The sequence below is a fragment of the Neofelis nebulosa genome, chromosome 2 (assembly GCF_028018385.1).
Source record: "Neofelis nebulosa isolate mNeoNeb1 chromosome 2, mNeoNeb1.pri, whole genome shotgun sequence".
Lineage (NCBI taxonomy): Eukaryota > Metazoa > Chordata > Mammalia > Carnivora > Felidae > Neofelis > Neofelis nebulosa.
The window spans coordinates 54,825,796-55,083,195 of NC_080783.1; the positions used below are offsets into that span (position 1 = coordinate 54,825,796).

A 257,400-nucleotide genomic window follows, 5' to 3' on the forward strand; every position below is an offset into this window, starting at 1 on the left:
CGCTGCCGGAGGTTTGGCTCCGCAGAAGCACAGAGTTGGGTGTTTGCACAGAGTGAGCAAGTTCCCTGGCAGGAACTGGTTCTCTTTGGGATTTTGGCTGGGGGATGGGCGAGGGAGATGGCGCTGGCGAGTGCCTTTGTTCCCCGCCAAGCTGAGCTCTGCCGTCTGTCCGGGGGCTCAGCAGCTCTCCCTCCCTTTGTCCTCCAGCCTTCCCGCTTTCTGAGCGGAGCTGTTAACTTATGACCTCCCAGACGCTAAGTCGCGCTTGCTGTCGGAACACAGTCTGTCCGGCCCCTCCACTTTTGCCAACCAGACTCGGGGGCTCTGCTTGGGCGGCGAGCCGCCCCTCTGCCCCGGCTCCCTCCCGCCAGTCCGTGGAGCGCGCACCGCCTCGCCGCCCTTCCTACCCTCTTCCGTGGGCCTCTCGTCTGCGCTTGGCTCCGGAGACTCCGTTCTGCTAATCCTCTGGCGGTTTTCTGGGTTCTTAAGACAGGTGTAGGTGGAATGTAAGTGATCAGCAGGACGCGCGGTGAGCCCAGCGTCCTCCTACGCCGCCATCTTCCGGAACCTCTCCAAAGGAGTCAACAAACTAGATTTTAAACAAAGACTGTAACAAGAGATGAAGAAGGGATTTATATCATAATTAAGGGGTCTGTCCATCAAGATCTAACAGTTATAAATACTTATGCCCTCAACTTGGAGGCACCCAAGTATATAAATCAATAACAAACTCACTGACAATACAATAACAGGAGACTTCAACACCCCACTTATAGCAATGGACAGATGAAGCAGAAAATCAACAAAGAAATAATGGCTTTCAATAACACATTGGACCAGATGGATTTAACAGACATATTCGGAACATTTCATCTGAAAGCAGTGGAATACACATTCTTTTCAGGTGCACAAGGAATATTCTCCAGAATAGATCATGCACTGTGTCACAAATCATCCCTGTACAAAAAGATTGAGATCATACATTGCATTGTTTCAGACCGCAATGCTATGAAACTTGAAGTCAAGCACAAGAAAAAATTTGGAAAGACCACAAATATAGAGAGATTAAAGAACATCCTATTAAAAAATGAATGGGTTAGCCAGGAAATTAAAGGAGAAATTAAAAATTACATGGAGGCAATTGAAAATGAAAACACACAGTCTAAACCCTTTGGGATATAGCAAAGGCGGTCCTAAGAAGGAAGTCTATTGCAGTACAGGTATACCTCAAGAAGCAAGAAAAGTGTCAAATAAACAACGTAAACGTACACCTTAAGGTACTAGAAAAGGAACAGCAAATGAAACCTAAAGCCAGCAGAAGAAGGGAAATAATAAAGATTAGAGCAGAAATAAATGATACAGAAATAAGAAAAAAGAACAGATTAACAAAACTAAGAGCTGATTCTTTGAAAGAATTAATAAAATTGATAACCCCCTAGCCAGACTTCTTAAAAAGAAAATATAAAAGACCCAAATAAATAAAATCATGAGTGAAAGAGGGAGAGATCACAACCAATACCACAGAAATACAATTATAAGAAGATATTATGAGAAATATATTGGCCCCCAAAACTGGGCAATATGGAAGAAATGGACAAATTCCCAGAAACATACAAACTACCAAAACTGAAACAAGATGAAATAGAAAATTTGAACAGACTCACAACCAGCAAAGAAATTGAATCAGTAATCAAAAAACTCAACAAACAAAAGCCCAGGGAGAGATGGCTTCCCAGGGGAATTCTACCAGACATTAAAAAAAAAAGTTAATACCTATTCTTCTCAAACCCTTCCAAAAAATCAGAAATGAAAGGAAAACTTCCAAACTCACTCTACAAGTCCAGTATTACCTTGATTTCAAAACCAAAGATTCCACTAAAAAACAGAACTACAGGTCAATATCCCTAATGAACGTAGATGCAAAAACTCTCAACAAGATACTAACAAATCAAATGCAACAGTGTATTAAAAGAATTATGCACTGCAATCAAGTGGGATTTATTCCTTGGCAGCAGAGGTGGTTCAGTATTCACAAATCAATCAGTGTGATACACCACACTAATAAAAGAAAGGATAAGAACGATATGATCCTCTCAATTGATGCAGAAAAAGCATTTGACAAAACACAGCATCCAATCTTGATAAAAACTTTCAACTAAGAAGGTATAGATGGAACATACCTCAATATCATAAAAGCCATATACAAAAGACCTACAGCTAATACCATCCTCAATGGGGAAAACCTGAGAGCTTTTCCACTATGGTCAGGAACAAGACCTGGATGTCCAGTCTCTCCATTACTGTTTAACATAGTACTAGAAGTCTTAGCTTCAGCAATCAGACAAAAAGGAAGAAAAAGCATCCATATCTGTAAGCAAGAAGTCAAACTTTCACTATTTGTGGTTGAAAAAATGCTCTATGTAGAAAACCTAAAAGACTCCACCAAAAAAATTGCTGGAACTAATACATGAATTCAGCAAAGTCACAGGATATGAATTTAATGTGCAGAAATCTGTTGCATTTCTATACACTAAGAATGATGCAGCAGAAAAAGAAATCAAGGAATCTATCTAATTCACAATTGTATCAGAAACAATAAGATACCTAGGAATAAACGTAACCAAAGAAGTAAAAGATTGTACTCTGAAAACTATAGAACACTTAAGAAATAAATTGAAGAGGACATAAAGAAGTGGGAAAAAAATTCCATGCTCAAGGGATTAGAAGAACAGACATTGTTAAAATGTCTATATGACCCAAAGCAATATATACATTTAATGCAATCTCCATCAAATTAACACCTGCATTTTTTGCAGAGCTAGAAAAAACAATCCTAAAATTTGTACAACCCCCAGAGACGCCAAATAGCCAAAACAGTCCTGAGGAAGAAAGGCATCACAATCCTGATTTCAAACTACATTATAAAGCTATAGTAATCAAAACAGTGTGGCGCTATCATAAATGTAGACACATGGACCAGTGGAACAGACTTGAGAACCAGAAGTAAACAGCTATATACTTAAACAATACTTAACAAGGAAGTCAACTAATACTTAACAAGAAAGCTAAAAAGATTCAATGGAGAAAGAATGGTCTTTTCAATAAATGGCTCTGGGAAAACTGGATAACCACGTACAGAAAATGGAATTGGAGCCTTATCTTACACCACTCACAAAAGTTAACCTATAATAGACTGAAGACTTAAGCATAAGACCTGAAACCATAACACTCCTAGAAGAAAAAACATAGGGAACAATCTCCTTGACATTGGTCTTGGCAACGATTTTTGGATATGGTGACAAAAGTACGAGCAGCAAAAGCAAAAATCAGTAAGTGGGACTGCATCAAACTTTTAAAAAGCTTTTACACAGAAAAAAAATCAAAATGAAAAGACAACCTACAGAATGGGAAAAAGTATTTGCAAAGCATATATCTGATAATTGGTTAATATCCAAAGCATATAACCAAAACAAACAACCCACAATCATACAACTCAATAGCAAAAAAAAGAAAAAAAATTCCAATTAAAAAATAGGGGAACTATGGGGCGCCTGGGTGGCTCAGTCTGTTAAGCGTCTGACTTCGGCTCAGGTCACGATCTCGCGGTCTGTGAGTTCAGGCCCCGCGTTGGGCTCTGTGCTGACTGCTCCGAGCCTGGAGCCTGTTTCAGATTCTGTGTCTCCCTCTCTCTCTGACCCTCCCCCGTTCATGCTCTGTTTCTCTCTGTCTCAAAAATAAATAAACGTTAAAAAAAAATTAAAAAATAGGGGAACTGAATAGACATTTTTCCAAAGAAGACACACAGATACAGATACATGAAAAGATGCTCAACATCACTAATACTAAGGGAAATGCAAATCAAAACCAATGAGATATCACCTCACACCTATTAGAATGGCTGTCACCAAAAGACAATTGATAACAAGAGTCAGCAAGGATCTGGAAAAAAGGGAATCCTTGTGCACTGTTGGTGGGAATTCAAATTAATGCAGCCACTATGAAAAACAAGATGGAAGTTTCTTTAAACATTAAAAATAGAACTACCATATGATCCAGGAATCCCACCTCTGGGTATATATCCAAAGGAAATGTATCTTTAAAGAGATGACTGCACTCCCATGTTTACTGCAGCATTTTTTACAATAGCCAAGCTATGAAAACAACTGAAGTGTCTGTCAATGAATTAATGGTTTAAAGAAGTGATATGTGTACAATGGAAAATCATTCAGCCATAAGAAAGAAGGAAATCCTGCCATTTGCGACAACATGGTTGGACCTTGAGGGCATTATGCTAAGTGGAGTAAGTCAGAAAAAGACAAATACTGTATGATCTCTCTTAAATGTGGAATCTAAAAAAAGCCAAACTCATAGGAACAGAATAGAATGGTGGTTCCCAGGGGCTGGAAGATTGGAGTAATGGGGAAATTTTCGTCAGAGTACCAACTTCCAATTAGAAGATAAGTTGTGGGGATCTAACGCACAGTGTGGTAATTATTGTTAACAATGTTGTATGGTACACTTGAAAGTTGCTAAGAGAGTTCACCTTAAATATCTTCACTGCAAAAAAGAAATGGTAATTATATGAAGTGATGGAGGTGCTAGCTAATGCTACAGTGGTAATTATTTTGCAATCAGCACATTGTACACCTTAAACTACGCATGTTATATGTCTCAATAAGGTTGAAAAAAAATAAATAGTTGGAATACTAATATTTCTAAGTCTAAAGTTTGTGATATCTCAATGTACCTTCAAATATCTCCACAAGAATTTAAATATTTTTTATTTTTATTACTATTATTTTTTAATGTTTATCATTTTTGAGAGAGAGAATGAGCGGGGGAGATACAGAGAGACACAGAATCTGAAACAGGCTCCAGACTCTGAGCTGTCAGCACAGAACCTGACGCAGGGCTTGAACTCCAGCACAGGCATGACCTGAGCCAAAGTCGGACACTTAACCAACTGAAACACCCAGGCACTCCAGGAATTTAAATATTTTTTAAAACACCTTAAAATACCTGATTAATGTTACAACACAGTTTAGTACCTGATATACCATTGGCAAGAAGGAGTAGTAATGGGTTAGTAATTTCACAAATTAAACCACAGAGGGTAGTATCTTTTTTTTTTTAATTTTAATTTTTTATTTTTTAAAATTTACATCCAAATTAGTTAGCATATAGTGCAACAATGATTTCAGGAGTAGATTCCTTAGCCATTTAGCCCATTCCCCCCTCCCACAACCCCTCCAGTAACCCTCAGTTCTCCATATTTATAAGTCTTTTCTGTTTTGTACCCCTCCAGGGTACAAGGGGTAAGATCCCCTTACCCATTTAGCCCATTCCCCCCTCCCACAACCCCTACAGTAACCCTCAGTTCTCCATATTTATAAGTCTTTTCTGTTTTGTACCCCTCCCTGTTTTTATATTATTTTTGTTTCCCTTCCCTTATGTTCATCTGTTTTGTCTCTTAAAGTCCTCAGATGAGTGAAGTCATCTGATTTTTGTCTTTCTCTAATTTCACTTAGCATAATACCCTCCAGTTCCATCCACATAGTTGCAAATGGCAAGATTTCTTTCTTTTTGATTGCCGAGTAATACTCCATTGTACATATATATACCACATCTTCTTTGTCCATTCATCCATCGATGGACATTTGGGCTCTTTCCATACTTTGGCAATTGTTGATAGTGCTGCTATAAACATGGAGGTGCATGTGTCCCTTCGCAACAGCACACCTGTATCCTGTGGATAAATGCCTAGTAGTGCAATTGCTGGGTCAGGGTAGTTCTCTTTTTAGTTTTTTGAGGAACCTCCATACTGTTTTCTAGAGTGGCTGAACCAGCTTGCATTCCCAACAGAGGGTAGTATCTTAAAGATTGGAAATTATTACATTAAAGTATGAATTAAAGAAGTAGTGGAAAGGTGAAGGTTAGTGGACTCATGCCTTTGGGGAGTCACCCAATGTTTAAACATGGTCCTATACACCTCTACATTTTATCTGTATTAATTTTTTTAATGTTTATTTTTGAGACAGAACGTGAGTGGGGGAGGGGCAGAGAGAGAGAGGGAGACACAGAATCTGAAGCACGCTCCAGGCTCCGAGCTGTCAGCACAAAGCCTGATGCAGGGCTTGAACTCACTAACCATGAGATTATGACCTAAGCCAAAGTCAGACGCTTAACCAACTGAGCCACCCAGGCATCCCTACATTTTATCTGTATTAAATATACCTGTATTGAAGGTCTGCTCCTTAGAAAACCAATACAAAAGCTAATACTCAATTTCAGAAAGTAGAGGGGATTAAAAAATCATGTCTGCTTAAATGAGGACAATTCTACTAGTTAAAGACCTTCATTTTTGGTACAGGCTAATGTTGCCGTACATATCAAAAACCCATGTATCTTCCTTTGTCCTAAGAATGCAGAATATTTAAGCAATAATGTTTATCAGATTTAGAGGGGAAATTTACATTTTAAAAATGATTTTAAGTCTTTTCAATAGTAGATTGTTTTCTCTCTTCACGTAATTATAGTCACCCTTGATTATTCATAATCTGTGTTCATCACCTTGAAGACTCTTTTGTCTTTTTATTTCCTTTACTGTGTATTCCACTTCATTTCATCTTTTATCCTCTGCAAACTGTTTTCTAATTCACTTTTCTAATTTTTAAGAACAGTGCAAAAATTCTCTAAGCTCTTTTGTGCCTATTGCATTATTCTTTGTATTACTCTTCCCCTCAAAAAGTAATCAGACTATCAAACTATAACCTCTTTTTACTTGCGAAATTACATCCATTTTCTTTAAAATTAAGATAAAATCAGGCCAGGCATCCTCATTCATCCTTATCCTCTCCAAATTTAATTTAACAGATATTTCTTACTGCTTGTGGATAAACCAGAAAGTGCTGAAGAAGCAATAATCCATAGAGAAAATCTACTCCAAGGAGCATATGCAATCAAATTTCTTGTATATGAGTAGGGGTTATTCACCATTCAATATATCCACATCACTAAGCGTTCTAATATTCATTGCTCGTTAATCTGATTTGTTCTGCTGAATCTCTTCATTTGAAGTTCACACCTATCTATCCTTAAAGAGTAAATTTCCTTTACTTCTGATCTTATGATTTTACATCAAATTCAAGCCATTCAGTTCTAAGCTCATGTACATGACCAATGGAGAGATGCCTCATGGTAAATCTACTTTATTAAGAAAAAGAAGAAGAGGAAGAGGAGGAAGAAGAAGACCAAGGAGAAGACAAAGGAGAAGGAGAAAAGAGAAAAGAAAGAAAAGACAGGAAAATAAGGCTGGGTACAAATCCATGAGTTTCTTTAGGTACAAAAAGAAACGTTTTAGGACATACAAGTTGTTAGCTTTTTGTACATTAAAGCCTTACACTTGCCCCTCTGTTCTGATTTCCAGTTCCTCCCAGAACAAAAAAAAATAACCTTTTTAAAGCTATTCAGTAAACACTTCCTAGGCAATTTTAAGGTTTCTTGAAATTACCTATCTCTGAAAAGTAAACTAACAGCTCTTCAAAATTATGTTAAATTTAAAATTAATGAATAATGGTGAAAAACAATGTCATCTTACATATTAAATATATCTGTATTAAAATATATATCAATATAAATATAAAATATAAATGAAATAAATATATATGGTATATAAATTTATCTGTAAATATATATTATATATAAATATTTATAAATAAACATTATATAAATAATCCAATGCAACAGCAAGTAAAAATAGATTAAATATTCAACATAAAGGCCAATTTCAAAATGAATGCTAAATATAGCTATTTCCTTTCTCCGTGGATTTGTTTTCTCTTAAATACCAGCGAGGTACATGGAAAAAAATGAAAATGCAAGAAAGTAATTTAAAATATTTATATTTAAACTTACCTGTATAAAGTATGGGGAAATCAGGAAGATAGAATTAGGAATCTGAGAAGGTAAAACTCCATAAAATAGGGGCGCCTGGGTGGTTCAGTTGGTTGAGTGTCTGACTTTGGCTCAGGTCATGATCTCAGGGTTCCTGGGTTCCAGCCCCATGTCATGATCTCAACAATTTGTGGGTTCAAGCCCTGCGTGGGGCTCTGTACTGACAGCTCAGGGCCTGGAGCCTGCTTTGGATTCTGTGTCTCCCTCTCTCTCTGCTCCTCCCCTGCTCACACTCTGTCTCTCTCTCAAAAATAAATAAAGATTAAAAAAAATTTTTAAGTCCATAAAACAGATTTTAAACATTTTTTTTATTTTTTATTTTTTTATATTTATTTATTGTTGAGAGACAGAGAGAGACAGAGTACAAGTGGGGGAGGAGCAGAGAGAGAATGAGACACAGAATCCGAAGCAGGCTCCAGGCTCTGAGCTGTCAGCACAGAGCCCGATGCAGGGCTCAAATTCACCAACCGCGAGATCATGACCTGAGCTGAAGTCAGATGCTCAACTGACTGAGCCACCCAGACGCCCCTAAGCAGACCTTTGAACAGCAGATGCTTCAATGTATAATTTGTGAAATGCCTATAAAATTACTAAACAATCCTATAGTGAATGTTACTAGGAGAATTGATTTCCATTCTTCTATATGTAAAATCCTTGATAATGTGACTTCATTTTAACAACAAACAAAAAAAAATAAAATAAAAATAGGAAGAACTCTGACACAATCCCAAAGCAGTATTATTACGATCTTAATTTACATTCATGTATAAAAAACTATTCTGTATTATGATTTCTCACATTGATTTGGGAAGTTCTTTAACAGGGTTCTTGTCACTTCCAGGACATTAGGCTTGGTATATTTTCTATGTTATAAAGGCTTCTTGTCAGAGTGCTTCATGTATGTATTTTATCTTTAGTTTTCTAATGGGGAGAACTGAGAACACTCTGAGATGACGTTCGGTATGTCTTGGTGTAGGGTTCTGACTCAGAGCTCTGTCTAGGAAGTGCTCAACTGTGTGAACTTGCTGAATGAAGGGTGTGTGTGCCCTCCAAATGAATAATGTTTGACTTCACATTAGGATAAAAGAGCTTCCTCTCTGCAGTACTGGAGCAAAAGACAAAGAGGGAAGTGGCTGGGCTGTGGACTGACTTGACTCATCAACTTGAATAAAGCCACTGAATTTCTTCTCCCTTAATCCTCCAACTCCTGTGACAGAAATAATAATCCTGTATTAACTGGAGTATAAGGTTGCTGAGGGTCCCAGCCAGATTCAGTGGTTACTCATTTTACAAATCTAAAAGTATTTGGTGAGGATGGTGCTAATATAGGAAATCAGGGCCTGTGCACAGCAGGTGCTCAGCAAACATTTTGTGGTGAGGTCATCAGCTCACCCTGATAGCAGGAGCTTAAACCAGGGACATGCCAGAAGCAGAATCCAAACTCTACATAGAGTAAATTGACTTTGCTTTTGAAGTTCTTCCTTTGTGAGTGTGGAATTTGTGATAGGAAACTGGTTTGCTTAGGGTGGTGTTAGTTGTGTGGGGTGGGGCACAAATGAGCTGCTACTTTTGTTTCCATGTTTGATTTCCAGGTTTCTGTGAGTTTCTCTCATCTTGTTTCCTGTTTTCCCTAAAACCCCTAGGATATGAATATCTTTTTTCCTGCAGGTGTTGGTAACTTTATCCTTCCGGACATTCTCCGCAATCATTGCCTTTCATGTTGGGTTTGATGACTTGGGTGAGTGATGCGTTAACAAAAATGAAGATTCTCATAACAAGTGACCTCTGTGTGAACACTGGTATGAGGCATTCTTACTTGGAGTGAGGATGCAGATCTAAAAGTCCATACAGTAAATTTTTAGAAACTCAGGCCTTAAAAAATATAATCTACAGTAGAATTTTGTTAAAACTGGCTTTGTCATTAAACTGATGCCAATAAACTGTTAGTAAATTATGAAACATCATCCCATATAACTGAGAAAGCCCATTGTAATACTACTTAAAAGAGCCTTATTTTATATAACATACGTGGAATGCCTGGATGGCTCAGTCAGTTAAGCGACCCACTCTTGATTTTAGCTCGGGTCATGATCTCATGTTTTGTGAGATCAAGCCCTGAGTGGAGTTCTGTGCTAATAGCACAGAGCCTGCTTGGGATTCTCTCTCTCTCTCCCTCTCTCTCTGCCCCTCCCCTGCTCATGCTCACTCTCTCTCTCTCTCAAAATAAAAAATAAACATTAAAAAATTATATATAATATACATATCTGCACACATATGCATATTATTATTGCACAAATGCAATATATACATATTTACATTTGTTTCTTTATATCTTTATGTTTCTTACTAAAACCTCATGTTTTAAAACGACACATTTCCTCCTTTTACCTCTTTATATACTTCCTGCTAGAATCCATGGCTAATACCATCCTTTGTAGGATATCTGATTTTTATGTCCTTGGGTTTTACATTATATGATTTTTCCTTCCTTGGCAAAAACTCTTGCTGCGTGGAGAAGTGACAGTTTCCCCTCAGTGTCAGTGCTGGCTTCCCAAGCAGTTGGAAGACCTTCTGCTCTTTAGGTCTCCCTGGGGATTACTCTGGGATGGAAATTCTCAGCCTCAACTAGAGTTTAGTAACAGTTAGGAAAAACAAAAGAAATTTAAATTTCCAAAATCAAATTGACTAAGACTCCTATCTTCTCATATAACCAACCACCCACTGTTCTGAAGGGTAACTCTTAGGACACTTCATTATGTTAAAGGGAACTCTATCAGACAGTGAACCCTGCTACATCAAAGCCTAAGAGCACAGCTCAACACAGGTAGGAAGTCTTGTGACTTAAACTTTAAAAAATAAACACTGCACATGAAAGTTTTTCAGTGATCTTTTTTAACTTTTTCTGGTTTGAAATATTATACACAGATCTCTCATTCAGAAAGGAGTTTTCCCAAATCAGTAATAGTCACATGGTTACTGTTCATTTTAATTGGAGTCTACACATATATTTGACAGTTTTCCAGGTCATACGTTTCTCTCAATAGAGAATTTTCAAGAAAAGATGTACACAAATAGTGATATTTTGCACACCATCTTTGGTATACAGTTACTTAAAATTATAATAAACACAAGTCACCTTTGATCTTTTGACCAAATTAAGTATTCTTTGGATTTGCCTGAGTTTTATTTTCCTTACCATTCATAGATAGGAAATTTGCTGGATACAGAAGTTGCTTGTTTATAATTATTCTTCCAGGTCTTACAGAAAAGCTAAGGATTTATATGTCATTAAATATGTTTAGTAACACAATCTTTGGAAGTCCATTTACAGAAAGAATAAAACTGTCAAAAGGAGACAAGATATTTTGGATATGTTATTCTTCTTAAGTGAAACTTATATCACCATAAAGAAGTATCCCAAAGGAGCATTGTGTTGGTATTTGTGTGTTGGGTACTAAGGAGTTCATCCTACAGTCTCTTCTCCACAAAGAATGTTTTTTGTTTTTGTTTCTTTTCTTTTCTTTTTTTTTTAACAATGTTATGTCAAACGATGTCATTCCTTGGACGAAAACCCTGCAACACTGCCCCATCTCACTCAGAATGAAATCCAAAGTCCTTACTTCAGCTTAATAGCAGGGTAGCCACATAATTTATCATCCAAATAGGACTCTTACAAGTGAAAGGGCCTTAAGAGTAATTATGCCATGGCAACAGATGTAAACCATGATTGCCCCAAGCAAACCAGGATATAGAGGCACCTACATAGAGGACCCTAGATGAACTAGGCACCACTAACTCTAGGGCTCATGTTCCATCAGACTCCTTTTCTCTCAAGACACAGCGTCAGCTACCCTGACCTACACTGGGTGCTTTTTAAATATAACCTAATCATGCCCCAGCTACCTGGAATGTTCTTCCCTGAGATATCTGCATGTCTTGCCCTTTTTAATTTAATCCTGGTCTCTAACCAAATCTCATCTATTAGTGACACCTTTCCTGACTCCTTCCTAAAATAGTATCCCTCTTCTCCTGTTCACTCTCTCCTCCTTACCTTGCCTTATTTTTTTTCCTTAACATTTATTACATCCTAACATAATTATATATGTACTTCTTGTTCCCTATTTGATTATGTCTCTTCCACCAAAAGGCAACTCCATCAGTGAATAAACCTTGTTTTGTGTATTGCTGTGTGCCTGGCATCTAGAATAGTGCCTGATACTTAGTAGGTATTTAACCATACTCAATGAATGAACAAGTGAATACATGCATAGAAGAATAAGCTGATGGCTAGAATGGAGGCTGTTTTAAGAGGAAAGAGCAACTTCCATTTACTTATGAATGGCAATTAAGCGAGAATGCTTGTAATCTAAAATAAATGAGAGATAACAGGAGAAGTATTAAATAATATAAAGAATGACTTAGGAAAAATTTTGGCTAAAGTGAATGATAAAGATGAATTCTAGAAATGATGACTCACTGAAATGCTTTTACCATCTGATTATAGTAAAATAATTTCCTCCCTGGTAATGCATATTTTGTGTCTTTCTAATATATTTAATCCATTTGGGTTGTTAAGCATGTGTTTTAATTCACCTTAATTTTAAAAATTTGTTTCAAATTTTTTGGCGGTTGCTAGATTTAGGATATCCCTTAACAGATATTGTTCATCTTAGAAATAGTCACATATGCCTATCAGAATACCACCTATGTGCCAGACATTGTTTTAAGTGTTTTTACAAATATTATCCTATTTTATCCTCCTTCAAAAAATATATGATGTAGGTATTCCCATCATCCCCAATTTGCAGTAAGGAAATAGGCACGGGGAGATTAAGGCAGTGGGACTTCAGAACCCATGCTCCTAACTCATTGCCTTTGCTATATTGGGTGATTTATTTTGTTGTTGTTGTTTTGTGACAACTATCAGTTTATTATTCCTGTTAGTCTCTATATTCTAATAGAAATACCCTGAACGTATCCCTTGATTTCTCTGGAAAATTCTAAGTATGTGATTCAGTCTACTTAAACTACTACTAGTTGTTGTTCCCCTAGTTTTTATCACAGTGTATTTTTATCTGGGTTGCTTATTTTATTGGTTATGATCCATATTTTCTTCCTGGAATATCACTTTTTCAAGGTTAGGGACCTGTGTTTCGCTCACTGCTGTATTTCTAATGCCTAAGTGATTGGCATAGAGCAAATGCTAATAACTGTTGGTTGCATGAATAAATACTGACTTAATTAAAAGTAACTTTTTGTTTTATATAATGTGATTCAGTCAATCAACCAGTATTTATAAGCACCAATTCTGTGCCTAGTGTTGAGCTCTGTATATGGCACTTGCTAAATACCAGGTCCTCTTCCAAGCACTCTAGGTAAACAACTCTTAATCTTTACAATAATCCTATGAGGTGGTCTGAAAAGATCCTCCAAAATGTTAAGACATGGCTCCTTTCCATACGGAGCTTCAAATCTAGTTGAGAAATAATACTAATGGAAATGAAATAGTTAGAAAAAAAGCAAATGTGTAATATAAATATATAATTATTAAATTTTGAGAACAGTCTTATTTTAAAAAAGAAGAATATAAAGGCAGTTATTTCAACTTTTAAAAGGAGTTGGTACTTCATTTTGGTCCTAAGTGGATAGAAGAAGGGAAGAAGGGGATAATACTCCTGCATAGAACAACTGAATTATAATAATGGTGTATGTCATTGGGCAGGTAGAAGGGGCCAGGACATATATAGCTTTGAAACCCAGGCAGAAAATTTTGAACAAGAAGTGGTGAGTATCAGTAAATCAGTGTGTATGTGTGATTTATAAAGTCAGGAAAATAAGTCTTCCAGTCTTTTTTTTTTTTTTTTTTAACGTTTATTTATTTTTGAGACAGAGAGAGACAGAGCATGAACAGCGGAGGAGCAGAGAGAGAGGGAGACACAGAATCCGAAACAGGCTCCAGGCTCTGAGCTGTCAGCACAGAGCCCAACGCGGGGCTCGAACTCACGGACCGTGAGATCATGACCTGAGCTCACGGACCGTGAGATCATGACCTGAGCTGAAGTCGGACGCTTAACCGACCGAGCCACCCAGGCGCCCCAGTCTTCCAGTCTTATTAGTGGACTAAATAGAATAAAGAGCATATAGCACTTGTCCATTTTGTGCCATATAGTTAACTATCACTAAATGGTAGCTATTATTACTGCTAACAATAATAGTAGCAGAGGAAGTTTTGCCTTGAATTTTTAAACTGGATAAATAGACTCATTCTGTTTTATTTATGTCAGGTCTATCTAATTTGTCTTTATAAAGTTTAAGTATTGATAGTATTAATTAAGACAAAAACTTGCAATTCTCTATGAAGAAATGAGCAGACCTCACATATACTCCAACAAAGAAAATATGTTTAAAAATTTTATTTTATTTTTAAAAAATTTTTAATGTTTATTTTATTTTGAGAGAGAGAGAGAGAGAGAGACAGAATCTGCAGCAGGCTCCAGGCTCTGAGCTGTCAGCATAGAGCCCAACGTAGGGCTCAAACTCATGAACTGGAGATCATGACCTGAGCCGAAGTCAGATGCTTAACCCGACTGAGCCACCCAGGCACTCCAAGAAAATATGTTTAAAAAAAATTTTTTTTAATGTTTTATTTATTTTTGAGACAGAGAGAGACAGAGCATGAGCAGGGGAGGGGCAGAGAGAGAAGGAAACACAGAATCTGAAGCAGGCTCCAGGCTCTGAGCAGTCAGCACAGAGCCTGACGCGGGGCTCGAACTCCCAGACCGTAAGATCATGACCTGAACCGAAGTCAGACGCTTAACCAACTGAGCCACCCAGGCACCCCAAAAATATGTTTTTAATGTGATATCTATAGACAAAAGTAAAATGTAATCACATGATCAAGTTTTCAACTACTAGCTACCTATATAGCTACCTATATTTTATTAAAATGTGCTATATACCACCATGTAAAATAATGTGATGTTTCCTCACATTTAAGAAATTAAAAATAGAATTACTATATAATATGGCAATTCCATTTCTGGGTATACACCCAAAAGAATTGAAAGCAGGATCTCAAAGAGATAATGTGTACACCCATATTCATAATATAGAAGCAACACAAGTGTCCACAGATGGATGAATGAATATAAAATGTGGTGTATACACACACACACACACACACACACACACACACACGATGGAGTATTATTCAACCTTAAAAAGGAATGAAATTCTGACAGATACTGCAACATGGATGAACCTTGAAAACATTACTCTAAATGTAATGAGCCAGCTGCAAATACTGTATGATTCCACTTCTGTGAAGTATTTAGAATAGTCAAAATCATAGAGACAGAAAGCAGAATGGTGGTTGCCAGGGGATTGGGAGAGGAGGGAATGGAGAACTATTGTTTAACACGTGTAGATTTTCAGTTTTACAAGATTAAAATAGTTATGGGGATAGGTAAGTGTAATGGTTGCACAACATAGTGAATGTATTTAATGTCTCTGAACTGAACACTTAAAAATAGTTGAAATGGTAAATTTCATGTTATGTGTATTTTACCATAATAAAAAATATTGGGGGAAAAAAGTGCTATTTGTAACTCTTTAGAATCCAGTTATAGCCCATGGAAGATGGGCTTGATAAACCCCATGAAAGATGCCTCACTAAAATTCAGCTAGTATAAAAACAGGCATTTCCCAGAGGGATAAACAGAGACAGAATAATAACCCCTGAAAGATCCTCCATAAACTTCAAAGGATATGAGAATGCCTGTAAGGTTTTTTGTTTTGGTTTGGTTTTGGGGTTTGTTTTTGATTTTTGTGTGTGTATGTGTTTTTTTTTGTTTTGTTTTTTTTGTTTGTTTTTTTGTTTTTTTTTTTGTGATGATAGGGGAGGTGGAGTATAAACAAACTGTATCTCAAAAAGCTTTTTTTTTTTAAAAAAAAAACCTAATTATAGTGTACCAGTTTCTGTAGTACAATATATTTTATACCAGCTATTCTCCAAACTGTTTCCCAGTGTTAATGGTGCAAGTTATAATTAAATATCATGCTAGATGAAGAAACATAGGTCAAGGTTCAAAACTAGCTAGGTATGGATGGACCTTCTGTAAAAGGGGAAAGGACTAAAAAGTCAAAAAGGAAGAAAATAGAAAGCAAGGGACAGAGAGAAAAAAGTGATTAAAGTCTTCTAAAGGTTTTAAAGCCAAGAATTCGAATTTGAAAATATTAGTCAAAAATCACCTAAATTCATGCATGCAGTTTGCGTTATTTTTCATGTCTCCTAACATAGAAAACAATTTCTGTATGCAACACCCCAGGCCTGTTCCATCTACCTAACAAAGGTCATCTATACATAAAAAGGCAAAAGTACTACCTTTGCTGCTGAAGGGCTGGATTAATCTTTTAATAAAGTCTTAAATATTTCTAATTCCCTTTGTCCTTAAACTGGAATTAATCAGACTTGAAGCCATGTTTTCTGTCCTTTTTATCTCTCTTCTCCTTTGCCTTGGTGTGGGCCAGCGGTGCCACACATTCCACCCTGCCGTCCACACCCATTACACAATCCTCCATCTGAAGTGGGGCTTTATGGACATAACCACTCTTTTCCCAGCCATAGTCTTTGCAGCCTGCTGACAAAAGGTCTCTCTGCCTCCTGAGGGTCTGTATGCAACTATGACACACTGAGTTTCTAACAAGAAGATTAACTTGGAGTAAAAGTGCACTGTGTATCTTGGGTGCAGGTCACTGTTTGCTGTTCTGGCTGACAATGTACACAGTGATTTAAGCAATGCTCCTTTGGGCATTTTAATTTAGGGTGTGGATATTATGTGATACAGTTGTCAACTCTTGGTTTTTCTTGAGGGCAATTAGTGGAAAACTGGTTTTTCTCTGTTTGTTTTGGTTTGTTTGGACTATCTGCTCAAGTGGAAGGAACCTGCCTTTGACACTGAGGCAAACTCAACAAAGAGTTCAGGTTGGCTCTCCATCTCTGCCGTGAAATGAAATCATTTATATTTTCGACATCATGGCATCTCTTGGTATCTACTCTCCCAAGCTTGTTCCAGCTGCACCCTTCATGGTGTCAGACAAATTTGTGGATCCCAGCACCTGGGATCCAGGCGTGGTTTCCGTTTTGCTGGCCAGCAGGCAGATGCTGAGACCAGAGACCTGGGTCATGGCTACATAATTGCAGAGCAGCCATGACATGTCCTGAGAAACAAAAATAACTGCTGAACACCAAAGTATATGTGAAAGCACTTCCCCACTTTGACTCAAGAATATTATCACGAACCTTAACAAAACAAAGCAATGGCTCTGAGTCAGTCTTCTCAACATTAGGCCTGAACCTGAGCATGCTTTTGAAATGAGCTAAAGGTTTAAACAGTGAGCAGACTCTGTTTAACTCTGTTTATTGCTATATCCTCCATTCTGGCTTTGTCCCAGAGATTTCCAATGGCTCTAGCGGCTTTGGAGTCAGTATCTCTGATGTATTCGCATCTGACCTCTGACCTAAACTTCAGTGTTATTTTCAGCTGTTCTTTGACAGGGAATCCAACAGCTGCTGTTTAATACCACAGACAACTTGTGGCACACGCTGTGTTTCTAGCAATAGGATTAATCTGCTGATCTTAGCTCTGATTTGAAGCTGCATAGGTGGTGGGGGGAGAATGAAAACCAAACCTGAAAGTATGTTGTTATCCTTTTTTAAAAAAAATGTTGTACAATATACAGTGTTATTCTTTAAAAAACATTTTCGTGCTGTAATTAAAAGGTGATAGCAAGATATATTACTCCCAGGTAGTTGTGATAACTGAATTCAAAATGCTGCTCAGTGGAGTGCACTAGTCACAGAGAAATCCTGAAATGGTAGATATCTATTGATAACTGCTCATTGAAATATTTTTAAAATGTTCCTAAGATATATGAAGCTCTGAGAAAATGTGACCATGCTGCATAAACTTCATTTGACAAAAGACATTAAGTTTTAGAAAATCAAATTGATCTAAAATTACAAGCAGTTCTGTGGCTTAATCCCAAAACAAATTCTAGAACTTATTTTTAAAGTACATTTTTGGGGGTTTTCTTTGCATAAGGAAGACTTAAAAATCTTAAAAAGATTAATATTCAGGTCCATGACTGGCTGGTTTCAAAGTCCACTGTGACTGTATAGAGTCAATGGCAAAACTAATTTGAATTGTCAGGATGTAATTTTTTTTTTTTTTTTCCATTTGCTATCAAGCATCAGCTGATAGGCAGAGAGTTTAGAAAATGCCCTCCCTATTTAAGATAATGGCAAAAATAACAGGCACTTAGTGTTACCATTCTAGGGGTGTGGCGATTCTTTCCCATTCTCTCTCTCTCTCTCTCTCTCTCTCTCTCTCTCGTGATAAACTCAATGGGGTTGTCTATTTTTAACCTCCTGTTCTTTCCTTTTGGCAGAGTAATCAGTGCAAGCTGAGCTCTTTCCCTGAATGAATCCAAGTAACCCCAGTGATTGCCTTCTGAAATGACCAGCAGACACACTTCTGTCCAGAGTCTGTCCAGAGTATAAATTCTGGTTCTGAAGTACCATGTCCAGCCGAGGAAGTCCCGGTGTGGAGTTTTCTACGACGACAGTCAGTTCAGTAGCTGTTCAGGCCGGAGACTCCAAAATTGTTATAGCTGTCGTAAAGGTAAGGTAAAAACTTTCTTTTTTCTCCGTGGCTGTTGGCTTTGTGCTGTGTGTTGATAATCCTAGAGAACATTCCACACAGTCGGCAGCACACAGCATATAGAAAATAACACAGCAAGTACATCTTCCTGCTTTCTTAAATTGGCAACTAACAGAAACAAACCTCTAAGTCTCAGCTACTTAACTATAGTTTCTCTTTCAGTTAGTAGGAAAACATCTGCGGGCAACTTAATTAAAACAAAATCAGAAACCTCTGCCATGTACTTTCAGTTTGACTTTGAAAGACAAGGTACTCATGACTACAAGTTCATGATTACCAGGCTGGAGAGTCAAGTGGACCAGTAAAATGTCTGTGATTTTTTGAGCGTGGATATGATGGAGGAGGGAAGAGGTCGGTCCCAGGAGACAGGGAGTGGCACTGTTTTGAGCATGATGGAGGGCAGGGAACACCTAATAAGAGGCTCTGATATGTGCCCTCCACAGCATTGGTTTTGACATGGGGAAGGCACTAGTAAATTCTTAACACATTTTGGGGGAGTGAAGACCCTGCCAAGGAAGGTGCAAAGGGCATGTGTCAAATTTGCCCTTAACAGCAGGAGGTGGAAGCCACTTGAGGCTTAAGGCTATTGCATATTTTATGTCAAACAATTTGCTGATTGCAAAGATGGCCACATGCCTTTAGGTTGAAGAAGATATCCATGATTTTTATTTCCTATGAACATGTCCCGCAAAAATCTCTGAAGAATTTTGCTTGCATTTAGACAGTTCACTACCTCAGGAATTCAGTGTTTAATGAAGGAAACCGGGCAAACAAGCTGGTGCTCACCAGCGAGTTACTTCCAGGACCTCACCAGCCTGAGTTGAATGATTTTTCTGGCCTTTGTTAGAAGCCAGAACCGAGTCCTGTTCAGTTTAATGTAGTTGCTGCAAACTTTATGTTAATATGAAAATTTGTAACAGGAAAGCAGCACTTGATACTGAGCACTATACTTGATACGATTCACTATAGAAGCACTGAATGTAAAGTGTTCCTACCAACATTATTCCATTGCTCTTGAGACCTGGCCCTCATGTAAACAGCACCTCTGCTGACTACCTTGCCCTCAAGTCCTTTCAAAGGCAATAGGTGAACATGAAAAGAAGCCTGGAGCAGAAGTAGCAAAAGTTGATCGTTTGCATGTGATTTTATGATGCTTTGAGTAACTATAAATTTCAGCAATGAGGGAAAAGAGGCAAACTCATTGTTTAAAAAAAGCTAACTTTTCTTTCCCTCAAACAGGGAACGTTTCTTAGAGCAGGAAGAGGAAGAATGTATATGGAATAAACTATATGAGAATCAGAGGTCAATTGACAGTACAGGGGAAAAAACCCTAAAATTACACTGGAAATACTTGTTTTAACTAGACTGTGTTTCTAAGAATGTTCCCTCTGATTACCCTCCACAACTTCTTTAACTCACTGGTGCCCCATATCAAATAAATCTCAAGCTATTCAAAGTAGAAAGGAATAGAAGTGTCTGTGTCTCATCCGTATGGGTTTGTTTCAAAACTGTCTTAGGCACTAATGATCTGGACTGGCCACACGTTCTTTTTTTTCATTTCTCTTCAGCAATTTGCTTATCCAAGTGCACGTGCCTGTTAGTAGTTCCCCTTGCTTCATCAGTTGTTGCTTCTTAGAAAAGCAATTCCTCAGGAAATGCAGTGGTGAATTACATTTTGGAGCAGTGGAAGTGTCCTAAGTGTGAAAAACAATCTGGCTGCATTCATATGGCTATTGTCAGACGCATCTAATTTTATTGACATTTTCATACCCACATTATTGGTTACTTAACAACAAAAGTTGGAAAGTGTTATGTTTTTATTTCACTATAAGTTAAAAGTCTGTTGCTTCATCTGCTGTTTATTCTTTCCAGTTGAACGAGCAGGGTCAAGGTAAAGACACTAATCAGCCTAAATTGCATTTACAAAACCTTTCCCCTTTGGTGAAGTTTGCATCCTGCTTGATCAGGTGCAATTTCACTATTTTTATGGTATTAAGTCTTGTGAGAGAGAGGATGTACAATTGTGTCACAAATTCTGTAATTTTGTGCTTTTCAATAATAATCTACTGCATGTGTTCGTCATTTGGCAATTTTCAACTTAAATACAATATGCCAAAAGAATTTACCCTAAGAATAAAAAAAAAAACCAGTGCACGGATTTATTTTAAACTGTTAGATTTTGGGGCGCCTGGGTGGTTCAGTCAGCCAAGCAGCCGACTTGGGCTCAGGTCATGAACTCCCAGTTCATGAGTTTGAGCCCCACATCAGGCTCTGTGCTGACAACTCAGAGCCTGGAGCCTGCTTCAGATTCTGTGTCTCCCTGTCTCTCTGCCCCACCCCTGCTTGCGCTCCGTCTCTCTCTGTCTCTCAAAAATGAATAAACATTAAAAAAAATTTAAACCTGTTAGATTTCAATTTAAATAAGGCCTATTTCTATGAAAAGAATAAAGTGTTCACAGTATAACTGAAACTAAAAAAGAAAGAAAAAAGAGAAAAGAAGAAAAAAGAGAAAAGGGAAGGAACAAGAGGAATTGAAAGTACATTTTATTTCATTTTTATTTTTAGTGTGGCAAGTGGGTACAACTTCAGTTGGCTGAATCACAGCCCAATCTTCTAGAAATTGGTAGCAGTCAAGATGAGACCAAAAAACTTCTTCATGATCATGAACTTCTTTTGGCCAAGCTCAAGGTAAGATATTAAAATGTGAAGCAGGTACAAAATTAAAAAGAAATAAAAAGCTATTTCTTATACTTCCTCTTGATTTCTCTGACATCACTGGCCTATGGCCATTTTAATATAGTGCCACATAGATAATGGAAAAACTCTATAGTTATTTATGAGCAAATACCATCATTGGAGAGAAGTAGCAAGATTTTTAAAACCCTTCCCCAAATGTGATCGAAAATATGGAGTGATAATATTTCACTGTGGAGAAATAATTATTTTTTTTTTCCTGGCTGTCTCAGTGAAAAAAAAAATTCCATCATTTTTCCATTTCATCCATTATGCTGTCAAATCACAACAGCAGATCCAAACTTTTTATTGTTAATGATACCTGCTGGCAAGAATAATATAGAAGCTTATTTTGCCTCTGTTGAACTATTGAAAGTATCTGATTTTGTATTTAATATTAAGAGTTCTTGAAACCAAATAATAATTTTAGTAAAATTAGAGTTATTATTCCATATATATATTGTGGTTATTTAGTTCAGAATCTAAAAATAAAATTATCTTGAGATTGCCAGATAAGGTATCTATTCAGGGCCAGCTACATAATTTGTGGAGCTCAGTGCAAAATAAAAAGGTGGACCTCCGTTTCAAAAAGCAAGAAAATGCTTTTTCTTGACCTGTCATATTGTATTTGATCTACTATTTAATGTCTAGCTCCTTCTGGCATGGGATACGTGTTGGGCGAGTGCATAGCCTCACAGGTTCTGGGCCCTGGCCATGACTCAGTGCACAGGGTGTGGGCCTGATCTCAACCTTTCCCAACTGTGCCCTGACCCCACCAAGCAGATGGCAGAGGTCACTGAACAAGGACGGGGGAACAGACAGGATAGCAAAGAGACTTTCCCTAGGAGGCAGAACCCCATGTGAGATAAGACTCCAATCCTCCAGCACTTCCTCTGTTGTCCCAGTGAACTTTACTTACAAAACACAAATTTGGAAATCAAATTATTAAGAATTTCAAGGCAGTGACAGGTAGAGTCACTTTAAACCCCAAGTGGTGTCCCGTTCTAAGGACAGAGCTCTGATGCAGCCAGCCCTGTGAGTAATAGCCCTTGCAGGTAAATGAATGTCTTCACTAAGATCAAAGAGGGTTGATTAGGCAGCCTGAAATGACTCTGTGTTTTTAGTACTTTAATATTACTGGCTTCTTTGAACATCTAGGCTGGATTTTATACTTGCTTCCTAGATTTAGAAGCAGATATAAACTGCATCTGATATATACCGACAGTGCTTTCCTGATTGGACAGTAGTAAAAGTAATTGGGTATATCAGACTGGAAAGTTGAAGAAAGAATTAGTACTGAAGGAGGGAGCCATTAGAATCCAGAATTTATTTTCCTATTTAGACAGCTCCTTGCTCTGGTCTCTGTGCTATCTTTCAAAGGAGAAATCCCTGGCCACCAGGAAGTCCTTTGTATATAAGAAAAGAACACATTATGATGTGGAAGAACATTGAACCAGGAATCAAAAGATCTATGTTTTAGCACTAATTATACCACTAACTAGCATAATTCAGCTGAAAATTCAAAGTCTTGCTACTGCTACACAAAAAAACTGAATTCCACGAATTGTGGAAATCCAGCACTTCCTCAAAATTCCTGCTTATCCCCAGCAGTTTACTTTCTCATGGTCTCCTGTGTCCCCAGCTCCTTCTTCTACACCTGCCAGCTGTTTCTGCTGAAGTTAACTTGGACTCGAAACTACATCCCTTCCCCAGTTCCCATTAACAATTCATGCCAGCCAGCATTTCCTGGTCTATTAATGAAGTGTGAGTGGTGGGGAAGCTCATGGAATTCTGGACCTTTTAGGCTACCTCTCTTTTCTCCCAACCCTATTCCTGTCCAGGCCCACACAACTCCTGGGGGAGTGCTCTCTTAGGCAAAGCAGTTCAGCTTCACAGCAACTATGCTCAAATTTTTATTCCTAAATCCATTCAGGAGCTCTGCTGGAAAAGGGCTTCCCATTTAACAGGATCCACCCTCAGAAGGTGCTTGTGATTCTAGATTTTAAAGTTTTGTTGTCCTTTAATGCCAGTCTTCTGACTATGGACTAGCCTTCTGGACATCAGGCTTTTTAACTGTAAAATGAAGAGAGAGGATATAGATCAAAGCTTCATATCCATTGTGGATCTTACCATAAGGTGCCATGGGATCATGGGACCATTCTCCCTCTCTGCGTGTGGTTTTAGGTAAAAAGGCCTTTGGCTTCACCTAGGCCTCATTTTCATGATGACCTCTTTATGTCTATCTCCTATACCCTCCCTGACCCCACCGATAACTATCAACTCAGCCACCCACCCCCCCAAGAAATTTTAAATGGTAGCATCATCCTCCAATATTGGAGGATTGATTAAAAAAAAGAAACCAAGGAGTCTGAAGTCTGTTCCAGATTGGCTGACAAAAGCCTTTTTAAAATAACAAAAAGGTAAATTCCATATTGCAAATACATAGATCACAGTTTTAATCAATTTATTAGCTATTATGCTGTCAGTGTAGGCACAAAATTAACCTGTAATTAAATTAACCTGCTTAACCTGTAGCACAAAATTTTTGGATCCAAGTTAGTTTTAATGTGAGCTTTTGAATGATAAGAACACTAGTAGTTCAATAATCCAATAATATTTAATATTTAATGTTCATTCCAGTTTTTTTCCTATGCACAGCATTCTGCAATTTGTTCTAATTATAAAGAAAAATGCTCTTTAAGGGATGTTGGCAGGGTGTAAGCTTCAGCACTGAGTTTACTCTGATTTGGGCATAACAGTTAGCCTCTCTGGTCTCAGGTTCTTCATTTGAAAAATTATGATAAAAGCAATTACCTTCAAACAACTAAAAAGAAAATGTTGGGGGACAAATTCAATGATATATAGATAATAATAATAATAATAATAATAACAATTGTGTTAATAATTGATATATCAGAGTAATCTGGATATTTAATTTGATAGAAAAGCAATTTTCTTCCCTCCATTGAAAATTATCTCAAACCCTAGTAATTTAGACTAAAGGAAAAATTTCTGGAAACACAGAATTTTTATGAGTTTTTCTAATGTTGGTAATGTTTATACCCTGAAGATATTATTTTCCTTTCAGCAGTATAGTACTTAGTTCCAGTGGAATGTCCAGAGAAAAAATATTTCCCTATTTTCAGTGGTGAAAGCATAATCATGTGGAAAAAACATTAACTCCCAAAAGGCATCTAGATTCCCAAACCTTACCCAAATTATTTCTAATGAGAAAGAAGAAATTCGGGAAAGAGGAGACAGATTTAAGTCAGGTGAAGATCTGCCTATGGTTGCTCTCGACGTTACATTTCTAAGTGGTTATAGGAGGTAAGAGGAACTGGAAATACCTTAGGGATATTGCTGAGAATATTCTTCTCCTCAGCCTGTGTCTTGCAACTAACTACATTGCTATTGTCCAAAGGAATGATACAAACCAAAAAAACTTCCGGCCACTGGCTTGTCTATTTATACATATGCAATATTAGCATTCAGTGAAGAATGACCCTTTGGAGTATAAAATACTAAATTTTACCTCTGATTTGACTCATAAAAGTATTGGTTACCAGATTATGACTAAATTCCTCACACAATGAATACTCATTTTTGTCCTATTCCATTCACTTAGCTGGAAATGAATGAATAAGAGATAGTCAAAGTATATTAGTAGTAAAGCTAAAAGTCTTATTAAAACTTGCCTTAAACATGGAATAGCATGATTTTCTGCTGTAAACTTGATTATTTACTAAGAATATATAGTCTTTAAATTTTTTGCGGTAAAATATATATAACATAAAATTTGCAATTTCAACCATTTTAAGTGTTTATTTCCATGGCATTAATTACATTAGTAATTGTACATAGTGTTGTACAACCATCACCACTATTTCCTGAACTTTTCCTTCACTCCAAACTATGCACCTATTAAGCAATGACTCCAATTGCTCCCTTCTCTGGTAACTTCAAATCTACTTTCTGCCTCTACAAATTTGCCTGTTTTAGGTACCTCATATAAATGGAATCAGATAATATTTGTCCTTTGTGTTGGGCTTTATTTCGCTTAGCATGTAATGTTTTCAAGATTCATCAATTTTGTAGCATTTATCAGAACTTCATTCCTTTTTATGAATGAATAATACTTCATTGTATGGATATGCCACATTTTATTTATCCATTCATATATTTATGGACACTTGGGTTGTTAACACTTTTCCACTATTATGAATAGTTCTACAATGAACATTGGCACACAAGTATCTGAATACCTGTTTTCAGTCATTTTGGGTATATTTAACTTTTTGAAGAAATACCAAAATGTTTTCCACAGCATCTGCATTATACTGTATTCCCATCAGTAACATACAAGTGTTCCAATTTCTCAACATTCTTCCCCAAAATTGCTATTTTCTGTCTTTTGATGATAGCCATTCTACTAGGTATGAAGTGCTTTTGATTTATATTTCTCTAATGACTAATGATGTTAAGCTTTTTTATGTATTTACTAGACAATGTGTATCTTCTTTGGAGAAATGTCTATTCAAGTCTTTTGCCCATTTTTCAGTCAGGTTGTTTGGTTTGTTGTTGTTGTTGAGTTGTAGGAGTTATTTATATATTCTGGATATTAATCCCTTGTTAGATGTAGGATTTGCAAATATTTTCTCCCATTCTGTGGGTTGTCTTTTCACCTTCCTGATAAGGTCTATTAAGAATATATTTTAATAAAGTAAATCTGTGTGACTTAATTATATGTATTTATACACTACAGAAAAATTTATAGCATGTATGTTGAGAATATGATGGAACCCTTTAGGACAGTATTAGAAGAGGACTAACCTATTTTACATTATCTGCACCATAGCAGTGTTTTACCCTGAATGTTTACTTCATACAGGAGATTCATTTTCTCTTTCCCTATTTTCCCATAGACCCACAAATCTGATAGATTTACTCTGTCAGAAATTCTACTCTCTTAAGTTCTTCCACCCATCGCTCCTGCTCCCTTTCTCTTCTCGACAGGAGTGAGGGGGTGCTGTGTTACCTGACTGGTGAGAGAAGGAAAAGTGGCTGCCATGCGGAAGCCAACCTCAATGTCTCTCAGCGCAGACCCTGACTGCCCATGGGCTACATGTTCTTTATTCTCTCTGCTGCTGCTGACCTGGCTGGGAGCCCCTGCCCAGCAGAGGCAGGACACCATCTCACCCTCTAGGGTGGTTCAATGTGTGTCTGTGCCTCAGACCCAAATCTCTTCACAGGCAGGTCCCATTGACTAGATTTTAGGAAGAAAAAGTAAAAGCCAAATCAACCCATCTTCTAGTCCTGATAAGAGCAGATATTTGATTTGTATCTGACCTTGATGTCTACTTTTCAACTGATTTGTAATCTTGACAGTAGAGAGGTGAGATTAATTTGTACCATTCAAATTCCAATACTTAAAAAATTTTTTTTAAATTTAATTCCAGCATAGTTAACATATAGTGCATACAGTGTTATATTAGTTTCTGGTATACAATATAGTGATTCAGCAATTCCATACATTACCCAGTGCTCATCAAGATAAGTGTACTCCTAATCCCCTTTACCTATTTCAGTCTTTTCCCCCACCCAACTCCCCTCTGGTAACCATCTGTTTGTTGTGTATAGTTAAGAGTTTACTTTCAGTTTGCCTCTTTTTTTCCCCCTTTGATTGTTTTGTTTCTTAAATTCCACATATGAGTAAAATCATATGGTATTTGTCGTTCTCTGACTGGCTTTATACTCTCTAGCTCCATCTATATTGTTGCATATGGCAAGATTTCATTATTTTTTATGGCTGAATAACAGTTCATTTTGTATGTATATATGTGTATATATATATCACATCTTCCTTATTTGTCAAGAGGCACTTGGGCTGCTTCCATAATTTAGCTATTGTAAATAAAGCTGCAATAAATATTGGGGTGCATATATCTTTTTGATTAGTGTTTTTGTATTCTTTGGGTGAATACCCAGTTGTGCAATTACTGGTTATAGTTCTATTTTTAACTTTTTGAGGAACCTCTGTACTGTTTTCCACAGTGGCTGCAGCAGTTTGCATTCCCACCAACAGTTCACGAGTGTTCTTTTTTCTCTATGGCTGAAAGGGATCTGTGCCTTAGTATTCTACAGTTGTGAAGTACCTGTCATATTTTTCACTGATAATTTTGGAGAAAGTCACTGGAGGACTATTCCTGGGGGAATAGAAACTAGTAGGCAGTTTAATTTTTCTTTTACACTTTTGAAAATGGAGACCTTTTTCTGTTAAAAAACAAAAAAAGCCATCTTACAATTATGAAGCAGTATAACTTCCTAGTGATTTTCCCCACCTCACTTGGCACTTTTCTAGTCTACAGGGTATTTCTTTTCTGAGATGGTCAGCTCCAGTGAGTACTTAGAGGTATGGAGTGAAATAAAATTTGAATAGCATTCTTTAGATTGGAAAGTGCCATGGACAATGTGATAAGATATTGTTTTTATAAGAGAAGGTTGGTTTAAGTGAAGTCAGAGAGTCAATGACAATAGGCTTTTCAGACATGGAGTTAAGGTACATTAATATTGTAAATATCACAAATAATTTGTTAGTTCAGGCTAAGCAACAGTTCAGAGTGTGATAATACCTAATGAAGTGTTGATGGGAATTGATTTAGTGGAGGGGAAGGAATTCTAAAAGTGGAATATTTTGTAGGCATAGGGACTGTAGAGTAAAAAATTGGGGGTGGGGGACAGTCTATCTTATCCCTGACCCTGGTTCAGCAGTAAAGGTTGGGCTTGACTCCTTGGCAGAAGCTGAAGGTCCTGTGGGAAACACGAGGCACTCACCATATTGCTCTGTGGCTGTGGTACCAAGTGACAAAGAATTGGCAAGAAAGAGAGGCATCTTCCATGTTTCTGTAGAAAACAGATAATGGCTTGGTTATAGCAAATACTGACAACGTTTTTGACAACTTTAGAAGGACTCAGTACACAGGTAGATTATGGTAGATTAAAGACGGCCATAAATATATTGGCACTCCTCCCATTGAGAATTGGAGTCTGTGTCCATTCTCTTAAAACTGAACAGACTCTGAGACTGCTTTGACTCAAAGAATACAGCATAGATAATGCTGTGCCAGTGTCCAGACCAAGTATCAAAAGACTGGCTGCCTTTACTTTCTGTAATTTCAAATAGTCACTCTTGGAACCTTACCAACTTGTGAGGAAGTCAAGCAGCACTGTAGAGAAGCCCATGTGGAGAAGCACTGAGGCTCCTAGCAACCACTCTGGCTGAGACCTTGGGTAACAGCCACCAACTTGCTACTTACGTGAGTGAGCCGTCTGAGCCATCTTGGAAGTAGATTGATTCTCAGGCTTGGTTACGCTTCCCAGCTGAACTGTGTGAAGCAAAGACAAATCTTCCCCATGGAGCCTTGCTCAAGTTGAGGATTGTGAGCAAAATAAGCAATTATTTTAGGCCACTAGAATAGGCAGCAATTTGTCACATAGCAAAATATAACTAGAACTGAGGGTAACAGCAAGCGTGGTATCCTAAGGGGATTTTGAAGTCAGGAGTCATGAGCCAAAAGGGACAAGAAGAAGAAAGCAAGATTTTCATGGGGAGACAGTTTAGAAGTGGAACTAAGTTTCACTAAAATGAAAGATGGTGTCATGGTACTAATGATAAGCAAAAAGAAAATTCTGAAGCTTATAAATGATTTGCTTTCCGAAAATTGAAAGCAGATTCAAAAATATATCTATTATAATGTTACTCTATTTGAGTAGCATTTTGGTATAATTTCTTGAACAGGAGGAAAAGGTTTGTAGTTATAATTCAGCACACAGGTATATGCACAAAATATTGTGGGTATAGTGTGGAAAGAATGACTAACTGACAGGGAATCCAAGGGAATCTTGACAGAGAAAGTGATATTGGCTGTCATGAAAATGAAGATGAGTTTTCCAGACACCATAGCCCAATTTAAAGCACAAACAATAGACTAGGAGAATATATTTGCAGTTTATATGAAAGGCAAAGGGTTACAATCCTTCATATTGATAAGAGAGACAAATAAACCAATAAAATCAATAAAAAATACACAATTCACAGGAGGCAAATCGCCAATAAACCATGTAAAAGGGATGTTCAACAGCAGTAATAGCCTGAGAAGCAAAACTAAATAATAATAAAAAATAAACCATGATTTGCCTAATAATATCATTAAAAATTCAAGATATTTATAATATCTAATGAGTGAAAATATGAGGAAAGGGGCATTCTGCCCTACTATTGGTGAGAATTTGGGTTGACACACTCATTTTGGAAACTTGCATTAAAAATGTAAAGTGCTTACATTGTGTGACTCAGCAACCTCACTTCTCTGAATCTCTCCTCAGAAATAAAAGCACCGGTACAGATATAGATATGAAAGTGATTTTGCTATGATATTGAGCATCTTTCCACAGGCTTTTAATGGAATAATTTAATTGGAAACAAAACAATGTCCAACAGTAAGGGAATACGTTTATAAATTGATTGTTTATGCTTCTTTCATCCTGTGGACGATTATGCTGAGTCCCAGGCTTCTTGTGATACAAGATGCTTAACCCAATGTTGGTTGGCTTTGTTAATTGTCACCAAATACATTCCTATTTGAAATCTGGGCCAAAAGTTAGGATCACACCTAGCATGTTTCAAGATCATAGGCCTGTGATCTCCAAGCTATTAGTTATTTAGAAAACAGTGCTTCTTTAAAATATAAATCTACAAACAAAAATTTTTCATTGAAAGTAAAACCCATAGCCTTACTAGTTATCACAAAAAGGGTCTTGGTCTGAGATTTGAACTGACAGGACCAAACTCTTGACAGTTTAAGAAACACCGATAAGGGATGGCAGAGATAAGATGGTAGCACAGGACCCACTCACCCCTACTCTCAATACTCATTACTGCTGAGCTAGCAGTAATGTTACTGTAAATAATACAGTAAACAGTAAATGTTACTATAATAATATCCCTTTTGCATTCTATACAGATGGCAACAGATCCTTCTGCTCTAGAAAAGGCCCAAATATATATTGTACTTACCCAAGAAGGTATCTTTTCTACATATAGACTTTGTCTTAGATATAATGTGTAAATGTGTAAAAATCAAGAGTTTTTCAAATGGCTTGGCTATATCATTCTCATGACAAATTCATGAAGCTATTAGTCCTTAGGAGAATAAAAGGCAAACTTCTGATTCTGTGGTTAGCCCAGTCTTCCAAATTACCTGTATCCTCTATCTCCCTCCTACCACATATTTGAAGTTCAGAGACTTGAATGAGATTCGCATTTTTGTCTTAAAAAAATTGTCTTAAAATGGAATACTGGTTCCAGTTCCAGGCAAGATAGAATAAATACTTTCCATGATACCTTCATTAAATGCAGCTACAAACCCTGGCAGAATGCGTGTGTGCTGAGGATGCTGAAAAGTAAGAGCTAGTCAGTAGATTAAGGAAAGAGATCAGGATTCCAAATACCACCAAACCAGCAGTGTTGTTTTTTTCTCCCTCTACTATTGCCCAGCTTAGATTCAAAGGCAAGTTGACATCCTCAAGTATGCACCAGATGTCCACAGAAAAGTTTCTAGGGAAGTCTTCTCTTTCACGTCTAAGCAATAAAAAGAGGACTTCTATGGGTCAGACAGAAAGGGAGGAAATACCCTGCTTTTGTTTTTGCTTTTTGTTTTTCTCTTCTTTCTTCCCCAGCCCAGGCAGTCCCTTAGAGTTAATCATGATGGAGCAAGTGGAGGCAACCAGGCAGGTGCTAAACCTCTGAGAGAGGGAAACCTCTCTCTGACCGGAGGAATTATTGTCTCAGAGCTTGTGGTGAATTTACATTGTTTTTTTTTTCTTTATTTAAAGAACTTTATTTAAACTTTATTTTTTAGGACTTTATTTAAATTCAAATTAGTTAACATTTAGTGTAGTATTGGTTTCAGGAGTAGAATTTATTAATTCAACACCCAGTGCTTATCCCAACAAGTGCCTTCCTTAATGCTCATCACCCATTTAGCCCATCTTTCCTTCACTTCCCCCCATCACCCCTCTGTTTGTTTTAGTTAAGAGTCTCTTATGGTTTGCCTTGCTTTTTTCCTCCCTCTGTTCTCCCCACTGGCTGGTCCTGCAGACCCAATGGTGGGAAGTGCACAGTGGAGTGAGGAAACCAAAGCTCCAGGTTTCAGTGCAGAGGACCAGTAAGGGAGCTTCTGTGGCACAAATTTCAGGCAGAGTCAAGCCAGTGAAATTAAAAGAAGCAATCTTGCCTTCCAAATCCATAACTCATATTTTTATCGATGGCTCTCTAACTTTTTTTTTAAAAAGCCCAATTACTATGTCTGTAGGCAAGGAAATCTGAAGAACTATAAGCTCTCAAGTTGTTTCATATGACACTTCTTAAAATTTTAAGTTTCAACTCCAAACATACCAAGTTTTTACATAATTGTATTTGGAGAAACTCAAATCATTCAAGGCTATTGCTCACTGCTTTCTGAGAACCTGAGATTCTTTGGTTCAGTGATCCCATAGGCTACTGAACTTTTATTGATGTTATGGGGGAAAAAAGAAAACTTCTCTGCTAGTGTGTTACACTTATTAAAGCAGCAATAGGTACAAATATATAATGCAAACCATACAAGGAAGTCAACATACGTAAATTTAAATTTTCTAATTGCCATATATAAATTTTAGAGCATAAGATACTTCTGGTAGAAAAGGATAAATGTTTCATTTCAACATTCTAAGTTTCCACCTTATGAAACTGGAAAAGTAAGTTCAAATTTAAACCAAAGCAAGCTGAATGAAGGAAAAAATAAAGAGCAGAAATCCGTGAAATTGTGAACAGGAAAACAATAGAGATGAATGGTTCTTTGAAAAGGTCAATGAAATCAATAAGCCTTTGGCCTAAGAGAGGAAAAAAGAGAGAAGACAAAAATGACCAGTATTAATGCAGGAGAGATAAGGCATCACCGTAAACCTCACAGACATTTAAAAGTATAATATGGGAATACTATGAACAACTCTATGCAGATAAATTCAACAACAGAGAGGAAATAAACCAATTATTTGAAGACCATAAATTGCCAAAACTCACCCAATAAACAAAGTAAAAAGAAACAAGTGAAATTAATTTAATAATATGCTTAATTAACCCAATCATATCAAAGATATTATCAATTAATATGTAATCATTATAAAAATTATGAATGAGTCATTTTAATCTTTTTTGTATTAAGTCTTCAAAATCCAGTATGTACTTTTGTACTTATAACACATCACAATTTGAAGTAGCCGCATTTCAAATAACTAGTGGATATCATGTTGTACGAGGCAGATTTAGAAAATAAAGAAGAATAAACCTTCTGGGAATCAAAATATTTTACTTATATTTTTTAGCTCAGGAGAAGTCTGCTTATACCCAAGGCAGTATATGTAGGCCTGAAAAGGAAAATTGTGAAATGAGATCTCTTTCAGAGACAAGAAATGAAAGAAAACCAGGCCAGTTTATTTCCAATAGGAAATTTATGAAAGCAGTTAGTAAAACCGTTATTACACACTGTCATAGAGGGAGTGGGAATATTTTTCCTAGTGTGATATTTTAAAATATGTATGTGCATAAATGTATTTGTGCATGTATTTTGTGCGTATTGCAATTGATTTTACTTGAAAAAGTAGTTTTTTTCAAACAGATAAGTTCCATAAGCATTTTTTAAAGTTTTATTAATTTATTTTGAGACAGAGAGAGTGAGTGTGCATGTTAGAGAGGAGCAGAGAGAGAGGGAGAGAGAGAGAGAGAGAGAGAGAGAGAGAGAGAATTCCAACTAGGCTCCACGCTCAGCACGGAGCCCAACAAGAGGCTCAATTTCATCAGGACCATGAGATCATGACCAGAGCTTAAATCAAGAGTAGGACACATAACCAACTGAGCCACCCAGGCACCCCAATCTACCAATTTTTATTGCCAGCTAATGTTTTGTGCTTGAAGAAGAAAGAATCATGATCTGTATATCGTTACTTACATAGATGAGGTAAAGATTTAAGTCTTTGGTAAAGCCTACTTTCCAGAACTAAGCCATTCACCTGGAAAAAGTGTTAAAAATTAATTAGGAAGACAAAAATTATACATTCTGGATTTTTTTCTTCTAAGAACAAAAAAACTTTCTTTATTGCCTGAGACTTACAACTGGCTTGTAGAAAAGATTAAATAAATATAGGAATACCAAATGACATTTTCAATTCTGAAATTTCCATCCTGACCAATTCATTGTCATCATGAGAGATTTCTTTTAATTGATCAAATTATACTTCTTCAAAAAGCTAGCTAAATGCAAATGGGATTTTGCCATAGTTGCCAGAACTTCTATTGTTAACTTAGTAACCCAGTATATAGCTATAGGACCTAATCTGTGTACATACCTCAGAACTGGGTGCACAAAGGGTTGTGGGCATAACATGTTAACAAAATGAAGAGAAATCCCTACCTCTTGAAAAGGTTGCAGATGCAATAATGGTTACTATTTAATGATCATATTCTATGTGCCAGCCATCATAATAGATGCATTAGGTATTTAATGCTCACATCAACTTTGTGAGGTAGGAAATATTCACATTTAACAGATGATAAAACAAATCCAATAGTGGCTTTTGCCCAAGTCCTACAATGGTCTATGCCACTATATGTCACTTCCACTCCACTTTATTTAAAGAGGTAGGATAAATATTCAAAATGTAATCATTGCCAGATAACATATGGAAAACTATGTACGAAGTACTGACAAATGGCTCATGCAAGAGTCATCAGCGCAATAGAAGAGAGTATTTATTTGAATCTCAAAGGAAGTGATGGGCAAGAATTGGGAGTCAAAATGATATTCAGATCAGAGAAAGGTGTTAGCAAAGCTGTTGAGACAAGTATAAGAAAGATACACATGGTACGTGAAGAATCCTGCAAGGAAATGTCAAGAGATGAGACTAAACTGGTATGATGGAAACTTGGGCTGGAAAGCATTACATGCTGGGCTACACAGTTAGATTTGATTGTGGCAAAGAGAGGGTTCTTAAAGCAGGGGAAATATTGGGTAAAAATTAAGTTTGAGAAAGATTACCTTTATAACAATATGCAGGGTGGACTTGGGTGGAAAATCACTGGGGCTATAAGGTGTATATGGAGGCTTTTAATAGATATTGGAACTTAGAATTCTGAGTGTAAGAGTAAAGAGAATAAAATTTGAAAATTTGTATTGTAACAGTACCATATATTATGTATAGTAGAAATATACTTTGATGAACTAAAAAATTATAAAATATTATAGAATCAGATAATTTATTTTACATAAGGAGTAAGGGAAAAATCAAGGATAATCCCAAACTTTTAAAGCTTATAGTATAAGAAAAATAGATGTCCCACTGCTATTGTTACATACTTGCCAAAAGGGTGCCATTTTGGTTTATTGTTTATTTTTAATTTAATTTTTAATTTAATTTAATTTATTTTTATTTAAATTTTAGTGAGTTACATACAGTACAATATTGGTTTCAGGAGTAGAATTCAGTGATTCATTACTTACATACAACACCCAGTGCTCATCACAATAAGTGTCCTCCTTAGTAGCCATCACCCCTCTAGCCAATCTCCTACCCATCTCCTTCTGTCAACCCATAATTTGTTCTCTATTATTAAGAGTGTTTTGTGGTCTGTTTCTCTCTCTTCTCTTCCCCCTCTTCCCATATGTTTATCAGTTTTGTTTCTTAAATTCCACATATGAGTGAAATTATATGGTATTTGTCTTTCTCTGACTTATTTCACTTAGCATAATACATTTGACTCCATCCACATCATTGCAAATGGCAAGATTTCATTATTTTTGATGACTAAAATTTCCATATATATATATATATATATATATACCACATCTTCTTTATCCATTCATCTGTCAATGAACATTTGGGCTCTCTCCATAGTTTGGCTATTGTGATAATGCTGCTATAAACATTGGGATGCATGTACCCCTTCAAATCTGTATTTTTGTATCCTTTGGGTAAATATCTAAAGTGCATTTTCTGGATCATAAGATAGTTCTATGTTTAGTTTTTTGAGGAACCTCATACTGTTTTCCAGAGTAGATGCACCAGTTTGCATTCCCACCAACATTGCAAGAGGGTTGCCCTTTCTCTCCATCCTAGCCAAGACCTGTTGTTTCTTGTATTGATAATTTTAGCCATTCTGACCGGTCTGAGCTGGTATCTCATTGTGGTTTTGATTTGTATTTCCATGATGATGAGTGGTGTTGAGCATCTTTTCATGTGTCTGTTAGCCATCTGGATGTCTTCTTTGGAAAAGTGTCTATTCATATCTTCTGCTCATTTATTCACTGAGTTATTTGGTTTTTGGGTGTTGAGTTTGATCGGTTCTTTATAGATTTTAGATACTAACCCTTTATGAGATATGTCATTTGCAAATATCTTCTTCCATTCCAAAGGTTTCCTTTTAGTTATGTTGATTGTTTCCTTCACTGTACAGATTTTTATCTTGATGAAGTCCCAATAGTTCATGTTTGCTTTTGTTTCCCTTGCCTTTGGCGGTGTGTCTAGTAAAGGTGTTGCTGCGGCCAGGGTCAAAGAGGTTGCTGCCTGTGTTCTCCTCTAGGATTTTGATGGTTTCCTGTGTCACATTTAGGTCTTTCATCCATTTTGAATTTATTTTTGTGTATAGTGTAAGATAGTGGTCCAGTTTCATTTTTCTGCATGTTGCTGTCCAGTTTTCCCAGCACCATTTGTTGAAGAGGCTGTCTTTTTTTGCATTGGGTATTCTTTCTTACTTTATCAAAGATTAGTTGATACATCTGTGGCTCCATTTCTGGGTTTTCTATTCTGTTCCATTGATCTATGTGTCTGTTTTTGTGCCACACTGTCTTGATGACTACAGCTTTGCAACATAGCTTGAAATCTGGAATCATGATGCCTCCAGTTTGGTTTATCTTTTTCAGGCTTGTTTTGGCTATTTGAAAAGGGATGCAATTTTGAATTGGAATGTTCTTTATATTGGACAGATTGGAGGTTAGTGATATCATTTGCTAGAGTGGTTTCAGGGGAACACTGATGCTGAACACCAAATTGCAGTTGTTTAAAGAATGAATGTGAAGAGAAGAATCAGAGATAGAAAGAATCAGCCATTTCTCCAATAAATTTGACTGCAGCAAGAGGGTGATACTGACTGAGAAGTTTTTGTTAAGATGGGAAAGGCCAGGTTTAGGGGAAATGGGAAACTTTCACTTAAGTAGTGGAGTGTGAGAATTAGTGAAGGGTATTTTATTCTGAATCTGAATTTCCATGAGATACAATTGTGAATTTGGAAGGATAGAGGAACAGTAAGAGTAAGAGTACAAAGAGGATAGATGACTAGAAGGTCTTACACAAGTGACCAAGGACCAGGGAATATGAGGCAGTTTTGAGCTTCCAAATGGTCAGGGTGGATTTGATCCCAAGGTATCCTTGGTGAAGAAGTCTGGGATGGTAACTTCCTATTCCGGTCATTCTCAGTCTGATGATTATTTCCGGGCCTAGAACTCTAGGCAATTCAGGAAGCCAATGGGAGAGAGAATGATGAAAATAAACAATCTCCACATGGGACAAGAGGAAGGAAGACCTCATTAGGTAGCTAAACCTGGATGGCATCAGAGTTGCCTAGAAGCTTAAAAAGAAAACACAGGATTCATATATCCATGTTTCAAACATGAAGAAGCAAAGGAAGGCTGGGATACTTGTATGTTTTTAAGATTTGGGGCAGAAATTCTGATGCACAATGAGGAATAAGAGGCTGTGGCCCAAATCAAAAGAAACAGCTACTATTAAACAATCACATTAATGTGCTTGAACAGAAGTGCTGCCAATGAAACTGGGACAAGGGGCCATGCAAAATTAGAGGCAAAAATATTCAGGGACACATCACAAAAGTTTGGGGAAAAGGAATTTCGAGACAGAAGTATTGAATAGTGTTAGAAGCAGCAACAGGTTTGAGGCATTTGTCATTAGACTGGACTGGGAGAAAGTTATTATTGCTCTCTGAAAGCTTTCTGGAGGGCTCCCCATTTATGCTATTGACCACGCTCTCCTTTGAGCCTTTTCTGTAATTTGTGGCCTATATATCTCTACTTTAGATCCGTTTCATGGAAAACCCTTATATGTTTCATTTTTGGCTTCTTCATCAGACTTAGAACATATTTCTATCTGTAAGGCCTACCACTGTTCTTGGTATATATATTCAGTAAATGTTTGTAGAATGAGTGAATAAATCAGGCACGGAAGGAATGAATACATGTACCCATTATATAACTTTAGGAACCGGTCATCTCTGTGTACTAACAAAAGAAACATGCATAAAAGGACAGTGGGTAAAAAAAAATAGTGATAATTTAAAGGGTATTCACATACCTTGCTCTTCCTGTTCACAGTGGTTCTGAGGGTTTTAAGGAGACTCAATTATTAATGTACAGAATATTTGGGCTCCTAAGAGAAAATGGTGGAAGTGATAAAATATTCATACTATAAGTTTTTCTGATTTGTGTCATCATTCTTTTAACTGAGCTGGATGATGAGTTTCTGAGTACATTATTGATATCCTCATTTTGGGATGCTAAGTCCCCCTCCTCTGGGAAGTGTTCCTTAAGCTCCGGCCCCATCTTAGGCCATCTCTGTCTATGTGTTTCCATTGCACTTCTCAATCAGCACCTCATTATATATGCAAAGACTTATACCCTAATGTGGTACTTGTTTGAGTGCAGCCTGTATAATGAATGTATTTAAAGTGTAGTTTATGAATATTTACACCAGAGTTGCCTTGGATACTTGTTAAAAGTAATTATGTAGACCATATGAGTTAAGACTGTCTGTAAATAGGGCAATTTGCAACCTGCAGCGCCACTGGGCTCTTGCTCAAAATTTAGTATCACTTCTAACATTAGTTTGCTTAATTTTTTTACATATGTATGCAGTTCTCATAAGAGTGCAAGCTTCCTCTGGGCAGAGATTGTGTTGGCACATATTAAGGTATTATCTGGATAATTTTTGTCTAAATTCATTTAAGAGTTTGGGAGCCTAAATCATGACCTAAATGTATACATAATACTTTTGTTGAGTGCTTATTATGTGTCAACCACTTTTTAAAATTCAATAAATTAAATATATTAAATGTTTCAGGTGTATTAATTGGTTTAATCCTTTACATAACATATGAGATAAATTTTATGAGAGGTAATCCAACCTTAGAAGTTGGGCATGTATGGATGCCTGGGTGGCTCAGTCTATTAAGTGCCCAACTCTTGGTTTCAGCTCAGGTTATGATCTCATGGTTCATGAGACCAAGCCCCGTGTTGGGGCTCCATCCTGACAGCATAGAGCCTGCTTGGGATTCTCTCTCTCTCTCTCTCTCTCTCTCTCTCTCTCTCTCTCTGCCCCTTCTCTGTCCCATCTCTCTTTCTTTCAAAATAAATGAGTAAACTTAAAAAAAATAAAGAGGTACTGTCTGCAAAGACTGTGTCATAGGAAAAAAGAAGTTTAGCATGTAAGCACCCAGCCTGCCTGAATATGTATCCCAATGTTTCTGCTTAGTTTTGTAACTCTGGGAAAGTTACTTATTCTCTCTTTGTCTCCGTTTCTTCATCTGTAAAATGGGTATAATAATAGTGCCTGCCTACCTCATAAGGTAGGTGTGAGAATTCAATGAATTAAAACACTAAAAGAATTTAGAACAGGGATACACACATAGTGTTAAATGATTGGTAACTATTATTATTTTTACAGATGAGGAAACTAATGTACACACAAGTCATTTGCTACAAAGCTAGGAAGCAATGGAGCTGGACTCCAACTCCAGGAGTGTGCCTCTGTGCCATACCTATACTTCGCATGACCATTGGTCATTGATTGTACTATAAAATCCCACTCATTTGGGAGAGTTATAAGGATGGTATGAGTAACTTCTCAGCTTACTGAAAAGGACCACTCAATAATTTCTTAGCAACGTTATGGCCATGGATCCTATAGGATTTGCAGGAACCAAGTCGCAGTAGCATCAAGATGGTTCTGCTCTTTCAGGCTAGATTCCCTGTCTCCTGTGTTCCTGACTCTATGCTTGGCTTTAGGGGGTAGAGAGACACAAAAGAAATGTGAAAGACATCCTTGGCCTCCAGCAACTTATAATGTATAATAACATAGGGCAAGACCCTGGTAGACCCATGAAGCAATTAAATAACAATGAAATCACAACATCGAGGCATTGGATGATTAACTAAGTCCCCAGATGAAAGATGTTGATAGGCAAATTCAGGGAAAAAAGGAAATTAATTCAGCTCGAGTGGTTTCTTAGTGAAGGTGGAATTTAAGGTCAACCGTGAAATATGGGGCTGTGGGAGTAAGTGGTGTGAGAAGAGTTTCTGGGCCAGAGCAGAGGGCTGACTCTTCAAGCCAGAAGTAGCTTTGTCTTTCCTCCACTTTGGCTTCATCCTGTGTACAAATACTAGCTTCATATTCATTTATTTATCCTTCTTTTTGGTACAAAAACTTCCCAATGTTCTAGCTTTCATCTAGTCTTAGGGAATGTGTCATTCTCTTTGTTATTGTTTTTGTTTTTTATTCAAACATGGTAGAGTTCAAGTTCTCCAGTAAAACACACAATGGCATTCTTGATAAGCGTTCAGAACTCTGTTTTTTTTTCAGTAACATAAAAGGCTACAGAACTCTTAGGGAAAGGTAGTAAATCTAAACAAATCCAAGACAACTTCCACAAACAATAGAAGCCACAATTAATAATCTAATCCACACACCTGTATATTACTTCTAATTACATTATTTACTTCATTTCACAGAGCAGACATGGAAGAGTCATTTACATGTAAAATATCTGAGAAGGAAAAATTAAGAAAATACAGTTTTGAAAAATAATGTAGAACTTTTTGGGTACACTTAAAAATCTGTTTTAAAATGCCATCTTTTATTGGGTCTATGAGAAAGAAATCTTTTTTGAACAACAATTGTTCGACACTAAACTGAGGAAAAGAAAATATCTGGTTCCATTTACATTTAATTATAAAGAGACTAAGTTGTAACTTTGAAGGGTAAAGTTGTTCTGGCATTTTCATTGTGAATGGATTTTATGGTACCTTAGTAAAGAACTCTGGTTGAAAAGTGACCCCTTTGCCCCCTAAAAAACTTACTTTTTATTTTATTTGTTTGTTTGTTTGTTTGTTTAAATTCAAGTTAGTTGACATACAGTGTAGTCCTGGCTTCAGGAGTAGAACCCAGTGATTCATCTCTTACATACAACACCCAGTGCTCATCCCTAAGAAAAAGCTTACTTTTTAAAATCCAAATTGACTGATTCAGTACAATGTCAGAATTTTTCAAGTTGGTTTTGTTTTGTTTTCTTTTTCTTTTTTTTAAGTTTATTTATTTTTGAGAGAGAGTGCATGCATGAGCAGGGTAGGGCAGAGAGAGAGGGAAACAGTGAATCCCATGTAGTTTCCATGCTGTGAGTGCGGAGCCCGATGTGGGGCTCTATCTCACAAACCCCAAGATCATGACTTGAGATCATGACCTAAGCTTAAATCAAGAGTCAGATGCTTAAATGACTGAGCCACCCAGGTGCCCCTAAGTTGGTTTTCTTAATTTTGCCTCTTTCTGTTATTGCTTATTGTTACTGACATTTCGTAGCAACAACACAATCATCTGATGTTTTACGAACTTGGTTTTAGCACAGAAATCCCTGAAAGTTAGAGCTGCCACAAGAATTTTTCATTAAATGAGGCCTCGTCTAACTTTCAGTTAGAGGCTGTTTCCACTCAGGACAGCTGTGGCCCATGGGGTTTGCAGCAGCCCATTAGCTGCAGCTTCTATTTCAAACTGGAAGCCAACCAGAAATCTAGTTCTGCCATTTGTGTGCCAGTTTGGATTAGGGGCAGCCCAAACGAATAAAGCAGGGTGATAACACCACCAAACAGGCATGTGCAGTTAGGTTTGCCTAGCCAGAATTAGGTGGTGGCTTGTTCATTTCTCTTGCATCAGAGAAATGGCTGGGGTGAACACAAGAATTTGATGCAGGAGGCAGCAATGGAATTAGGACCTGACGCCTAACGGGTTTTGGATAGGCAGAAATGAAAATATAAAATATTCTCATTAAAAAGCACAGCAAACACCAAAACAATCTGTGATGTTATTTGCAAGAGACTGACCAAAATAATCGAACTTAACTGTCTCCTAGTCTCAAAAGTTTGTGAAATGTTCATTCTTTGCGGTCAAGTATCCTAAGTTAATTATCTTCAGTTTAGTGGTCAAAAATATTATTTCCATGCATTAGTGACTCTACCTGTACCCCACAGTCTATTTTACAGATAGACTGTGCCATGTCAGGAAAACATATGCAGGATATGCCACATATATTTGCTCTTTTAGAAAATTGCTATTCAGGGGACCATTTAATGCTCCGCTGACGAGAAAATCCATAATCCTTTTTGTGTGCTCTGCGTGGCGGTTGAGGTGGTGTAATGTCCATAAAATATGCTATACTTAAAACCAGTGATTTCAAAGCTACACTTAAAAAGACAGAGTGCATTTTTCAAGTATCATAGAATAGCCTTGGTTCCCTATTCTTTTGGAACCCAAAGGCAAAGTAGTGTCTTTTAGCATCTCTTTAAATAACCAGTTTTATGATGCTGGCCAGAGTGTTTTTTTCTCAGATCCAATTCCAAAATACTTCCCTGAGTTTAATGACTAACCAAGTGGGAGAGGAAAACTTAAATTAAACTGGCCTTGACCAAATCCTGAGGCAAGCCATTTTTCATGGATTGCTCATCTTAGAAGCTCCATAGCTCAATTGTCAACAAAGTCTGCTTACACTGTAAACTGGGCATTCCATTTTGTTCCAACAACTAGCTTTCTAAAAACAAAACAAAACAAAACAGAACAAAAAACATGTTATTACTGCTACTGTTAATTAATCTAAGTGTTATATTTAGCGAATGCCCTGAGGATTCTTTAATTTGAGGATAGATTGTTTTAAATCTGAAAATATCTTGTTTTTCCAAAGCAAGGACAATAAATCAATTTTTAAGATTTTGAAAATAGATTGAATTATATATATACATATTTGCACCACTGACAGTGTCTAATTTGTCTTTGTGATTTTTTTGTGTGTAATCCAACTGCTACTTTCTTCATGTTTAAGGATGGCAGCCAGGTGAAGGGAGAGCTTTATTATGTTCTAAAGCAGGTGACAGGGAATGAGGGTCTAAAGAAGGGCATAGAGAAGACTTGAGAGGTAAAGACCCAGTGTGTTTTACTCCCGGGGATAGGAAGGAGAGATTACCACCCACCTTACACCCTTATAAAGCATCTTTCTCCCAAATGAAGACAGAAGCAGGAAGTAGAAGCTCATTTGTAAGACAGGTTTCTCTAGTTTACAGTGGAATGATGCAGCTTTTTAGCACAGCCAACACTGTTAAAAAATAGAACTAGAGTTAATTTTTTTCCCCAAAGGTCAACTATTGTTCAGATAGAAATCAAGAAAGTAAGACGTGATGAAAGTTGGACTAAAAGGCCACTGTTAGGCACTTACTTTTTTTTCTAACTATTCATTAAAAAAGTTCAAAATATCTGGATAACATTGAAAGTTTGATAATTTTAACTTACAAGTATTTCTGCTATGTGAAAATAGAAATTCTAAATAAATAAGTGGATGCATTTTTATGCATGTTCAAAATCTACACCATCCCCTACTTAAAAAAAGAGAGAGAGAGAAAATTCCTGAAGCATGGGGGCTGATGTAAGTTTTGCCTGGAAACCAGTTCACTCAAACTTCACCATTTCTGTCACCTTCTACTCTTTAGAAACACAGAATCTCAGCAGCTCATAAAGTCCAGACTCCTCTAGTCCTTCACCATAATGTCACCTTCCACCCTCCATCCTCAGCCAGAATTCAACCTATTTTCCACTAGGTAAAAGTTAACTCATGCATCAAAATGTATCAAGATATTAATATGCCTACCCTAATTCTCACCCTCGCCATACCCTAGATTTGAGAAAGTGGCTTCCTAAACACATGATAAGAAAAGCTGAGAAGCAGCCTAGTTATCCTGGAGAAGACCCCAAACACTTAAGAATTGGTAGTATTTCTGAAAATGGGTGTGAAGGTAGAGATTTAAAAAAAAATACTAATGTGTCATTCCTTCCACTCACTAATTCAGTAGGTAGTGAAAGCAGGTACTGGATTATACGCAGCCTGGATTATACACAGCCAACACAAAGATGAAAACAATATTGTCTTTGTATCATGGAGCATACATGAAGGTGGGCCAGCTTTTGCAATTTTGCATTTTGAAACATTTCGAACTTACAGAAATCCTTTACCTAGATTTACAAATTGTTAACATTGCATTATATTTGCTTTCTTTTCCTCACCAAATGATAAGAAATTATATACTTTTCTTTTTGGGGGAAGGGAGAGAACTATTTAAAAGTAAGTTTCAGACATCAAATGTTGGATGTTTAAACAAATAAGCACAGTAAGTTTGGAGGGGTTTCAGCAGAAACCCATATAAAATTTAGTTACAGGGAAAAAGGAGAGTATAGGAGGAAATCAGGAAATTCTTCATAAGATTATTTTCCAGGTATATATGGGGTGGGAAGATAGCCTATGTAATAAGAAAAGCATGTACCAAGGACCCAGGACCAACCCAGTGTGGAGCATTGGGAGAGCAGTAAATAGCTTTGCATGGCTGGACCATGGACTAGGGAGAAGGTGTTTAGAAAAAGGATCATGGGAGAGATAGGATGGTCAGGTAGGCAGTGACCAGATATGCCATAGAAAGCAGGATTCTCTTTATCTTACGGTTGATGAATAATCACTGGCAGGTGTTAGGTGGGGAGTGACCTGATTTGTACACTGTTGCCAGAACTTTATAGAGAACATGTCTAAAGTTAGAAAAACTACTGTAAGGGAGAAATTTTCAGATACGTTGATAAACCTAGAGATAGAAATATTTTAGAAATTGATGGCCTTTTAAAAGCCCTAATACTCACTCATGAATAGATGTTCTATTTTCCATCCCCAGAAGAATGGATATGTGGAAATATGCTTCAAAAAAACATGGTTGTACATCAGAATCAGTTGAGGAGTTTTCGAGAAACAAAGATCTCCAGGTTGATTTTTTAGGTCTTGGTTTTTGTTTGTTTGTTTGTTTGTTTTACTCCAAACCTATTGAGTCAGAATCCTCTGAAGTGGGACCTGGGAATCTGTATTTTTTTATATTTATTTATTTTTGAGACACAGAGAAAGAGCATGAGTGGGGAGGGAGGGCAGAGCGAGAGGGAGACACAGAATCTGAAGCAGGCTCTAGGCTCCGAGCTGTCAGCACAGAGCCCGACGTGGGGCTCGAACCCACAAACCGTGAGATCATGACCTGAGCCGAAGTCAGACATTTAACCGACTGAGACACCCAGGCACCCTGGGAATCTGTATTCTAAGGGTCTCCCCCAGGTTCACTGCCTGGAATTTGGGATCACTGACCAGTAGAGAGGCACAAGGAGAATCAGCAGCAGGGGTCTTTGCAAAGGGCTGGTCAGTGCCTGGGACAACTCTACCAAATGCTAGGGGAATGCTGTTTTGCATAAGCCTGCATTGTTCAGGTCACCATGTCATTCATCTCTTTGTGTCCTTGGAAAATATCACAAAGTCACGTACAAGGTAAGTGCTCCACAGATACCTGAAAAATGAATGAGCATTGCTTAACCCTAATGATAGTAAAGGAGATGGCTAGCATTATGATTATGTATCTCTGACCAAAGCACTCTAAAAATACCAATTTATTAAAATAAATGATAGAGGAAGCCTGAAGCCCAGATATTTACTCAGACTTTTCAGCAATTCTATTTTTTTTTAAATCAGACTCAGCCATTAAAAAAAACACAAAGAATCAGCCATTTTGATAAAATACCTGCTTTAAAGAGAAGAACAATATAGGAGATGACATCAATCAACTTGTAAACTCTGCCACTGAGATTTTATGGGCTAAACTAAGAAAATGTATTCCCTGGTACTCCTTCTGAATCAATTATCACCACTGTGTGATTGTAACAGATAATCTATGTGATGACAGGTGGAGAAAATAATGAGAGTTAATTCAGACATATATTGAATAATGGAGACAGGAAAAATCATTTAAAACTAAACTTGACAGTCATTCCATGATATTTATTTCAAATGTTTTGAAATAAATGTTATGAAACTTATTATCTTACTTGGCAAAAGCAGAGATAGTATTACTGCATAATCATTAGCTGGCATTTCATTACAGATGTCAAAACCAAGATTCTTGTTAGACATTAAATTTTTTTTCTAAGTCTTCCATTTCTAACCATCAACTACTTAAACCATCTTATTAATGCATCGTGAATATGAGGAGGGGCTGAATGGGCAGTCAGAAAGTGGATGTTGGGGAAGAGAACTGATATTCAGGAATTAATACTTCACTCTGTTCAAAATCCATATTCCAGAGCCACATGCATCTTAAAGTAGCTAAATAATGGTATTGATCATGCAGTTCGTTTGCTTACCGTCAATTCAAGAGTGGAAGTGATTTTAAGATTTTAATTTGTTTCACATATTCATTAAGTAATTTCAGCTTGCAGAAGCCATGAAGAATGTTAACTAAATGTCTGAATGTGTTTGTGTAAATAGGAGAATCAGACATGGCCAGAATCAGGAACACATTAATGCTGTCAAAGCTGTCTCTCCATCTCTTGGACAAGCTCTCTATACATGGCTGGTAGGATGGCCAGTCAATTACATCAGGCTCATGTCCTACCAACTTAGTAACTCAGGTAGAAAGCCTTTCTAGAAAGCTCCAGCAGGAACTTGGAGGAATTACATTTTTTAGGCTTGCATCATCTTCCATCCCTGATCAATCACATTTTGATCCTTGAGCCAACCAACCAATCCAGAGCTGGAATAGATAACCCCGGTGGGCTAGCCTTATGTCACTGCCTTCCTTTGTTAATTGCCAAGGAGCAGCGTTGGCCCTTGCTAGAGTCACATGTCATGAACTTTTCACATGAAAGAAGGGTTCTTTTGACAGGGAAGAAAAGGGCTATTCTATTGGCAAAAAGGAAAGAATCAACAAACTTTTCCATTAGTGTTTGTGTGTATAGGAAAAGAAGAAAAAGTACAGTATTCAATGGCAAAAACAAAATTTGCTCTATTAAGTGAGAAAAAAAACACATTTCTTCGACAATATAGTCAGTGTTTTTATTTATGTATTTTAGTAAGGTCTTAAATATTATCAGCCTCTCACCAATTCCAAATTTAGTATGAAATGTGGTAAAAAATGAAGTTAAACACTTCATATACAAGTGTCTAGATTTCAGCTACTACCTATACATTGGAAGTGGTAGGTACTCAATTCATGTTGAATAAATGAATGAGTTATTATACTGCAGAACCATGGAATTCAAAGGGACTGTGGAAATCATCCAGTTAATCTCTTAGGTAGATATGGACTTCCCCTACAATATCCTCAGAGTGGTATTTGAACACTTGCATATGAAAATCCCCACTGTTTTCCTCTCAAGGGAGTTTGTTTGCCATATACTAACATCTTATAAAGTGATTAGAAGCTGATAACAGTGAACAAAGGAGCATTCACACTGTTTCATTTGTTTTCTTTCTCTCTCCCTCCCCCCTCATGCATGTGGGATGCAAATAACAAAGTTAGTATTGAGTAATGTCTCAAGTACTATTATCTGCCAAGGAAACGCAAATGAACAAACTGGCCTTTGTTGGGGGGAAATGTGAGGACAATTCTGGTCAAGGAATTGATGGAGGGGAGACGGAAATGAGGCCATGGGGCACCCTTTCAGGTCCAAGCCCCTCAAAGTCACGTTGGAGCCGCCTAAGTAGGAGGCTGTGGTAATGGTGGCACCGAGTAGTTGACACCTGTGCCGATTGCCCCTGTGCCTTCCTTGTGGCTGGTACAGGTGTGTCTTCACTGGGATTGCAGAGAAAAGGGACATGAGGTGCTACCTCATGTGAAAGGTGGGGATATACCAAGTACCCCAGAGACATAGTTTATTTTAAGAAACCCACACAGTATTGAAGCAGGGGTGGAGAGAGTAAGCACACATCTCACACCTCTTGCATAATGATTTGTTACTTCCGGTAACAAAGGTTGTTAGAACATAATGTGTTTGTTCATTGCACTGTGACTTTTTGCTGTTATTTTTCCATAGATGAATCATGTATGAATCTCTAAATACATCTCATTTTGGGATTGACTTGCTTTTGTTCTATTCTTGGCTTGAATAGAACACCTTAAAATCTTGTCTAAATTTTGGTATGTTTGGTAATTTCAAAACTGTCAAGAAACCAAAGGAAATTTTGTGGCTTTAAAATCAAATTTTATGTTCTTCTTTACTTCAGAAATGTCTTAAATTACCCAATAGGGAGGACAAAGTATGGTTTCAAGAAAACCAGAAAATTAATATTCAGATCTCATCTGTAAAATAGATATTTCGGTTGGCATCTTTATCCTGACTCTGAAATGTAATAACTAATAACAGAAATACTTGGCAGTGGAATTAGAATTAGATTGATAGTAAACTCAAATACTTACTGATTCAAACAACGACTGTTACATTTATACATAAACACAGTTCACCTATCAGTAAATGGCTATTATTCTTAAAAATTGGTAGTTAGTATGCATTGTATGATGAGTTTTGAAACAAATTTGTTAGGACAATTATTAGCATTAGAATAAATGGCAGAACATGACTATAAACATTGCTAGAATACATTTGATATCAACACTCGCAAAGTGGTTGCAATAAAGACAGAACATATTCACTTTCACATACGTTTACTCTGTTTTACTGAGGGATGCCTCAGAGATACATAAAAAAGGAATATGTTGATGTTTTCCTTGTCACCAATACAGTTCTCAGCTCCAGGAAACCACAAATCCCAGAATCTAACATTTTATTCTTAAACATGGATTTCAGAAACTAATGGACCTAATTTGATGATGTAGTTGGACTTACTGTGAAACCCAAAATGGTGAGACTTGAACTTTGCATAACATAGACTTTTGTCAAGTTTGCTACATTTCTACACTTAATTTTAAGTGGTGAATGTTTGTATTATCCATTTCATATGTGTTATGAGCATATGTGATACGATTACTTGTTTGCATACATAAAAGGAAATATTTAACCCTAAAGAAATAGTGTAAAATTTAAGGACAAAATGAGTGATTGACAATTTTTCTGAAACAACAATTCTTTATAAAATATATTCTAACATATGTGTCTTTGAAGTGAGTCACTGTTATTTAGACTCAGATTAAAATATTTTATATTTTGAACTTTTATCAATCTTGAATTTACTATCACAGGCTATAGTGATTGGCAAGTCACGTAGCCACTTCAAATCAGAAATAACTTTTTGTTGGAGGCATCTGGGTGGCTCAGTCAGTTAAGCCTCTGACTTTGGCTCAGGTCATGATCTCACAGTTTGTGGGTTCAAGTCTCGCATCAGGCTCTGTGCTGATAGCTCAGAGCCTGGAGCCTGCTTCTGATTCTGTGTCTCCCTCTTGCTCTGCTCCTCCCCCACTCATGCTCTTGTCTCTCTCAAAAATAAAATAAAAACATTAAAAAAGTTTAGGGAAAAGAAATAGCTTTTTGTTTCCTATTTGGGATATGGAGTCATTTAGTTTATTACTACTCGGACCTCAATGTGTTCTTTATCCAGTGCTATTGAATACATAAAAACAATTATGGTAAGAAGATACACATGGACACGATTAAAGTAATAGCTAATGTTTATTGAATGCTTACTGTATACCGGGCACTGTGCTAGGAGCTTCCATGGATTATTTCCTTTAATTGTCACAAAACTTTATAAGGTAGCTATTACTATTGTTCCCATTTTATAATACTCTGAGACTCAAAACAAAGTAACTTGTAAAATGTGCAGAGCTACTAAGTGGAGCCAGAGTGTGGACCTCAGATTCTGTGACTGGATCACTGTGTTATATTGCATGCCATGCACCACAAAAGAAACAATATTACTATTTTGTAATGTAGTCATTACATTACAGGTAGGCAATTTCATCTCCACTACTGAAAAAACACCTGATGTTTGTTGGTCAGAAAATAGGTCATCTTCCTTTAGGAAAGACCAGACATTAACCTCAAAATTATTTTCATGAGCAAATTTTATTTCCTTTTTGTGAGAAGAAACAATTTTAATTTCATCAAGAAATGTTAAAATACACAGATGAAAAATATCAGGGTAATTCAATCCAGAAACAAGCACTGAGTAAAAAAGATTTTTATACCATTTTCCAGATTGGCTTGCTGCATAAATCAAATTATCTCAGTAATTCTTCAACTCTTCACTTATGTTTCTTGGCAACCTGTACTTCATAGCTATTGTGATTCTTCAAGAAGCATATCAAGTATGCTGTGTTTGTGAGATGTATCATTTTGATGTGTTTGTGATGCTTCCTGGGAGCTTCACCTCATCCATTAAACTGTCCTTCCTGGTCTCAATCTTCTTGCGTCAAGCTCTGGAATGACCGGCATCTTCCTGGCTCTGTTAATCCTGCCATTTTTGCCTCTGTTTCCTGAGGTTTCCTGATTTCCAGGTGTTCTGCAATCAAACATATCTCTTCTCACTTTATACCTCCTTCTCCAACCTTTCCTGTTTAACCCTGTGGTTTTTGTCACCTGAAGTGGCTCCCCTCTACTTATCTCCCCCAAATGGTGCAACTGTAAGGCTGGAAAGGCACAAGTGGTTTCTACTCAGGAACATATCGATCACATTATTCTTCAGCATAGAACATCTCTGATGCTCCTTGCTCTCTTTGCTGCTGCACATTAGCACAGTTAGGCACCCCCCAGGGCCTACTCATCTACTTCCTCTATTGCACTGTTTGTCAAACGGTGCTTCCCAGATCCCTGGTTGTTTAGAGACATAGTCTCAGAGATCCATGGATACCTAAAATGATTTCAAGTTTTTTGATGATTATTTTAAAAAATTTAATATAAGACATCAAATTTCAATGCTTACACTTGTGTTTGTGTTTTTCATTTCATTGGTTCCAACAGAGTGGCAGTTTGACTATTTTGGTATTTTCTCAAATTGGGAGTCCACTCACTAATGTTCTGAGTTCCAGAATTCTTAAGCAGTGTTGAAAAACACTGCTCTACCATGCTGAAATGGGCCTGGACAAATGATCAATTACCCAGGCCTGGCTACTCATTCCTCATACATCTATTTTATAATTCCTATGAGCCTCACACTCTGCTACACACTGTGAATTTATAAAGTCCCTGTCTTCAAGGGTTAGTGGGGAAGTCAGATACGTAAAAAGACAATTTTAATATATTGTGATAGTGCTAGTCAATTGGTACAAACTTGCAGGAGAGCAATTTAGCTGTTTCATCAACAACCTTGAAAATGTGGGGTGCCTGAGTGGCTCAGTTGGTTGAGAGTCCGACTTCAGCTTATGTCATGATCTCATGGCTTGTGAGTTCAAGACCCACGTTGGGCTCTGTGCTGAAAGTTCAGAGCCTGGAGCCTGCTTCAGATTCTGTGTCTCCCTCTCTCTCTGCCCCCATCCCCTCTCAAAAATAAATAAACATAAAAAAAAAACCTTGAAAATGTGAGATAATACTTGACCTAGTCATTTCACACTTAGGAATCTGTTTATGGAGAGAACCACAAAGATTTATAGGAAAGAATCAGGAAATCAAATGAATTGAGAATTGTTGGAATTAACTCAGGCCAATATTACTTACAATCTTACAATAGTTAAAAATGGAGACCACAATTAATATTTACAAGAGGAAATACCTAAATAAATTATTGTACCTTATTAATGGGATATTAAATACCACTACAAATAGTATTTCTATAAAATATTGAAAAAGAAAAGATACATAATATAATGTTAAGCAGAAAAAACAACACATAGCTGTCTATACCATGGCCCAGCAACCTTTCTGGTAGATGGTCAGATAGTAAATATTTTAAGATTTGTGGATCATATTACTTTGTGAGTTGCAACTATTCAAATCTTGCTACTGTAGTGTGAAAGCAGCTATAGACAATCCATAAACAAAGAGATTTGCTCTGATAAACATGGTTGTATACCAATAAAAATGTATGGAAACTGAAATTAGAATTTTGTATAATTTCCATGTATTATGAAATAGTATTTTTTGAGATTTTGTTTTGAAAACACTTAGTGTAAATGTAAAATGTAAGACAATGTAGAAATAATCCCTAGTTTGTGGTCCATACAAAACCAGATTATGGCCTGGATTTGGACTGTGGGTCATAGTTTGCTAATCCCCTGTCTGTATGATTCTAATTATATATGCATGTGTATGTGTGCATGTGTGTGTGTATCAAGCCATATGAATATTAATGTGGCTATTTCTGGGTAGTGGGATTATAAGTAATTTATTATCTTTATTTTTTAAATTTTTCCCATTTTTAATATGAAATTATTTTATAATCAGAAAAAAAATAATTTGCTATAATAATTGCTATAATAGTGGAACGCACTTTAAAGGGGCAAACACCCCAGACCCATGGAGAAGGGATGAGGGAAGGCTTGCTGAAAGAGTCAAGCCCTGAGCAGTGTCTTGAAGGATGATGAAGAATAATTCAGGCAGAGATGAGTCACAGGAGGGGGCAGGAATAGTGGAGCCAAGAAGGGAAAGCTTTCTAGACTGAAACATGAAGGTTAGTCCATGGGTGGGTCAGGGAGCCACAGAAAGTTTAGAAGGCTGGAGAGCAGTGTGAGGGAATGAGCAGAAACAAGATTAAAAAGAGAATTGAGCACTGAAGGTCTTACATGCTATGCTTACACTCTGAATTTTATCATAAGATCAGTTGGAAGCCACTGAAAATTCCTAAGTTGCTTAGTGACACAATCCTATTTCTGGTATAAAAAGATCTGCATGGCCTCAGGACAGAGAATGGATTGGCCTAGAGTGAGCCTAGAGACAGAAGGGCAAGCTGAGAGGCTATTGTAGAAATTCAGGTGAGAAGTGATGAGAGACTAACCAGAGGTGAGGGGTGGAAGTAGAGGGGGGAGAAGGTTTGAATGATATGTGGGAGGTTGACTCAATACAATAGGCCTTTGTGACTGATTACATATTGGAATTGAAGGACATGTGGGGGAGAGGAGAGTAAATACAGGATGTCTTCCTTCTTTCTGCTCTGAAAGCCAGGTGAGTAGGAGATTTGGTGGAGAAGATGGCATGATCAGTTCTAGATTTTTCTTGAGTTCCCCTGGCTGATACAATATGGACAAGATTGATTCATTACTCATTGTTTTCAATTAAAGTAGAGTTGACATATAATATTAGTTTAGGTGTGTAACACAGTGATTAGACAATTATATACATTATGAAATGCTTATCATAACAAGTGGGGTTATCATGTGTCACCACAGAAAGTTATTACAATATTATTGACTGCATTCTCTATGCTGTACTTTGTATTCCTGTGGCTTTTCACTTTATAACTGGAAATTTGTACCTCTTAGTATCATTCACCTACTTTACCTATCCTTCCACCTTCCTCCCCTCTGGCAGCCGCTGGTTTGTTTTCTATATTTATGAGTCTATTTCTCTTTTGTCATTGTTTGTTTGTTTGCTTCTTTGTTTTATTTTTTAGATTATACATTTAAGTGAAATAATATGATATTTATCTTTCTCTGTTTGACTTATTTCACTTAACATAATACCCTCTAACTCCATCCATGTTGTCATGAATGGTGGGATTTCTTTCTTTTTTATGGCTGAGTAATATTCCGTTGTGCATATATACCACATCTTTATTCACTCATCTGTTGGTGAACACTTAAGTTGCTTCCATATCTTGGCTATTGTAAATAATGCTACAGTAAACGTAGTGGTGAATGTATATTTTCAAATTAGTGTTTTCATTTTTCTCAGGTAAATACCAAGAAGTAGAATTACTAGATCATATGGTGTTTCTATTTTTAGTTTCTTAAGGAAACTCTTACTGTTTTCCATAATGGCTGTGCCAGTTTACATTCCTACCTGCAGTGCATGAGGGTTCTCTTTCTTCCACATCCTCCACATTATTTCTTGTCTTCTTGATACTAGCCATTCTGACTGGTATGAAGTGATATCTTATTGTGGTTTTGATTTGCATTTCTCTGATGATTGATGATGTTGAACAGCTTTTCATGTATCTGTTGGTCATCTGTATGTCTTCTTTGGAAAAGTGTTTATTCAGGTCCTCTGCCTATTTTTTAATTGGATTATATGTATTTTTGGTGTTGATTTGTATGAGTCCCTTTTATATATTGGATATTAATCCTTTATTGGATATATCATTTGTAAATATTCTCTCCCATTCAGTAGGTTGACTTTTCATTCTGTTTTAGATGTTTTGAGTATGAGGTGGTTGTTGGATATTTGAGTGAAGATTTTCGGTAGAGTTTAAAAATCAGGAGAAATAAATTATATAAACAGTTGTAGTTATAACAGCTTATGCATTCACTTGCAAAGATGTCTTGAGCAATGATTCTACTCTTTCTCTTCTACCTTCCACCCATGAATTATATGGAGACACCATCTAATCAATACTTGTGGCTCATTGTAATAGTCTGCCCAAACTTTGGGATCACTTGCCTTCTGCCCACAGGTCCACATCCAGAGTTCTAGAAGAAGTATAGTTTGAAAAAGTCACACAAATGACTTTGATATAATCTCCTCAGCCCACTCCTACACCTACTTGTTTAGTGAGAGGAAAATAATAAAGACCATGGTCTCCTGGAACATGTAGACATTTAAAATTAGGCAGAAAAGGTGGATTTGTAAAAGAGAGACAAAGCACAGAAGGAAAATCTGAGTGCAGTAGTAGCCAATGGAAGAAAAAAAATTTTTAAGGAGCATGTAACAGTATTAATCGTAAAAAAATAAAAGAGGATTGTTGGTATTGACAAATGTGAAGTCATTGTGGACCTATACAAGAATATTTCAGTAAGGTAATAGAGATGGAAGTTATTCAGAGATGGGCTAAGAAGTGGGTGGGTATTGAGAAAAAGCTGAAGTATCAAAGAAAAGAAAACAATACAATCCTAACTAGATGTCCCCTCCCCAATCTCTCATATCTGTTACCACAGTTTGTATGACTTGATTAAGAGATGCTTGGAAAATTCTTGCTGAGTGGGTGAGAGCAAAGATAAGTGAATACATTATTGAATAACTTCAGGCCCCATTAGGTGTTATCTTCTCTGAACCATAAGAGTCATTGAGAGTATTATTATATTGTAGTTGAACAAGTGACAGTTTGGTTTTAGCTTCAGTGGAGAATAATGAGCACTCTTTCCATTCAAGTGAAATACCTTCTGTAGCTCCCTGTTGTTTGAGGATGTTGTAAGTACTTCAGAGATATTATGTAAATCTTTAAACTCTAAAGCACTATATAAATACTATTATTTATATTGCAATATTATTACTGCATTGATAAATAAGACATGCAAAAATGAATTTTTTCCCCTTTTAGATGTGTTTTCAGATTCTAATTAATCTTTTTACCTCACAGTTTTTGATAGTTTTTAATGTGGAAGAGCTGTTCTCCCCATTTAGACAAGCAGTCCATCTGTAGCCAGTAGTGACTGATAGAGGCAGTTTGAAGAGATGGGGTGAAGGTGGGAACAGGGCCAGACTCACTTCAAGTGTTCAAAACTACATCCTCAAGGTTGTCTGGGCTTAACTTTCACACTACACAAATCCTATGAAACTTTTACAAGAACCCTTCTGGTCTAAATAAGAACTGAGAGCTGTAGAAGACCTGCAGGTTGTCAGAAGTTTCTCCACACTTGCCAAGCTGAGAGGTATGGCATTCTAGGGAATAAGGAGACAAATTTTGGACCAGTCCAAGAAAGCTTTTCCTAATAACCATGGAAGGGTTTGATCCAAAGAAAAATGGACAGCGGCTACTCTAGAATCAGTGCTGTGTTGCAGTTTTGTTAGAGGGGCTTCCTAAAGTTGATGTCAGATTGGAATGACTGGCCTCTAAACGCTCCTCCTACAGCCTGTGAACTAAGGTGAAATGATTTTCAAGGGAAAGTGAAAGAAACCTCTTAGATCTCTCCCACACACTCTACCACAAACATTTATTGAGTGGCTACTAGCTGCAGGGCATTCAGTGTTTCTCAGTAGTGTTTCTGTTCGGTGGGACAGTATGCCATCAATCCTCTCCCCACCACACAAACACATTGTGACGACTAAAAATGCTTCAGCAGGTTTCCAGACACTCCTTTGGGGCATTTTGGTTGAGAACCAATGATAGATGCTGGAGCTATAAATATGAGCAAGACCAAACGTAGGTCTCTCTTGACTCCTTTACAGACTTGAAATCATTATGGTTCGCATGCATAGTTCATTCATCCTCTCCGTTAGCATGTTACTTGGATTTGAGTTTCAGGCTACCTAACTGGTTCACTGATTTTCTTGGAAAATCAGCCCTTTAGATATAGACAGTCTCTCTCTTGGAGAAGAGAGAAGAAAGAGGTAGTCTCCACAGGGGCTCAGCAACTAGCATTAAAATAGAATGGTATTTTCTGAGTGCTGGCAGCATATGAGATAGCACCAGATTCAGAAGGGAAGGCTGGCTAATAAGGTGACATGTATGTGGGCAAACATGAAAAGTTGGAGAACACTAAAAAAATCACATGGCCTTCCTAACACCTTCAAGGCTGCAGAAGACAGAGACACAAGTGCTAAATATCAAACACCTGAATGGTGGATTTTGGCTTAGGATTCAAATCATGCTCCATTTCAGGAATCTCATAGAAATATACTTCAACTGATCATTATCTTGAGATTTTGAATTGCTCAAAAATATCCCTGTTTCATGAATCCTGCCTATCTCACTCTGTCTGGGTACCCTCTTTCCTCCAGTATTTTGGATGATATTTCATAGACCCTGGGGAGCATTGAACTGTACCTGGCCTCTGATCTCAGCACCCCAAGAGTGATCTAAATTCCAAGAGAATTTGGAGCAGATAGTTTTCTGCCAATCCTCAAAGCAGAATGTCTGCAGGCTTTCTTGGAGAAAATCCCAAGTGCAACTTGTACCAAATTAAACCCAGAGGGTTCTGCAAGAATGTTCTGGCCTTGGGATTGCAGTGAATAGAACATTTTTGTGGTTCACACTGGAGGTCATGGGAGAGTCCAAAGGAAATATTGGAAGCCAGAATTCTAGTCTTTCAAACTACTTGTCCCCAAAACCTTTGCATCACTGCTTTATGAAGTATTTCTTTAATGGGAAAAGAACAATATTAAGAAGAACTATTTTATATGTGATTAACAAGGCTCAAAAACGCTTCTGAAGATGGCCGTATTAGATATAGAAATAGCCAACTTTAAGATTTATCTTATCACCTTGCTGTCAAACCTGAGAAATACCACTGAAAGGTTGTGTTCACTTGTTTTACTCTAGAATGAAATTATTGCCTATTTCTTTTTTCCCCCTGAATTTCTGCTATGGAATGCTCAAGTTTTCCTTTCAGTTCTTAGTACAGTCTGTCATAAAATGAGATCTCTTAGAATTTAAAACTCCTAATATAATCTCTTTCTTCTCTTGAGCTAACACCCATTATAAGTATAAATTAGGGCCAAGTAATTCCACTTTAATGACAAAGAGTATAAAATGAAAAAGCATGCAGAATACAAAACTCATCAGCCCTCCGGATAATCTAAAACTTGTCACAAGGAAGAAAATGCCCAGATACTGTGCTTTCAAATAGCTAGATAAGAATGTGTATACATTTGATCTAATTCTTCAGGCAATTTAGACAATCATTTGTCTGGTTTAGTCTAACACCAAAGAGATCAGAGCTGGCAAATGTTCAGTGCATATCTGAAGAGTTCCTTGGCATGTTCAACCCAGTCTGCCTGAGACTTTGAGTTAACCATGATATTGTCAGGCTCTGGTCTAGATTTTTTCCTTTCTTGCAGTACAAATTCTATTTACCTTCTTTATTAAGCATGAGAGAACGTTGGATGTATAATACATAACTAAAGATTTTACTTTTGTGAATGTATCTGGCAATGCTAGGGTACAAACAACCCCTCAAAAGCAGTGACTCAGTGTAACAGATTTTATTTCTTACTCGTATTACATGTTGCCTTTATGGTGATTAGACTTCAGCTTTGCATGTCTTCTTTATTTTAGGATCCAGAGTGAAGGAGCAGTCCCTTCTATGAAAAGAGATCTGGTGGAGTCACTCATTGGTTCTTAAAACTTTTGCTCAGGAGTGGCACACAAAACCCCTGTTCACATTTCATTAGTCTAAGTAAATCACATGAACAAGTCTGATGTTAGGAGGCATGAGAATATAATCCTCGTACAGGAAGAAACAGCAAGTAACTGGGAATAATAATACAATTAAAATATATAATGTGTCTTAGGGTATAATGTGAAAGCGTAAGAAAGGGAAGAGGGACGCCTGGGTGGCTAAGTCGGTTAAGCGTCTGACTTTGGCTCAGGTTATGATTTCCTGGTCTATGGTTTGAGCCCCACACTGGGCTCTGTGCTGACAGCTCAGAGCCTGGAGCCTGCTTCAGATTATGTGTCTTCCCTCTCTCTAGCCCTCCCCTCCCTCCTGCTCTCTCTCTCAAAAATAAATAAATATTAAAATTTAAAAAAGAGGGAGAGAGGGAAGAACTGCTGTAGAATTCTAACTGGAGATAACTCAGGCCCCCTGTTCCCAGTACAACAATGGCATGGATTTTTGTTTTGTTTTGTTTTTTGTTTGTTTGTTTTTGTTTTTTCAGAATAGTTCTATTTTATATAATTGCAAAAATGAATATCACATTTTCCCCAATGATAAAATAACATTCTTATAAAAAATTAAAAACATACAAGATGGCATAAATAAGGAAGAAATCAAAACTCATTTAGTAAACACCTAGATAAAACCTAGCAAAAAGAAAATATATATTCATAGAAAAACTTGTATATAAATATTCATCATAGTTTTATACATTGTAGCTTAAAATTGGAAACACTCAAATGCCGACAGGTAACTAGAAAATTTATGGTATATTCATTTAGTGGAATACTACTCCATAGTGAAAAGGATACATGCAAGAGCATGAGTCAATCTCAAAAACCTTATGCTGACTGAAAGAAGCCAGATATGAAAGAATACATGTTGTGTGATATCACTATGTGAAACCTTAGCAAAGGCAAATCTAAGGTGGCAGAAAGTATATCAGTAGCAACCTGGGGCATGAAGTATAAACTTTCTGGGGTAATAGAATTATTATAGTGATAGTTACTTAGATGTATACATTTGTTAAAATTCCTTAAGAAGTACACGAGATGAGATTTTATTACATGCAAACTATAATTTTAATAAAGTTGATTTTTGAATTATTAAAAAATCTCGGAGATTCTTACTGATACTTGGTTATCTTGTTATTAGCCTATTGGACTTTAAAATTAGTTATATAATTATTTAGTTGATTTTCTTGGGTGTGCTAGATGAACAATCATATCACACATTTTTAACTTAATCACATGGACTGACAATTCCAAGGCAATGTTTAATAAGCAGAAATGGATTCTTGACAGTTCTTTTAACTGATACAAATTTTTACCAGTGAGGAAGCTTGCTCTTAGAATCAAACAACTATTCTTTTTATTTAAGGAAATATTCTTTTTCTTCTCCCAGGATGAATTTTGATCAGAAATAAATGCTGAATTTTTCCTAACACTATTTCAGTACATAGGTTTTCTTTTTTTTTAAGTTTGTTTGTTTGTTTATTTGTTTGTTTAGAGAGCGAGAGAGAGCAGGGGAGGGGCAGAGAGAGGAGGAGACACAGAATCTGAAGGAGGCTCCAGAATCTGAGCTGTTAGCACAGAGCCTGATGCAGGGCTCAAACTCACAAACCCAGCGAGATCATGACCTGAGCTGAAGTCAGACACTCAACCGACTGAGCCACCCAGGCGCCCCTATTTCTGCCTCTGTTTCTTGAAGGTAGCTGAGATTTGCCTTAAAATAAAGCAAGATTAAAAAAACCAACAAAAAAAAAAAAACCTCTCTGGGATTGGTAACCATTGGGGACATACTTTCTTGAGAAATTATTCAATATATCCCATAATGAGGACAGTAATGCTAGTGATAATGAGGATTATAATGGTAAGATTTTCCTAGGACAATTTTGTTAACATATATTTTTAAATTTTTATTATTTTTATTTTTTTTCTGTTATAGGAGCTTCTATTTTATTTTATTTTATTTTATTTTATTTATTTTATTTTATTTATTTTTTAAATTTACATCCAAATTAGTTAGTGTAGTGCAACAGTGATTTCAGGAGTAGATTCCTTAGTGCCCTTTACCCATTTAGCCCATACCTCCTCTCACAACCCCTCCAGTAACCCTCTGTTCTCCATATTTATGAGTCTCTTCTGTTTTGTCCCCCTCCCTGTTTTTATATTATTTTTGTTTCCCTTCTCTTATGTTATCTGTTCTGTGTCTTAAAGTATTCATATGAGTGAAGTCATGATATTTGTCTTTCTCTGACTAATTTCACTTAGCATAATACCCTCTGGTTTCATCCACGTAGTTGCAAATGGCAAGATTTCATTCTTTTTGATTGCCAAGTAATACTCCATTGTATATATGTACCACATCTTCTTTATCCATTCATCCATTGATGGACATTTGGCTCTTTCCATACTTTGGCTATTGTTGATAGTGCTGCTATAAACTTGGGGTTGCATGTGTCCCTTTGAAACAGCACACCTGTATCCCTTGGATAAACACCTAGTAGTGCAATTGCTGGGTCGTAGGGTAGTTCTATTTTTAATTTTGTGAGGAACCTCCATACCGTTTTCCAGAGTGGCTGCACCAGCTTGCATTGCCACAAACAGTGCAAAAGAGATCCTCTTTCTCCACATCCTCGCCAACATCTGTTGTTGCCTGAGTTGTTAATGTTAGCCATTCTGACAGGTGTGAGGGGGTATCTCATCGTGGTTTTGATTTGTATTTCCCTGATGATGAGTGATGTTGAGCAATTTTTCATGCGTTGGTTGGCCATCTGGATGTCTTCTTTGGAGAAGTGTGTATTCATGTCTTTTGCCCATTTCTTCCCTGGATTATTTGTTTTTTGGGTGTTGAGTTTGATAAGTTCTTTATAGATTTTGGATACTAACCCTTTATCTGATATGCCATTCTTCTCCCATTCTGTCAGTTGCCTTTTAGTTTTGATGATTGTTTCTTTCGCTGTGCAGAAGCTTTTTATTTTGATGAGGTCCCAATAGTTCATTTTTGCTTTTGTTTCCCTTGCCTCTGGAGACGTGTTGAGTAAGAAGTTGCTGCGGCTGTTAATGTATTTTTTTTAGGAAACTTTCCATTTTATTCCAGTTTTGATATTTATTAACAAAAATATTTCTTTTATACCTAAAAATAAATCCAAATTTTAATATTTTCATTTGTATCCCCTAATCTCCATATTGTATAATTTTGTTATTTGTATGTCATTTTGTTCCTTTTTAAATCTGTTAGTTTTTAAAATTTTTTCTTATTGAGGTGAAATTCATATCATATAAAATTAATCATTTTGAAGTGTACAATTCAGTGCTGTTTATTCACAATGCTGTTTAACCACCTCCTCTTTCTAGTTCTGAAATATTTCCGTCACACCAAAATAAAATCTCATACCCATTAAGCAGTGACTCCTTATTTCCCCTTTCCAAAGCCTCTCCACCATTTATCTGCCAACATATTTTCTACAGCAGCTGTGATATTTTGCATTCCCACTAGGAATATATGATGATTTCAGTTTCTCCACATACTTGCTGACACTTACCATTTTCTGTTTGTTAAAAACATTTGCAGTCATCCTAGTGGGTGTGAAGTGTCATCTTATTGTGGTTTTGGTTCTCATTTTCATAATGATTAATGACGTTGAGGTACTTCTCATTTATTGTTAAGTTGGAAGAGTTCTTTATATATTCTGCATACTTGACCCTTTTAGAGAAATAATTTTCAAATATTTTCTTTCATTCTATAGGCTTTCTTTCCACTTCTTTGATAATTTCATTGATGCTCAAAAGTTCTTAAGTTTGAAGAAGTCCAATATCTCTATTTTTTATTACTGTTGCTTATGCTTTCAGTGTCATATCTAAGAAAGTATTGCTAAATTCAAGATGATGATTTACCCATTTTCTTCTCAGAATTTTATATTTTGATCTTTTACATTTATATCATTGATCCATTTTGAGTTAATTTTTTATATGCTACAAGTTAAGGGTCCAACTTCATTCTTATACATGTGGATATCCGGTAGTTCCAGTACTAGTTGTTGAAGAAACTATTTTCAGCTTACTAAATGGTCTTGGCACCATTGTTAAAAAATCAGTTAGCCATAGATGTATGAGTATATTTCTGGACTCTCAATTCTAGTTCATTGATCTACATATGTCTGTGCTTGTGACAGTACAATACTGTTTTGATTACTGTCACTTTGTAGTAAGTTTTAAAATCTGAAAATGTGAGTCTTTTTGCTTTGTTCTTCCTTTTTCAAGATTGTTTTGGCTATTAGGATCCTCTTACACTTTCATATGAATTTGAGGATTAGCGTTTTGATTTCTGCCAAAAAAAATGCTATTGGAGTTTTAATAGTGATTACGTCGAATCTAGAGATAGATTTGAGTAGTAGTGCCATTTTAATAACATTAAGGTTTTTAGTCTATAAATATAGGATGTCTTTTCATTCGTTTAGGCCTTCTTTAATTTTCTTGAGTGATGGTTTTGTTTTGTTTTGTTTTCAGTATACAAATCTTTCACCTCCTTGGTTAAACTTATTCCTAGGTATTTTATTCTTTTGGATGATATAAATGGAATTGTTTTCTTAATTTCCTTTTTTGATTTTTTAGTTCTGCCGTATAGAAGAAACACACCTTACTTTTGTGTATTAATTTTGTGTACTGCAACCCTGCTGAATTTATTTATTACCTCTAGTATAACTTCTTGAAATTTTAGTAGCATCCATCAATGAAACCATTGGACCTAGTGCTCCTTGTTTAGAAGGTTATTAATTATTGATTCAATTTATTTTTTTAACCTATTTCTCTTTGTGTAGGTTTTGGTAGATTATGTCTTTCAAGGAATTTATCTATTTCATCTAAGTTATCAAAGTTGTAATATCCTTTTATTATCCTTTTAATGTTCATGGGATCAGTAGTTATGACCCCTCTTTCATTTCTGATGTTAGTAATTTGTTTCTTGTCTCTTTTTCCTGATTAGTATAGCTAGAGGTTTATCAATTTTATTGATTTCAGAACGAGCTTTTGATTTCATTGATTTTATCTACTGCTTTGATTGATTTCTGTTCTAATTTTTGTTACTTCTTTTCTTCTGCTTATTTTATATTTAATTTACTCTTTTATCTCTGGTTTCCTAAGGTAGAAGCTCAGAGTATTAATTTTATATCTTTGTTCTTTTCATATATATGTATTCAGTGAGATAAATTTTCCTCTAAGCACTGCTTTTGCTGCATCCCACAAATTTTGAGTTGTATTTTTATTTTTATATAATTCAAAATATTTTAAAATTTTTCTTGAGTCTTTTTATTTGACCCAGGTGTTGTTTAGAAGTGTGTTGTTTAACCTAAAAATGTTTTGGAATTTTCCAATTTTCTGTTATTTATTTCTACTTCAATTCTATTACGTATTAAAGTATACTTTGAATTCAATTCTTTTAAACTTGTTCAGATATGTTTTATGGCCCAGGACATGGGACCATCTTGGTAAATGTTCCATGTGAGCTTGAGAAGACAGTGTATTCAGCTGTTGTTGGGCATAGTAGTCTACACCTGTCAATTATATCTGGTTGATTGATGGTGTTATTCAATTCAACTGTATCCTTAACAACTTTCTGTCTGCTGGGCATGTCGATTACTAATAGAGGTATTGAAGGCTCCAACGATAATAGAATTATAGTTGTATCAGTTTTTGGCTGACATATTTTCATGCTCTATTGTTAGGCACATACACTTTTTTTTTTTAATTTTTTTTTTCAATATATGAAGTTTATTGTCAAATTGGTTTCCATACAACACCCAGTGCTCATCACAAAAGGTGCCCTCCTCAATACCCATCACCCACCCTCCCCTCCCTCCCACCCCCCATCAACCAGGAGCATACACTTTTAATATTGTTATATCTTCTTGGAGATTGATCCCTTTATCACTTTGGGATACCCATCTTAATCTCTCAAATTATTCCTTGCTCTGAAAGATGCTCAATGTCGCTCCTTATCAGGGAAATACAAATCAAAACCACACTCAGATATCACCTCACGCCAGTCAGAGTGGCCAAAATGAACAAATCAGGAGACTATAGATGCTGGAGAGGATGTGGAGAAACGGGAACCCTCTTGCACCGTTGGTGGGAATGCAAATTGGTGCAGCCACTCTGGAAAGCAGTGTGGAGGTTCCTCAGAAAATTAAAAATAGACCTACCCTATGACCCAGCAATGGCACTGCTAGGAATTTACCCAATGGATACAGGAGTACTGATGCATAGGGGCACTTGTACCCCAATGTTTATAGCAGCACTCTCAACAATAGCCAAATTATGGAAAGGGCCTCAATGTCCATCAAGGGATGAATGGATAAAGAAATTGTGGTTTATATACACAATGGAGTACTACAGGGCAATGAGAAAGAATGAAATATGGCCCTTTGTAGCAACGTGGATGGAACTGGAGAGTGTGATGCTAAGTGAAATAAGCCATTCCTTATGAATGAATAAATAAGACCTATTCCTGGGTCATAGGGTAGTTCTATTTTTAATTTTTGAGGTACCTCCACACTGTTTTCCACAGGAGCTTCACAAGTTTGCATTCCCACCAACAGTGCAAGAGGGTTCCCATTTCTCCACATCCTCACCAGCATCTATAGTTTCCTTATTTATTCATTTTAGCCACTCTGACCAGCGTGAGGTGGGATCTCAGTGTGGCTTTGATTTGTATTTCCCTGATGATGAGTGACATTGAGCATCTTTTCATGTGTCTGTCGGCCATCTGGATGTCTTCTTTGGAAAAGTGTCTATTCATGTCTTCTGCTCATTTCTTCACTGGATTATTTGTTTTTCACGTATGGAGTTTGGTGAGTTCTTTATAGATTTTGTATACTAGTCCTTTATTTGATATGTCATTTGCAAATACCTTTTCCCATTCCATCGGTTGCCTTTTAGTTTTGTTGATTATTTCCTTTGCAGTGCAGAAGCTTTTTATCTTGATGAGGTCCCAATAGTTCATTTTTGCTTTTAATTTCCTTGTCTTTGGAGATGTGTCAAGTAAGAACTTGCTGTGGCTGAGGTCAAAGAGATTGTTGCCTGCTTTCTCCTCTAGGGTTTTGATGGTTTCCTGTCTCACATTTAGGTCTTTCATCAATTTTGAGTTTATTTTTGTGGATGGTATAAGAAAGTGGTCTAGTTTCATTCTTCTGCATGTTGGTGTCCAGTTCTCCCAGCACCATTTGTTAAAGAGACTATCTTTTCTCCATTGGCTACTTTTTCCTGCTTTGTCAAAGATTAGTTGGCCATACATTTGTGGGCCCAATTCTGCGTTCTCTATTCTATTCCATTGATCTCTGTGTCTGTTTTTGTGCCAATACCATACTGTCTTGATGATTACAGCTTTGTAGTGGAGGCTAAAGTCTGGGATTGTGATGCCTCCCACTTTGGTTTTCTTCTTCAGTATTACTTTGTCTATTCGGGGTCTTTTGTGGTTCTATACACAGTTTAGGATTGTTTGTTCTAGCTTTGAGAAGAATGCTGGTGCAATTTTGATTGGGATTGCATTGAATGTGTAGATTGCTTTGGGTAGTATTGACATTTTAGCAATATTTATTCTTCCAATCCATGAACATGGAATGTTTTTCCATTTCTTTGTGTCTTCTTCAATTTCCTTCATAAGCTTTCTATAGTTTTCAGCATACAGATCATTTACATCTTTGGTTAGGTTTATTCCTAGGTATTTTATGGTTTTTGGTGCAATTATAAATGGGATCAGTGTCTTTATTTCTCTTTCTGTTGCTTCATTATTGGTGTATAAAAATGTAACTGATTTCTGTACGTTGATTTTGTACTCTGTGACGTTGCTGAATTCATGTATAAGTTCTAGCAGTCTTTTGGAGTCTTTCGGGTTTTCCATGTAGAGTGTCATGTCATCTGAGAAAAGTGAAAGTTTGACTTCTTCTTTGCCAATTTTGATGCTTCTTATTTCATTTTGTTGTCTTATTGCTGATGCTAGGACTTCCAACACTATGTTAAACAACAGCGGTGAGAGTGGACATCCCTGTCGTGTTCCTGATCTCAGGTGGAAAGCTCTCAGTTTTTCCCCATTGAGGATGATATTAGCTGTGGGCTTTTCATAAATGGCTTTTATGATGTTTAAGTATGTTACTTCTATCCCAAATTTCTTGAGGGTTTTTATTAAGAAACTATGCCATATTTTGTCAAATACATTTTCTGCATCTATTGACAGGATCGTATGGTTCTTATTCTTTCTTTTAAAAATGTGATGTATCACAGTGATTTATTTGTGAATATTGAACCAGCCCTGCAGCCCAGGCATGAATCCCACTTGATCATGATGAATAATTCTTTTTATATGTTGTTCAATTCGATTTGCTAGTATCTTGTTGAGAATTTTTGCATCCATGTTCATCAGGGATATTGGCCTGTAGTTCTCCTTTTTTGTGGGGGTCTCTGTCTGGTTTGGGAATAAAGTAATGCTGGCTTCATAGAATGATTACAGAAGTTTTCCTTCCATTTCTATTTTTTGGAACAGCTTGAGAAGGATAGGTATTAACTCTGCTTTAAATATATGGTAGAATTCCCCAGGGAAGCCATCTGGTCCAGGACTCTTATTTGTTGGGAGATTTTTGATAACTGATTCAATTTCTTTACTAGTTATGGCTCTGTTCAAATTTTCTATTTCTTCCCATTTGAGTTTTGGTAATGTGTGGGTGCTTAGGAATTTTTCCATTTCTTCCAGGTTGTCCAGTTTGTTGGCGTATAATTTTTCATAGTATTCTCTGAAAATTGCTTATATTTCTGAAGGATTGGTTGTAATAAATCCATTTTCATTCATGATTTTATCTACTTGGGTCCTCTGTCTTTTCTTTTTGAGAGACCTGGATAGAGGTTTATCAATTTTATTTTTTCAAAAAACCAACTCTTAGTTTCATTGATCTGTTCTAGTGGGGGTTTTTTTTGGTTTTTTTTTTCTTGTTTTTTTTTTTGTTTGTTTGTTTTATTTTTTTACTCTATAGTGTTTATTTCTGCTCTGAACTTTATTATTTATCTTCTTCTTCTGAGTTTGGGGTTTCTTTGCTGTTCTGCTTCTAGTTCCTTTAGGTGTGCTGTTAGATTTTGTATTTGGAATTTTTCTTGTTTTTTGAGGTAGGCCTGGATTGCAATGTATTTTCCTCTTAGGAATGCCTTTGCTGCATCCCAAAGGGTTTGGATTGTTGTGTTTTCCTTTTCATTTGTTTCTATATATTTTTAAATTTCTTCTTTAATTGCCTGATTGACCCATTTGTTCTTTAGTAGGATGTTCTTTAGTATATGTGCTGCCGAAGCGAGCACTAGTAGGATGTTCTTTAACCTCTATGCATTTGGAGGTTTTCCAAGTTTTTCCTGTGGTTGATTTCAAGTTTCATAGCATTGTGGTCTAAAAGTGTGCATGGTATGATCTCAATTCTTTTATACTTATTGAGGGCTGTTTTGTGACCCAGTATGTGATCTATCTTGGAGAATGTTCCATGTGCACTCGAGAAGAATGTATATTGTGCTGCTTTAGGATGAAAAGTTCTAAACATGTGTCAAGTCCATCTGTTCCAGTGTTTCATTCAGGGCCATTGTTTCTTTATATATTTTCTGTCTAGGTGATCTGTACATTGTTGTAAGTAGAGTATTAAAGTCCCCTGCAATTACCACATTTTTACCAATAAGACTGCTTATGTTTGTGAATGTTTTATATATTTGGGTGCTCTCGAATTCAGTGCATAGACATTATAATTGTTAGCTCTACTTGATGGATAGACCCCATAATTATTATATAATGCCCTTCTTCATCTCTTGTTGCAGACTTTAGTTTAAAATTTAGTTTCTCTGATATAAGTATGGCTACTCCAGCTTTCTTTTGACTTCCAGTAGCATGTTATATGGTTCTCTATCCCCTCACTTTCAATCTGAAGGTGTCCTCAGGTCTAAAATGGGTCTCTTGGGGCGCCTGGGTGGCGCAGTCGGTTAAGCGTCCGACTTCAGCTAGGTCACGATCTCGCGGTCCGTGAGTTCGAGCCCCGCGTCAGGCTCTGGGCTGATGGCTCGGAGCCTGGAGCCTGTTTCCGATTCTGTGTCTCCCTCTCTCTCTGCCCCTCCCCTGTTCATGCTGTGTCTCTCTCTGTCCCAAAAATAAATTAAAAACGTTGAAAAAAAAAATTTAAAAAAAATAAAATAAAATAAAATGGGTCTCTTGTAGACAGCAAATAGATAGAGTCTTGGCTTTTTTATCCATTCTGACACCCTATGCCTTTTTGTTGGAGCATTCAGTTCACTTACATTCAGTGTTGTTGTTGAAGGATATAGGTTTAGAGTCATTGTGTTATCTGTAGGTTTAATGCTTGTAGTGATATCTCTTGTCCTTTGTGGTCCTTGCAACATTTCACTCACAGAGTCTCTCTTAGGATCTCTGGTAGGGCTGGTTTAGTGGTGATGAATTCCTTCAGTTTTTGTTTGGGAAAACCTTTATCTTTATCTCTCCTTCTATTCTGAATGACAGGCTTGCTGGATAAAGGATTCTTGACTGCATATTTTTCCTGTTGATCACATTGAAAATTTCCTGCCACTCCTTTTGGGCCTGCCAAGTTTCAGTAGATAGGTCTGCTACTACCCTTATGTGTCTACCCTAGTATGTTAAGGCCCATTTATCCCTAGCTGCTTTCAGAATTCTCTCTTTATTTTTGTATTTTGTCAGTTTCACCATGATATGTCATGCAGAAGATCGATTCAGTTACGTCTGAAGGGAGTTCTCTGTGCTTCCTGGATTTCAGTGTTTGTTTCCTTCTCCAGATTGGAGAAGTTCTCAGCTATGATTTGTTCAAGTACACCTTCAGCCCCTTTCTTCCTTCTTCTGGAATTCCTATGACATGGATATTGTTCCATTTCATTGACAATTCTCTAATTCTCCCCTCATGATCCAGAATTTTTTTTATCTCTTTTTGTAAGTTTCTTCTTTTTACATAATTTTGTCTTCTGTTTCATCTATTCTCCCCTCTGCCCCTTCAATCCTTGCTGTGACCTCCTCTATTTCATTTTGCACCTCATTTATAGCATTTTTAAATTCATCATTACTATTTTTATAGTTTCTTGGTCTCTGCAGCAATAGATTTTCTGTTGTCTTCTATGCTTTTTTCAAGCCCAGCGATTAATCTTATGACTATTATTCTAAATTCTTGTTCAGTTATATTGTTTAAATATATATTAAATATTGATATTAATTAATAATATATTAATTAATTATATATTAATTTATTAAATATAATATTAATGTTAAATAATTAAATATTAAATATTAATATTAAATATTAAATATATATAAATATATATTGATCAATTCCTTAGCTGTCATTTCTTCCTGGAATTTCTTTTGAGGAGAATTCCTCTGTTTTGTCATTTCGGTTAATTTTCTGTCCCTCATGTGTTTTAAAAGCTTGTTATATGCTCTTCACCTGCAAGCACTACTATATTAAAGAGAGGTCATACAGTGTCCAGGGCATGTCCCTTCAGAAGACATCTTTTGGAGAGTGTTACTTGCTCTCTGTTGTTGTGCCTTTGGTTATTTATCTCCCTTCTCCTAGTGATGTTTTGAACCCTCCACCAGGTGTGCTTTGATTATTCCTTGAAGTAGCCCTGGAAAGGAAAACAAACAAACAAACAAACATAAAACAAAACAAAAGCATGCAAACACACAAACAAACAAAAAACGCAGAAACAAAAAACCAGAAACACCAGCTACAAGTAAACAACAAGGGTAGAGGAGGTGCTGATAGAAGAGGCCTTATCCCATACAAAGAGAGAAATGACAGGGGTGGGGGCAGGAAAAGAAAGAATAAAAACTGACCAGAGAAACTATACAGTTTAATCCAGAGAGAGAGAAAGGAAAATAAAGAAGGAGGCAGGGAAAAAGAAAAAGAAAAGAAAGTTATCCAGACAGAGAAACCATATGGCTTAATCCAGAGAGAAAGAAAGGAAAATTAAGAAGGAGGCAAGGAAAAAGAAAAGAAGATAAAGTTGTCCAGACAGAGAAACTATACTTATGGCTTAATCCAGAGAGAGAGTGAAAGGAGAATAAAGAAGGAGGTATGGACCATGTATCAAGAGAATGGATTAAATTTGTGTGCTTAAACAAACCAACAACCAGAGTAACCAGACTAGAGGAGGGAAGAGACAAGAAGGAGAAAAGGAAAGAATGTATCTATATAATAAAAATTGTTGGAGAGTTAAACCAGGCAATGCAACTGTGCTGATCTGGAGGAGGGACCGTCTGGTTAATCAATGTCTATCCCTCTCCAGTAGAGAGCAGTTACCATGCCCGAAGAGGGGCATGGTTTGGTGTAGACAGTCCCGCCTCCACTGTGGGCCCTGCTGTCTGATCCCTGAGACCCCACCTTGGTGGTGGTGGGGAGAGAAATGGTAACCCCTAGTCTCTTCTCCATGGAGCCAGTGCCCAAACCACTCTGTTTGAGCCATCCTCACTGTGCTGTGGGTGCAAATGAGGCAGTTTGTTCCACTCAGCCGATTCCCGTGCCCTGGAGCTTGGCTGGGATTTAAACTCCTGCTCTGCATGCACTGGTACTGGGGAAGTGCTGCTCCACACTGCCTAGTATGTGGTCCCTGGCTGGCAGATGCATGCAGGCTTTGTCCTGTCCCATAGCACTCCAGGGAGGGGATCACTTTCTCCCACTGCGGACTGCACCTCTGACCTAGCCACTGAGCCCAGGGCTGGCTCCCCTCCTCCCCAGGTTCATGATCCAGGCAGCTGGCTCCAGTCCAGAGAAATCCCTCAGAGATTGGATCTTTCCCTGTCAGGGTCAGTGTTTTTTTCTCTTGCCCAGATACAGTCCTATGCTTCACCAGCTGCTCATTCTCTTCCCTTTGTCTCTCCACAGAAGGGTTCCCTCCCCTCCATTTGTTTTATCTCTCCCAGTTCGCAATCACACACATATGACCTGTCAGTTTGTCCCAGTGGGTCCCTGGAAGCACGACTGTCTTTTCCTCCTGGACTCTTGGGATTCAAAGGCCTTTGGTTTCAACACTTCTTTGTTTGAGAGAAGAGGGAAGTTCAGATCCTCCTACTTCTCTGCCATGTTTGGCCCCTCCTCCTTCCAATGTTTGTCTTTTAATTGAGAAAACTAAGTCATCCACTTTTTTGTGTGTTAACTGGTATTTAATCGTATTCCTATCATGTTTTGTTTTTTGTGTGTATCCTGATAAATATGCTCTATATTTCTTTTGTTTTCTTTTGCATTATCACATTTTCGTCACATTTTTTGCTGATATTTTAGAATTTGTTCATATTATTTTTAGTCTATTATATTTTTAAAACTTTTCCCATTATTTTGGTGCCAACTTTAAGAATGAAAGAATCTGTGAGATCCTCCTCCTATCCCTAAATGAAACAATTAGGTAAGCACATGGTCCCCTTCATCTTCCATATTTTGTTCAATCTGTATTATTGGTTACAGATATTCTAATGTTTACATTATGAATATTGTCTTTCAAGAACTTATTCTTGACATTTATATTAAGCTTCATGAGCATATTGCCAATAATAATTATTTAGGATAAACTAAGTTTTACTGGGTTTATTTCTCACATCCCCCCCCCCCCCCCAACACTCTCTTCTGGATGTGTTCCAATTAGGTTTCTATTTTTTCATTTTTATTTTTTTTGAAATGTGAGGTCAACATAATATTCTGGACCTCTGGGAATGTAAATGCATACCTTTGATAAATCTCTACAGTGTTTGAACAATGTTTAAATGTAAATGCCTTTAGCCTGGCCATGCTTTCTAGCTTATCACAATTTCCATGTGCTCCCTTCTGTCTACTTGATCTACCTACCTGCTCTGCCACTTTTGTTTATAAATTCTATATAAACTTTCTTAGACCACATGCAATTTTAAATATTCAAGTGTTTCAAATATGATTCCAGGCTCTCACACTCTTTTCTTTCCTGAACTTAGGCTTTGGAAGATCAGGTGTGGGAACTCTTGCAGGAAGCAGACAAGACAGCTGAAGAGAACAAGGATCAGAGTCAAGTCTATGATGCCATGGCCAACACCTTGGGTGAAGCATGGACAGCGCTTGTCTCTATGCTTGAAAAAAGAAGGGAGCTCCTCAGGTTGACCTCTGAATTTTTTGAAAATGCCTTGGAGGTTTGTGTTTTAAAAAACTACCTCTTCACTTCAGAGCTAATGGATAGCACTTCTGAAAATGTTCTATTTCCACAAACGGACATTGCAATCACTTTAAAAAATGGCAGAATGACTAAGTTATATATAATGCATTTAATTTTTGATTGCCAAAGAATAAAGTTGTTAATATCTTAAATGTAGTCCTTCAAAAAAAAACTTTTAACTATAACTATAAAATTAAGTAAAATATTAAGTAAAAATGGAAACTCTTACTCATAAGTCAGTATAATTAGTAAATCAAACAATTATCCCTGATTACAGGATTATTGGGAAATGTTGGTATAACGTGTTCTTGTTGACTAAAAGATGGAGGATAGAGTTTCTTTGGCTATTTACCAAAAGGCAGTTGCAGAATATTCTATGGAACATTTGACTTGTAAGCATAGTATTTTTTTTTTTAATTTTTTTTTCAACGTTTTTTATTTATTTTTGGGACAGAGAGAGACAGAGCATGAACGGGGGAGGGGCAGAGAGAGAGGGAGACACAGAATCGGAAACAGGCTCCAGGCTCCGAGCCATCAGCCCAGAGCCTGACGCGGGGCTCGAACTCACGGAGTGCGAGATCGTGACCTGGCTGAAGTCAGACGCTTAACCGACTGCGCCACCCAGGCGCCCCAGCATAGTATTTTATAGAATGCTTTCTTAAGGCATATAGTTGAATTCCATAATTTGAACTTATTAAAAATTTAAGTAAAAGAAAAAGTCCTGGACCTAAGAAGGTCATTTCTTCCTGTGACTTTTCTTGAATTCTGAGATTTTTTTGCAGTTCCCAATTTCAAAATGTGAGACTCAAAGAACATTATCAAAAGAGCTGTTGTATTTTGTGTAAGACAGTTATTGGAAATTTCACTTTTAACTTCTCTGTCAAGTGGCAGTACATTCATTTTGATGTGAGAGCACTGCTTCATTATGATAAAGCACTAGCTTTGAAAAATATGACACTTCTGAACTGAAAATTCGGGTCTTAAATCCAAAATAATGAAGGAAGAAAGATTAGTAAGAGAACATAAAAATTGGGGTAGGCAATCTCATGCATCATGAACTTGTTTAAAAGTAAAAAGAAGGAGCAAAAACCTTATTGTAACTTTTAAGGTTTGTTTCCTACAGTTTGAATACAGAAGTCCAACTACAATTCATTTTATAGATCATCTTGAGAAAAAGTTTCACACATAGTTTTCTTTCCTAAACAGAAACCAGGTGAAATGCACCTCCAGGGGTCAAATTGTAGATACATCGGATTCATTCCATCTAAGTAAGTGGGGTATAGATGTCAACTGCCCTTGAAATTCAACTCATTTGAGCCCAGGGAATGATCTTCCTTCAAACATTAGGCCCAATACTTGTTTCTCACAAGGTAGTAGCATTAATGCTAGCTGATTTTCTCTGTGATGAGAAATTATTTCCAGATATTGCATGAAGTAAAAGGAAGTACTAAGTCAACTCATAGTTCAGCCCAGCACTCTGATTTCTACTGAAAAGATACTGTTTCTTGTATTATCCTGCTTCCAGTTTTGTGGGTCACTTCATACTAAGCTGAATGCGGACTCTTACATAATCTTTCCTGCCCCTTCTGTATGCTAAAACTATTGTCATTACTTATTTAAAAAAAAAAAAAGATGAGAATAAGGTCTTTGCAAAGTGTCCCACCATTGACACTTCTATCCCATGCAAGATGCAAAAAGAAAAGTGGGCAAAAGAAAATACCCATCAGGTAAAAAAAAAGTTAGCAGAACTTTAGAGAAAACTTTTCTGAGTAAAGCATTGTTTGTTTATTTATTTATTGTAATTGCAAATAACAGTTGAAATATAAGTTATACAGTGACTCCAAAACTTTTTAGTGTTCTAAAGAGAAAAACCAAATCACCTTCTAGAGTTGGGTTTGTTTGTTTATTTGTTTGTTTGTTTGTTTTGAAGCTTCTCTTCAAAGAATACCCTCAAGGGGCACGTGGATAGCTCAGTCAGTTAAGTGTCCCTCTTGATTTCAATTCATTATGAAATGAGCTCATGGGTCATGAGAAGGACCACAGAGCCTGCTTGAGATTCTCTCTCTCCCTCTCTCTCTGCCCCTCCCCTGCTTTCTCTCTCTCAAAATAAATAAATAAATAAACATTTTTTTTAAAAACCCAAAGAATACCCTTAACATAAGCTATTATAAATGGAATGAATTAGAGATGTAAATGATGTGTGGATAGGATCCTCTTATTGAATTATGATGCATTAAGTTCCATAAGAAATGGAATGACTTCTTATTGCATGGTTGATATTTATTACAGGACTGTTTCAGACGCACAGACTTGACCATTAGACAGGTTATTCTCTTATCAAACACCAAGCTAACTTTCAGAACATTGTCCATAAGTGGCAGTGGCTGGTATCACTAGATTGTTCTAACATGGTGGCGGAGGCCTTCTCCACATTTCCAAAGAGGGCATCCTCATTAGTCTGTCTTCATCATTCCATGCATTTATAACTGGATTTCATGTGGCTATTATAATAATCAAAATACAGCACATCTCGTTAACTGGATAGTTACATAAAAATATTAAAAATCATTAAATTCATAGATGATAATTTGGAGAAAACTTGAAAAAGAAGCATGTGATAAGCTTTTATGTCTTTTTAAAAAAAATGTTTTATTTAGTTTTTAGACAGAGAGAGACAGTGCATGAGTGGGGTTGGGACAGAAAGAAAGAGGGAGACACAAAATCCAAGCAGGCTCCAGGCTCCAAGCTGTCAGCACAGAGCCCGACACAGGGCTTGGACTCACACACTGTGAGATCATGACCTGAACTGAAGTCAGTTGCTTAACCAACTGAGCCACCCAGCTTTTGTATCTTTCTCACTGATACTTTACCTTTATGAATCAGTTCAATACCTAACCCACAGGTAAACAAGTTGATTGAAATATTCTTATAAACTATCATAATTACCTTTAAATCTGAGCGTTAAAACTATTATCCAGCTAGACTACCACTATGTCTACTACCATGGACATACTGTACTGGTAGAACCAAAGATGTTTTACCCTCTTCTAAAATTTGTTTCTAAGATTATTCCTCTGAGAATATTAACATCACTTCAGATACCTCCCCTTCATATTTCCTCCAAGGAGAAACAGAAAGACTGGTCATATTCGTCACCATTTAGGATGTAAAATTGCTTCTTGTTTTTTGAAACAGTGGAGAAGTTTTCCATTTTGCATTCTTGCTGTATCTAATTTCATTTTTATTTATACAAAGAATACATAAGATCATTGATAAAAATGCAAACAAAATTACAAAGTATAGATTTAGGAGGTAAAATGCATTCCCCCATCCTAAATCTCATTCCTTCTTATAAAGGCAATCCTTTGGTTTATATCTCTTCAAATCAGTTTTTGCACAAAAATATATATTTTTGTTTTGTATAAGAAATGGGATTAGACATTGATTCTCAGTCTTTTTGAAATGGGATTAGACTTGTGTTATTTTGAAAGTTACATTTTTTTGGTTCTAGGTCTAATCATAGAGGAAAACATTATATTTTAACTTTCTTAAATTATGTTTACTTATAATTACATAGGCTACTGGTTTACCAAACTTTCATTGTTTTGTTTTTGTTGTTGTTAGCAAGCTTTCTGGTTATTCTTTGATGAACTGCTTTACATGTTGAAAAATGGCTGCTTAGACACAATAATTTTATTTTTATTTTTTATTTTTTCCAAACTACTTTCTTTCCTTTATTGATTTATTTATTTTTTTTTAATATATGAAATTTACTGTCAAATTGGTTTCCATACAACACCCAGTGCTCATCCCAAAAGGTGCCCTCCTCAATACCCATCACCCACCCTGCCCTCCCTCCCACCCCCCATCAACCCTCAGTTTGTTCTCAGTTTTTAACAGTCTCTTATGCTTTGGCTCTCTCCCACTCTAACCTCTTTTTTTTTTTTTTTTCCCTTCCCCTCCCCCATGGGTTTCTGTTACGTTTCTCAGGATCCACATAAGAGTGAAACCATATGGTATCTGTCTTTCTCTGTATGGCTTATTTCACTTAGCATCACACTCTCCAGTTCCATCCACATTGCTACAAAAGGCCATATTTCATTTTTTCTCATTGCCACGTAGTATTCCATTGTGTATATAAACCACAATTTCTTTATCCATTCATCCGTTGATGGACATTTAGGCTCTTTCCATAATTTGGCTATTGTTGAGAGTGCTGCTATAAACATTGGGGTACAAGTGCCCCTATGCATCAGTACTCCTGTATCCCTTGGATAAATTCCTAGCAGTGCTATTGCTGGGTCATAGGGTAGGTCTATTTTTAATTTTCTGAGGAACCTCCACACTGCTTTCCAGAGCAGCTGCACCAATTTGCATTCCCACCAACAGTGCAAGAGGGTTCCCGTCTCTCCACATCCTCTCCAGCATCTATAGTCTCCTGATTTCTTCATTTTGGCCACTCTGACTGGCGTGAGGTGATATCTGAGTGTGGTTTTGATTTGTATTTCCCTGATAAGGAGCGACGTTGAACATCTTTTCATGTGCCTGTTGGCCATCCAGATGTCTTCTTTAGAGAAGTGTCTATTCATGTTTTCTGCCCATTTCTTCACTGGGTTATTTGTTTTTCAGGTGTGGAGTTTGATGAGCTCTTTATAGATTTTGATACTAGCCCTTTGTCCGATATGTCATTTGCAAATATCTTTTCCCATTCCGTTGGTTGCCTTTTAGTTTTGTTGGTTGTTTCCTTTGCTGTGCAGAAGCTTTTTATCTTCATAAGGTCCCAGTAGTTCACTTTTGCTTTTAATTCCCTTGCCTTTGGGGATGTGCCGAGTAAGAGATCGCTACGGCTGAGGTCAGAGAGGTCTTTTCCTGCTTTCTCCTCTAATGTTTTGATGGTTTCCTGTCTCACATTCAGGTCCTTTATCCATTTTGAGTTTATTTTTGTGAATGGTGTGAGAAAGTGGTCTAGTTTCAACCTTCTGCATGTTGCTGTCCAATTCTCCCAGCACCATTTGTTAAAGAGACTGTCTTTTTTCCATTGGATGTTCTGTCCTGCTTTGTCAAAGATGAGTTGGCCATACGTTTGTGGGTCTAGTTCTGGGGTTTCTATTCTATTCCATTGGTCTATGTGTCTGTTTTTATGCCAATACCATGCTGTCTTGATGATGACAGCTTTGTAGTAGAGGCTAAAGTCTGGGATTGTGATGCCTCCTGCTTTGGTCTTCTTCTTCAAACTTACTTTGGCTATTTGGGGCCTTTTGTGGTTCCATATGAATTTTAGGATTGCTTGTTCTAGTTTCGAGAAGAATGCTGGTGCAATTTTGATTGGGATTGCATTGAATGTGTAGATAGCTTTGGGTAGTATTGACATTTTGACAATATTTATTCTTCCAATCCATGAGCAGGGAATGTCTTTCCATTTCTTTATATCTTCTTCAATTACCTGCATAAGCTTTCTATAGTTTTCAGCATACAGATCTTTTACATCTTTGGTTAGATTTATTCCTAGGTATTTTATGCTTCTTGGTGCAATTGTGAATGGGATCAGTTTCTTTATTTGTCTTTCTGTTGCTTCATTGTTAGTGTATAAGAATGCAACTGATTTCTGTACATTGATTTTGTATCCTGCAACTTTGCTGAATTCATGTATCAGTTCTAGCAGACTTTTGGTGGAGTCTATCGGATTTTCCATGTATAATATCATGTCATCTGCAAAAAGTGAAAGCTTGACTTCATCTTTGCCAATTTTGATGCCTTTGATTTCCTTTTGTTGTCTGATTGCTGATGCTAGAACTTCCAGCACTATGTTAAACAACAGCGGTGAGAGTGGGCATCCCTGTCGTGTTCCTGATCTCAGGGAAAAAGCTCTCAGTTTTTCCCCGTTGAGGATGATGTTAGCTGTGGGCTTTTCATAAATGGCTTTTATGATCTTTAAGTATGTTCCTTCTATCCCGACTTTCTCGAGGGTTTTTATTAAGAAAGGGTGCTGGATTTTGTCAAAGGCCTTTTCTGCATCGATTGACAGGATCATATGGTTCTTCTCTTTTTTTGTTGTTAATGTGATGTATCACGTTGATCGATTTGCGAATGTTGAACCAGCCCTGCATCCCAGGAATGAATCCCACTTGATCATGGTGAATAATTCTTTTTATATGCTGTTGAATTCGATTTGCTAGTATCTTATTGAGAATTTTTGCATCCATATTCATCAGAGATATTGGCCTGTAGTTCTCTTTTTTTACTGGGTCTCTGTCTGGTTTAGGAATCAAAGTAATACTGGCTTCATAGAATGAGTCTGGAAGTTTTCCTTCCCTCTCTATTTCTTGGAATAGCTTGAGAAGGATAGGTATTATCTCTGCTTTAAACGTCTGTTAGAACTCCCCTGGGAAGCCATCTGGTCCTGGACTCTTATTTGTTGGGAGATTTTTGATAACCGATTCAATTTCTTCGCTGGTTATGGGTCTGTTCAAGCTTTCTATTTCCTCCTGATTGAGTTTTGGAAGAGTGTGCGTGTTTAGGAATTTGTCCATTTCTTCCAGGTTGTCCAATTTGTTGGCATATAATTTTTCATAGTATTCCCTGATAATTGTTTGTATCTCTGAGGGATTGGTTGTAATAATTCCATTTTCATTCATGATTTTATCTATTTGGGTCATCTCCCTTTTCTTTTTGAGAAGCCTGGCTAGAGGTTTGTCAATTTTGTTTATTTTTTCAAAAAACCAACTCTTGGTTTTGTTGATCTGCTCTACAGTTTTTTTAGATTCTATATTGTTTATTTCTGCTCTGATCTTTATGATTTCTCTTCTTCTGCTGGGTTTAGGCTGCCTTTGCTGTTCTGCTTCTATTTCCTTTAGGTGTGCTGTTAGATTTTGTATTTGGGATTTTTCTTGTTTCTTGAGATAGGCCTGGATTGCAATGTATTTTCCTCTCAGGACTGCCTTCGCTGCATCCCAAAGCGTTTGGATTGTTGTATTTTCATTTTCGTTTGTTTCCATATATTTTTTAATTTCTTCTCTAATTGCCTGGTTGACCCACTCATTCGTTAGTAGGGTGTTCTTTAACCTCCATGCTTTTGGAGGTTTTCCAGACTTTTTCCTGTGGTTGATTTCAAGCTTCATAGCATTGTGGTCTGAAAGTATGCATGGTATAATTTCAATTCTTGTAAATTTATGAAGGGCTGTTTTGTGACCCAGTATATGATCTATCTTGGAGAATGTTCCATGTGCACTCGAGAAGAAAGTATATTCTGTTGCTTTGGGATGCAGAGTTCTAAATATATCTGTCAAGTCCATCTGATCCAATGTATCATTCAGGGCCCTTGTTTCTTTATTGACTGTGTGTCTAGATGATCTATCCATTTCTGTAAGTGGGGTGTTAAAGTCCCCTGCAATGACCACATTCTTATCAATAAGGTTGCTTATGTTTATGAGTAATTGTTTTATATATCTGGGGGCTCCGGTATTTGGCGCATAGACATTTATAATTGTTAGCTCTTCCTGATGGATAGACCCTGTAATTATTATATAATGCCCTTCTTCATCTCTTGTTACAGCCTTTAATTGAAAGTCTAGTTTGTCTGATATAAGTATGGCTACTCCAGCTTTCTTTTGGCTTCCAGTAGCATGATAAATAGTTCTCCATCCGCTCACTCTCCATCTAAAGGTGTCCTCAGATCTAAAATGAGTCTCTTGTAGACAGCAAATAGATGGGTCTTGTTTTTTTATCCATTCTGATACCCTATGTCTTTTGGTTGGCGCATTTAATCCATTTACATTCAGTGTTATTATAGAAAGATACGGGTTTAGAGTCATTGTGATGTCTGTATGTTTTATGCTTGTAGTGATGTCTCTGGTACTTTGTCTCACAGGATCCCCCTTAGGATCTCTTGTAGGGCTGGTTTCGTGGTGACAAATTCCTTCAGTTTTTGTTTGTTTGGGAAGACCTTTATCTCTCCTTCTATTCTAAATGACAGACTTGCTGGATAAAGGATTCTCGGCTGCATATTTTTTCTGTTTAGCACACTGAAGATATCGTGCCAAGCCTTTCTGGCCTGCCAAGTTTCAAAGGAGAGATCAGTCACGAGTCTTATAGGTCTCCCTTTATATGTGAGGGCACGTTTATCCCTTGCTGCTTTCAGAATTTTCTCTTTATCCTTGTATTTTGCCAGTTTCACTATGATATGTCGTGCAGAAGATCGATTCAAGTTACGTCTGAAGGGAGTTCTCTGTGCCTCTTGGATTTCAATGCCTTTTTCCTTCCCCAGTTCAGGGAAGTTCTCAGCTATAATTTCTTCAAGTACCCCTTCAGCACCTTTCCCTCTCTCTTCCTCCTCTGGGATACCAATTATGCGTATATTATTTCTTTTTAGTGTATCACTTAGTTCTCTAATTTTCCCCTCATACTCCTGGATTTTTTTATCTCTCTTTCTTTCAGCTTCCTCCTTCTCCATAACTTTATCTTCTAGTTCACCTATTCTCTCCTCTGCCTCTTCAATCCGAGCCGTCGTGGTTTCCATTTTGTTTTGCATTTCGTTTCAAGCGTTTTTCAGCTCCTCGTGACTGTTCCTTAGTCCCTTGATCTCTGTGGCAAGAGATTCTCTGCTGTCCTGTATACTGTTTTCAAGCCCAGCGATTAATTTTATGACTATTATTCTAAATTCACTTTCTGTTATATTATTTAAATCCTTTTTGATCAGTTCATTAGCTGTTGTTATTTCCTGGAGATTCTTCTGAGGGGAATTCTTCCGTTTGGTCATTTTGGATAGTCCCTGGAGCAGTGAGGACCTGCAGGGCACTTCCCCCGTGCTGTGGTGTATAACTGGAGTTGGTGGGCGGGGCCGCAGTCCGACCTGATGTCTGCCCCCAGCCCACCCCTGGGGCCACAGTCAGACTGGTGTGTGTCTTCTCTTCCCCTCTCCTAGGGGCGGGATTCACTGTGGGGTGGTGTGGCCCGTCTGGTCTACTTGCACACTGCCAGGCTTGTGGTGCTGGGGATCTGGCGTATTAGCTGGGGTGGGTAGGCAAGGTGCACGGGGGCGGGAGGGGCAGGCTTAGCTCGCTTCTCCTTAGGTGATCCACTTCAGGAGGGGCCCTGTGGCAGCGGGAGGGAGTCAGATCCGCTGCCGGAGGTTTGGCTCCGCAGAAGCACAGAGTTGGGTGTTTGCGCGGAGCGAGCAAGTTCCCTGGCAGGAACTGGTTCTCTTTGGGATTTTGGCTGGGGGATGGGCGAGGGAGATGGCGCTGGCGAGCGCCTTTGTTCCCCGCCAAGCTGAGCTCTGCCGTCCGGGGGCTCAGCAGCTCTCCCTCCCTTTGTCCTCCAGCTTCCCGCTTTCTGAGCAGAGCTGTTAACTTATGACCTCCCAGACGCTAAGTCGCGCTTGCTGTCGGAACACAGTCCGTCCGGCCCCTCCGCTTTTGCCAGCCAGACTCGGGGGCTCAGCTTGGCCGGCGAGCCGCCCCTCCGCCCCGGCTCCCTCCCGCCAGTCCGTGGAGCGTGCACCGCCTCGCCGCCCTTCCTACCCTCTTCCGTGGGCCTCTCGTCTGCGCTTGGCTCCGGAGACTCCGTTCTGCTAATCCTCTGGCGGTTTTCTGGGTTCTAGACACAATAATTTTAGTTGAAAATTCCAATAGACATTTATCGGTAAACTAGTTAGATTATTTCAGCATATATGACATATTTCCAAGTATGAAAGGAATACAAAGGAAGGAGAAGAAAATTTTTACTTTGGCACTTTGTAAAGTGACAACATGCAAACACACAGCCTCATACAAGCACCCTAAGCCAGCACGCACTCACACAAACACACACATCATTATACAAACACACACATTTACAGTCAACTAGGCCATGAATTAATGACAAACTTGTACAAATAACCCAAAGTGGCACATTAATTTTTATTTTTTCAAATGTCTTTCCATTGTATTTCTGTTGTAGTTTGCTATTAAAATAGACCAAGCTGAAGATTTCCTCCGGAACACCCAGGAGTTTGAGAGTGCCGAGTCCTTAAAATCCCTTCTGCAGCTTCATGAAAATCATACCAAAGGCAAGAAATATGTTTATTCCTCACCTAACCTTTTAGAGGTTTTACAATGTGTTCACGTGAGAATGCTCACGCGTGACATCGTATTTTAAATTTGTCTGTTTATACCTCAAACTGTTCCAAGAGAGGTTAAATAAAGATTTATTTTTGGTCATCTGTTTCAGAAAAGACATAGTTGTAAATGATTCTAAGGGGATGTTAGAGGAATAGCCTCCAAAGATTTGGTTATTCAACCTGCCACATTTTATCTCCTGAGATCAGAGGCCATTTCTACCTTGTTCAGCCTTGTATCCTCAGCATCTAGCACAGTGCTGGCACATGGTGGATCCTCATGAAATATTTCTTGATTGAATAAATGGTTGAATTCAGTGAATGTTCCTTCTCAGGGTCAGGAAATGAAGAGCAGTCTTCAAATAATAGCTTTGGATAAGGAAAATACCGTTTTCACTGTTACACTTATTGTTTAAAAAGAGAGTAGAGGAAGTCTGCAATTTGGTTGGGGCATGTATACATTTATTGGTGAGTAACCTCTGTGCTTCCCGTGGGTCCCTGTTATACCACCCAGCACACTGTGTAATAACAATTTATTTCCATATTTGTCTCCATCACCAGATTGTGAGACTCTGGAGGGTAGGTATTAGTACATCCCTGAGTCTCTACGATGTAGAATAGCATCCAACCCAAAGTATGTTTATTGAGTGTCATTTGTATTTAATTCCAGTGTAAGACACAACACAATGATACAAACCTGAGGAATAAACAAGGCACTACATTAAGGAAGAGACAGTTGGTTCTAAGCTCTGAAAGATCACAACTAAGCCCTCCACTTTTCCAGTGGTCTTCTTACAATGAACATAATACCTAAGAATATTCCTCACAGTAGCAATTGTATTATTATTTCCTTGTTCTTAAGTGTTTTATATATATTTTAAATGTGGCTGACATATAGGTTCATTAGGGTCCATTATAGTATTTTCTTTACTTTTGTATATATTTGAAAGTGCCCACTGAATGAGTTTAGGAAACACCATCCTGCTGCGGAACATTTGGAATATTTTAAAATCTTTTAGGAAGAAGTATCACTCACGATCTCGATGCCAAGACTGTAACTTTGATACTTCTTAGAAATTACCCATTTGGAAAGATTATTTAGCAAGTTATAAAGTCACTTAAGCTATGTACATCTCTATTTATCCATCTTGAATTTATTATATATACTTACGAATGGCAAACTGTACAGGTATTTGTATAAAATCTACTTTAATATTAACTTGCTTAGATATAATGACAATCAAAATAAATAATAAAAAAGCTATTAAATATCTACTTGCCTCACATCACAAGGCATTATCTCAGAAATGGGGATTTTATGTATGCAAAAATGCAGTCTTTAAAATTAATACACCATAGGGATTTTGTATTTCTTGAAGCTCATGATATTCTATCTAGTTTACCCTTGAGGAGAAATACATTACTTTGTATGATCAACTGGTGGAATAAATAGCTAGGAAAGCATGAACAATAAATAGTTAAGATGGAAGAAACCAACAGAGGAAGAACCAAAGGAACTGACAGAGGAAACTGAGGGAAGAATTGATCCACTTTAATGGGTAGCAGTAACAGACTGATTGTAGTCTAGGTACAGTTTACAAGTTATCTTTGGCCAGAGACTCCATTCCTGGTGGTACTATAGTAGTAGTTACACTATTTTGACAGATGTTGAAACAGAAAACCAGAAAAAGATTGCAAATGGAAATTTTGGATTATTATATGCATTCTGTAGGAACCAGAACAGGTTGGCATGATCCACTGTCAGTGTGCAATACCCTAGCACTTAGAGCTATACTTCTCTCTCTCATTGGAAAAGTCTAGTGTGTAGGAGCTAGTTATGGAAGGGAAGAAAATAAATACTATGTGGAAACCCTGCCACTTATCCATATTTCGTGTGTGTGTGTGTGTGTGTGTGTGTGTGTAACTTTTCACAATAGCATAACAAACTCTTCAATGCAAAGGAAATACATATACATATAAATGGAGAAGCAAAAAGTAAATAAATAAATGGAGAAGCAGTCATACTGATTATCACATAGGCTATACAAATTAAAATTCTTCAGTTTGATACACAAGGCCCTCTATAACCTGTCTTCACCTCATTTGCAAGTTCTTTTTTTTCACTTCTATAAAAGAACCTGTTCTAGACAGATAATTCTTTTTATGCCCCTGCCTCTCCCATCTTATTCACGTTTGCTTCCATTTCTTTAAGAGATTTACTCTCATGTTCTCCCTGCCTCTTCCTGCTCTATTTGAATGATCCCATCCTCTTTTTGGTTCAAGTTGTTCTTGCTGTTTGTTGCTTTGCATCGTTAACTCCCGATAAAATTGCCCATTGCACATAATCACACCTTGCTTGCTCTGAGCAGATAATACCATCTAATACTTTATTTGACAGCTCTAGGTCATGTGACACAAACTACTTCACATTCTTTCTTTTTCATGTCAAAATATCTCTTTCCAATATCTTCACTTATATCATTCTCTCTTCCAGATCTCCCACCCGCAAAAAAAAAAAATTGTCAAGTTAAAAGAGACAACTGGCCCAACTACCACAGCCTAATTATTGCCACACAGTTAACTGTGGAATGTTAGGATGCTAAAGTAGAGTGCCATGGCTCTAAAGTAGAGAGCCTGACACGGGGCTTGAATCCACAAACTGCAAGATCATGACCTGAGCCAAAGTCAGACACTTAACTGACTGAGCCAACCGGGTGCCCCATCAAAGTCTTTTTTTTTTATATCTCTAGAGGACCACTGATCTCTAGCACGTATATCTCTCTTAATTCTTCCCCCTCTTTTAATACTTTGATCTCATTCAAGCATTCTACAAAAACTGTTGAACATTGCTCCTATGCCAGTCACTATGCTAAGTGCTAGGAATGTTATCCTGGTCACTGTCCCCATATTGCATCGGATCCTGGTGGCAAAGGGAGACAATAAATCAACTAACCGAACACATAAGTATAAAACTACGGTTGTGTTAAGAGCTATGAATGAGAGGAATATTGCATCATGAGAACAATTAATAGGAGGATTTGATTCAGTCTGGTTTATTCATTGAAGAATTGGCAGTTGAATAAGGCCCAAAGTATGAATAGAATAAAGGTAGAGAAGGAAGGGTTTGAGGAGAATGGTGTTCCTGGCAGAGGACACAGTGAAAAGTTCTGGGGCAGAAGGGAATGTAGCATTTGTAATGTATGTAAAAAGAGAGGGATGAAGAGTAGAAAGATTAAGAAAATCTGAAAGGGAAGATAGGGACCAGACCATGCCAGACTTAAATTATGTCAAGGAATCTGTCCTTAATTCTAAGGCTATGGGAAGCCATTGTTAGGTAGGTGTGTGTGTGTCTGTGTGTGTGTGTGTGTGTGTGTGTGCACGCACGCGCACATGCATGCATGCGTGTGACATACTGTGTTTAGAAAAAAATCTCTCTGGCTAACTAAGAAGAATAGATGAATGGATTGGAGAAGGATGCCATTCAGAGGTGGCTGCACAAGTCCAGGCAACAAATAATGTTTTCTGTAGTGAGGATGAAGAGAAGTAGACACTTGTAGGAGACAAAGGGTGAAATTGACAGGTCTTGATAATGAGGGAGAGGAATGTGTCATGGATGACTCCTGGGTCATAGACTTTAAACCTCATTAGCAGCCCATTCACTTCAGAACATAGAACATGTCAAGGAGAGCAGGCACCTTAACAGTATCACACCACTAAAACCTGACTGAAACAGTGCCCAAATCCCACGATCTCTCCCCTCCTGTACTGTATTATACTATCACTGAACTGCAGCACCCTATCATTTGGCAGTTAGTGCTACAGAAATTGTTAGGTTATGGTATCTGGCTAGTTGTATCACAGGCATTTTATGTTTACACATTTGAATTCCTTACAGTATAATTTATTGTTAATATAAAGGTTACATACATTTGAAATTCTACCAAGAGTCTGAATATTACTATAGAAGAGCTTGCTCATATCTCTATTCTTTCTTCTTTCTAATTTTCTTCTAGAACTCTTAGAACGATCTCTAGCCCTTTTAAACAAAAGTCAACAACTCACTGACTTCATAGAAAAATTCAAGTGTGATGGACCTAATGTGAATTCTGAGTTGATTCAGGGAGCTCATAACAGCTGTCTGAAGATTGACAGCCTTCTTGAGCTTCTACAAGATAGGAGACGGCAACTAGACAAGGGTCTGAAGCAACAGCAGCAAGAACTGGGTCAGGTTCTGAAGATATGTCAGTGGGACCAGCAAGAAAATCAGGTAACTCAAAGGGGAGTTAATGATATCCTGACCTCAGCTAATGAAGTTTGGCTATTATGTGGATTAGATCTTTCCTGGGATGGTTCTTCAGTTGCCATGATCAAATTCTTTGGTCTTTGGTCCAAACTAATAGGTTGTTTTCTCACACAAGTTAAATGGAAAACAAAGGTTTGTATTTCCTGTCATCATAATATTGATTTTATAAATGGGAGAGTACTTATGGGTAGTTTTGAAAATGACTATGTTCTATTGTTGGATTCTCTTTCTCACATCTTTCTAGGTTACTACTTTTAGACACATTTCTTTGAAATTCCAAATATAAATTGTAGCTTTCTTGAAAGTTAGAGAGGCAAGATGATGCTGAACTGTATTACATTGCTGCTAATGTCAGTGAAAAAGTCTGTCAGCCCCAAATAGTGTTCTTAGAAGATTGGTCTGGTGCCAACGAAGGACTATGACCTTGGCCTGTAGCTAGATGTTCAATGGTTAGAAAGCATTGGGGCAAGAGGTTCATGAGTTTGCATGTTTTTTAGAGCTCATTACCCCAACTGCAGGCGCAACTCTGATCAGTTGTAAATATTCTTGCCGCACATTCCATCTGTCCCAATTACTTGAGGCTAAGCATGGATAGAACTGTCTTTGCAAACCCCCAACTCAAATAGGTGGGATATTTATTGCATTATTTCTAATTGTCCCCATCCCATGCTTAAATCTGTACTGATTAATTGGAAGGAATTTTCAGGGGGAAATATGTGAAAGGAGGTCTCCTGGTCTGGATGTATGGGGAAGGGGTCCCTTCACATGTTATATATTGCTGCTCTGATCCCAATTAGACAGATAGAACTATGGCTGGGAGCATAGATGAGGCTGGTTCTTATTTCAAACTGGAGAAATGAAGACTTAAATGATGATCACCCCTTCAACTAACACTTATTCTACTAATACCTACTCTGTGCCAGGTGCTATCCTACTGGGAATAACAACACACAAGACAAAGTCCTTTCCCTCTGGGAATTTCCCCTCTAATGCAGTTTCTCAACCTCAGCACTATTGACAGTTCGTGCTGGGTAATTTTGGAGGACTGTCCTATGCACTCTAGGATGTTGAACAGCATTCCTGACCTCTACCCACTAGATGCCCGCAGAATATCCTCATTGTGACAACAAAAAATGTCTCCAGACATTGCCAAATATCCCTTGGGGGGCAAAATTGCCCCCAGATGAGAACCATGGTTCTAGTGTGATTAGAAAGATACACCATAAACAAATGAAAATGATGTGTTATAAAGAAAATAAAATACAGCAGTAAATTTATCTTGGGTTGGTCTACTTTTAATCAGGAAAGCCTCTCTGAGGAGGTGGCATAGAGCAGAGACCCAAATGCAGAGGCCTCCACTCATACATTCTGCTGGAATTTTATTTCCTCCCCCTCAAGTCACCATACACTTTCCAACTCATCTCCACTTTTAGCCCTTTGGCATAGACTACTGCCAGCTGCTGTCTTGTTTCTGCTGTGTTTTGCCTGTCAGCCCTCATCCACTCCCCAGTTTACTTCTTTGCCCATCCCACCTTGATATCCTCATTATCCAATGCAATGGTCTTTTTACTGGTGATTCTGGCACAACAAAGGAAAATTAATGCTCAGGACAAGAATTAACGTAAAATTGTTTATCAGACAAATGTTTCCGGAGTTCCCAACTTCCCTGTCATAAATGAGTCTATTATAACACACTCTTTCTCCTTGTCCCTCTTTTCTCTTCCCTAATCCTGACCTGACACCAGACCTTCCCAGATCTCCTGTCCCCTTAAAGAACCCTTCCTCTTATGTCTTTGCATTGAGTTTATAACCCAAAGCCCTACCTCTAGGACTTACAAATTTCAAAATGAACATTTTAACTCAGACACATACTTAAGAGGAATATTGTCATCCCTGGAAATCAGAAATATTTTTTTTCAAAATGACTTTATTTTATTTATTTATTTAGAGAGAGTGTGTGCACAAGTCGGGAAGGGGCAAAGAGAGAGGGAGAGAGAGAGAATCCTAAGTAGGCTCGATGCTGTCAGCTCAGAGCCTGAGGTGGGGCTATATCCCACAAATCATGAGATCATGACCTGAGCTGATATCAAGAATTGGAGGCTTAACTGACTGAGCCACCCAGGTACCCCCAAAAGATGTTTTGATAATAACTAAAGTAAGGTATTGCAGAAGGTTTCTGGCATGGTGAGTTCTCTAACTTTTGGCGTCTCATCATTTTTAGGAGGAGTATATGCTTTTATTGATGAGGTGCTTTTTAAAAATAGACTTTAGGGGTGCCTGGGTGGGTTAGTTGGTTAAGCATCCGAATCTTGGTTTAGGCTCAGGTCATGATCTCCTGGTTTGTGAGTTGGGGCCCTGCATCAGTCTCTATTCTGACAATGCAGAGCCTGCTTGGAATTCTCTCCCTCTTTCTCTGCCTCACCCCACCTCTCTCTCTCTCTCTCTCTCTCTCTCTCAATAAATAAGCTAAAAAAATAAAAGTAGACTTTATTTAAAAAAATTATTTTAACATTTTATTTTTGAGACAGAGAGAGACAGCGCATGAGAGGGGGAGGGGCAGAGAGAAAAGGAGACAGAATCCTAAGCAGGGTCCAAGCTCTGAGCTGTCAGCACAGAGCCCGATATGGGGCTGGAACACATGAGCAGTAAGATCATGACCTGAGCTGAAATCAGATGCTTAACCAACTGAGCCACAAGATTCCCCCCAAATAGACTTTATTTTTTAGAGCAGGTTTTAGATTCACAGTAAAACAGAGTGGGAAAATACAGAGTACCCCCTGTTCCCACACATGTACAATCTCTCCCAGTATCAACATCCTGCACCAGAGTGGTATATTTATTATAATCAGTGAATATACATTGATATATCATTATCACCCAAAATCCATAGTTTATGTTATGGTTCACTCTTGGTACAATATGTTCTGTGGGTTGGTTAAATGTATAATGACATGTATCCATCATGGTAGCAAATAGAATAATTTCACTGCCCTACGAATCCTTTGTGTTCTGCCTATTCATTCCACCTTCACCCTAGTCCTTGGCAACCACAGATCTTTTTACTGTCTCCATAGCTTCGCCTTTTCCAGAATGTCATATAGTTGCAATCAGTATGTAGCCTTTTCAGATTGACTGTTTACACTTCGTAATAATACATTTAAGATTCCTCCATGGCTCGATAGCTCATTTCTTTTTAGTGCTGGATAACATTCCATTGTCTGGATATGCCATGGTTTATTTATCCATTCACCTACTGAAGGACATCTTGGTTGCTTCCAAGGTTTGGTGATTATGAATAAAGCTGCTATAAGGATTCATGTACGGACTTTTGCATGGACATAAGTTTTAATTCATTTGGGTAAATACCAAAGAATACAGCTGGTGGCTCATACATAGTAAGAGTATGTTTATAAGAAACTGCCAAACCATATTCCTAACGGACTATACCATCTTGCATTCCTACCAGCAATGAAAATTCCTGTGGCTTCACCTCCTGACCAGCATTATCAGTGTTATCAGTGTCTCGCACTTTGGCCATTCTGATAGGTGTGTTGTGGTATTTTATTGTTTTAATGAATTTCATCTTTAAATTGGGAAAAATAACTATTAATTCACAGAATTGTTCTAAGGGTTAAATGAAATAACATATGTAAAACACGTAGCACATGGCACAAGAACAGACACTCAGATCAATGGAACAGAATAGAGAACCCAGAAATGGACCCACAAACGTATGGCCAACAATCTTTACAAAGCAGGAAAGAATATCCAATGGAATAGACAGTCTCTTCAGCAAGTGGTGCTGGGAAAACTGGACAGCTACATGCAGAAAAATGAACCTGGACCACTTTCTAACATCATACACAAAAATAAGCTCAAAATGGATGAAAGACCTAAATGTAAGACAGGAAGCTATCAAAATCCTCAAGGAGAAAGCAGGCAAAAAGCTCTTTGATCTTGGCCGCAGCAACTTCTTACTTAATACCATCTCTGGAGGGAAGGAAAACAAAATCAAAAATGAATTATTGGGACCTTATCAAAATAAAAAGCTTCTGCACAGCGAAAGAAACAATCAGCAAAACTAAAAGGCAACTGACAGAATGGGAGAAGATATTTGCAAATGGCATATCAGATAAAGGATTAGTATCCAAAATCTATAAAGAACTTACCAAACTCAACACCCAAAAAACAAATCATCCAGGGAAGAAATGGGCAAAAGACATGAATACACACTTCTCCAAAGAAGACATCCAGTGGCCAACCAATGCATGAAAAATTGCTCAACACCACTCATCACCAGGGAAGTACAAATCAAAACCACAATGAGATACCACCTCACACCTGTCAGAATGGCTAACATTAACAACTCAGGAAGCAACATATGTTGGCAAGGATTTAGAGAAAGGGGAACCCTTTGGCACTGCTGGTGGTAATGCAAACTGGTGCAGCCACTCTGGAAAATGGTATGGTGGTTCCTCAAAAAACTAATATTAGAACTACCCTATGACCCAGAAATTGCCCTACTAAGTGTTTATCCAAGGGATACGGGTGTACTGTTTTGAAGGGACATATGTACCCCAATGTTTATAGAAGCAATATCAACAATAGCCAAAGTATGGAGAGAGCCCAAATGTCCATCAATGGATGAATGGATAAAGAAGATGTGGTATGTATATGTACAATGGAGTATTACTCAGCAGTCAAAAAGAATGAAATCTTGCCATTTGCAACTACGTGGATGGAACTAGAGGGTATTATGTTAAGCAAAATTAGTCAGAGAAAGACAAATATATGACTTCACTCATATGAGGACTTTAAGAGACAAAACAGATGAACATAAGGGAAGGGAAACAAAAATATAAAAACAGGGAGGGGGACAAAACAGAAGAGACTCTTAAATATGGAGAACACACAGAGGGTCACTGGAGGGGTTGTGGGAGGGAGGATGGGTTAAATGGGTAAGGAGCATTAAGGAATCTACTCCTGAAATCATTGTTGCACTATATGCTAACTAATTTGGATGTAAAAGAAAAGAAAAGAAAAGAATAAAAAAAGCCCATGTAGCACAAAGTAGCATTTTAAGAGGCACTTAATAAATATGAGTTTAAGAGGCACTTTAATAAATCTGATTACAATTTACAGTCTATGAATTGTTTCACATCTGGTCCACAATCTTTCCCCTGGGTTTGTCATTACTATTGGTATATACGTCGAGGTCTCTCAATACTGTTTAATTTTTGGAGGCTGCTCTAGGTAAGGGAAAGCTTTAAGAATGTATATTTGTGGTTAAGAGAACTAGCCTTTCAATTAGACTCCATTCCTAACAGTCTTCAACCAAACTCAATTTTAAAATAATAATATGGATAAATGTTATTTTTAATAAAATTGGCCAATAATTAAGACAGTCATTTTCTTAAGTATAAAATTTAGGCTCTTATTTTTAATTTTCTTAATATTTATTTATTTTTGAGAGAGAGAGAGGGAGAGCGAGCATGAGTCAGGGAAGGGTAGAGAGAGAGGGAGACAGTGAATCCCAAGCAGTTTCCATGCTATGAGTGCAGAGCCTGATGTGGGGCTCAAACTCATAAATCGTGAGATCATGACCTGAGCCAAAGTCAGATGCTTAACCAACTGAGCCACCCAGGCACCCATAGGCTTATCAGTCTTAAAACATCCCATGTTATATTTTCTCTTGTTAACACCAGTGACAACAGCTGGAGTAATTAATAAAGTAACTGGTGATTCTTTGGGCTTGCTTGCTTGTAAGAGCACAGATCCTGGGTCCAGACTTTTAACTGAAAGCAGTTAAAGTCCTGGCTCTACCACTTACTAGCTGAGTAACTGAGAAAGTATTTAGCCTTCCTCAGACTCAGCTTCCTGTCAAATGTAGATATAATAGTATCTACTTCAAAGTGTTGTTAGGATCATCAAAAGAGTTATTATATGCCAAGTGCTTAGAAGAGTGACTGCCACATAGTAATTGCTGTATTGGTGTCAGCATTGTTTTGTCATCTTGTCTGAAAAAGATAGACATATTGCATATTTCTATACTCCTACCCATCTCCACCACCATGCTTAAGTAAAGACTATGCTTTTTAAAAAACTTTTTTTAATATTTACTTTTTTATTTTTGAGAGAGAGAGAGAGAGAGAGACAGAGTGTGAGTGGGGGGAGAAACAGAGGGAGAGGGAGACACAGAATCCAAAGCAGGCTCCAGGCTCTGAGCTGTCAGCCCAGAGCCTGACATGGGGCTCGAACCCATAAACTGTGAGATCATGACCTGAGAAGAAGTTGGACACTCAACCGACTGAGCCACCCTGATGCCCCTTAAGCAAGACTATTCTTGCATTAAAAGCTAGTTTCATTATTTGTCTTGAGTTCAAAAGGTGTCATCAAATAAAACTCATTTTTGTAATTTCAACAGCCATTCTTGCTCACTGGGCATTCAATTAGTAGTAAAACAAAAAGATAGTTGTATTGTTTTCTGCTTATGATTTAATAATCAAATTTAAAATTGTAGATGAGATCACTATCCACACAAATAATTTCTATTAGCATTTGGCATACTACGACCTTCCAGACCTTTATAAAAGCATGAGGCACAATCACAGGCACACACACATTTATTAAAGGAACACCTAACCAAACAAATAAAAACTAATGGAATTAACCTATACATGCTGTATTATTACCTCATTTTTATTTATTTTTTTCAATATATGAAATTTTATTACCTCATTTTTAAATTAAATTGAACAAGTCATAGGTATATTCTTGTGTCAAAAGTACAATAAATAATTTTAATATAGTATTTCACTATTTGAATGTAGCATAATTTTTTTCATTGAAGTAGAGTTGACATATAGTATTATATTAGTCTCAGCTGTACAACAGTGTTTTGACAATTCTATATATTATTCAATGCTCATACTTACCAGGATAAGTGTAGTTACTGTCTGTCACGATATTACACAATTTAAATTTTCTTTTTTTTAATTAAAATTTTCTTTCTAATATACATTTATTTTTGGGAGAGAGATGGAGCAGAATCAGGGAAGGGGCAGAAGGAGAGGGAAACAGAATCCATAGCAGGCTCCAGGCTCTGAGCCATCAGCACAGAGCCTTACACGGGGCTTGAACCTACGAACCATGTGATCATGACCTGAGCTGAAGTCAGACGCTCAACCAACTGAGCCACACAGGTGCCCCAAGCTATTACACAATTTAAAGCAAAATCATACTGATGAGGAAGTAGAGTCTCTCTAGTTTCTCAATATTATAAGCAATAATTAATACTTTGTGTGTTTATAATTATGTGAACAAGGAAGTATTTTAAAATCCAGGTAGATACAAGCATAATTATATTACCTAAGTTTTTAAGTTTTTTGTCTCTTTTAAAGTTTTGTTGATGCAATGGTGAATGAACAGTGGCAGCAGCAGCAACACCGAGTTGGGTGTGTCTCTGTTAGATAGTAATTGGGCTCTATAATTATCATGTTCCTGGATAATCTACCTGATAATCCTAGAACATTGTTGAACCATGAGTTTATACAGAGGCACATGCTTCATTGGAAGATAAAGATTTTTTTGTCAGGTCTGTACTTATTTTAAGGGAACATACGAGCTGTTAAATCTTACATTAATAAAATTCCAGCTTTGTCAATCATTTTAACTACTTAAGAAAAAGGAAGATTAAGGGGGGAATTAGAGCAAAGATTACTGATGAATAATAATGTAGATGTCTGAATATCTGATGCGTCTTCTCTCATAAGGGCCGTTTAAAAGGTACATTTCGTGCTTCTCTGTTTCTAAGTGCTTATGGCCTAATGCCGTGAACTATGTAGTTCAGCTAACTCTCCTTTGGAAAAGAAATTAGCCGACCAGAAGGGTGGTGATATAGGGTTTGTATCAGTCACAGGAAAATAGCAAATGAAAACCACATACTTTTCCATCTTAATTGGGATGTGATGGTCTGATAAACATAATCATAGCATGTTCTCTCGTTATCATTGTTTTTCAGATATAAAAATGTGCATTTGTTTTGCACTTAAAGATGAGCGGCTGGCTGACCTTTCTTCCTAACTCCAGCAGCATTTTATTTTGCAGATAATCTGCTTCATTAATGAAAATCAGAAGCAGCTTGGAATATTTCGTGCATAATTAATTATCTTGGCAAGAAGATTTATGAATGTAATTTTTCTCAATTGCTCCAATCAGGCATAAGTGAGACAAACAAATAAATTAAAACTAAGTTATTCATGATCTCTTTGTATAAGACAGTGTCAAGGACATCTAAAAGAATTAAGTAAGACATAAGGGCATATAATCTCTTTTTACTACCCAGATCACACATACTTATAAGATACAATTCTTTGCAGGAGGAAAAACCGGTAACAGAATTCACATTTGGAAGGTTTTATAATTTCAGTACCATGTATATCATAATCATGTAGCCATATGTAATCATATTCTTCATCAATAGGCAATTAAAATGGCATCAAAGATGGCACATATAAGCACAGCCTCAGGGCATCAGCCTTGTACCTGGTGGGAAGCTATAAAGCTTTTGTGTGGGTGTGAGCATATACACTTACACACATACAAGTGTATTCTCCTTTATATGATCCTATGTTGTAAACAGGACTTAGAGCTTGAACGGTTGACCAGATTAAATTAACATGAGATAACATAAAAGTGCCTAGGTTAGTGTGTTTTTTAAAAAAGTCTCTGTTTGAATGCAGCTTTCTAACACTGGCTGGCATAAAATCAAAATAAGGATTGAATTATCTTGGAGATACTGATATCTAATAGCTCAGCCCATTAACAGACATACATGACTTTCTAGCCACTCATAGATTAAAATTTATCAGAGTTTTATTTAAAAAAAATTTTTTTTTAGTGTGTATTTATTTCTGAGACAGAGAGACAGAGAGTTAAGTGAGGGAGACAGAGAGAGAGGGAGACACAGAATCTGAAGCAGGGTCCAGGCTCTGAGCTGTCAGCACAGAGCCCAATGTGGGGCTGGAACTCAAAAACCATGAGACTGTGACCTGAGCCAAAGTCAGACGCTTAACCAACTAAGCCACCCAGGCGCCCCCATCAGAGTTTTATTTTAACACATAGACTAGCTCTAGAATTTACTCTAAGACATGCCAGCAGTAAATGCAAAGTATCTTACAGTACAGGAGAAGCATATGATTTTACAGCAATAGCAACCCCTCCTAATAAGAATGCATGCTAACCGGTATTGCTTTCAAAGACACTGCATGTCACAGGCCATGACAGAGGGACTCTGGTGCAGATAGCATGGATATCAATTCTAGCTTTGACATTTACTAGTTACTTCTACACATCAGTTTCCTTTTCTGAAAATGAGGATAATAATAGTATTTATACATTTTTATAGATTTTCTATAAAAAATGACATTATATATGTAAAAATGTGTAGAGCACAGCTTAACATAAGGTAAGTGCTCAATAAATGTTCAGATGTTCACCATATCATTATATATATTGGTGGTCACTTTCTCAGCTTTACTGGATAATGTCTGCACATAAAATCTTACATGTTGGCCAGATCCCACACCAGTTCTCTAAATTACTAGGTAATCTTAGCTTTCCAAAATATTATGATATGGAGGGAAAATAAATGCGACTTCATGGCTTGGTAGTGAGTGTAGTTTCTTCAGAAAGCCAACTTTATTTGTAAGTTTAAAATTAATTTTTTCAGGGTGCCTGGGTGGCTCAGTCGGTCCAACTTTGGCTCAGGTCATGATCTAACAGCTCATGAGTTCAAGCCCCGCATTGGTCTCTATGCTGACAGGTCAGAGCCTGGAGCCTGCTTTGGATTCTGTGTCTCCCTCTGTCTCTGCCCCTTTTCTGTTCATGCTCTCTCTCTCTCTCTCTCTCTGAAAAATAAATAAACATTAAAAATTTTTTTTAATTAAAATTAATTTTTTTCTCTAACTTTTTTACCCTTTAGCTATTTTTTTTAGCTCATTTATACTTCTTATGGTTGATTATGTAATCATTAAGCTTTGTCATTTCTAAATACTGTTCAATTGGCTTAACAACATTTTAATTAGGCACAATTATTTAAGCCCCTAAATAGTCACTAAGAGGATTGGGGGACACACGCTGTGACTAAATGGCACTCTCTGCAGTGGTAGGACCCGTGATAAAGCTGTTTGATATGGGTGCTCGATGGGAAAGGCTCCGCATTGATCCCTGACCCTCAGGCCCTTCCATTGCGTGACAGAGTTCGCTGTTGCTACTTGAGCTGTCTGCTCAGCCCCATGGCTGCCTGTGATCTCCTTCTACCACCCCAATCTCTTTTTCTTCCCTGCCCCTGGTGCTGAAGATTGTTGGCTTTCCTTTTCTCAGCACTGCTACCACCCCAAGCTGGCCAAGAAGTGGGACTCATTCTTTCCTCTACCCTCATTCTCATGGTCCCCAAAGACAAGTAAAGGGTATGATTAATTTTAATGATTTTTATAGGAAGATTTATAAGCAAATAAGATAAACAGCACATTTTGAAAGAATGACAACATCTCTTAAAATTGAGCAGTTATCCTGTCAATATGAGAGTTTCTGACTTTCAGTTTTTCCAGCAACCAAGAATGTAGGCCAAAGCTTCAGTGTCAAATCTATTTGTCTGTGTGGCTTAGAAATGGGGATGGCAATGTGAGAATATCAAACTTTGGTCCCACTCCTAAGTAGCCCTATCATGTCTGTTCTTTGTCTCTCTGTCTCTGTCTCTCTATCTCTGTCTCTGTATGTCTCTCTATGTCTCTGTCTCTCTCTCTCTCTTTCTCACACACACACAGGGAATATAATTAACTCCAGGTCACTTATGGTAGAACCCTAAGTTATATTGGGAAAACTGTGCCTTAGATATTTTTGGCAGTAAAGCACGTTGCTGGGACACTAGGCTAGTCTCTGTTTCCTTTCTTGAAATAAAGACTTTCTTCTACTACTGGGAGGGTTTGCCCCAATGAATCAGAGGTAATGCTAGAAATAAAATTTAGGCCCAGAGGTGTCCACTGTACTGATTTTATCCACTGGACTAAATGGCTTTCTATCATTAAGTAGTTGAAAGTAAAGAGCCTACATAAACACAAACAAGAGTTGAGGCCAGTCTTGGGAAGGGAAGGGAGGAAGTCCTTAGTGCCATTTTTCTTCTGTATAGATGTGAGAAGAAAAATGTTACGTCAACACAAATCAGAATAATTAAATACATAAAACTGTGACTCCAGACAGGGAGATAGATTATCTCCGAAGCTGTATATAAAGTAACAAATTTGCTTCATGACAAACAACACCTTTTAGCTTTCCTACTACCCACAGTAGAGGATACTGGGATTTCATAATTTGTTGAGGAGATACTAATACCTTCCAGTTGACTTCAGTAATTCATGGAGGGCTTCCAGATTCCACAAAAGAAACATTGTGAACTTTATCCACCCAGAATCTCTGGAGATGAAGGCCAAATAATCATAAGCCAATAGTTAGTCCCAGAATGCATCTAAAAAGAAACCCAATCCATGTTTTTGGGAGTAATTCTTCTTTCTTCCCCTGTTCCCAAGTCCTCAGGTACAAAAATTAGCAACATGGCTTTAGTGCCTCTTTCCCTAGTATACATTATCACCCAATGGAGCAAATGGATATTTGAAGTTTGGTTATTGCCTAGTTAAATACAGAGCACATTTGACCATATTGCATAGTACAAAATAATGACTACTGGTTTCCCTACTGTAAAAAAGGAAAAAAACCTTATGGGAGATAAAATAGTTGTTATAATACTAGCATGCCTTCAAAAACAAAGTAGACATTAAAACTGTCACCTGTGGCTATCCACTATGATTGAAAACAGCTTTATATATGTGTGCATTTTTGATAATTGGAAGAGAGATTATCAAAAATTCCTTGGTTAAAGAAGATAAATAACTGATGCCTTTTCCTCTCCTTTATCAGTTTTTGTCTCTAGTAGTAACCGGTTATTTGTCAAGAATTGTTCTGCACATGGAAAAGAAAATGAAAGTAATTTGAAGAGATTTTCATCTTCCTTTAAGCATTTCTATTAAGGTGGTTTGAATTGCTTATTGCTAGCTCGCCTTCTCCAGCATAGTTTTAAACAAAGATCAAAAAATAAGATCTGATCTCGGATTGTAGAACAAATTGCAGAAAAAGAGACTGGTAGTTTTTGGCGGTCTGATGCATCGCTTTGGGCTGCAGCAGCAGTTCACCTTCGTGCCACCTGAGTGTTTTATTCTTGACTGTCAGCATTTTCTTTTTTTTTTTTTTTTTTAATTTTTTTTTTTAATGTTTTTTATTTATTTTTGGGACAGAGAGAGACAGAGCATGAACGGGGGAGGGGCAGAGAGAGAGGGAGACACAGAATCGGAAACAGGCTCCAGGCTCCGAGCCATCAGCCCAGAGCCTGACGCGGGGCTCGAACTCACGGACCGCGAGATCGTGACCTGGCTGAAGTCGGACGCTTAACCGACTGCGCCACCCAGGCGCCCCGACTGTCAGCATTTTCTATCACTTGTGCTCCCATGTTTTACTCCTGTCTTTGGAATTCTGTTTGCCCTTGCTGTCGCCTCTACTCACAGCTGGCCTCTTCCTCTCAAGCACTGTTCCTGATGGGCCTGACCCACACATCTGTTCTCTCTAATGCAATATTTCCATTGATTCCCCGTGGTGGTATATAGAACCTATTTCCATGTTAGAATTAGATTTTATAACTATGGTGTTGTGTTTGGTTTTTTATCTTAAGAATGTTCATAAACATAGCCTATAAGAACCATTTCTTTCCTCTGGAATCCTTTGGTTCTGCAGTGAGAAGAAAAACATTAGACAAGAAAGTATGAATTCTGATCATGACATTTCTGACTCTACCTGTGGAACTTTCCTCTTACTGGTTGTGTGAAGTTGTTTAACCTTGTAACACACCTCCTGGGTGTGTTTCCTCATCTGCTGAAAAGCAAATCTCTCCATAGAGGAGGGATGTAAAGATTGGATGAGGTAACTTGTAACCTGGCTAGAGTAGTCCCTGCCCCCTTTCTTCAAAGGTTGGGTTCATATCTTTTACTTTCATTTTCACTTCCTAACAGGGTGTTGAGGTGGGGATGGGTTGTCCAACAAGCTAGCCCTTCTTTGCCCAGTTAGTGCTCTCTTCCTTTCCCCTCAACTCTCCTTCATGCATCTTCAGTTGCTGCGTTTGAGTCTCAAAAAATGCTTGAGTCTCGTCTAATCAAATAAAGAAAAAAAGTGCAGAGAAGCCCCTTTGATTGCCTCTCCTTCCTTAAAGCTGTCATTACATCTCTCCTTTACTGAAGCAATAAGCTTCTTTGGAAGTGTCATTAACTCTACTTCCTTAGCCTCCACTCAGTGGTCCATAAATGCTTACCAACTGAGATATCATTTCAATGTTCTCCTGTCTCTACTCTTTTAAATTGCCTTTAATTAAAACTCAGTCCTGGAGCACTTGGGTAGCTTAGTCAGTTAAGCGTCCGACTTCAGGTTAGGTCATGATCTTACAGTATGTGAGTTTGAGCCCCGTGTCGGGCTCTGTGCTGACATCTCAGAGCCTGGAGCCTGCTTCCGATTCTGTGTCTCCCTCTCTCTCTTCCCCTCCCCTGCTCGTGCTTTATCTTTCTCTCAAAAATAAATAAACATTAAAAAAACTCAGCCCTTAGATCTACAATTAACCAACATGGATAGTCTGAATATCCTTGAATAGTGGAACCATTCAGTAAAGATACAATTCAAGTCACATAAGTGATTTCAAATTTTCTAGTAGCCACATTAAAAACGTAAGGAGTCACATAAAAAGTGAAAAGCAATTATGCATGTTGTTTAAGCTAACAAATCTAAAGTAGTAATTCAATATTTAACCAATTCTAAACTTCTTAGCAAGGTATTTTTATTATTTTGTATACAAAGTCTATGAAATTTGCTGTGTATTTTATACTCAGAGCACATCTCAGTTTGGGCTTGGCACAATCCAAGTACTCAATAGCCATTTGTGGTCAGTGGCTACCATATAGGATGGTGCAGGTCTACATACAGCATTTGAGTGCATTTTCCTGGCACTCATCCCTAACTTCCAAGGCAGCTCTTGGTTCTCATTGAACACCCCTGATCGCTCCTTCTTTGAATCTGCTGACTTCCCTTCTCTTTCTATGTCCCTTCACTCCCTGATAGGTGTTCCCCTTCCCTCCCCAAAAAAGATCTCTACTCCTTCTCTATGTTAGTTTTTACCTCCACTGGGCACCGAGTACCTAGAATGTCATATAAAATTGGTAGGATGATCATGAACACATTACTGAGATTAAGCTGGAAGGTAGGAACTGAGAAGAGAGAGGAAAAATGTTGCCATTTCTCCCTTAATCCATCACTGCCCAGAACTGATTTCCACTGCATACTCTGAACAGTTTATTTCTTCCTTCCTACCTATATCCCCTAAACTCTTGGCTCATGTTTTCATCCTCTTGCAAGGACCATGTTCTACAGAATGTTCTGATGCATCATTTACTGTACTTCTCACTCAGGCTTTTGGACAGCAGCTGATATAATTTAAACACTTATAAAAAGTGCTCTTGGAATATCTATGCAGCTGTCTGCACTAGCTACTTGTGAGATGCAATGACTAATTTATTAGGTGGCAGAGTATTATGGTTGACATACTCTCAGTAATTTAGGTGTCCTGATTTTACATCGGAAGGACTCTGAGAGCCTATTCCGTGTGCATCCCACACCACCGCACAGTAAATCTGATCTAAGAGGCTGCTCATGTGTGTGATGCCTCATGATGAGATGTAACACCCCTACGATGAACTATTTCTGAGTTTTATACCAACTTGTTTTTATGTTTCTTCCCAGGGTGCATTTGGTAGTAAAAATGTGTAGATCTAGAGAGTCAGCATGCTTTATCAGGAGGGTATGTGATCAGAATGCACAGAATACCAACTTAGACCTTAAACTGCATTCGCCTATAGGGAATAATATTGCCATACAGGAATAGTATCCTTTGGGTGTTGAAATAGTATTTGCCAAATCTAGGGGATGAGGTCAGTAGATACCTTTTAAAAATCAAAACAACTCACTCCTTCCTTTCATCACTGATGGCATGTGCTAGATGACAAGACTTTGACTCACAAAATTGAGTAGGATTATCTGAGAGTTCAGGGTTCTCACCTGTTTCTAGAGATTAGCAAACACCTGTTTGTACCTATTTTTCATTCACTCAGATTCTATATTAACTTTCCCTATTAAAGCATTCTTGAAATTTCTGAGTTCCTCCCACATTGGCTAAGAATAAATAAAATTCACTTCCAGTATTTAATAAGATAAATGCTCTCTTTAAGTTAGTTATATTCATGATCCATTTTTCTTTGATGAAGCCTTTAAATCATTCCTCTAGTTGTGTATTTATATGGGCTTACTGCATCTTTTGTGAGAAATTATTTTAATAAAAATAAATTAATGAATAAATTTTTTAAAATTTAATGTTTATTTTTGAGGGAGAGAGAGAGAGAGCGAGCGAGCACACATGCAAGTGGGGAAGGGGCAGAGAGAGAGAGGGAGACACAGAATGTGAAGCCGGCTCCAGGCTCTGAGCTTTTGGCACCGAGCCCGATGCGGGACTCAAACTCACGGACCACGAGATCATGACCTGAGTGGAAGCCAGATGCTCAACTGACTGAGCCACGTAGGTGCCCCATTAATGAATAAATTGTATAGCACTTGATAAAATACTCTCTGTGGGTTCTAATATGCATACTGTACATATCATCTAGTTCTAATTGGGTTAATAGAAGTATAGATATCTTCAAATAATTGTAAATACACTAATACAATATTTAGATATGGAGGTTATCTAATGTGCACATTATGCACAGCTTACCAAATATTCTGAAAAAAATGAGGTGCACTTCACATGAAAATTGCTGTAGGGTTACTATTACTTTTTAATTGCACTGTTGTTATCTTAAAATGCCGGTTAGCAAAGATTTCCAGTTAGCGGAAACCTGGAGAAACTCTCTTGCCCCCAGTTGTACTGCTTATTCCATGCTGAAAAATGCTAAGTGTTGGTATAAACCATTTTATCTCATAACCAGCTTTGTGATATCAGCCCTGTATTGATAATGGAATGTTCTATTCTAGGTAACTCCTAACTTGATTTTTGCGTAGTGTGTGTGTGTGTGTGTGTGTGTGTGTGTGTAGGGGGTACATTTATTATGTGGAGAGCTTCAGGACTAACCTAGCTTTCTCTTTGACCACCTGGTTCATGCATTTCTCCATGTTATAGGAGTTCAGAAAATCCCGAGGCTGTTGCGGATAAGACAACCTAGTCTGTAAAAAGACATAGTATAATGTTTGAGCACTGCCCACCATTCTGAATGGGGTGCCAGGATTCATTTTTCAGGTTTGAAGTAATTCTCCCTAATGACCAGGGCTGTAAGACTTTAGGTGATCTAAGATGGCAGCAGGGCACAGTGGAAAGAGAATGAACTTTGGATTAATGTAGGTTTGCAGGCAAATCCTGGTTCTGCCTCTTACTGTATGGCCCTGGATAAGCTGCTTCACCTCTCCTCACCACTACAGTGATGATATCATACTTGTTAGAGAGTTGTGGAGAGAAATAGAAATGAGGCCCAAAAAGCAAGTAGCAAACTGTCTAGCATGTTGTGTGTGGGCTATTAGGGATCAGTAGCTGTGATGTGATCATGAAGATAATACTGCGTAGGATTTGAGAGTGAAATCCTCTTTGATTTAACTGGAATAAGGAATCTGCATCTAGGGTCTCCATATCAGCAGTCCTATGTCCACTTATGTCACCATTTAAAAATGTGCAGCTTCTTTCAAGTCTTTTGCTATTTGTTGTTTCAACCCTGTGTAAAGCATGTATTATAAATCAAGTCTAAATGAATGTGAGTCATGCCCTTAGCTATTTATTATATCAACAGAATTTTAAAAACTTCTCCATTTTCTGAATACAGATTTTCAGCAATTGCAACAAACTAAGTATTTTTGCATTGTCTTTTTAGAGTGGAAATATAATTCTACATATGCTGTTTAATAGCTTCATGTGAGTTTATGTAATAACTATACTCACATTCATATTCTTATCCAGAAAAGATTTATATCCTAAAAGAATGCATGATTTATAGACTGCAGGAACCTATTTTGTTGTTAGCAGATTTTTGAATTATTTTCTTTATTCCGTGTAATCTACTGAACTGATATATCATTTTCATGCTTTTCAGGAATTGCCCTATTTTTTTCTCTTATGTAGAGATTGAAATGAAGAAAAAAATAAAAACCCAATCATATGAATTTAACATGTGAAATGAGCTTATGTAAAAAGAGACTGAAATAGCTTAAGTTTTGAAAAATTAAGAAAATACTTCTGAATTTCTACTTGCCTTTTCTAATCACTTGAACTTTGGTTTCTCTTTGTTGCTTCTTACCTAGGTTACTTGTTGGTTTCAGAAAACCATAAAAGATTTACAGGAACAAAGTCTGGGCTCATCACTTTCAGATAATGAGGAACTAATCTGTAAGCATGAGGAATTGATAATAAAAGCAAAGGTAAGAGACACATTAAAAAATAATTTAAAAATGCATGGACTTCTTTTGAATACACTTCTGTAGGTAATATAGAGAAATACCAAAACTCTCTCTGAGTAATCACTATTTACACAGAAAAGATTCTGATAGCATTAGCTAATACCACTGCCTACTGACTGGGCTTCTAGAGTAATAACCAACAAAACAGCCTCTACAACAATAATAACTATCTTCTTTTGAATAGTTAGTATGTATCAGACACTGTATTCAAGAGATGCGTTATATAAATGATCACAAACCCATAAGGGGTAGGTATTGTTTTAGAGATCAAAACAAACAAAAAACAGAGGCTTGGAGATGCAAAGTAACTTGACCAATGTAATATATCTTGTCAGTGGCAGAGCTGAAATTTGATTCCAGGTTTTGTCTAACTCCAAGGACCAAACTCTTAAACTACATTCTTCTAGCTTTCTAAAAAAATCTTTTCCCTACATGAAGTCTCATTATGCTATTACTTTTATGATTTCCAGGCATAGTTTCTTGCTGTTCCCACTTATATTTCCCCATTTCCTTGACTTGTTTCACATTTCTTCTTTTTGTAAAAAAGTAATGGCTACTGGCTAGTCAACCACTTGTAGGTATGTGGAATATGCAAAATGGAATCATGAAATACTGAAAGCAAGATGAGCAGAGTGGCCGGCTGTGTAGAGGGGCTCCTCTCCCCCTGGCGTCTTGTTATTTGGAAATTGATTCATTTGTATGTGTGGGGTCTATAAATACTTTCCAAAGTTCTTTACACGTGCCCCATTTTAATCTGTAAGGAAACAAAAGTTCATTTGTAGTAGATTGAGTGGGAACAGTGAAAACTTTAATCAGTATCAAGACTTAGAGAACTTTCTATTATTAATATCTTGGGTGGTTGATAGCTATAGATTACAGCAAGTCTTGAAACTCTGGACAACAATGGGCGAGCACAACTAGATAAGGGTTGAAACTAAGGAAGACAAACCAAATAAATATTTACATGTTTGGAAGGGTGGGATTGGCAGCAGGCATGGGGAGGGGGGACAGGCAGGGGAAGCAGTAGACTGCATTTATCTGGACTGAAGTCTCAGAGAGATCATGATGCTTTTGTTTGTTTATTTATGGCTTCTCTCTGAACACTGCAGTATACATAGGTATCCCATGTGTTTGGTTTGAATATTTGCCTGATCGATAAAAGATTCAATTACAGAAGACTATTACGGGGGATGATTTTTTAAAGTTCTTTAAAGTTTTTCCGCAATTGGTTTATCTGTTTAGGAAATTATTATTATTTTTTGTTGTTGTTAAGGCTAAACGGCAGTTTATTCTCTGGGTGTCAAACTCTTAAGTTTGTTTCAGTGAAAATTCTATCAAAATCCCTAAATGCTAAGCCGAAGAGATGACCTGAATTTCACAGAATTGTCGCCTCCTTTAAAACAAAAGTGGTTTATTCACAAAATTTAGACATACTTGGAGTTATATTCCCTGTAATACATGGTTCCTCACAGCCCTGAGGAAAATCTCACAGTCTGGAGAAAGTATTTGTTGACCTATAACCTCAGTTCTTACAGGACTTTGACAAGTTCTTTCATATAGATAGTAATGTTCTACTTCTATCTTTCACAACTTTAATTGGCTATTTCTTTATCCCTTCTTAATGCCTGACCTTCTAGCTCATGGGTACTTTTACTGAACTTCTTCTGTTATTCAGCCCTGTTGCCAAGTTCTTCACTTCAGCGATTCCATTTTTCATGCCGTTGCCTCACACTGATTCATCTTTGTAATTGTTTTGTCCTGCTTCATTTATCTAATGTTCTTCTTTATATCTTAAGATATACTTTAATCATATATTAAATGTTTGATCTGCCCAGCGCCTTAATTCTACTTCCTCTGATTCAGGTATTTTAGTGTGTTGTGTGTGCTCATCAGATGTTATTTTTCTCTAGTTAATATTCCCTTGGGATATCAGCAATTTTTGACTGGTAAGGCATGGAAGGCTAGTGGTCTAACCTAGTGGTCTAACTGGTAAGGCAGTGAAAGCTAGTGGTATAACTTGACCCCTTCTAGATGAGTTGGGGGCGGGGGGCTGGGTGCCCTTGAGTGCAGAGAGCTTCTGTTGTTTCAATTAGGGTTCAACCATTCCTGGTTTTCCCCTCTACCCCAGACACATACAAAGAAGGGGACCCCTTGAAGGACCTCCCACTGATTGGACTTTCAATTCTGCTTTGTTTCAAGACCCATTTCCCAGGGTTAAGTTCTATCCCTTTCACTTAGTGAGAATTAGAGAGGGCTCGCTAAGAAACAGATCAGTTTGATTATCTCTCATATAGTAACCATCTACCTGGTCAGATTCCAGTGTCATCTTGATGTTATTTCTTCCCTCTTGTATTGAGGGAACTGGACTGGAGCCACTATTTTCTGTCCCAAAAATGGTATGTTGACAAGCACTGACCAAGTAGGTGCAGAAAGAAAGCGTCAAACCCAGAAAGTTGTCCCCTGGCATATCTCCTGCCAGGGTGTCTAACTTTATTCTATTCTAAGACATATGCTCCTGACACTGGGACCCAACCACCTTTTGGTTCCTCAAGGAAAGTTCTCATATCTGTAAACTTTCTTCTCACTTTGTTGGCCTTTAGAAAAAGGACCAACTACAGAATATGTAGGGCCCACCGTAAAGTGAGAATGTAGAGGCCTTTCTTAATAAATTGCTGAGATTTCAATACAGCAACAGCAGAGCATTAAACCAAGCATGGGGCTCTTCTAAACTCAGGGCCCTGTGTAATTAATCTTATTTACGGTGTTAAGTGTTCTGCAAGGACCTACCAACATTTGCCGGTTAGATACTTTCCTTAGCAACCTTGGACTGACTGACCCTCTTCCTACCTGGATGAACAAGTTTTCTAAAAATAGATTTTAATGTTATAATGGGTTATGTCCACATTTTAAAAACGGTTCAAATCTCTGCTGTCACTTACTGTGTAACTTTGGGGGCATTTGATGTCTTTTAGCCTTACCTTCCTCACCTATAATGAGGAGGTGTGAAAACTCAATTAGAAAATATTTGTGGGAAGGGGAAGAAGAAAAAAAAAGATAAGGAGGGAGCCAAAGCATAAAAGACTCTTAAAAACTGAGAACAAACTGAGAGTTGATGGGGGATGGGAGGGAGGGAAGGGTGGGTGATGGGTATTGAAGAAGGCACCTGTTGGGATAAGCACTGGGTGTTGTATGGAAACCAATTTGACAATAAATTTCATATTAAAAAAATATTTGTGAAAGCACCCACATTTTAGTAGTGGCTCAAAAATGTTTTTCTTTCCCCATGAATGGTGTAAATGTTCAAATAGTTTTCATGTGTCCTTTTTCAACCATCTCATTCCTTGTTCTTAGGGAAGGATTCCAATTTTATATGACCTTAAGCAGGAACCGGCATATTATATTTTGGAGTTTTGTTTGGGTATGGGTATGAGGAAAGGAAGGGGGAATGTTTCTTTCAAAGGAGGTTTAATGTATAAATAAGGCCTCAAGCTGGGGATTTATTAGTGAAATTCATAAATAATCTGGTAACACAGGGAAAGTAGGTGTTTCTGCTCCCCACAGTTAAATTGAACAGCAGGAAGCTGTTCTGTATTGCTTGTTAGTCTACACAGTAAGTTCTTTCTAAATAAATTTTGAAAATGCCTCTATCATTTCTTACTGGACTATATTCAAATAGGAATTTAGAAAACTCCCTTTCTCTTAATAAATATGATACCTTATTCAGAATGTGTTGAAATAATTGAACAAAAGGAATTTTTATTATAATCTTTGACTATGAGTAAATTGTATTAAATCATTATACTTTGTTTACCAAATAAGAAAGATATTTTCCTTTTACATATGTCGCAGATAAAGAAATAGCAGACATTGATGATTATAAACCACCTTTTCGTTAAGAGCCTTACATACTCCTAGATTTTCTCATATATGAATTTGATTCCCCAAGGCTTGAATTCAAACTTTGGAGCTCACAGTTGTTTTTAGGATGTGTTAACATAGTATATAAATAAATACTTCCTTATTATCTCTTTTGAGGAGGTATAATCATTCCTTCTCCTATACATGAGAAATAATGTTCATATAAGAACTGCCTTCAGGAATGAACTTGAACTTCTATTGGGAGGAAAACTTTTCCAATTTGTGTGCATTGATTGGTGCCTACAAATTAATTGACAATAGATTAACAGGAGTAAAGACAAGGTTTATTTTCATATATGCATGGGAGATCACAGTAATGGAAAATTTGTGGAATAGCCAGAAGTTCAGGTTTATGTATATCAATTTAACAAAAAGGGGGTGGGGGCTGAGGGCCCCAGTGGAAGGGTATGGAAGGTTCTGTTGGGCTTTTTGATGTAAATGAAATGGGCAGTTTGTATTCTTCCTGGCTGGAAGTTTCCCAGTGGGAGAGTTTATGGCAGCTGAATTTATACTTCCTCGTACTAAGAGTCAGTCTTCTTTCAATTAGGAAATTCTCTGGGAAGAGAGTCAATGGTAGTGATATTTTCAGGAGACTTTGCTTAAGTTTAGGTAATATTTCTTTCTGTGACTGCAGATTGTTTAGATGTTTTCAGTTTAAAGTAATTCTCATACCACTGTGGTAGGCTATTAATCCTCTTCTGTTTCTTCAAAGCTTGGTTTAGTTCAGACCCTTTGTAGTTCATGCATACTAGAAACACCTGGGCTTTGAAAAACTACTGAGATCTGAACCTCGTGCTCAGAGATTCTAGGTAGTTTGGGTCATCAAATTAATTAATTTTGTCAATCTTAAAATGGTTATGTTTTTATGAAAAAAGCAATCCAGATTTCTCCTTCTAAAAAAACTGGGAGATATGGTAATATCAGCCTCACCTTTTCATATAGACATAACAACACTTGGCTGGAGCCCTGTAATAGCTATTTCCTTTAGAGAAGGCATATGCGCTCCAGTTTGCCACAGTCCCTACCATTCCTCATTACTACCTCCCCTCCCATCTTTGTTTTACCTCATTCACATTATGTGCCCAGCCCCTGTAAGCATTTGGGTTAGAGACATGATGGGCAATGAGGTACCATCCAAGTATAGTAGTGGTGAAACTGACTTGCATTTTTGAAGATTACCTTGGAAACTGTGAATAATCAGAATGATAAGGAGTGATACTGAAGACAGGAAAGTCACTTAGAAAGTGTTTCAATTTTGATGAGAACAACTTTAGGTGGAGTGTAATGTCTTTTGAGATTGAGGATATCATGCCTTGCTTTTTTAAAAAAAATATATTTATTTATTTTGAGAGAGAGAGAGAGAGAACACAAGTGGGGAAGGGGGTGGAGAGAGAAAGACAATCCCCAACAGGCTCCATGCTGTAAATGCAGAGCCTGATGTGGGCCTTAATCCCACAAACTGTGAGATCATGACCTGAGCTGAAACCCAGAGTCTGATACTTAACTGACTGAGCCATTCAGGCACTCCAATCCCCATCTTGAAGGCTTAAAGGAGACTTATAGCCTTGTTGTTCAACATGTGGCCCACAGACAGCAGCAGCATCTGGAAGTCTTAGAAATACAGAATCTCAGACTCTAACCACTAAACCTTCTGGGTCAGAATCTGCATTTTAACAAATTTCCCCAGAGGATTTGAATTGACACTAAAGTTTAAGAGGCACTGACTTAGAGGTTTTCCCATTTATTTCCTGTATGTCCATATTCTCCTTAATTTTCCATATGACTATATGTTGTTTATGAAGTCCTTGGCTAACAATGATCTTTGGTATTATGACATGTATAGAAATATCATCTTCAATGTTTTCATATAGTAGAATTCACATTCCTCAGTTCAAGATTAAAACCATCTTCCATGATTCATCATCTAATCCGATTTTCCAAGTCATTGAAAATATTTTCCAGTTGTTGCTGAGTGATTTCATAAATTGGATTTGTGATCTTAGCCTCAAGTTCCTTCAAAAAGTATTATTTGGGGATCTTAAAAAATACCTGTCCTTAAGTCCCACATAAACTGTATTTAGAGGAAAAAGCCAAGTTTAAAGTTACAAAATATTTATAACTATGAGATAAGAAAGTAAAGCAGAATCTCTTGTAAGCTTATTTGAATAATTTAAAAGCATAATTATCATCAGTAGAGCCACTACAAGGAAGCGGCTCTTTAAAAATATTATGTTTATTGTTTTATTTTTCTGATTACATAATGCATTTTCATTTTAGAATAATTAGAAAATACATAAAACTAAAGAAATGTGAAACCACACTGTGTGGATGTGGATGGGAATGGGAAGGAAATAGAAAATATACATAAAATTGAATATCCCCAAACTGGGTATGTGAGTATAATACACTATATGTTTTTATGTACAAAATTGTGTATGTATTGTTTTTATATACAAAATTGTGTATGTATGCACTGTGAGTTTTCCAATTAGCATTATAATCATAAGCATTTCTCCATTGAAATGCATATTTTAAATATTTTTTAATGATTACATGTTATTAAACCATATACCTATATCATACATCATTTTCTTCTCATTGTGGCACGTATTAACCTGTATAAAGAAGCTGACTATTCTATTTGAACTTTCATTACATCCCCAAATTCTTTCACTGAAGGTCTGTGAGAAAATGGTAAAACCACTATAAAACATACTGCTGCAGCGAGTCAGCTTACATCATCTCTGGTGATTACAAGGAAAATGTATAAAATGAAGCAGAGTTTGTTTCTTTTATAATGTTTTATGTAATGGAAAAAATAAAGTGGGGTCTGGATCTGAAATGTCTCAAGGCAGAAATTAAGTGAGTCCCCAAACAGTAAAGGCAACTGCATTAGTGCATTTCAATTCCTCTGTCTTCATTTTAGTGAATAATTTGTTTTACTTGTCTGATTTTTTAATGAACTTCCCAATTAAAAGCAGATGTCACTTTTTACAGAACATAAATTAGAAACAATTTCATTACTAACAGGCAAAATAAGTATAAATAGTACTGCATTTGCCTGTAAGCATTGGGAAAATCTACAATGTGATGGGCTTTTTCACATTGGTAAACTTACTGGAGCCTTAACTTGTGGGTTAATTTAAAGCTTAGTGAACCATATGCTTTCATTTCTAGGGGAAATTTGATTTAGAAAGTCCCTCAGAAATGTTTATGCCCATCTAAGAAAGAGGTGAGTTAAGGAAGGAAAAAAAGAACATTGTATTCCATGATCACCAGGTTTAAAACTACCTGCTGTCATTTTGTTTACAGAATCTTCACCAGCTCGTTAAGTTTAAAGGCTTAGAAAAAGTTTCCTCTCCCTCTTTTTTTACTTATGACTTTTACAATAATTCTTTATACGTTTTCTTCCAACCCCTCCCTTCCCCCTCCTCCTTTCCCTCCTCCTACCCCCCACTACCGTCCACCTTCCTCCTCCCTGTCCTCTTCCTCCTTCTTCTCCTTTTCTTCCTTTCCTCCTCCACCTTCTTCCTCATTTAGCCCTTAAATAAAATTTCCACAAAACATGGATTTGTATAGTTAAACTATTATTACAACTCAAGGTAATACTGCTATCATAATCATAATAGCGAAAATGAGTCGATTTAAAGCAGACACCAGAGAAGCATTTTCTTATGGCTTAACACACTCACCCCTTAAATCCCTACAACCTTTCTATTCCACTTCGGCATCCACTTGGAGACTTTCAATACTGAGGCCTTAGATCTCTGTGATGTTCATCATTCCAAAGGCCTTCACCTCAGCTTCCCAGTCCTGTGGCCGCACTTGGTTCCAGAGCATCATCTGACCCTGCTCTCCCCACACTCCCTTTCCTTTTGCCTTTTCCTGGCTTCCCTCCTCATAGTCTTCAGCCTGGGCCACCAGCGCTACTTGTGAGTAAACTCAATCACTCATTTTCTCTGTTTCTACTTCTGAAAGAAGATGAAACATTTGCAGAATTTTCTGATTAGATCTATTTAAAAGGAAATGGCTTATTATCAGTTAGCCTCATGAATCCCTTTATTTATTTATTTATTTATTTATTTATTTATTTATTTATTTTTAAATGTGTTTTTTTTTTTTGAGAGAGAGACAGAGAGAGTGCATGCACACAAGTGGGGAAGGGCAGAGAGAGAGAGAGAGAGAGAGAGAGAGGGAGACACAGAATCCTAAGCAGGCTCCAGGCTCCGAGCTGAGCTGAAGTCAGACACTTAACTGACTGAGCCACCCAGGCGCCCCATGAATTCCTTTATTTATCATCTGTTAACTCCCTGCTCTGTTCTCCATAATAACCAGTACAAACTTTTATCCTCTTTTAAAGCTCCCGGACAGGCTTTGCTTAACCTCAGAGTCACTCAGCCACAAAAGGTAAAATTGCTTGACTCTTTTCTTCTCTGCCCTTGTTGTCTGAAATTTTCACCTCTTTTCCAAATCCCCTCGTTTCCAAATCTAAGCCTCTGTCCACTGTTCTAGGTCCCACCTTTTCCATCTCTTCAGTTTGAGTCTCTCTTCTTAATACCTCATTTTTCAGTCACCCATTCCTATCTTCTCTCAATTACATTTTAGTGTCACAAAATCAAAAACAAAACACTGCTGCTCAACCCTTAAGATACTATTCCACTTTTTCCTTGGCTACTGTCATGGCTTGAATTGTCTTTCCCAACATTCCTATGTTGAAGTCATAACACCCAGCATGTCAGAATACGATCTCTTTTGGAAACAGGGTGATGGCAGAAGCAATTAGTGAAGATGAGGTCATTAGGGTGGATCCTAGATCTATATAGCTTTTTAAAAGGGGACATTTGAACCCAGAGGCAGACATGCACAGAGGAAAGATGATGTTAAGAGACACAGGGAGAAGATGGCCCTTGACAAATCCAGGAGAGAGGCTGGGAACAGGTGCTTCCCTCACTGTTCTCAGGAGGAATGACCCTTCTTTTTTTTTTAAATTTTTAAAAAATGTTTGTTTATTTTTGAGAGAGAGAGATAGAGCTTAAGCGGGGGTGGGGCAGAGAGGAAGGGAGACACAGAATCTGAAGCAGGCTCAAGGCTCTGAGCCATCAGCACAGAGCCCGACAAGGGGCTCGAACTCATAACTGCGAGGTCATGACCTGAGCCAAAGTCAGACACTTAACCGACTGAACCACCCAGGTGCCCCAGGAGCTGACCCTTCTTATCATTTCCATGCCTTCCACATTTGTTCTCACCTTTAGTCTTGATTTAGTCTGTGCTCTCAGCATTCAAGTTTTTCCCCTCATTTTCTTCTTCTTTTTCAAAGTTAATTGCAAGTGATAGTGTTGGAGTTGACATGGGAAGAGTGAAGGTAAAAAAAATAGGCATAGCCTGAGGTCAGCTTGGTTACCAAAGAGGAAGAGGAGGAGAATGAACACAGAGTGTGCTTCAAAAATGAAACCAGGGGCAAGTGTTAAACGCCTTAGTCAGAAAAGCTAAGTGGAGACAGAAGCTGTAAACAGACTTCGGTATGTAATTCAAGATTGGGCCCCACAGAAGTTAGCCCAGAAGCAAAACAGAGAGAGTAGCATTCACATTTAGGGTGTCTAGACAATATTTTGAGGTCAGCACATGGGGCAGAGAGGGTCTATCTAAAGCTCTGTCTCCATTCTAGCCTAGACAGTGAGCCCTATGCAAATCTTAGCCCGATGACCTTGGGACACAGTGTATCCAGACTCCTTCTCTGGGAAGCTCTTGGATACTCCCAGCACTTGCCTTTCCCTTCTATTATTTTTTTAAGTTTATTTTTATTTATTGTGAGAGAGAGAGAGCAAGTGGGGGAGGGGCAGAGAGAGAGGGAGAAAGACAATCCCAAGCAGGCTCATTGCTCTCAGCTCAGAGCCGGATGTGGGGCTTGAACCCACGAACTGTGAGATCATGACCTGAGCTGAAGTCAGACATTTAACTACCTGAGCCACCCAGGCACCCCTCCCTTCTTTTTCTCACAGAGCATTGCTTATTGTTTAATTAAAGCAACTTTTCCATCCTTGCTGGCATTTCAGTTGTTCACATGTCTGGTATCTCCACATGTTTAATTTCTCCACGGCTGTGAATTTCTCTAAAACAAGGCCATGACATATTCATTTATGAATTTCCTGAAGCATCCAGTAGAGGAGTCTGGGACACCTAGCATTTGTTGGGTCAGTAGATGACTCTATTAGAAACAAAGCTGGCGGCAACATGTTACCCCATGTTGGCCCTTGCCAGACTTCTAAATTGCTGTGGTTTGTAAGTGACTTTCAGTTTGGCTGGGAGGTCATGAGTCATTCTCTCTACTACATAATTATGGACTAAACATAATTTGATAGGAAGACTTGATTCTAAAGCAACAGAGAAATAATGGTCAAAACTTTGTGAAAGATGGATGCAGTGTTAGAAGGAAAGAAATCTGATCTACACTAATGTGTGAATGTCTGCCACCTTCTTAACAATCCATGACTTTTGTTTTTCTTCTTCTTAAAATTTTCCACCACCCCATCCCATCTCTAATTTTTTAAAGTAAATGTTTATTAATCTAAACACAAGAGTGGAATTTCAGGCAATGTTGAAAAGTGAGGTGATTTGCAGAATGGCCAAACCCAACGCTGCCTCTAACTTCTACTTGCTATTTTTTTAAATTTTTTTTAAAAACATTTATTCATTTTTGAGAGAAAGAGTGCTAGTTGAGGAGGGCGAGAGAGAGGGAGACACAGAACCCAAAGCAGGCTCCAGAACCTGAGCTGTTAGCACAGAGCCTGACAAGGGGCTCAAACTCACAAACCATGAGACTGTGACCTGAGCCAAATTCAGAGGCTTAACTGACTGAGCCACCCAGGCACCCCTAAGTTCTACCTACTCTTAAAAGTAAAGTGTTTCTTTGTCATCTTTTTTCCCCTTTTTTTTTCTTGGAAGTTTATCCCTCTTGATTCCCTTGACTTATTTTGCTCATCCCCCACCCTTGTCTCTTCTGGCAACCACCAGTTTGTTTTCTATATTTCCTGAGTTTGTTTCTGTGTTCTGTTCTTGTTTGTTCATTTAATCATTTGTTTTGTTTTTGAGATGCTACCTGTAAGTGAAATCATGTGGCATTTGTCTTTCTTTGTCTGACTTATTTCACTTAGCATGACACCCTTTGGTCCCAAATGCCACGTTATCTTCTGAAGCTGAAAAATAGCATGTCCTATGATGGTAATAGGGCATTACAGGCACAGAAAGGGTGTGCAGGGGGAATTCTTTGTAAACCTGGTATTTGTAATACAGAGATCCCCTGCATTGTGAATCTGGAGATTTGAATCATTTTTTCCTTTTTCAGCTTGTTGAGATATAATTGACACATATAATTGGAAGATATTTAAAGTGTACATCTTGATGATTTGATATATGTATACACTGTGAAAAGATTGCTCCCATAACAATTAACACATCCATCACCTCACGTATTTATCTTTTCGTGTGTATGAAAACAGTTAAGTTCCACCCTCTTAGGGAATTGCAATTATACAACAGTGTTATCCACTATAATCACCATGTTATACATTAGATCTTCAGACCTTACTCATCTTATAACTGAAAGTTTGCCACCTCTTTTACCAACCATTCCCTATTTTCCCAGCCCCCAGCCCCTGGCATCCACTTTTCTACTCTTTTTCTGAATTTGACTTTCTTTCTTTCTGTTTTTTAAGATTCAATATGTAAGTGATAAAGATACTTAAAGATTCTCATTCATGTGTACAGTAAGTCCCTGAGAAAGATTTAAAGAAACTACTCACAAGGGAGCTCATAGGGAGTATTCAGATAGGGTTAGGCACCTCTCCTTTTGTATGAACTGTCATGCTAACATGATCACAGTATCTGATGTCACTGTATGTATAGTATAGATGTTCTACCCAGACACTCACATCTTGAAAAATACTGTCACTTCTTGCCTATCAGTAACCAGCACTTTCAAACACTGAATGTTCAAGGACACATGTTACGGGCTTCAAACCATTTCTGTAAGATGTTCCTGCAATCTGGGATTGCTGTGCAGCATTACCTTACACAACAGTTGGCTTGTGCAGTCATTTTGCTTCTCTGCATTCCAGGAACAAGAAGAGCCACTGGCTGTGTATATTACACACATGTCTGCACATTTGTAAATATATCTGGAAAATACTGGGTATTTGGTTTCTTCTTGCTACTTTAGATTTGTGATCTTATTTTTCTTATAGGCAACTTTAAGCCTCTTTTCTTCATAGCCCTTTTGAATAGGCTGTTCTCACTGAAGAGGCTTGGAGCTTATTTGGGAAGAATCCATGAGAGCATTTGCTAATGGGATAGGAGTGTGTGAGTGTATGTGTGTATATGTAAGAGTGCATGAGTGTGTATGTGAATGTGTGGGTGAGAGTGTGTGAGTGTGCATATATGAGTGTGTATGTGTGTGTGTGTGTGTGTGTGTGTGTGTGTGTGTGTGTGTGCGTGCCTGTGCAGGCAAAGGTCGGTGGTGAGTACTGAGGAGCCTAAGCACAGCCTTTCCAGAGAGACAGGGTCAACAGGGTCTCATGAACAGAATTCCCACTCAAATCTCTTCCACCTGGTTCCCTCACCTTAAAGGCAACTCAATCCTTGCAGCTACTTAGATCAAAAGAGTCTTCACTTCCTAGAGGAAATCACCTGGGCTGTATCTTCTAAATAGCTCCAGAATCCTATCATTTTTCACCATCTCCACCACTGTCCTGGGGACTGAGCCACTTGCATGTTTGCCAAGCTCATTGCAGTAGCCTCCTCACGAATCGCTGTGCTTGCTTCTGCACCCGTGTCTCTGTACCCCTCCCCCTCCATGTATTCTTAATGATAGCCCCGTGGTCTTATTTATTTTTTAATTTAATTTAATTTTTCTTTTAGCTTTTCATGACTACTTGTTATTTACCATCAATTTTAAATGCATTTTTATTATTTTATTTTTTTCAACATGATAAATGTACTTTTTAATCCTCACCCCCTATTTCCCCTATCCCCCTCCCCACCTCCCTTTTGGTAACCATCAGTTTGTTCTCTGTAGTTAGAAGTCTGTTTCTTGACCTGCCTCTCTCTCCCTTTTTTTTCCTTTGCTCATTTGTTTCCTAAATTTCACATATGAGTGAGACCATGTGGTATTTGTCTTTTTCTGACTTATTTCGCTTAGCATTATGTTATCTAGTTCAATCCATATTGTTGCAAATGGCAAGACATCATTATATTTGATGAATAATATTCCATTGTGTATATATACTGCATCTTCTTTATCCATTAATCTATCGATGGACACTTGCGCTGCTTCCCTAGTTTGGCTATTGTAAATAATGCTGCAATAAACATAGGGGTGCATATATCCCTTTGAATTAGTGTTTTTGTATTTTTTGGGTGGTGAGATTCCTGGATTGTAAGGTAGTTATATTTTTAATATTTTGAGGAACTTGTATACTGTTTTCCACAATGGTTGTACTAATTTGTATTCCCACGAACAATGTGAGAGGATTCCTTTTCTCCACATCCTTGCCAAAATTTTTTGTTTCTTGTGGTTTTGATTTTAGCCATTCTGACAAGTGTGAGGTGATATTTTATTGTAGTTTTGATTTGCATTTCCATGATGATGAGTGACATTGAGTATCTTTTCATGTGTCTGTTGGCTCTCTGTATGTCTTCTTTGGAGAAATGTCTGTTCAGGTCTTCTGCACATTTTTAAACTGGGTTGTTTTTGGGTTTTGAGTTGTATCAGTTCTTTATATACTTTGAATAATAACTCTATTGGGTATGTCATTTACAAATATCTTTTCCCATTCTGTACGTTGCCTTTTTAGTTTCGTTAATTGTTTCCTTTGCTGAGCAAAAGCTTTTTATTTTGATATAGTCTCAATAGTTTGTTTTTGCTTATATTTCCCTTGCCACAGGAGACATATCTAGAAAAATGTTGCTGTAGCTGATGTCAGAAAGATTACTTTCTGTGCTTTCTTCAAGGATTTTTATGGTTTCCAGTCTCATATTTAGGTCTTTAATCCATTTTGTGTTTATTTTTGTGTACAGTGAAAGAAAGTGGTCCAATTTCATTCTTTTACATGTGGCTGTCCAGTTTTCCCAGCATCATTTGTTGAAGAGATTGTCTTTTTCCCATTGTATATTCATTCTTCCTTTGTCAAAGATTAGTTGACCATATAACTGTGGGTTTACTTCTGGGTTTTCTGTCCTATTCTATTGACCTATGTGTCTATTTATGTGCCAGTACCATACAGTTTTAATTACTATAGCTTTGTAATATAACTTGAAGTCTGGAATTGTGTTTTCTTTCTTTTTGTTTTGTTTTTCTTTCTTAAGATTGTTTTGGCTATTTGAGATCTTTTGTGGTTTCATACAAATTTTAGGATAGTTTGTTCTAGTTCTGTGAAAAATGCTGGTGGTATTTTGATAGGGATTGCATTAAACATGTAGATTACTTTGGGTAGTATAGACATTTTAACAGTATTTGTTCTTCCATCTTTGTGGCATCTTGAATTTCTTACATCAGTGTTTTATAGTTTTCAGAGTAGAAGTCTTTTACCTCTTTGGTTAAGTTTATTCCTAGATATTTTATTATTTTTGGTGCAACTGTAAATGGGATTGTTTTCTTAATTGCACTTTCTGCTGCTTCATTATTAGTGTACAGGAATTCAATGGATTTCTGTACATTAATTTTGTATCCTGTGACTTTACTGAATTCTTTTATCAGTTCTAGTAGTTTTCTGATGGAGTCTCTAGGGTTTTCTATATATATTATCATGTCATTTGCAAATCATAAGAGTTTTATTTCTTCCTTACCTGTTTGGATGCCTTTTATTTATTTATATTGTCTAATTCCTGTGACTAGGACTTCCAATACTATGTTGAATTAAAATGATGACATTTTTCATGATATGCATGACATTTGTCTTGTTCCTGACCTTAGGGGGAGCTCTCAGTTTTTCACCATTGGATAAGATGTTGGCTGTGGGTTTTTTCTATACCTATATTATGTTGAGATATGTTCCCTCCAGACCTGCTTTGTTGAGGGTGTTTATCATGAATGATAAACATGAATGATGTAGTTTGTCAAATGCTTTTTCTCCATCTGTTGAAATGATCATATGGTTTCTATCCTTTCTCTTATTGATGTAACATATCATGTTGATTATTATAAAAACATTAAGCCACCCTTGCATCCCAGGAATAAATCCCACTTTATTGTAATGTATGATTTTTAATATATTGTTGGATTTGATTTTCTAATATTTTGTTGAGGATTTCTGCATCTACATTCATGAGAGATATTGGCCTGTAGTCTCTTTTCTTATGGTATCTTTATCTGATTTTGGTATCAAGGTGATACTGGCCTCATAGAATGAACTTGGAATTTTCCTTCCTTTTGTATTTTTTGTAATAGTTTGAGAAGAATGGGTATTAACTCTTCTTTAAATGTTTGGTAAAGTTTGCCTGTGAAGCTGCCTGGTCCTGGACTTTTGGTCTGGGGGAGTTTTCTGATTACTGATTCAATTTCATTGCTGGTGATCCATCTATTCAAATTTTCTATGTCTTCCTGCTTTAGTTTTGGTAGGTTATATGTTTCTAGGAATTTAGCCATTTCTTCTAAGTTGTCCAATTTGTTGGCATATAGCTTTTCATAATACTATGTTACAATTGTATTTCTTTGGTGTTGCTTATTATTTCTCCTCTTTCATTAGTAATATTGTTTATTTGGGTTCTCTCTCTCTCTCCATTTTTATAGTGAGTCTTGCTAGAGGTTTATCAGATTTTTTTAAATGTTTTTTTTTTTGAGAAAGGGAAAGAGAGAGAGAGAGAGAGAGAGAGAGGGAAACAAAGAGAGGGAGGGAGGGTGGGAAGAAGGGAGGGAAAGTGAGAGAGAGGAACAGAGGATCCAGAGTGGGCTCTGCACTAACAGCAGTGAACCCAAAGCAAGACTCGAACTTGTAAACCGTGAGATCATTACTTGAGTTGAAGTCGAATGCTCAACTGACTGAGCCACATAGGCACCCCGTGGTTCATCAGTTTTGTTGATCTTTTCAAAGAACCTGGTTTCATTGCTCTATTCTATTGTTTTTTTTTTAAATTTCTATATCATTTATTTCTGCTCTTATCTTTATTATTAGACTTTAGGGGTTTTTTGTTGTTGTTTTTTGGTTTTTGCTGGGTTTGTGTTTTATTCTTCTTTTTCTAGCTCCTTTAGGTGTATGGTTAGGTATTTTCATTGAGATTTTTCTTGCTTCTTGAGGGAAACCTGTGTTGCTATTTACTTAGAACCACTTATGCTGTATCCCAAAGATTTTGTACTGTGTTTCATTTTAATGTGTTACCATGTAGTTTTTCATTTCTTCTTTGATTTCTTGGTTGACCCATTCATTGTTTAAGAGCACATTATTTAACCTCCATGTATTTGTGGTATTTCCAGATTTTTTCTTGTGGTTGATTTCTAGTTTCATGGTGTTGTGGTCAGAAAAGATGCACGATGCATTGTGTGACTGATTTTTTTAAAATTTGTTGAGACTTGTCTTGGGGCCTTATACATGATCTATTCTAGAAAATGTCCCATGTGTATTGGAAAAGAATATGTATTCTCTTATTTTAGGATGGAATGTTCTGAATATGTCTGTTAAGTCCATCTGGTCCAATGTGTCATTCAAAGTCACTTGTTGATTTCTGTGTGGATAATATGTTCATCAATGTAAGTGGGTGTTAAAGTCTCCTATTATTATTGTATTACTATTGATTAGTTCCTTTATGTTTGTTATTAACAATTTTATGTATTTGGGTGCTTACATGTTGGGTGCATAATATTTGCAATTGCTATATCCTTTTGTTGCATTGTCACCTTTCTTATTATATGGTTTCCTTCTTTGTCTCTTGTTACAGTCTATTTTAAGGTCTATTTTGTCTTATATAGGCTGCTATCCCAGCTTTCTTTTGGCATCAATTTTCATGGTAAATGTGTCTCCAGCCCTACACTTTCAATTAACAGGTGTCTTTCAGTCTGAAATGAGTGTCTTGTAGGCATAATATACATGGGTCTTGTTTTTTTATCCACTCTGTTGCCCTATGTCTTTTGATTGGAGCATTTAGTCCATTTACATTCAAAGTAATTATTGATAGGTGTGTATTCATTGCCATTTTGTTACTTTTTTCCCCCAATAGATTTTCGCTGATCCTTTCTTCTCTTGCTCTCTTTCATGGTTTGTTGGCTTTCTTAAGTGGTATACTTGGATCACTTTCTCTTTATTCTTTGCATATCTGCTACGGTTTTTGATATGTGGTTATCATTAGGTTTGTATATAACATCTTCTGCATCTAGCAGTCTTTACTAAGTTAATAGTTGCTTAAGTTTGAATCCATTCTTTATTCCTCTCCCTTCCACATTTTAGGTATATAGTATTGTATTTTACACACTTTTATTTTATTAGTCTCTTGACTGATTTTTACAGAAATACTTGGCTTTACTGCTTTTTTTTTAATATATACACTTTTACTTATGTCTTCCTTTCCACTCATGAAGTCCCCTTTAATATTTCTTATAGAGCTGGTTTAGTGGTCATAAATTCCTTTAGTTTTTATTTGTCTGAGAAACTCTTTATCTCTCCTTATGAATGATTCCCTTGCTGGATAGAGTATTCTTGGCTGCAGACTTTTCCCTTTCAGCATTTTGAATATATCATGCCACTGCCTTCTGGCCTGCAAAGTTTCTGCTGAAAAATCTGCTGATAGCTTAATGGGGATTTCCCTTGTATGTAACTGTCTCCTTTTCTCTTACTGCTTTTATAATTTTTTCTTCATCACTACATTTTGCCATTTTAATTACTACATGTCTGGGTGTGGACGTACTTGGGTTGAACTTTTTTTGGGATCTCTGTGCCTCCTAATCTGGATATCTATTTCCTTTGCCAGATTAAGAAAGTTTTCAGCTATTATTTCTTCAAATAAATATTCTACCCCCTTATCTCTTTCCTTATTTTCTGAGATCCCTATAATGATGGATGTTATTATACTTGATGGAGTCACTGTGTTCCCTATGACTATTCTCTATCTGCATAATTTTCTTTCCTCTCCTTTGTTCGGCTTGGTTACTTTCCATTACTCTGTATTCCAGGTAATTAATTCTTTCCTCTGCTTCATCTAGCCTGCTATTTATTACATCAAGTGTATTTGTTTAAACTTTTTTTTAAGTAATTTTTTTGTTAAGTTTATTTATTTATTTATTTATTTATTTATTTATTTATTTAGAGAGTGCATGAGCAGGGGAGGGGCAGAGAGAGGGAGAGAGAGAGAATCCCAAGCAGGCCCTGTACCATCAGCACAGAGCCCAATGCAAAGCCTGAACTCACAAACTGTGAGATCATGACCTCAGCTGAAACCAAGAGGAAGACTCTTAACCAACTGAGCCACCAAGGAACCCCTCCATCAACTGTATTTTTAATTTCATTTTGTGTTCCTGATCTCTTTTTGGTCCTTTTATATCTCTATGTTAAAGGTCTCACTGATGTCCTCCACTCTTTTCTTCAGTTCAGTGGGTATCTTTATGATCATTACTTTATTTATTTTTTTAATATGAAATTTATTGTCAAATTGGTTTCCATACAACACCCAGTGCTCATCCCAACAGGTGTCCTCCTCAATGCCCATCACCCACTTTCCCCTCCCTCCCACCCCCAGCAACCATCAGTTTGTTCTTAGTTTTTATGAGTCTCTTATGGTTTGCCTCCTTCTCTCTCTGTAACATTTTTCCCCCTTCCCCTCCCCCCTGGTCTTCTGTTAAGTTTCTCAGTATCCACATAATAGTGAAAACATATGGTATCTGTCTTTCTCTGTATGACTTATTTCACTTGGCATAACACTCTCCAGTTCCAACCACGTTGCTACAAAAGGCCATATTGCATTCTTTCTCATGGCCACGTAGTACTCCATTGTGTATATAAATCACAATTTCTTTATCCATTCATCAGTTGATGGACATCTAGGCTCTTTCCATAATTTGGCTATTGTTGAAAGTGCTGCTATAAACATTGGGGTACAAGTGCCCCTATGCATCAGCACTCCTGTATCCCTTGGGTAAATTCCTAGCAGTGCTATTGCTGGGTCATAGGGTAGATCTATTTTTAATTTTTTGAGAAACCTCCACACTGTTTTCCAGAGTGGCTGCACCAGTTTGCATTCCCACCAACAGTGCAAGAGGGTTCCAGTTTCTCCACATGCTCTCCAGCATCTATAGTCTTCTGATTTGTTCATTTTAGCCACTCTGACTAGCATGAGGTGATATCTCAGTGTGGTTTTGATTTGTATTTCCCTAATGAGGAGTGACGTTGAGCATCCTTTCATGTGCCTGTTGGCCATCTGGATGTCTTCTTTAGAGAAGTGTCTATTCATGTCTGCTGCCCATTTCCTCACTGGTTTATTTGTTTTTTGGGTGTGGAATTTGCTGAGTTCTTTATAGATTTTGGATACTAGCCCTTTGTCCGATATGTCATTTGCAAGTATCTTTTCCCATTCCATCAGTTGCCTTTTAGTTTTGTTGATTGTTTCCTTTGCAGTGCAGAAGCTTTTTATCTTGATGAGGTCCCAATAGTCATCTTTGCTTTTAATTCCCTTGCCTTTGGAGATGTGTCAAGTAAGAAATTGCTGCGGCTGAGGTCAGAGAGGTTTTTTCCTGCTTTCTCCTCTAGGGTTTTGATGGTTTCCTGTCTCACATTCAGGTCCTTCATCCGTTTTGAGTTTATTTTTGTGAATGGTGTAAGAAAGTGGTCTAGTTTCATTCTTCTGCATGTTGCTGTCCAGTTCTCCCAGCACCATTTGTTAAAGAGACTGTCTTTTTTCCATTGAATATTCTTTCCTGCTTTGTCAAAGACTAGTTGGCCATACTTGTGTGGGTCCAATTCTGTAGTCTCTATTCTATTCCATTGGTCTATGTGTCTGTTTTTATGCCAATACCATGCTGTCTTGATGCTTACAGCTTTGTAGTGGAGGCTAAAGTCTGGGATTGTGATGCCTCCCACTTTGGTCTTCTTCCTCAATATTACTTTGGCTATTCGGGGTCTTTTGTGGTTCCATACAAATTGTAGGATTGCTTGTTCTAGCTTCGAGAGGAATGCTGGTGCAATTTTGATTGGGATTGCATTGAATGTGTATATTGCTTTGGGTAGTATTGACATTTTAACAATATTTATTCTTCCAACCCATGAGCATGGATTGTTTTTCCATTTCTTTATATCTTCAATTTCCTTCATAAGCTTTCTATAGTTTTCAGCATACAGATCTTTTGCATATTTGGTTAGGTTTGTTCCTAGGTATTTTATGATTCTTGGTGCAATTGTGAATGGGATCAGTTTCTTTATTTGTCTTTCTATTGCTTCATTATTAGTGTATAAGAATGCAAATGATTTCTGTACATTAATTTTGTATCCTGTGACTTTGCTGAATTCATTTATCAGTTCTAGCAGACTTTTGGTGGAGTCTATTGGGTTTTCCATGTATACTATCATGTCATTTGCGAAAAGTGAAAGCTTGACTTCATCTTTGCCAATTTTGATGCCTTTGATTTCCTTTTGTTGTCTGATTGCTGATGCTAGAACTTCCAACACTACGTTAAACAATAGCGGTGAGAGTGGACATCCCTGTCGTGTTCCTGATCTCAGGGGGAAAGCTCTCATTTTTTCCCCATTGAGGATGATATTAGCTGTGGGCTTTTCATAAATGGCTTTTATGATGTTTAAGTATGTGCCTTCTATCCTCACTTTCTCGAGGGTTTTTATTAAGAAAGGATGCTGAATTTTGTCAAATGCCTTTTCTGCATCAATTGACAGGATCATACGGTTCTTTATGATCATTACTTTAAATTATCTTTCAGGCATATTACTTATATCTATTTTGTGTTGGTCTCTTGCTGTGATTTGGTCCTTTTCTTTCATTTGGGAGATGTTTCTCTGTTTCCTCATTTTGTCTGACTTTGTGTGTCTGTTTCTGCATTTTAGGAAAGTAAGTTACTTCTGTTGCACTTGATGATAATAGCCTTATGAAGAAGAGGTCCTATAGTGCCCTGCAGTACAGTGTCCCCTTTCCCCAGATGCTGGCACTTTAGAGAGTGTCTCCTATATATGTTGCATGTGCTCTGCTGTTGGGTCTTGGCCTCTTTTCTTCAGTTCAGTTGTCTACATCAGCTGTCTTTGCCAATTATTGGCAGCAAGATGTGCAGTGGTTGCTTGCCAAACAAGAACTACCCTTTCTGCTGTCCAGACTGAGGTCTCATAAAACATGTGGGTCAGGGGCACCTGAGTGGGTCATTCGGTTGAATGTCTGACTTTGGCTCAGGTCATGATCTCATAGTTTGTGGATTTGGGCTCTACATTGGGCTCTCTGCTGTCAGTGCAGAGCCTGCTTTGGATCCTCTATTTCCCTCTCTCTGCCCCCTCCTGTTTTTTTTTTCTCTCTCTCTCTCTCAAAAATAAATAAACATTAAAAAGAAAACATGTGGGTCAGGAGATATGGTGTTGGTAGGGTTGGTGCTGGTCTTCTAAGGGAGGAACCTGCAGTGCTGGGACTCAGGGGAACATGGCTGGGAAGGGCAGATCTGCTGAAGCCTGAGGTGCAGGGATGGGGAGGACAACTTGGTGCAAGAAAGTTAGGTAAGTAGTGTGGGTGCATGCTGGTTCCTGCCAGCAGCCTTTGTTTATGCTGGAGGGTGGGTTGGGGAGTGAAATGTCACCTGCCAGCTCTACTTGTCTTTATTCTACAACTTCATCACTTTATTACAAACTAGATAATTACTGATTTTTCATGTTTATTGGTTATAAACAGAATAAAATAGTGGTGCACCACCACTATCACTAACATTGGAGTTCCCCTGCCAGCCCATTACTGATTTCCCTGGCTTAGATGAAGTATTTAGGGGAATGCCTTACATGGAACAGGCCTGCCAAATAAATGTTTGTTGATTAAATGAACAAATGAGTACTTCATAATTTTTGTTGCTGTTATAAATTGGATCTTTATTAGAAGATCTGTATCTTCTAACTGAATATAAAATTAATTATTGTTGGTATATAGGAATGTTACTAATTTTCTTATATTGTTCTTATATACAGCAACTTTAATGAACTCTTATTGATTTAAATTGTTTTTCTAGATTCTCTTGGTTTTGGTATGTAGAAAATCATAATCTACAAATAACGTCAATAATCTTTCTCTCTTTCTTTCTTTCTTTCTCTCTCTCTTTCTTTCTTTCATTGGATAAGACCTTCAGTAAAATGGAGACTAGCAGCAGTGATAGAGGACATTTTTGTTTTATTCCTGGCTTTAAATAGAAGGCTTCAAATGCTTTACCATTAAGTATAGTGTTTCTTAAGTTTTTAGTTTTTTTTTTTTTTAATTTTGGTTTGGTTTTTACATCTGTCCTTTGTTACATTTCTTATTTTCTTTTTAAAATCATGGATAGACACTGAATTTTATTGATGCCTCTTTTTGTATTTATTGAGATTATCATATGGTTTTTCTCTTTTGTTTTTTTGGCGAATTGCATTTCTTTGTTTTTTAATGTATTTAATTTACTTTTTGGCCAATATATTTCCATTGTCAAAAAAAAATATTAAAGGAACGTAGAAAAACCTGTAATAAAATATTTCTCTTTTCACCTACCTGATTCCCTTCCATCATGCCAAAAGTAACCATTGTTATTAGTTTTTTATTATATGTCTAATTTCTTTATGTTATCTAAACAAATACAACTATATATTCATATTTTGTCCCTTTGTTACCTCATTAGTGGCCTACTACACTCATTGTTCTGCATCTTGTTTTTATTACTTGGTTACTTTTCTATATTAGTATATAGATGTTGTTCTGATGCTTTTGCTATAGAGTATTCCGTTTATAGATGTATTTATTTAAAATAACCCTCATTGATTGACCTTCTGATTGCTTTCAGAGTTTGAGTTTTTTATTTTTTTAGTTTAATAAAACTAAACAGTTTAGTAAGTCATTTTCTTTTTCCTTAACTTTTTATTATTAACTATATTAACTCTTCTTCCTTAACTTTTAAGTTTGAAACTCCACACAGAAAATTTAAAAGAACAGTACAGAATGAATACCCATATAGACTTTACCAATTTAAAAATTTTGTTACATTTCCTTTATCTCTTAGTATGTATTTGCATATATTTACTTTTTCTTATATCATTTCAAAATAAGTTGTGAACATCATGCATTTTCACCCTCAGCATTTCAACAGATATACTAATGATAAGGATGCTTTCTTCTATTGCTGTAATCCAATTATACGCCCAGTGAATTTCACATTGACACAATATTTTATGCTCTGTTGTTCATTTACAAATGTCTTCAAATTGTCCCAAATTGAGGATAATGCATTGCATTTGATTGTCATGTGTGCTTCTTAGTAAAACTCTTCTGGTTTGGCTTGTGTAATTTCTTCTCCTGTCTATTTCTGTTTCTATGGTGTGGGCTTTTCATTGTCCAGCCATTGCACAAGTGCAGGCTCATCCCTCCATTTTTGTCCTTAACTCTTTCCAATTCTCATTCACCACACTGCTCTTTAGTGAGTGGTGTTTTGCTTTCAAAGATTCTCTCTGAAGAGTGTTATTCACAAATCTATGTCTTTGGTCCTGAGCACTCTTATCTGGTACTGACCAGTTTTCTTTTGGACGTTTGCCCAAGAACTCACTCTTCACTCTCCACCATACCTCCACTCCTCTTTTGTCTAGGTAACCCCCACCCTTTGTTTTAAGTCTTAGCTCAGATATCACTTCCTATGAGAAACACTTATTAATTTTCCAGATTAGATAGTTCTGTCTCCTTATGAGCCAGGATCATAAGGAGCCTACATGCTCTTGCTCAGGCTGTCTCTGCTTGAATCAGCCCCTTGCCTTCCTCCCAGTCCCACACTACACTCACTAGTTGAAGGTCTCACCCATAATTCAGATTGTATAAATCTGATTCTGAAATTCCCAAATCAGATTCCCAAATCAGAATTTATTTTTTCTTCTACTGAACACTGTTTTATTTTCCATTTGCACTTACAATGATCTATTTATATTAGTTAGGTGTTCTTAAGATTTGTTAAATAATGCTTTTTAGATTGGACCGTATTTGGTATAGGAGAGTTATAGAAGGTCAAACCCAGTATCACATGCTGCTGATTCACAGATTATTGAGTATGGAATCAGAATCCTGTGTATATACATAGTGATTAGCTAAAAAACAGAACCTATATGAAGGGAGACAAATTGAAGAAATTCTAGCCTTGATTAGATTTTGTTAAAAGACAAGTTATTTCTTCTAAACCATTAGAGGTAAGGGGTTTTCCTGTAATAAAGATATAGTATATATGTATTATAAATATGGTTATAAAAGGTTTGAAGGAAAGTTAAAGATAACCATATAAATGTATAGAAAAGTTTGGGAAACAAAAACTGGATGAGTTTTATACCTTCAGTTTTGTTTTTTGTTTTTGTTTTTGTTTTTGTTTACTTTCTGTTTCCCTTTTAAATAAATTGCTCCTTTGCCTAACACACTGTGAAGAAAGTACAAAGTAGAAAGAAATGCTTTGATTTCTTCCTTATGAATTAAGACTAATGATTTAGTCTTAGGGCTGTTTTAAATTCATGATGGATTGGCATATTAATCATTTAAGGAGTGTAAGGTCAAAGATTTTATTTGTCATTGTATCTTCTTCAGCCTTACACAATACTCACTGAATGAATAAAGTAATTTGTAAAACAGAGGTTAAATTTTAGATTTGGGAGTCATCAATACAAAACATAATTTCACAGAGTTAAATTAGCTCAAAGTTGCAAGGTTAAAACACTTTTATTATATAATCATTCTTTCTCATTTACTGGTATGATTACCCAGTTATTAACTATTTTGGAATATTCTAGTCCAGTTCCAAAACTTCACAGATTATAAGTATTTTTTGTTTGTTCCTGATTTCAAATGAAATGCTTTAGATTTTTTTAATGTTTATTTATTTTTGAGAGACAGAGAGAGACAGAGTGTAAGCGGGGGAAGGGCAGAGAGAGGGAGACACAGAATCTGCAGCAGGCAGCAGGCTCTGAGCTGTCAGCACAGAGCCCAACCTGGGGCTCAAACTCATGAACCGAGAGATGATGACCTGAGCCAAAGTCAGATGCTTAACTGACTGAGCTACCCAGGAGCCCCTAAAATGCTTTAGATTTTTTAAAATATGCATTTTTCCACCCTACCAATAATGATTCAGTATATCAATGGGGTGGGTGTGAGAATATCGGTTTTAAAACTTTTTCTAGGAGATATTGATAGCCAGATTTAAGAGCCATTGTTCTAGTCTATAGCAGATATTCATTGTGGATGTAATATATATGGATTTCCTTTCTTCCACTTCCCAACGTAATCTATTTCATTTAGGAAAATTTTCACAAGAGATAAACATCTAAACTTCATAATTGAATTTATGTTGAGATCCTAAAAGGTATCTCCAACAGATGCTCTAGAAAATGAAACAATAAGTCCTCTGAAAACATTAATGTAAACTGGAGTCACCTAGTCAGCTAGTGGCCCAATCTGATTGTAGGCAAATTGTGTTAGATGCCAATAGTTTGGCCAGCTAGACTTTATTAATTTTATTAAAAAACTGAAACACGAATACCCCCCAAATCTGGATATACTCCTTACTTATTCAACTCAAAGAAACTCTGATTAAGAGGAGCAAAAAATGTAAGAAAAACAAGGACAAGACAGTAAGAAAAAATAATGATTCTTGCAAAACACAAATCTTCAAAAAATGTGTCCCCAACTTTCCATGGAATTAAATTTTCATCCCCAAACTATGTGAACTAAGGAAGAAAAACTAAATGTATTGTTGCTCCAATCATTCTTTCAAAGATTTGCTCACAGTGTAATTTGTTAAGATTTTATTTGATTTTAAAAATTTATTCTGCCGCATATTCATTTACTTCAGTATTAACAACAAGCTCTGAGCAATTAAACAAAAAGCTCCCCTTAATGGCCATGCATTGAACAGAATAAAGGAGACAAGAACCTTCCAAGCCATGCTTTTTCCTGTGACTTTTGGAACATTTGAATGGACAGAGAAAAAAGAAAACGGCCATTACTCAAAAACTATTTTGGTGATATATGTCGTTTCTACTATAGACTGTCAGTCCTAATCCCACTAGGGTTAATTATGGGAAATACAGCTAAAATACCCAAATTTTGGTAGGAATTTGAAGCACAGCCATTTCATCATTGAATTTACATATAATTCACTAGAGAAGCAGAAGCATATGTGAAGTGATAGAGGCCTGTCATTGCACTGCAGGAAAGTAAGGCTCGGTAAAGCAAAATGCCCTGCTTGAGACCACTTACTAAGTTTGGAATAAAAAATGTATTTCTAGCCCCAGTTCTTTGCTCTTCCCCATGAGCTCTGCCTGGTTCAATAGCAATGATTGTCTGCCTCATGGCTGGGACGTGAAACACCATACTTCTTTTATCTTTAGGTGACACAAAATTGCAGTTCTTCCTGTTTGCAAACAATGCCTTTGCTGAAATGCATCACAATGAGGGCCAGGTTCAAATGGTCTGTGGACACTGAACTCTGCACTCATCCAACAGTGGGATGGGACCCAGCTCTCTTATGATCCTTGCTTTCGCGTAGGTCAGTGTAGAAATCCTGGGAACAGAGCATGAGAGGAAACTGTGGCCCAGTGTGCAATCCGACTTGGCATAATCAGAGTTTCAGCTTTTCAGGGGCTCATTGCCGCTCTTCAAAAGCATCAACAGTTCCTCTAAAAAGAAACTCCTGCTCAAAACAGATTCTCAAATATTCTCTGATTAAAATTGCCAGGTTTATTTTGTTTGTACCAGCTGTTAATGCAATCATGTACAATTCTATGCTCTTGTGTCAATGAGTTAATTCTCCTTGGTGCCGAACCAAATGGGACTGTAGACTTAAAGAATGAACAAGAAATGGGCTGTGTCTAATGAGATGCCCTAGGAAATAACCATGCTATGAGAACTATACATGAGCTCCACACATGCTTCGGCCAGATGTGATTTTGGCCAGTCATCTCCATAGCTGGTATTTTCTTAGTAGTTTATAAATATGTCCTCTCTTCTTTCTTGTCCCCCACTTAAAAATTACATTCTGAAGTTTCAAATTTATAATGAAAATAATTTACCACATGGTGTTGGGTCATTAAACCCCTTCATCTACCCTGAAGTTTTCATGTGAATAAAAGTTTACTAAACATATTGTGATTATATTGTTTCTTTTCAAATGGAATAGCTAATCTTCCTACTTTTTGAATTTACTTGCTGGATAATTTTTATGCCAATCCATAACTTCATTTGAAGAGCTAACCTGGGAGTATAGAAAAGAAAGAAGAAATCATTTTCACCTTCTTGTCTATCAGCACTAATCCTCTTAAAAGTACCCTTTCAATCATCGGATTCAACAGAAGCTCAATTTCCTCAGCGGATGGAACACTGAAAGGTACAGTTTAAAAGGGTTACCACTGAGAGTGAAAAAAGGAAAATAATGGAGTGACCTGAGGAGACACCCTGAGCCCAGGATCACACAGTGCCACACATCTTTACTAGGTCAGACATATGCACATATCTCTGTCAAGATTGAAAAGCCAAGGAAATGGTAGTCTTTGGCTTTCAGCCGGTAGGGACACGTACTGGAAATATTTTATTGTAAAGTGACTGAAAGTCAGATGTTTAACACTTAGCAGGCAGGCAGCAACGGCTAGAGAAAACGGACCATGGTTTTCTCCATTGGGTTCCTCCAGCCTTGACAACAGTGACAACTAAGTTTTTTTAAAATAGTGTGATGGATTCAGATGACTCTGGAACATTTTATGTTAAAAATAAAATAGTGGAAGCATCCCCTAAGAAAAATGGCTGGGTAAATTCATCATCAGAATGTTACAGAAATACATCAGAAAATGCCTATGGATTGCCCAGAGAAAACAGAACCAATTTTCTGAGAAGATTGAATAGAAATATTGAATGGACACAACTTCATTTAATACCCACAGAGTTCATGTGAAAATGCAATTAAGAAGACTGGAGATGGAGAATAAGAAAAGATACGAGGCCAAAATGGTCCTTTAACAGTTTCCTTGGAAGGTCATAGCCTACTTTTTATAAATATGATGTGAAGCACAAAGCTAAAGTGGTTTTTCCAAGATTTGGCTCTACTCCAGATGTCTTTCTTTAATGTTGTTTGCAACATTTATGCTAAAGGCAGATTTATGAACACTGTTAGAGAACAGGTATTTCCCTTCTTAGAGAAATGTTTTATTATTTTGGTCCATTGGCTAAGCAAAATTAAGCTTGAGTTTGGGCTGTAAATTTTCAGTTCTATATGTAACAGCATTGTATTTATTTAGAAAGAATGAAGCTTCTGATTCCAAATCAGAAAATCTCAGGGTCTTAGAAGATTTTTTGTAATTTCCAAGACCTTATCCAGGTTTTATGGAACTTTCACCTGTGTAATTCTAAGCCAATAGATTTAATCCTTTTATGCTGTAAAAAAACCCAAAAGACAAAAAACAAAAAACAAAAAAAAACAAAACAAAAAAAACAACCACTTTCTATCGCCTCTCCTCTCTGAAGTGCTGAGGTCAGTATACTGATTGAGAAACAGATTCTAGAGTCAAACTACTTCATTTTGAATTCTGGCTCTTTCACTTACTGGTGTTGAGAATTCAGGAAAGTTCTTAATCCTTCCAAACTTCAATCACCCCATCTGTAAAACGAGGATGGTAACACTTTGCACCTTCTAGGGGTATGGTGAAGATTAGGTGACATAATACATGAAAAGCATTTAGCACAGTGCTTAAACATAAAGAAAAATCAATACTATCTTGCAGACAGTTAAGACACCTACACCTTAGGGCTTGGTGTTGTCTAGGTTGAGCACATAATTGCCATACCCGTTCCTCTATGTCCTAACTCCCGTTCCATTTCCTTCCCCCTAGCTTTGTAGGCCTTCCCCAGGTTCTTCATATTTGTTAAGTGGTCTTCCTCTAATGAGTAAGAAGATTATGGTCAATGATAACTTTTTGAATAACCTGCTTTATTCTGTTTTAACTCCTGAAGCATTTCTTCACTTGAGTCTTTGAGGATTAATACCCCACGGATCTTAACAGACAGAAAATGAGAGAATGGGTACAAGAGACAGAAAATGGACTCATTGGGTCTGGAGGGATAGAGACAAAACACAAGAGTAAAGAAACAGACTTGTGAAAGCAGGTGAACTCATAGGTGATTCAGCTGCTTTTAACCATAAGAACAGAATTTCCCAACATTATTCCAGCTGGAGCATTGGTCCCCTGAGATGATGAGTAAACACATGGTTTCATGGTCAAAACAGGCTGTCCAAAATATTTCACACTGCGTTTCCATCTAGGAGTCTCAATGCACATCAACATATTGAGGATTCTGAGAAGTCCTGCAGTAAAGAGACCTGCTTTGTTTTGTTTATCCCATAATACTGATCGATACATAACGCTGATCAATAACATTTGGAGAATCCTTCCACTACCATTATTTTAGAGCTGAGAAACAGAAATTCTCATAAGAACAAATTTTGGTGTGCTAGTGAACCATGGTAAAACTGATGGAATGAAAAGGGGGACTAACAGTGAGTGTTTATTACATGTGCCAGAAATTGTGCTAACTGCTTTAAAAACATTTGCTCTTTCCTGATAAGGTTAAGGTAATGATTTTTAAGTGGGAAGGATATTTACAGTGCTTTATGAAAGAATGTCATGGAACATATTAGCTATCTTTAAGTGGGGACAGACTAGCTCTTTAAAAAATGAAGGATCTTGAGAAATCACATAGCCCATATTCATGCCTAAGAATATTGATTTTGCACTCACTGAGAAATCTGGAGTGTGAAAAGTTCATAAACAACTGGAAAAAAATCCACAATGAATCACCAAAGTAGTAACTGGTAAAAGTTTATTGTGCACACACCAAAAAGACAATATGCAAACCAGAGCACTCACCCCAAAACATGGAACAAGGCTCAGGGGTATATTATTATAAAGCAGCCTAAATAGTGAGGAAACGGTGACTTCTTACTCTTCACAATTATTGGTTATAATATCAGAATTTCCTTAAATGATGGGGAATTGGTCAGTGGTTACCTCATAGCAACCTTGGGAAAGGTTCAAGTTTTGCTTATAATTTCCAGAGACATAAACAAGAAATGACCCAGGTCAAGTCAGCCTTGCAAAATAAGCTAAATTAAGCTTTGTTTGTATGACTAAACTGGTTATGTCTGCTCAGGCCATTTTTTTTTTGAAGTTTTATTTATTTTTGAGAGAGAGTGAGTTGGGGAGAGGCAGAGAGAGAGGGAGACACAGAATCCGAAGCAGGCTCCAGGCTCTGAGCTGTCAGCACAGAGCCCGATGTGGGGCTCGAACTCACAGACTGTGAGATCATGACCTGAGCCGAAGTCAGACGCTTAACCAACTGAGCCACCCAGGTGCCCCTGCTCAGGCCATTTTTAAGGCTGGTCTCCATTTGTTTTTTATTTTAACAACCCCCTCCCTCTTTGGTCATTCTCTTAGAAGGCTGAGAGTATGATCAGCCACTATAGCGTTATATTTGGTTACCACCATTGATGTGGTCAGGCTGAAGAATCACACGTTAGCTGTTTCCATTAGTTGAGTCATCAGGATGTGTTTATAGGACCAGCATACATTTCATACATTTGATAATGTAAGTATATATGAAAATTATGTAAAATAGCAGTTTATATATTGTTGAAGGAAAGAACTACACTTTATTCTTTCTTCATATTCCCCAAGCTATCTATCCTAGCATGGTATCAGGTACATAGTATTTAGTATGTCTTGTGAAATGAATGAATGGAAATGGTAGTGGTAAATTGCACTAAAAATTATACTTATTTTACATAGTATAATGTAACAAGTGTAACTTAATAATAGGACGTTTGCCTTAGGGAACAAGCCAGGATGGAGGTAGAATGTAATTTTTGAAATTTGGCGCTAAATTTCTGATGCTTTAACAAACAACCTATGCTGTTTTTAGCCACAGTCTTAGCTGAGATGGGTACCGAAAATTCACTCACAAGACATCCATGTTAGAGATATTTTATGAAGTTGAATCTGGCTTCATCTTTTGCAAGAAATTTGAGTTTCCCTTTAAATAAATAAAGTGTTAATATGTTCAGTTAACTCCAACTTTTATTTTCTTCTCTACTTACTGTTTTTCATCCTTGTGTAACAGAAAGTAAAAAACTACCTCCTTTCTTTTCCTGAAATGTTTATATAGCACTAAGAATGAAGTATTGAGAGGTGAGACTCAGGTCAGGAAGGAGGGAATACTGCACCATACCAACTATTAATTTTGTGGAGAATAACAGATCTTAATTTTAGTTCTAAGTGTAGGCGCAATACAAACACAACCACCATAAAATATAAGATTTCTCTTCCTGTCTTGTACATATTTGCCCACATTGGCAGTGAGACCGAATTGTGGGAAGTAGACTTTTTATATTTAATTAAATGAAAACAGATCAAAGTGAGTTAGAGATTAAAAAACGCTATTGACTGGGCAGAAAACATGAATAGACACTTCTCTAAAGAAGACATCCGGATGGCCAACAGGCACATGAAAAGATGTTCAACGTCGCTCCTTATCAGGGAAATACAAATCAAAACCACACTCAGATACCACCTCACGCCAGTCAGAGTGGCCAAAATGAACAAATCAGGAGACTATAGATGCTGGAGAGGATGTGGAGAAACAGGAACCCTCTTGCACTGTTGGTGGGAATGCAAATTGGTGCAGCCGCTCTGGAAAGCAGTGTGGAGGTTCCTCAGAAAATTAAAAATAGACCTACCCTATGACCCAGCAATAGCACTGCTAGGAATTTATCCAAGGGATACAGGAGTACTGATGCACAGGGGCACTTGTACCCCAATGTTTATAGCAGCACTCTCAACAATAGCCAAATTATGGAAAGAGCCTAAATGTCCATCAACTGATGAATGGATAAAGAAATTGTGGTTTATATACACAATGGAATACTACGTGGCAATGAGAAAAAATGAAATATGGCCTTTTGTAGCAACGTGGATGGAACTGGAGAGTGTGATGCTAAGTGAAATAAGCCATACAGAGAAAGACAGATACCATATGGTTTCACTCTTATGTGGATCCTGAGAAACGTAACAGAAACCCATGGGGGAGGGGAAGGGAAAAAAAAAAAAAAGAAGAGGTTAGAGTGGGAGAGAGCCAAAGCATAAGAGACTGTTAAAAACTGAGAACAAACTGAGGGTTGATGGGGGGTGGGAGGGAGGGCAGGGTGGGTGATGGGTATTGAGGAGGGTACCTTTTGGGATGAGCACTGGGTGTTGTATGGAAACCAATTTGACAGTAAATTTCATATATTAAAAAATAAAAAATAAATAAAAAAATAAAAAAAAGAATTGATGAAAAAAAAAATAAAAATAAATAAAAAAAACGCTATTGACTATACTTTGGGTATGTTTTCACACAGCGTTAATGGAAGAAGTAGCCTGTATTTGGGGCAACTGGATATTCCATCGATCACACATCCCAACCAACCTGCCTCTTCCTAGTCTCTTTCTTTTTTATCTACCTTCTTTTTTACCTACATCTTGGTACTGAAACCTGGAATGTAGCATTTACTCCTTCATAATTTGAAAATACAGTGACAGATGGTTACTGATACATTCAACCCATCTAAATGTTCTCTGAGTCTTAGCACAGTTGCAAAGGGGAGGATGTGTAAAATAAACTGGAGTGATCTCTTGTAGGAATGGAATTCTGCTGTTGAGAAGCTAAAGAGTGATGCACTTGGGATTCTGCTGTCCAAGGACTATGTGGAGAAGGAACATCTACAGCTCTCTAACCAGAAACTGGATCAGCTTCAAGGAGAATTTGGTCAGCTCATGGTGGAAAGGAAAACCTGGTTAAAAAAGGCAAATGTTTTTTTTAACAGTGCCAATAAGGTCAGTGGGAAGTTACGTTGGTAATTTTAGGTAATCAGGACAGACCAGTAAAAGACTCATGATTTCAGTAGGCTGGCGAACATCACAGAGGTCTGGATTCCACATAGATTTTCAAAATTAATAGCAGCAAAAGTGAACTTTTAAAAATATATTCCTTTATGATGAGTACTGGATGTTATATGTAAGTAATGAATCACTAAATTCTACTCCTGAAACCAATATTACACTGCATGTTAACTAATTAGAATTTAAACAAAAATTTGGAAAGAATATATTCCTATCATGGCCATTATTTGGTTCTCAAAACTAGGAAGTTCTATGCTTTGACATGTTAAAAAAAAATCCCCATGAGGGTTTCATCTTAGAGCCGTCATTGAACTGCTTGAGGGGACACTTGTGCCAACACTGCCATATTTCTCATGGAGTAAGGGAATTATCATAAAATGTATCAAGGTTAAAATAACACCTTGAAATTTTCACCAAAATAAATATTTCCCCTTTAAAATTTTTCTTTCATTTATCAGGGAAAGGTACATGAATATTGTAAGCCTTCTGCATACAAACCATAAGGCTAGAAGCAGAGTCTCAACCTGACTGCCCTGCCTTGGTCTTGCCTTTTAAAATCTGCCAAGGGGAAATCTTGCTTTGGACCATCTCCAGGTCTTCTTGAGTTGGAGACTGTGCTCTGTTTCTCCTGGTTGATTCTTTTAATATTGATTGTAGCAGATGGTTCTTAGTGAGTGGTAATGTCTACATGTTCACATCACTTGTGTATCTGAAGCTGGCGATATTATTTGAAAATTTTTGTACCTTTCCCAATCTAATATATGCCTTCAAACTTCCTTCTTGGAATTGTTTAATACCTTAAATTTTACTGATGTTTTTGAAACTGGACAATGTGACAGGAAATGAATGGGTAACCCCCAGAAGGTGGGTATATTGTGATTTAAAGTCATGATATCAACAATCTGAATACAATGTCCTGGTATATATCAAAATAGTTATTTAATTTTGAACTTCCGTACTAATAGGAAACTTGCAGAGTAGAATTTCAAAATAGAAGTGCTAGAATTACAGTAAAAAAAGTGTTAAAGAAAAATTTGACAAATATGATAAACATCTGTTTGGGATTTCTTTGTTTTAACAGAAGAAACAGTCATAGCATATTACTGGAACTGTTGAACTAAGTAAATGGTAGGTGCTAGTTAAGTTTCTCTTGAACAGTCCTGTTTTTGAATAAGAGATTTCTTTTTTTTTTTTTAATTTAAAACCAAGTTAGTTAACACACAGTGTAATAATGATTTCAGGAATAGAATTTAGTGATTCATCACTTACATATAACACTCAGTGCTCATCCCGGCAAGTGCCCTCCTTAATGCTCATCACCCATTTAGCCTATCCCCCCTGCCACCTCCCTCCCTCCATCAACCCTTAGTTTGTTCTCTGTATTTAAGAGTCTCTTATGGTTTGTCTCCCTCTCTGTTTTTATCTTATTCTTGCTTCCCTTCCCCTATGTTAATCTGTTTTGTTTCTTAAACTCCACATATGAGTGCAATCATATGACATTTCTCTTTCTCTGGCTGACGTATTTCGCTTAGCATAATACACTCTAGATCCATCATGTTGCAAATGGCAAGATTTCATTCTTTTTGATCACTGAATAGTATTGAATAAGAGACTTTCTAACTTACATTACACTCTCATTCTACAAAATGAGTGGGTCATCTGTCAATCAAGTAATGTCATTTTTAAGGAAGACAGTTATAGAACATGTTGCTAGAATAAAACAATGCTTCTAGAACAAACCCTATAGTTTCAGCCCTGCAAAATGTAGTTTCTCTCCCTTCAATTTGTACCCCCCTGCTCTTGCTTTCTCTGCTCTCATTATGTGGTAACTTTCCAGGGAGACTTTCTCCTGACATTGCTTCTGTGCCTTGAGGGAGAAAGGAATGACATGTATTGCAATAACAACAACAACAACAATAATAATAATAATATAACAGAGTGGTTACTTTCTCAAATTCACATAGTAATTCAGATTAAATCATAAGAAACTATATTTCTTAACCCTCGAGACTTGACTTTTTTTTTTTTTTTGAAAGAGAGAGAGAGGGAGAAAGAGAATGAGTGGGGGAGGGGTAGACAGAGAAGGATAGAATCCCAAGCAGCTTCCCTGCCACCAGAGCATGGCTCAAACTCACAAAGACACTTAACTGACTGAGCCACCTAGGCTCCCTCCGCCCAAAACTTGACTTCTAAATTAAAAAAAAAAAAACTTAAAAAAAATGTTTGTTTATTTTTGACAGAGAGTTGGGGAGGGGGGAGAAAGAGAGACAGAGCGCAAATGGGGGAGGAGCAGAGAGAGGGAGAGGGAGGCACAGAATCTGAAATAGGATCCAAGCTCTGAGCCATCAGCACAGACAGAGCCCAACATAGGGCATAGGGCTGGAATCCACCAACTGGGAGATCATGACCTGAGTTGAAGTCTGACACCTTAATGACTAAACCACCCAGGTGCCCCTAATTTTTTTTAATGTTTATTTATTTTTGAGACAGAGACACAGAGTGTGAGAGGGGGAGGGGCAGATAGAGGCAGACAGTATCCCAAGCAGGCTCCAGGCTCTGAGCTGTCAGACCTACAGGGGGGTTGAACTCATGAACTGTCATGAGATCACGACATGTCTGAGTCAGATGCTTGCCTGACTGAGCCACCCAGGTGCCCCAAGACTTGACTTCTACATCCCCTGTTTCATCATTGGAAAGCCATGGCATTCAAATTATAACAAGTTCAGTTGGGATTTGTTCATACTCTATCCATATTATATCATTCTCTATAGTCAAGTGGCACTTAGAAAGGTATAGAATTTGTTCTCCCTTTTCAAAGCATCAAGGGAATAATTTTTGACTCCAAATTTAAGAATCAATGTGAAAGGTGATAGATACTTTTATGTCAGCAAAAAATAGAAGATGGAGTGTGGAAAGTGGATATTTAATCATGATTTTTGAAATGAAATATTTGCCCTATTATTAAGTAGCAATACACGATTAAATAATGTAGTGGGTAAGTCTGTTTAAATTAAAGAGGGAAGATCCTTAAGACTTGTAAATGGCATTTTTATTTTTTATTTATATTATGGAATCTCCAAATTTTACAAAATTCGCACCATTTTACCTAACTTTTGGCATAACACTTATAAATAACCCAGTTAAAATAAAGAGCTGGATTTGAAACATTAATATAATTTTAAAATCCCTTAAAATTGTGTTTTCTAGGCTGAAAATTCTGTTTATACCAGCAAATGGGTATTTTCAATTTGTATCATCAATTTATCTCTGAAGCACTGACTTTTCCTTTTGAAAATTCACTTTACCATACCTTCGGTGCATTGGATTTTTCTAGTTGTGAGCATCCTTAACCCTAGATGAAGTCATGTTGTCAAGAACTATGAGGCATGTGAAATTTTACCCAAACTTCAAGCTAACTTGCTAACTTGTCACAGTTTTGTGGATGCTCACAAAAGACACATGACTTCTGTGTCAGTTTTGAAAGACTTTATTACAAAAACAATGATCGAAATGTCCACATGCCATATCAGTTTCCCAAGTCCCAGTCCCCTGGGTGGGGGTGATGCAGATGGGCCCAGATGGATGACTGCACCTGCGGCAGGTGGTTTCCAAAAGAGGAACCCTAAGCTTGGGGAATCTTTTTTTTTTATAGCAAACAATCAGCCAACCTGCTATTTGTCTCAGAAGGAGACATTTCCTCAACCTTGAAGGTTGGTTGCTGGCTGCAAACCCAACACTGAGAAAGGGCTCCAATGAAGAGGGGTCACTGTGGGCCGTTCATGGCACACCGATAATGATGGGTGGAAGCACTAGCCACTCTCCCAACACATGCAGCACTGTGAAAGAAAGAGGAAGTCAGCGCTTCCAAAAGATAGTGACTTTGAAAATCAATTCCATTCTTGATAAGTAGAATTATTTTTTCAGCAAACAACCTCTTATTCCAAATTTGTTAAAGCTAGGTCAATATTCTCCTTCAATATCTGTGCCAAATACCAGCATGAGAAAATATGCTAGTGTCACAGGTAATATAAATGACAGGATGTGACAGTTTGCGTATTTGCTCAATAAAAAGTGAAATGTGTGATTTTTAAAATACAACTTTCACTTTTTAAAAAGTTTGTTAAGTTAAAAAGGTGGTCATAATATAATCTACAAAATGGACTGTTGTTAATGCTTTCCATATCATATATATTTCTTTTTTAATCTGGATTTTTATCATATGTTGCTGGTATTTTTGTTGCAAGCATCTGGAAATTCCTCTTTTTCCCTTGCTTACCTTTTCATTTTAATTTATTCTTCTCTCTCCCTACCAATTTTAGATAGGGATATTCTTATTTACTAGACAAAAAGTCATAATAATTTCTTTTATTGAAGTCTCTAAATGAGTAGTGTGGTTAATAATTCTTTAGAGAATTCTTTATTTAGAGATTCTTTAGAGATACATTTGCTTAGTAAAGTTTTACTATACAATTACCGTGTATCAGGTGCTGTTCTAAATGCTGGGGTTACAGCAAAGAACAAACATACAAAAAAATCTAGAGTATGTTTCCAATTTGCAAAATTCAGTAAAATATAATTATTGCCTAATTATCTACATTGACTAGACAACCACATTGCCTTTGCCTTTGTGTTGTGGCTCTAGGAGTGAAATTGATTACCTTCTAATCCTGCTAGGGGTTGATGATTACCCAAGGCTCAAGAATCTGTTTCATACCCAGAGTGCCTATAGCCTTTGGCTTGAGTGTGGTAGTTTGTACCTGGAGTGAGCGATAGGTGGCAATGTTAGCACACAGGACCTTAGCATATTGCTACTGACGCTTTTCTTAAACCAGACACTGGATTCAAGTGGAGATTGAGCCAGGTAATTTAAGAACCCTAGGTACTTCCTTTCTGTTTTAGAGTTATCTACTGTGTTGGTGAATTTATTGCCAAATCACTTAGCAACAAATACAAGTAAGGGTTGATTATCAATATTGGATGATAGCTGATTGGAAAAGAATTTCTCTAATTACTAGATGTTGCTAAAAGTAGGACATGGCATGAAATATGAACATAGCACCTATTATAGTGACTCATCTTGATCCCCCAAATTTTCATCTTTTCATGATTATAGATTATCTTATTTATTTCTAACAAGTTCACAACCAAGGAGTTGGTTAAGATATGTCAATCATCCAAATTGTATTTATCATTGTTTAGGGAATGTGGTTAGAATCAAACAGAGATAAATATATATGTTTCAAGAGCAGAACAATACGAACCTGTATTTAGATGACAATGATTGAACCTAAATCTGTAAAACATGGCTGGTTGGCCATAAAGTTTCATTTCCCATGCTTCCTGTTCATAGGCACATGACTTCATTGGGGGAAAGCAAGCAGTGAAGACTGAGGCCAAATTTACATGGTGTGCTTCTTGGGTGATTAGCCTAAAAGCAAAGGTGAAGCAAAAGCTGGGGCAGCTAAAGCAACACCCCAAAAGCAGTTTGAAATGTAGCGATTGTCATAGCTTCTACTGCTTCTGCCATCACTGCTGAAAGTTTTATGTCTTTTAAAAAGTTAATGTTGGGGCGCCTGGGTGGCGCAGTCGGTTAAGCGTCCGACTTCAGCCAGGTCACGATCTCGCGGTCCGTGAGTTCGAGCCCCGCGTCAGGCTCTGGGCTGATGGCTCGGAGCCTGGAGCCTGTTTCCGATTCTGTGTCTCCCTCTCTCTCTGTCCCTCCCCCGTTCATGCTCTGTCTCTCTCTGTCCTAAAAATAAATAAATAAACGTTGAAAAAAAAAATTTAAAAAAATAAAATAAAAAATAAAAAGTTAATGTTGCTTTTTCAAGATATTTATAGCCATGCAAAACAGTAATGCCTACAGCAACATAATTGTTTCAGATAAAAACAAAATAATTAAGGATGAAGTTTGGTACAGTTTTTTCACTTATATATACACTATTCTCCCATTTTCAAAATAGATACATTTTAGCCCAGATGTGGGAAGCAATTAAATAAAATGACTCAGTTGTTGTACAGATTGAAGAGTGAAGAAATCTGTCCAAATAGAGAGCCTAAAAAATATTATCCAGAAGGAATTTGTTAAGGTGATGTAAATGAATTAAAGAAACTAAGCTAATTGTATTGGAAATTAAGGAAAACGTACTTGCTTTCAGTTTCATAATTCTTAGGCAGCCTGTCTCAGATTTCTCTTTTCCAGAACAACTTCCCTTTCTCTTACAAAGAACTAAAGCATCTTTAAAAACAAAAACAAAAAAAAACCCCAAAAACAAAACCCCCAAAAAACCTCCCTCCGTGCTTCTACATTTCCCTTCGCCTAATGTGTTGTATAGCTACTGTTTTCATATATCATATGTGTACTTTAGCTAAAGCAGTTAAAGATACTTGCTTTAAGATCCTTGCCTTCAAGACCCTTTCAGTCTGGTCTGGAGGAGAGGCAAGGGAACAGAAGTGCTGTATGCTTTGGGAAAAGCCCAAAGTTTTGGAGTGAGCCTAGAGCATTAGGGAACACAGAGGAGAGTCTCAGGGAAAAAGTGTCAAGGAAGACTTCTCCACAGGAGGTGAGCACTGAGCTAAATCTGAAAAACTAGGACAAGGAGTGATTGGAGGAGGACTGGGTGGTACAGAGTTGTGCCATGCATGGGGAATCTAAGGTAATTCACTTTGCCACGAGTGTAGGGTATAAGACCAGAATGATGAGAGAAAAGTAGTAGAAGCAGACAGTGGGTCAGGAAGGGTCTTGAATAGCATGCTAAGAAATTTCTATCTTATGCTGAACATATCTGTAACTATGAACAGATATTAAGGACTTCAAAAAATCGTGATGAGGCAAACCTCCTGACATAGATGCAAATGATGTCTTAATTTACTGTCCTCCTGTGTTCTCTCTGAGAGACTGGTGTAGAAATTTTTGGTTTTAGAACTTAAGGAGAGGCTATTTAAACCATGCAAATATTTGATAAATATGGCTAAACATAAAATTATATATATATGTTTATATATATGTATATATAAACATATATATAAAATAGAAAGATTATCAAAACAAGAAATGCATTTACCATCTTACATTTTTCATGAGAACCCACAACTCAGCCCCTATTTAATTAGTCTTGTAATAAAGACACTCAGTTTTTTTTAATATAATTTATTGTCAAATTGGCTTACATACAGCACCCAGAAGATACTCAGTATTATCATTCATTCATTAGTATCCTTCACAATAAAGCTATCATGTGACTTCTAAGTGAGTCATGAGTGTTATTTATTGGTTTCCCTTCCATGTACAATTTTAAACTGCTGCACATCTCCATTGGTATTAAATATATTCTTCCTTGTATGGAAGGAAGAATGCCTTCCAGAAATGTAGGCATTTCTGGTAGATTTACTTTCCTTTGCTGAATTAAAATTCCTTGAGGGTAAAACACACGTCTGTTTTACTTTGTGTTTACCAGAACGGAACATCTAGAACAGCACCTTTCAGGCAGTGAATGCTCAATAATTATTTGAATGATAGAAAGTAGTGAAATAGTAGAAACTATGGAGTTTCAAGGCCAACTACGTTCCATTTTCATAAGAGATTATACTGATCCAAGGTCATTGGAATGAAGAGAGCTTAATTACTTTAATATACAAGGAACACAAATTTTGAGCTCAATCTCTGTGTCATAGCTGAGAAGGAAGGTAATGCTGGGTGAAGAGATTTGTAATCACCGATGCCACCTGCTCCAAGAAGTCTCCAGGCAGCATTAATTGCCTACTTTTCATTATTCCTGTAGTATTTCTCTGTGCTCCTTAGAGCTCCATAGAGAGGGGGGGTCTTAGTCATCTTTGCACGCCACCTAGCATTCAACAAACTTTGTTGAATCAATGAATGAATGACTGGACATGTGACAGGTCAATTACACTTTGAGCCTGAGTTTTCACTTCTCTAAAAGAGGTCTAACGATCCTCAGGGAATACCATTCAGTAATAAAAGTTCCTGCAACTGCTGATACATGTTCAAAATCTTTCCATGATAGAGTTGGAGTATAAATAAATAAATGGAATTGCAGAGTATTAAGTGAAAATTTTAAAATGTTTGTTAGGATGATACTTTTCTAAAATAATATAGCAGACTTTGGAGCCAGGCTGCTGAGGTATGAATCTGGTCTTAGACATTTATTAGTTCTATGACCTTAGGCAGTTCCTTAACTTCCCTGTGTGTCTAGCTTTTTTTATCTGAAAAATGGAAATAATAATTATATGTACCTCACAGAGTCACTGAGCTTCTAAATGAGTTAATACCTGACTGGTGCATAGAACAGCCAAGCACTCACTGAGTTCTAGCCATTATTTTGTCATTTTATATGCATTTAATACTACACTAGCCACTCTAATGTGACTTAAATGCTTTTGTTCCATTTTCCCGTCCCCAGCATGTACCAGAGTACATGCTTCATAAAGTCCAATAAATATTTGTTGAATAATGAAAAAAAAATAAATGCTTTGCAGATTATAAATAGATGCTTTTCCATGTAAATATTCCCAAGATTATCCTAAAACTATTTAGGTCAATAGATTAAAAGAAACCAGAAAGTATAAACAGTGACTAGCTGGCTAGGATTCTACTTATGTGTCTGGTTTATCCATTTCGAAGATGGACTTACCTCAGAAAGAGTAAGAGTTTATTAATACATAAACTTCCTCCATTCCTTGTTGATAAAATGCATCAGATGCATGCCATTTTCTTTCTTTTTAGTTTTTATTTTAGAGAGAGAAAGCACGTGAGCAGGGGAGAGGGGCAAAGAAAGACAGAGAGAGAGAAAAAGAGAGAGGGAGAGAGAGAAAATCTTAAGCAGGTTCCATGCTCAGTGCAGAGCCCTAAAGGGGGCTTGAGTTCACAGCCCTGAGATCATGACCTGAGCTGAAATCAAGATTAGAATGCTCAATTGACTGAGCCACGCAGGTGCCCCATACATGCATTTTCAACCCCAAACTCCTTTTCCAATGTTTTGTTTTGTTTTTTGTTTGTTTGGGTTTTTTGTTTTGTTTTGTCTTGTTTGTTTGTGTGTTTGTTTAGCTTTTCAGATTGTGAGGCCAAACCAGTTTTAGGTTCTCATGATTTTACACACCTCTCATTAACATCACTTGTAATGTGGAGTGAGTTCTGGGGCCCAGCAGCAACAATCTTGGAGTGGCAAGAAATAAGCTGGAGCACCAGTAGGGAGCAGCAAACACTGGGAGCTGAAAATCCCATCACCCTTTTGCCGTGCTTTTCTAGCATTTGGAAGCCTGGGCAGATTTGGGCAGGACCTGAATCAAGTATCAGCTTGCCAAACTGGGAGCCATGGGAAGTTATCTCAGGTAGTATTTAGGAAAGGAAACTGAAGCTTTTGGTTTTGATGAAAACTGAACCCAGAGGAAATCTCTGCAGACAGTGGGATTCAGTGCTCTAATGAGAAGCTGAATATTGTGTCCTTGGTAATTATAAAGGTTCCTACCAAACTCATTCTCCAGCCTTGGAACTCACGAAAGGAAAATTTCAAGGTTCTGTAGCATTTGGGCTTTTTGTTTTTAACGTTGATTCTCTTCAAATAAGTTAGTCAAGAAGCAAACAATAGTACTTATTAAACATCTTTGTGAAACAGCATGAAATATTTATGCTGGATGACTAACTCATGGTTCTTGCTTAATTTATTAATCCCATAGATACTTTAAAAAGAGTACAATGTGCCATGTCCTGATACCATCTCTATTTGATTTGGTCCAGCCTGCTTTGGATCCTGTACTTAACAATGGAAAAAAAAGAAAGATCTTGATGAGCGTCATAAAGAAAAACACCAAGCAACTCCTTAGTCTTTTCCAAACCAAGGCAAAAAGAACTGGTTGGTCTCCTTATCCTTTTAAGAACCGTGTGGTTATACAAAATAGTCAAGAAGAGCTAGAACCAAGAGGGAGAAAATATTATCCTTGTGTCTATATCCTTGTTTTTGCCTCTAGTCATAAAACCTGTATTTGACCAGGTGTGAAGAAAGAGGGGGATGGGGAGAGTAAACTAAAGGGGAAATATTAATTCCAAAGGAGTTTCTATGGGCATGATAGTGTCATTGCCAGAAATAACCTGTTCTATAACATGTGTGAGACAAAGAGATTCTTTCCAGGCTAGATCCAGTATATCAGGTTCCTTATGGATATGGTAAATAGAAAAGCATTAAGTCCTATTCTGGGGATAGATTAAGTGAGAGCAATGATAGTTAGATCTTTTCTGGAATTGGTATGTGGATTCCTCATTAAATGCTGCATGGGGATAAGAGAAATGAGTTTTACATGTGACTCTGACAATCACAGGGAGTATAACTTTTTTAAAAAGGAACCCCCCTTTAAATCAATACATTTAACATGTCTTTGTGTTTAGATCATTCCCATTAGGTCTAGGTTAGGATTAAGGGTAAAGAATAAGCTCTCTTATAGTATCCAGCTCATCTTATTTACAAATGCATTTGTTGAGCTGATGAAGGAATGAAATCACTCGCCTCCTTTCTACTGCTGTAGTTCTATCAAGTGTGATACATAGAGCAATGTATAAGTAAATGTTTTCCTAACGCTTGGATATTTTTGAAAAAAACTCTGACGAAAATTTTGCCATTTTGATTATAAGTTATGGGTTATCTTAATATACCGCTTTTTCCTTCTACTGACTGTTTATACCTTCAGTTTATTCCCATGTTATTAAGCTATAATACTTTTATAATAACATTCAGGAGTGGGGTGGAGTCACCTCAGACATGCATTTAATGTACATGTGGCTTTAGAATCTAACTCCTGTGAAGAGAAGACCACTTCTTCTGACCATATCACTGCCCAAGGATATGAGAGTAGCAGCTGTTCACAGTGGCCACAAGAGGAAAGGCCCAGTGGGATGAATGACAGGCAGCAGGTGGCCACACTCTTCCCAGTGACTTTTCAAAGATGTGTCTGATCGAGATGTAATCACGAGCAAATATTTTCCGAGTACTTAACTACCATCATGCCCTAACTTTCATATTTTTTTCTTTAATTATTAAAACAATAACAAACATGATATGTATTAAGGTTATACTGGCTTAATACTAAAACAGAGTGGAGTTACACTTGTAGAGAAGAAAAAGCACTTTGGAATTCTCTATCCTTTCCCCCATTCCCACTAGGAATTTTGGGAATTATCTTAAGGGAAGAAAGAAGTGATTACCCTGACATCTACATATATATGTTTTCTCTTTATTTCTTCCTTTAGCTCAGTGGCTCTCAATGCTAAATGTGAATATGTATTACAGTAGCACTGGTTCACATATACTAAGCTTTAAGCATGATTTAGGGCAATTCATGATAATTTTGACTACACTGGATTTTTGTTTAAGCACTGACTTTAAAACTTTTTTTCTTTCTTTCTTTCTTTCTTTCTTTCTTTCTTTCTTTCTTTCTTTCTTTCTTTCTTTCTGAGAGAGACAGAACGTGAGAAGGGGGAGGGGCAGAGAGAGAGGGAGACACAGAATCTGAAACAGGCTCCAGTCTCTGAGCTGTCAGCACAGAGCCTGACGCAGGGCTCGAACTCACAAACCGTGAGATCATGACCTGAGCCAAAGAGCCACCCAGGCACCCCCTGACTTTAAAACTTTTAAAACTTTAGAACCTTTGAGTAACATGAGACTCCACTTCACTTAAAATAAGTAATAAAAATTTTAAATATAAAACAAAATTCCAGAAACAGTGTTTACTGCAAGCGGCATTTCAATGTGTTATGGAAAGATTGAGAAAGTAATTCAAATAATCTTTTCTAACATCAGCATCTTGACACATTTGGCTCTGTTGTCCACTATAGAATAAAAGGGGGAGTTCAGATAAGGAGAGTCTTCAGGTTCAAAGTTTCTTTAATAAAGCTATCTTTCTTTTACAGTTCTATATGGCATAAGAGAAATCACTTAACTTTTTTCTGTATCTTTTCATACCTATATTTACAAAAAGTAGGTTTTAAAATCTCTTTTAAAACCACCTAAGATGAACAGCCTTCTTGGAAATGCCCCTCCTGTCTTAAGCCTCCCCTGAATCTTTGCTACATGACTCCATGGGCCAGGGTTTAAGAGCAGGGGCCTCAGGGAGACAAATTGAGTACAAAGACCAAATCTGCCACTTAATAGAAACATCACTTTGTGCAGCTCATTTAATCTCTCTGGGACTCAGTTTCTTCAGTCACACAATGGAGATCATTTCTCACTTCCATCTAGGGCTATTAAGGACAATGTGTCTGAAACTCAGCAGACATTCAAAAATATTTGTTGGCTGAATGAAACACATAGTATAAAAGGAGCAGAAGTCGGTTCTCATTAAACTGTAGTTATTATTATTACTTTCCTATCATCTAAATAATAGGAATGATTTTGTTTTAAACATTTTAAGTGATCAGAAAGAACAGATTCAGGGGACATGAAGAAATTGATGAGAGTATAGACTATCAAGATATAAGTAATGCAACAGTATTTGAGATATTTCATTTGTAAATTCGAATTTTATCCAGTTCCAGTTCTGGCATTAAAACTCACTCCCTTAGATGGCAGCCAGGTGTAAGTGCTTGCGTGCTTTTACACAGCTCCATGGTGGTAGCCTCTACATTTGGCTCAAACTGTGTGCCTTCAGCATCAACTCAACCTTGCTCCTCTGGTCTCTCTTCAGGTCTCAGTGTTTACCAGACTCATGAGGCCATCTGCTTTCATTTCTTATGAGTCTTCTTTGGAGTCTTCCTACTCCACCTGGTGGGCTCCTATCAAGCTCACTGGCTTCCAACTGACAGTCCAGGAAGGCTAGATTTCAAGGCCCCTGCTGACTGTGGCACTATCAGGGTTCCTGGGATAAGAGTGTTCTCCAGACTGATATGGAGCATCCCATAAGGTTGCTTCTTCTAGTAGTGCCAAAGGGCAACATGCCAAGAGCCCCATGCCATTCAGCTTTTCTTCAGCTTACCTAATTCATCTCCTGCTCTCCAAGCCCAAGGTCAGAGACAGGTTATCAGGACACGTATGGAGACCATTGCACTCTACTCTCTCTTTCCGTTTTCCTCATGTTACCATGGTCCTCTTTTACTACCTTCGTATCGTATACTCCTCCCCCTTAATGCCAACTAAACCTTAATGGACAAAAGGAAAGCTCCTCTCTACTCTATGCTAACTCCAGAAACTTAATCCCCCATGGCTGGTTGTTGATCTGCTAATAAAAGAAGAAAATATAGGAATTTAAAAAGCTTCTCTTAAGACAATATCTTGATTTGCAAGGTGATTTTTTTTTTCTGCATAATCCTATTTTGCATGTCAGAAGCTAAATATTATTTTGGTCTTAATCTTTGCACAGCTTCAGAACCAAATTATAATCTCGTTTGTAGACAGATGGATGTCCTGGATGAAGTAGGTGGAAGGTCTTACACTGGGAAAAACAAGGGATAAAAACATACTGGTCATTTCTTGAATATTGTCCTATAATGTTTCAGGTTCAAAGTTAAATTTACCGGGAAATTGCCTTTTAAGAACATAAGGGATGTTCAGGTTGTGAAAGTCTGCATAACGTTTTTAAAATATCTCATCCATTATTGGTATACATTACAGAATGTGCAAAAAATAAACCTGGCTCTCTGAATTCTGTACAGTTATAACTGTGTTGTATAGATACATTCTCAATGTAAACTATTGTGGTAACTTTATGGTGTTGATATTTATCTATGCCGAGCTAAGCTGTGATCAGTTTCCCTAAATGGAGCCTTAGAACTACACAGTTGTTTTCTCAGACCAAGATTGTTGTTTTTGGTTATGATCAAACAAATAAATTGAATAGGCTGGTTTAATCTCTAGTATTTCATGTACACATTGATGTAGATTTTAAACTAGAAAAGCAGAAAATGAAAGTATGTTTTCGTTGGCAGGCATTTGATGTACTTGGAAGAGTTGAAGCTTACCTTAAGCTCCTTAAATCAGAGGGTTTAAGTCTGCCTGTCTTGGCAGCAAGGCATGAGGAATTACACAGAGAAATTACAGACTGCACAGCTGATGCTTTGCAAGAGGGACAAGCCTTAATCAGCCAAGTAGACTCCTGTAGGTAAGTCTATTTCTTCCTCTGTGTAACAAGCTTTTCCACAGTTTCCACAACCTGTTAAAAAATAAGTTACACAATTTTTTTTTCTGCTTCTGATGTTTTGCTGCATTATGACATGGCTTAACAGGATCTATTGAATTTTGGTCAACAGTGATTCTGAACATAGCAATACTCATCCACAAGTGAGACCATATTCTGAGACTGAGGACCCAAAGATGCTAATGCTTTTTTTCTATGAGTTTCTGAGGTGGGGAGAAAGAATGGACAAAGGAAAAAACAGAGCTTAATTCTCAATGCTTTTGCTAGCCTAGCACCTCTGTGGGGTCTTTTCTCATTTTTAATTCTTGAAAGTTGAGTCTACCCTGTCCCTTTTTTCCTTTCTGGAAAAAAAAAACACACACACACACACACACAAGAGTACCAGAATCCCCTTTCACTTATGACCTTCGTGGCTCACCAAGCAAAATCCCAAATAAAAGGTGACATTATTAATAATAACAATAGCTCACTTTTTGAAAACCTGAGAGCCCATCATGTGCCAGGCACTGTGCCAAGAAGTTTAGGAACATTGTGGCATTAATCCTCACAGCAGCTCTACAAGACACACAGAGTAGTCCCCCCTCTACCCATGGGGAGTACGTCCCCTCAGTGGGTGCCTGAAACCACAGATAGTGCCCAACCCTATATATATTATGTTTTTTCCAATACATACATACCTATGATAAAAGTTAATTTATAAATTAGGCATAGTAAGGGATTAACAATGATCACTAATAATAAAATAGAACAATTATAACAATGTACTATAATAAAAGTTATATGAATGCGATTCCTCACTCTTTCTCAAAATATCTTATTGTACTGTATTCACCCTTCTTTTGTGATGATGTGAGATGATAAGTGCCTATAAGGTGAGATGAAATGAGGTGAATTACATAGGCATTGTGACATAGTATTCAGGCTGCTATTAACCTTCTGATGATATGTCAGAAGGAGGATTGTGTTCTGGACCATGGTTGACCATGGGTAACTAAAACTACAGAACAAATCTGCAGATAAGGAAGGGACCTTGCACTATTAATGGTCTCCTTTTTATGAGTAACTGAGACACAGAGAGGTTAAATAACTTGCAGAAGGTCACACAGGCAGTTAATGACAGAGTCAGAATTTGAATCCAACAGCATGGGCCCTAGACTCCACATTTTTAAAAAAATTTACATCCAAGTTAGTTAGCATATAGTACAACAGTGATTTCGGGAGTAGATGCCTTAATGCCCCTTACCCATTTAGCCCATCTCCCCTCCCACAACCCCTCCAGTAACCCTCTGTTTGTTCTCCATATTTAAGAGTCTCTTATGTTTTGTCCCCCTCCCTGTTTTTATATTATTTTTGCTTCCCTTCTCTTGTGTTCATCTGTTCTGTGTCTTAAAGTCCTCATATGAGTGAAGTCATATGATATTTGTCTTTCTCTGACTAATTTCACTTAACATAATACCCTCTAGTTCCATCCACGTAGTTGCAAATGGCAAGATTTCACTCTTTTTCATTGCTAAGTAATACTCCATTGTATATATATACCACATCCTCTTTATTCATTCATCCATTGATGGACATTTGGGCTCTTTGCATACTTTGGCTATTGTCTGTAGTTATGCTATAAACATTGGGGTGCATGTGCCCCTTTGAACCAGCACCCCTGTATCCCTAGACTCCACATTCCTAACCAGTGTGCTAGGGCAGGTTGTTTTTATGAATGCCTTTGGTGAGTGTATCAGTGTGAGTTTAGATCTGGGAGGAAATGAGGAGAGATAAGGACTTTGAGAAACAGAAAGAGGATGCTGTGGGAACGTATGAGAAAGAATAGGGATTGGAAGACAAAGGGAGATGCTGGGGCAGATGATGGAACACGTATCACTCAGGAAGAAATAAAGGCAGGGCTTACATTTTGACAGAGCGAGACAAAAAGATTTTTGCAAATGAGATAAACCCAGTTGTTTATCTTTCGTATCTACAATCTTCCTAAAAAACAGACATTAAAGTTGAAGAATAATTAAATAGGTCAGAAGTGGTAAAATTACCTTATTTCTATTTAAATCTTCATTCTGCTCTATTTTAGATGTGTTTAAAAGTGTTGATTTGGTGAGTTTGGGTTTAGGGAATTTTCTTTTCAGAAGACAGTCTGAATCTGGATGGAGGTATTTAGTCAGAGCTTGTGATGGTTACTATGGGACCATGCAAAGCCAAGATCAGAAATAATCCAAGATCTTCCAAAAGAAGCCAAACAGCTGAGGCTACCAGAAAGGCAGATGGTTCTCCCCTTTTAAAAACTAACAACTGTAGCTACTAAGTTTCTTTACTTTAACTCCAACCCATACATCTGGTAATGGTGTGTCTGCTCTGTTTCAGGAGCCCCAGCACCCCCATGTCTGGCCCCAAATTGTGGGCACAAGAGCTCCTTTCTCTTCTCTACTGTTTAAAGGTCCAGTCTCCCAGAATGTATATGCGTCTTGGACCATGCAAAAGATATTCTATGGGGTGCCTGGACTCAGGGTACCAGGGTACATGTTGGACGCTGATCTGAGTCATGTGATGATAGGATTAAGTATTGAGTTCTCCAGTTAGAACTGGGGAATGGTCCCATTTCAGTTTCACAAATGAGTCTTAAAGCACAGACACTGTTTTCTCTGTTTAGGCTACTCTTTACTTGTGGTACTGCCTTGGCCAGTTTCCTTTCATGCATGGGTAGATCAGGAGGCAGCTAAACACCCTTCCCTAGATCTTTGGAGGTCTGTATCTGGTACACTGCCCCAGAAATTCTAGGTGCTTTGACCTCCCAAAGTGTGAGCTTTGTTTCCTCAACTCAGCAAGACCCCTGGGCTGTCTTTGGGTTCTACCTCCCTGAGCTTTGGTCTGGAAATTGCCTCTCAGGCAGTAAGCTGATGTAATCATGAGGCATATCTTACTCATTTCCCTTCTCTCGGGGATCATTGTCTTGTGCTACCTGTTGTTAAATGTCTGAGAACTCTTGTTTCATATAGTTTGCCTATTCTAGTCGTTTAAGGGGGGAGGGTAACTCTAGTCCCTGCTGCTGGCCAGAAACTGAAGTTCCCTTTTAGTTTTGATGCTTAGCTCCTAGAGTTAGAAAGCTGGTCACAATTTAGTACTCTTAAACTTTATCCCGTTTGCTCTAATTAGTAATGTTTTATCTTCAATACATAAATATAAAAGGGAAAGTGCTTGTATTTTATACTGTATTCTGTTTTGAGGGTTTTAGTGATACTTTTGGCCATGCACTTTGTCATGGTGGACATGTTTATTTATTTAGTTAGTCTCATTCTTTCTGCCTTCTTTGTTTTTTCCACTCTTAATTCATATATATATATATATATATATATATATATATATATATATATATATTGTTTTTTTGAAGGTGAAGGTGAATAGTTCTTTTCTTCAAGCTTCAGACTGAGTCTTAATATAAGAAGCAATAGCTAGGGACCATTTCAAGAAACTTGAATTTAAATGGTTAGGTAACTGGGTTTAAAAAAAAAAATTATTAGCAGTATGGTTTCTGTCTAAATCCTAGACAGATGAGCTTTCATAGTAGTTCCAAAGTTTCCTTGGTTCCTAAGATTTCACAATAGTTTACAAATCCATCCTATTTTCCACTTTGCAGGAGGAACTGAAGCTAAAGTGAAGTTGTTACTTGGCAAAGGACATTTTTGATTCAGAAGGTAGATGTAGAATAGAAATCCATTAAAAACTGAATTGAAATGCATTAGAGTCTTGGTAGCAAACTAAACCCCACATAGCTACTGACCTCAGTCCTGTGCATGACATTTGAGACTTGCTTCCTTTCCTCATCTAATGATTCATCTGTTCAACGATGTGGGTCACCAATCATAGGAAAGAAGAGAACCTAAAAATAAGATTTCAAGTTGCAGCCACTTGAAAGTGAAGGTGGAATTTAGAAAACTGGCTGTGAAAATAAACATACTACAAATTTCAACAGAGGAAAGTACATGTCACTGGACATCACAGTGGGCTTCCTAGACTTCTGAATGCCAGCACACTGCTAGGACATAAAACACTGAGGTCCCCACTATCACACATTTAAAAACTCAGATGGGTAAGAAACTTTAGCATCAAGGGCGTTTTGCTTTATGCATTCTTAGGGTCAAAATGATGTCATGACTTTTATTTATTTATTTTTTTAAATTAATGTTTTTATTTATTTTTGAGACAGAGAGAGAGAGAGAGAGAGAGAGAGAGAGAGAGAGAGAGAGAGAGTCTGAGTGGGGGAGGGGGAGAGAGAGGGAGACACAGAATCCAAAGCAAACTCCAGGCTCCAAGCTGTTAGCATAGAGCCCGATGTGGGAATCAAATTCACAAACCCTGAGATCATGACCTGAACCAAACCGACTGAGCCACCCAGGCACCCCGTGATGCCATGACTTTTAAACTTAACTTCTCTGAACCTGTTCCCTCATCTGTAAAATGGAGATGTACACTTCTTAGAGGATTTGTTTTTGTTTTTTGTTTTAATCAAATGAAACAGCACTACTCTTAGCAATTGGTTTACCTTTTTTTAACCTTCTCTACAAAGAGTTTTAAGAGAAAATACTAAGAGTCACATGGTTGTAGCAAACAATTCCAATAGAGTCACCTGTACCAAATCATACTCATTTTCATGAACTGGGGAAGGTTATATTTGAAATAGGTCATATACACATTTATCTTAAGGTAATAAAAGACAAAATTTAGTGTCGGGGCAGGCAGATAGGAATTTCAGAGACCCTTAGATCTAATTTTTTTTCCTGTTAGTCAATAAAATATGACTTCAGAAGTTCACATTTCTCAGAGATGATGCTTCCCAGTAAATTTGAGACCCTTGTCATTATTTTCTTGTAATTATTACCTTATGAGGAACAGATCCACACTGTTTTTCTATACTGAAATCAAAACCCTTTGAAGTTGGAGCAGCCTCACAAAATAAATAATGGTTGTTTACATGTTTCCTTACCTTTCTATTTTCTCCCTGTATTTGGGTGATAACTCTGAATCATTGCTAAATAATTTATTATCTTTTCAGAGTTTAATATCTGCCATATAACCTAAATATACTTTAATTTTAAAGACATTTTAGCAAATTCATTTTCACTTAGTTATGATACAAGTTACTGCATCTGATAATGGTCACACTTAGACTTAAAGGAAGTTGAAGCTTGGCTACAGGAAGGAAGCCTGGCTTCCAGCACCTCTCACCTCTTCCTAAGCTTTGCTTGACACAATCTTTGAGCAGGCAAGTCTAAAGATAGACCAAAGGAGGCCTGCTACCAAGTAGAATTCTGCATTGATTAAGCCATAGAAAGCTGTGGTGATTGGAAATACTGGGTTGGAGCCCTGATATGAAGGTGAAGTTTTCTATAATTGGACAAAAACAAGGAATCTCTTTTTTCTCTGTGTAGCTACCAATTCAAAGCTAAAAACCATATAAGGCCATCTTGTGCAATATCCATTTGACTTTTCATGTTTACTAAAATTAACTTAAAATTAACTAAAATTAACTTAAACTTGCTTCCATATTGACTCAATTTCTATCTTTGCATAAAAGACTGTATCTACCAGTTTTCATTCTACCTTGTTACAGTGAATTTAAGCTTTAAACCTCATCCTGACTGAATAGGTTTCTGTGGCATAACCGTAAGTGCTGTCTGTTTTGATCTAACACTCATTGCTTATTTAATGTTAATCTTCATATTTTTGTATTTTATAAAAAAATAAAAATAGGAGTTCATTGGGATTTTGCATTCTCTTTTCACAATTTTCATTATGTTGGCTACCACTACCTCTCTTGGTTCATGTTATGAATGGTGATGAATTTTAGACCAGACATGGTTCATTCATTTATTCATTTATTTATTCCAAAAATATTATTGAGCATCTTTTATAAATCAGGTGCTCCCATGCATCTAATGTAGTAGGTGGAATGTCTTCCCTCATGCTGTTTATATTCTAGTGGGAATAAATAGCCAACCAATAGCTAAATCAAAAAATGAGATGTTCTTATACACCAATGAGTACTCTGAAAAAAATGTAAAAGTGAAATGGGATAGAGAGTCACTGTGGGCAGGGGACCATGGTAGACACTGTAGTCAGGGACAGAATCTTCAAGAAGAAGGAGCTACCATGCAAATAGCTGGGAGATAAATGGACCTAGCAGAGCAACACAGAGATGTAACAGAAGGGTGTGTAGAGTGTGACTGGAAGAGATGGAGACAGTAGAGAAGGGCATGAAATAGCATCAGAGTAGGTAGGAGTTAGACTGTATTCAAACGCTCATTGGCAACAATGGCAAGCATTCGTGTGCTTTATATAAATTAAAAGTTTTAGTCCCTAAAACCACCATGTGATATAGGTACTGTTATTATCATGGTCTCTATTTTGCAAAGGAGGAAGCTAGGGCACAGAGAGATTCAATAACTTTCCCTATTATCAGTCACATGGTAGTAAGAGGTAAAGTGAGTACTAGAATGCAGGTCTGAACCACTATGTCAGTTTGCTAGCTCTGTCTATTCCTTTCATTGAACTTTAATCAATAACAAAAAGCCTGATCACGTGGATTCTTTTTTTATTCTAGCATGCTTAAAATGTGACAATGTACTCCACCTATCTGCTAGCTTCAACTCCAGTCTGCCCTTCCCTGCAAAGTTTTTTCTTTCATTTTATTTAAAAAGTTGTTCAGTGTACATATAGGCATCACATTGACATTCCAGCACCAAGCTTCAAGGGTAGTCAAAGATATATAAACCTGGCCCTGAATCTCAAGAATGTTACTAGAGGCTAGTCAGGGAATAACACATCCAGGGAGTGTGCATGAGGCATGAGGAAACCATGGGGACAGTGGGTGTTGGGGCCACCTCTTCAGAGAAGGGAGACACAATTCCTAGCTTCTAGGATCAGGATAGGTCATGGGAAGGACTTGAGAAGGCCACTGTTGAATTTGATAATCTGACATGGATGAAGGCTCTGCATCTAGCCAGGATGAACAGAATCAGTATCTACCATACAATACTTTTTGAATTCCTTTGTATTAGTCAGCTCTACCTCCTGGCTTCACTTTTCATTCTGTGGTGTTCTGAATCATTCTTTAGTTGTTGGATTTGTAACAGTGTTGTCTCCCCTCCTAGCTCATGACATCATTTTCAGGTCAGCCTTCAAGGTCAATCATGTAGGAAACCTTTTTTATGTTCCTTATCTTAGTATTTACAAACTAGGTGGCTTGATTTGAAATGTTATGGTGCTGGTATGATATTAAAAGAAAGATTTTATCATAGTAAAAATATTTTAAAATATCCTAAGTGGAAAACAAACAAAAACAATCCCCACCCTCCAACAAAACAAAACAAAACAAAGAAACAAAAACAGAAGTTTCCTTTTCCTGGTAGAGTTATCTATGGTTGTATTTACTGGAATTCTACCAAACATTTAAGGACTTAAAATAACTTAAAAGAAAACAAAAACAAGTTTGATAATGCATTTAGATGGTAAATGTCAGATACTGAAATTTAGGATATTACAAAGTTGAGTTCTTAAGGTAATTGTTAACTCAGCCACTTTCCAAATATTTTCAAGTGTATATTAAATTGTACCTTTTAGGGGTTGAGTAAATGTTGTAACTGTAAGCTGGGTCTGGTAACATTGTCAATGCTTTTATAATTCTGAAACTGTTAGTACAGAAGACATCCTAAGTTCACACTTTCCCTTGCATCTGGAAGTGATTAGATTAGGTTCTTGTCAAATATCTAGAAGTCATTCATTACAGTATGAATTTGTTCATGTATGCTGTTGATGGTGTGATGTGGAAGTAGCAAGAATGCCAGAGGAAGAAGGCCTGGGGTTATGGAGTCCACAGAGAAACTCCGACTAAAGAGGCAGAAATATGTGTGATGGATGACTGAAAAGAAGTCCTCTCATATTAGAGAGAGAGAAAAACAACAACAACACAGGAAAGAGTAAGGGAGAAAAGTGAGTGGGCCTATTTATGAATAAAATGCCCATCATGGTGCTGGTTAGAATAGTGCAAACCTGAAAAACAACCTAAATATTTCCAGAAAATCAGGAAATGTTCAAATAGTTTGAGGGCAGGCACATCATGGAATATTCTGAGCCAATATAGAAAGTGTGTTTTTGAGGATTATTTGAAGACAGAGAGTATCCTTACCATATAATGTTAAGTGGGCGAAGCAGGTGTGTAGAGAGCACCATTCTAACTTTGGAGGGAGAAAAGGGCTGCAAAGAGAAACACTTTTTTAGAAAGAAACACATTAAAATGTAATTTCATATTTTCCAAATTATCTTAAATGAGAATATTGGTCTCTTTAGTTCTTGCCATGCCCTTTTTATCTGAGGATTTGTGTCATCAATTATGGAAAATTTTCAGCAATTATCTCTTTAAATATTGATTTGTTGTTATTCCCTCTTTTCTCTTCTTTAACTCTTGGCAGAGAATGCTGGGGCCTCTGGGTCTGTCTTCCAGGACTCTGACCTATCCTCTTTGCATCTTACTCTCATTGACTCCCTCACATTGATCTCTTTTGTTGATTTTTTTCTCCAGTTTTCATAACCATATTGATTTTATTTCTGGGATTTCTAACTCATTTTTTATATCTACTTTTGTTTTAGTTCTGACTGTTTTTGTTTCAGAGTTTCTTATTCTTTTATTATGGGTGTTGGTTTCTTCTTTGTCTTTCTAATGATCTCAGTTATGTTGAAGTCATCTTCAGATTGCGCTACTTGCTTTGTTTCAGATTGAGTACACTTCTTTCCTGATTGTTGAATGTCTTTTCTTAAGATTTATACTCCTCATGTGTCTTGAAATTTTAGATTGTACTCTCACCTGGAGGAGAAGGGTTATTTTCCCTGCTTTCTTCTCTCCTCTCTGCTCTTCCCTCCTTACCAGCTTTGAAGTAACTTCCACATGCATTCAGTGTCTCCAGTCTAGCCTGTGCTGTTTGATCAGGGCCACCCACAGAGATGCTGTGGTTTCTAGAGATGCAGCAGAAGGTGGGGTGGGCTTCCTGAGTCTCCTGATGTGTCTGATTCTTGGCCTCAGTACCAGTTGGCTATAGCGTTTTTCAACCTTCTTTTGCAAGGAGAAAGAACACCATCCCTTTTGATTTCAGGTAGAATCCTAGCTATGGTGCCCTTCACACAGGACATATTTTGCTGTGTCCTCCTAGGACTGGAGCTTGTGGCTATCTCTGCAAGCATCTGGACCAGAACCCAGGAGACCTGTACTTTAAGCCTCACTTATCTACATTTTGGTGGTGAGGGATTGGCAGTGTGTATAACTTGAGTCAGAAAAAAAAATTTGTAAAGACATACATTTCACTTCTACAGTATGAGTAGCACTTTTTTCAAAGTAGGGATAAAAACCAGAGAGTAGGCATTATTTCCTCCAAAATTAAGATCATAAACATGAAAGGGCACTGTTTGGGTCCCTGTCAAAAGAAGCAGCAAGCTATGGATAAGGAAAATATTTTTTTCCCCATTTTCAGAGTATAATTTGTTCATAGACAAAAAGAAAAACTATGATCAGCTGATTCCTTCGGATGAGAGAGTAAGCTGTCAAGTACTTACCATCTGGTTCAGCTCCTAATCCAGATGGGCTGCCAATAGTAATTTATGAAAGGTTTGAAAGCAACTTTCTGTCCTCCAGAAAGAACCATGAGAACATATCAACATTGTGAATTGCTCCCTTCCCCCAGCCCCAATTTGCGACAGATGCAGAGATGGGGCAACTGCTTCCGAACAACAAATAGAACTGTCTATTTTTGAGCCAGGAGTCAATATGTCTCTGCTCTTTAGAAAAAAAAAAAAAGTCAGTCATGTTCCTTCCCCCCTTCCCTCTCTTCTACTGATTCAGTGAATCAGGGAGTAACGCAGCCATGATGGAGTTTCTGACAAATGTCTGCAGAAGCCCTCATAGTCTGTCATTTCTGAGTATCTGTGATGTTTGGAAAAGTCAAAGTCAACATCGGGAATACTCTGGTGTACCTCATGTTCATGCTACAGACAGGCACCATCTAATCCATTCTTAATAGAGGAAGCCCAAAGATCAATCATTAGATACAAAGCAAATTATAGAGCCACAGGTTGTTAGACCCAGAAGTCCACGGTTGGCCCCTATCCACCCAGTCAGGCAGCACCTAAGTAGTGTGGCTTCAGAATCAGAATGAAATGACAGGGCACTTTGTCCAAGTTTCTGTTATCTGCCCTCAGTTCTTGCCCTGTCATTTAGTTAATATTACTGTCAAGTAATAAGACTCATTCCTGAGTGACTGATGGTATTCTAGTAATTTATTTTCAGTTCACGTAAGAATTGCTGGCAGAGGGTGAGGTCATATTTTTCCTTTGATCAAACCATCTGCTTTTCAGGCTCTGAGGAAATTGCCAATATGCATGCTATACATGTTTTAAAATGTTCTGGAATGTTCAAAAGAAAAGTCTGGAATCAGTGTTTAAAATTTCTAACTGAGACTGATGGAATCAGAGCTGGTTATAACCCACACATTAGGCTTTCAGCAAGAAAGAATGGAGAGGGAGTGGTTACTAGGGTTGGAGTTCTGACAGATATATGCCCATTGGGAATCCAGGAAAGGGGAGAGATTAATGCTTGATCAGACAAATGATCTAGCTGACATAGGGAAAGGAAAACCAGAAAACTAGGGTAATTCAGAACTCCTCATACTGAGGAAGGGGTCCATGCCACAAGTAAAAGTGGAGTGCACACTGGACAGGCAACAACAGCAGACCTAGGAGATTCAGTGGGCCCCTCTAAGGCTTTAAATAGGGAAGATGTATCAGTCAACCTAATGATAAATGCTAAACGTCAAAGAAGAATTTAGTCAGTCTTTGGATAGCCCAAAACTACTGTAAATGAGCAAACAGCAAAGTCATCATTGTTTGAAACCTAGTGGGGACTAGTGACATTTTATACAGTAGCTATCTGTGCATATGTTTTTCTTAGTCTGTCTTCTCTTCCCTTAAATTTTGATTAAAGTGTATTTTATTTCATTTGGAAATATACATTGATCTACTAACAAGGCTCTGTGCTTAGCACTGCAGGAGATATTTGATATATGAGTGAAAAGAATGTTGTCTTTTCCCTTAAAGAATTTATAGTGTAATAGATATATACAGTAAGACACACATTACCACAAAATGAGACCTAATCTGGATCATTGAAAAACCGAAAATGAATGGTCCTTCCGAAGACAAAGAGAGATTGTATTTTCTTGGTTATGATTCATCTAAATTAAAACTGTAAGTTGCTAAAGAGCAATATTTTTACAAAAGGAACGCTTAACCTGGTTTTGTTTCCTCATTTCTGTCCTCTGTGCTAGAGGTCCCTTTAAAACGTGAACTTGGACAAGTGCCCCTCTAGTGATCACTTCGCAAACTACAAGCAGACATTGCATTAGAGAGGTCTGCCAATTTCAAAAGAACATGCCATGCCAGTCAGGCTAATCCTGTTTCCCTTAACAGTCAACTCCAGAGAAAGTGAAATTTTAGAGGACGAATACCCTCCCACCCTCTGTCATGTGTCGAGACTCTGAGGTCATGTGTGGACTCTGAGGTCAGATAAAAGGCTCAAACCCCAGCTCTGCCACTTAATAATGGTGATCTGGAGAAGTTACTGAGCCTTCCCGTTTCTCAGTTTGCTCATCTGCAAAGTGGAGATATCAATTATACCCAGATCATAAGGTATGAAAATTAGAAAAGAGACTACTTCAAACATTAAAAATGCTGCCTTCAAACATTAAAAAAGTGCTCAGTTACACATTTACTTTCACAAACTGTTCTCTGTACCTTCTTTCCACATTGCTGCTGGTTTTTCACTTGTCTTTTTTATTTATCTTTCTCATTCCAGATTTGCATATTCTACAGAGAATATGCAACTTATATAGGACAACTTATATTGGAACTTATATAGGACAACTGGGCTTTTAAGTGCTTTTTTAGTATAGAATGTCCCAAAGTCTAAAGTCAAACTATAGTTGGTATTACCAGTATACTGCTTTTATTTACAAAATTTGTGGACTTTAAGTATCACTAGAATTATTTCTGTGAAACTCTCCTGATTTCTTGATTATACTCTTCACCATCCCTGAGTTGTTAAAATGCAAAACTAATTGTTTTAAGTGTAACATCTGTGGAATATTATGTGTCAGGAATAAGATTTCTCACAGTGGTTTCATTTTCTTCCCCCAATTAAACTTCTCTGGGGCTTCAGTGGAACCCCCAGGACATACATGAATCCCACGCACATCTGACAAGATTCTCAAGCTGCCCGATGAACCCTCACCCCTTTGGCAGCTTTATTGTCATTCCTGTGAAGTTACTTTACCTCTCAGTCATTTGGGATCTTGCCCTCATTTCATTACTAATTAAATTTGTTTTTACAGAGTCATAAATTAATTATTTGAGGTAAAAATTACTGAAATCTATACCTTGCTCCAAGATCTTTTTTAACTCTGGGTAATTAAATTTAAGAGGTATCGTGTTCATCTTTGTTAGTATTTGAAGGAAATGACTGACACAAAGTTAAAGACTTCAAAATTTCTTACATAGTAGGAGAGACTCTGTCTTAGGGGTAGGTTGAAAATTAAGAGGTGCTCACTCCATCAGCAGTGTTTGTTCATTGTCTTGCATTGCTGGTAGGGCCTAAATTGGACGTGGTTAGGAAACTAGAGCAAATGGGATCCAACTCTAAGGTCATGTATTGTTTTAAGGGCATGTGCATTTAATGAGATCTCGTGTCACTTTTCTCTTTCTCCTGAAACCAGTACACAGGTGAAAAATGACAATATGAGGCTTAGTCTCTTTTTTATGAACAAGTACACTAGATTCCTAATTGTTGGTGATAGCTTGGTTTTCATTTAATGAATACAGCCTTGAGCATTTGTAATCATTGAGAACAAGGAACTTTGTGTTACATAAATATTTTACCCTATTGGATTAATAAATGGCTTGTTAATTGGTTGATCCACATTTCTATTCGAAGAGCATCTTTAGATAAATGAAGCTTTTAAATAATACCCCCAGGAAAACTCTTGGCAAACATACTGTGTTTTTTGCCATAGGGTTCTCAAAATATTTTAGAGAAACATTAAAAAGTAAACCTTTAGAAAATACTAGACCTAGTTGCAAAAACCCATAACTCATCTTTTCCCTCAGGACCAACTGATTTAAACAAAGGAACATAATTTGGTTTTACTTAACTTCTGTTATCCTAAAGCCTGAAGCTTGATAACTTTTATCAACTCATCCCTATCTTGAAAGAGCAGATCCACTTTCAAATGTTCCTTGCTCATGGGGCTTCTGTATCAAGGTGGAGTGAACTAACAGCTGACTGGTTCCATTCAGCTCTCAGATAACCGGAGTCCATGAGATGATGGGATGCATTCAGAGACGAGTGGACCATCTGACCAAACAGTGTTCAGCGCACAAGGAATTTGCTCTTAAGAAACAGCAATTAACTGCCTCAGTGGAGGGCCACCTGAAGAAGGTAGTTTCTTAAACGTGTCCTCCTTTAGCTACTAATTAGATGCAACTCCTTACCTGCTGTTACTAGATGGTATGGCAACCGCAGCATGGGGTGCATGGCGGGCAGATAGTGGTGGGTCTTCTTTGGCTTCTCTTAGGTTCCTCATTGGGTTTTATAATTGAACAACATAGAGTTGTACTTCACTATTGCTCATCAACCATTCCTGTCCCAGGTTGCTAAAACTTGACATGTAATCCTACCTGCCATGCTAGCCCTGAACACAGGTACACAAAGGCAGTTTTTGCCTTATGCAGAAGTGAAATGTGTGCATGTTGAGACTGTGTGTCCTTGTTTTACATGGTTCGGTGTTGGAACACCATATTGGAACATGGTTCAGTTCCAATATGCACAAATTTCAGGTAACATGGTATTGTACAACACAAGGACAGCAGATAAATACCAAAAATGATGTCTCAGAGATTTCCAGAACAAATTGTTGTTATCATACTTTATTGAACTAGACCAGTACAAAGGACATGGCCATTCTGAATAAAAACATAGATGTGAAAATCCTCTTCTCAGAGTGGAGGCAATGGCTTAGTACAGGAAAACTTTATTTCCTGTTTTCAAAGAGGAAGAAAACCAGGCAACTACTATTTGACTAAATGAAAAAATTACTTATCTGTAGCTGGGACATACAGCAAAACTAGTAATATCTCAATGACATTAATGTTAATGAACCTTGTTACCCACACTGGGTCTCAGATTTTCAATGATGTCTTCATCCGATACAGTGGACTCCTGTGCCTGACTCAAACAAGTAGAATTAGTAGGCCTCACAGGAGAGGGCATTAATTAACTGTGTCTCTGTCTAAATTGCCTTCCCACCTGTTATTGATCAAGCAACTTGGGAATTTGAGCCTTGTTCTGATGCCTGGGTCCAGGGAGATTCCAAATATGGCAGCAGCTGTGGTGCCACATTCTCTAGAGCTTGAGACTCAAGCTAATTTGGTGGTGGTGGGCAACACAGTAGGAACTCAGACAACTGTTGCTCTTTGTCTTTCTGCCAATTCAGAGCCAATTTGACAATGGAAAGCATGGACTCTAGTTAGAACCAGGAGATGAAGAACGCAACTTGGATGGAATAGAATCCTTTAAAGCCTGCTTTTTCATTGATTCATGTGTACTGGAAATCAAGTCATAGTCCCCCACATTCATCAGTTAAATGGCCTAAGCATGTCCCTGTATTTTACTGTCACATATACAGGGTTTGGTGCTATCCCAGTGTCCCTAAATATAGCGACCCATAGGATACCCAGGCCTTGGACCTTTACTTCAAGATGTGCCTATAAACTGGGCCCCATTCAACTTACAGTAGATGATTGTGAGTTAATTAATCAGATAAATTCATCTCTGCTGATGTGTTAGCAAGCACATTATCCTTTCTAGGAAATATAGATAATAAATTCTTAGAAGATATGGATGATTATTTATATCTCATTGCTGTTAATAAAATACATGTCTGTTAATAAATGTATGTCTATATGCCCTCTGTTGGTGGGTCAATAGTATTATGTCATATGAAGAGCAACATTATTAACTTAAACACAAAATTCTAAAATATTTAAAACTGTTTTTATATGAAAATTGGTATACCCACTTAAAATACAATGGGAATATGGGGTAGAATTTATGTTTTCTATACATATGCAAACATGTATGCAAATATATATTACTAACACTGCAATATATTCTTTACTGGTAAAGGTGGAAACGTCAATTCAGAAAATCAGTCCAGTACTTTCCAATGCAATGGATGTCGGTTCCAGCCTTTCTGAATCAGGGAAGATTTTGAGTAAATATTTGGAACTAGATATTCAAGCTAAGGTAAATTAAATAGGAATTATTATTATGGTTATGATTTTATAAAGATGATTTCTTTTCTTTATATTCAGTGGCTATAGAACTTAATGCTAGCTCTTTTGAGGGTTATAATTCTAAATATTGTGGCAAATAATGGCTTAAAACTTCTATTGTGTGCATCTAAATTACTTATACTTCAATGTGCATTTATTAGGCTGTTGAGCTCACTAAAACTTTGTAACCTGGTATTAAACACTCATTTGGCCCCTTTTCCTTGCCTGGGAGATGTTAGCAACTCCTTTTGGGAGGCCAGAGGAGGCAAGGGAGAATGCTTCTCTAAGACTATTTGTGATTTTCTGCTAGAGTAAGTTACAAAAGAAAATTACCAGAAGCAACATGCATTAATGCAAGATTCCAGAAAGCAAATAAAAACACAATCTTGTTTGCAAACCCAATGTTCAGGGACAGAAAATACCCTCCTCTTCTTAGCATCTTCTCTAGCTCCCCCTTACCCCTTTCACATGACACTTAGGTCAAATATTCTAGCTAGTGGCTCTCATCTGCCCTGAGTCCCAGTCTGCCCCAATGGGTGTTTAGGAAGGTGAGTCCAGCACCTCTCCTGGCTCACCCAAGTCAGTAGGCAATGGCCTTGTTACTCCATTGGTTCTAAGCCAAAGGACCTTCATCATGTTCGGGAAGTCACAGACAAGCCGATTTTTTTTTAATGGAGTGTTTTTTACTCATTATTTAAAATGTTTAAAATAAAACGTATGTCTGAATTCAATTTCATTGTTTTATTTTCAAAATTTTAGAAGGAACAAGGAAATTACGTGGGGAGAAACTTCCCTGCTTCCTCCTACCCAGAGTGCTATCTGGACGCAACACTTGGAAATGAAAATTAGCTTCATTCAATGCAGTACTTGGGAAGCATATTAAATACAAGCAGGGAAGCAATTCCTCCTTGCTGTAATGACAGTGAAGCTTTTTTCTTTGGTTTTTGCTTGATTCCTAGCTTAGTCTCATGTAAAATTTTACGTGGTTCTTTCTGGGTCAATTGTATATGTAATGTCTACAATACCTGTTTATCCATTTTATCAGTGAGATTTTACTGCCAGAAATTGCACCCAAAACAAAACACAGAAGAGTAACCCTTTAGGCTGTTTAGATTTCATATGTAACATTTCCCCTACATTTGTTTAAAAACCCTTCTAGATCAAGACTTAAATAAGACTGCATAATTGACATGCCATTATTTTATAAATTAAAAAAGGAGTAAACAATTTCTATTAACTTGCCATCTCTTGTATAACAAAATTAGTTTAAGTATTTGCTAGAGCTATTGTTAAATTCATAAAGCCATTCTCGTGTATAATTATTATATAAATTATTTAAAACATATCTGCCATTTGGTTTTGTAACTTTTCATACTAACCTTTCTTCTATTTGTGACACAGAAAATAAATGCTCTAAATAAGAAGTGGAGCTGACAGAGTGAGAGAATGGTTTGAAATGGTTTTCATTTTAAGATGACTTTTTCTTTTTTTTTTTTTTTAATTTTGAAAGTTGTGCCTTTCTTTCATTGAGGAGAGCTGGTCTGAGTCCAATTAATAATTGTAATAGATGGTGTACAGCAGGTAATGAAATGTGAATGTTCATGATTCCCCTGTCAGCTTCTGACCCCCTGTGCTTGGCTTCCATAGGAGACAGCACAAGAATTAGAAGCAGCTACAAAACTTATGACAGAGAAAAATGAATTTGAACCTGACGAAGTGGCATTGCTTTCTTCTAAAGCTAAATGGCTAGAGGAAGAATTAAAAATACTTGGGCGAAGCATCAGCTCCAGGTCACAAGTCCTGCAAACTTATGTGGCATTTCTAAAGTCATCAGAGGAGGTACGGTGCCTATATGCTGACCTTCTTCAGCAAGGTGGCCTCTGCCCATCTTCCTGCTTTCTCTGGGGATGGAAGCCCTGGTGGGTGGGTCCATGTCCTCCAGTCCCATGCATGTACTCACTTACAAGCTCTTTATTCAGCAAGGCACCATACAAGGACTCAAAGAGTAAGTTGTTTTACTAAAAAATAATGCAAGTGTGTAGGTGTAGATATATTCACAAATAAGCAAAGTGGTTGTATCGGAACACTTTCTACTGTAGTCTACAAACATTTACAATATCCTAAACATAGAACAAAATTACTTAAAAATAAGTTGCCTTCTACCATGGATCTTTTTGAATACTTGAGCAATTAGTGTGATTCATTTAAAATACATATACAGAATCAGAAATTACGGGCGTTTGGGTCCACTCTCAGATCTGTCTTGTTTGATGCCTTTTAACGAGTTTTCTCTGAGAGCTTCCTCTGAGGCACTATTTTGATAGGGTTGTACCAGAGACTCTGTAAAATCCTGTCTAGTAGACCAACATTCCCTCTCTCAAAGGCCTCAGTCTCTGGAAGATGACATCAGTAATGGAAAAGTGCTAGGGTCCCACCTCATTTAACTCTGGTGGCAGTGCACACAGGTGCACACAGACCCTGCTGCTTTCAGGGAGGTGGGTACTGGCCTAGCAGGAGGTAGAGCCAACCGAAGTTAGGGAGCATGCTCGATTTCAATTTTCCCACTGACACCCTTCCCTCCTACGGCCACCGTCCTGTCTAAGCACATTTCCTCCATCAGTTCTCATTTTGCAATGTTCTCAATTCTCACCACTCTGGAGAAAGGCCATGCCCGGTCCCTGCAAATCTCAGGTAATACCTTTTCCACCTCTCTCCTCCTCCTTTTGTCATTTCTTAGCCCTGAACCCTCATGGTTTGGGGCAAAGGCATTACAATTGACAGGATTATCCAGTTGATGAACATATTTGCTTGAAACTTGAAATGGTAGAGAAAGTACAAAGAAGGGCTGTTTTCTGTGTCTTCATTGCCAAAATGCACCTGCTTGGCTTCTAGTTCAGCATCTATTTCCATGGCCACCCTGGCCTTCGTAACCAGGAGTCTCTCTAGGGCTGGAACCTTAGCTTTGTAAGAAACATGTTCTCAGAAGGACCTCATGCCCTTTCATCCTCCCTGCCTTCACCAAATCTGTTCTCCACCCTGGTGGAGCCTTCTGTCCTTCTCATCTTGGCAGTGCTCCTCAGTCTGTCACCCTCCTACCCCCTCAGGGTGGCCTTCTCTCCTCACCGGCTCCTGCTTACTCATTTCCAGCCTGCTCCCCATGCTGTCAACTCCCTGCCTTCTACCCTGACCTACACTGCCAATTCCCAATTCTAGATCGGTACAACACTCTATTTACTCAGCTTCCACTTCCAAGCTTTCAGACACTCCTGTGGAAAATCATACTGTTGTGCTGATTGGTACCATTACAATTTGTGGGTCTCTGCTTGGGTCCCCCATATGCTCCCTAGTTGGTGCCCATTCAGTAGCAATTCTCAAACATCTTACTCCAGTTTACATCCCTAAATCTCAGCCAATGCCTATTCCTCATATGTGACTGAAGAAAAACAAGACCATCGAGCCTAACGGTCTTGACCTCCTTGGACCTCCAAACCTATTGACATGTTCACTCACCCTCCATTTGCCAATAACATGAAGTCTCTGTGCCTAACACAAATCAGTCATCAGTCTCTCCCTGTACACACCTACATCCTTCAGAATCTAGCTTCAGCTAGACCCATCCTCTAATTGTTCAAATCTGCTTTTTCTGTTGCTTCCTTCTCTTTGGTCTGTATCTATGCCCAATGGTCTTGCCCTCACCAAGGCTGTCACTCTGTACTTTTCCTTCTCTTCACACCTGCACTTCTAGAATGGGAAGATGACACTTCTTGTCTCTGCCTGCTCCCCAAGCCTCACCCCACTGCCTCTAGTGTCTTCCCTGTTCTGTCCTGGCAACTTACCAGTTGACAAATGACATGGTGTATTTTCAGTCTTCACCCCGCTTGATCATTCTGCCACATTTATTTAAATAACTCACTCTCACCTCCCATGACTTTTTAAAAGACAGATTTGTTGAAGTATAATTTACATAGGGTAAAATTCACCTACTTTAGAGTGTAATGATTTTGAGTATATTTACAGAGTTGTGCAAAGCATCACTGCACTCCAGTGTTGGTATATATATATTTCCATCACCACAAATAGAGCCCTGGTGCATATTTTTAGTCAATCCTGGCTTCCAGCCCTCAGCCTCAAGCAACCACTGATCTGCTTTCTGTCTCTATAGATTAACTTTATTTGGATAATTCATATAAGTGACATCATCTTGTCTACTTCTTTATCTGTTCCTTCTCCTTCTTCCTCATTTGGTTTTCTGTTCCTGAAGTGTGGTGGATCATGGAGCTCTTACCTGTGCTCTCTCTGTTGGACATTCTATATACTTTCCCTGCAAAATTTGCATCCCCACCTATGGTTTCAATTCACCAATAACAAAAAACAGTTTCTCAGCCCCAGCTGTCTGAGCCCCAGATCAATGCTTTCAACTTCTAATCATACTAATGACCTGTGTTTCCTATAGGCTCCTGAACACAACCAGTTGTCTCCTTTTCAAATATGTTTTTCTTCTGTATTTTGGCATAAATGACCCTGTCATTTTTCAAAAGTCCAAGGTAGAAACTTCACAGTCTTTTCTGAGCCCTCTCTCTCTCGAGGAGCACATGTTTTGTACAAGGCCCCATGCTTTTCATTCCTGACTTCATTCAATCCTTATAACATTTCTATGTTTAGTTACTATTATGCCTACTTTAAAAATGGGGGAAACTGAGACTGAGAAGTTAGGTATCCAAGATCAAACATCTAGTAAACATGGAAGCTGAAGTTCAATCCCCAGTCTCCTCCCTTTTGATTTTTTTCCTATATCAAAGGCCATGCTGTCCCTTGTTTATGTGTAGGGGCAACCTAGAACATTTCTGAATCCCCCTCCCCTCTACTTGTGCCTCCTCTTTCTTGGTTCAAGCCCCCATCATCTCTTGCTCAGCTTAAAGAAATTGTCTTCTATCTGTTCTCTCTGCCTCCTTTAATTCTCCCCTACACTCCTTTCAGAAAACGGTCATTCTAAAGCAAATCTGATTGGATTACCTCCTGGAATTCAGACACTACGAAAAATTTAATTTGTGAAACAAAGTATAAATACCTTTACCAAAAATGGATGAAGTATTAAAGTTTATCACTTATCCAAAACATAAACTAGTACTGATTCAAGGGAATTCCTGTACTTACTTACATTCAAGGCTTTTTTGAGAAGTTGGAAAAAGAGGATGAATTAAAGTTTATGTTTTTAGAGTTGTACATTACAGACAGCCCATCAAATTGACACTGATAGAAGTACTGATAGTGGTCATGCTGATTCTGAATCATTGTGATAGCTATCGGTTGTTTCACACTAATGAGAATCTGTCACATCGTGTTGGTTACAGCAGAAACCAAGCTGAAACCTGCTGGCCAGTTTTATCCTGCCACAGTGATCCCTCTAGCTTCTTTCTTAACCGATCAGCTTATGCAACCTGAACTTCATTCACACTAAGAGCTTTTATCATGCTCTGAACCAGTCAGTGTTTTCACACCTGTGCTTTTGCACATGTTATTCCTTCCATCTGGGATCTCCTTCTACTCCCTCTCACCCTGGACAATTCTGAGAGACACAGATCAAATGCCACTTCCTTTGGGAAGTTCTTCCCTATTTACTCTGTGTAGAGTTGGTCCCTCTGTGTATACTTGTTTTTTTGTTATGATAATTTGCTTATGGTTCTCTTTCTCCCAGAACTATCTTTGGGAACCCAAGGAAATAAATGCTTAATTCTTACTAGGGAATCTTAAAAGACTCCATGGAGGAGGTAGCATTTTAACTAGTTCATGAAGCATAGGTAGGAGCAGAAAATTAAGGAAAGATCATTCTTGGCTAAGGAAAGAAGCATCAGCAAAACAGAAGCATGAATAAATGGAATATGGGAAATGAGAATAGAACTGTTTCTGAGCACATTTGCAGGCTCACCTATTAAGTTCATTTAGATGAAGGATGATGTTAATGCCTTTAAAATATAGTGACTAACCATTGCCTGAAATTTCTCTCCCTGTTAGATTGCTCTTTCAGTCTCATCCTATTGGCTATTAAATATTAATTTAATGCATAAAAGCTTGTGTCAAAAATTTTCTACTATTTCTACATTATCCAATTACCTGTTAATCCATAGTTCTGCAGGTGCATTTGGTTTTATATAAGCTCTGATCAAAGACAGTGATTTAAAATAATCTAGTATTGCTAGCATTGGTTACCAAATGAGGAAATAAAATTTTAGGCAGGTGAAGTAATATACCTTAGTAAGATTAGCTCCTGAGGCAGTTTAATATTAATACTTGCACAGAAAATTAGTAATTGTACTTTTTATTCTGGTTTATCACTGATTAGAAATTGTGATTAATAATCACAAATAATTTTTCACAGGCTTATATTTCTTTCTTTCTTTCTGATTTGTATTCCCTGGTTGTATGTGTGTATGTGTGTCATATGTCTTTCTTCTGAATTATAAAACTCAACTTTAAATGGAGCCACCCTGGTCTTTGACATTAATTGTCCCCAATTGCAAAACATGCACATATATAATACATAAATATGGTTTTGGCTCTGGTAAGTAGGTCTTATAGGTAACAAACTTGTCAGCTTAATTTGCTACTGAGGGGTACTCCTGTCTGTCAACAACCTAAATAGATTTGCATGTCTTTTCAGTTAATTGACAATATTGAATAACTATTTAAAAAATTCTGAAATGTTTGGGGCGCCTGGGTGGCTCAGTCAGTTAAGCGTCCGACTTTGGCTCAGGTCATGATCTCGCGGTCCGTGAGTTCAAGCCCTGCGTCGGGCTCTGTGCTGACAGCTCAGAGCCTGGAGCCTGTTTCAGATTCTGTGTCTCCCTCTTTCTCTGACCATCCCCTGTTCGTGCTCTGTCTCTCTCTGTCTCAAAAATAAATAAACGTTAAAAATAAATAAATAAATAAATAAAATAAATTCTGAAATGTCATTTCCATTTGATTTTTAAATAGGCTTTTATTAGAATCTACTGTTATTTTTCTTTAAAAATGTTTTTAAGGAGTGCCTGAGTACCTCAGTTTCTTGAGCATTGGACTCTTGATTTCAGCTCAAGTCATGATCTTACGGTTTATGAGTTCAAGCTCTGCATCGGGCTCTGCACTGACAGCACGGAGACTGCTTGGGATTCTCTCTCTCTCTCTCTCTCTCTCTCTCTCTCTCTGCCCCTCCCCCGATCATGTGTGTGTTGTTGTTGGTGCACGTGCACACGTGTGCACACTCTCTCTGTCAAAATAAATAAATAAACTTTAAAAAATGTTTTTAAGTGTTTTTAATTTTCATTTATATTCTCATTTTTTTAAGCTAGAGGAGCAGTGTCAGAGCCTAAAGGAGTTTTACCAAACTGAAATCCCACGGAAGGAAGAGGATGATGCTGAATCCAAGTGTCAGTTTGACTCAGCTGAAAAGCAGTGGCAGCTATTTTTAAACAGGAGCTTTTTAACTCAAGACCTAGGGCTTGAGTTCCTTAATTTAATAAATATGGTAAGAATGATATTAAATGTGTCACACCTTCTGCAAGGATTACTATCAAAGTCAAAATCATAAATTCAAGTTCAACTGTCTGCTAATCAACCTTGCTGGTTTAGGAAGTTTTTTTGTTTGTTTGTTTGTTTGTTTTAGCTTTATTCAACCTAGAACAGTCCTAAAGCTCAGAATTTACATGCTTATTTGGTCTTAGACTTCCTATTAATTTATAATGAAGACTATTTTTTCAGTAAGGATGGATTTTTATTTATTTATTTTTATTTATTTTTTAATTTAATTTTTTTTAAATTTACATCCGAGTTAGCATCTAGTGCAACAGTGATTTCAGGAGTAGATTCCTTTTTGCCCCTTACCTATTTAGCCCACCCCCCCTGCCACAGCCCCTCCAATAACCCTCTGTTTATTCTCCATATTTAAGAGTCTCTTGTGTTTTGTCCCCCTCCCTGTTTTTATATTATTTTTGCTTCCTTCTCCTTATGTTCATCTGTTTTGTATCTTAAAGTCCTCATATGAGTGAAGTCATATGATATTTGTCTTTCTCTGACTGACTAATTTCGCTTAGCATAATACCCTCTAGTTCCATCCACACAGATATAATGAAGGCTATTTTAACTACTAAGAAGAAAGAGTGACTGTCATCCAAATACAACATTGCCACTATTACACAGAGACCTCAGTAGAGGTTCATGCAAAAGTTCTGTGTTATTTTGAGAATATGTAACAAGGTCTTTACAAAATTTCCAGGAGCTTAAGACAATATCTAGGATGAATCATCATTTTGAAAAATTTCATACCATAGCAGATCTTTCCATAGTGAAGCTCCATTATATTTAGAAATGTACTCTAAATTTTAGTTAAGTTGTATTTGTAAAATACCCTAGAATCTTTATATCAACCTGTGGCTGATAAAGTTCTCTACAGAGTTTTAAAAAATAGCTACTCCAACTCTCCTTTAATGCCTCAAGTATCTTCCTAATGAAACTGCTCATGTCATTGTTACAAAATCCCAGCTACTAGAAACCTTTTTTTTTTTTTTTTTTAATGTTAAGCCAAATCTGTCTTTGTATCTGTTTCTGACCCTCTGTAGCTACACAGGGGAAAAAAATCACATTTCATTCTTTTTACACATGTAAGTCCTTCAAACATTGAAAACAGTTGCTATGTCTAATCTGAGTTTTTTAGGCAGCTAACCACATATAAATCCTTTCCATCATTTGTAAGACAGTTTCACTTCTCTCTGCATCCTAATTATCCCTCCCAGAATTTTCTATGGTTTGCCAAAATCATTCATGAAATGTAACCAAAAAGTGAGGTACAACATCAACACAAAGTACAACAAAGTGGACATCATTTTTTACTAAGGAGACCTAAGACTATGCTAGCATTTTTAGCAATAATTTCACTTTGCTGATTCATATTAGGCTTGTGATCAAATACAACTCCCATTACATTTTCATTGCAATTCCTGCCAAGCTAGATCACTCCCATCTTATATTGGTCAAGCATTTATCTTTCATATACAAATGTGGGTCTTTATATTTATTTATTACTATTTAATTTCATTTTACCTATGATTCCATCTTATTAAAGTAAACTTGACCCTGCTATCTACTACATTAGCCATCTTTTCTAAGTTTAAGTCTATATATTTGATAAGTAGGCCTTCTATGGCTGCAAGTAGAGCTTTAATAAAAGTGTCTATGGGGCAAGTTGATGTCCCAACCCATTCAGCAATTGCTTGATTAGACAGTTTTTTTGTTTTGTTTTGTTTTTTTTAATTTTTTTTCAACGTTTTTTATTTATTTTTGGGACAGAGAGAGACAGAGCATGAATGGGGGAGGGGCAGAGAGAGAGAGGGAGACACAGAATCGGAAACAGGCTCCAGGCTCCGAGCCATCAGCCCAGAGCCTGACGCGGGGCTCGAACTCACGGACCGCGAGATCGTGACCTGGCTGAAGTCGGACGCTCAACCGACTGCGCCACCCAGGCGCCCCTGATTAGACAGTTTTTTTAAGCAATCACAGATACTTCCAATAGTACTTTATTTCAACCATTAATTCACAACTTTTTTCCTAAGTCTGTAGTGAGAGAGACAGCTCAAAGAAAGGTCTGCCTACAAAGTATCCTATCCATTACATAAGTATAATTTGACATAAATCTGGTTGACTCCTTGTGATCAGGGAATTCTTCCCAAAGTGCTTACAAGCTTCTTGATCGATGATGAAGTTTTGGCACTAATTATCAATGTAGGGCTTACCAATCTGTAAATTAGGTAGTCCATCCTTTTCCCCCTTGTGAAAACCAGGGCATTCTCCTTTCTCTAACTTTCTGGCACTTTTTTTATTTTCTGTAGATTTGCAAAGATAACTGACATCTGCAATTTTCCCAGTGCTCTGAAATGTGATCAATCTCAGTCTGGAGACTGAATTCATCTGGAAGAATTAGGTTCTGTAACTCTTCTCATCACTCTGAGCAACTCTTTATCTTCTCTAGCTCAACCTTCGTGGTTTGAAGACCATTCTTATTAAGTCTATGTGGGGAAAAAAAGTATTTATAGTGCTGATTTATCTAATACTATTCTTAAGCATCAGAGAAAACTTGCTAAGCAATTCGCCCATGTTCTTATGTTGTACGGGTGCTTACTGTAAAAACTAATTAAGTGATTTTTTCATTTGGAACATTTAGAACATGATTATCTATTGATCTGTCACCTTTCACATTTTTACTTTGTTCGTTATATAGTCTTTAGTCTCTTAATTGTGTACTTCTCTAATTTACACCCAGAAGGAATTCAAATATTTGCAAATTGCATTTTTGTCTATCCTTTTTATTACGACTTCATTTCAGAAATTTACTTTTCAGTTATGAAATTTCCAGTTGTATCTTTTTTTTTTTAATTAGATTTCAATTACCAATGCAATTATCTCTCCTGTCCTCTCTACATCTGTCCTGTACTCTCTTGATCATATTAATCATGGGTATTTCAAAGTGTTTGTCAGCTAACTCCAACATCTGAGCCTGGAGTTGTTTCTGTTGTCTACTTTTTTCTCTTGGTTTCCAGTCATGTAGCCCTGTGTTGGCAGGACTGGTGAATATTCATCAAATATCAGACATTATGTATAAAACACATGCTTTACCTCAAGGTCCTTAAAAACTGTCATATAATAAAATTCTTCCTTACTGGTAAGAATTAAGATCCACATAATAGTTAACTTTATTGGTTCAATAACATTCTGAGATAGGAAATCATTGGTAAAGCAAGTAAAACACAGTTCTAATTTCTTCATATTTTTTGGACCATCAGGATTTTAAACAAACATTATTGTTGAAATGTGGTAACCAGTTTGTGGTTGCTAAAGAGGAAGAAGGCCTGCTGGCATTTTCCACTGAATGTTCTGCTCTTGATTGGGTTGCTGTGGCTCATCTTTTCAAGGTTGACACCGAAAATTTTTCAGTTCATCTAAAAAATCATCAAGATCAGAGAAATTGATTTATGTGAGAACTCTGGGCAGACATGTTAATGAAAGTGCTAATTTACTAATATATAGCAGTGAATATCAAGGATGCTATCCAGGATACTGCCTTCCTGTTATCAACGTGTCTGGAAAACAAGACACACCATTCATTGTGTCTGAATCCAAATGGAAAATGGGTAATTTAATACCCTATTAGATAAGATTATGGCAATTTTTTCCATGCCCCTAAACAGAAGTAGAATGAGTAGCGTGTTTACTAACTAGACCTTGGGCAAATTATTTAATCTTGGTGAGTGGTCAAAATACTCAAGTCTGCCAAGTACATAATCACTCTTCTTGAATCCTGCTAGCTAGATAGGACAAATACTACTGTGCACTCCCTTTTCCAGGCCTCAATAGAATCATACCCTGCTGATTATAGTCGACATTGATATGCTGCAATTTCCAAGTTTACATTAAATTATATATTATATTTTGCTTAATAGTTTCTTAATAATATGTGAAAGATACCCTAACTTTATTTATAGCATCTTTTTTTTTTAATTTTTTTTTTTCAACTTTTTTTATTTATTTTTGGGACAGAGAGAGACAGAGCATGAACGGGGGAGGGGCAGAGAGAGAGGGAGACACAGAATCGGAAACAGGCTCCAGGCTCCGAGCCATCAGCCCAGAGCCTGACGCGGGGCTCGAACTCACGGACCGCGAGATCGTGACCTGGCTGAAGTCGGACGCTCAACCGACTGCGCCACCTAGGCACCCCTATTTATAGCATCTTTTAAAAAAATATTGTTCGTGATGGGTTCTGCTGAAGTTGTCGGATATCTTTCATGATATATTATCATCTTGTTAACCATAGTTACAGCATATATCATTTTATTTCTGAATCCCCAAATTCATAGGCGAGATCTTATTTAGAACTTGCAATTATATTCTTTTGTAATTAATTGGCACTTTATAATGTCTAAATTAATGTAAAAATATAAACGTGAAATATTAATGTCATTTAAAATAATTTAGAAATAAGATGGTCTGTTAAAATACTCCAGCACACATTCATGACACTGTCTTCTGACTACAATCTAAAAGATCCCTTGACTTCTAGATCCCTAGCTGTAATTGTGATTAGAGTAAAACCTTGGATTATGAGTAACTTGTTCTGCAAGTGTTCCACAAGATGAGCAAACATTTCTAATACATTTTAACTTGATAAACAAGTGATGTCTTGGAGTACAAGTAGGACGTGATGCCGAATGTCACATGATCACAACTGAGCCAATGGTTCTTGAAGTTGGCTTTGATATACAAGTGCTTTGGATTATAAGCATGTTTCCAGAATGAATTATGCTTGCAAACCAAGATTTTACTGTATAGAAATCTATGCACATTTGCTCCTGAGAAATTCAAGGATTTATTGAGAAAGGCTAGCCATCAAAGTAAAAAGCCATTGTTTTGTCAACTAAATATTCTTCTGCATTTTTTTTTAATGTTTGCACTCACAAAAAAGTACATGGTTTTACTCTTTACTTCTTTTATTCTTCTGACTGCAATTGAGTTTCCCCTGTATAAAACCATTGTTTATAGGCTTTCAAATCAGGCAACCAGAACATGTAGAAATTGGACATGTAGAAATGAAGAGGACTCTGAATTTAGATGTTGTGATTCTGACTAATAGTTTCTTAATAATATGTGAAAGATACCCTAACTTTATTTATAGCAGGGATTTAAAAAATATCGTTTAGGATGGGTTCTGCTGTGTATTATAGGTGCATAATAGAGATAAAAATACAGAGATATATAGATGTACATTTCAGTTCTTACAAAAGGGAGTAGCTTTAAGAACTGCTCACAAAGAAAATTTGAAATAACTGTAGTATATACAATGGGATAGTTGAAAGAGAAAGGCAGACCCCTCATATTTCCTGATGCTGAGACTTTGACATATTCTAATGAGTTATTTAACATTATTTACAATGTTAAAATAAAAGATAGAATATACTTCAAAACTTATGCATTCAAATAATCTTAACTTCAACATTTCTGGATCCTGACACTCATTTAATCATCCCTTAAGCCCCAGGAAATAACCAGACTCTGGCCAGGGGTGGAGAGGGTGGGGAGTCAAACACTACTGGATTTTAAAGTACTCAGGACCTGGTGTCCAAGCATAGACCAGAGGTTCTGAGAGCCCCACTGTGCCTTTACACAAGCATTCCAGATTTGTCTTGATCTCAGAACCATGCTCCGTGGTGGCCATGATCAAGTGTTTGTCTCCTAAAAGAGTGTATACAAAAATTTTGTGTCTCTTGGGGAAGAAACGCCATTATATGGATTATTAATTTAACAGGCAAAAAAGAATGAAATACTAAATGTGAAAAATGAAGTGCACTTTATGGAGAACACTATGGAAAGCCAGAAGGCAGAAAGAGAAGAACTCAGCCACCTTCGGATGACATGGCAACTTAAAGCCACAGCAAGCAAACCTGTGAAACAGCAGTGGGGAGCATTCAAAGAACAACTTAGAAAGGTACAGGAACATGCATGGATATCATTAAGTCTTAAAAAGGAATGAAATTCTGATGTACACTGCAACATAGAAGAGACTGTAAAACATGATGCTAAGTGAAATAAGGCAGTCACAAAAGGGTAAATGTTGTATGATCCCACCTACAGGAGGTACCCAGAGTCGTCAAATTCGTAAAGAGAGAAAGCAGAATAGAGGTTACTAGGGGCTGAGGGAAGGAGGGAATGGAAGTTCCTGGTAAATGGGTATGGGGTTTCTGTTTGGGATGGCAAGAAGTTCTGGAGATGGTGGCGATCGATGCACAGCAATGTGAATGTCCTGATGCCACAAAACTGCACAATTAGCAACTGTTTAAAATGGTAAATTTTGTTATGTGTATTTTACCACAAAACAAAACAAAAAAAAACAAAACAAAGTAAAGGAAACCCAGGGCCTGTGCTTTTGTTCGTTGGTAGTTTAGGACCACAGAATCACTTGAGGTAGTGAGTGTTTTCATGGGAACTGAAAAGTTTGATGATGCACCAGTCATCACTGGATTGCCAATGGTGTCCAAGAACATAAACACATAACTATCTAATATATATTTCAGACCACTTACAACTTAAAACTTCTTCAGGAAGCACTTCTGCCTGTGTCTGCACTTGACCTTGGAGGGAGCCTCCAGACCATTTTAGGTCTACAGAAAAAATGGAATGAAATGAAGCCTCACCTCCAGGTGAAGAAACAGATGGATGGACTTGGGTGAATGGGAAAAAAAAAAAAATCAAAAACTGTTCAGTTGAGATTTACCTAACTAATTTTAACAGACTGGTGAATTGTTATTTTTTAAACAAAAGCATGGTTTGTCTAAAGCTCTACTTTATTTTTATTTTTTAAATGTTTGTTTATTTATTTTGAGAGAGAGAATGAAAGTGCATGTGCCCACACTAGAGCAGAGGAGGAGCAGAGAGAGAGAGGGAGAGAGAGAATTCCAAGCATGCCCCGTGCTGTCAGCGCAGAGCCTGATATGGGGCTCCATCTCGTGACCCATGAGGTCATGACCTGAGCTGATATCAAGAGTCGGACTCTCAACCAACTGAGCCACCCAGGCACCCCTAAAATTACACTTTAAAAACACATTTTTCTTACTGTTTTTCTGCACTATTCTGTATTTGATGATACACAAATATTCAGGCTACAAAATGCCTAATATATTATCTTAGATTATTTGAATTTACATTAAGCTATCACATATATTCATTCTAATTATTTCCCTATAGACATGTTTTAGATTAAGACATCTCAGAACAAGGGTGAGCAAGCTCTGACACAGAGGCTCTGCTCCCCTTTGTCCTTGAAATCACCACTATGATGTCACCATCCCCATTCACTGGCACCCCAGATTCCTACCACTCTCCCAGGAATCTTGCTGTGCTCTCCCATTCTCCCTCTCAGAGAGCCCTCAGAAGATGAGAGATAAAACCATGAGTCATGTTCCCGGGCCCAGACAGCCCATGCATTCCATACCCTCCACCTCCTGCCGCTCCTAAACCTGATACAGCTGTCAAAAATATTTGCCAGTCATGCTGTCCTCTTGCCTGACTTCTTGTTCTTCACTGCAAAGTTAAGATATCTGCATTGCTGTTGGTTGCTACTTCAAAAATGTTGGCTTTAAAGAATGCCAAATCAGAAGACTGAAGATTCCTTTAGGGAAGATCTATTTCAGATTCTTTTTTTTAAAATTTTTTAACGTTTATTTATTTTTGAGAGACAGAGAGAGACAGAGCATGAGTGGGGGAGGGGCAGAGAGAGAGGGAAACACAGACTCCAAAGCAGGCTCCAGGCTATGAGCTGTTAGCACAGAGCCTGACACGAGGCTTGAACTCATGAACCATGAGATCATGACTTGTGCCAAAGTCAGACACTTAACCAGCTGAGCCACCCAAGCACCCCTATTTCAGATTCTTTAAAGGTAAAACTGATAGCATAAAACTACCTCCTACACACACACACACACACACACACACGCACACACACACACCCACCATTGTAGCCCATGGTGAAGTCTTTTCTATAAATTCTTAGAAAATTCAATTAGCCTACATATTAGCTACTTTGATATACCTTGTGTTATATGCCTACTGGCATTTTGTGTATGTATGCATGCACGTGGCCCTGCACATGCATGCATGAGTAAATTCTTCTAAGTCAGGGGCCATTCCCAAGCTTCATTAGTTCTGTCACTGTGGTATGCATATATTTGATGCCCCTATGCTTGATTTCAACTTGAAGACCTTTATTAGGCTACTCTTCTGCAAAGTATTTCCTTAGCCTAAATGATTTCCACTACTTTTCTCCTTGATATAAGCTCCATCCCTGACATTATAGTGGCTTCTTCTTTGAGTTGTCCAGCATTTGCAAGTTCTATCCCAAAATCTGGATTCCTACAAGGGGTATCTGAGTGGTCCTAGGGAAAAGGAAGCTGCTTTATCCCTCTCTACATGTGGTGTCTATTTGTGGATTCTGGGATGACCGTTTTTAAAGTAGCATATCTACCACATTGCTCAGCTGGTAGTTCATTCTGATCATTCTGTTATCATGAGGGACAAATAATTCCCCCAATGTATTTTTAGACTTGTCTTCTCTTGATGTTTTTATCATACTGATTCTAGTTTACATTAAATATCAGAGATGATCATGGCTTCATAAAATATCTAAAATACATTCATTTAATAGGTAACCGGAGTATTTGGTGTGCCACAGAAATATGTGACTTTCTATTTCACCACCTAGCTTTGAAACATGTTTTTTGCATTTATAGCAATTTTTTTCTAATTTCTAAGAAGATGGGAATAGAATAATGTATCCTTAGCATCAAACACAAAGCCTGGATTTGCAAGGATGGGGTGGGGCTGACAATAAATAATAGTTAGCAAATGAGAGAATAGTGATTGAGACCTTCCTATAGTCAGTTATAAAGGAAAAAGTTGTCTAAAAGCTGGATATCTTTTATTTCTTTCAACTTCTTTAGCAACTGAACGTTGAAGTTCAATACATTGTAAAAGAATCAGAAGAGTTAACTGGCAAAGGAGCCCCTGTGAAAGAGAAGTCTCAACAACTGAAGGAGCTTATTCACCTCCATCAAAAACAGAAAGAGAGAATCCAAGATTATGAGGGTATCCTGTACAAGGTAGTCCAATTCCATCAAGTTAAGGAAAAGGTAGGACTTGTCATGGATATCTGGAAGACCCTCAGCTCTATTTTTTTTAATTATTTATTTATTTATTTATTTGAGAGAAAGAAAGAGAGAGAGAGAGAGAGAGAGAGAGCAAGTGAGCAGTGGAACGGGCAGAGAGAGAGAATCTCAAGCAGGTTCTATGCCCAGCATGGAGCCCAAGGTGGGGTTCGATCTCATGACTGTCATATCATGACCTGAACCAAAATCAAGAGTCATATGCTTAACCAGGTGCCCCAAGACCCTCAGTTTTAAATTATGAAATTAGAAGGGCACCTGAGTGGCTCAGTCAGTTAAGCAGTGAACTCTTGATTTCAGCTTAGGTCATGATCTCATGGTTCACGAGATCAAGTTCCACATCAGGCTCACACTGACAGCGCATGGAGCCTACTTCTGATTCTCTGTTTCCCTCTCTCTCTGACTCTCCCTGATTCGCACTTGTTCTCAAAATAAAGAAATAAACTTTAAACTATGAAATTAGAAATAAATTATTGTGTAATAAAGGCCAAGTTGCTTTTTCTGGTATCTGAAGTTTTCCACAATCTGGCCTTTAACTTTTTCTCACTAGCTTCTATCCTCCCTTACATTCCAGCCAAACTGAGCTTTTGTTTGTCCCTTAAAGATGATGCACACCTTCCTCACTCCAAGTCTTGACTCTCAGGATGCTATTATCTGACAGGTCCTTTTTGCTCTTCTCTACTATTTAAACTCTATCTTTGCTTCCAACAAGCCTACCTTACTTGGAGTGATTTGTATCTTTTCTAAATTCCCCGAACTTTCATAGTTTATCTCACACATCTGTCATTTTTAGTATCTTGATTCTTAATTACTTTCTCCCTTCAAGTGTAAGCTCTCTGAGGAAAGAAAATAAATTCATGTGTTTTTTGGGGTTTTTTTTTGTATCTTAAGTACTTGACATTAAGGAGTGCTTAGTACAGGTTCAAGTTATTAGCTTCTACTTTCTTTTAAATATTTACTTATTTATTTTTGAGAGAGAGAGACAGCAGGGAGCAGCAGAGACAAAGGGAGAGAGAGAGAATCCCAGGCAGGCTCTGCATTGTCAGTGTAGAGCCTGATGAGGGGCTCAAACTCACAAACTGTGAGATCTTGACCTGAGCCCAAATCAAGAGTCAGATGCTTAGCCAAACAAGCCACCCAGGCATCACGTTATTAGTTTCTATTAACAGAAAATGGAGATGTGTTGATATCCCTTTAAAACAGCCTCTGAATTTACTCGCATCACACGCCTAGATCTTGCAAAGGTTTTAGGCTATGACCTTCTTTAACAGAACTGGTAGTATTAGTTCCTCAATTTTACCCTCTTGGTTTGAAGCCCTGTAACATTTATTTGTCTATAACACTAGTAATTATAGATGGGCTTGGCAACATTTTGACCAGGTAGTAAAATCGGTTATAGGAAGTAGGCTTTTTGTTTAAAAAAAAAATCTGTCTTCCTGAAAATATGAAACCCATGTTAATTGTTAACATCCTAAATTTCAGCTGGGTCATCTCATCAAATCAAGAGAAATGGAGTTTTTAGAACAGCCAAAGGAGCTGGAGGATGGCCACGAAGCCCAGGTTCAGCTCAGTCGCTCTCAGGAGAAGCAGGCACATATTGAGCAGCTCCATAAACTGGCCCTTTCCCTGGGAGTGGACATCATCTCTTCAGTACAGCGACCTGTAAGCAACTTAGAACACCATCATTCATATCTAACTAAAGCTGAGAGTTGGGTTATAATATCAATGAAACCAGGCAGATGGCCTAGTACATGTTAAGTTAAAAAATACATTAAGCCACTGGCTAGTTATTTGTGGTGAATGTCTACCACCTATAACAAAAGAAAAAATATTTAAGGAGAAAATCTGTTTATACAAGTCTTGTTTTATACACCTATTCTCATGCTAATTAAAAATAGAATTGTAGAGTTGTGTTGTCTAATATGGCAGTCAATTTTTCACCTTTGAAATGTGCCTAATGCAATGAAAGAACTGAACTTCTAATTTTATTTATTTTTAATTAATTTAAAAATTTTAAACTGACAGTGTAATTATGGGAAAACTTTTATGTATGTTGGGAACAGCTTGGGTATGTGAATCTACATTTTAAGTTATCAACTATGAAATTTGAATACAGATCAAGTATTTCTGACAGAAGTTTAGCAACAATTAACTAGATTTCAAAGACTTAGTATAAAAACTGTATTAATATTTTCTACATTTGGTTACATATTAAAATGATGATATTTGGACATATTTGGTCTAACAATTCACATTATCAAGATGAATTTCACCTGTTTCTTTCTTACTTTTTAATATGACTACTACAAAATTTTAAATTATTCATGTGGCTCAGATTATATTTTGATTGGACCAATGCTGCTTTAGCATTTCAGATCTGGAAGGTATTCTAGACATAAGCCAGCCCACAACACTCATTTTACAAAAGAAGCATCTGAGGCCCAGAGAAGCTGCTTAAGCCATGAAAACTCAGAATGGAGGAGCCTCCTGGCTTTGCAGAAGGCTTGGGCACCAGTCATTGGACATGCTTTATGCCAGTGGACTGACATTAACATAGGAGCCTAAAAGAGAAGAAAATATTTCCAGATCAAATTTTTCTAAATAATATATTGGACTCTGATTTAAAAAAAAATCCCTTTCTAAATTCCTAAGTTTAGTGAGAAAAGATTGTTTTTTCTATCCAATATGTATAACATTAATAAATCATAATGGTCAATTTTATTTCAAAGTTCATTTAAGATATCCATTAAACTATATGGAATGCAAAGAACATAATTTTTTTAAGCTAAAAGACAGAAATACAAAATAGAATCAGTTTTTACCAAGAAGGAACTTTCTTTTTAAAGAGTTTTATTTTATTAGTAAAGATATTACAAAAAAAAAGTAAGACGTCTCACTTTGCACAAATAATATAAATTGTTCTCTAACTCTTGTCTGCCTTGGCCTCAGCAGCCCTCTGTGCTGAGCAGAGATTGGTGCACTTCCATAATGAATCTGAGGTTAAGTTCAAGTTGACAGGAAAATTATAGTGCAGAAGCTGAAGTTTTCCGATGCATATTTTATGCTTTTGAAGTAAAAATTATACCTTATAATAAACGACATCTTTGAAGACTTGAGTGTGATGAGCAAATCTTCAAAACTTAAGTTTCAAGACTGGAAATGCAATGGTTTGCCTTCCCTGACATGTTGGTGTCTGGCTTCTTTCTGAAATCATTACAGCATATTCAGACATGCTTGAGGTAAAGTAAACCAGGAACCTAGTTTTTAATGTCCTCTATGAGTTTCATAATGCAGGTAAATAGCACATCCGTCTCATTGCTGTTTTGCCCGTTCCCTTTGTCACTTGCACTTCCGTTCCATTTTCAGAACTGCTCTAACATTTCTGCCAAGAACCTGCAGCAGCAGCTGGACGTCCTTGAGGGGGATGGTGTGAACTTGCGTGCCAAAGCCGAGGAATATGAACGGACCCTGATCCGCTGCTTGGAGTACTGCACCACAAGGGACAATATAAATGAGGTGGGGTGGTGGGAGTGAGCAGCGATATTGCCAGAAGTTGCTCTGAACCTAAAGCATGTGGCTCAAGTGTCTGCACCCATGCACACACAATCAGGCGACCATTTATTCAATGTTGACCTTTAATCTACCAAGCAATAGTCTCAGGGCTCTGAAAGTTTGAGTAAATTTCAAGCACCCAAGTCAGTATGTTGTCAATGAATAGAAAAACCTAGAATGTACCATTATGGCCTTTTGTTTGTTTCCTTATCCCCACCCAAGGCTGTACAGCAGTTGCTTGCTTGAATGGATACAGCCTGTCAGGATAGAAAGAGTGATGCTGTCTCCAGACAGCCAGCTCCAACCTGCTGAGATTCTATTTAAGCACCATTGACTCATAGTGAAGGGGGTGCCAAGGGCCAGGGGAACAGGCTCTTTGCCTCAGAGGCTACAAAGTATTATCACCAAAATCAAGTGGCTGGTTTCATGTTTACTCGAATGAAGTAGTCTACTGGCAAAACAACTTCTAGAGAAAAAAAGAGTAACATGAAAGTCAACCTCTGCATCTGTGCTCCCCCTCACGAACACATAATTCTACCTCCTCTTCCTCAATTCTACCCAAACCCAACCCCCAAATATGTAGTGAGTCACAGTCACCTTCCCCTAGTTAAACTTCCATTTAAATAAACCTACCCTTGGGGAAAAACACAGATCAGGATGGCAAGGGTCCTGATTTTTTTTTAATTTACATCCAAATTAGTTAACATATAGTGTAACAGTGATTTCAGGAGTAGATTCCTTAATGCCCCTTACCCATTTAGCCCATCCCCCCTCCCACAACCCCTCCAGTAACCCTCAGTTTGTTCTCCATATTTATGAGTCTCTTATGTTTTGTCCCCCTCCCTGTTGTTACATTATTTTTGCTTCTCTTCCCTTATGTTCATCTGTTCTGTGTCTTAAAGTCCTCATATGAGTGAAGTCATATGATATTTGTCTTTCTCTGACTGACTAATTTTGCTTAGCATAATACCCTCTAGTTCCATCCACATAGTTGCAAATGGCAAGATTTCATTCTTTTTGATTGCCAAGTAATACTCCATTGTGTGTGTGTGTATATATATATATATATATATATATATATATATATATATATATATACCACATCTTCTTTATCCATTCATCCTTTGATGGACATTTGGGCTCTTTCCATACTTTGGCTATTGTTGACAGTGCTGCTATAAACATGGGGGTGCATGTGCCCCTTTGAAACAGCATACCTGTATTCCTTGGATAAATGCCTAGTAGTGCAATTGCTGGGTCATAGGGTAGTTCTATTTTTATTTTTGTGAGGAACCTCCATACTGTTTTCCAGAGTGTCTGGACCAGCTTGCATTACCACCAGCAGTACAAAAGAGATCCTCTTTCTCCACATCATCGCCAACATCTGTTGTTGCCTGAATTGTTAATGTTAGCCATTCTGACAGTGTGAGGTGGTATCTCATTGTGGTTTTGATTTGTATTTCCCTGGTGATGAGTGATGTTGAGCATTTTTTCATGTGTCGGTTGGCCATCTCGATGTCTTCTTTGGAGAAGTGTCTGTTCATGTCTTTTGCCCATTTCTTCATTGGATTGTTTGTTTTTTCGGTGTTGAGTTTGAGAAGCTCTTTATAGATTTTGGATACTAACCCTTTGTCTGATATGTCATTTGCAAATATCCTCTCCTATTCTGTCAGTTGCCTTTTAGTTTTGCTGATTGTTTCCTTCACTGTGCAGAAGCTTTTTATTTTGATGAGGTCCCAATAGTTCATTTTTGCTTTTGTTTCCCTTGCCTCCAGAGATGGTGTTGAGTAAGAAGTTGCTGCAGCCAAGATCAAAGAGGTTTTTGTCTGCTTTCTCCTTGAGGATTTTGATGGCTTCCTGTCTTACATTTAGGTCTTTCACCCATTTTGAGTTTGTTTTTGTGTATGGTGTAAGAAAGCGGTCCAGGTTCATTCTTCTGCATGTTGCTGTCCAGTTTTCCCACCACCACTTGCTGAAGAGACTGTGTTTATTCCATTGGATATTCTTTCCTGCTTTGTCAAAGATTAGTTGGCCGTATGTTTGTGGGTCCATTTCTGTGTTCTCTATTCTGTTCCATTGATCTGAGTGTCTTTGTGCCAAGGGGTCCTGATTTTTGACTGAGAACTGACAGCAGAAGACAAGGTACTATGTAATTCCAGATTTATCTCCATTTAGAGTAAAATGTTTCTGAGTCCGTTAGTCACAAGTCCATTACAAAAGTAGGTACAGGAAAAGGAAGCGGTAAAGCTTCTCTAACATTCTGTTAGCCTCAATTTACACATTTTCTCCAAAGTTATCTTCTTTCTTCCCATTGTCCTCCTCCTCCTCTTCCACCCTATCCCCTGCCCCTTTCCCCTCCTCTTCCTCCTCCTCCTTCTTCTTCTTCTTTGGTAAACTTTTGTTTTGCCAAAAATCTCTCTCCCTGCAGGGATGTTCAGCTCTAGACTAACTGAAGCCACAAGTGGAGGAGGCTAAGTCTTATTCCTAGCTCCCTATGGCTGTTTCCATCTTCCTGAAGTGCTGTGGCATTTATGGAGCTCGGTCCCCCTGTTCAGGCCCTTCCCACAGTGGTTCTATTTACAGGCTGCCTCGTGATGTGCCTCTGCTGGGAGCCAGCTAGCCAGGATGACAGATGTACCTTGTAGTCACAGTAGGGACACCCCAGGATTGTCTGTACCGTAACAGGAATGAGCAACCAGATACATGTGGGTTTGCTTTAGGAATCAGATAACACTTTAACATGATCTTAAACATTAAGAGAACTAGTCTTCCCATTTGCTTCTACTTCGTATCCAACTAATCTTTGATTTAAGTTACAATTTCACATTTAAAAGATCTTTGAAAATCTTTGATCTATTTCTTCTTTCCTTCTTATAGAAATGTAGTAGGCATGTCACAGTTTAGCATCCACATCCTGGAATTTCCGACCATAAGCCTAATGGGAAAATAAGCAGAAGGAATATTTTCAGTACAGTTTGGTAAAATAAATGTATGTATGCTCTAGTTTTATTGTGAAGATCAAAGTGCAGATGGGTGATTCCAAGTGGTGAAAATATTTATACACTTAGAAATTTTTTTAATGCTTTAGTTATTTATTTTTGAGAGAGAGGGAGAAAGAGCACAAATGGGGGAGGGGCAGAGAGAGAGAGAGAGAGAGAGAGAGAGAGAGAGACAGAATCTGGAGCAGGCTCCAGGTTCCCTGCTGTCAGCGCAGAGCCCAACGTAGGTCTCAAAGTCAGAACTACAAGATTATGACCTGAGCTGAAGTCGGATGCTCAACTGCCTGAGCCACCCAGGCACCCCTACACATTTTTATTATATTATAGTTATTAATATTTGGTGTACGTACTTGAAACATTATATAAAATTAAAAGCAATAGTTTACACTACTTTTTGGTATAAAAAAATGAAGTCAGACACCCCACTAGGGAACTAAACCAAACATTACATTTGATTTTTTAAGTTGACTGGAAAACACATTGTTTTGCTTCTAATGTGCTTAAAGTGCTTCTTGGAAGTTCACAGATGCTGAGTTGAAATAGATTTTGAAAGATCTCTACTTTGACATCTTCATTTTTAAGATGAGAAAACTGAGGTGTGTAAGATTTTCACTTGAGCAGTATGCTACCAAACTGCAGAGTTTCTGTTCATGTTGTGTTAAGGAGTCAGCTTTGGGCCAAAAGCTCATTTATTGGGCATTGACATTTATTGGGCACTGACACACTGTCACTTGCTAATCTCAGAGTTCATTACTCGTTCCTGTTTTAGCCCATTCAACTACTGCATGGTCTAATGTTCCACGGATCCTTTTTCTGTGTTTTCCTCTTCTAGCCTTATTTTACGACGTATCTGTTACAAGCTGTTTATATGCTGATGCTAATAGCACAGTTCCTTTGATGATGCCCTAACTAACTTACATGGTTATAACTGCACTAAAGGCCCTCAGAAGAGGACTCAGTACCTCAAGGCAAAATGAAGTGGGCTGTTCTAAATATGATTTTTTTTAATGTGATATGATATTCTGTAAAGATAAAGAACCATGGTTTTGCGCCTTGATTATCTTTGGGTAAAATATTCTCATTGTCTAATTTCATACACTATGTAAGACATAGGAAATTGTAAAATCTCATTTTCTCCACATCTACCTTCACAGCCTTCAGACTGCCAGATTTTGGGGAGTTATTTTTTTCATTCATTTTACCCAAAGATACATTTGTATGCATGAATGTTGAATTTCACTATATATTTTCTTGCCTGGCAACATAAATAAGCTGTTAATACACAAGGCATTTACAGACACTCTCTGTGGTAATATGTGATGGAACACTATTAGTTACTCATTCATTTACACATCTTCATTTAGAAATGTAATACGTTAATATTGAGCATGTTTTCTACCTGCAACTTGACCAAAAAAATTACTTTTACATTTACATAATGTTCATGGAAATTTGTAACTGGAGTCTATATATGGGTCACAAACAACTACCTTGCTGAAAAAAATAGCAATGACAGAATTGGGTTGGTGTCCATTCTTCCAAAATAAGTTTTGCCAACAGAAGCTTTCATATAATTTTATTTTTTTAGCCAGAAATTTTTATACTGCAGCAACATCAGGAAGGTAGCAGAAAAAAGACTTAGTGCACATATAGTATATTCCATATGTCAGAGTCTCATGTTCCACTTACACACATTTTTATGTCAATTTGGGTGAGTTGGTCATCTGAGTTCCAGGGATAGAAGGCAGATTAGAAGCAGTAAATTAGAATCGAGGGAGAGACACATATCCAACTAATAAAATCAGACTTCCTGACATTGTATAGCACTTTGCTATTGATTGACAAAATGACCATGGAGAGTCACCCACTGGCAGGACAAGAAGCAGAAAAAGAATGCATGGATGCGGAAAACATGCAATGGGGCAGCATTGTGGTATAGTAAAGGTATTTCAGACTGATAGCCCTCACTAGTGATTTTAAGAAAAAACTAAACTATCATCATTCAACACATATCACCAATGTGGCTACTATGTACTGGACCACAAGACTGCAACAGTCCTCAGGAAACATGGAGTCCAGAGTGAATTAAAGCCCATGGGACTTCAAGTCACAATGAGTCGTGACCAGGCCACACTGTGGGTCCATTCAGAGGGTATGTATAAGAGAATAAGAAAGATTATAATTTGTTCTGAAAATGCCCATCCCATAGGCATAAAATGTGTTAGAAGTTTGGTGTTTAACATCTGCAAAGTGACTCTTTTTCCTGAAGAATATAGAGAGTTGAAGTTTAAAATCATAGTTTTTGGGCGCCTGGGTGGCTTGGTCGGTTAAGCATCTGACTTTGGCTCAGGTCATGATCTCGCAGTTCGTGGGTTCAAGTCCCTCATCGGGTCAGCTTGAGTTCCACTTTGGGTGAACATGAGTCTTGCTTCTCTCTCTTTCTCTCTCATTCTCTGCCCTTTGCTCACTTGTACCCCCCAAAAAATCAAATCAAATCAAATCAAATCAAATCAAATCAAATCATAGTTTTCATGTCCAGAAAATAAAACAAATATATTATTACGAAGACAGTGAACTTGGCAGAGTTTGTAAAATAGCCATTACTGAGACATGCTGCCACGTCCAGTGTCAAATGGAGCACCCATCTTCTCTGTCCAAGCTGCCCCACTTCTGCTGCTACAGTCCTGGCCCTGAGCACAGCAGGCAATGGTGCAGTTGTCAAGCAGAAGGAGGCCAAGGGAGCCTTGTCCCAAAATCTCTCCAGGACTTAGGCTTAATATTCTACCCATAATAATTGTAGCAAATCATTCAGGTTGAATTATGAAACTTTGGGTCCTTTCATTTCAAATGCAAGCATCCCTGGGCCATAATAACTGTGAAGCCTCTGTTACTCAAAATGAGCACCAGAAAGCTTTTTTCTAAAATGGGCAAAAGGATGGGCAAGAAATGAAGCTCATGAAGTGGACCTTAAGAGAAATGGACTGTTGATTTTGTATTTTTGATTCTGGCCAAACCTGTGCCATAGTTCCAATGAAAGGCTTTTGTCTTTAATGTGTTTCCTTAGTTTTAAAATATCCCATTTCCCTCACATAAATTGGCCTTGCCAGCACCAGACTCACAATAATACATTCTTCTGCCAAAGCAGCCTTGACCAGCTTCGTCAAGACTAAGAATAGCAAGCCAGCCTGGTTGTCATCAGCCCCTTTTGCTTCTGCTTCTTCTCAAGGAAGCTTTGTTCATTCCTAACCCTGAGAGAGGCTTACTGCTCCCTGGGAAATCTTGTGACGATGTTCATTCTGCTAGTTTCAAAAGAACTACAATTAAAAAAATTTTTTTAATGTTCATTTATTTTTGAGAGAGAGAGAGAGAGAGAACACACACACACACACACACACACAGAGTGCAAGTGGGGGGAGGGGCAGAGAGAGGGGGAGACACAGAATCTGAAGCTGTGCTGAACTGTCAGCACAGAGCCTGATGCAGGGCTCGAACCCACAAGCCGTGAGATCATGACCTGAGCTGAAGTCGGACACTTAACCACTTAACCGACTGAGCCACCCAGGTGCCCCCAGAAGAACCACAATTTCAAAGTCTTAATACTTTTTTTCCTAATTATACCTCTATTAACTTAGTCTGCATATTCCATAACAAATATGGAGGAGCTGAACAAGTAGATAGATTGGAAAATCACATTATTCATTAGAAAAAGAAAATGCTCCTGGTGTTTTAAAGACTTTTAGAAAATGTTGTTAATGTGGATTATAACAACATTAAAAATTTTCTAATAGGGTAAACTCTCCCGTCCAGCTTTGGGTGTTCTTTCCTGCTTATGTCCTCCTGTTTAGCAGTTGTCTTGGCCATTTTCACCATTCCCCATTGTTGACAAGCTAACTAAAGTTAGAAACAGCTGCAGGAACAATGATCCCATAGCCAAGCGACCATGGCACTCAGTTTCTTTAAAAATATGACAAGTTATATGGAGATTAGATGGGAAGTTAAGTTTTCATGTTGGAACATTTAGGTAAGAAATTTAGGCACGATTAGATTTTTCTGAAAATCTAGTTGCTAAAGGCAGTTTGTTCATGTTGCCTCCGCTTGTATCTGCAATAGTCTGAAATTTGATCTGGGAAAGGTACAAGATTTAAACTGCATTTCTGGTGGGACCAAAAGGAAAAAGTGCCAGCAACTTTGTCAGAGGAGCTCATGTGTCAGAAAGAAGCTGAGTCCGTTTCACATACCCATAGTGCCATGAGCATTCTTTGGTCTTATAAATCATCTTCAGTGGAAGTGCATACATTCTGAAGAAACAGAAATAAAATTGTGCTCATCATTTACCAGTCTTAAATTTTTTGATCCAAAGTAGATTTAAAATTTCATGGTTTAGAATTACAGTGCTAAGGCTCAGCCTTTCTCCATTCATCACATAGTTTTCAAATAGATGTTGATCTTTCCCATTTAAACAATCCGATGTAATCCAATGATTATCAGATTGATGACAGAACCCTTCTTCCTTTCTCTCGACTGAAGTGTATAATATATATCATGTTCCAATAAGAGAAAAAAAGAATATAACATTTTATTATCCAATGGATACATGTTAGTGACAGGACATATATTTTCCCTGTTCTTTCTTCTTTTCTTATGTTTATTTTTATTAAAGATAAAAATTATGTTTTAAATTGTGGTAAAATACATGTAACATAAAATTTACTACCTTAGCCATTTTAAGGGTACAGGTTAATGATATTAAGTATTTTCACACTGTTATACTACCATTACCACTCTCCATTTCCAGAACTTTTTCATCATCTCAAATAGAAATTCTGTACCCATTAAATAATAACTCTTTATTGAGACCATCTTTTTTAATACAAGAATCTGTGGTTTCCTCAGATAGTTGCTGATTGTGACTTTGGGGAAAAAGTTCCTGCCAAAGCTCTATGTGAATAATGCAGGATGTAGTCCCTTTGTATTTTAATCCCATTTGTTTTTCCCCCACTAAAATCAAACATGTGCAGATTAAAACACTGAATGTCAAAGAAGTTAAATATTTATTGGTTATTTCATAAGTATAGCAGCAGAAATATGATATTCTCAAATATTTTCCTGAGTTCGAATAGAGAAATAGTTTTCAAATTTTGAAACTATAGTTCTTTCCACCTCTTCAGAATGTTACTGATTTATCAGTTTCAATGTTTAATATGGTCTCTGTGCTTGGCTTAATTGGTAGCTTAAAACTCGTCTTCAACAATTTCATTTACCATATAAAATAAACAACACCGATTAGGTATAGGTGTGTCAGGTGCAAAAATTGCATCAGCATAATAATTTCCATGCATGCAAGTCTGCCAGGGCCTTTCTAGATAATTGTCTCCAAGAAATGGTAAAGATAAAGTCAAGGTTCTGTTTTTATAATATGCAGAATTTGAAGTAAGCATTTTGAGAAAAGAAATATTTTTTTAGGGCAGATATATTTTTTTATGCATTACAAGTCTAGAATCTGCATGTACACAGCTCTTATTCCCTTCCAAATAATTTATTTGCTGCCATTGAAAAGAATTTTAATATGCTTCTGACTTTTCTTATCATTGCTCAGATTTATCAACCATGACATTGTTCATTTTTTGCTGTTAAATACTTCCCTATAATCTAAGAAGGTTTATGCTTTCTCTTTACTTCCCCTTGCTGATAATATAAAGAACCTGTCAATATGTTTATCTTTCTTGAATATGGAGAAGGGCACAGAAAGTGGTGTGTTTAATGGAATGGGCTGCTAGAACTTTGGTCACTGGTAAAGGTGACCTGTGTGTTCTCCGGGCTGTCATGATGCATGCCCTAGTCTCAGTTCATAGCCCTATGCTTGGTTTATACACAGGTTAGCATTGCCATCAGTGGTGACACTGTCACTTTACTTTGGATTGGAAAGACATCTGAAGTTAGTGGCCTATACCTAATAAGGAAATCTCTTCTGGAAACTGCTCATGAAAAATAACTTTTTTAAACTGGATTTGGACAAATAAAGTACTTTTCCTACTAAATCTCATATTGGGTCTCCTCTTACATCTCACTATTGTCCTCAGTGGTCTGTATATCAACTCTTCATTGACCTCTTCAACAGGAACAGCTCGTTGAAGCCTCATAAATTCATACCTGATGGCCATAAGGGTGCCTTGGGGCACCCGGGTGTCTCAGTCGGTTAAGTGTCTGACTTCGGCTCAGGTCATGATCTCACTGTTGGGGAGTTCAAGCCTCGCACCAGGCTCTGTGCTAACAGTTCAGAGCCTGGAGTCTGTTTCAGATTCTGTGCCTCGCCCTCTCTCTCTGCCACTCCCCTGCTTGTGCTCACTCTCTCAAAAATAAACAAATAAACATTAAAAAAAAAAAGACAGAGTCTCTGGAGGTAAAAGGATCTGGGGCAAATGCTAGCGCACTGAGAATGGAATGAATGGGGGCACTTGATGTCAAATCAATACAAATAAGAAAATTTGAGTTGTTGAAAATCTATGGTGTGTTAAAAATTGTCTTGTTTGGAGGCCAAAGGATATTCTATACTTATAAATCTAATTATAAATTACAAATCAAGAAGTACAAAGAACAATTTATGCTTACTTATATTTTGGGGATATGTTTAATTTCGCATATACCAGACTTGTTTCCTATTGCAAAATCACTGAATACATTTTGAAGATTATCAATATCTTGAAGTGTTTAGACTTTTTATTTTTTACAAGTCAATATTAGTGTCCTCATTTTAAGGAAATCACCTCTTTCTTTTTACTGAACTACAGCTCAAAGAGTCATTCAGAGATATAAAAAAGAAATTCAACAATTTGAAGTTTAATTACACCAAGAAAAATGAAAAAGCTCGGAATCTGAAGGCTCTTAAATATCAAATTCAACAAGTTGATGTGTATGCTGAAAAAATACAGGTAAAGAGAAAGCGTGGGTGGTGCATTTGTGTGTGTGTGTGTGTGTGTGTGTGTGTGCGCATGTGCATGAACTACTACAATTACTGCAAAACATTTTGCATTTTAATTCTAGATGCTTAATCTTTGGGCCTTTTTGTAGCATTGGGACTGAGAAGGTAGTTTTCTGCTTTTGTGACAATTGGGTTCCCATGTAAATTGTTTAAGTTAATTTATCTAAGTTATCCAGAGGCAGCTCTGGAATGGATTGTACCAAACTTACCCAGCCTCTCTGCTTCCATTCTTCCCCACAGCGCACACACACACACACACACACACGTGCACACGCACGTGCACACACATGCATGTCTACACCTTTTGTACACCCCTTTTCCTTTCTTGCACCTGCCAATGTCAGGAACCTCCTCCACTGCTCCTAGAACCCCTGGCTAGATTATTTGAATACCTTTCCCAGGAAACAGTGAGCTTATTGAAGACAATAAAATATTTTATTTTATGATCGTTGTCTTTTTTAATCATAGTATCATTCTCGAAATCTGGAATAGAACCTGGTACATAGTGAATTTTCTACATGATATAAATACTGGATCAATAAAATATGTGGAAGAAAACCCATTCTTTCCAAAATACATTCGTGATAATTATTATTTTAATATTATATAACGGAGAAAGCTGCAAAAATTTCTCCAAGTTTTTCTCTTATTATATAATCACTATCTAGCCTCATAAATAAAAATTGAGTATTATTTTAAAAGCTGGGTTTTTTTTTGCACAGGCTTTGAAAATGAAAATGGGAAAAGTTGAGAATAAAACTTCTTATTCTCTCTTAAATTATCCAAATAATAAAGTGAATGTCCTTTTGGAAACCATGAAAGATTTGCAAAAACATGTGGATGAGTTTGAAAAAGTTGTGACAGATTACAAGATGAATTTGGACTTGACCGAACATCTCCAGGAAATGATAGAAGAGGTATCTTCTTGTTGTAATGATATCCATATGTAATGTTGTTTTATAAAATTACTCTGCTACTTTAAAACAATGCTGCTTTAGATGTTATTGTCATGAAATCTATACATCTCCTCCTTTTCATGATTATTTTCCTAGGATAATTTCTTAAAGTAGAATTGCTAGACCAAAGGGAATGAATGTTACAAGGTTTTGATTGTATTGTCCAAATGTTCTTTGGAAACATTTTACTAATTTTCTCTTACCAGCAACATATAAGAGTTTCCCATTTCCACATGACCCCATCAACTCAAGATGTTTAACCATCATGGAATTATGTTCACTGCTTTTTAAAATACTCAAAATGACTTACTTATTTCACAGAATTTGAAAATGTTTAGAAAGAAAAGTGATACTGGGATTTTTTAGGTAAAAAGATTGTTATTGGCGTTATTTTTGCTTTTGTCAAGAGGATAAATGGTAGAGTGCCCATACACTGTACAAAATTTGACAAGTTAAAATTATTATTTGCACACTTAATATTGAAGAAATTCCGCACTTGAGGTTCTTTGAAGCCCATTTTTCTGTGAGACAAAACGTGTCTCTCTTTACCACTGATGCAGCAGTGTTTAGATGTAACACCATGCTAAGGAGAATGAGGGTGATCATTCTTCTCTATCTGATGTATAGGTTTGCTGTAGCTCTCTGGCACTTATTTAAAGGCAGCTCTTAACAGAGTCATGTGCTTCTATTTCTTGCTCATCATAATTGCTCCGGCCTTGGTCAGACACATTCCTTCCATCACAGTTATTTAGTATTTTTTGTGAGAAACTGTCTCAGTTCTCCACTGTATTTTGAAAATATTACATGAGTATCTTCTATTAAAAAAAAAGTCAAATGCTATTCTTTAGATGATACTTCCTTAATTGATAAACTAGATCTCATTCTTAAAAGAGAATTTATTTATTAGAGTGTTAGTCAGGCAATACTTTATCCATGTATTGTTAATTATTTCAGTCAATTAGACTAGATTTTGTATGTTTGGGCTTTTTTCTTTTCTTTTAGCTGAGATTTGAATTATTTTTAGTGCTATACACTTTTTTTACTGCATGTTCTTGTAAGTGTATAATGTTCTTAGGAATTCTATTTTAGGTAAATCTAAGAAGGCAGGAAAATCAAATGAACTTCTATACCTTTATTTTCTTAACTGACTCTAATACCCTAGTGCAAAATCATATGATCATATTTTGATATTTTCTTTATTATAACTTAGAAAGTTCAAACTAATGTGATTATAAAGTTTGAGGGATTTGAAATTTGATACTTCAGTGGTCAAAATGAAGAACTTTAGAAGGATGGTGTCTCCTTAATCTATACTTTATCCCATTTTGATTTAGTGTCACTTTTGGTATGAAGACGCAAGTGCCACAGTTGTAAGAGTTGGAAAATACTCTACAGAGTGCAAGACAAAGGAAGCTGTGGAAATTCTCCACCAGCAGTTCACTAAGTATATCATGCCCTCAGTGCCTCAGCAAGAAGAAAGGATTCAGGAGATCAGTGACCTAGCCCAGCGCTTATATGGTGAGGTCTTTTTAAAAATATCCAGCAATTTGCCATTGAACAAATCTATAGCCACCTAATCCAGCAGAAAGCAGAGCATGGCAGGCCTTCAGGGTCCGCACTGTAGCAACTACTTGGGGGAAGAGACTCAAGATAAGAGCCCATCTCTATAAAAGTAAGCAGGAGGGAAAATAGGAGGTAACTTCTGCCTGCAGGAGAGGAGGCCTTTGGATTTTCACTATCTTGTGTAAACCCTCCTTCTCTGTGTTCTTTTCTCCCCTATTCCTGTCGCTCATCCCCAGGGTAATAAAACCAGAACAATGCTCCGCTTATTCCAGTGTATTTTATCCACTATATTCTATTCAGTTTCCAAACACACTAACTACTCACAAAGACCAAGACAAGTTAAATCCCCCTCCCATTATTCATCATCCTGCATCCTGCTTTGTCTGCATTCCTGGCCCTTATCATCACCTGACAAATTGTATAGTTATTTGTCTATTGCCTGGCTTTTACACCAGACTGTAAGCTCCATGAGAGAAGGGATTTTGCCTGTTAGTTTACTGCTTTGTGGTATGTACTAAGTACTTCACAAATATTTGGTGAATAAATGAATCATTGAGTAAATACCTTGTATAAATAAATGAATGTCATGAATCTTCATCTGCTCAGTATGAAAGCTATGCAATTTTCAAAATTTTCATCGAGTAAGATGCTTTAGGAATATTATTTTAACTCTTACAGGCTACCCAAACATCATTGGACCCAGAATTTTAATGCAAATAAATTTATCTAAAAAAATTTGAATACCTATTATCTATGGAGAGGTGTGATTGATTTAAAGACAAATAAAACTTAGTTTCTTCATTTGAGAATCCACAACCTAGGCCTAGAAGTCATGTTATGGTTAATGCAGTAAGAAAGGTATGAAAAGTGAGTATTGGTTTGCTAGGGTTAACATCACAAGATACCATAGACTGGGCAGCTGAAACAACAGAAATTCATTTCCTCACAGTTCTGGAGGCTGGAAGTCCAAGATCACAAGGTTGAGGTGCTGACAGGATTGGTGTTGCCTGAAGCTTCTTTCCTTGGCTGGCGGCAGGCTGAGTTCTTGCTGCCTTTTCATACAGGCATTCCTCTGTGCACAGGCTCGCATTGGTGTCTCTCCCTCATCTTTTGTGGGAGGGATCCAGTCATATTGGATTAGGGCCCGTCCTAATGGCCTCATTTTTACTTAATCACCTCTTGAAGGACCTTATCTCCAAATGTGGTAACATTCTGAGATACTGGAGGTTGAGGCTTCAATTTACGAATTCCGGAGGAGACACAGTTCAGCTCATAACAACGTGGAATACAGCTTAGTCTAAGCCATGGAGTCTGTAATCCTGGTTTCAAATCCCTGCTCCTGCAATGATTGTCTGGGTAACCTGAGACTCTTTGAGTCTCAGTTTCGTCATTTGTAAAATGCGATAGAACCTAGAGAATCCAAGGAGAATTACATTAATGCGTATAAAGTGCTTAGCCATAACCTGTTAACAACAGGGATGAGCCTTAAAGACATAATGCTAAGTGAAAGAAGCCAAACACAAAAAGACAAATATTATATGATTCCACTTACAGCAGGGACCCAGAGTAGTCAGATTTAAGAGATAGAAAGTAGAGTAGTGGTTACCAGGAGTTAGGGGCAGAGAGAAATGGAACTATTTTTTAATGGGTACAGAGTTTCAGTTTGGGAAGATGAAAAAGTTGTGGAGATGGATAGTGTTGATGGCTGCACAACAATGAGAATGTATTCAATGCCACTGTACTGCACACTTAAAAATGGTTGAAATGGTAAATGAATGAATGAATAAATAAATAAATAAATAAATAAATAAATAAATAAAATACAACGTTTAGCCATAGTCAAACAATGAACACTCACTACATGGTAGCTATTTTTATTGTTATTCAGGTAGAGAGAAAAAAAATCTAGGCAGGCAAAGATTAAGAACATTTCAGAGATATTGCTATTTGAAGTAGATCTTGAAGAGTACATAGGGTTTTGACAGCAGAGAGTGGGGGAAGGGTATTCTTGGTATAGGAAAGAATACTCTGGCTATGGGGATTCGCAGGGGGAGAGTTGCTGGTTCAGTTTGACCAGAACTAAATGTGTGAGGGAACTAGGGTGGCATACGTTTGGGAGAAGCACCTTGAAACTATATTATGGAGGGCTTTGAATCCATGAATAAAGAATGATTGAATGTTCAAAAACAGGAGAAAATGGATTAGAGTGGAGCTTTAAGAATATTAACAAAGCAACATGGTTTAGGCTACATGAAAGTGATGTGGTACAACAGATTTGTAACCATTTTCCTAGGGTACCTGTTTTTCATGCCTTCATTCATTTATTTATCTATTCAACAAGTATTTATTAAGCACTTACTATCTACCAGCCTTTACACCAGATACTGGGGAAATGAATTAACACCCTAGCAGAGTTTGTTTGTTTGTTTGTTTGTTTTCTGCTAAGGATTTGACCTCAAAAAATAGTTGTTTTGTTTTGTTTTGTTTGTTGTCTTTTGTCCCTTCTCCTCACCAGGTTTTGAAGAAGGGCAGAAATATGCTGAGAAAATAGTGGCAAAACACAAAGAGGTTCTTGAATCTATCACTGAATTATGCATCTCTCTCACAGAGCTTGAAGAAAAGCTGAAGGTAATTTCTTCTTTCCAGAGTATGTATTTTCAAGTGATATAAATAAAAATGTGTTGATAAGTGTCTTCTGGTCCAAAGATGTTCTAATGGAAATTCTCAAGGGACATAATGTGCACATTTGTTTCATAGCTTTCTAACATAATTATCTGGGTGTTTCTGATAATTAATTCTGTTTCTTTTCCATCACTGCAGAGAAAAATATTGCTGGGAATGAGGGCTAAACACAATTAAGGTGTCTCATTTACATTTTCATGGATCACATCCTAAAGGATAAATGTATGCCATTAAAATCAAAGTAAAGTCTGTATTAAGTAGCCTTATACTTTCATTCCCAGATAATAAATGTAAGGGTTCTTTTTCCTTCCAAATTGTGGCCCCGGAGAAAATAAAACTAAATCTTCACGTATTAGATTCATTGAACATTTAGCTTCATGGAAGTATTGAACTAATCATTAGCATCTTTCATGAAGTAATAAGCTGATGGAATAAAAAATAGAAAATATGTTGATGTCTAATCCCTAGGCAAAAATCCAGTTATGAGAGAGAAATGCATATATTGTTTTGTCTGTATTTTATGAAAACTAGCTTCATTAGTACTATTTTAACAACTGGCTGAAAGAACTAGTTACTTAAGATGTAGAGAATGACAAGGTAATTAAGAGCACAAGCCGTAGAGTAAAATACAGCTGCCTCAGAATACCAATTCTCCAAATAACTGGATTTGTGATTTGGGGCAAGTTACTTCATCTCTTTGAGTCTCAGTTTCTTGATCTATAACATGGAGGAAATAGGGGATCCTAATCACAGAGTAACCCTGAGGATTGAATGTGAAGACACCCATGGTTATTGTGATTATTGTTGATATGGAGACATAATGGTGCTCTTGCAGTTCAGAGCAGAATTCTATTTCTAGCAACCTTTTTTTTTTCTGTATGAATTTCCACATCATAAATTTGAGTACTCAGTCCATTCAGAATAGTTTGCTTATCTTTTAACTGAGTGGATGACCAAATTATCTTTTTTCTTTAAGAAACAGATTTTCAACTTTTTTTCTTTTTTTATTTTACCATTTAATTAACACTGCAATGAACATCTTCGTGCATAAAGATTTTTTTTTTCTCTTGTATTGTTACCTACACATAAGCTCTCCAGGGCAGATTTGGGTAAATGAGTACAAAATTGTTAATGTTCCTAATATACATACGTTAAATTAAATTCCACAAATATTTTAGAATTTTAATGCCATCAATAATGTATGAATGTGCCATGGGTCTTATATTATCTTTTTAAACAATGATCATTTCCTCCCCACCTCCATCCAACCCTCCGAGGATCTGTTTCTTCTCTTGACTTCCAGGACACAGCTTGAAAACTGCTACTTCCCCTGACTCTTTGCTCTTTACTATCTACAACATCCCTCCCATTTCTGTTGTACTTCTTCAAGTGAGGTGCACTTAATAAAATCTACTCTCTCAAAGTGATATTCCTTTCTGCTTTCACCTTCATGGCCGTTCTTTCTGAAAGCTCTACCCACTCCATCTCCTCACTTCCTCATTTCCCATTCTTGTTACACCCCTGTAATCAGGATTGCACCCTCTTTTTCTTATTCCCAACACATCACTTGGATTCCCTTTTGCACTAGTCAGGAGCATCCTGATTATACATTCCAGCTGGATTACCCTTCCTAATGCTAATGTCATTTTTACACTCAAAACACTTGACTACAAATTCTTCATTGCTTACTATATAAAGTTTAAACTCAAGGCCTTCCGGTATTCCAAGGCTGTCTTTCCAAATCAGTGTGCTTCTATACTCATCGTAGGCTCCTGTCTCACTGGTCTGCTACCCCACATTTCTAAGTTTTCTCCTCCTAAACCTTCCTGTACATGACCTTCTCTCTCTGCTTATCTAAATTTTACTATCTCTCAAAGCCAAACCTAAATGCTGCCTCCTCCACAGTTCCTTTGTGGTCTGGGTCCCTGCCTCTCTGATTTCCCCATTCTTTCCTACTGTGATCATCACATATAACTACCATTAGTACCCCAAACCATTTACTCCATTACACCTGAAGAAACCCTATGACTCTGTTCAGCTTAGGGTCCCACACATTTAACACTATTCTTTGCCTGAAGCTTGTTCTCCAGAAAGAGTTGTGGCATTTGTAGTAAAAACTCAAAGGATTGATACAGAGAAGAAAAATCATTCAATACATAGCTCAAAAAGATGTGATTTGGGTGGATATAAATGTGAGGAAGAGCCTCTCTGGCAAGAGACACGGGCATCAGCAAGGCTCTTACTGGTTACAGCCTGAACAAAAGCTTGTCAAAGAATGCTTACTAACAGTTTACATATGTTTGCATGAAAGCATAAACATCTAGTTTTTATGTTTTTAAGGTTGGTGCTATGGCTCTTTTGTAGGGGTTATTAAAAATAGGCCCAGAAATCCCTATCAAGGCTAAAATAGTGATAATAATCCTTTCTATTTGGATAGCAATTTGAGATTTACAAAGTCTTTTCATATATATTACTTCAGTGATTTGCAAATAATCTTGTGATGGTAGTAAAGCAAATGTTGTTTTCCTTGTTTTAGAGGTGAAGTTCAAAGAATGTAAAAGTGCTTTGCCCGGGGCCTCACCATCAGTAGTGGAGGTTCTGGAATTAGATACAATTCAAACTCTAGCATTCTTTCCACAACAACCACCATTTTGGAATTAGATGTCAAGTGTGTACCAAAGCAGAGTAACTTAACCAATAGCACAAACCAGCTTAAGTTTTAGAGTTAGACTAAAAGTTGAGTCTCCCCAGTAAGCATCTCCCCAAATTCTCTGAGTCCATATAGCACGTTGAGCACATTGAGGAACATGCTGTTTCTTTAAGGCCCATCTGACCATGGGCCTGATCATGTTTCAGGTGGAATAGGGAATGTTCTGGTGCAGTATAATTAATCATCCTAAATGTGGTGTACCTGAGGCTCCTTTTACCTTTCCAAAGTCTTCTCAGCCCCCACAGGGGTTCCCTGGCAGCTTGCAAACACCTATACTTCCATGACTAAAACAGCCCTATGAGCTACAGGAGCAAAATATCATCATCCACATGAAGCATCCTTTGTTCTCAATTGTTTTTTCTTTAACGTACTCAGTGATATCTCCTTCCTCTCTTCCTGAGTCTCCCAAATATTTGCTTACGTAAAATCTCTGGATTTCCTCTTTGCTCTCCACCAGAACCTTCAGACATTTCTTCCTCCTCACCACTCCCCCAGACTTTCCTAATGGCTTAGACTGCCATGCACAATGTTTTTTTTTTTCCTCTGGGAAACGCTCCCTGTAGGTGCATCCTATTAGAGCAATGACTTTGTTCCTGCTGGGCTTTTGAACCACCAGTTTTTACCGGCAATGAACTTGATCAAAGGAGTGAGGTAGGAGGGGAGCTGGAAACTTCACAAGATAATTTTGTAAGTCACATCCTGGGCTGGGCATAGTCACTCTCCTGTAGAGTACATTTGCTGAAAGGTTGCAAGTGGCCTATGTTTTCTTCCAAGTGGTTGTTGTGTAGCACTGTGCCTCCATCTTTCCTGGCCCAGACTCTGACTAACCATCTCTTTGTACAGCAGGGAGACATTTTAAAAATGAATCTGAATTTGGAAGATCTCCATGATGACTTCGTTGACCTGCTAAAAGAACCAGCAAGAAATAAGCAGACACTATTCAATGAAGAAAGAAATAAGGTAATGAAAACCATGTAGTCTCAGTTTTGCATTTTGAGATTAGAATCCCTTTTCATTGAAAAATAAAGTGAATTAAAGCTTTCTTATCTATCTGAATCAAATCTTTCAGTGTGATTGCCCTCATCCTGTACCTCCTTTCTACCCTTTACTTAGTACTTCTCCCACCTAAGTTATTTCCCTCTGAGCACTTCCTATTGAATACTGGGACCATAGTAGTTCACAGTGGTATTGGGATAGCTGTTTAGTCACCATACTGTCACTCCAAACCACTCTTTTTTTTTAAGTTTATTTATTTATTTTGAGAGAGAGAACACTTGTGTGAGTGTGAGTGGGGGAGGGGAAGACAGAGAGGGAGAGAAAGAATCCCAAGCAGGCTCCACACTGTCAGCATGGAGCCCGATGCAGGACTCGAACCCATGAACTGTGAGATCATGACCTGAGCCAAAATCAAGAGTCGGACTCTTAACAGACTGAGCCACCCAAGAGCCCCCCAAACCACTTCTGTCACACCACCAAGCTATGATTTTGTTGTTTTACATTACCCACTAGAAAACCATAATACATGAAATTAACTTTTTTAAAACTGCGTGTATGTATGTATGTATTTTGAGGGATGGGAGGGCAGAGAGAGAAGGAGACAAAGGATCTGAAGTGGGCTCTGTGCTAACAGCAGAGAGCCCGATGTGGGGGTGGAACTCACTGTGAGATCATGACCTGAGCTGAAGTCAGATGCTTAACCAAATGAGCCACCCGGGTGCCCCAAATTAGCTTGTATCTTGTTCCCACAGAAGTTACCTCTAAGATGATATTTCCATGTACATATACTAAAACATAGAACCCAACTGAAATATAAATACTAAAGTACAAAAATGTTTAAAGTACTTTAAAATTTATGTATTACAGATAATTTGAGCATGTACCAAAAACTGCAAACATTCACAAAATGCAAATATTTTATGATTTCAAAAGCATTATTTAAATCACATCATTATGCAATTTTTGGTATAAGTTGCTCACTCTTTATTCATAGCTGTTGGACTATAATTAGCTCTTGTCTTTTTGCTTTGCCAGTTTTGCTTCCAATGTTCCTCTCTCTCCAAGGAACTAAAGGAACAAACAGAGTCAACATTATTCTCAACTGTCCCCAAATTAATAAAGTATGCTTCTTGTGATATGAGAGTTTAAAATAAATATCTCCCCACTTGTTGTAGTTATCTCATGGAAAAAGATTTATCTTTCCTTAAAGTCATTACCATTCTTAGATCTTCTATATAGGTCGTGTTCCATAGGTTCAATCTTTGTCAAGGTCTAGTGCAATTATACAACCTCCAGACAGCAAGTGTCATTACGCAAACTGACTTTGTTGTTGGATGGCCTTGAAGCACTTAAACCCTGATTCCACCCTGAGGCAAAGGAAAGCTGCCAAACCTTGATTACTTTGTTAAACCTTAGTCTTATGTCTAATGATCTTTGGTTATTGTGATTGGTCTAAATCAGGTCTTCTCAATCTCAGCACTGCTGACATTTTGGCCCAGAGAATTCTTTGCTGTGGAGAGCTGTCCTGTGCATTACAGGATATATAGCAACATTCCTGGCCTCTATCAACTAGATGCCAGTGGCACGCCTCCCCCACCCACCCAGTTGTCACAGCTAAAAAATGTCCATGGACATTGCCAAATGTTCCCTGGGGAGCAAAATCACCCTCAATTGAGACCAAGTTGTTGAAATAAAAAAAGAATAACACTAAATGCATCAATGTTCATTCTTTCCTCCTTCCTTTCTTTTCTTTTATTCTCAAGTCAGTTAACATACAGTGTAGTCTTGGCTTTAGGAGTAGAATCCAGTGATTTATCACTTACATATGACACCCAGTACTCATTCCAACAAGTGCCCTCCTTAATGCCCAGCGCCCATTTAGCCACTTCCCCCCACCCATCTCCCCTCCAGCAACCCTCAGTGTGTTCTCTATATTTATAGTTTCCCTCCCTTTCTGTTTTTTATCTTATTTTTCCTTCTCTTCCTCTATGATCATCTATTAAGTTTCTCAAATTCCACACATGAGCAAAATCATATGATACCTGTCTTTCCCTGACTTATTCCACTTAGCAAAATATCCTCCAGTTGCAAAATATCCTCCAATGGCAAAGTTTCATTCTTTTTCATTGCCAAGTAACATTCCATTGTGTGTGTGTATGTATGTAATATATACATACCACATTATCTTAATCCATTCATCAGTTAATGGACATTTGGTCTTTTCCATAATTTGGCTATTGTTGAAAGTGCTGCTATAAACATTGAGGTGCATGTACACATGCCCCTTCAAAACAGCATTTTTGTATCCTTGTGATAACTTCCTAGTAGTACAATTGCTTGTTTTAAGGTATTTCTATTTTTAATTTTTTGAGGAGCCTCCACACTATTTTCCAGACTGGCTGCACCAGCTTGCATTCCCACCAACAGTGCAATAGGGTTCCCCTTTCTCCACATCCTCACCAACATCTGTTGTTTCCTGAGTTAATTTTAGCCACTCTGACCAGTGTGAGGTGGTATCTCATTGTGGTTTTGATTTGTATTTCCCTGATGGTGAGCAATGTTGAGCATCTTTTCATGTGTCTGTTGACCATCTGGCTGTCTTCTTTGGAAAAGTGTCTATTCATGTCTTCTGCCCATTTCTACTGGATTATTTGTTTTGGGTGTTGAGTTTGGTAAGTTCTTTATAGATTTTGGACAACCCTTTATTGGATATGTCGTTTGCAAATATCTTCTCCCATTCCACCAGTTGCCTTTTGGTTTTGTTGATTGTTTCCTTTGCTGTGCCATAGCTTATTACCTTGATGAGGTCCCAACAGTTCATTTTTTGCTTTTATTTCTCTTGCCTTTAGAGATATGTCAAGTAAGAAGTTTCTGCAACCCAGGTCAAAGAGGTTGCTGCCTATTTTCTCCTATAGGATCTTTATGGTTTCCTGTCTCACATTTAGGTCTTTCATCCATTTTGAATTTATTTTTGTTCATCACATCTTTTTTTTATTAACAAAAAAGTTTAATGTTTATTTTTGAGAGAGCCAGACACAGTACAAGTAGAGGAAGAGCAGAAAGAGAGGGAGATACAGACTTTGAAACAGGCTCTCAGCTCTAAGCTGTCAGCACAGAGCCCAAAGTAGGGCTTGAACTCACAAATCACAAGATCATGACCTGAGCCGAAGTCAGACACTTAACTGACTGAGCCACCCGGGCACCACTGTGCATCTCATCTTCTTAACTAAGTTTCTAAGAGATACTAAATTCCTCTTATCTTTTAAATTCTGCACATTTGTCTGCACTGCCAACCAACCCACATTTATTAAGACTTAAAGTGAAGGTTATTGTTACCAAAGCAAGCAATTTATTGCTTTGCTTTTAATTCATTTATTTTATTGCTTTTATTTACTTTTCTTAGAAGAAAAATTAAATGAACAGATGGTTTTAAATAAAAAATCAAGATTTATTTTCATTGAGAAATTGGTTTTATTTTAATATAAATTAAAAGGTGATAGATCATCTGTTATTTAGTATAAAAGTGAAGGAACAAAACAGGGATATCCACACTCACCACTGTTATTTAACAAGTACCAGAAGTCCTAGCCTCAGCAATCATACAACAAAAAGAAATGAAAGGTATTCAAATCAGCAAGGAAGAAGTAAAATTTTCACTATTTGCAGATGACATGATACTCTATATAGCAAACCCAAAAGACTCTACCAAAAAATTACTAGAATTCATAATGAATTCAGTAAAGTTGTAGGATACAAAATCAACACACAAAAATCTGCTGCATTTCTATACACCAATAATGAAGCAGCAGAAATAGAAATTAAGAAATCAATCCCATTTACAATTGCACCAAAAACAATTTGGTTAGGAATAAACCTTACTAAAGAGGTAAAAGACCTATACTCTCAAAACTATAAAACACTGATGAAAGAAATGGAAAATGATACAAAGAAATGGAAAGATATTCTGTGCTCATAGATTGGAAGAATAAATATTGTTAAAGTTTTACAATAGCCAAATAGTCAAAGCAACTTTGCAAAAGAAAAGCAAAGCTGGAGGCATCACAATTCAAGTTATATTACCGAAGTGTAGTAGTCCAAAACAGTACATTACTGGCACAAAAAAAGACACACAGGTCAATAGTACAGCACTGAGGACCCAGAAATGAACCCACAAGTATATAGTCAATTAATCTTCAACAAAGCAGGAAAGAATATCCAGTGAGAAAAAATACAGTCTCTTCAACAAATGGTGTTGGTAAAACTGGAGAGCAACATGTAGAAGAATGAAACTAGACCACTTTCTTACACCATACACAAAAATAAATTTGAAATGTAATACATGAAGACATAAACATCCTAGAGGAGAATATGCAGTAACCTCCTTGACATCGGCTATAGCAACTTCTTTCTAGACATGTCTCCTGAGGCAAGTAAAAAAAGCAAAAATAAACTATTGGGACTTCATCAAAATAAAAAACTTCTACACAGTGAGGGGAACAATCAACAAAACTAAAAGACAGCCAACAGAATGGGAGAAGCTATTTGCAAATGACATACCTGTTGAAGGGTTTGTATCCAAAATCTATAAAGAACTTACCAAACTCAACATCCCCAAAAACAAATAATCCAGTTAAGAATTGGGCACAACACATGAAAAGACATTTTTCAAAAGGCATACAAATGGCCAGCACACACATGAAAAGATGCTCAACATCACCAGTCATCAGGGAAATACAAATCAAAACTATAATGACATATCACCTCACACCTGTCAGAATGGCTAAACACAACAGAAGATACCTGTGTTAGTGAAGATGTGGAGAAAGAGGAACCCTTTTACACTATTGGTGGGAATACAACCTGGTGCAGCAACTCTGGAAACAGTATGGAGCTTCCTCAGAAAGTCAAAAATAGAACTACCCTACAATCCAGCAATTGTACTACTAAGTATTTACTCAAACTATACAAAAATACTAATTCAAAGGGATACATGCACCTCAATGTTTATAGCAACATTATCTACAATAGCTAAATTATTAAAACAGCCCAAATGTCCATCAACTGATGAATGGATAAAGAAGATGTGGTGTGTCCATACACACACACACACACACACACACACACACACACACACACACAAAATGGAATATTATTCAGCCATAAAAAATAATGAAATCATACCATTTGCAAGGAGATGGATGGAACAAGAGGGTATTATACTAAGTGAAATAAGTTAGTCAGAGGAAGACAGACACCATATGATTTTACTCATGTGGAATTTAAGGAACAAAACAAATGAGCAAAGGAAAAATAGAGAGAGAGGCAAACCAAGAAACTGACTCTTAACTACAGAGAACAAACAAACTAATGATTACCAGAGGGGAGGGGAATGGGTTAAATAGGTAATGGGGATTAAGGAGAGCATTTGTTGTGATGAGGACCAGGTATTGTATGGAACTGTTGAATCACTATATTTTATACTTAAAACTAATATTACATTATATGTTAACTAACTGGAATTTAAATAAAAACTTAAAAAAGTAGAGAGAACAATTCTACCAGACTATTACAAGAATATACTCATCACAGGATTTTCTCTTGGTGATAATAAAGTGCTTCTCATTTTTCTAACCCCAAAATGCAGCAGGTGGAATTAGGCAATTTAGTAAATGCAGTGCCCATTGCACTGCTAACAGATTAGAGATAGTGTCTTCCCTCCAAGGTGAGCACCAAAGCCAAATCCATAGTAATATTTGAAAACTCCTAAGGTTAAACAGACACCCAGAATATTAAGAGACTCCCCCAAAACCACAGAACTATTCAGTAGAGGATGCAGGCTTACAATGCCCACATTTAGAGTTATAGAATTCAAGTGCTACAAGGGATTTAACAATCATCTGATCAAATCTCATTTTATAGTTGAGGAAACTGAGACTAAAAGAGATAAAATATTTTGCCCTCCAAGAATCATAGAAAGTAGTGTCGGCATTGGGCAGGCAGTGCCATTCTCCTGAATTTCAGACACGTTAACTTTTTCCGTAAGACCGAAAGTGAGCTCTAAGGAACGGCTCTGTGTAAATAAGCTGCTTTGTAATGACACTGCAGATTCCCCTGGCAACCTGTTCCCTCACGCTTCCCCTTCATCTGTTTACATGATGATTAATAAAGCAATAGCATGGAAGTACTTTTTTTTGGTATTAATAAGGACTTTTAATTCTATGAGATAGATCTGTAAGTTAAGGGTTTTCCTGGGCCACAAAGGAAATCATAGCCAGAAAATGATGTTGCCAGTTTAAGACTCAGGTATATTAGTTAATTCTCATAGGTTAAAGATACTGCCAACAAAAGCAGGGAATTTGGGAGCCTACTCTGAACTGAGCTCATTTAAACTACATACTTAAATAGAATCATTCATTTTTGCAGGGAAGTAAAAGAATTCAATCCTGTATGACTCAGAGTCAGGGACACACAGGCAGTGAAGGCATCAATCCCCACTGCACAATGGTGTTCTGTGGTTGCACCCCAAGAAGAGCAAGTAATATAAAACAAATTTATGTTTTCAAAGTTCCCCTCAATATACATACATTATCTCAGGGTCTAGTTTGGAGATAACATATCATAGAAATGACAATTTAAAAATTTAAGAACCAGTTACTTAACTTTCCCCACAGTCTTAGAACCAGACTAATATGGGAGAACAGTTGCTCAGATGGAAGAGATCATAAGACCCGCAGGTTAATGGATACTGTCTCACCTCACGGAGAAAGTTGTCTGGATTCACCTGCTTGAATAAAGTACATAACTGCAAAAAAGAAAAAAAAATGGCATATAGTGTTAATGCTTGCTTAATTACAGGTGGCAACATCAAAAATATCTATTGTAAGTACTTGTTATCATTTGCCTTATAATTTATTATTTTTATAAATTCAAGTTTAATTGACACACAATGTTATATTAGTTTCAGGTATGTAACATAGTTATTCGACAGGTCTATACCTTATGCTATGCTCACCATAGCTGTAGCTACCATTGGTCACCACACAGTGCTATTACGACACCGTTGGTCATATTCCCTATGCTGTACCTTTTATCCTCATGACTTAGCTGGAAGTGTGTACTTCTCATTCCCTTTCACCCATTTTGTCCATCCCCCTCTGGCAACCATTAGTTTGTTCTCAGTATTTGAGTCTGTTTCTGCTTGTAGTTTGTTTATTCATTTGTTTTATTTTTCAGATTCTACATACAAGTAAAGTCCTGTGGTATTTTTCTTTCTCTGACTTATTTCACTTAGCATAAATACACTGTAGGTCTGTCCAAATGTCCCAATAGCAAGATCTCATTTTTTATGACTGAGTAATATTCCATTGTGTGTATATGTGTGTGTATGTGTATATCTATATCTATCTGTATCTGTATCTGTATCTATATCATCACATCTTCTTTATCCATTCATCTATTGACAGACACATTCATATCCTGGCTTTTGTAAATAATGTTTTAGGGGCACCTGGGTGGCTCAGGTGGTTAAGCATCCAACTCTTGATCAGCTCAGGTCATGATCTCATGGTTTGGAAGTTTAAGCCCTGCATCAGGCTCCACACTGAAAATGCCAGCCTGCTGGGGATAAGATGTTCTCTCTCTCTCTCTCTCTCTCTCTCTCCCCTTCTTTCCCTCTCTTCACTCCCCACATGCTCTATCTCCCAAAATAAATAAATAAACATTTTTTTGTTGAAGTTTTTTTTTTATTTTTCATATTTTGTGAGAGAGAGACAGAGCACAAGCAGGGGAGGGGCAAAGAGAGAGGGAGACAGAGTCTGAAGCAGGCTCCAGGCTCTGAGCTGTCAGCAGAGAGCCCGACGCGGGGCCTGAACTCACGAGCAGTGAGATCATGACCTGAGTTGAAGTCAGAAGCCCAACCGACTGAGCCACCCAGGTGCCCCCAATAAATAAACATTTAAAAAAAATAATGGTGTTTCAATAAACATAGGGATGTATAATCTTTTCAAACTAGTGTTTTTATTTTCTTTGGGTAAATGCCCAGTAGTGGAATTATTGGATCATATGGTATTTCTATTTTTAATTTTTTGAGGAAACTCCATATTGTTTTCCATAGTAACTGTACCAGTTTATATTCCCACCAACAGTGCATGAGGGTTCCTTTTTCTCCACATCCTCCCCAAAACCTATTATATTTTGTCTTTTTTATTCAAGCCATTCTGAAAGGTGTAAGGTGATATCTCACTGTTGTTTTAATTTGCTTTCATCATGGAAGTACATTTATACCAATCAGTGGAGTACTCTTATCAAACTGGGTGAGGACAGCCCTGTGCCCTCTTCTAATCCTGATCACCTGGTAGGTGGCAAAGGCGTTCTTAAGACATTTGCTTTGGAAAAAAATGGGAAAGGGACAAAGTGTTCTTCACCATCTTTCTGTTCTCATCTCTTTTATTTTGTCTACCCCAAGTGTGCAATGCTACCAACTTACCCCTTGGCTGCCCAAAGCCCCTTCCAAAAGCCTTCCCCAGAAATGTCTTTCATAGAGAAGTCCTGTGTTCAAGATCATTCTTTCTCTACTTCCTACTTACCTTCATTAAATCTTATTTATACCAGGATAAGAGTATTGTGGGACTATTTGGAAAGGCAAAGTCTTCTGATGTTCCCTTAAATTTACCATATAGATGGCTCCCCACTGTGTGTACTTTGAGAATTTGTGCTACACACTTACTTCAAGGGATGTAGAATATTATTATATTCTCTATTCCAAACACTCACTTTGTTTGCCTACATGGCAATGGTTGTAAATCCAAGTGGTTATGGCTATCAGTGGAAATGAAAGTTTAGAAATTGTGACAGATATAAGAACTGAGGCCACAGATTTAGGATCAATTAAAAGTTAATTGATCATTAGACATGAAAGTGGGTGAGATCTTTGAGGGGAAAAGTATAAAGAGAAGATTAGAGAACTTAAGACAAGATCACACACTATCCATATAATTAGAAGGTTGGGGAAGAAAAAGGAATCAACAAAAAGACAAACAGCAGCCAAGGATATAAGAGAAACAAGTTGAGAGTGAGCAGTGTTGTGGTGAATTAGATCAGCTTCCCAGCCATTCTGCCAGAACTTATTAAATTGATGCAAATATGCTCTGTCTGGAAATACCCCTTTCTGGAAACACACACACACACACACACACACACACACACACACACTTTTTCCCTCTACTAATAGCAAAATGATTTTATGGTGGGGAAATGTTAAAAAAATAGTATATGTGAATGTTTGAAAACCATTTTCATAAAGGAAACTGGTAGACCCAGAAAACTGTAACTCAGTGAGATTTAAATAGGTGAAGGGGATTAGCAGCACACTTAATTGTGATGAGCACTGAGTAATATATAGAATTGTTGAATCACTTATTGTACACCTGAAAGTAATAGAATACTACATGTTAATTATACTTGAGTTTTAGAAATTAATTAATAAAAGAAGTTTTGTAAAATTCCATAATGACTTAAAAATGAAAAGCTTATTTGCCTTTGAGAATAAAGGCAAAAATGCCAAGAGCCTACATGGATTGACTCAGAAAAACTTATATTAAATTCACCTTATTTTGCTTTTGCTTTGTGAGATGACTATTTAATGGATAATTCTAGATTAGTGTCATAAGCAAATTATTCTGACTTCAAAAAGTCATTTGATAAACATATTTATGATCTCTTTCTTAAGGTAAGTGTAAGTACGTGAACTGAATAAGAGTTTGATTAGATTATAATTGTTCCAAGAATCTTAGGTAGTTCAACAATGTTAACCTGGAAGATAGTTTGCCTTGCCTTGGGGAGACATCTGACTTTGTTCTAAACTCTGCAGTGTTCAACATTTTTATCAATGGCATTAATAGAAGAGGTAGAAAATTTTGGCTGATTAAAAACTCAGTATGAATTGGGGCACCTGGGTGGCTCAGTCGGTTAAATGTCCACCTTCAGCTCAGGTCATGATCTCATGGCTCATGAGTTAGAGCCCCGCATTGGCTCTGTGCTGACAGCTCAGAGCCTGGAGTCTGCTTCAGATTCTGTGTCTCCTTCTCTCTCTGCTCCTCCCCCACTCATGCTCTGTCTCTCTCTCTCTCTCTCTGTCTCTCTCTGTCTCTTTCTCAAAAATAAATAAATATTTAAAAAAATTTTAAAAACTCAGTATGAATAGCCACATATGGTTCTTATAAAAACACCAAAAAGAACTAACATAATCACTTTAATAAAAATATATCACATAGATCAAGGAGATGTTGGTTCCATTGATTAGTTCCCATCTGGAAAGTAAATAAATCCTGGAAATAAACATATTTAGGGGAAACAGTAATAAGTTAAAATGTTTCTGGAAAAGATTTCAGAACATTCTCTCTTATTGTCAGTAGAAATTATCTGCTAGTGTTATTTGCTGTGGAAAGTATTTTTCTACCTTAGGAATTGTAGGGAGTAAAAAAAATAATATTCTTGGACTCCCTTCTGAGTTTGACACCACTGAAAGAGAGTCACGGGAGTCAGGAATCAATAACTAGTAAAAGCAGGATTAGAGAATATGGCTTGGACTTTTCTAGTGGGTTTCCTAAAACTTTATCTCTGACTTAGATAGACTTGCCTACCTAAACACTTGGGTGCACAGCTAGACAACCAGAAGCTTTCTGTACAGGGGCTTTTCATAGTTTAAATCTAACATGAATACACACATTTGGTAGAAGACAGATCCACAGGAGAGGCCTCAAAAAGTCAGAGCTGAGCATGCTCAGTCTAAACCTGCAGTTAAGTAAGTCATTTCCTCCCCAAGCAGGAGGGAAGAGTGAGAAGACTAGCCTGGACTTTTATTCAAGTTTTTCTCCTAAGCCTATTGCAAATTTTCAGACAATTCTTAAACATTACTCTTCTCTAGAGAGACACACATAACCCAAAGAAGGCATTAAGAAGTTGCGTGGCCATGGATGACCCTCAAATCAACAAATGCCTGGTAGGAGTGGGGCTTCCCAGAAGGTGACCTTGATGATAAAAGTTCTAGAGGCAAGGCAGAAGAAGACTGGAGATTTTAGTAGAAGAAAGAGATTGACAGACTGCGAGACCAATTTTCCAAATAGTCAAAGAGCAGTTAAAAGAAGAGAGAAATTGGACATCTTTGTCACTCCAGGAGGTCGGTTCAGATCCGTTGTTGGATACTGAGCGAAGGCATATCTTTGCTAAATATAGGAAAAGATTCTTAACACAAGTAAAGCATAAACTTCTATTCAAAGAAAAAACTCTTTCAGGAAAAGTGTTCAAACATAAGCTACCAGAATGTCATAGAGAAGTTGCCTATACTGAACAGGAAGTTGGACCAAAGTCCCTATGAAAAGGAAAATAAATGCAGAGCTAAGCCGATGTAGGAAAATCAAAAGAAGGAGGGACATTTCCTATTGGATATGTGTTTATTTAGTTTTTGGGTTTTTTTTAATGAGAAGGACTTTAAAAAACTTCTGGCTTTGGGGCGCCTAGGTGGCTTAGTTGGGTAAGCATCTGACTCTTGATTTCAGCTCAGGTCATGATATCACTGTTCGTGAATTTGAGCCCTGCATTGCGCTCTGTGCTGACTACAGGAAGCCTGCTTGGGATTCTCTCTCTCCCCCACTCTCTGCCCCTCCCCTGCTCATGCTCTCTCTCTCTCTCTCTCTCTCTCAAAATAAATAAATAAATAAACTTAAAAAAATAATAAAAATAAAAATTCTGGCTTTTAGGCCCAGAGTTTAAACTTCTACTAAACGGCTGAAGGAAACCACTTTCTCCAAACCTATGCTTATACTTTCTCTGAGGATAAGTCATGTCTCTGGGGTAGTCGAAGGAACACTGTTTTTACTTCTAATCTTCAACCTGAAAACACATTTACGTCTCAAAAATTATTTATAAAGTGAATGAGCTAAAATGAAGAACACAAAGTCAAGGCAAGACATAACTTTCTTATGTGCAAGCAGTGGCAATGGAAAAATCTCAGTAATTTTTAAGTAAAAATGCACCCAAAAAGAGGAAAGGCAAAGAAGAAGTAGATATAAAACAACAGGCTGAGATAGATGAGGTCCCCTTCAGCGTCAATGCTCTTTTGAGTTTGTGCCTTAAAGGATGGATATTTGAGCCTCTTTTTGAAAGCAGACATGGACATGGATTAGTGGGGAGAAATACTAGATCAGTGTAAGCAGGAGGTGATGTACTGCTGTTCACAGTCTCCTAGCATGACCTGCCCTCCACATGGCATGGAAAGATAAGTGGCAGGCACTCCTCTTTTGTATCTTGTGTTCTCTTGTGAAGGACCGTAACCTGTGATTGTTCCATTAATATCTACCTCCCCCACCAGGCTATTATCTCCCTGAGGGCAGAGACTGTATTTACTTTTACTCATTTCATCTCACCAATGCCTAACATGGCACCTAGTATGAAATAAGTGCTCAGTAGATATTTTGCAACGGAAGAATAAAAATAAGGCGCTTAAGAAAATGAAACCAGTCATTAAAAATGACTTTATACGGCCTAGAATTGTCAAATTCATACTGACAGAAAGTAGAAGTGGTTGGGGGGATGGGAGAATGGATAGTTCAGTGTTTAATGGGTAAAGAGTTTCAGTTTGGGAAGATAAAAAAGTTCTGGAGCTGGATGATGGATGGTTGCACCAATGTGAGTGTGCTTAATACCATTGAACTGTGCACTTAGAAGTGGTTAAAATGGTAAATTTCATGTTATATATTTTACCATAATAATAATAATAATAATAATAACAATAATAATAAAGGATGGCTTTCCTAAGGAAAAAAAGAGGGGTTATTCTTAGGAGGGTCTGAGGGATCACCTAACAAGGGAGCCTCTGATGTTTAGGAGCTACGTGTTCACATGGAATGTAGACAAAACAAAGCAGAATTTGCCGGTGGAAGAAGGTTCCTCAGATCATGATTTGAAAGACATTCATCTGATTCAACCCCTTCATTAGAGATGAAAACTAGGGCTTTCTCTCCTCTCTTTCATAAGGTCTATCACATTTCATTCAGAGACTAGAGGTCAGTTTACCCATTTCTTAGTCATGGGATGGGACTGTGCCCAGTTTAAACAGACAGATGGTTTCAAGTTCAGTAACGCTTGTGTCAGGGCCCCAAGCTCTAATTCACTGTAGCTTTTCTTAGGTTGTCTGTCTGAAGTTGAGTTTGTGACTTGGAAAAAAACTCAATGACTAACTCAAAACTTTGGCTTTTCTGTGTTGAAGGAGAAGGCGCAGGTAGAAGATATTTTGACTGTCAATGGAACAGGAGAGGGTCAGCTCCCACAGCACCTGACGCAGCTGCTCTCTGACAAAGAGGATGCTGTCCAAGGCCATCTCCTGCCTCCAGACATGCTTTCGGGGGAAGAATATGAGTGTGTCTCACCTGATGACATCTCCTTGCCTCCACTCCCGGAAAGCCCTGATTCCCCCCTTGCCCCTGCTGACATGGAAGTGGAGGGGCGGTCTAGCCCTCCCCGCAGCCTTCCCATGAGCAACTACAGAATGCAGACAGGGGCCAGCTGTCCAGGGGAGGCCCAGGAATCTGGCATCCCACCACCTGCTGCTTTTGCTGATGCTTACAATGATAAGAGAGAAACATTTTCAAGTCATTATCAGAGGCCCTCTCCCCAGTTCAAAGCTGAAGTCCCATTAACCTCCCAAGGAATTTTGGAAAAAAGTACTGCCTTCTGCAAAATCAGTGCTAAACATCCAGAGAGCATGCTGAGTGAAGTGCATGAGAGAGCTTTACAGCAGCACCCTCAGGCTCAGGGAAGTTTGCTAGAAACATGGGAGAAAGTGCATGCTGATAACAATGTCACTAAAACCCAAGACAGGCTGCATGCTTCCCAGGATGCATTCTCAGGCCTTGGGTTTCGATCAGGCTGCAGCCAGGCCTATCAGAGGCAAACGGTCCCCCAAGAGGAGATTAAATGTACATCAGCAAAGAACACCGTGGTCAGCCTTGCTGGCCAGGCACCTAATTTCTCCAGGCTTCAGTCTAATGTAACTGTCATGGAAGGTTCTCCAGTGACTTTGGAAGTTGAAGTGACAGGATTTCCAGAGCCTACACTGACATGGTGGGTAGCTTACAATGACAAGTCATAAACAAACACATTGAATGACTGAGCAAATCATTCTGTGTGCACTAACTGAAAGGTTTAGGGACAGCTGATTAATATTCTGCAACACTGCAAATCTGCATGATTCAGCCTCACACCGGCCCCCAACTCTGACTGTAGTCCCAGCATGGCTAAAAGCCCCTAGAAAGAAAAGTAACCACATAAAATAATAGTTGACTAACTCCAAAAGCACTGCAACTTAGCTGTGTTCTTTTTTGTTTGTTTTTGTTTTCTGGTATTAGTTTAACATTCCACATTTCTGAAGACTATGGGTTGAAATTCTTTCCCCTTGTTTATGTCTACAAAAGCATGACATTTTCTTAGTCTAACATCCCATATTCGATTCAAAAACATACGAATGTGGGTTTTTCTCTTTTCCTTCATTTGCCTATTTCATCTTTTCCCTCTTCCCAACAGAGTCACACACCACTTTTGTGATATTTGTTTGTTTCACTAAGATTTCTTTCCATAAATTTCTTCAGTATGAGAGATGGAATAAAAATATTTCTTTCACAGTTGCTCCCGGTGACAGGTAATAAACCCATTTTTGAAAGGTGGTGTAATAACTGAGCTGTAAACCATAGGATTTCCCTCTGGAGACATCATTATTTTTTAGCGTGTTTGTTTTAATAGAGAGTAAACTGCAGAATACAGGGTTTGAATCACTGTTGTTTTAAAAAGTAGTTCTCACTTTCTCAACACGTGGGTTACTTCTAAACATTTAGAAATTTTTTTATCTTTGAAAAACAAAATTAATTCTTGTTCTTAAGTAGATTTATCTGAGGACAAAGTTACAAATAGGTGAGACTGAATTCATACTCATCAACTAAGATAAGTAAGGTAACATTTACTTATCATAATATTTCGGTAGACATTAACAGTTCCGATGACTGTGTGTGCCCATTGACGATACTTGAAGTGTGAGGTGGTTATCTGAAGAATCTATGGGAAAACTTTGGTTCCTCAGATCATTAAAAGAAACTGCACTTATGCTACAGTGCAGCTGTTTGTGCTTCTGTTTTATTTTGTTGTTTTTACAATTGCATGTTTTTGACAGATGAGGAATTTCATATTTATGAATTTGAAAGATATTTAATTCATTATTAAATATCAGTTCACCCCAAAGAAAATGTCGTCTGCAGTGTTTCTTGGTTTTGTCCACATAACAAATAACTTAGTTAGTATTTCTTGAAGAACTATTGCAATATTGTGAAAAGATACCTTGCTTTGGGATTTACAATTAAGTTTTGCTCAATTAACAACTGGCAAAGTCTTGGAATCATACATCCTTAGGACACTCATAAAAATGCAAAGTTATCACTTAGGCAATGGGAACAGAAAATGACTCAGGTTTGTCACCACTCTTAGGTGAAGGAACATGGGTGTAAATAAATAGAAAAGAATCTAGAATATACAAAATAAATTATTTGCTTTCTAAAAAGAGGCAGCTAAGTGCTTGTGTTCATAGGAAACTTTTCAAAACATGTCATTAACAGTAATAATCCAATTACATAAATGCCTTTCATAATTAGAAATCATTTTCTTCTAATGAAATTAATTCATAGAAATTAAATGAGTTCATTTCACCAGGAAATGCTGTATAAGTGCCTTTCTCTAAAACAGCATATTAATACTCTTGTGGGTATTAATCGTGGATTAATTCGTGGATCTTGTGGGGTCCACGAATACAATGGGATGGATGAGTCTTGCTCCAACATAGATTCCCAGAAGTCACAGGCTGCTGTTCCATAGCAGCTAAAAGAATGACACAGGCCAAAGAGAGGCGTACCATTTCACACTCTAGGTGATTGTTGCTATAAGCAAATGGTGGCCCTGTGTGGCCAGATGGTCTGGGGTTTTTCAAAGAGTAGTTGGATATATGGATTTTTATATGCAATATTCCAGTTGTTAAATGTTGTTGAAAAATTCAGTTTTTTTAAAAACATGGTCTGACTCAATCACACACTTCTCTGGCCACAAGTCGCCAACCTCTGCTTGAAGGATGAACAGCCCCATTGGAATTTGTGGCAGCTGCAAAGTTCCTGCTAATACTAGAGACTATTGCCAGTGGTAATGGGTTTGTTTGCAATGGTTTTTAGATCTTGGAAATGATGTGAATATACAGTGATCCTAACTTTAAAAACTGACTCTCTGCTTCAGGTACAAGAAGGGCCAGAAATTGTCTGCAGATGGGCACTTACAGGTTTTACACAAGGAGACAAGACATTCGGTGTTCATTCCGAAGGCATGTGAGGCAGACGCAGGCCTCTATGTGGCTCGGGCCCAAAACTCTAATGGCATTCTCTCTTCCAATGTCATCCTCCACGTGACAGGTAACCACAGGCCGCCAATCACAAGAATAAACTGGATAACACTGTGTGTCGTCTATATTAGTGTGTCCCTAATGTACTGGGTACTCACACAGTAACTGTGGGGTTAGCACTCCTGGATGTCATTCTCATGAGCCTAAAGAACAATGCTATGTTTGTTTATTTTCCTGTATCTCCCACAGAACATCCTCCATGAAGTGTACCCCCATTCTGGTCCTGTTGTTTGTTCAGCTAATCCCTCTGCTCAGTGAAATAATCACATTTTCTTTAGTGTTTTAGTACATTTGAAGACGTTGGTAAATTATTAGCAGTGGATAAGCATACATTTTTGTATTCTAGAGAGATGTGTTCAAGACAAAAGCACAGTAAAATACACGGTTTATTCCCTCCCAGTTTAAGAGCATGTATATTAAGGTTCACTTCAGTAGAAAGATGTGAGTTAAATTTCAAATTCAATTGTTTGATAATTTTTTCAGTTTATTTATTTTTAAAGAGAGAGAGAGGGAGAGCAGGGAGGGGCAGAGAGAGAGGTGGAGAAAGAGAGAGAATCCCAAGCAGGCTCCATACTGTCAGTGCAGAGCTGGACACAGGGCTTGAACTCACAAACCATGACATGATGACCTGAACCGAAACCAAGAGTCAGACACTTAACTGACTGAGCCACCAAGACACCCCCAATAACTTGTTTTTAATTGTGGTCATAAACATCTCTTTGTAGAATAACAGTAGAAATATTGAAGTTGTAGTTTTCATTATTGCATAAGCTGTCCTTTCATCTTGTTTTATGTCTTTATCTCATTTATTGAAATACATTCTATATATTTTCAACCTAGCCTTCCTTCCTAAGTCTGGGGAGGCCATCATAAATAATCATTCCTCATGCTGATCTCATGGGTTTCACAGTGGAGAATAATAGATGTGCTGTTAACTTCAAATGAAGTTTCAAACTTCCATCAGCTGTACATGTCATAGAGCAAAATGGAGCACAGGCTGCAGATGGACCAACATAATTCCTGTCATGCCACTGTCACCTTTTGGGTAGCCATGTATATACACCAGCAACCTGCTCTTCCTGCTTCTAATCTTGATTCTTCAACTGAGTATTTTTGCAGCCTGTGGTATAGACATCTCAATGCCTCAGTTTCCCATTTGGAAAATGGGTTCATCATCTACCTCTTGGGCAATTGAGCATTTTTGTTTCATGTCTTGTAAACATTTGGAAATGCAAAGCATTCTATGAAGGCTAAACGTAATTATATTGGTTGATGTAATTTATCATCACACTGCCTCCTGCCCACTCTTCTCTTTCAGATGCTATTTCTTTAGGATATTAAAGGAATAATATTAGTCTGTGATTTCCAAGCTTTCCCGTGTGGGATGTTGATGCTTTATGAATTGGAAGTCAAATTCCTTTCTAATTTTGTAAGACTGTATCTTATTCAAAGACTTGAAATTAACCATAGTAGGATGCATTTAGTATGATAAAAGGGAAAAAGAAGAGTGTAATAAGACAACATAAGGGGAATTCTATCCTTCTAATTATCACTGTAATACTGAAGAATGCTCTATACATTTCTGAAATATATCATTCAGAAAAGAGGGTCTTTTTCTGGTTCCTTTTAAAAATAAACATGAATGAGAGAGGCATTTGTTTTTAAATTTTAAACATAGTCTTGTCATGGTAGGCTAAAATCATTGGTTGAAAGAATAATTTATTACATATTTTAATGAAGAGAAGGAATTAATTATGTTGCTGCAAGACTGTCTACAATAATATTTAAATGTAATACATTCAAGTTAATATTAAAAAGTTACCAAAGGTTATCTGAAGACATGAAATGTGTGGTTGTGTAAAGTTGACATATTTTCCTATGCATTCAATTTAATTAAAAAATTAAATCACTTAATTTTCTTCCAAATTTTGACAGAAATCTATTAAAAGCTTATATATAACATCCTAGGGAATCTTTGGTCCAGTTTCACATATTTTTCATATCTTGCCTAACTGCTGCTCCCATGTTGAAGCTAAATAGTAAAATCTATTCATGTCCAAAGAGGGTGGTCAGGACCAGGTAACAAATTCTTCTCCTACTCTATGTCTCTTTCCTGTTAATTCAGTAAGATCTCCCTTCCCACTTTGTCATCTTGATGAAATTTGTGGCTTAAGGTTATTAGGGCATGGAAATAGCTGATTTGCTTTACTTGTTGCATGCCACTTAAAGGCTAATCCTTTGAGGATTGTATATCCATGATGTATGACTAAATAAGGCATAAAAACCTCTGATACATTGGATGTATATATACCAAATATAACATGTATTTGATATATATTTCAAATGTATGTATATACATACACATATATGTACACACATACACATATATGTACACACACATAGAACCCAAATATTGGGAAAAAGCATTATACTGATATTCAAGATATATAGGTCAAGATATATAGTTCAGCTGGCTATCTGTATATCAGTCTATCTGTCCAACCATTCATCTATCCAACCATCCATCCATCCATACATACATACATCCAAGTATTTACCTATCTACTTACCTACCTATTACCTACCTACCTACCTATTCTTTTGCGCTATTGATTGACTATCTAGTAATTCCAGCAGCAGTGAACAATAATTAACTATTCAATTATTCTTCCAGCTATATTTTAATTTCAAAGACTTACATGTGATTTTCTTTTTGCCTGGATTTCTGTCTTGATAAAAGAATTCTCCTTATGCAAGTGTGAACTAAACTTATTGATTAAAAATGAAAAACCTGGGAAATTCAAGTGATGTTTCTATTTAAAAATATATACATTTATACCCATTTACTTTAGAGAAAATTCTGGACAGTTAGTAATACCAAAACACTTTTCAACAAGAAAATATAAATGACAAGGAAGATTAAAAGGAACATATACTTGACACCTTGAAGGAATGCAGAACAAAATGAATTTGAGTTTCCTATGAGGCATGATAACTGAGCTTTCCAGTTCTGATTTTCTAATAAAAAGTGTATAAACATTTGGTGGTAAAATTTTTTTCATACTCAATTCGAAGAGAAATTTATGCAGGAATCCTTACATTCAGATCTCTACACATTCTAAAATTTCTAAAATCTTTGGAAAAAGAAGCAGTAAACAATTAGTTATCTCATTCAATAATGCTAACCATCACTTATAATCAAGATGCAGCCTTAAAATAGATGACTGCAAGAACCTTCTAACTACTTCACTCAAGTTTTAATTTCTTCAAGTGGTGCACAAGGCCTTTTAGTACCTGGCCTCCCCTCCCAACCTCTATTCCATCACTTCTGATCCCCCCACACGGTGACATTTTACTTTAGGTTTTTAACCTATCATGTTCTTTCTTCTCTCTGTCCTTTCTTCCCAGAACTCCTTCCTATATGCTAACCTATCTTCATGTGGCTTAACTACTGCATATCCTTCTTGGTCCATTTGAGATACAACTTCCCCCAGGAAGCCTTCTGACCCATCAAGTCCAGTGTAGATGTTCCTGCTATGTGTGCTGTCAGAAACTGAGCTGCCCATGTCATGTCCCTTGATACATAATACTGAAATTGCATGTTTGAGCATCCGTCTCCTCTGTGACAGCCCTGTTCATCACTATATTACCAGCACCTAAGACATAGTCATATTCAATAAATATTTCTTGAATTGTTAGAGGCCAAAAAAAATACACTCAACTTGTTTTTTTCTTTTTCTGGAGAGAGGGGGTGGAGGAATGTGAAAAGAGAAAGATATATTTGTTACTTGATTATTACTTTTTATTATGTCCATTGACCAATCAGAATCAGGTTCTAGTCATGAAGTATGTAGGCATACTACAATGACTATGTCCAAAATGCCAAAACCTCAGTTTATGTACTTCTTTCAACACCCCACAAATTATCAGTATCTTATTGTAGTAATCAATAGTCTCAGTAATCTGGCTGTATACAGATTTTACTTAAAACCAACATTTCATTCATATGTGTAAATTTTAAAAGAACCAAACTCAATGATTTCTATTGATTTCCAAATGAACAAAGGCAAAAATATTGTACCTTGTTCCACTTGTTTTTATTTGTGACTATTCCCTACTAGAAATTGCCATCTGAAGTTTTTGACATTCCTGTTGTATGTACTTTGTTTTAAGTCTGTCCATGAAACAGTTATTTGAAACAAAATAATATGTATGCTCCTAGTATGCTCTGATATTGTGCATGTCAATGCAAATGCCAAAGCATAACACACTGTTTTCCATTAGCAGAATCTTGAGCTGTATTAGCCAAAAGATTTGCATTCACTAAATGAAACAGTGTCCTCCTTAAAGCAACAACAATTCATTTTCTCTGCTCTCATTACATGAGATGAGATTTGAATGTTATCAGCTGTGTATGAATTCAACCTTAAAATGGAAAGCACAAAGCTGCTAATTTGGCCTTTACCCATGAATCCCCACACCACTGTTCCTTGTGTTGGTGAGTGTTTATATAACATCATCAGCTACCCAAGCATCAGGGGTGGAAGTTGGATGCATGACATTCCTCCAGATGAACAAATCTTTGATTCTGGAGTTTGGCCAGATCTTTCTTCTGTTCAGTGGAAATTTCATTTGTATAAGCCAGGACCTAGCAAATCCAATTCTTTGTATCCTCCTTTTTATATTATAAAATTAACACCTATTCTCCTTAAGGAACAAGGGAGTAGGAAGAACTGTATGGACAAGAATGTTTGTGTACATATAGTTCCAATTAGCACAGTAAAGACTGGCTGAAACTGAAACATATTTTAACCAGAGGAGTAGCTGGAAAACCTTTATCCAACCTGATCTTTAAATCAGAAGAATAATAGTTATATACTTTGATGTTTTCAATCTGTATTCAGATGGCTCCCTGCTATGGCTTTTTTCCATTTAGGACCCACTTAAATATCAATACTTGTGAAATAACAGCTCCAGAGCTAGCTAATGAAATAAACTTTTCCCTTTGACATTCAACAACTGTTCTTTTCCAAGAACCTTATTGATCCAACAACTACAAAATGGTATTTTTATCTCATGTTAGCATTAAAAATCATATAATGAAATCTCCTGAAGATAAAAATTCAAAGGATGAAATATATAAAAAAGTATAACTTATTCATGGTGAATAGTCTCCAACCCATATTATTCTCATGATGCCAGAGAACCTTTCTTTGTAAGAAGTATTATGCAACCCCACATGCAAACAAGCTGTTGGCAAACAGGGCCACTGTAAATGCAGACAAAGTAGGAAACCAGTTACCTGGCAGGATCAGAAAGGCTAAAATTCCCATCTGCTCCAAAGTGTCTTCCCTAGCCACCATTGCCATGCTGACTCTCAGAGGCCTGCCTTTGATTAAAATTAATGCAGCTCTAGAAGATGCCTCTTAAAATGAGTATTTATCATTTCTATTACTCTTAAAGGAGTAAAAGAATTTCTCATCATATCCTGGTCTGGGTTATCAGATTAAATACAATTGTTTCCCCTACCAAAAAATAAATCCTTCTGAGGAACTGGGATATGTGGGAGCCTGAATGAGTTGTATGTTACGTTCTACTAAGTGTTGGGAAATGTAGGACAGGAAGGGAAAAATAGCCAAACATCAGGGTGAGGAAACAGAATGTCAGCTGGGGGTTTCATCCTCACTCTCAATGTGAATTTCCTATAGATTCAGGAAATGTATGTGGGGAGACCCCTGAGGGGAGATGAGGCCACAATAAAATGTGTCTGCATGACATTTTTTGTTACCCAATTAGAGGACTGTACTGAGTTGAATAGCATCAGGGTTACCCTAAATCCAGTGACTGGTGTTCTTATAAGAAGACCATAACAGACATGGAGACAAAGGAGGCACACAGGAAAGGGCCATGTGATAAAAGCAGAGATTGGTGGCATTGTCAGCCTCTTCAAGTTCTGGAACACCAGAGATTGCAACCGCAAGGAACAAGAAGTAATAAACTATTCTTCCCTAGAGACTTTGCAGAGAACATGGTCATATTGAAGCCTTGATTTTGGACTTCTAGCCCTCAGAGCTGAGAAAGAATAAATTTCTGTTGTTTTAAGCTACCCAGGGGTTTTTTGTCATAGCAGCCTCAGGAAGCAATACCAGGACCATGTTCTAGAAAAGTCTATTCAAGTCTTTCTCTGGTGAAAAAATTCCCAGAGACATTCATTAATAGACACCAACCAGCCTTTCAAACCAGCACTCCCAGGTGTTCTAGAAGGCCTCAGTTCTCTTCTTAATTTGGGGGATCACCTTGACACATTTTAATCAGTGAACAACTATATTCATCCTCTATGTGAACATTGCCCACCATGTGCACCATAGCACTAGGGGTTCTAAAGGAAGAGTCCTTCAAGACAAGTCCTAATGAATTAACTACGTGCTTGAACAAGTAGTTGCAAGAACAAGAACAAGAAAAATTGGCTACTTGTTTGAACAACTATTTGCAAGAACAAGAAAAAGAAAAAACAAGGTAGTATGTAATCAAAGTGAGGAAAAAATGGCCTCCAGGTAGGGGAGAAGACAAAGGGAAGCTGTGGTTAGAAATGTGAGCCAGTATACGGAAGTGTAGTGTGACACAGTGTAAAGAAGAGAGAAGTTCAATAAATGGGACTACTCACACCTAAGTATTAGGATATATACAACCTAAAAGAGCACTGTCAATCAATTAGATCCAATTGACATTTATAAAATAGTGTATTCACCAATAGCAGAATACACATTCTTCTTAAGCTCACATGGAACATTCACCAAGATACCATATTCTTGGCTGTAAAACACACCTCACTTAAGTTTAAAAGAATAGTAATCATACAAAGCATGTTCTTAGACCATAATGGGATTAAACTAGAAATCAGAAAGATAGCTAGAAAATCTCCAAATATTTGGAAATTAAACATACTTCTAATAACACATGGGTCAAAAATAAATCTTAAGGGAAATGTTTAAATATTTTGGAGTACATAAAAATGCATCAATATAAGGGAGGCAAACCATAGAGACTCTTAAACATAGAGAACAAACTAAGGATTGCTGGAGTGGTGGCGGGATGGGCTAAGTGGGTGATGGGCATTAAGATGGGCTTGTTAGGATGACACTGGGTGTTATATATATAAGTGATGAATCAATAAATTCTACTCCTGAAATCATTATTTCACTATACGTTAACTAACTTGGATTTAAATAAAATTAAAAAATTTAAAAAATGCATCATACTGATCCTTGGATATTAAAAACCTATTAAGGGAATACTATAAGAAACTGCCAACAAATTTGAAAACTGAGATGAAATGGATCAATTCCTTGAAATATTTAAACTACCAAAACTCACAGAAGCAGAAAGAGACAACATGAATCACATCTATATCTATTTAAGATATTAAAACAATAGTTACTAGGCTTCCAAAAAAATAAAGTACTATGCCCAGATGGTTTCCCTGGTAAATCTAAAAATATTTAAGGAAGAAATAATACCAATTCACCAAAATCTCTTTAAGAAATAGAAGTAGGGAGAACAGTTATAACTCACTCTATGAGATCTGAATTACCCTAATACAAAAACAGATAAAGATATTAAAGGAAAACTATAGCCAATATCTCTCATGAATATAGACATAAACATTCTCAACACAATACTAATAAATCAAATACAACAATGAATAAATCAGATTTCTTACACAAGTGCAATTTGGTCCATGTATGCAAGGCTGGTCCAGTATTCAAAAATCAATCAATATAGTCTGCCACATATACAGGCAAAAGAAGAAAAATTACATGCTTATGTCTGTCAGTTGATTCAGGAAAACCATTTGAGAAAATCCAACATGTGTTCATGATAATTTAAAAAAAACTCTCAGAAAACTAGAAACAGAAGAAACCTCCTCAACTTGATAAATATCTACAAAAATCCTATAACTAACATCATACTTAATGGTAAGAGACTAGATATTTTGCCCGTAAGATTGGGAAGAAGGTAAGAGTGTCTTCTCACAACTCTTATTCAATGTTGTACTGGAATTCTTAGCCAGTGAATAAGATAAGAAAAGGAAATAAAAGTTTTACAAGTTGGAAAAGAAGAAATAAAACTATATTTGCAGGTATCATGATTTTCTAGGTAGAAAATCCCAGTGAATCTACCAAAAACTCTTGGAATCAATAAGTAAACAGAGCAAGTTTATCAGAAGCAGAAGGTCTGCAACAACTGCATCCAGGAGAAAGACAAGGAGTTAGCAATTAATGAATCACAGTGAATCAGGCATCTTCAGAGGCAGGGGCAAGGGCAGGCAACATGAATTTGTCCCTTTTCCACAAATTTGTTACAGACAACATGGATACTTGTCATCTACTTGTAACGCTTCACATTTGATTGTTCTTACAGCTTTCTATGATATTTAGGAGATTTCTTTTTTTTTTTTTTTTATTTTTTAATATATGAAATTTACTGTCAAATTGGTTTCCATACAACACCCAGTGCTCATCCCAAAAGGTGCCCTCCTCAATACCCATCACCCACCCTGCCCTCCCTCCCACCCCCCTTCAACCCTCAGTTTGTTCTCAGTTTTTAACAGTCTCTTATGCTTTGGCTCTCTCCCACTCTGACCTCTTTTTTTTTTTTTTCTTCCCCTCCCCCATGGGTTTCTGTTACGTTTCTCAGGATCCACATAAGAGTGAAACCATATGGTATCTGTCTTTCTCTGTATGGCTTATTTCACTTAGCATCACACTCTCCAGTTCCATCCACGTTGCTACAAAAGGCCATATTTCATTTTTTCTCATTGCCACGTAGTATTCCATTGTGTATATAAACCACAATTTCTTTATCCATTCATCAGTTGATGGACATTTAGGCTCTTTCCATAATTTGGCTATTGTTGAGAGTGCTACTATAAACATTGGGGTACAAGTGCCCCTGTGCATCAGTACTCCTGTATCCCTTGGATAAATTCCTAGCAGTGCTATTGCTGGGTCATAGGGTAGGTCTATTTTTAATTTTCTGAGGAACCTCCACACTGCTTTCCAGAGCGGCTGCACCAATTTGCATTCCCACCAACAGTGCAAGAGGGTTCCCGTTTCTCCACATCCTCTCCAGCATCTATAGTCTCCTGATTTCTTCATTTTGGCCACTCTGACTGGTGTGAGGTGATATCTGAGTGTGGTTTTGATTTGTATTTCCCTGATAAGGAGCGACGTTGAACATCTTTTCATGTGCCTGTTGGCCATCCGGATGTCTTCTTTAGAGAAGTGTCTATTCATGTTTTCTGCCCATTTCTTCACTGGGTTATTTGTTTTTCGGGTGTGGAGTTTGATGAGCTCTTTATAGATTTTGATACTAGCCCTTTGTCCGATATGTCATTTGCAAATATCTTTTCCCATTCCGTTGGTTGCCTTTTAGTTTTGTTGGTTGTTTCCTTTGCTGTGCAGAAGCTTTTTATCTTCATAAGGTCCCAGTAATTCACTTTTGCTTTTAATTCCCTTGCCTTTGGGGATGTGCCGAGTAAGAGATCGCTACGGCTGAGGTCAGAGAAGTCTTTTCCTGCTTTCTCCTCTAATGTTTTGATGGTTTCCTGTCTCACATTCAGGTCCTTTATCCATTTTGAGTTTATTTTTGTGAATGGTGTGAGAAAGTGGTCTAGTTTCAACCTTCTGCATGTTGCTGTCCAATTCTCCCAGCACCATTTGTTAAAGAGACTGTCTTTTTTCCATTGGATGTTCTTTCCTGCTTTGTCAAAGATGAGTTGGCCATACGTTTGTGGGTCTAGTTCTGGGGTTTCTATTCTATTCCATTGGTCTATGTGTCTGTTTTTATGCCAATACCATGCTGTCTTGATGATGACAGCTTTGTAGTAGAGGATAAAGTCTGGGATTGTGATGCCTCCTGCTTTGGTCTTCTTCTTCAAACTTACTTTGGCTATTCGGGGCCTTTTGTGGTTCCATATGAATTTTAGGATTGCTTGTTCTAGTTTCGAGAAGAATGCTGGTGCAATTTTGATTGGGATTGCATTGAATGTGTAGATAGCTTTGGGTAGTATTGACATTTTGACAATATTTATTCTTCCAATCCATGAGCAGGGAATGTCTTTCCATTTCTTTATATCTTCTTCAATTACCTGCATAAGCTTTCTATAGTTTTCAGCATACAGATCTTTTACATCTTTGGTTAGATTTATTCCTAGGTATTTTATGCTTCTTGGTGCAATTGTGAATGGGATCAGTTTCTTTATTTGTCTTTCTGTTGCTTCATTGTTAGTGTATAAGAATGCAACTGATTTCTGTACATTGATTTTGTATCCTGCAACTTTGCTGAATTCATGTATCAGTTCTAGCAGACTTTTGGTGGAGTCTATCGGATTTTCCATGTATAATATCATGTCATCTGCAAAAAGCGAAAGCTTGACTTCACCTTTGCCAATTTTGATGCCTTTGATTTCCTTTTGTTGTCTGACTGCTGATGCTAGAACTTCCAGCACTATGTTAAACAACAGCGGTGAGAGTGGGCATCCCTGTCGTGTTCCTGATCTCAGGGAAAAAGCTCTCAGTTTTTAGCTGAGATGATGTTAGCTGTGGGCTTTTCATAAATGGCTTTTATGATCTTTAAGTATGTTCCTTCTATCCCGACTTTCTCGAGGGTTTTTATTAAGAAAGGGTGCTGGATTTTGTCAAAGGCCTTTTCTGCATCGATTGACAGGATCATATGGTTCTTCTCTTTTTTTTTGTTAATGTGATGTATCACGTTGATCGATTTGCGAATGTTGAACCAGCCCTGCAGCCCAGGAATGAATCCCACTTGATCATGGTGAATAATTCTTTTTATATGCTGTTGAATTCGATTTGCTAGTATCTTATTGAGAATTTTTGCATCCATATTCATCAGAGATATTGGCCTGTAGTTCTCTTTTTTTACTGGGTCTCTGTCTGGTTTAGGAATCAAAGTAATACTGGCTTCATAGAATGAGTCTGGAAGTTTTCCTTCCCTCTCTATTTCTTGGAATAGCTTGAGAAGGATAGGTATTATCTCTGCTTTGAACGTCTGGTAGAACTCCCCTGGGAAGCCATCTGGTCCTGGACTCTTATTTGTTGGGAGATTTTTGATAACCGATTCAATTTCTTCGCTGGTTATGGGTCTGTTCAAGCTTTCTATTTCCTCCTGATTGAGTTTTGGAAGAGTGTGCGTGTTTAGGAATTTGTCCATTTCTTCCAGGTTGTCCAATTTGTTGGCATATAATTTTTCATAGTATTCCCTGATAATTGTTTGTATCTCTGAGGGATTGGTTGTAATAATTCCATTTTCATTCATGATTTTATCTATTTGGGTCATCTCCCTTTTCTTTTTGAGAAGCCTGGCTAGAGGTTTGTCAATTTTGTTTATTTTTTCAAAAAACCAACTCTTGGTTTTGTTGATCTGCTCTACAGTTTTTTTAGATTCTATATTGTTTATTTCTGCTCTGATCTTTATGATTTCTCTTCTTCTGCTGGGTTTAGGCTGCCTTTGCTGTTCTGCTTCTATTTCCTTTAGGTGTGCTGTTAGATTTTGTATTTGGGATTTTTCTTGTTTCTTGAGATAGGCCTGGATTGCAATGTATTTTCCTCTCAGGACTGCCTTCGCTGCATCCCAAAGCGTTTGGATTGTTGTATTTTCATTTTCGTTTGTTTCCATATATTTTTTAATTTCTTCTCTAATTGCCTGGTTGACCCACTCATTCGTTAGTAGGGTGTTCTTTAACCTCCATGCTTTTGGAGGTTTTCCAGACTTTTTCCTGTGGTTGATTTCAAGCTTCATAGCATTGTGGTCTGAAAGTATGCATGGTATAATTTCAATTCTTGTATAGTTATGAAGGGCTGTTTTGTGACCCAGTGTATGATCTATCTTGGAGAATGTTCCATGTGCACTCGAGAAGAAAGTATATTCTGTTGCTTTGGGATGCAGAGTTCTAAATATATCTGTCAAGTCCATCTGATCCAATGTATCATTCAGGGCCCTTGTTTCTTTATTGACTGTATGTCTACATGATCTATCCATTTCTGTAAGTGGGGTGTTAAAGTCCCCTGCAATGACCACATTCTTATCAATAAGGTTGCTTATGTTTATGAGTAATTGTTTTATATATCTGGGGGCTCCAGTATTCGGCGCATAGACATTTATAATTGTTAGCTCTTCCTGATGGATAGACCCTGTAATTATTATATAATGCCCTTCTTCATCTCTTGTTACAGCCTTTAATTGAAAGTCTAGTTTGTCTGATATAAGTATGGCTACTCCAGCTTTCTTTTGGCTTCCAGTAGCATGATAAATAGTTCTCCATCCGCTCACTCTCCATCTAAAGGTGTCCTCAGATCTAAAATGAGTCTCTTGTAGACAGCAAATAGATGGGTCTTGTTTTTTTATCCATTCTGATACCCTATGTCTTTTGGTTGGTGCATTTAATCCATTTACATTCAGTGTTATTATAGAAAGATACGGGTTTAGAGTCATTGTGATGTCTGTATGTTTTATGCTTGTAGTGATGTCTCTGGTACTTTGTCTCACAGGATCCCCCTTAGGATCTCTTGTAGGGCTGGTTTCGTGGTGACAAATTCCTTCAGTTTTTGTTTGTTTGGGAAGACCTTTATCTCTCCTTCTATTCTAAATGACAGACTTGCTGGATAAAGGATTCTTGGCTGCATATTTTTTCTGTTTAGCACACTGAAGATATCGTGCCAATCCTTTCTGGCCTGCCAAGTTTCAAAAGAGAGATCAGTCACGAGTCTTATAGGTCTCCCTTTATATGTGAGGGCACGTTTATCCCTTGCTGCTTTCAGAATTTTCTCTTTATCCTTGTATTTTGCCAGTTTCACCGATATGGTGATATGCCGATATGCACGACATTGCCGATATGTCGTGTAGAAGATCGATTCAAGTTACGTCGGAAGGGAGTTCTCTGTGCCTCTTGGATTTCAATGCCTTTTTCCTTCCCCAGTTCAGGGAAGTTCTCAGCTATAATTTTTTCAAGTACCCCTTCAGCACCTTTCCCTCTCTCTTCCTCCTCTAGGATACCAATTATGCGTATATTATTTCTTTTTAGTGTATCACTTAGTTCTCTAATTTTTCCCTCATACTCCTGGATTTTTGTATCTCTCTTTCTCTCAGCTTCCTCTTTTTCCATAACTTTATCTTCTAGTTCACCTATTCTCTCCTCTGCCTCTTCAATCCGAGCTGTCGTCGTTTCCATTTTGTTTTGCATTTCGTTTAAAGCGCTTTTCAGCTCCTCGTGACTGTTCCTTAGTCCCTTGATCTCTGTGGCAAGAGATTCTCTGCTGTCCTGTATACTGTTTTCAAGCCCAGCAATTAATTTTATGACTATTATTCTAAATTCACTTTCTGTTATATTATTTAAATCCTTTTTGATCAGTTCATTAGCTCTTGTTATTTCCTGGAGATTCTTCTGAGGGGAATTCTTCCGTTTGGTCATTTTGGATAGTCCCTGGAGTGGTGAGGACCTGCAGGGCACTTCCCCTGTGCTGTGGTGTATAACTGGAGTTGGTGGGCGGGGCCGCAGTCTGACCTGATGTCTGCCCCCAGCCCACCGCTGGGGCCACAGTCAGACTGGTGTGTGCCTTCTCTTCCTCTCTCCCAGGGGCGGGATTCCCTGTGGGTTGGCGTGGCCCATCTGGGCTACTTGCACACTGCCAGGCTTGTGGTGCTGGGGATCTGGCGTATTAGCTGGGGTGGGTAGGCAAGGCGCACGGGGGCAGGAGGGGCAGGCTTAGCTCACTTCTCCTTAGGTTATCCACTTCAGGAGGGGCCCTGTGGCAGCGGGAGGGAGTCAGATCCGCTGCCGGAGGTTTGGCTCTGCAGAAGCACAGAGTTGGGTGTTTGCGCAGAGCGAGCAAGTTCCCTGGCAGGAACTGGTTCTCTTTGGGATTTTGGCTGGGGGATGGGCGGGGGAGATGGCGCTGGCGAGCGCCTTTGTTCCCCACCAAGCTGAGCTCTGCCGCCGGGGGCTCAGCAGCTCTCCCTCCCTTTGTCCTCCAGCCTTCCCGCTTTCTGTGCAGAGCTGTTAACTTCTGACCTCCCAGACGCTAAGTCGTGCTTGCTGTCGCAACACAGTCCGACCGACCCCTCCGCTTTTGCCAGCCAGACTTGGGGGCTCTGCTTGGCCGGCGAGTCGCCCCTCCACCCCTGCTCCCTCCCGCCGTGGAGCGCGCACCGCCTCGCCGCCCTTCCTACCCTCTTCCGTGGGCCTCTCGTCTGCGCTTGGCTCCGGAGACTCCGTTCTGCTAATCCTCTGGCGGTTTTCTGGGTTATTTAGGCAGGTGTAGGTGGAATCTAAGTGATCAGCAGGATGCGCGGTGAGCCCAGCGTCCTCCTATGCCACCATCTTCCCTCTCTCCATTTAGGAGATTTCAAAAGAGATATATTATTTGAAGGAGATGATGCTCACCAGGGCAAGGGGATACTTGATATGGAACATAAGTCAAATGTGATCATTTGCTGGCCATTGTCATTATCAACAGACCAAGAGAGAAAAATTAGAAAGACATTGTAGTTTTAACATTGTAGGGCTGAGCTTTCTCGAACAATAACAATTTTAATACTAGAAGAAAAGGAGTCCTTTTGGCCTCCGACATCAAATCCCAGAGTGGATGATTTATCAGCTAGTACTCTGCTGCTCTACAAGAACGAATGTATCTTTCATGGATTAGTACTTTCTTATCAGCAAGGATGTGCTCATGCTACTAGTATACTTCTAAGATTTTTTGATAGAAACAAGACCTAAAATACGTCAGACATTGTATCATACTTTTAAAAATAATCAGTTCCATAAAGTATCTTGGTCTATTAATTAATTAAAGGATAGAATACAAATGGCCACTTTGGCACTTACATTGAACTAGAAACTTCAATGAAACTAATCATTTGTATTTTCTTCTTTTTTTAAATGGTTTTAATGGGTTTTTTTTGTTTTTGTTTTTGTTTTTTTTGAGAGAGAGAGAGTGTAAGCTGGGGAGGGGCAGAGAGAGAGAAGGAGGCACAGAAATGGAAGCAGTCTCCAGGCTCTGAGCTGTCAGCACAGAGCCCGACACGGGGCTCAAACTCACGGGACTGCAAAATCATAACCTGAGCTTAAGTCGGACGCTTAACCGACTGAGCCACCCAGATGCCCCTCATTTTGTATTTTCAAATAGTAACTATAAGTGCTTTCTCTTTTCTGTGTTCTCGAAGGCGAATTTTGGTCATCTACATCATTTGTCCAAAATAGAATTCTATTATAATTTATGACGTAAAAGAAAACTAACTCATGTACCACAAAAGGCAAGTATTAAACTTGTATTTTATCAAAAGCTTTATAAAGATAATCATATAAACAGCGAAGTACTGTTAAGATCCCATCCAGGATTTAGAAATGGATATTCAAGCAGAGTACTCATTGTAGTTTTTGTTTAAACCTATGGCAGCATAGTATATATTTGAACAAATAGTAATTCACATTTACAATTCAAAATGGATCGTGAAGAATGTATATATGCAAGCCATGACCACAGTCTAAGGTACAGGGGCTTGTTTTCTTGACACGAGTCCCATTCTGTGCTCTGACTCTAATCCATCATAGGTAAAAATTCAGTCAGAGGGATGATGCTATCTCACAGGGAACCTTAGAATTTAAGGAAAATCTATGGTTTCTTTAAATGTGAAAAATTATGCTTGGTTGTCTTAATCATTGTTACATAGCACAGCATGTCACATGTCATTAGTATCACTGTGAATTAATAAAAACCATTTTAAGTCTTTTGGATCTTGGCGTTACAAGTGGGGTGTGTGTGTGTACGTGTATCTGTTTCTTAGTATGAGTTCTTATCTGTATGATTTAGGTAATACATAAGATGCCCAGGTGACATATGATGTAATGAGGTTAGAAAGACAGTTTATGTTGATGGTAACAGTGCTATGAGCAACTGATGACTAAGAGTTCATGAAGAAACAGGCTTTTCTTATTTTAGTGTGGTATAATACAGACATGTATTTATATGCATCCTACAAGATAAAATACTCAGCCCAACTCCAGTATTAAAAATGTGCAATTAAAAGCCAGTATATTTCAAACAGAATTCCTAGATAGCAGATGGAAATGGGAAAATACTGTTCAAATCTATATACACATATATCAACTTCAAATGTAAATCCATTTAAATTCCTCATAGGTAGAAATCCTAAAAGAGTTATTTCAATATAGAACTTGGAGGTTGCCTCTATTTAAATGTGATATCATAAGTCATGCTCAAGAAGCTGCTGTTGTTTTTTTTTAATCCATTGGCTATTGTATTTGAATTTTCCATATGAAGTACTGAATGTGGTCCTTAAAGGCAGATTTCTCTAGCTCATTTCTTAAAGTTATTAAAGTATATATGATTACTTCAAGAACAAATGTTTTGTGTGTTCATTTCTTTTTTACTGCTAATGGTTTATGCATGCAGATAATGAAATGTATATTTGTCTACTAAGTACCTAGAAGCAATAGAATTTACCTACCTGTTTCTTTGCTCTATTGGGAGCTCTTTAAAATGTAATTCAACCTTAAATCTCTGTAATACATTTAATCTGATTATTTCATTCCATCTTGCAGATAGGGGATGTTTATCTTGTATAAATATTGACTCACAAATGCTCTTTTTAAAAAAAAAAATTTTTAAGTTTATTTATTTTTGAGACAGAGAGAGACAGAGCATGAACGGGGGAGGGTCAGAGAGAGAGGGAGACACAGAATCGGAAGCAGGCTCCAGGTTCTGAGCTATCAGCACAGAGCCCAGTGTGGGGCTGGAACTCACAGACCATGAGATCGTGACCTGAGCCGAAGTCGGACGCTCAACTGACTGAGCCACCCAGGCGCCCCAACAAATGCTCTTAATAAATGCAGTTGCTCAATTCAAGAGGAAAAATCATCATGATGCTTATTATTTGATAGGGAATATACTCCTATTTAACATCCCGTTGTAGTATAGTGATCTGTTTTATAACAGGTCAGTAATCAAAGCAAGTGAAGATAGTTTTCTCTAGTCAAATTTACTGATTTCTCACAAGAAACCACTCTGAGAATTGTAGAGTCCTGTTTGAAAATGAATTCACATTTAGGCATCACATGTTCAGTCACATAGTTTTGAAGATGTGTGGGATTTAGGCAATGCTACCAAGAACTAGGCAAAATAGCTACCAGAATAGTAAACTTCTATGTTCCAAATTCTTAGTGCTGCCCTACTAAGTCGTGTAGGGCCATAGCGGGTTAAGCATATTATAATGGCTATCATGCTTGTCTGTTTGGAAATATGTCAAAGGTTTATTCAGAATGGAAAAATATTCTATTTAAAACTCTTTTTGGGAGGAGCGCCTGAGTGGCTCAGTCCCTAAAGCATCCGACCTCACCTCAGGTCATGATCTTCAGGTCTGTGAGTTCGAGCCCTGCAGGCACTGTACTAACAGCTGAGAGCCTGGAGCCTGCTTCAGATTCTGTGTCTCCCTCTCTTTCTGCCCCTCTCCTGCTAGCACCCTGTCTCTCTGTCTTTCTCAAAAATAAACATTAAAAAAAAGAATTTAAATCTCCTTTAGGGAAAAAAAATCAGAAACTACTTGCAGTTACACTCAGAATTAGACGCCCCACCAATAAGCATATCCTTTCTCTATGAAAAAAGAACTAGCTACTGAATTCATTTCTCCTATACTTTCTTGCCATGTCATTGATTTTAATGAGAAATGTTTAGGAGAAATGAAATAATAGTGAATCTGTTTTGCCTGGCACTAAGTCACTAATTGTATGCTGCATAGATAATTTAACCCAATAGTTGTATTGAATATTTCTCAGGTTCATGGAACTGTGGGGCTGAAATTCGCTGAAATGCAATTCCATGTCAGACACAAACAGAAAATATTATCTAAGGCAATAAACAGGTGCTATGGTAAAGACAAGATGACAAACAATAGCTATCACAATATTATGCAATAACAAATGGGATGAAGGATGGGAACTATTTCTGTGCTGAAAGGGAAATGCAAACCCAGTTCCCATTGTGTTTAATGTTCTTCCCTGGGGTGTTGGGCTCTCTCTCTCTTTTTTTTTAAAGGTTCTTCTTTGATCTCTTTTGGAGGAGACACACACATATACATACATGTCCGTATACACCTAGAAACTTATATATGAATGCATCTAATTATATCTATATTCATAATAGTTGTCCTCTGAAAGTCTCACAAAGACTCGGTGAAGAAAGTCATCCCAGGCATCCTCATCAGTATCAATATAACCATTCCACCAGTGACCCTGAGAATATTTGGGCTAGCTTCAGGGAAGTTTCCTCCAGGTTGGTATGTAGACACTGTGGTGAAAACCTCTAAGATTTAGCCTGTGTGAGCCGATCTGCAGAATTTCAGATTGTTAGAAAAGAGGAACATTTCTCCATTGTGTATCCACACTTGACAGTCCCCACTTTTAAACCTGATTTCTTTAAGTGAAGGGTTGATATAAAGTAGGAGAAAAATATTTTTGCCAAGTTCTGTGGAACTATACGTCCTAAACATTAGGTTGCTATAAGTCAATTGCTTGCTTTTATCTGGTATCTTGTAAACTCTTGCTACAGAGGACCAGCAACATCAACATCTTCTAGGAACTTGCTGAAAATGAAGAACCTCAGATTCTACCCTAGACCTACTGAATCAGGACCTGCATTTTAGGAAGATTCTCTGGTCATTTTTATGCATATTCAAGTTTGAGAAACATTGTTTTAGAAAACGCTTTGAGTTTTAAAGAGTTCAAGCCTTGAATGCAATAATTTCCTGCCGGTTACATCTGTGCTCCAAATTCATAAGATGCAAAATGGAAGAATTCAACACTGGTTTCCATAGAAACACTGACATGGATTGACAGATTTCTACAGTAGAAACAGTAAAAGAAATTAGAATGATATAAACCACTCTGAGAGTTGTAGAGTCCTGTTTGAAAATGAATTCAGATTTAGGCATCACATGTTCAGTCAGATAACTTTGATGATGTGTGGGATTTAGGCAATGCCACCAAGAAATCTGCAAAACCAGAAGGTGCCAGAAGAATAGCAAACTTCTAGTTCCAACCCCACAGGTTCTGCCCCACTAAACATCTTAGGGTCATAGTAGGTCAAGCATATTATAATGGTTATCATGCTTATCTGTCTGACAATATGCCAAAGGTTTATTCAGAATGGGAAAAAAATATTCTCTTTATTTAGAACTACTTTGGGGGGAAAGCAGAAACCACTTACAGTTTCTGATTTCTGCAGTGTAACTTGCAGTTACACTCAGAATTACATGCCCCACCAATGAGCATAAATAGCCAACAAGTCCATGCCAACATTAAATGCTCTTTGGAAAGTTTAACAGCCTGAGTTCCCAGTGTATACTATTTCAAGTGACCTAAAAACTTGAGTCATGGTGTGCTCACTTAAATATTGTAATTAATCTAATTTTTAGAAGATTATTAACATCTACTGCTGCCATTTCTGTGAGTAGAATTTACCAAGGAAAATTTGCTATTCATGTTATTAGCATTGAAGTATATTTTTGACTCCATACACAATACAAATTTTATATTTCTATTTTAGTAACATTGGCACGCAAATTTAAAATGAATATCATTGTTATTTAAGTTATATGACATTGACTATGCACATTATCAGACATAAACAAATTATAACCAACGTTCACTTTCATTTCATTTTCTTGATGACAGGTTTCTTGATGACAGATATGACTTTACATGTCTAATCTGGAATTGCCATTTGGAGATAAGGTAGATGAGATAAAACTCAGCCCCTCTATTAATGCTGCTCTGAGAAACCTACAGGCATCTGAATCTTTTATAAATTGGATAAACGTTGGCTTTTTTTGTTGAGGTTGTCATGTGCATTTTACAAGTTAATTGAAATCCTTAAATAATGCTTATTAAAGTAGTGGAACACTGATTTTATAAAATACATCATGTATTTCAGCCTGCTTTAATCATCTTGCATTTATATAGAAATGAGCACTTGTTTTAAAAAATATGGGCTATCCCCTATTACTCTTGTTAAATGTTACTCTTTTAAAGAGCTAAAGATCTAAAATCTAATCCTAGCTCTGTTATAGAAGAACTCTCAGGACTTAGGCAACTAAGTTCTCTGACCCTCATGTTCCTTGCCTGTGAATAATGGTATGAATTACACCATCTCTAAAAGTGCTTCTGGCTCTCACTGATCTCTAAGGAGTGTTAAACACACAACAGCATTCTTGATTTTCTCATTCGAATGGGCAGATGATATTACCAAGGACTTGGTATAGGGGGGGTCAAAGATCAAGAGGCCAGCTCAATTTTAGGATAAAATTTAAAGAAAATTTCTTGGGAAGCAATGGGCAGAGAAGAACTTTCTTTGGTGGAAATAGTACACTCCTTGTCAGTCATAAAATGTTCTCTTTATTCATCAGAGAAGAAAAAATGTATGTAAGAGTCCAAATAGAGTGGGCTAAAAACCTGGTATACCCAAACACAGGCTCTAATTCAGCCTCCAAAAGTCCCAAAGTCAAAGCCCTTTAATGCAGAAATGCTGTTGGCAGGGTATGATTCATTTGAATAATAAAATAACTGAGAATATCGCACAGAGTAATTGAACAATATATCTCTATATTAGAAAAGAGAAAGTTGGGGTGCCTGGGTGGCTCAGTCAGTTAAACATCAGATTCTTGATTTCAGCTCAGGTCATGATCTCATGATTGTGAGATGGAGACCAGAGTCAGGCTCCTCGCTGGGCATGGAGCCTACTTAAGATTCTCTCTCTCCCTCTGCCCCTCCCCCAGTGCATGCATGCACATTCTCTGAAAGAAAGAGTTGGCATCGATCTTGTCATTCTATGACTTTGTGACATTCTATGACACCTTAAATATTCTCTTGTGTGGAATGAGTATAAATGTGGATAGTGGCATAATAGAATCTAAAATTTCATTTCAACATGTTTATCGTGAGGGATCTTGAAAGCATTTCATACATGGATGACATCATGTGATTGTAGTGCTCTAAACTACACGTCTGTTCACTCAATACTTGCTTTAGTGAAAAGCTTGGTACCAATTTCAGGCAAAAAAATTTTTTTTTAATTTTAGAGAGAGAGAGAGAGCATGAGTTGGGGAGAGGCGGCAGAGGAAGAAAGAGAGAAAACCTAAGTAGGCTCTGTACCCAGGGCACACGTGGACCTCAATCCCACGACCCTGGGATCATGACCTGAGCCAAAACCAAGAGTAGGATGCTTAACCAATTGAGCCACCCAGGGGCCCCCACATTTTAATCTTCATTATATTGAAATGAAGTCACCTTTCTATTGTGATCTCTTTCAAAATAAGCTTTTACATATTCTAATGTTTTCTTCTGAATGGTTCATATAAATTCATGTTTTCTCCCAAATATATTGTTTAATTTCACTTTGATCAACTTCAGCTCTCATTCTCAGGAAAAAGCAACTGTGTTTAAGTCACTTTTTTAAAGTTTATTTATTGTGAGAGAGATAGAGAGCACAAGCAGGGGAGGGGCAGAGAGAGAGAGAGACAGAGACAGAGAGAATTCCAAGCAGGCTCCATGCTGTCAGCATGGAATCTCACACAGGGTTCTATCCCACGAACCATGAGATCATGACCTGAGCCAAAATCAAGAGTAGGATGCTTAACTGACTGAACCACCCAGGTAGCCCTAAGATATTTCTTTAAATGGTATCTTCTTATTGCATCTAAACTAATTGCATATAGAACACATCATGATTTTCTTCTAAATTGAACTTAAACTTGGATATGTTTTAGTGCCCAACATATTCAAATATCATTTTCCTTGTTTTTAAAACGTTTAAAGGAAGAGATTGTCTGCTTAATTAAGAACACATATCTGAAAAGAAAATATTATCTTGGGAAATTATAAATTCTGGTTATCAGGGTGAAGATAATCCTGAAAGAGAAATTATCTGAGCCTTATCTGAGGGACTACACCCCTTCCCTTGTCCTAATCACACCACATGTGTGCACGCATGCACGCGCACACACACACACACACACACACACCCGTTCTCCACCAGTGTGACCAAACCAAGGAAAATGAGAAGCAGGAACATAGTTACACAAGTCACGGCCAAAGAAGAAGATTAAAAATAGTATCTTAAGCTTTCAGAACCACCAATTTTCAAAGTGAGCCAGAGGGCAGGCAGCAGCTATAGTTTCAAAGAAAAGTAATGACCTCTTTCTAATCAGCTACCCTGTGATAGAACATAAACTGCAGTAAGGCATGATTTAGGATCCTGTTATGTATCAGATAAATAAGGAAAAGTATCACTGATGTGCTTTGGTAAATATGCTTACTGGTATGCTGGTATATATTCCACTTATGCCCTTTAATGTAATAGAATGCTTTACAAATTTTTCAGCTTGTATGTACATTGACCAGAAAATGTTCTATGTGGAAACTGCATTGTGCTTGAGTTTTGAGAACTTTTCGTAGGATATCTATACACTTACTGAAGTTAGTTAAAAATATAGAAAATGTGGTCTTCATGGTGTATTCCTCCAAGGCAGAGTTTCTCAACACTGACACTACTGACATTTGAAAGCAGATTAATCTTTGTAGTGGGTGGCTGTCCTGTGCATCACAGGATATTTAGCAGCATTTCTGGCTTCCAGCCACTAGACACCGTTAGCATGCCCACCCCCGGATGTGACAATCAAAAATGTCTCCAGATATTGCCAAATACCCCCGGCATAAAATCATCTCCAGTTGGAAACCACTTTTCTAAAGATACAAGATAGCATGAGCTTGGTCGGGCTCAAATGCTGGTGCTCTCTTCATCAAAATTTAGAAAATAAAATCCAGCAATTAATGTGGACTTCACAGAACAATGTTACTATTGCTTTATTATTTAACCTTATCCTTTATCAGTTTTTTCTTAAGTGGATTGCTACTATCCTGAATAGATTGCTAAATTATTTTGTTGAAAAAACTTGTTATGAGATCTAAAACTTCTGGCATATCATCTCTCTATATAATGATAATGAAATTGCTTAATCAAATGTATCAAACAGAAGCCCACAGAATTCATTGGATTGGAGTCTACATTCTCCTGGAATTTGAAAGGAAAAAGAGATGTAAGGGATACCATTTTTTGGCAAAGAGGCTAGATTCCTTTGTAATCAAAGGTTACATGCTTGGTCCTAAATGTCATCAATACCAGTTCTGTTGAAATCTGTGCATAGTATACTTACTCTTCAGAAATGTGGCTTTTTACTCTGGAAATCCTTCCTGATCCCCCAGCGAGCATGGAAATTTGGTAGCTTAAGAAAATTTGCCCCTCAAGTCCTTCTCTCCCCCTTATATGTGAGGAAAGTAGAATATAACAAGATGACTATATTCTTAACATAAAGTCATCTTAATGGGTTTGGCTTGACTTTTGTTTTTGTTTTTGTTTTTCTGGTTCAGGAAACTATACATGGTTGCTATATGTTAGAGGATGGTAAGATTACAGTAAAGAGAAGATTGTTTATAAATCCTTCTGAAAGTAAACTCATTTTAAATATTGCACATGTGTCCTTTATATCAGCAATGTCAAATATCTTTTTATTTTTTAGAACTAGACAAAATTCCAGCATTCCTAGAAAGTGTTGAACCTGCCCACCTCCAGGAGGGAGATATGATTCCACACTACAGTACCTGGAATACTGGCTTATCATTTGTGACAAATGCACTATGCTAATATAAGATGTTAATAATAAAGGAAATTGTATGTGTAGGAAGGGAATACATGGGAACTCTCAATACTTTGTGTTCAATATTTCTGTAAACCTAAAACTTCCCTAAAAATTAGTCTATTAATTTTTTAATGGCTCTGAAAAGAAAACCAGTAATTTTTGAAGTGATAAAAATGTGAAGTCTAATAAAATTATGGTTCTTAAACATACATGGAGTGGTTGTTTTAAGTATCACTTAGATTTTTCAGTTGTGACCCTGTTTCTCAAAACTTTAACAATGAAGAAATCTATTTTAAAGGAAAAATGTATTACAGGTCCCAAGAATTGTTTACATTGTTTTTAATACTTTATTATTTAAATTTGTACAAATATTAAGCTAAACATAAGTCCTTTATGTTTCCAAAACTAGGAAACAAATACAAACCAAAGATAAAACAAAACCAATAAAATTATATCTATCAGCATCCATTAATGTGACAGATGATATGTTGCTGAAACTAATTGCTGCTTAAAATGTGAGTATGGTTTTATAGCAAGCTGCCAGCAAAGCTGAATTTCCATTCAAAAGGTTGTTCCGTGAGTGTGGACTTAGAAGGATAAGTTTGAATTCATTATTATTAGGCTCAGATGGCCCAATGTACTTATCCTCATAAGATGATGGAGGTTCAGTGAATGTGGGCCTTTCCAAGAGCACCCTGCCTGCCTTCTTTCAGATGGTGCTGGAAGGGAAGAGGAGAGCCAACCCTTGCCTTGGTAAGTCCTGTTTAAGCACTCTATTTATGAACAAGATGTTCATGACTTATTAAAATAGTCTTTCTTTTCTTCCATTCTACTCTTGCATGTCATTTCTCTTAAATGGCTTTTTTCTCTTATTGTACAATATATATTGTATTATCATATATTGAATATTATAGCAATAATCTTCATTGTAGAAAACTCAGATTTTATAGAAAAGCAAAAAAAAAGTATCAAATTAACCCATAATCTACCACTCAGAGACAAATACTATCAACATTATATTATTTGTATTTCCAGGTTTTATGTTGTGAACACACACACGTATGTAGCTATCTGTAAACATATGGAACATCAGTGCCTTCCAGCCAGAGAGCACCAGGAGCATATCCATGGTTAAACATGTTGGAGTATTGCTTGTTGCAACAAAGGGAACTACAGGCACATCAGTAATAAGGGGACAGACATGACTTACAATTGGACTTAGGCTTTGTGTTATGTGACTTTGGGGAACGTTTAAGGCCTTGTTATGGATTGGAGGTGGAAGTAAGTCTATGTTTCAGTATCTTAATGAATTTCATCTGTAGGGCAGGAAGATTGATTTAGTCACATGAGCCAGGGTAGGGGATTGGGTATTGCTGGGTCATTTTTGTGGCTTGGACAGTGTTCACATTTGTGTTCAGACAAGATGATGGAATAGTTTTGTCCTTGTCCCGATCCATCATGGTTCCATGATTCCATGGTTCCACGTGAAGTTGTTTATGTTCAACAGAAAGACACAAGATCTAGCTCTGAGTGCCTGGCAGTTTCTGGATGTCAGGGCCTGCTTTAGTTTCTCAAAGCTTAGAGTCTTTTTAAGCCTATATAAGGCCTTATACCTGTTACTCTACTAACCTCTAATGAGTGTAGTTTCTATAGGGTGAATGATACTGTTTTCCTCCTCCTCTGGGCCTCTACAAGCATCCCCAGCCCACACCACAATCTATTACCACACGAGCAGGTGGTAAGTGTTTCTTCACTCTAAAGATGAAAGAATTTGCTAAGGGCAGAACTTTACTGCTAATGCTTTCGCTTTTCAAATGGGAGGGTAAACATTTGACACTTAGATCCAAAATGAGGGCCAAAAGCTGGGCTCTCATTTGCTACTGGAATACTGTAATTGGCAGCTGGAAATGCCCATCTTCTCCAAAATGCTGCACTCTCATTTCCTCCAACCAAGCTTCAGGGCTTCAGAGAAAATCTGCCACTAAATAATCATCAATATTTTTCTCTGATAAAGCTTCCAGAAATATTTCATTGAGCACTGTATAAATTTGTGAAGGTGGCTATAATGAAGTACCATAGACTGGGTGGCTTAAACAGCAGCAATTTATTTTCTCACAGCCTTGGAGGCTATAAATTCAAGATCAAGGTGTCAGCTGGGTTGCTTTCTTCTGAGGCTTCACTCCTTCACTTATAGATCATCATCTTGTTCCCATGTCTTCACATGGTCATTCCTCTGTGTATGTCTGTATCCCAATCTCTTCTTATAAAGATACCAGTCACATAGGATTAGGGCCGACCCTAATGACCTCATCTTGACTTCATTACCTTTTTAAAGTCTCTACCTCCAAATACAGTTACATTCTGAGGTACTAGGGGTTAGGATTTCAGCCATATGAACTGTGGGAGGGGGACACAAATCAGCCTAGAACAAGCACTTACTGTGTGTTAATCATTGTTCTAGGCAGTACTGCACCTGACAATGAGCTGGGCAAAGTCAAAACTGGGGCCAAATAGTCAGAAGTGGAGGAAAATATATTCAGTGAGTATCTTTGGTGTGGAATTTGATCAGAGGAGGCCAAGAACAGTTAAGAACTAAATCCAATAGTACAAGTGAGAAATCAGGACCTGAGGGTGGCTGTGGCAATAGAACTACAAAGATTCAGGATATATTTAGGTGGCAGAGTTAAAACAATCTATTGACATCTCAGGAGCAGACATGAGGAAGAGGGAAGAATTAGGAACAAGTCCCAGTGCTCTAATTTGGCTGATTGGATAGATTGTGACATTGTTAGCTCTGATAGAAAAATCAAGAAGAGGAATAGATTTATAAGCAGTCCAATCTGGGTATTTTGAGTTTAAGTGTCTCTTGGAGATACTGAATAGATAGTGAAAAGTGAATCTGGAGCTCATGAGAAATGAAAGATCCAGAGATACTGTTTTGAAGGTATCAAGATGTAGTTGAAGCCTGGAAAGTAGATGAGCTAACACAAGGAAAGCACAAAGAGTAAGAAGAAGCAGAACCTAAGAAAAACCAACATTTAAGGAGAGGCAGAAAGAATAACTGCTCATGAATGAGCCAGGAGTATAGAAAGAAAGTATCTCTAGAAAGGATATCATGGGATTCAAGTTTGAAGAAAGCTCTTTGAAGAGGAAGTGTAAAGTTATGGGGCGGGGTGGGGGGGGCACTTGAGTGGCTCAGTTGATTAAATGTCCAACTCTTGATTTTGGCTCAGGTCATGACCTCACAGTTCATGGGTTCAAGCCCCATGTTGGGGGGAGCCTTCTTGGGATCCTCTCTCTCTCACTCTCCCCTCTCTCTACCCCTTCCCCACTCACACACTTTCTCTCTCTCTCTCTCTCTCTCAAAATAAATAATTAACTTTTTTTAAAAAGTAGGTGCAGTGGTGAAAGTGATGGAATGCAGAAAAACCTTAGTGTTGTTCACAGATAAAATGTTTTATTAAAGAGTCTGAAGCCAAAGGAAGACATGGTCTGAGAAGGAGTTCAAGTTCATTGCTATGAACTCACTAACTTTTCAATCACTCAACATAGTTTTCCTTCTAGTATATTTGAAGTTCTCTATTCTCTAGTACATCCTAAGCATTATAAAAAATTATTTTTAAAAGGCCCATTGCAACCTACTGGGGGATTCATCAGGAATTAATAATGATGACAACCAAAAATGCTGCAAAACAGTTTTTAAAAATGCCCATTAGGCTTAGGAATAAGAAAGGCATTAGAAAACAATGTGAGTAGCATGAGAAGAGAAAAGAAGCCAAATGAGGGAATGAAATGAGTAGGAAATGAAGAAATAAATAGAACAATAAGCTCAGCTCTAAATTAAGTGAGAAAACATATATGGTGTGTCAACTATGGTGGCTGGCACATAATAGGGACAGAACTTCAATTAATGCAGATTGCCATCATAGTCGGAATGGTTATTGGAAGAAAAGAGACTGGCACCCAGAGGGCAATGCCGAGTCATGAGAAACTTGTGTCTTTTATTATTTTGGGTTTTTAAGACAAAGTAGATCATGATTTAAGAGGAAAGAGACAGAAGCTTCTAGAAAGGGGAGGTTGAATGTATAAATGGAATAGTGCAAGTCTGGGCAGGGACAAGAAGAGAAGGATCCAGACTATTGGCCTAGCCTTGAAGAGGAATAGACCCATTTCTTGTGAGACTGAGGTAAAAAGATTAAGTGTACATATGGTTACAGAACTCATGTTTAAGTTTTGCCCATGATAATGGTGATTATAGGAGATGTAGCTTCAACTAGTCTGTTGATGTTAGAAGAAAAGCCACTCTCCAGGGAAGAGACGTGGAGAGAACAAGATACAAAGCATAGCTGGAGAGGGAGAGAAGTGAATGTCATCCAAGGCCTGCAGGCCAGGAACTGCATGACTAAGGTGTAGAAAAGGCCATCCAAATCACATCAACAAACCTTCCCCATTCAGTATTTACTGCTTACTGTATTATGAAAAAGCAAAAAAAAAAAAAAAAAAAAAAAAAAAGCTGGTTATTATGTTTTGAAAGCATGTAAAATTACAGAATAAAATGAAAACTTTAATAACGTAATTGTTTACAGCGATATGGAGATTCCAGAGGGCCCGGGGAAGGGAAGGTCAGATTCAAGAGAAGCAGACACAGAACCTACAGCAAAAAAAGATTTTCCCAAAAAACTCATTTCCTGCCTTGTCTTATATATGTTGGTGTCAGTTGCAACTGCTTTTGTCAGTGTTTGCTTTTTTTTTTCTTTATAAAAGTAATACATGCCCATTATACCCAAATAACATCACTAGCACTTCAGTATATTAGGCCTCTTTCCCCCTGCATGTGTTTGGTTTCCCTTGTCTAGATTCGTTTAGCCTGTGGTCACGTTGAGCCACAGAATAGCAGTTTAAGGGGATGTCTTTCATGGAGAAAGTTTTTTTGTTTGTTATTTGTTTCTCATTAACTAGACTTTTATGTTTTCATTTAATTTTTTTGAGTTTATTTATTTTCACACACACACACACACGTGTGTGTGGGGGGGGGGAAGGGCAGAGAGAGAGAAAGGGAGAGAATCCTAAGCAGGCTCCACACTGTCATTGTGGAGTCCAGTGTGGGGCTCAAACTCATGAACTGTGAAATCATGACCTGAGCCTAAATCAAGAATTTGACACTTAACTGACTAAGCCACCCAGGCAACCCAGTTTTCATTTAATTTTTAAATTTCACAGCTGGTTTTGGATACATTTCTGTAATATTAGTGTTTTTAAATGAAAGTAATATGTGCTTATGGTGAAAAATCAAACGCTTCGATCAGGAAAAAGGTGAAAATTAAAAGGTTTTCATCCTTGCCTTAAAATAAGTAGGTCCAACTCTCTAAAGGAAATCACTCTTAACATTTTTTTCTGTATCATTCCAGAAGTTCGCTATGAATTTTCATGAGCATCTTTTGTCTAATATAGCACTGTACCAGGAGTCAGTGATATAAAAGTCAACTAAACAGATTTTGTTGCTTAAAAAATTTATGGAATTTACAACCCAGTGGGAGAATCAGACAATAATCCAGAAAATAACAAAACCCAAATAAGATGAGTGAAACAGATTGCTGTGATCTGGAATAATATGCATTGTGTATCATTCTGCAACTTGCTTTTCACCTACTGTCATGGCCATCTTTCTCAGGCAATATGTGGGTCTAACTCATCTTTAATTAGTGGATAATAGTCATGCTATTACCATGGTTATACCATAAATCAGACATTCCTTGTTGACTGACATTCAGATTATTTCCAAAATTTTTCCACTTCAGACAATGCTAAAAACATTTTTTACCTATACCTCTGTGTTTTGAGGCATTTGACCTCATTTGCATGCAAATATTCCCTCAATCTTTGGAATTTGACTAGGGTAGATTATGCCATACAAAATTATTTACTTGGTGCAGTGTTTAGTCTTTTCCTTAAGGCATCTCAGTTTCCAGTGTTCCTTAAGATAATTTCTCCAACCTGTGAGACTCCACAAATATTTTCCTATAAGCTGTTATTGTATTTTATTATGTTCTTTTTACTTTTAGATATTTAATCCATTTGAGATTTATTTTACATGATGTGAGGTGCTTTCTTCTAAATAAATATCCAGTTATGTCAGCATCATTATAACAAAACCATCATAGATTAATTCCTCAGATTTTCTTAGATCTATTTCTGGACACTGTATTTAATAATTTACTTTTATATTACTGTGTCAATACCTTGCAGTTTGATTGCTGTAGTTTTATAGTATGTTGTAATTTCTGGCAAGGCAAGTTCCCTTTTACCATTATTCTTGTTTTTCAAGAGTTGCCAAGTGGTCTATCATATCAGTATAAATACTCCCCACTGGCAGATGTATAAGTTGTTTTCAGTGTATATTTTCTATTACAAGTTCCTAGAACAAGTGTTTTTTCATCATGTGATATAATTCTATGTAAGACAAGTAAAGAACAAAAGCCACACATTAATGTATTTCTGATCTGCTATAGACTCACTTATTAGTAAGTAACGCTTTCTTACACAGCTACATTATACACATATTATTCAAATTCACATTTCCCCCAAATTAACAGCCATAACTCTAACAGTGTGAATATATTACAATGTGTCAAACTCACAAATGTTAAACCTCTCAATGTCAAGAACCTATGATGTAAACAATTGGCACCCTACTGGACTTATTCTATGGACACGCACAGCTTTCAGACCTTCAGATTTTTAAAGATCAAATACTTAAATTGACTAATCCCTTGAATTTCTTTCTCTAGTGATAATTTCTGCTCAGACCTACTGCCAAATATTATCTGCTAAAGTCTTTAAACAAAAGTCTTAGTAACAGAGGTATGAGGCAGTCAACTCGACTAGGCTGGCTCTAACACTGACATATGACATAGCTTCATCTTCAAAGCCAGTTTGTGTCATGAACTCCTGAAAAACAATGTGGAGCAAGTGCCTTTAGCCTTCTCATAGAGCAGCAGGTTCTGACACTGGGAGAGATATATTTGCATTTCATGTTGACCTTCCCCAGGGTGTTGGCTTGCCTCTTACACACTTACAAAGAGAAGATCCACTCAGTGTCTCTAAGGACTATTCTAAATTCATATTCTACAATCCAAAAGCATAATTATCAAACTGGAAGTGGATTCATTTACAAATATAAGTTACTCAGTAAGTGTAAAGTGGTGATTATTGTTAATGCCAGTGGAAAAAATGTGGAAACTTTTACAACAGGGAATGTAATCTTTATTAAAAACTCTTAATGTTAATAACTTGGCAGTCAACCACACAGAACACCAGGACCCTAGCCAGAATACTCTTGGCTTACAGTTTCAATTCATATCAAAGGAATACCTGCGACAGGTGATAGTTATCCAAGATCTTTAAGATGTTATAAATTCCACCCATAAATCAGGGGCTGGAGCCCCACCCCCATTCTTACTTTTTAAAACTTGTACTATATTTCCTTAGCCTCTCATTCAGTTGCATGTAGTTAATTGACTTTTAGTCTTATGCCCTGGAATTTTTGTTAAAAACTTTCACCCAAAATATCAACATATAAATTAGGTCACTACATCTGCTCTAGATATATTGTTAAACACTTATGTTCTGTATATCATTCAGTGCCCCTCTTTAATTTTTTAAAAAATTTTTAAATGTTTATTTATTTTTGAGAGAGAGAGATACAGAGTGTGAGTGGGGGAGGGATAGATGAAGAGAGGGAGACACAGAAATCAAACAGGCTCCAGGCTCTGAGCTGTCAGCACAGAGCCCCATGTGGGGCTTGAACCCACAAACTGTGAGATCATGACCTGAGCTGAAGTCAGACACTTTACTGACTGAGCCACCCACGTGCCCCAGTGCCCCGTCTTTTAAAGTTGTACATGACATATTTTTAAAATTTAGTGTTAGAAAAATTACACTTCCTCAAGAAATTGGTATGCTTCCTTCTCTATATAGGGAATTTGTGCTTCTCTTTTTAGTTAACTTCCAGGAAATTCAGCTTTATACCTGAAGTTCAACTATAACAAATATTGAGGCCATCTTGGTTTGTGAACTTGTGCCGTTCTTTGACATGGTTTTAGTTTTCTACTTTTTTTGTATTTTCTCTGAAAGATATTTTTTATTTCCATTTCTTTTTTATCTATTTTATGTGCTTTTGCTGAAATGCTTCAATACTTTCATGGAATGAAATAAAAACACCAACCCAAGGTACCCTCTCCATGAAAAGTTCTGCTTTTGTGGCACCTGTAGAGCCCTCCTCCATTTCTGCCAGTGTCTCTAGCAATTGTTTTGACCCTTACCTCTCATTGTGTCTTCTTGCATTGTTACATACCTCTCTCGTCTTTCCAACTAATATTTAAGTGAAGAATATTCCATTTTCTGTATCCTCTATAGTTCTTGGTGCATGGAAGACACTCAAAAATTATTTTATAAGAAAATAAAGGAGTGACAGAAGAAGGGAAGGAAGGAGAGTAGAGGAAAGGAATGGAAGTCTGAACTTAATATTAAAAATATAAGCTGCCTGGAGGGAAGAAGGGATAAGGAAGAAGTCTATTGGAAATTGAAGCAGCTATCTAGCAACTAAGATAAATGCTTAGGTTGATTTACCTTAAGAAGGATAGAAGCTTTTATTATTGTCTCTATACAAGGTCAAGTCATAGTCAGGACAGGAAGCACATGCAACTCAATAGCATAACTGAGGAGGGTTTAATGAAGGACTATTACAAGGTGTGTGCAGGCTCATGAACACTAATCAGGGGTTGGCAAAGAGCTTTGCAAATAGCAACAGAACAAAGCCAAAATTAGAAACATTGGAAAGGAGAAGTTATTGGGAACCAAAGAAAGTACCGCTAGGAAAGGGGTCCCCGACAGGAGCATGGCCACAACAAATAAAGGCCATGGCCAAAGTACGGCCAGGCAAGGAGAGAGTCTGGGGAATTAATACCCCAAACTCTCTCCTGTCAGCATTTCCCATTGGCTGGACCTTGTCAGAAGCCAGAGGCAAGGGAGGACCCCCCCCCCCCAGAGTTCAGCCTCTTAGGGGCATGAAGGATGAAAGAAGGTAGGTAACATATGGAAGGACAACCAGAGAATCCAGTGCCCTACACTTTGCTTTCACAGTAAGGGCTTATTTCAAAAGGATTCTGTATTTATAATGAAGGGTGGAAATGGAGTGGGAGTATTTGGCTAAGAATTTGAAATAGATGGGTAAAACACAGAATTAAGGTCTAAATCTCTTCAGTAGACACATGAAATCTTCAAAGTTCCATATGAACCCAAATTATCATTTAACGCTCAAAGGGTCTTTCTAATGTTTCAAAAGTTACTTTGCTTTTTGATACAGTAAAGCTGCCTTGACTTTTAGGTTTTTGTCTCACACAGGCTCTTTTACTTTTGGAAGATCCACCCTTTAACATGTCAAGCATATTAATATATACCTGTCATGGGGCACCTAGATGGCTCAGTTGGTTAAGCATCTGACTCTTGATTTTGGCTCAGGTCATGATCTCATGGTTCATGAGATGGGGCTCTGTGATGACAGTGTGGAACCTACTTGGGATTCTCTCCCTCTCTCTCTCTGCCTCTTCCCCACCTGCTTTCTCTGTCTCTCCCAAAATAAACAAATAAACTTAAAATTTTTTTTAAATATACCCATCATAAATGTAGTTGACTAGCTGACATGTCTTCTTTTGCAGACATTTGATAAGCATCTATTATTTTTCACCTCTGCAGATTCCTTTTTGTATTTCAGGGCAAAGCATTTTTCGGCCCCCAAACACATTGACCCTGAAAAAAGCCCTTAATTTTTAGGTTCTGTGTCTGAAGCAGTTACTGTTTAAAATGAGCCAGGCTGCCTCCTTTCAGTGGGTGTAAAGCTTATTATTTGACAACAATATCACCTCCAGTGAGCATCTGCTGGTGGTTGGATCTGATCTGGTTTGTGGTCTCCAGTCCCACGCCTCCAGAAATCCAGCTTATTTCTTTTTTAAGGTTGTGGTAGTTTAATTCTATGCATAAATGTCATGTCACCTTCTGAGATCCTTCAGGGAAGGATGTATGTGTTTCTATGAGTTCACTGTCGGACTTTTCAAAGATTTCTTAGAATATTCAGCCAGGTAGTTAAATAATTGATCAAATCATATTACTAAGCACAGAAATGATTATATTTGGGTCCCAGTTGGCAGTAGCAAAAAGCAAAATGCTCACTAAGTGTCAGATTCTCACTATCCTGGGCACAGTCATGTTCATTTTATCACCTAAGCTTCCCAATAACACTTTGAAGTGTATATTATAATCCCCAATCTCCAACTGACAAATCTGACACTCAGGGATTCAAGTGAGTTGCCCAAACCCACGTAGGGTAGGAGTGAATTTCCATGTGTCTCTGGAGTCAGTGCTGTTAAGAAATGCGAAGATCTTTCTGATTTTGGCAGAAGTATCCTATGTGTTTAAAATAATCTTTTCGAATTTTATGTGGCATTAAATGTGTTGGGGACTATTCGTACACCTATCAATAACTAGAAATCAATCAAGTTGATCTTACTACTAAACGAGCTAGTAAAAGTGGGATGAAGAGAATCTTCTCTTGAATTTCAACCAGTACTTTCTTGCCTCTTATATCCCCAGTGTAACTTTGTCTGCTTCTATAACTCAAGGAACACAGATGATAATACATTAAAATGGTTTTTCTGGGTGACCAGTTCCTCCCTGTACACTTCCTAAATTTGCTCTACTCCTTTCTTGTGTATTACAAGCTCAGTGATGAGCTTATATTCAGTTTTGAAATACTTTATGAGTATAGATAAATCTATACACTATATAGTTATATTATTAGATACTATTGTCCTTACTAAAATGAAAACTCCTTGAGGGCAGAAATTCTTGTCTGCTGTGTGCATTGCTATAATCCCTGTGCTTGAACAGTATTTAACAGAGTAAGAGCTCACACAAAAGTTTTTAATGAATTATAAATACATTAATTTTACTCTTTTCTCTCAGAAAGGACTCTTACATTAGCTTTGAAAACTGTACCCATTTCTCTATCCCCAGTAAGTCCTTCCTTTGGTAAATTGTTCTGTGTAGTATAAACAGAGTCTGCCACCACCACCAGCTGTGTAGATGGAGTGACTGCCTGAGTTTATGCATATCCTAGTCTAGGTCTCAGTCAAAATTACTGAGAATTTATTTGAATTTATTAGACCAAAATCCCCAAGAGGGCAGGAACCACAACTATCTTCTTGGTCATGGGTATCTAGCCATCATCTAGC

At 37.4% G+C, this 257,400-nt stretch overlaps 1 protein-coding gene across 6 annotated transcripts; it reads left to right on the forward strand.

Moving 5' to 3' along the window:
* Nucleotides 1-18,289: 18,289 nt before the first annotated feature.
* On the forward strand, nucleotides 18,290-224,251 carry CCDC141 (coiled-coil domain containing 141). 6 transcript variants are annotated; one of them, XM_058712700.1, is made up of 24 exons: nucleotides 18,290-18,635; nucleotides 21,240-21,362; nucleotides 71,807-71,998; nucleotides 81,958-82,066; nucleotides 86,128-86,381; nucleotides 103,899-104,015; nucleotides 136,847-137,041; nucleotides 151,035-151,207; nucleotides 164,636-164,777; nucleotides 166,524-166,643; nucleotides 168,320-168,511; nucleotides 173,994-174,173; nucleotides 179,997-180,176; nucleotides 180,763-180,888; nucleotides 183,184-183,372; nucleotides 184,888-185,067; nucleotides 186,772-186,921; nucleotides 196,745-196,885; nucleotides 197,658-197,852; nucleotides 199,226-199,409; nucleotides 201,970-202,082; nucleotides 205,693-205,806; nucleotides 219,107-219,960; nucleotides 222,163-224,251. In XM_058712700.1, exons 1-24 carry the CDS (start codon nucleotides 18,534-18,536, stop codon nucleotides 222,428-222,430), a joined length of 4,593 nt encoding a protein of 1,530 aa, XP_058568683.1. In that variant the 5' UTR covers nucleotides 18,290-18,533; the 3' UTR covers nucleotides 222,431-224,251. The 6 variants fall into 6 exon arrangements, with proteins under 6 accessions (XP_058568683.1, XP_058568694.1, XP_058568686.1 ...); XM_058712699.1 differs by having other exon boundaries at nucleotides 18,292-18,635; nucleotides 205,690-205,806; XM_058712703.1 differs by lacking the exon at nucleotides 180,763-180,888 and having other exon boundaries at nucleotides 18,291-18,635; nucleotides 205,690-205,806.
* Nucleotides 224,252-257,400: the final 33,149 nt, after the last annotated feature.

Coding starts and splice junctions, on each gene's coding strand:
- CCDC141 (XM_058712699.1), top strand. CDS start 18,534: ATGTCCAGCCGAGGAAGTCCCGGTGTGGAGTTTTCTACGACGACAGTC. Junction 185,068..186,771: donor TCTCTTCAGTACAGCGACCT/GTAAGCAACTTA, acceptor TTCCATTTTCAG/AACTGCTCTAACATTTCTGC. Junction 196,886..197,657: donor TGTATGCTGAAAAAATACAG/GTAAAGAGAAAG, acceptor TTTTTTGCACAG/GCTTTGAAAATGAAAATGGG.